The sequence below is a fragment of the Chiloscyllium punctatum genome, chromosome 3 (genome assembly GCF_047496795.1).
Source record: "Chiloscyllium punctatum isolate Juve2018m chromosome 3, sChiPun1.3, whole genome shotgun sequence".
In the NCBI taxonomy this organism is placed as follows: domain Eukaryota; kingdom Metazoa; phylum Chordata; class Chondrichthyes; order Orectolobiformes; family Hemiscylliidae; genus Chiloscyllium; species Chiloscyllium punctatum.
Genome location: NC_092741.1, coordinates 125755824 through 126044181, shown reverse-complemented (window position 1 = coordinate 126044181; position 288358 = coordinate 125755824). Strand labels below are relative to the sequence as shown.

General features: G+C 40.1%; 3 protein-coding genes across 13 annotated transcripts; 1 reads left to right on the top strand and 2 right to left on the bottom strand.

The window, feature by feature from the left end:
* Nucleotides 1–48444: 48444 nt before the first annotated feature.
* On the bottom strand, nucleotides 48445–123702 carry LOC140464874 (serine/threonine-protein kinase ICK-like). 4 transcript variants are annotated; one of them, XM_072560453.1, is made up of 15 exons: nucleotides 123500–123701; nucleotides 117650–117723; nucleotides 105704–105978; nucleotides 102913–102967; nucleotides 102269–102390; nucleotides 90289–90368; nucleotides 89490–89622; nucleotides 85455–85626; nucleotides 81842–82009; nucleotides 69915–70232; nucleotides 69217–69419; nucleotides 68987–69135; nucleotides 67548–67679; nucleotides 52212–52322; nucleotides 48445–51151 (listed from the first exon to the last, which is right to left on the bottom strand). In XM_072560453.1, exons 3-15 carry the CDS (start codon nucleotides 105802–105804, stop codon nucleotides 50997–50999), a joined length of 1899 nt encoding a protein of 632 aa, XP_072416554.1. In that variant the 5' UTR covers nucleotides 105805–105978; nucleotides 117650–117723; nucleotides 123500–123701; the 3' UTR covers nucleotides 48445–50996. The 4 variants fall into 4 exon arrangements, 3 of the variants coding, with proteins under 3 accessions (XP_072416554.1, XP_072416549.1, XP_072416564.1); XM_072560448.1 differs by lacking the exon at nucleotides 117650–117723; XR_011955011.1 differs by lacking the exons at nucleotides 48445–51151; nucleotides 117650–117723 and having other exon boundaries at nucleotides 68998–69135; nucleotides 123500–123702.
* A 271-nt stretch (nucleotides 123703–123973) lies between these two features.
* On the top strand, nucleotides 123974–218113 carry fbxo9 (F-box protein 9). 7 transcript variants are annotated; one of them, XM_072560415.1, is made up of 13 exons: nucleotides 123974–124238; nucleotides 143930–144004; nucleotides 146912–147032; nucleotides 152140–152197; nucleotides 159196–159295; nucleotides 172222–172352; nucleotides 178241–178355; nucleotides 180104–180222; nucleotides 184933–185023; nucleotides 186436–186531; nucleotides 197555–197651; nucleotides 198713–198873; nucleotides 217443–218113. In XM_072560415.1, the coding sequence occupies exons 3-13, from the start codon at nucleotides 146961–146963 to the stop codon at nucleotides 217549–217551; spliced, it is 1149 nt and encodes a 382-aa protein (XP_072416516.1). In that variant the 5' UTR covers nucleotides 123974–124238; nucleotides 143930–144004; nucleotides 146912–146960; the 3' UTR covers nucleotides 217552–218113. The 7 variants fall into 7 exon arrangements, with proteins under 7 accessions (XP_072416516.1, XP_072416478.1, XP_072416496.1 ...); XM_072560377.1 differs by having other exon boundaries at nucleotides 146912–147070; XM_072560395.1 differs by having other exon boundaries at nucleotides 143927–144004.
* A 1017-nt stretch (nucleotides 218114–219130) lies between these two features.
* On the bottom strand, nucleotides 219131–263914 carry LOC140464867 (chorion-specific transcription factor GCMa-like). 2 transcript variants are annotated; one of them, XM_072560429.1, is made up of 6 exons: nucleotides 263819–263914; nucleotides 262991–263184; nucleotides 260665–260917; nucleotides 238072–238184; nucleotides 222133–222255; nucleotides 219131–221058 (listed from the first exon to the last, which is right to left on the bottom strand). In XM_072560429.1, the coding sequence occupies exons 2-6, from the start codon at nucleotides 263087–263089 to the stop codon at nucleotides 220465–220467; spliced, it is 1182 nt and encodes a 393-aa protein (XP_072416530.1). In that variant the 5' UTR covers nucleotides 263090–263184; nucleotides 263819–263914; the 3' UTR covers nucleotides 219131–220464. The 2 variants fall into 2 exon arrangements, with proteins under 2 accessions (XP_072416530.1, XP_072416536.1); XM_072560435.1 differs by lacking the exon at nucleotides 263819–263914 and adding an exon at nucleotides 263583–263658.
* Between the last annotated feature and the right edge of the window lie 24444 nt (nucleotides 263915–288358).

The window sequence follows — 288358 nt, the reverse complement described above, 5'->3', positions numbered from 1 at the left end:
GCAGGAAGCCTCCAGGGTGGAGAGATAAATGAGGGGGGGGGGGGGGGGGGGGGTGGAGACTGAGGAGAACGTAGCAAAGAGTACAGTAGGTGAATGGGGGCGGGGATGGAGGTGATAGGTCAGAGAGGAGGGTGGAGCGGATAGGTGGGAAGGGCGATTGGCAGGTAGGACAGGTCATGAGGACAGTGCTGAGCTGGCCTACATCTGTACCTATGTAAAACTGAAGCAGGTACCACCATAATAACAGTAAATCTATGTTGAATTTCCTTCTCAAGATCTGAAATATTAAAGTAAACTGAGCATGTAATGGTTGATGACCATGATTTTGGTAATTCAATCTTGTTCCAACACATCAGACCCATCCATCCTTGGGAACTGTCTCCCTTCACCATTCCAGTTCAGCTCACTTAAACACCTTCACAGAAACTACCTTTTTACCCACATCTGTGTCTTCTTTATATTTTACTTAAAAACTTTTGAATGTTTATCTGCATTAAAGGTATTATATAAATTAAAGTTTGTTAATGTAGTACATCTTGTCCTTAACCCTCTTTGCCTTGAAAGATAATAAAACCACAAAAAACAAGAGAACAAAACAAGCAAACTTTATTTGTTTGTGAGGTTGAGCCTGGAGGCTAATTGCAGGCTGAACTTTAATTTAAAACATTCTAGCAGACACAGAGATCCAGAAAGAGCAGTATCTGTGTTTAAACCTGTGTTTAAACAGGTTGCAGAAGTTGGCTATTAATGAAATAGGTACCTGGGAAGTGAAAAAAAGAAGAGTATAAAACAAGAACAGGCCCTTCAGCCCTCCAAGCCTGTGCCAACACATTTTGCCCTTCCGTACTATAACTGCCTCCACTTACAGGATCCATATCCCTCTATTCTCTTCCTCTTTATGCATTCATCCAGGTGCTTCTTGAACATTGATGTTGTGTCTGCTTCCACCACCTAATCTGGCAGTGCATTCCAGACACTCTTCACCCTTTGTGTGAAAAATTTGCCTTACACGTCTCTTTTAAACTTCCTCCCCCTCGCATCTTGAACCTGTGTCCCCTAGTAATTCGCCCTTCCACTTTGGAAAAAAGCCTCATACTTTCCACTTTATCCATGTCATTCACAATCTTCTAAATTTCTAACAGATCGCCCCTTCAACCTTTTGCATTCCAGGGAAAACAAACCCAGTGTATCCAACCTTTCTTCATAGCTAAAATCCCCCATACCAGGCAACATCCTGGTAAACCTTTTCCATACCCTCTCCAAAGCATCCACATCCTTCTATTACTTTGGTGACCAGAACTATACATAATATTCCAAGTGTGGCCCAACTAAAGTTCTATAAATCTGCACCATAACTTGTCTATCCTTATACTTAAAGCCCTTTCCAACGAAGGTTGGCATGCGATTGGCCTTTTTCACTACCTTATCTACCTGCACTGCCATCTTCAGTGATCTATGGACCTGCACACCCGATCCCTCTGCATATCAATATTCCTAAGGGTTCTGACATTCACTGTATAACTTCCATCTGTACTTGACATTCCAAAATGCATCACCTCACATTTTTCCAGATTAAACACCATCTGCCATTTTTCTGCCCATGCCTCCAACTGATTTATATCCTGTTGTATCTTCTGACAATCCATCTCACTATTCACAACTCCATCAATCTTTGTATCATCTGCAAACTTACTGAGTAGACCAGCTATATTTTCCTCCAAATCATTTGTATAGACATGAACAGCAGAGGTCCCAGCACTGATCTCTGTGGAACACCACTAGTCACAACCCACCATTCCGAAAAGCATCCTTCCACCGCTACCCTCTGTCCTCCTTGACTAAGTCAGTTCTCTATCCATCTTGCCAGCTCAGACCGGATACCACGTGACTTCACCTTTTGTACCAATCTGCCATGAGGGGCCTTGTCAAAGTTTTTATTGAAGTCCATGTAGACATCAACCGGTTTTCCCTCATCAATCATCTTCATCCCCTCCTCAAAAAACTCGAAGTTAGTGAGGCACTTGCTCCCCTATTCAAACCCATGCTGTCTATCGATAATAAGTCCATTCACTTCTAAATGCATATCGATCTTGTCGCTGAGAATCTTTTCCGATAATTTCCCAACCACCAAAATGAGACTCACAGGCCTGTAATTCCCTGGATTATCACTGCTACCCTTCTTAAACTAAGGGATAACATTGGCTATTTTCCAGTCCTCTGGGAGCTCACCTGTGGCCAAAGAGGATACAAAGATGTCTGTCAATGATCCAACAATTTGTTGTCTTGCTTCCCTCAATATTCAGGGATAGATCCCACCAGGACCTGGGGGCCTATCAACCTTAATACTTTTTAAGACACACAATGCCTCTTCCTTTTTAATAGCAACTCTGGCTTTGAAATTCGATACTCTCTTCCCTGAGATTGTTCTCCACCAATTCTTTCTCTTTGGTGAATACTGACACAAAGTATTCATTTAGGATCTCACCTACCTCTTCTGGCTCCACATATAGATTCCCTCCTTTGTCCTTCAGTGGACCAAATCATTTATGGAGACATGAACAGCAGTGGTCCCAGCACGGATCTCTGTGGAACACCACTAATCACAACCCTCCATTCTGAAGAGCATCTTCCACCACTACCCTCTGTCTCCTATGATTAAGCCAGTTCTCTATCCATCTTATCAGCCCAGTCCTGATACCATGTGGCTTCACCTTTTGTACCAGTCTGCCCTGGCTACCCTCTTGCTTTTTATATGGGTATAAAAAGCTTTGGGGTTCTCTTAATCCTGTTTGATAATGGCTTTTCATGACCCCATTTAGCCCTTCTAATTCTTTGTTTAAATTCTTTCCTATTTTCTTTATATTTTTCAAGGGCTTCACCACTGCCCATCTTCCTAGACCGTACACATGCTTCCTTTTTCTTTTTGACCAAGCTCATAACATCCCTGGTCATCTAACGTGCATGTAACTTGCCACATCTATTCTCGCAGGAATGTGCCACTCCTGAATTCTTGTCAACTGCTGTTTGAAGTACTCCCATATATCTGGCATGGATTTACCCTCAAACATCTGCCTCCAGTCAACATTCTCCAGTTGCTGCTTATATTGTTGTAATTCACCTTCCCCCAATTTAACACCTTCACCCAAGGCTGCTGTTCTCCCTATCTCTGAGTATCTTAAAGCTCACGGTATTATAGTCTTTCCTCCCAAAATGTTCCCCCACTGAAACTTCACTCACCTGGCCAGCTTCATTTCCCAAAACCAGGTCCAGTATGAACCCTTCCCTGATTGGACTGTTTCCATTTTGTGTCAAGTGACCCTCCTGAATGGTCCTCACAAATTCTGCTTCATCCAAGCCCCTAGCGTTTTGAGGGAAGTTAAAATCAACTACCACAACAACCCTGCTGGTTTTACACCTTTTCAAAATCTGTCTATATATCCTCTCCTGTATCTCCCACAGGCTGTTGGGAAGCCTGTAGTATATCTCCAGGATTGGGATTTCACCTTTTCGATTCCTGAGTTCTACCCAGGTTACCTCATTGCACAAGTCCTCTGATGTACAGCTGAGAGATACTCCTTTACCAGGAATGGAACTCTCCCACCCTTTTTATCTCCCTTTCTGTCACACCTGAAATATTTAAATCCTGGGACATTCAACTGTCAGTCTTGTCCCTCTTTCAGGCAAGTTTCCGTAATGGCAACAATATCATAGTTCCAAGTACTAACCAAAGCTTTGAGTTCATCGACCTTGCCTATTATACTTCTTACATTGAAACATAAGCATTTCAGATCACCTCCCCTGCTCTTTTCCAAGTAGTGTTTTCTGCCTGATTTGGTTCTTAGTTATGTTTGCCTTTCATTCAGGTTCCCATCCCCCTGCCACACTAATTTAAACACTCCCCAACCATTCTACCATGTACCCACCCAAGGACATCAGTCCCTGTCCTGCCCAGGTGTAACCTCTCCAGTTTGTACAGGTCCCACTTGCCCCAGAACAGGTCCCAGCAATTGTTTCCAACAAGTCTGGAAGTGATCCTATGTTCAAACAGATGTTAGTTGATGAATGATAACTGAGGCCTTGGGAGAAGCCGGTTGCTCTATCAGGGTGTCATGATAATTAAAGTTGTTTTTTTCAACCACATTTTATGAGAGACACAATGAATATTTGAAAGCTCCTTGTCTAATTTAGTAAACCAGCTCCAGAATCCTGAAGAGTAGAAAGCTGAGTTAAAAGCATTGCTGTCTTTACCTGGGTGAAGTGAGGAGCCAACCTTGATCAATGTTTCTGGTAAAAACAGCCAAGGAGCCCATAGTTATCCCTGTTAAATAATGTATTGTGAAAAGCATTAAAATATATCTGGCCAGTTTTGTTATTTACTTTTATGTATCCATTAATTGTGTTTGGTTGTCTCTCTGTCTTTTGTATGAAAGGGACAAACAACAAGTGTTTTGAATTTAAAACACACACATTAATCAGCTTACTGACTTGTTTATTTTTATCTCAGCTAAAGCTACTGCATAGTTAATAAATTGTTAAGTCATTTGTTTGAGACACAAAACTAGCATCTGGAAATTAAATGTTCACAAAGTCTAAGATTGGTTATTCAAAAATCTGATTAGAAACCATTGGAATGACTATGTAAGGGTCATCAACAGTTTAATTTTACTGTGTTGTGAATACAGAGGTAGAAAGGCTGATTTGGTTCCTCTGTTTATCACCTTGTTGTAATATTATATAATATGGAGGAAGTGAAACTATCATTGACATCATAAACTGTCAAAAACAAGAAAAGAAACCAACTTCACAAAATTTGCACTTGCACAACTTAATAATACATTTATTTCGATTGACTAGATTGTCAATGTTATTTCAATTAGTGATAAGTTGAGTCAATTTGTCCAAACATAATTCACTTAGCCCTATTATTTCAGCTTGTAAAAGATACACTACTATTCTACACAATCCTCCTTTCATCATTATACCTGATCTTTCTCTCCCTGTCTCTGTAACCTCCCTCAGCATTAAAAGGTCTTTTGTGCTGCAGCCTTTAATTCTGGATTCAGGGGTAACCTCTCCCTGCCTCACTATGGGTAGTCATGATAACAACTCTGTGAAGCAACCTGCTTGTTTTTTTCTTTCCAGCTAAAGATGTTTTAAAATATAAATTATTGTCTTTGTTAAAGCTGCCAATAGGAAATATTTTCATTCTCTAAGTTGATGCAGGATTTAAGTAAAACTAACAGAAATTAAATATTATTCCAACTGCTTGTTCCCTCATTTTAGACCATTCATTAATAAGGAATGTTTTCTCATCATTTTTAATGGAGAAGGTTTAATGAGATGTGTAGAGGATGGGTGAATTACTCCATCAATTTACTGCCTAAGGGATAATTTGTTTCAAAACGTCTTTCATAAATTGTTATATATTTACAAAGTCAGGCTATACCAGATTCATGACTCAGGTATTTTAACTTATTTTAAATATATCTAATTTACTAGCTCACAACTTCATGTAAAATGGTTACATCATTCTAGAAAAATTAGACAAAACAAAGACAGGATGTTGTTTTATGCAATTGTGAAGCTCTTGTCAAAATACTTATTTCATACATGTTAACTACCAAACGATTGTGCTGGCTATGGTCAACTCCTTGCAAGCTCCTGCGTGCAGATCTAAGTTTTCTATTTCCTATGATCGTTCTACACTCTTTAAACTTAATAGCTTACTTTTTAAAAAAATTACTACTAACTATATTTTATCTAAACTCACAAGTTTGAAGCTCCTCTGATCCGCAAAGCCAGCTTACTGGATAAAGGTAGCAGACCCTACTGTTGTTAGAATTACTGGATGGACTCACAAACTCTTAACATTCACCTGCTGTACCTGTGTAATTGTTTTTGCTGCTGTTTACCTATTATTTACTTTTCTATGCTACTTAGCTCTGTGATCTGCCTGTATTGTTCGCAAGACAAAGCTTTTCACTGTGCCTCAGTACGCATGACAATAAATTCAATTCAATTCAATTCAAAAACATTTAATCATTTCAAATGCATGTTTTGATAAATAACTCAATGGGAATGAAAATTGAATTTAAGTGCTTGTTGGAGAAGTAGTCCCATTCTTTGAAGAAGTATACAAGTGTGCTTTAATATGTAGAAGATTCCACAAGACTATCCAGTTCATAGGGCTATACAAGGATTTACTTACGCACTCAGATCAACTAGAGCTCTTGCAACAGCAGGGATTAGAATCAGTCTATGTCTGGCTACAACCACTGCATCAGTGAAACATCTACGTCATTAAAATTCTCTTGTTTATCTGGAGTGCTACAAAAAATACACCAAAGATATAAAATCAAAGGAAACTAAGGTTAGGCTGCTTGACAGGCTAATCATTGGTCAAGCATAACAAAAAACTCCAAAGCAAAATTTATTTCAGAACTGCCTGAAAACATTCAGAAAGGGCATATCTGGTCAGGCTTATAATAAAGCATGATTGCCTGAGTGATCCAGGCAGAAAAAGGGGACATATCTATTTGATTGGAAAGGCATTACTTCAGGAACCCTGGAATATCTAAAAGAACATATCCTTATTTAAGTGCTGAAACGTACATCAGTGAAAGACCTAGTTGGATCTCAGCACAAAACCGAGTGGATCTCAACATAAGATAAAGTTGGAACTCAGTGTAAGACTGAGTTGGGTCTCAGTATAAGATCAAGTTGGATCTCATTGTAAGATGACATTGGATCTCAGAATAAGACAATGTATGGCTCAGTGTAAGGTCACAATGCACTTCGATGTGATATGAGTACCTAGTATCCTCACTACTGCGTCCAATCCAAAATAATGACATATTCCCCAGTTGGACTGACAGTGATAGAAACCGGAGTATTGGTTTCAGAATGCTTCAGAAGAAAGGTCACAGATATGTAGATTAAGGTACTTCTCCAGGGTGTGATACTGGCCCCCACAGAAAAATAATGAAGAGGTCCCCATTCTTTGCTTCATAAAGAGGCAAGTGTACCTTTTCTTCAAAAATACATTTGTTATTCATGTCTCAATCATGTCCAAGTCATTTTCATCACTGGTTTTGTTGGTAGACTTAATCTGATAAGACATATCTTGGCTGGTTATAAGTGGAAGAAAGTGAGGACTGCAGAAGCTGGAGATCAGAAACGAGAGTGTGTTGCTGGTCAGGCAGCATCCAAGGAGCAGGAGAATCGATGTTTTGGGCATAAGCCCTTCATCTGGAATGAGGCTTGTGGGCGAGGGGCTGAGAGATAAATGGGAGAAGGGTGGGGATGGGGGAAGGTAGCTGAGAAAGTGATACGTGGATGAAGGTGAGGAAGAAGGTGATAGGTCAGAGAGGGGAGTGACTTGGAACTATATTGCAGTCTCCTGCCTGTGTCAAAGTGCTCCCACCTCCTCCCACCAGGAGGTAGGGTGGGAGGAGGTGGGCTTGTAATAGATGTCTATGGTTAGTCGGTTGCCAGAGATGGTGATAGAGGTGTCTGAGATTGTCTAGCTAAATTTGAGGTTGTGGTGGAAGGTATTAGTAAAGTTGATGAACTGTTCAACCTCCTTATGGGAGGCACCAATACAGTCATCAATGTAGCAGAGGAACAGGTTGGAGGTGGTGCTGGTGTAACTGCAGATGATGGACTGTTCCATGTACCCTACAAACAGGCAGGCATAGCTGGGTGCCATGCAGGTGTCCATGGCTACCCCTTTGGTTTGGAGGAAGTGGGAGGATTGGAAGGAAACGCTGTTGAGGGTGAGAACCAGTTCAGCCAGGCAGATGAGGGCGTCGGTAGGAGGGTACAGGTTGGGTCAGTGTGAGAGGAAGAAATGGAGGGCTTGGTGACCTTCATCATGGCGGATCCATGTGTACTTGGACTGGATGTCCATGGTGAAGATGAGGTGTTGAGGGCCGGGGAAACGAAAATCTTGGAGGAAGTGAAGGGTATGGGTGATGTCACGCACATAAGTGGGGAGTTCCTGGGCTAAGAGGGAACAGGACGGTGTCGAGGTAGGAAGAGATGAGTTCGGTGGGACAGGAGCAGGCTGAGACAATGGGTCAACTGGGGCAGTCAGGTTTGTGAATCTTTGGAAGGAGGCAGAATCGGGCAGTGCGGAGTTCATGGACAATGAGGTTGGAGGCTGTGGATGGGAGATCCCCAGAGGTGATGAGGTTGAGGATAGTCTGGGAGATGATGGTTTGGTGATGGGAGGTGAGGTCATAATCAAGGGGGCGGTAGGAGGAGATGTCTACGAGTTGGCACCTGGCTTCAGCGGTGTAGAGGTCGGTGTGGCACACTACTACTGCAGACCCCTTGTCTGCAGGTTTGATGGTGAGGTTGGGGGTGCAACGGAGGGAGTGGAGGGCTGTGCATTGTGAGGGTAGGAAGTTGGAGTGGGTGAGACGGGTAGACAGGTTGAGGCGGTCGCTGTCACAGCAGCAGTTTGAAATGAAGAGGTCAAGGGCGGATAGCAGGCCAGCACGGGATGTCCAGGTAGATGGGGTGTGTTGGAGGTGGGAAAAGGAGTCCTTGGTAGATTGGCAGGTGTCTTGGTTGAAAAAGTGGGCCCAGAGGCTATAAATGGAGTCTGATTGAGGACCCTGGATAATAGGTAGTTATCCAGATGTTAAATATCACAAATATTAGAAAACAATTTTTTCAGACAGCGGACTACAGTTTCCAGGAAGACTTTGACACATTTGCAAAGCAGATTGAGTGGCCTCCCAATGCATCTTCAAATGCAAAACAGAGAATGTCTACTATTTTCTGCAAATATACACATAATGAAGTTGCAGGTAGTTCAATTTCTGAGACTTTGATTTTGTGACCAGATCATTGACTACAAAAAAGTGCAATGAGCTTCATTTTATTCAGACAGCAATATTATTTTCCACCCATTAGGCCTGGTGAAAGGAAAGCCTGCAGGGGCCCAGCAGGGTTAGCAGATGGCTGCAGTATTTCCATAGAGCCAGGCAGAGCAGGGTCCTTCCTATGGAGCATCAACCAGTAATCATTATAAACATTAAAAATAAATTATATCTTGTTTAATGATAACTTAAATCTGCCTTATAATAATAGTCACCATGTTTAATACTTACAGCTGATTTTTGGTTGTTCAGTTGTTAACATAAAAACACAGAAAATGGAAGCAGGAGTAGGCCATTCAACATAATCATGACGGATCCTTTATCTCAATATTATACTCCCACTCTCTCAACATGTCCATTGACACCTTTAGTTTCTAGAAATCTATTTTTTTCATAAATATATTTAGAGACTTTGTCTCCACATCCTTCTGTAAGAGAGGATTTCACAGGTTCACCAACATCTGTTGAAGAAATGTTTCTTCATCCCAGTCCAAAATGGCCTACCAGTATTCTGAGACAGTGACCCCTTGTTCTGAAAATCCCTGCAGCCAGAGGAAACATTATCCCTGTATCCAACCCTGCCAAAAATTCATACGTTTCAATGAAACTCCCTCTTGTTGTTCCAAACTCCAGTGAATGTCTGATCTGTTCTATTTACAAAACCATGAGAACATACATGAGTCATGATGGATAGAAGTTTAAGGTAACTCCTTAAACAACGGAGCTGGAGATGCTGCAGCAGAAATTTGCAGGTTTAGTTCTCAAGAGGTGATTAGATGAAGTCTTCCAGGAGCAGTATGTGTGAGCTCCCTATACCCACACCTAACAAAGGTGGGCAGTATCTTAGCTGACACACAACAACCTGTTGCAGGTTAGGTGAAGAACTGAATAAGAGGGCATGCAGCTTCTCTGAGTTAAACTACAAGGTCCCCTCCAAGATATGTATCACACTGACTTGGAACTATATTGCAGTCTCCTGCCTGTGTCAAAGTGCTGGAACTCCTGGATATGGGCGGCACGGTGGCACAGTGGTTAGCACTGCTGCCTCACAGCGCCAGAGACCCGGGTTCAATTCCTGCCTCAGGTGACTGACTGTGTGGAGTTTGCACGTTCTCCCCGTGTCTGCATGGGTTTCCTCCGGGTGCTCCGGTTTCCTCCCACAGTCCAAAAGATGTGCAGGTCAGGTGAATTGGCCATGCTAAATTGCCCGTAGTGTTAGGTAAGGGGTAGATGTAGGGGTATGGGTGGGTTACGCTTCGGCGGGGCGGTGTGGACTTGTTGGGCCGAAGGGCCTGTTTCCACACTGTAAGTAATCTAATCTAATCTAATCTTTCCTGTCAGAGAAGGCAACTCACAGTTCACGTTCAGTTCAGGATGGGAAATTAATGCTGGCCTAGCCAGTGATGCCCACATCCTGAGATATAATATCTTAAAAGAACATTTCCTCAAATAGATAATGAAGAATGTCTTTTGTCCATGAGAGAGAAGGGTGCCAGCTTGGTCCCTCATGCAACAGCACACCTCGGACTCTCTCCACTCCCCCCTCCCACCCCACACCCCCCCACTTCCCCTAAACAAATCCCTTTCTTTTTCAGCTGCAGGAACTGGTGTTCCTCCACATGTCTCCACATTCCTACTACACCTAAATGTGCACCTACACTCATGGTGATTCCAATAAGGTGGAGTCACACAGCACTTGTTCAGGTGAAATCTTAAAACATTTGCAGACTAAATACCACTCAAACGTTGGTAAAGCCTTGATCAGGTATTGCAGAAAATCAAGGTGTTTTAGAGCTATCCTCTTTGCAATTCAAACATCAAGGAGGGCATTCGGACAAGCAATAGGCATTTAAATGCCTTGCAACCTCTTTAACCGATCAGGCAAATTAAATGGCAACAAGTCCCAGCACAAGCCTCTGAATGGTCATTTCTAGCATCTTCTTCAATCCATCCAACAAGATGTTCCATTTCAAGCTCAATACATTTTAAACCAGCAATACAGTGGAAAGCTTCACCTTGGTACCTTCATGCCTGACGTATCTTAGGAACATCGTCCCAGAAACACATCTCACTAAGCCTTTTGGTCACTTTTTTTCAAACCAACAACTTTATCTCTTCCTTGAAAATGTCTGAATAAATACATCTAGTATTGATCTAAATATCATTAACAATCCCCAAATCACTCTAGCATATTTTGACCAGGGAATAAAGAATTGGGCATTCTGAAAATGGTTTCATTTTAGGAACACAAGACTGAGGAACAAGAGTAGGCCATTTGTTCTTTCAAAAGACAGAAAAGCTGCAGACACAGGAATCCAAGGCAGACAACATGTCTGAGGGAGGCAGACATCCACCTTTGTTCTTTCAAGCCTGGTCTGCTTTTAATACAATTAGAACTGATCTGGTTGTGGTCTGAACCCCACTTTGCTGTCTGCACCCCCCTCCTCATGACTTTTGACTCCTTTGTCTGCCAGAAATCTACCCATGGCTAACTCAAACACTCAAGTTAAATTAGCAAGAAAAATCAGCCATGGTTCCTGACACAGGGAACATATTCTACTCGTTCAACTGTGAAGATCAGACATAACAACGCCAGCAAACAAATTTAACACAGACACAACATACTACCTAAAACAGTCCTGAATAAAATATTATGACCAAAGTTACTGCTACAAGGTACCTAATAAATCAATATCCTTTTCAACCTGGCGAATTTCAATGTTTTTGCAAACATTTCGGAATCACTGTTTAGGATTCGATTTTTTTTTCTTGTGTGCAAAATTAAATCCAGGGACTTCATGTAAGCTATATTCAAACATGTAGCTAGAATGAAAATGCAGCAACATTCTAATGACTTAAGTTGCAACTATACTTTTCTTTAAACAGAACTGTTGAAAACACACATGGCTTTGACAAGAGCTTGGAGGAATCCCCAAATGATGTAAATGGCTGGTTTTAAGCCTTTGACTAATCACCCCCCAATGATTAAACTAATCTTCTGCCAAGGCTCTAGCAGCAGATGGGGAAAACCTCAATGGAATTCAAGTCCAGGGTCTATCGACAGTTGTTTCACTGTAATAATTCCCTCATTATAAAAAAACACTATGCAAATCAAAAGGAACTGTTTAGAATGTCCTGTACTTGAAATTGGATCTAAAGTTCCACTAGTTTGATCACTTTGCAGTATTTATGGATATACGTTATAATTATATGTACATTTAGAATGAATCTTGACATGGGGGTAACGGTATGATTCATTCTCCCTAGAAGACTAACTATCATCAAATTAGAATACAGTATAATTGGAATCTGCGGTGAGATATTACATGTCCCCAGCATGTATTGAATTGAATTGAATTAGCTTTCTTGTCACATGTACTCACATGAGTGCAGTGAAAAGTTTAGAAGTTGCTACTTATGCCACCATTTTAGGCATCAAGGTTAGATTATTGAGTTCAAATTCTCAGGGAAAAAAAGCTGAAAACATAAATAAATGAAAGGTCCATCATTACAGACCTCCAAAAACACAAAATCATAGTAATAAATTAGCAAAATAAAGAAATAAAAAGTTCAGAATAACAGTCCTTCCATGATAATATAATAAAGAGAAATAAAGACATTTTTTTTAAAAATGACATTTTTTAAGAATTTAAGATAAAGTCCACTTAGTCCATTTCCTGGCTCTGGACTTGAGGACCTAACATCCTGTTGGAATCCTGGGCCGGAGCCACCATGGTGCTAAGGAAATGCCGCATGGAATCACCGACTGACTGAAGCCATGACAAGGAGAGCCAGACTGACATAGACGAAAATAGCTACTAAAGCTGCCGAGAGGAATCCCAAGCCGCCACAAAAGCACATGTATGTGTATTGGCAGAGGAGTATGTAAAGTAGGGAGAGGTGACCAGTCCATCACCTTCCCACCCACTCCTGAGTTCACCACAATAATACAGATACTGGGCAGGTCCACAAACAACAGCCTGTCCACCCACTGTAAATAAATCATTCATCCCATGGACATTGCAGTAATACAGCTGGTGGGGACAGGTAGGTGGGAATGAGCAACATTTTTTTAAGTGTACTGTAGAAGTATTGGAAAAAATTGGGGCTATACTATATTCAGAAGGTGCCCATCACACATTGAGGTAACCACTCACTGGCCCATAGATTAGTATATTCCCTTCTTTCCTCCGCACAAGGATGTTAAAATACACCTTTTCACCTTTCCATATCACCTCCCCAAAGCCTACAATCACTCAGCCTCGAGGCCTTAATTTATTTGGGCCCTGGGATCCACTTGGACCTTCTTTTAGGGACAGCTTGAAACCCTGGCAGCACTCACTAATGAGCCCTGACAGTCCCAGGACTTCAGACCAATCTGTCAGAGGGTGAGGATTCCTCCCACTAACAGCTAGAATACTCATTATGTTCACTCATTTAACCTGCCTTCTGTGAGTCATGGCTGTGGCCTAGTCTTGTTCAGAGTATGTCAGGTGACTGTCAACTTTCCTTCTGGGACAGGGGGAGTGAGCCATCCAATGAAACTATCCCTAACCCTCCACCCCACCCACACCCCAGAATGTTCTGCTCCTCATCAAGCATCTATGTTGAGTTAGAGAGATCAGCATGCTTCCATCGGCATGTCATGTTTCAAGTGGCCCCAATTAAGATGGAGTCTGAGACTGCTTTGCTCTTAAGTCACATGCTACAGTATGGGGATAAAATCATGAATATGTGTCTTATAGGCATACAGGTACATCAAAGCTCTGAACTCATTGAGACATGTCATCAGGGACATGTAATGGTGAAGTAGGGCATTGGAGGGTGGCACAAACCCCCAAACAATCCATCAGCTCAACCCTTCAAGCACCAGCTGGACTGTATGTGCAGATTTTGCTGATCATGCATTTGGTTTATCAGCCATCTCAGAACCTTTCAAACCAGAGTAGAAGCAAGTGATTCTCCAGCCTGACAGTCTGGCTAAGATGAAGACAACAGGCTACTGATCTGTTACTACCTTATTTGGACTATTCGACAGACCAAGTCACCATCTACTTAACTCTATTTCATTGTGTCTCACAAATGTAATGGGTAGCAGATCAGTCTCCTCTTCAGCCAAGACAATGGAAAGTGAAAAAGAAATGAATTGCACCACGTAGATTGTGAATTCCAAGCTGAAATGACTAAACATTGCACTTCATTGCTGTCAGCAGCTGTCATGGATCATGATGCATTGGAGCTGATATGGTTAATTTTATTACTGATAAGTCAAATATTGATCAATGAAAAACAAAGAAAGATAGCATAGTACCTTTAAGCAAAGGACTTTATTTCTCCTATGGTTCAATGAGCATGAGGCACCAGCAAGCAATCAATTCTATCCTTTGGGAAAATTAATTATTTCACACATTCCTGTTGCTTGCAAACAAATGGTGTGTCAAAGAAACAGAACTGAGATGAAAGACTAGAAGTGAGCAGTGAACAAAAGGGCAAGAGATCTCACTGTAATCAAACATATATCACAGGCCATCACAGCCTGTAATGGGGTCAGCTCGCTCAGGTGGGTAGATGGCTAGTTTGCAGTATAGAACAATGCCAACAGCATGGGTTCAATTCCCTGTGGCTAAGGTTACCATGAAGGACTCTCCTTCTAACTTGTCCTTTTTCCTGAGATGTGATGACCCTCAAGTTAAACCACCGTTAATTGTTGTTGGCAGCCTTGTGTTCTGGTAAAACTATGGCAACTTTCCCTTCGGTTAAGAAACCAAAAATAACAGTACGATGTAAAATCAAGAGGAATGCTGAACTGTGTGTCAAGTTCAGACATAAAAGAAATATTGAAGAACTAGTTATGAAAATAATTCATCTGGTTGAGTAGAAATATGACTTGTACCGAAACAAGTGCAAAGCCAGGAAAAGGACAGTTATGTGCATCCTAGACATCAAGTAGACAACTTCCTGTAGCTCACTGCTCAGATAATATTGTCTAGCCCTCATGCCTTGCCAACCAGAAACAATGGTAGGTGACTGGCTTAGTCCACACATGAGTACAGGTATATCTTTATTTCATTGGAAGATCGTGTAAGGAGACAAAATGCAGGGGAGAAACCATAAGCAAAGGAAAACTGTCCTCCCCACAACACACCCTGACATACAAGAGGGAGACCACGTTACCATGGAATCACACAACAAGCATTTCATGACCAGGTAATTTGTCAAAATGTGTTCCAAGGATCATGGAAAAAAACTTGAGCCAGCTGAAAATGAGATGCCAGTGAGTATAATCCCAACAGAATAGAAAGACTGATCTCACCAAATGTCACATACATTTTAGGGATTATTGATTCATAAAATGATTAGGAATTTGAAAATAATCCAAGAGATAATACTTTGATGCATAGCATTGTAACTGGCAGTTTCTCTACCAGTGAGATTTTCTGCCTTAGAAATTTAATTTCCATTTCAATCTCTGGATGGAGGTCTCAATCTCCTAATGTGCATTCCTAGCATAAGGCTAAAGAGCAAATCTCTGCAATCATCCCCAAATCAATGGTATAAATACATGGTCTTCATCAAACCTGGAAAAAGACTGTGTGTAGGAACACATATTGGGATGTTAGGCATGCCTTGCCTATGCTATGCCATTCATTTATTTTACTCTGATGCATTTGGAATTTAGTTGTTTGGCCAAGGAAGATAAAATTTTGTTTGCTCATTAACCAAAAGAACAAGGAGAAAACATTTGCTTTGCTTTTGTACAAAGAACATGAGTGAACTATACTGAATATAACTGAAAAATATGAGCAGTGTGTTGATACTGAGAGTTGAAAGGACTTCTCATTTCATTGAATGCAAAACATTCAGTGTAATTCCAAGTCAGGATATTTTCTGAGTTAACCTGAAGTCTGAATAAGTGGAAATTTTCCTCACATTATTCCAGTTAAGAATTTCAAACTGGAAATAGCATGAAATCAAGCTCAGCAGAGTACTGCTAGATATAGTACTTGGCTAACTTGGTAAGTGAAGGAATTTTAAGGGTCAACCTCTAAAATGTAGTCAAGTTTTGCAGCAGCATTAAGTCAAGCTCAACAGAGTTTACTAAACAGATATGTACCTCACTCAGGAAACTGAGTGAAGGAATTTAGTGCAGTGAGAAAAGTGGTACTTTTTTGGTCTTTTACAGAACAAGAAATGGTCTGTGAATGGGAGAAAGAGACAGCAGAACTTGACAGCTGATATCCAGAGAGATTAGTTAGATAAATAAAGAAAAGATTCTCTGTTAAGTTTTAAAGTTTGATTTCTCTAGATAAGGGCCATAGTTAAACAAGGCGTAGAGAAGTACTGTACTAAATCTCCAACTTAACTAATGGATGACTTTACATAACAATATGATCAGTGAATACAGATTTTAATTTATTAAACTACTAAAATATGGTTGTGCAGATTGTATGCCTAGACTGCAGGATGTAAGGGCATGTCTGTGTCAAGCAGATACATCCGTGTACAGGAATTGGTTAGGCCACAGTTGGAATATTGTGTGCAATTCTGGTCTCCTTCCTATCGGAAAGATGTTGTGAAACTTGAAAGGGTTCAGAAAAGATTTACAAGGATGTTGCCAGGGTTGGAGGATCTGAGCTATAGGGAGAGGCTGAACAGGCTGGGGCTGTTTTCCCTGGAGCGTCAGAGGCTGAGGGGTGACCTTATAGATGTTTACAAAATTATGTTGGGCATGGATAGGATAAATAGGCAAAGTCTTTTCCCTGGGGTCTGGGAGTCCAGAACTAGAGGGCATAGGTTTAGGGTGAAAGGGGAAAGATATAAAAGAGACCTAAGGGGCAATGTTTTCACGCACAGGGTGGTACGTGTATGGAATGAGCTGCTAGAGGATGTGGTGGAGGCTGGTACAATTGCAACATTTAAGGGGCATCTGGATGGGTATACGAATAGGAAGGGTTTTGGAGGAATATGGACCGGGTGCTGGCAGGTGATACGAGATTGGGTTGGGATATCTGGTTGGCATGGACGGGTTGGACCAAAGTGTCTGTTTCCATGCTGTACATCTCTATGACTCTATATGAGATGTTACTGCCTCAAATCTCGACTGTTTAGTCATTAGGTTGGGTGTGAGTATGACAGACATGCCTATTTTTGACCCTCCTTTCTGTGCTAGACACATCTCTTTAAAACTTTGTGCTTGAGTTTGTGTGCATGTTCGAGACATATAGGCAGGGGAAGGTGTCATTAGACAATTTTAGCCAGAATGTAGTTATACCATTCAAGAAAACTCAAGTTCAGACAAGGATGGTTAAAATTATAGGAAGCTGAGTTTCAGCAATTTAAGAGAAGTTGAGAGGGAAGTCCCACAGACACTGATCCTGTCCACAAGGTACAATGTACAGGCTACTTGGTAAATCAGGGAGGAAGACTTCAGGAAGAACAACCACAATGCAGACTATGGTTCAGTAGCTTGTCTGGGTACAGTGGCAGGGGAATTGGTGAGGAGGATACAATAGAATGGAAATGTGGTTTTAATGGTAAATTTACTGTATTGATTATGGAAACAATCCTCTATAACCAAGCGTGAGAATGTTGAAGGGACTGTAGCCTGATGCCAAGGTAAAGGATATCTTATGACAGCTGAAGAAAAACTCAGAAAAGGAGGGGGATAATCCAGTACATGTGGTCCATGTTCTAATAAGCAACATAAGGATGCACAGAAAAGAGGTCCGGCTAAACGAATAACAGGAATAAAGGTTTTAAATTCAAAAGCATGACATTGAAGGCAATAGTCGCTTTCTGGAAATTACACATTTTGTAATGGTCACCAGTATATAATTCAACTTGAAAATGCAATGAAGTCAGACATGGTAATTCCCAACTGAACAATATCACAGGGAGCAGTTTGAGAGAGAGAGAAGGAAAATAGATTCATAACAATAGAACTGGAAGGCTTGCTTTCTGTCTCCTTGTTTCTCGCAGCCTCTGAAAAAACCAGCACACTGTGGTAAAATTGGCTTTAAAAATCCATTCACTGAGAATTCAACATTATCTACAAATTTTGTCATTGCTGTGGATAGAATAAAGCAACTAAATAACCATGGCCAAAAGGTTAAAATAAAACTCAAGGAAAGTCAGGACTTTGTTTTTAAACTGCCTATTTTTGATCCTCCTTTCAGTGATAGACATTTATCTTTCAAAAACTTTGTACTTGTGTTTGTAGGCATGTTTTGCATCTTATTTTATTATTTTTATCAGGGTTAGTAAGTAATAAAATTCTTCTTTCTTCCACTCAAATAATTCTTATAACTGACTCCTTCATATTCAATAGTGCCACATTTCAATTGTGATGTGATACAGCTGCAAGCTAAAATAATTTAAATTGTTTGTTAGTGCCAACTGAAGTGGATTAAAAAGAGGACAGCCAATTCACCTCTGCACAGCTGCAGAGCATAATAAATTCAGCAGTGGTTGGTACTAATGTTATATTTGGTAGAGTAAAGACACTGACATATATTGACCACTTGACATTGTCATTAATCAGTTCTCTATCTTGATCTTTGGATATATATTTCTGGCACTGACCTCTGTGGTGCTTATCCATTCCCATGGCCTTCTTTATCATACGTTATCCCCTCACCCCACCATAACCACTCCTTTCCACATGTTTCATCAAGACATTCAGTAGAATATCCAAAATCTGGGGAGCCCTTCTCTATTATCATCTTCCATTTATTTCCTTGTCTCTGATTAGATTCAGTAGCACAGCAATTCCCAGCACCTGCACTGCCCTCTACTTGCTGATTGGAGCAGAGCTCTCAAGGGGCCTTATGATCCCATGTCTGTAAAGTGACTAGGTGAACAATTAGTTCATGCATGTTACTGTGTTGATGCTCGGAAGGCTCCACTGACACTCTGCTGACTAACCCTGATTTCCCACTTCAAGAAAGTCACAAACAAACTGTAATGTTTTCTATTCATGTCACACATAGCATGGTTGAAGAGGACTTTGATAGGCAAGGGCTAGAATCCATTGAAATGGTATAGTGCTACAGACACACAACAGAGAAGAAGTCAATTTGTTCATTATGCCAATGCTGGCTGTTTGGTGGAGTTATCCACTCAATCCATTTTTCCCATAGCATTGTGATTTTCTTCTCTTCAAGTATTTAATTCCTTTGTGAATTGTCTTATCAAATCTGCTTCCACAAATGTTTCAGACTGTGACATTGTCCCCTGCACATCAAAATCCAGATCATGAGTATATTGTCAGCAGAAGCAAGGGTCCCAATATCAGAACCTTGGCACCTCCACGATAAACGTTGCTCCCCTCCAAAAATATCCATTGACCATTAGTTTCAGTTTCTTATCACTCAGCCAATTTTGTATCCATGTTCCTACGAACCACTTCTATTTCATGACTTAATTTTCCTCACAAGCCTGTTGTGTGGCATTGTATCAAATGCCTTCTGAATGTTCATGTAACCCATATCTACAGCTCTGCATACAATGTTTCTGTTACTTCTTCAAAACTTGCAACAAGTTGGCTAAATATGATGTTCCCTTTAGAAATCCATGCTGCCTCGTCCTAATCAATCCAGTTTTCTCTATGGAACTATTAATTCTATCATGAATAATTGTTTCAAAAGCTTACCCACAACTGAAATTATTTGACTAGTCTATAGCTGCTGTGCTTTTCTTTCCATTATTTCTTGAACAAGGCCATAATGCTTGGAATTTTCCGGTCTTCTGACACCTCCTACAAGTTGAGGGAAGACTGCGAGAGTGTGGCCAGTGGCCCCCAATTGCCACTTTCAAAATCCTTTTCTGTATCTCATCCAGTCCTGGTGCCTTATCAACTTTAAGTAACAACAACCTATCCAAACATTTTGCCCAATCAATTTTGAGCAGTTCGCGTGACTGATCTTCCTCCGCTGTTATCTAGGTAGCATCTCTGTCTTTGCTGAAGAAAAACATTAAAAATTTTCCCTCGCCTCCTTTTTCGCCCTTAATTGGCCCCACTTTTCCTTTTACCCTATATAGTCATGAGCATCGCTGAGTAGGACAACTTTTATTGCCTGTCTCTTTTGTGCTTGATCCTGAGATTACTATATTATGACAGGATTGCCAAGGGATGCCCGCACAATTTGCCTGTTTCTCTTGGACTATCTGGTGGTCACTCAGTCCGGCCCTTCCACTGGACCCATCTCTTACTTCATCATAACGCTTCATGATTTGGAACATCTCCATTAAATACTCCATCAGCATCCCTTTAGGGGTTTTCTCCATATAATATCTTCTTTATGTTATTCTCCTTTGCACCCTCTTTTGGGCAGGGGTATTGTTCCTCAGGTATGGCTCCTAGAATTGTAGCACTTAATCCATTTGTGACCTAATCAAAGGTTGTTACAGGTTTGACATAAGTTGCTTATACTCAGGGCTCCTATTTATAAAACCAAGAATCCCTTATTAACAGCCTTATCTATTTTTCTGCCTCAAACTTGTGTATGAAACCCAACAGATGCTTCATTTTCTGCACTCCCTTATCATGGAACCATTTAGTTTATATTGCATCTCCTCATGCTCCCAACCAAATGAAGCATTTCATAATTCTCGTTCAGTACTGCAGATGGAAAGAGGTAGGGCAGAAATGTCCCATGTAACAGGAACTGTGTGTTTGTGTACATATATGTGCAGTCATGAATGTAATATAGTTATAAAGAGCACAAAGCTGAAAACAGGGAGATTAGGGATTATGAATTAGACAAATCCAATGTTGCTGCTTCAGTTCTGCAAGAGCCACCCGAACCATGTAACAGGGTATGCGAAAGGAGCTGATTTAAAAGGAGATACCTGTTAATCTGAACAAAAAGATTGCTGTGATTTTAGCTAAAGATGCTTTGCATGAGTGGACATTTTGGTTATAACCATATCTGGGAAACGCAGATAAAATACAGTAGCCACTGAAAACAATCTAAAGACAGATCCAATAAGTGAGAAAAGTGAGGGATCCAATTGGAAAAACTAGATACAGCACATAGTGCCATATGTGGATGCTTGTAGTTTCTCAAAATATCTTCATTGAATCAACTAGTCAAAGAGAAATTCACCTCAGTGAGCTAAATATCACTGATCTGTCAAGGATTCCTTAGCTTTATGGTGATTTGGAGTTTGTCCAAGAATTGCTTTGGTCAGGGGTGGGTGGAAAATACTTTTCCTTTAAGACTTTTTGACTCAAAGGGGAATGTAACAGGTTTGTTCAAGCACTGGCCTCTGAGGGACACATTGCATAGTTCCTCCAGTCCGATAAACACGTTAACCACTAATATTCAGCTGTCACCACTATTCTCTGTTGGCTGTCCATTCGGCTATTTTATATCCATGCTGCAACTGTCTTAGTTCCAGGGACTTCAATTAGTTGGCAAGTCTATTATTCGGTACAACAGAAAATGTCTTTTGAAAATTCACTGAATGCCTAAAAGTGACACAGATGTTTTCTCGTATGGTTTGTTATTCAGTCTCGCAGGCATCACATCTTGAAGTTAAATGGGAGTATAGTTTTTTTGTTGCCTTAACAGTGAGAGTAAGCAACAGGTAAGTGGATCTGACAAACATTACAGATGGAGCTACAGAAAGTTCCGCTCAATCTGCAGTAGGCATTGTACACAGCTGGATAATTGCACATATGGTGCTTCTAAAGCTTGACTGTAATTTTCTAGAATAAAGCCATATAATACATCCAATGAAGGCAAGTGTGCCAAATGCCTTTTTAGCTACCCTGTCTATAATTGACACAAAACTACAAAGAAGCATGTACCTGCACTGCTAGGTCCTTCTGTTCTACAACACTGCCCTATCATTAATTGTATAAGCCTTACCCTTATTTGTTGTACCAAAGTGAAATGCCTCATACTTATTCAGATTGAACTCTACCTGCTATTCTTCATCCATTTGATCAAGATCCCTGTTTAATCTTAGAAAACCTTCTTCACTGCCTACTCTGGCACCAATTTTGGTGTCGTCTGCAAACTTGCTAAACATACCTTCTGTATTCTCATCCAAATCATTTGTGCAAATGACAAACGAAAAGTGGTTAAGAGAATTCACAAACTAGTGGTTCTAGTACTAAGCACAAATCAGTTGTTACAGAAATATTAATAGCACTCCTTACACAGCCTGATACAAATCCTGTTAGCACAAATCAAAACTACTAACAGAAAGACCTTTTTTGACAAATGATCATACCTTTGAAATGTAAATCACCTGAAACATGCATTCAAGGTCACTCAGAGATCTGTTTTTCAGTAAATTGCAGAGTCTTATACTGCATTTAGTTGATGTTGCCATGGTCTACTGTACATCTTATGTGAAAACATGTTTATATGAAGTGGCAGCTTTTCGGAACTGACAGAAACGATCAATATCAACAAGTTTCCCATGGGGGGTGCCTGAGAATGAATACCAGACTATAGTTACTAGAGTTCTTGAGAGATTCAAGTTTTTTTCAGTGGATTTCATTGGTCAAATAATGCTGTTTGTAAATCGAAAGAGTTCACTTGACTTTTTTAACCATGCTGCAACTAATTATGGATGATTTGGATACATTTCAGAACCAAGAAGTACAAGTAGAAATATTGTTGATCTAACTGGACTGAATTCATGCTGAGATTATTTTAATTGTTGCTCCAGGTTCTCCTCCCCCTTAAATTACAGGCTAGATTCAAACTCGTGGCTCGGTTTAATATAATGGAGCAACTTTTGTCATTCAGCAGTCTCCGTGCAGAGCATGCTTACACGTAGTGTGACAGACAGACTGACTCAAGGCATGCTCTCTGACAGACTCATGGCACCCTCATCCATCATTCCACACTTGCCCCACCCCCCCCATCTCTCCTCACCCTTACACCTTCTCCCCCAACACCACCTATTTGTCCACACTACAAACACATGTTCCAGGGACAAGAAGTCTTGGCAGGTGGGATTCCTGAACCAGAGCCTTTAGCCCAGAGGTTAGGACACAACCAGCACACCACAAGGCCTCTCTCAATACATCCCACAAAGGTTTAAAGTAATTGTCACTCTATATTCTTATCAATAATAACAGATGATCAAACCATCAAACTATGTCAAACACTAATTTTTCTAAGCCATCAGTTGTGAGGAAGGGTCACTCAACCAACAATGTTAACTCTGATTTCTCTTCACAGATGCTGCCAGCCCTGCTGAGCTTTTTCCAGTGATTTCTGATTTTGTACCTTCTTTGTGTGATTTAGTCTCAGTCTTGTTTATCAGTTGAGTTTGCTTTCAGTCGTAAACTGATCGTCACTCTGCCATTCACTCCTCTTCTTGACACGTTTCCTTTTCTTGCCCCAGACCCCATTCCCTTTGGCCCTCCACAACCAATATTTTCATCATGTCAGAGTTTCTTTTTTTCCACCCAATCACAGCTGTGCCTGAGGCAGGTCATGAGGGGATAGACAAAAAGGGAATGGATACTTCAGCACATCCTCACCAATCTGCCCAGGACAGATGCATGTGTCCATGACTTTATCTGTAAGAGAGACCACTGCACTGTGTTGGAGAGACAAAGTCCCATTTACACATTGAGGACCCATCCCATTATGCTTGTGGTACAAGCACCATGCTAGATGGGATAGGTTTCAAAACAGAATGAGCAACCAATGCCTGGGAATTCATGAGGCACTGCGGACCATCAGAAGTAGTTGTTTGGTATACCACTGCAATCTGTAACTTCATGGGCAAGCAGTCCACACAATGACCATCAATCCATGGGGAATCAACCCAGGTTCAATGGAAAGTGCTGGAGGACATGTCAGGAGCAGCACCAGACATGCCTAAAAATGAGGTGTTAACCAAGTGAAGCAACAGCACAGGACTACTTGCATTCTAAACAGCATACGCAGGAGGTGATAGAGACCCTATAACTAACAATCAGATTTAAGCTCTGTAGTCCTACCACATCTCTTCATGAGGCAATAGAATATTAAACAACTCACAGAGGAAATGGCTCCAAACATATCCCTGTCTTCAGTGATGGAAGAGCTCAGCACTTCAGTACAAAAGATAAGGTTGAAGTACTTGTATCTATCTTCAGCCAGAAGAACCAAGTAGATGATCCGTCTCAACCTCTTCCGGTGGTCCCCAGCATTCAAGAGACCTTTTAGATTACTTAGTGTGGAAACAGGCCCTTCGGCCCAACAAGTCCACACCGACCCACCGAAGCGCAACCCACCCAGACCCATTCCCCTACATTTACCCCTGCACCTAACACTACGGGCAATTTAGCATGGCCAATTCACCTCACCTGCACATTTTTGGACAGTGGGAGGAAACCAGAGCACCCGGAGGAAACCCACACAGACACGGGGAGAATGTGCAAACTCCACACAGTCAGTCGCCTGAGGCGGGAATTGAACCCGGGTCTCTGGCACTGTGAGGCAGCAGTGCTAACCACTGTGCCGCCATGCCGCCCACTATCTTCAGATAATTTAATTCAATTCCTGTGATATCAAGAAACACTGGAGTCACTGGATATTCACTGATGATTGCACAATGTTTAGCATCATTCGCAACTCCTCAGATGCTAAAGCAGACTGTGAGCACATACAGCAAGTCCTGGATAACAAAAGAATTGGGCTGGTAACTGATAACTAACATTTTTAGTGCACAGTGCCAGGCAATGATCATTGCCAACAAGGCAGAATCTAACCATACTCCTTTGAAATAAATGCTGTTACTATCACTGAATCCTACTCACTTGTCTAGATGATTGCAGCTTCATCAGCAGTCTAGGTTAGCTTGACACCATCCAGGTTAGCTTGACTGCTCATCAGTCAGCTTGATTAGCACCACGTTCAGTAGTAGCCATGTGCAACATCTGCAAGATGTACTGTGGCAACACAACCATGTTCCTTAGACCTCACATTCTGAATCCATGACTTCTGCCTCCTGGCAGATGCATGGAAACATCACCATTTACAAGATCACCTTCAATCTTCAGGTCACCACCATCTTCACCTGTGTAATTAGGGATGATTAACAAATGTTGGCCTAACCTCCCGGAAACAAATAAGGATAATCTTTGCTCAATCCTAGCATCCCGGTTCACTTCAACAATCTCAGCACTCATACCCAGATAGTTGTCTGAAACTCTTCTCCCTTTTATACAGAGAATAACACTCAATCATATGGAGATCACTGCTACCAAGACATGCCTTTATTCTGAGAACATTCATTTTCTCTGTCATATTACATGGCAGCAAGCTTGTCTAACCTGCTCTCTGGTTGGTTCCGGAAGGTGCTGCTCAAAGAAATTTTCTCAAGAGCATTCTATGAACTTTTTGCCAAGGTTATCATGGACTTTTCCTGATCTAAATGTGGATTAACCTCACCTATGATTATTGCTGTCCTTGATCGAATGCATCCAGTTGGATCAATGTTGTCTCTCTATCCTAATTCTCTCACTGCCTGCAAGACAATACACTCCAAATTTCAGATACTGAGCACAACTTGTAGGCAGTGTTCAAATACTTCAGTAAAACTGGTCTGACCATGAAATTCTTGATGTAGAGCAGAGCAATGGAAATCTTTGGCTCCTTGCGACTCCAGAGCCTCGTAATATGGTTCACGCTTAACCACCACATGAAATAGCTTAGCAAGCCATTCAATTCAAAGATGATTAGGAATGGACAAAAAACGCTGGCCTTGAGACATGTCCACAGCTGATGAAAGAATAAAGAAAGAAAGATCAGAATTAACATCCAGCAGTATCTGAGAGTTTAATAACTAGACACTTGAGTAGGACACTGTCTCCTGTAATGTTTCAACACATTTGAATAAAGTTCATTGAGATTTTCAACTCATTCAACTAACTGAATTTGCTGCATTTTCTATAATATCACATTTTTTAAAAAGTGGTCAAAACATACCTACTGTAATCAAACTGACCATAGAGCTGCAGCATGAATCATTCAAGAGTGAGGGGAAAAAAAGAGAAATGCAGTTGTAATCCAGAATAGTATAGGCAGTGGAACAGCCATTGTTCTCTGATGAAGGGCTTTTGCCCGAAACGTTGATTTCGCTGCTCGTTGGATGCTGCCTGAACTGCTGTGCTCTTCCAGCACCACTAATCCAGTAATTGTTCTCTGTGGCCATGATTGAGATTCCAAAGGCTGTGTTGTCTGCCTGATTTCCTTCAGTTCAGGTTCTCTCATCTGGGCTGCAAAGGAACTTGGAGTAGGAGGGGAAAGATCCAGTTGTCATGTTCCACATAGGTACCAACGATATAGGTAGGAGGAGGAAAAAGGTGCTGCTGAGGGATTACAAGCAGCCAGTGACTAAGGTAGAAAGCAGAACAAAAAGGTAATAATCACCAGATTACTATCTGAACCACGAGCTAATTGGCACAGGGTCAACAAGATCAATGAGGTAAATGCATGCCTCAAAGATTGGTGTGGGAGAAACTATTTTGAATTCAGAGTCAGAGTCATTATCACCAGTTCTAGGGAAGGAGGCAACTATTCCAATTGGATGAGTTCCACCTGAGTCCTGAAAAATTGCATAAGAAGGGCTATGAATAGAGCTTTAAACTAAATAAGAAGGGATGTGATCAATTGCATGGAAAATTACAGAAAAAGTTAAGTGGAGGAGGGCTCAATAGTAATAGTGTTTAATAAAGTTTCCAGAACAAGTAATAGAACAGAAAATACAGATAGGCTCCAGAATCTAACACAGCAGATAAGGCGACAACTTTGAGAACGATGGCTGTCAACACAGGACTGAGGGTTTATAAAATAAGGTAAATGAGCTTTTAGCACAGATTGAAATGAGCAAATATGATGTTGTAGATATCCCAGAGACATGGCTGCAAGGATAACAGGGCTGGGAACTAATTCTCTAAGTATACACGTCCTATTGAAGGGACAGGCAGATGTTCTGAGGGGACAGTGTTGCCTTGTTAATAAGAAATAAAATTAAATCAAAATCAAGTGATATAGAGTCTGAGGTTGTAGGATCTGTGTGGGTAGAATGGAGGAACTGCAAAGGAAAAAATACTATGATCGGGGTTATTTTCAAATCTCCTAGCAGTAGTTTTTTTTTGAGTAGGAGCAGCGGCCGAGGAAAAGCGAACCCGGGAGACTACAGCTAAGGTAAGACAGTTTGTTTCAAAATTACTTACCTGTAGCGGGCAGCGGAAGTGAGGTTGGAGCGCATAGCTGGGCGGGAAGGTAAGTGATTAGTATTTGAGTGGGTGTGTTCTAGACCCCAGGTCCTACTTCCGTAGGGCCTCCCTCCCACCCTCCTCCTCTAACCTAACTTTAAAGTCCACAGGTTATTGACTCAGTGTTCTTGTTTTTGGAGACAGTGTACAGTCATGGCAGCGCAGGCGGTGGAATGTTCCTCCTGCAGGATGTTTGAGGTAGGGGTGACCACCGATACTCCTGCCGACTTCGTGTGCAGGAAATGCAGTCAGATCCTGATCCTCACCGAACGAGTTAGGGAACTGGAACTGGAGCTGGATGAGCTGAGGATTATTCGAGAGGCTGAGAGGGTGATCGATAGAAGCTATAGGGACATAGTTACGCCAGAGAACAGAGGTAGCTGGGTAACAGTTAGAGGTGGGAAGGGGAAGAAACAGGCAGTGCAGGGTTCCCCTGTGGTCGTTCCCCTAAAAAATAAGTATGCAGCTTTGGAAACTGTTGGGGGGGACAGCCTTGCAGGTGTAAGCTGCAGTGAAGAGGTCTGTGGCTCTGAGATTCAGAAGGGAAAGGGGGAGAAGAGGAGAGCGCTAGTTATAGGGGACTCTCTAGTTAGAGGGACGGACAGGCGGTTCTGTGGACATGGGCGAGACTCTCGGATGGTTTGTTGCCTCCCAGGTGCTAGGGTCCGAGACGTCTCGGACCGTGTCTTCAGAATCCTTAAGGGGGAGGGTGTGCAGCCAGAAGTCGTGGTACACATTGGCACCAACGACATAGGTAGGAAGAGTGGTGGGGAGGTCATTCAAGAGCTCAAGGAGTTAGGCTGGAAGCTAAAAGCTAGGATAGACAGAGTCGTCATCTCTGGGTTGTTGCCGGTGCCACGTGACAGAGAGGCAAAGGATAGGGAGAGAGTGCAGTTGAACACGTGGCTGCAAGGATGGTGTAGGAGGGAGGGCTTCAGATATTTGGACAATTGGACTGCATTCTGGGGAAGGTGGGACCTGTATAAACAGGACGGGTTGCACCTGAACCAGAAGGGCACCAATATCCTGGGGGGTAGGTTTGCTAGCACTCTTCGGGGGGGTTTAAACTAATTTGGCAGGGGGATGGGATCCGGACTTGTAGTCCAGCAAGTAAGCTAGCTGTGTGTCAGGATGTCCAAGACTGTAGGGAGGCTGTGGAGAAGGTAGCACTGACAGGGACTACTTGCGGACACAGAGATGGGCTCAAGTGCGTATACTTCAATGCAAGGAGTATCAGAAATAAGGTGGGTGAACTTAAGGCGTGGATCGGTACCTGGGACTACGATGTTGTGGCCATCACGAAAACATGGATAGATGAGGGACAGGAATGGCTGTTGGAGGTTCCTGGTTACAGATGTTTCAGTAAGATTAGGGAGGGTGGTAAAAAAGGAAGGGGGGTGGCATTGCTAATTAGAAATGGTATAACGGCTGCAGAAAGGAAGTTTGAGGGGGATCTGCCTCTGGAGGTAGTATGGGCTGAAGTCAGAAATAGGAAAGGTGCAGTCACCTTGTTGGGTGTTTATTATAGGCCCCCCAATAGCAGCAGAGATGTGGAGAAACAGATTGGGAAACAGATTTTGGAAAGGTGCAGAAGCCACAGGGTCGTAGTCATGGGCGACTTCAACTTCCCAAATATTGATTGGAAGCTCTTTAGATCAAGTAGATTGGATGGGGCGGTGTTTGTGCAGTGTGTCCAGGAAGCTTTTCTAACACAGTATGTAGATTGTCCAACCAGAGGGGAGGCCATATTGGATTTGGTACTCGGTAACGAACCGGGACAAGTGGTGGGCTTGTTAGTGGGTGAACATTTTGGTGATGGCGACCACAATTCTGTGACTTTCACCTTGGTTATGGAGAGAGATAGGTGCGCACAACAAGGAAGTTTTTACAATTGGGGGAAGGGAAATTACGATGCTGTAAGACAGGATTTGAGGAGCATACGTTGGGAGCATAGGCTGTCAGGGAAGGATGTGGTGGAAATGTGGGACTTTTTCAAGGAGCAGATACGACGTGTCCTTGATATGTATGTACCGATCAGGCAGGAAAGAAATGGTCGTGTGAGGGAGCCTTGGTTGACGAGGGAGGTTGAATGTCTAGTAAAGAGGAAGAAGGAGGCTTACATAAGGTTGAGGAAACAAGGTTCAGACAGAGCAGTGGAGGGATACAGGATAGCCAGAAGGGACCTGAAGAAAGGGATTAGGAGAGCTAAGAGAGGGCATGAAAAATCCCTGGCGGATAGGATCAAGGATAACCCCAAGGCATTCTATGCGTATGTGAGAAACCTGAGAATGACGAGAACGAGGGTAGGTCCGATCAAGGACAGTGGTGGGAGACTGTGTATTGAGTCGGAAGAGATAGGAGAGGTCTTGAACAAGTACTTCTCTTCAGTATTTACGAACGAGAGGGACCGTATTGTTGAAGAGGAGAGTGTGAAACGGACTGATAAGCTAGAAGAGATACCTGTTAGGAAGGAAGATGTGTTGGACATTTTGAACAACTTGAGGATAGACAAGTCCCCCGGGCCTGACGGGATATATCCTAGGATTATGTGGGAAGCAAGAGAGGAAATTGCAGTACCGTTGGCAATGATCTTCTCGTCTTCATTGGCAACTGGGGTGGTACCAGGGGACTGGAGAGTAGCGAATGTTGTGCCCCTGTTCAAAAAAGGGAATAGGGATAACCCCGGGAATTACAGGCCAGTTAGTCTTACTTCTGTGGTAGGCAAAGTAATGGAAAGGGTACTGAGGGATAGGATTTACGAGTATCTGGAAAGACACTGCTTGATTAGGGACAGCCAGCACAGATTTGTGAAGGGTAGGTCTTGCCTTACAAGTCTTATTGAATTCTTCGAGGAGGTGACCAAGCATGTGGATGAGGGTAGAGCAGTGGATGTAGTGTACATGGATTTTAGTCAGGCATTTGATAAGGTTCCCCATGGTAGGCTTATGTGGAAAGTCAGGAGGCATGGGATGGAGGGAAATTTGGCCAATTGGAGAGAAAACTGGCTAACCGGTCGAAGTCAGAGAGTGGTGGTAGATGGTAAATATTCAGCATGGAGTCCAGTTACAAGTGGAGTTCCGCAGGGATCAGTTCTGGGTCCTCTGCTGTTTGTAATTTTTATTAATGACTTAGAGGAGGGAGTCGAAGGGTGGGTCAGTAAATTTGCAGATGATACAAAGATAGGTGGAGTTGTGGACAGTGAGGAGGGCTGTTGTCGGCTGCAGAGGGACTTAGATATGATGCAGAGCTGGGCTGAGGAGTGGCAGATGGAGTTCAACCCTGCCAAGTGCGAGGTTGTCCATTTTGGAAGAACAAATAAGAATGCGGAATACAGGGTTAATGGTAGGGTTCTTGGTCAGGTGGAGGAACAGAGGGATCTTGGGGTCTATGTACATAGATCTTTGAAGGTTGCCACTCAGGTGGATAGAGTTTGTAAGAAGGCCTATGGAGTATTATCGTTCATTAGCAGAGGGATTGAATTCAAGAGTCGTGAGGTGATGTTGCAGCTGTACAGGACTTTGGTTAGGCCACATTTGGAGTACTGTGTGCAGTTCTGGTCGCCTCACTTTAGGAAAGATGTGGAAGCTTTGGAGAGGGTGCAGAGAAGATTTACCAGGATGTTGCCTGGAATGGAGAGTAGGTCGTACGAGGATAGGTTGAGAGTTTTCGGCCTTTTCTCGTTGGAACGGCGAAGGATGAGGGGTAACTTGATAGAGGTTTATAAGATGATCAGAGGAATAGATAGAGTAGACAGTCAGAAACTTTTTCCCCGGGTACAACAGAGTGTTACAAGGGGACATAAATTTAAGGTGAAGGGTGGAAGGTATAGGGGAGATGTCAGGGGTGGGTTCTTTACCCAGAGAGTGGTGGGGGCATGGAATGCGCTGCCCGAGGGAGTGGTAGAGTCAGATTCATTGGCGACCTTTAAGCGGCATTTGGATAGGTACATGGATGGGTGCTTAATCTAGGATAGAAGTTCGGCACAACATCGTGGGCCGAAGGGCCTGTTCTGTGCTGTATTGTTCTATGTTCTATGTTCTATGTTCTAGTCAGGATATAGGGAAGAAAATAAATCAGGAGATAGTGCCTTTGTTGCATGCCTTTTCTATTTCAATAATCAATATGTAGGGAGACTGGGAAAATGAAGTAGGGAGTGGATCCCAAGAAAACAAAATTTGTGGAATGTCCACATTCCATGGTTTTTTAGAGTAGCTTGTGGTGGAGTCCACTTGGGATTTGGTGATGCGTAATGAGGCAGACTTTATTAGGGAGTTTAAGGTGAAAGAACCTTGAGGGGGAAGTGACCATAATATGATAGAATTCACCCTGCAGTTTGAGAGGCAGAAGCTGTAACAGTATTACAATTAAGTGAAGATGACTACAAAGACATCAGGGTTGAGTGAAAGGGGAGCTTTCCAGAGAAAATTGTGGAGCGGCAATGGCAGGACTGTCTAAGGCTGGTTCAGGAGGCACAGCAGAAACTCAAGATTTAGATTCAGATTTAGATTTTATTGTCCCATGTACCCAAGTACAGAAGTACAGGACAGTGAAAAGTATCTAATGGCACCATCTTAAGTACAAAGGTACCTAAGATACAAACAGCTCAGGTGCAAAGTAGCATGAGAAACAAAATTAAAAAGTTAAGCATTACAAACCTTCATAGAATAAGTAGAAAAATAAAGAAGTTAAAAGTTCAGCAGTCTTTGATGAGTGCTTGCTGTGGCCCCAATCCCCTCTGCTTAGCTCACTGTGCAAGAGACCTCAGCTGCCTGTTCTCAACACCACCACAGATATCGTGGGTCTTCCCCCACACTCGCTCTTCCTTCACTGGACTGCAATGCCATTGCCACTCCTGTTACCTCCAGTACATGCCCAGGCAGGACCCACTTGCAGTCTCCAATTGCCGGGAACATGCCCTCCTGACTTGGAAATATATCACTACTTCTTCAGTGTTGCTGGGAATCCTGTAACAGCAACAATGAAGCTCACGACCACCTTCTCAAGTGATGAGGTAATAAATGATGGTCCACACCCTCTGAATGATGTCAAAACATTCTCCCAGTGTCCTAGTCAGCACAAATCAATCCAAAGGTTTAAACAACCACAGCAGTTTCAACCATCTTTGTGCAGCAAGATTTTCAGTGGGTCCTAAAATGTAATGGCCTTGAATATTTTAAAATTGACTGCATGAATGTATAAAGAATTGTAAAAGAGAACTCTCAAATGTTCCTGACAATAATTTACTCCAATGAAGAAGAAATATTTTAAGGGGAGGATGAGGCTACTACAGCTGACAAGGGAAGTCAGGAAGAGCATTACAGCAAAAGAAAACTATATAATGTAGTGAAGGTTAGTGGAAGCCAGAGGATTGGGAAGCCTTTAAAAACCAGCAGGGAAAATTTTAAAAAAGCAATAAAGGGAAGAGAAGATGAAAGAGGAGGATAAGCTAGCCAGAAATATAAAGGAAGATTGCAAGAGTTTTTTTAGATATGTAAAAGGTAAATGAAAGGCAAGAGGGGACATTGGACCATTGGAAAATTAGGCTGGAGATGTAGTAATGGAGAACAAAGAAATGGCAGAGGAAGGGAATTGCCACTTTTCATCAATTTTCACAGTGAAAGACTCCAGCAGTGTACCAGAACTTCAAGAGAGAGTCAGGAGCAGTGGTGAGTGTAGTAGCTATCACTAAGGTGAAGTTGCTGGGGAAAGCTGAAACATCTGAAGGTGAATAAATCATCCAGACTGGATGGACTACAGTCTAGGGTTCTGAAGGAGATGCTAAGGATATTGTAGAGGCATTGTTGATGTGGTCAGGTGGCTAGCAGTAGAAATAGTTAATAACTTTAATCAAACAGAGTAGGAATTTTGGTCAAGATAGTTTAAACTCTGAGCTCAAATAAAGCCGCCGCCAGGACATATTGTGACCTGTCGTGTAAGCTGACACCTGCAGTTTCTTTGAGGCAAGTTTTACAGTGTCTGCAAGACATGCTGGTACCATATTACCTTATGTGGACCATGGTATGTGGCTGTTTATCACTTGGTACAAACATTTGGAAATTGGTTACCAGTAAACGCGATTGGCTAGGATCAGGGTTTGGCCAATTCATTGGCTGAATGCTAGAGGAGTTTCTGCAGGGGGAGTGCATTTTGTAATAAAAGGCAAACAAAACAAAGGACTTTTGAGGTGGAGCCTTCAAGACCAACATTTGGTAAGTATGTGCTCGGAACTTGTCTTCAGAGAAGACTAAGAACCACAAGGCAAAATTTACATCGAAAGCAAATGTGGCCCTTCACACAAATGGGAGTTGTATTTGATTCATGCCAAACCTATATAGTTAGAGTTAAGGTTAAATGTGAATTAGGTTAGAGCTAAAGTTAAATGAAGTCAAGTTTGATGAAGAAAGAAGCCAATGCTGTAATGAATGTATGTTTTACGTTGAGTATTAGTACAGAGAGTGTTAAATAAAGAAGTGTTTGTTTCATTAAATCTAATTTTGTCGTCACACAAGGGAAGAACACCTACATAAAAGGTTTGAGTACTCCTTTTGGATGATTTGGAGATGCTGGTGTTGGACTGGGGCAAACAAAGTTAAAAATCACACAACACCAGGTTAGAGTCCAACAGGTTTAATTGGCAGCACACTAGCTTTCGGAGCAATGCTCCTTCATCAGGTGGTTGTGAAGGACACAATTGTCAGGCACAGAATTTAAAGCAAAAGTTTACAGCGTGATGTAACTGAAATTATACATTGAAAAATACCTTGATTGTCTGTTGAGTCTTTCATCTGTTCGAACACCATGATAGTTTCACTTCTTTCATGTGTAAATGACAAAACTTTTTTTTAAAAAAGTTGCATTCTCAGGTTAACTGTAACAATTGGTGTTAGCTAGACAGTGATGATCTTTCAGGAATAACGAGTCAGGGAGGATCCTAAAAGGACTGGAAAATGGCTAATCTAACACCCTATTTAAAAAGTGAGGCAGAAGACAAGACACTACAGGCCAGTCAGCCTGATCTTGGTTCGTAGGAAGATTTGCGTGCCCATTTTTACAGATGAGATTATGAAGTACTTGAAAGTATGTGGTAAAATAGAACTGAGAGAGTATGGCCTTGTCACAAGGAGGTTGTGCCTCACAAATTTGTTAGGATTCTTTGAGGAGATCATGAGTAAGTTAGGGGTGGTACAGTGGTTAGCACTGCCACCTCAATGCCTGGGACCTGGGTTCAATTCCCACTTCGGGCAACTGTCCCTATGGAGTTTGCACATTCGCCGTATTGGCGTGGATTTCCTCAGGGTTCTCTGGTTTCCTCCCACAGTCTAAAGACCTACACATTAGGTGGATTAGCTATGCTAAATTGCCCATAGTGTCCAGGATTAGTCAAGGGAAATGCAGAGTTGTAGGATAGGAGGATTGATTTGGTTGGGACACTCTTCGGATAGTCAGTGTGGACTCAATGGGCTGAATTGCCTGCTTCTATACTGTAGAGATTCTATGAAATTAGATAAAGAAGCCAGTGGGCGTGATCTATTTGGATTTCCAGAAGGTCTTTGATAGGGTGCCGCACAGAAGCCTGCTAAATAAGACCACACAGTATTAAAGGGAAGGTACTGGCATGGTTAGAGGATTGATTCATTGAAAGAAGGCAGAGAGTGTGGAGAAAGGGATTTTTCAGGATGACAGTTGATGACTAATGGTGTTCCGCAGTGTTGCGACCACAATTATTCAATTATACATTAACGATCAAGTCAAAGAAACTGAGGGGACATTTTTGCTGAGTTTACAGATGTCACAAAGATAGGTGGAGGGACAGGTAGTGCTGAGGAAGTAGGGAGGCTGCAGAAGGACTTGGACAGGCCAGGGGAGTGGGTAAAGCATGTCCCAGATGGAAAACAGTGTGGGACAACATCAGGTCACACACACTGGATGGAAGAATAGAGGTGTAGATTATTTTCTAAACAGGGAAAGACTTTGGAAATCTGAAGCACAAAGATACTTAGGAGTCCTAATTTTGGATTCTCTAAAGGTTCAGTTGGCAGTTAGAAAGGCAAAATGCAATGTTAGTATTCATTTCAAGTGGATTAGAATACAAGAGCAGAGATGTACTGCTGAGACTGTACAAGTCTCTGGTCAGATTGTATTTGTATTAGTTTGAGTAGTTTTGGGTTTCATATCTAAGGAAAAATGTGCTGACTTTGGAGGAGACTCAAAGGAGGTTTACATGAATGATCCTGGGGATGAAGGACTTGCATATGAGGAGTTGTTGAGGATTCTGTGTTGTGTACTCAATAGAGTTTAGAAATATGTGGGGGAGTCTGAATGAAATGTATAGAATACTGAGAGAATGAGATAGGGTGGACATGGAGAAGTTTCCACTGGCAGCAGAAATGAGGACCTGAAGGCATATCCTCAGAGTGAAGGAATGACCCTTTAGAATTGAGATAAGGATGGTGCTAGAGGATGATGAATCTGTGGAACTCACTGCTGCAGAACGAGGTGGAGGCTGAGTTAAGTGTCATTAAGACAGTGAGAAATAGGTTCTTGATTAGTAAGGGGATCAAGGACTAAAAGGAGAAGGCAGGAGAATGGGGTTGAGAAACATATCAAGCTTGGTCAAACGGTGGAGCAAATTCAAGAGGCTGAATGTTCTAATACTGCTCCAATAACGTACGGTCCTATGATATTTTATTATGAAAAGATTACTGATCTCAGAAAATCTTTGTAGGATTATAATTTATGATGTGTTCTAGAGGTTAATATTAAGCAAGAAACCTGCTGTTATAATTACAAAATAGAAGGACATATAATGGGCTATAAAATCCTCCTAATCTTTGGGGGCAAACATGACAATAAACTTCAATGAGCTGCTTTCCAAAAACAAATTCCATTTAATACTGAATGATGCACTTCGATATTGGTAAAATGTTTCAATTGTACTTCTGGGAATCCTTTTGCGAGTTAATAAAATCACAGAGGCAAGAAAATTGTTTATAATATAGCACTCTCTTGTCAGATGTGATTCATAATAAACTAAAATGGGTACTTTTTAAAATAAAATTGTTAACTGTCCTTTCTTCAGCAACTGAATTAGAAAGGTGTAGAGGTTTGGTGCAATTCGGTGCTTAAAAAAGGAACTAATTCAGTTAGAGAAACCAGAAAATGCTGGAAATACTTCGACAGATCAACACCCAGAAAGTTTCTGTACACATCTGAGGAAATTTGTAGAGGATTTCAACAGGCAATTTCAGGAATTAGGTATGATGGAACAAATGTTTGTCTCAAAGCCATTTTCTTCAAGCAGACTTGAGTGGGTTTGGCTATCAAATTCCATCAGGGCTTTGATTTACAAAGCAAATGGAGTTGATATGGGGATACTTCCTATGTACAATTACATTGATCTAAATCACTGTCCCTCGATCTGATCTATTTGTAAAAATACCCACTCCAATCACCCTGTGTTTTGAAAATGAAAGCTTACTTTGACTGCACGTACTTCTGTGAGACAGCACTCATCCAAATAAAGATAATCAAGTTTAAGCATCACACCCACCTCACAGATACCCATTTGCTGGACTGTATACAACTATCAGACACAAACCATGACCCAGACTTCAGTGGACTGGCAGCTGAGGACAAAATTATTAATTATAGAGACTTTGATTTAGATTTATACAACATTCAAAATAAACTTTTTATTCTATATTTTCTTCAGGGCACATCCTGGGTTGCACTTAGATCCAAAAAGTGATGAAAAAGTTGGAGACCATTGCCTTAGATGATGCATCAATAGCTAAATAAGTCTTATCACCTATTCATTGTGCCCTGGGAAAATAAGTGTACTATCCTCTCCTTCAAAGTATTAACAGGAAAAGAGAGGGTAGATAAATTATTTTCATTTGTTGGGAATTTGCAATTAGGTGGTAGTCTGAACATTAGTGCCAAACCATTTAGGAGAGATTTTAGGAAGCCGTTCAACACACTATAAGGGTGGCAGATTTTTGGAACACTCTTCAAAAATGGCTGGATAAGTTGTTAATTGATGCTGGATAAATTGTTAATTTTAAATCAGAGATCGATAATTTTTTGTTAAGCAAAAGGAAATTAAAGGATATGGGCCAAAGGCAGCAATATGGAGTTAGGCCTCAAATCAGTCATGATCTCATTGAACAGTGCAAACAGGCCCAAGGGGCTGAAAATAACCTTCTCCTATTCCTGTGTTGCTGTTAGAGAGACATTACATCATTGACATATCAAGCTGCTTTGCCAAAGTGCTTAATTAATCTAATGAATATAGGCTAGAATTGAAAACCACCTGACATTGAAGCAAATCCTGCATTGCAGCCTAGAAAGAGCTTGAAGAGAAAAATCAGCAGTAGGTACATTGAAAGGTACTGTAGGTATGGTCAAAGTGGTGGGGCTAACTGTAGCAGACGTATAGAAGTATTCCAATGTTTCTGGGAGCATGTACAGCTTCCTGGCACAGAATGTTGACTCTAACCATGGCAGGAGTACTGAAGCCTGGATATTCAAAACTTTGAATGCCCAAAGCAAATTATTATCTGCCTCCTTCACATGCTGAACCTTCCTACACATATTCTGTGTCTACTCTTCTTCCTCAACAGAGTAGGGTATAAAGGAATTCTGATTATGAAACTCAGGTAGCCAAATAGATTCACTCAATTTTCCATGATGGCCCAACAAAGGCAGGATGAAAGGTCCCCAAGCATTGCAGATGTCTTTTTTTGAAAAGGCCTAAATATATACTTTCACAATTTTAAGATCCCACTTCTTAATCTTTTTCCTAACTCACTAAAAACTGCTTGGAGGACCCCAACACTTATCCTGTCATTGGCATCAGGAGGCAAGACACAATATCCTAGATTCATCCACTGTACATAGAGATACCTGACTGTAACACTAACTGGAGAATCCACACCACTATTTATTTCTCATTCTGCTCCCCAGACAGCTGAGCCAACAAGTGATGCTGTGCACTTGGCTTACAAACCAAAGGCACCACTTACGATTCTTTCTGGAATGTTCTGAGATTTCCAGAATGAAAATTCCAATGGCTTGGCTGAGCTGAGGCTATTTTTCACTGCAACCTAGGCAATGCTATAGATTTTCACGATCGAATGAGGCATCAATGTTGAGCATGTACTTAGTCCAACTGCTCAGGAGCAATAACCAATAAGTACCTTTGACCACCAACCCATCATTCAAAGGGACACAATGTCCAAATGTCTCCAAACCTCTATCCTATTAGAATTCCTCCCTATATCTTCCCCTTCAATAAATTACATTGACATTTTCATCGTGACCCAACTTACCTGCAGTTGGATTGTACCTTGCCATTGCAGAGAGTTAGCAGTAATACTCTGTATATAAAAGGGATCAGGATCATAGCAAGTATGTCAAAATATAAAGCATTTGCTATTACATTGGTTTGCTTCCATTTTAAATAATTTGCATATGTTTGATGAAACTACTTAGCCTGAATTCAAAAACAGAACTGGGCCATTGGATGGAAAAGTTTTGGTTTCATCTTCTAGAGCTATTGACTGAAAGGTACACAAAGAGAACAATGAGATTTGTTTACATTTTTCCATGTGTGTGGGGTATGAGTCAATAAGCGTGTGGAGTACGCAGGGGACATACTGAGTTTGCACACAAGTTCCGCCATGGTCTACCCAAGATTGGTATCAGCCTCCATTCCTTACAATAGACCACAGCCTTTTCCCTGAAACAGTCTTGTTCAATTAATGCTGAACTCCAATTGTTGGTTCAGATTTTGCAGGTTATAAATCCTTAGCTTAAAAAATTATAATGCTACCATTATAGATGTAAAAAGAAATCACTATTTATGCATTGTCCACATGAGGGCAGGCATGAGCACAAAACACAGCTCATCAGATATTGGATGCAGGGCAGCACCTATAGAAAGCAGGTGGTGACATTTCAGGCAATTGCTCTTTCTCAAGCTTGCAACAAGAGAGAGTAAACTAAAATACATATATGTTGAAGAAAGATATGAAACACCTTTGCTGATAGTTCCAGATAGACTACAGATAGTAGACAGTGCTTGTTGTACCAACTTTAAACAGCAGCACGAGGTATGTCATCTTGCTGTAGGGTCGCATCAACACTACTGACATGCACAGCAGCAGGCAACCACTATTAAACAACTTTATTTACACATCTCCAACAGAAGGTAGTATAACACAATGCTCAGCTGTTGCAATATATTGCACTCCATCTTTCCAAAGAAGACAACCAAAATAAAAGCCTGTCTCTCCAAATTAGTAGTACCCTTACCACCATTTCTTGAGAATTGAAGAGCTGTGCTCAGCTTTGCCGTTTCTCGCACTGCCACCTGCAGTGATTATTCCCATGCAAGGTTCTCCATACATGCTGTATAAGCCATTTTGCGTATTCTCCTGCCAATAGGAATGAACTTTCTTCCTTTCTCTTACTCATCTTGACCTCTTCCAGGAGATCGACAGTCAGTGTATCTAGTCTCTTGTTTCCTCAACATCTCGAACGCTTTTCCAGAATTTATGCAGAAAGCAAATGTAAGGCTTGCCAGTGACATCGGCATACCACAAAAGATTTTTTTTAAAAAAATGCTTTAAATGAGCTGTTGTCTTAAACTCTGGAAGTGGGTGGGTTGCCTAGCAGTTCAGTGCATTGGATAGCATCTGGATTCTAATTATTCTGAAAGCAGTGCAACTATTTTTCAGGCCATTATAGCTAGGTTCAGGAATGCCATATATCACCATGACCAGTATAACCAACTCTGTTGACAGTGCTCTGCCTCAAACCTAAGGATACCACCTCTTTTCTCCCTGAAGCTGGGATATATACAAATGGCACGTGCAATGTCATTGGTGCATGTACTTGAAGGCAAGCCCAGTGGCTCCAGAGATTCAACACTGAGATCGACTTTGTCACTGATTGAGTTCGGCTGAAAATGTGTCCTACGCTTCAACAAATACCATCAAATTAAATGTGATTATGTCAATGCGGAGGAGAAATTCATGACATGCAAGGACTCTAAGAAGTGACAAGAAACAGGTAATTGAGAGAAAACAGAAGTGTACAGACTTCAAAATTTGTATCTTCTGTGAGCACCACTGGTCCCCTATTGTGAAAGATGGTAGGTAATAGGATTCCCCACTTTTCCACCAATATCGCATTTCCACGCTGGGTACTGCATTATCACAGTGTCGCCAACAGGTATTACAGCCTATGGCCTGAACTGGACAGAGGGAGCAAGGTCCCTCAGTGAGGATTCATTGGCCAGAACATAAAAATCAAAATCACAATCATTTCAGCTCAAAAAGAGTCCCATCATCCCACTGAGTCCATGTTAGCTCTTGATAAAGCATTCCAATCAACCCCAGTCCCATTCTCCAGCAAGCTTATTTCTTTAGTGTACCCATTCAACTTCATTTTGAAATCATTTCCATCATCATCTTGTTAAGGCAGTAAATATCAGTTCATCACTGCTCGCTGTGTGATAACTTCTCATACTCATTCCCACAAATGCTCTTAAATTTGTGTCATCTAGTCCACGTATAGTAGCTAATGCAAACTGCTTCTTTTGTTTACCTTACCTTAATGGGTCATAATTTTGTACACCTCGATCAAACCCCACCCTCAATTTCCTTTTGCTCCAAGAAGAACTTTTTGTTAAAATCCCTCATCTCTGGTAAATTATCTCATAAATCTCCACAGCAACTTCTCAAGGATCCTCAAGTCCTTGCCTAAATTGTGGAGACCAGAACTGGATTAAAATTCTCTAGTTGTGGCCTAAGCAGAATTTTAAACAGGTTTGGTATTACATCTCTTGCCTTTGTGCTCAGTACCTCTATTTATCAGGTCCAGATCTCAATATGCCCTGCCACCTTCAAAGATCCATACACACAGTATCCTAGGGGGCCCTTTGACCCAGTACACTATTTAGATTGTGCTATTTGATGTTTATGCCCTTGCTTGAGAATTTACAGTCATCTTGCACCTCATTTGCATCCAGGGAAGCTAACGGCAAGCTCTTCCATTTCTAACTCAATTCCTGGTATGCAAATCTAAATCCCGACTGGATAATCTATCTGCTCGAAACATAACCATTCTTTCAATCCTGGCTGCCAATTTTCACCCCACCTCGAACTTCTTTTTCAACCGATATTTTGGCAGCATCCATTTTCTTAATGAGTACTCTATTTTTTCTGGAACTTGCTGTGTTCGAGCCTTACCTATGTTTTTAAATAGGTTACATGTTTATTTACTCAGGTTTAGAAGAACTAGGGATGATCTTATTGTAACATACAAGATTCTGACAAGGTAGGTGTTGGAGAAATATTTCCATTCATGAGGGAATCTTGAACTTGGAAATATAGTTACATGATGAGGGGACATATACTTAAAACTGTGATATGAAGGAATTTCATCTTCTAGAGTGCAGTAAATGCCTGGAGTAATTTTTGTTCTTAAAAGGAAGAGGAGGAACAATTTCTTTAAATACAGGCAGTGGCTAGGATCTAGAATGCACTGAGAGAAGACTGTAACTTTCAAAACTGGATTCAAAATTGAAAAGCAGGGAACGAGTTGGCATCATAGAATTCCAACAGTAAGGAAGCCATTTGGCCCATCGAGTCCACACTGATCCTCCAAAAAGCATGACACTCAGACCCACTCCCTTAACCTATCCCTGTAACCCTGCATTTCCCATGACTCATCCACCTAGCCCGCACATCCCTAGATATTACGAGTAAGTTATCATGGCCAAACTACCTAACCTGCACATCTTTGGTCTGTGGAAGGAAATCAGAGCATCTAGAGGAAATCTATGCAGACATGGGGAGAATGTACAACAGCCCCACTAGTCCTGGGGTCATCATAGAAGTTAGAAATTAATTAAGTTACTCAGTGCCCAGTTTACCAGTTTGATGTACTCAGGTTAATAAAAAGTACTGACCAAGTCTTTGTATTTAAAATGAGCTGCCATTCAAGAACCAACATTATCTGTGAATACCAACTGTTTTGACTACATTTAATGAAGTACCTAATGAATATGTTTCTACCTGAACCTGGTTTTCTAATTTCAACTGATAAGGACGTTGTTTGATCAGTCCTGACCCTCCCACATCCATATCATGTCTAGCTAATGTAGTACAACCAGGTATACCTCTACAGATTCTCTTATGATTTCTATATAGGCTTGTTAGACCCTACCCTTATCCTTCCTCTAAATGAGGACTTGTGTTGGCAAGTTGAATTGTAGGAGGTTGACTTGGGAAAATTGTCTACATCTCCTTTCTATCTCACCCGTGTCATCGCTATCATGTTCCACTCCTCTTACCACCTGACCCACTTAGAACATAAGAACTATGAGTAGGCACTTCAGCTCCTCGAGTCTGCTCCACCATTTGCAATGACTGATCTCATCTCTGCCTCAACTCCATTTTCCTGCCACTCTGCTTCAGCCTTCAATCCGTTTTTAATTAAAAATATTTTTATCATTTCCTTAAATTTAGTCAATGCCCCAGCATCCACTACATTCTGGATTCATGAATTCCAAATTCACGACCCTTTGAGAAAAGTAATTTCTCATCTGTTTTAAATCTGTTACCCCTTATTCTGTTATGACCTCTCATTCTAGGTTGCCTCATGAGAAAACATCCTTTCTCCATCTACTTTGTCAATCCCCTTTAACATCATATGTACCTCAGTTAGATCTCCTCTCATGCTTATAAACTCCAGAGAACAAAAGCCTAAACTGCTCAGTCTCTCTTATGTCTGGAATCAATCTACTGAACCGCCTCCAATTCAATTACATCCCTCAAGCCAGGAGACCAAAACTGTATACAATACACCAGGCGGAGGATCCTTATTCTATTCCTTGAAATATCGTTTCTGTTTTTGTGACATAACTAATTTTTCTTCCTATGATCAGGGGTATATCAGATATGCCACTTTACTAATCCAAACCTTCTTGCACCACTGAATTGATATCAGAACTTTATTCTGCAAAAGTAGCAGTATCAATACTTCATCAGCTGCTTGAAACATTCTAGAATGGTTGTCTGCCCATTCTTTCACTTTTACCAATGAAACTTCTAAATGCTTTTGTGCTACCTTACTTGTTGTGGTGAATCTTTCCAGAAACATGGAAACATAATCCAACAATGAGAATTCATCTTTGTCTTAAGAACTTTTCCTGATCAATTTTACTGGATCTCATCTCATGGCCATAAATCAATGGAAATGGATTAAATTCAGTATGTTCACTGAGGAATCCTTGTGAGAAAATGGTAAGAAATCTCATCCTTTGTCTCAGTCCTGTGGGTATATAAGACAGTAGGCCTTAATCATGAGTCTGATGCTCTTTCTCTAAAGCTCCCTTAGTTTGCAGATGATCCTGTTTTATACCAAAACCATTAATGATCTGGAAAGCTTAAGACAATGTTAGAACCTTTTAGATTGCATTTCAATCAGTAGCCCGTAATGAGGAAATGACGGAGTTAATTTTTCCACTGTTATCTTAGTTGTAATCGTCCTTAAAAAAGAAATAGCTCTGGAAATTGCATATTTGTTACAATATTGTTGTGATTCTGTTCACCGAGCTGGGAATTTGTGCTGCAGATATTTCGTCCCGTCTAGGTGACATCCTCAGTGCTTGGGAGCCTCCTGTGAAGCGCGTCTGTGATGTTTCCTCCGGCATTTATAGTGATTTGTATCTGCCGCTTCCGGTTGTCAGTTCCAGCTGTCCGCTGCAGTGGCCGGTATATTGTGCATTCCTTGCATGGGATTTTGTACACTACATTGGTTTTGCTCATGCTGGGTATCGGGCCCTTCGTCCTGGTGAGTTGTTATCTGCCAGTCAGACTACTGCAACCACTAGGAGTCATAACAGCATACAAACCAACAGCCACTCTCAGACAACAACTCACCAGGACGAAGGACCCGATACCCAGCATGAGCAAAACCAATGTAGTGTACAAAATCTTCAAGGAGAAAGTGAGGACTGCAGATGCTGGAGATCAGAGCTGAAAATGTGTTGCTGGAAAAGCGCAGCAGGTCAGGCAGCATCCAAGGAACAGGAGAATCGACGTTTCGGGCATCAGCCCTTCTTCAGCCCTTCCTGAAGAAGGGCTGATGCCCGAAACTTCGATTCTCCTGTTCCTTGGATGCTGCCTGACCTGCTGCGCTTTTCCAGCAACACATTTTCAGTAGTGTACAAAATCCCATGCAAGGACTGCACAAAACACTACATAGGACAAACAGGAAGACAGCTAATGGTCCGCATCCATGAACACCAACTAGCCATGAAACGACATGACCAGCTATCCTTAGTAGCCACACACTCAGATGACAAGCAACATGAATTCGACTGGAACAACACTACTATTATAGGACAAGCCAAACAGAGAACAGCCAGGGAATTCCTAGAGGCGTGGCACTCATCCACAGATTCAATCAATAAGCACATCGACCTGGACCCAACATACCGGCCACTGCAGCGGACAGCTGGAACTGACAACCGGAAGCGGCAGATACAAATCACTATAAATGCCGGAGGAAACATCACAGAAGCGCTTCACAGGAGGCTCCCAAGCACTGAGGATGTCACCTAGACAGGGGACGAAACGTCTACAACACAAATTCCCAGCTCAGCGAACAGAACCACAACAACGAGCACCCGAGCTACAAATCTTCTCACAAACTGTGTTACAGTATACTAGTATGCTGCTTCCATTTTCAGTAATGGCCCCACACAGCATGGGTATCAAAAGTGTTGGTTTAATTACATTAATGTTTTCGTATTACCTCACATTTATGATATTTTACACAATTACACTACATCCTAATGAGGTTTTGACCAGGTAAAATATGTTTCTCAATCAAGTTTTCTACATCTCATGTCCTGCCATAGGAACATCATGTGCCACTCTACCTCCTTACAATATTGGCTAGTACCAGTGGTTTTCGATGAACAACTGTTTATTCTGCATCTGATAAACTAAGGTCTCCACTTCCTTTTCAGAATTCTTTAAGTCTTCAGAACTCCGTCAGCCTCTAATAAAGTGTGAACTGTCTGTGTTAACTTATTTAACTCTGGATCTGCTTTCTGAACTTCAGTTAAAGATATGCAAAACATTTCTTTTAAATTCTCTTCATCTTTGAGAGTTTGGCTACCCAAACATTTCTTAACGGCTTACTCTGATCTCTGATGATAGACGTCAAATTCTATTCACCTGTCAAAATTACTTCACTTAGCCCTTTCGAAATTCAATGTAGGTTTGCCCAGGCTGTTTCCTTAAATTCCTTAAAACATTTGTTTATAAACTTCAGAGATTAATTCATTACATTCAGTATTAAGTTTTATAGTGTCATAATCTCGAGAAACCTCGTCTGACAGTGAAGAATAAACTTTTTGCACTTTACCTGTCGACTTACTCAGCATGGGCAATGTTCAGTGTTTCTTCAGTTAATTCTTTTGTCTCATTACTCATTTTAGTAGGGTCTGTTCAAATTGAAACATTTCCTTACTGAAGTTTAGATTATGAACAGGATTCTTCCCATCAGAATCCTCTTTGGTTTCTAAGTTCTCTCAAAGCCATCACCTTTACTGAATCTCCCAGTAACACCATCCTGGGTTTATCATTGATCAGAAACTAAAATGGCCTTGCCATATAAATACTGTGGCTGCAAGACCAGGTCAAAGGCGAGGAGTCCCACAGCAAGTAATTCACCTCCTGACTTTCCAAAGCCATTCCACTACATACAAGGCACAAGTGATGGAATGCTCCCCAGGTGCCTGGATGAGCGCAGCTCCAACAGCCAAGAAGCTTAACACCATCCACCAAAAGCAGCCCCCTTGATTGGCACATCCACAAACACCCACTCCCTCTACCATCAACATGTAGTAGCAGCAGTGTGAACGGAGAGATACATCAGAAATTCACCAAAGCTTAGACAGCATCGCCCAAACCCACAAACACTTCCACCCAGAAGGACAATGGGAACAGATATATGGGAACACTATAACCTGCAAGTTCCCTCCAAGCCACTCACCATCCTGACTTGAAAATATATTGCAAATCCTTCAGTTTCATTGGGTCAAAAATCCTGAAATTCCCTGAGAGCACTGGTGATCTACCGACAGAATATCGACAGCATCAGTGTGGGGAGGTGATGGCCTAGTGGTATTATCATTGGACTGTTAATCTGTAGACCCAGGTAATGTTCTGGGGAGCTGGGATCAAATCCCTCCATGGCAGATGTCGGAATTTGAATTCAATAAATATCTGGAATTAAGAGCCTAATGATGACCATGAAGCCATTGTTGATTCTCCTGCTCCTCGGATGCTGCCTGGCCTGCTGCCCTTTTCCAGCACCGCACTTTTCAACTCTGGTCTCCAGCATCTGCAGTCCTCACTTTCTCCTAGCCATTGTTGATTGTCAGGAAAAACCCATCTGGTTCACTAATGTTCTTTATAGGAGGAAATTGCCATCCTTACCTGGCCTACATGTGACCCAATACCCACATCAATGTGGTTGACTATTAGCAATTAGAGATGGGCAATCTTTTATAAATCAGTTCAATGAGGTAAATGGTCACTAACTTCTCAAAGGCAAATAGGGATCGACATTAAATGTTGGGCCAGCCAGTGAACCCACTTTGCATTTTATTTTTGTAAGTTACTTGAATTTAGGACTTAGAAGATAAAGTCAGCAGATAGGTTACTACTGATGTGTAGGTTGGTCACTTTTAAACTAGGGGATATAACCTAAACATTTGAGCCAGTTCTTTCAGGAATGAAATGAGGAAACAAATGACTTTATTTATTGAGTGAGCTGAAGCTAAGGATGAAATATTTTTTTTAAAAAAGGTCAAAATGTCCAAATATTTAAATGACTGCATCTGACGAGCTCCAAGAACAGAGACAGATTGAAAGGGGAGAGCTCATCCAGAAGGCAGCTCAAAGGCAGAATGCTATGGCCTGAACTACTTCAAAGATATTCATACATAATCTAATTATTGAGGTGGATGAGATCCACTCTCATTAGTGAAGCTGGACATCTGGAGGGCCTCACTGACCATTTAATCATTTTAAACAATGGTCACAAACTCTGTTCTGAATCTTGTTGGAAAACACAGTCTAGTTTGAAAGAAAGGTCATATGATAGCAAGATCTTTGCATATAAAGGCATTAATTTCCAAAGTCAGAAGCCAGAAAGGTAAAAGCAGGTAAAATGTGAAAAGGTCTATTTTTCTCATTCTCCAGCCAGTCTGCAAGTGTGTCCAGCCTGTATTCTGCCTAGTCAAACCCTAATCTATAATATAAATTCAGCAGCTGTTGACTCCTGAAGAGAAAACAGATCATCCATCAACATATTGAATCATCTCAAAACAGACTGAGAACAATCACCAAACCCTGCTTAAAATCATCTAGATTATCCATCTACAAGATCCATATACTGTATAATCAACTTTCTTTAAGGAGTTTGGTGTTCCATACAATAAATACCATTTCTATTTCTTTTAAAACTTCCAAACAGAAATCGGTTTTACTGTCACAGTGCAGTTAAGCAATAACTCACTGAAATAATAAGCAAACTCTTTAAAAAGAACTAGCTGAAATCAACCAAAGTGTGAAAGAGATAGGTACCATTCTACTGTCTCACACTTGATAATACCTCCAAGACAAAAAGCATAATGTTTGGAAAGTTTTAGCAAACATAAGTTGATGCTAGATAAACCGCTAATTTTTAATTTGAGACTGATAAGAATTTTGTTGACCAAAGATATTGGGGATATATAGGAAAGAAAAGAGAGAGTTAGGGTGCAGAGCAGCCATAGAATATGCTCAAGAGCTAAATGGTTTACTCAGTTCCTTTGTTCCAAGAAAAATCAGAAACCCGATTTTTCACTAATTTGGCCCTAAAATAATTCAGTCTGGATCATTTTCACGTAACCAGGCTATCTGATTTTAACTCAGCAAGATGCCATGAAACATTTTATAGCAAGAAACAAGAAAACAGATTCAATTATATTTCTTGTGTGGAGGTAACTTGTGCAAAGATTGCAAAGTGATTGTATTTGGTCAGTGCTAACGGACAAATCATTTTTTTCCTTTTTCAAATACAGCTTAATAATCTTAGTATGCAAGCAACTTAGCCAACATCCTACATACAAACTCAAAAGTAGACAAGCAACTAGAGAATATAAAGACTTAATTGAACTAAGTGGTATTCATATTTGATACTGCCAATTCTAACAAATGCTTAAGTCTGAGAAAAACACTAGAAATGAGCAGTTAAATCTAAATTTTAATGCTATGCAACTGATAAGTGTGTAAATCCAAGGAACAGTTTTAAGAGTAAAATCTTTGAAATTATCAGTACAGTACTATAGAAAATTTGACGGAATAATTTTTAACTATTAAAGCTGTAAAAATGCAAAATATTCAGCACAATTGAAACTCATTTAACATATGCAATTTCCTGCATTGCTTCAATACATTTTGATTTCACTATTAAGCATCTGGTGAGCTATGCCACAGGTTAAAATGGAAATGAAGAGACGTATGTAACATAAATATAGCAATACGCTTCAGAAGCACCAAAAAAAGTACTGTGGAATAAAACCTGCAAAGAAAAAGATACCCCAACACATGGAAAATGCATTAACTTGAAACTTGTCAAAATTTCTACAATGAAATACCAAGAAAAATGCAGTCAAAACTCCAAAGTGAAAATGCTATGGAGTCAATTCAATGACACTTCATCTCTCTCTGAACTCTGGAACTGACGTTACACTGCAGACCAGAAAACACAAGCTCTCACCCCTGTTGTGAGTGACCTTTACATTTAATCTTTATTCAAATCCATAGAAAGGTCATTTGTTCCAGCACTATGCAGCGAAGATGCAAGTTTTGAGTGGAAAATGGGAAGTAAATAAGTAGTGAGTAACCACAAGAATATTGAAAATGGTGACCTTTACATCAACAGAAAACCCATTCTATGTGATTCCAGGGAAGAAAATGGCAGCATTGTATATTGGAGCGTTTTAGGAATGCAACTAAAACCTCAAGGATACACTTCATAAGTTACTTGCTGGTAAAAGACAAGCAAAATACTGATGTAATGGCTATTTGGTTTGGTCTTTTGGTCACACAGATTAAGTAAATTTTAGTCCAGACATTATGTATGCACATCATTTTTGCTTAACACAGAAAATGGAATTGCCTTCGATCATCAAAAGTTTCTTAGATCATAGCGAACAAGCTGATTTGCTATACAAGATGGCCCCAGTTTTTAATACCAAAATGCATGTTTAGGGCTATTCTCGGCATATAAGTTGACCCCCATCCCCATTTTTCCACAAATAAATGCTTAGTGCTATTTACGTATTAGGAGTCTGCCTCAACTTTCAGCTCTGAGATACATGCTCAGATTAAACGTGCTTCAAGTCAGGGCATGAGAGTCGGCAAGCAAAATGGGCCATGTTGCCAAGATGATTTGAAGGAATTTAGGACATGCCCACATACACAAAGCAAACTGTACATGGAGACCAACAAACCAAAATCAGTCCTCCTGCACCAAACACTGATCATTCACAATTTACTCTCAGTGTACAAGTTTATCCTTTAGGGAAGAGGTTGGTGTAACGACATCCTCACTGGTTTCTTAGCCAAGTGGACCAGGTTAATGCTGTGGGGGCATGGATTCAAATCACCAATGGGCCCGAGTGGGGCAGTGGTAGCATCTTTAACTCTAGGCCAGGAGGCCTGAGTTCAAGTCCCACCTGCTCCAGAGGTTTAGAGCAACAACTCTGAAGATGGTTTGTTGATTAGAAAATACCTTAACTCAACCCCTGTTTTTTTTTTCAAAGCTTTGAAAGTGGATTTGTATGCTGTAATCTTCAAGTAATACATCCGAAAGTAAATTTCCACAATGTACTTTCAACACCACCTGAAAATTATTTGGGGAAGAAAGGTACAAAGATAGGAAGTGGTATAGAACACCTGTGTCAATGTGCTTGTGCTATTTAGTGACACGTATATGTTTGAGCTCAGAGGTTTTCATGCAATGGATTTGTTAAATCTTGTGCCATGAGAGAAAGACACTACTGGGTACAAAGGAAGGAAAATCAGCAGGCCAAGGGGAACTGCTTTTAATAATTAGTTAATCATATTGTAGAGGGAGACCTAGGAACAAGTCTGTTTCCATGAAAGAAAGTGGCAGATGATAGAAGACAAAAAGTGGATGAAATATTTTTCTACTTACTTTTTAAAAGACTAGTTATTTTTCTTTTAGAAATGTGAGCATTTCTCACATTTAATAATAAATTCTGACCCCATCCCCACCAAAATTAGAAAAATAAATGCCTTCTTGGTAGATTGCCACAGGCAAATTTCAATGAGTCTCACTTGTAGTGTACTGCATATCACAATCAAAGTATATTCCTCAAATAGTAGTTTTCATATGCAAAAAGGTCTGCATGTGTCTATTTGCCCTTTAACAAAATACTTAATACAGTACATCTGTATTTATAAAAACCTGATAACTTGTTTTACACATTACGCAATATATACAGAAGTAGAAAAATGTAAAAAAAAATTAAATTACTATTAACTGGCAAACTTTCAGAAAGCTCTTGCAAAAATATCTTCTCCAGAGGTGTAAAAAAAATGCTAACTGTTAATGGAAGCAAATCTAAACAATGTCACAAGCAATATTTTGGGTGCCTGAAATCCAAATTCATCTTCAAATGTGGCAATTGTTAGAGAAACTGTGATATTTACTGATATTAAGAAACTGACATTGTTGAGTAGTAGTTGAAATGCTAAATACATCTATTTTTATCGATGTCCTCCATATTTGGAAGACCAGTCAATTCGCCCATGTATTGGATGGACTGCAGGCGGACGTGGAATTAACCCACTGATGCTTTTGCTCGATGGATTATATGGCTGACATCCCAACTGTGTTCGATTGGATTTCCAAGTTGCATAACCTGTAGATGAATACATATTTTTTAAAAATCCTTCCACATAGTTTTGTCGTCATAATTTCTGAACAATTAATCAGCTTCCTATGCACTAATGCACAAGAATTACAATTAAACTTCTCATATTTCTCACACTAGTCAGCATTTTCCAGAATATTAAAAAAAGGCTGCAGCTCATTGACAACAGGAGAATTAACTTGAAATACACTTTATATTAGTAAAACTTTATATTAGTCAGAACTTAAAATTGCACTTCTATTTAAGGACAGCAACTTCTGATCCAAGCTGAGTTTGCAGATTTCAGTCAATGATCCTTTAACAGCCCCCAAACTCTACCATCTACAAAGGGCAGCTAATGCATGAGAAAAGAACAAGCTGCTAGTTCCTCTACAAGTCACAAATTTGGAACTATATCTCCACTCCTTCAGTGCTGCTGTGTCAAAACCTAGAGCTCCCTTCCGAACAGCACTGTGGGTGTATCTGCCAGGTGGACTTGCAATGATCAAGGAAGTGACATATTACTATCTCGCGGACAATGAGTGTTGACCAATAAATGCTGCCTTTAGCAGTATCATCCAGATTTTGGGAAAGAATACAAAGAGTATTCACTGAGTCCCTGAGTTAGGGAAACAATGACAGCATCCTACAACTTGTTCAGTGATCCTGCTGAAGATCTTTGTGGACATCATTCAAGAACAGGTTCAGGCTTGGCTTTCTGAAACGAAACTAGAAATTACTGAAGGAATTCAGAAGGTCATTTCTTCAGAGAAATTAGTTGTGTTTTCTCCCCACCGATGCTGCTAGATCTGCTGAGTTCCTCCAGCAATTTCTGCTTTTGTTTCAGATTTCCAGCACCTACTATTCATTGTTTTATTTCAGGCTCAGCTTTGATGTTCGTTAACACCATCTCAGTTGACAAAGTACAAAAAGGAGGTATTAGCGCCTATGAAACATTATTCCAAACAAGAAAAAGGAAAGAAGTGTGTTGAACATTCTTTACCATTTTTCTATGAAGTTTAACTGAAAAAGTGCACATAGTCCAATTGAACAAGTCTGTTATACTTACTAGAATCAGTTTCCCCAACAGGTGCTAACCGCACTCTTTGGCCAGCAGATCCAACTTCTTTTTTAAGAAATGATGTGTATCCTCCAGAGGCATCAGTGCCAGTTGCATAAACTGAAAAATAAAACACTCACCAATGACAAAAAATACATTTTTCTTAAACTTAAGCAGAAACAAAGTTCATTACGTAATCACCATAATTTTTATATTTTTTAAAATTGTATTCATCAGTGACATGTGCTTGCACTAAAATGAATGACATCGGTTTGGGATCATTGCTGGAATCAAATGCCTGAGGTAAAGTCTACCTCTCCTAACCAATATCATCGAAATATTTGGGACAGATGAGGGCAAATTGGCCTCCAGCTGGCTGTTTGAAACAGCAGCCAAGCTTAGTCCAACACCACTCACTTTTTATCTGCAGTCCTGCAAGTTCCTCAGCTTCATGTACTGTTACAAAACTTAAAATGATCTAAGACCATTCAAACAAGAACAGAAGCAGAAGTCAATTTGGTCCCTCAAACCCATTCCAACATTCAACAAGAGTGTACCTGATGTGTTTTAAATTTCACATTCCCATCTACAATGATAAATTTTAGTTTCCTTGAGCTATGAGAATCTCAAAAATATTTAATGAGCCACCTACATCACCTTGTGAGACTTTAAGAACTTACCTTGAGCATTGGGGCCCTCCATTTTTGTTTAGCAACAGGAAGAGCAGGAACGATGACCAGGAGATTGCCAGGAAAGTAAATCACTGCTTTAAGAACTTACCTCGTGAACAGGGGGAGCGCTGCTGAGGAGTGGACACTGGACTGCTGAGTAACTCAAGTCATATATTTGGTTGTGTTATCTGATACACATAGTTAGCTAGTGTCTCCCACCCATCTTCCTCCTCTAACAAAAAAAAGAGTTCTGCACTGGATTGGTAAGATAACTAGTTTGTTTTAATTTTTTATTTTTCAATAGTCTCTTTAGGAATTTAGAATAGTGAGAATGGAGGTTAGGACAGTTGAATGCTCCTGCAGAATGTGGGAGGTAAGGGTCACCACGAGTGTCCCATCTGACTTCATTTGCAGGAAGCGCACCCAACGCCATCTCCTCGAAACCTGCATGAGCGAAGTGGAGCTGGAGCTGAATGAACTTCGGATCATTTGGGAGGCAGAGGGAGCTACTGAGAGGAGTTATAGAGGTTAATCACACCTCAGGTACAAGAAAGATGCAAGTGGGTTATAGTCAGGCGACAGAAAACGAACCGAGAACCAACCCTGTGGCCGTTTCCCCTAAAAACAAGCCTACAGTTTTGAATACTGCTGGCGGGGGTTTAGGGTGGGGGGAGGACACAACTTACCAGGGGTAAGCCATTGGATATAGGTCTCTGACAGAGTCAGTCCCTGTTGCTCAAAAGGGAAGAGGGGGGAAAAAAGAGGAGAGAAGCAGAGCATTAGTCATTGGGGACTCCATTGTTAGGGGGACTGACAGGAGGTTCTGGGTGGCTCAGTGGTTAGCACTGCTGCCTCACAGCGCCAGGGACCTGGTTTCAATTCCAGCCTCGGGTGACTGTGTGGAGTTTGCACATTCTCCCTGTGTCTGCGTGGGTTTTCTCCGGGTGCTCCGGTTTCCTCCCGCAGTCCAAAAATGTGCAGCTTAGGTGAATTGGTCATGCTAAATTGCCCGTAGAGGTAGGTGCATTAGTTAGGGGAATGGGTCTGGGTGGGTTACTCTTCGGAGGGTCGGTGTATACTTGTTGGGCCGAAGGGCCTGTTTCCACATTGTAGGAAATGAAATCTCAAAAAAAAAAAGAGAGAGACTCACTATTGGTGCATTGCCTCCCAGCTGCCAGGGTTTGTGATGTCTCGGATCATGTTTTCGGGATCTTCAAGGGGGAAGGGAGCAGCCCCAAGTCGTGGTCCACATAGGCACCAATATAGGTAGAAAAAGGGATGTGGACTTAAGACAGAAATTCAGGGATCTAGGGTGGAAGCTTAGAGCTAGAACAAAGAGTTATCAACTCTCATTTGTTACTAGTGCCACGGGTTAGCGAGGCAAGGAACAGGGAAAGACAGGCGACAGGAATGGTGCAGGAGGGAGTGATTCAGATACCTGAATAATTGGGGCTCATTCTCGGGTAGGTAGGACCTCTACAAACAGGATGGTCTACACCTGAACCAGAGGGGTACCAATATCTTGCAGGGAAAATTTGCTCATGCTCTTCGGGGGGGTTAAAACAAATTCAGCAGGGATCCTGTGTAATCGTAGGTCCAGTGTCCAGGAAGTTGAGAGTAATGAGGTCAGAAATAAGGTTTCAAGTTCAAAAGAGTGCTTGACAAGCAGGAAGGTGGTTTGAAGCACGTCTATTTCAACGCCAGGAGCATCCGGAATAAGGGGAGGGTGAACTTGCAGCATGGGTTGATACCTGGGACTTCAATGTTGTGGCCATTTCGGAGACATGGATAAAGCAGGGACAGGAATAGTTGTTGCAGGTTCCGGGATTTAGATGTTGCAGTAAGTACAGAGAAGATGGTAAAAAAGGGTAAAGTGTGGCATTGTTAATCAAGGACAGTATTACGGTGGCAGAAAGGAAGTTTGAGGACTTGTCTACTGAGGTAATATGGGCAGAGGTTTGAAACAGGAAAGGAGAGGTAACCCTGTTGGGAGTTCTCTATAGGCCTCCGAGTAGTTCCAGAGCTGTAGAGGAAAGGATTCTGGATAGGAGCCAAAGTAACAGGGTAGTTGTTATGGGGGACTTTAATATTCCAAATATTGACTGGAAGTACTACTGCTCAAGTACTTTAGATGGGTCAGTTTTTGTCCAATATATGCAGGAGGGTTTCCTGACATAGTATGTAGCCAACAAGGGACAAGGCCATAATGGATTTGGTACTAGGTAATGAACCAGGCCAGAGGATTTGGAGATAGGTGAGCACTTTGGTGATAGTGACCACAGTTCGGTTAGATTTAGTTTACAAATGGAAAGGGATAGGTATATACCGCAGGGAAAGAGTTATAGCTGGGGGAAAGGCAATTATGAAGCGATTAGGCAAGATTTAGTATGCATAGAATGGAGAAGGAAACTGCAGGGGATGGACACTATTGAAATGTGGAGCTTGTTCAAGGAACAGCGACTGCATATCCTTGATAAGTATGTACCTGTCAGGCAGGTAGGAAGTGGTCAAGCAAGGGAGGTGTAGTTTACTAAGGAGGTTGAATCTCATCATGAGGAAGAAGGAAGCTTATGTTAGGTGAGATGTGGAGGCTCAGTTAGGGTGCTTGAGAGCTACAAGTTTGCCAGAAAAGACCTAAGAGCCAGGAGGGAACATTAGAAGTCGATGGCATCAAGAAAAACTTTAAAGCTTTCTATAGGTATATCATGAATAAAAGAAAGATTAGAGTAAGACTAAGGCCAATCAAGGATAATAATAGGAATTGTTGCATAGAGTCCAAAGAGATAGGGGAAGCACTGAATGAGTACTTTTCATCAGTATTCACACTGGGGGAGGAAAAACGTTATCAAGGACAATACTGAGATACAGACTATGAGACCAGATACGACTGAGGTTCATAAGGAGGAGGTGTTAGCAATTCTGAAAAGTGTGAAATAGACAAGTCCCCTGGGCTGGATGGGATTTATCCTAGGATTCTCTGGGAAGCCAGGGAGGAGATTGCAGAGCCTTTGGCTTTGATCTTTACGTTGTCATTGTCTACAAGAATAGCGCCCTAAGGATAGCAAATGTTGTCCCCTTGTTGAAGAAGGGGAATAGAGACAACTCTGCTAATTAAAGACCAGTGGGGCTTACTTCAGTCATGGGTAAAGTGTTGGAAAAGGTTATAAGAGATAGGATTTATAATCATGTAGAAAGGAATAAGTTGATTAGGGATAGTCAACACAGTTTTATGAAGGGTAAGTCATGCCTCACAAACCTCGGGTTCTTGAGAAGGTAACCAAACAGGTGGATGAGGATGTGGCCTTGTCCCTTGTTAGCCCGTCTACATACTATGTCAGATTGATGCGGTGTATATGGATTTCAGTAAGGTGTAGGTATTACACAATTACAGAGACATGGAATTGAGAGTGATTTAGCAGTATGAATCAGAAATTGGCTAGCTGAAAGAAAAAGGGGGTGGGTGATGGGAAATATTTATCCTGGAGTTCAGTTACTAATGGTGTACCAAAAGGATCTGTTTTGGGGCCACTGCTGTTTATCATTTTAATACATGACCTCAATGAGGGTGTAGAAGGATGGGGTTAGTAAATTTGAGGATGACACGAAGGTCAGTGGAGTTGTGGATAGTGCAGAAGGATGTTGCAGATTACAAAGGGACATAGATAAGCTGCAGAACTGGGCTGAGAATTTAATGTGGAAAAGTGTGAGGTGATTCACTTTGGAAGGAGCAACAGGAAGAAAGAGTACTGAGCTAATGGTAAGAATCTTGGTAGTGCAGAGGAGCAGAGAGATCGTGGTGTCCATGCACATAGATTGATGAAAGTTGCCACCCAGGTTGATCAGGCTGTTAAGAAGGTATATGGTGTGTTAGCTTTTATTAGTAGAGGGATTGAGTTTCGGAGCCATGAGGTCATGTTGCAGCTGTACAAAACTCTGGTGTAGCCGAACTTAGAGTACTGCATACAGTTTTGGTCACCACATTATAGGATGGATGTGGAAGCTTTGGAAAGGGTTCAGAGGTGATTTACCAGGATGTCGCCTGGTACGGAGGGAAGGTTTTATGAGGAAAGGCTGGGGGATTTGAGGCAGTTTTCATTTGAGAGAAGAAGGTTGAGAGGTGACTTAATCGAGACACAACACATACAGAGGGTTAGATTGGGTGGACAGTGAGACCCGTTTTCCTCAGACGGTGATGGCCAGCATGACAGGACATAGCTTTAAATTGAGGAGTGATAGCTATAGGGCAGATGTCAGAGGTAGTTTCTCTACTCAGTAGAAGGGGCATAGAATGCCCTGCCTGTAACAGTAAGTAGACTTGCCAACTTTAAGGGCATTTAAATGGTCATTGGATAAACAGGTGGATGAAAATGGAATAGTGTAAGTTAGATGGACTTCAGATTGGTTCCACAGGTCGACACCACATCGAGGACCGAAGGGCCTGTACTGCGCTGTAATGTTCTATTAGTTCCAATGGTACATTCTGATTCTGATTCCAGATAGTGCAATCCAGATCCTGAATGTATATCATCTCCCTCTGAAATCTTTTACAAGTGATTTAGAAAAAGCTCCCAGTCGATGCTTTACTTGGCACAGGAACTGCTGTTTCCTCTCCAAATCCTGTCTCCTAGTCATTCCTGCAGAAACAGTCCTGCTTTTTTAAACTCACCCAACATCCAGACATCATTCAAACCTGGCAGCTTTCTATAGGTCTTTGCACATCTTTCCTGAATTGCGGTATCAAAATTGTCTATTATATCACTTATTTTATGAAGTTTAACATGTTGTCTGCCTCTACATTCTATTCCTATAATTAAAAAACAAAGTAACCCATGAGACTTTTGACCACCGTATTAACTTGTCCTACCATCTTTACAGTGTGCTTGACACCACACTTGCTCCACATCCATACTTTCAAAGCCATGAAATGTAGATTTGAATCATCTTTCCATGTGATCTTTTGTAAAGCACAACACTCCACACTTCATTGTATTGAACTAAATGTGCCATGCTCCACCCACTTCACTAATCTGCCTATGCCATTCTAAAGTCAACAAATTGCAAAGTTCCCTGCTAAAATCCATATAGATGTCCGTTATATTACCGTGATCAATCTTCTCTGCTACCCCAAAGAATTTAGTCAAGTTAAATATACAATTTGGTATGAAATGCAAGCACTGAATAAGACAAAATTGAAATTATAGTTAATCTACATGACAGAATAATTAGTGTCAATGTATAAACATAAACTGCACATCACATGACTAAAGCTCCATAATGACTGACTTAACTTCGTAAGTCCAGCCTTGCAGTATCAACGATCATTTTTCCTATTTATCAAAATCAGTCAGCTTTATGATTCAAAATGAGACAGACAATGATGGATCTTTAAGTGCTCAGCTCTTCTCCTGTATGACAAACTGGAACTAGGTACACACTTATTACCTTCGTTCAAAGTAAATGTCAGTAAATGTCCAAACATTCTGAACTTGAACCAGATTTCAAAACAGGTGACATTGCATTGCTGTGTCTTTCAAATTTTTATCTGTTCATTTGCAGTAGATTATTGAATAACTATTGATGCAAAATGGTTTTATAATAGGAAAGACATTTAGAATTTTGTGAAGTGGACATGGAAAATTAGTTGACGGTAGTGTTCGAAGTAAAATTGTTTCAATAAGCACTACGTGTAGGGTATTAGAAACTGAATGGTGTCACACGGTCGTAATTTTTACTTGTACCTGTAGATATATTGCATGGAATTCTGTGGTAAATTCACGATAAAAAAATCTATTTCTAGGTAAAAACTGCCAAATTAATATATAAATTGCAACAAGCTACTTCCTCATTTATTATGATGTATCCATCCTTTTCCACCCACAGGTCAAATTTCTAGTATCAACCCCTGGCCACTGTTGAATAGGTATTGGGTGCTGCACCCCACTGAGAAATAGGAATATCCTCAAGTTCAGAATAAGTAAAATTTCACCTTCGATACAGAAGATGCTCCAATTCAGCTGCCTTCATTTCCTGGTCCATCAAACCTAGTGTCTGACAAACCCAATAGCTACAGATACCTTAAAAGCCACCTTACTCAATTTCTCCCTTAGTAAACACCATTCTCATCAGATACGAAACCTCATGCACCTTCGATGCCACCTCTTCCTTCCCGTAGCCAGATGCAATGAGATGTAATCTTGCAGTCTAACAAAGAAACTGTATCAATATAGCACCTTTCAAAATGTTGCCACTTTTTATGTAGGAAGTATTTCAGCCAGTTTGTGCGTAGCCAGTCCCCCCAAAAAAGCAAACACAAAAATAAAAATATGCGTGTATATTTGATTTGAAGTCCCTTTCCTTCTAGAGCCTTCTCACTCCCTTGCCCTGCCATTATCCAATAGAAAACTCACAATACAGCTGAGTTGCACCAATGAGCGCTGAAATAAAAAAACATATGGATATCAATAGTACAGATAAATGTGCTTCAAATTTTAAATAAACATGAAGTAATGAAATGATTGATCACATTTCGCCTTGACTGCAGTGTAGAATTCTGGCATGTATTCCGGACCAGTTTTTGAGTTCCCATTGTCAAAGCAAGATGGATCTTCCATGAATTAGAATAAACTAAAATGGCTGAAATCATTGAATTACTTCTGATTTTTCCAACAATTCCACAGCTAAGCAGCATAGCAGTCTCTTCAATTTGTTGGACACCACTACAAACTTGAGAAACGGATACATTGAGAGTTTGGAAAATGATACTGAAAGACCTTCAGAGAGTTGCTGCAATGTATCCAGTGGACAGTACATGATCAGTTTATGTAAAGGAAAAGAATCACAAAGCATAGTTGGTCTTTGGATTCTGGCTAATTTGAGATGGAGGGGAGGAAAAAAATTCTGGCTCTAAGAGCTACTCCTTTTCTTAAAAGGTATTTTCAGTGTTGGAGCTGATTTCTTGAATTCTAGGAGCAGTAATTAGGAAACAAAAATCAAAACAGCACTTTAAAAAAGGAAGAAGAGAAACAAAGGCAGTGACCACATGGGAAGTGATACAGGCGGAGAACTCAACCTGCAGAACTGCCTGCCCCAGCAATGAGTGCATAGCTGACTGCCTCTGCTGTTTCGTTTCAAGTATCTCTGGACATCAGAGTTAGTCGAAGAAAAATAAACAAAGCGTGAAATTCACAGATGACCTTCCAGAAACCTGTGTGGGGGAGTTCGCAGCAGGGGAGCTGTTAAATGGCTAGTTTTTAAAGTGGAGCTGTACTTTTTTCATAAATCTACAATAGTGAGTAGAGTGAGTTTTTTTTATTACATGTTTTTGTGGAGACCTGTCCCTTGAATAAACAAAAAATATAAAACCTATGTCTTAAGTTAGGCTGGAGCAGTAACACTGGGCTATTTTCTGGGTTTGTGGATTGTTAAGGTGCAAAGATAGCCTTTAGTAGAGTGATGTGCTCTTCCTGTTGCATGAGAGAGATTAGGGAGAGTTCCCATGTTACTGATGGTTATGACTGAAGGAATTGTGTTTGGTTATGAATCCTAGCAGATTGCATGGATAGGTTAGAGCAGCGGTTAGAGGCAATGATGAATTTACAGCATCTGAGGGTGTGAAGGGAATTTTAGGATGGGAAAAAAAACAGCAGATACTATCAGGTAGATGGGTTACCTCCAGGAAAGGTAGGAGAGGAGGACAAGTAGTGCAGGAGTCTCCCGTGTCTATCCCCATCTCAAACAAGTATGTTGTTTCAGAAAACGTAGGGGGTGATGGTCTCTCACAAGTAGCACTGACAGCCACGTTTTGGTAACAGGATTGCCTCTAACTTAAAGGGTATGTTAAGTTCCAAGCGATCGATTGTGAAAGGACTACCTCGTCAGAGGCATAGACAGACATTTCTATGGCCAGAGAGACAGCAGAATGGTGTGTTGCTTCCATGATGCCAGGATCAAGGCTATCTCGGAGATGGTGCAGAATATTCTCAAAGGGGTGAAGGAGCAGCAGGAGGTTGTTGCACACATTGAAACTAACAACAAAGGATGAGAAAAGCACAAGATTCTGAGGACAGAACACAGTAAGGTGGCAGAAATTTAAAAAAGGAGGGCCTCAAGAGTAGTAATATCACGATTAGTGCCAATGCCACAAGCTAGTGAGGGTTGGAATAGGAGGATAAAGCAGATGAAAGTTTGGCAGAGCAACTGGCGCAAGGGAGAAGGATTCACATTTTTGGACCATTGGAACCTCTTCTGAGGTAGAAGTGATCGGAGGACAGATTGCACGTGAATTATGTGTAAGAGATCTGCATCATTGCTGAAGCCTCACCCCGCCGCTGTTTCACTTCCAGAGCGAACACCTGCTGAGTCCACCCCCCCCATTCAGGAGACCAGGCAACACAATGGGTCAGTAAACTCCCGCCACCTCCCCTACTACCACACTCTACCGCCAACCCATCCAACACCAAACACAGTGTTTTTTCAACTCTGCACATTTCCAGCCAGCAGATGGAGTGAAGCAACCAGATACTTCTTATCCCCAATGGGACTCCAAAACAAAATGACGAAATGGCATGGAGGAGGCAGCTGAACTGGACACCAACAGTAAGACTGCTGCTGCCTTTTTTCTGCTGGGGAAGGGGGGTGGGTTGAGTCTCAAAATAGCACACAAACACACACACGTTTTGATAACTTCCCACTCTGTCCTGGGCAGGACAATGTTGGAGAAATTATACTGGGGGGGTGGGGTCAGTCCAGGCCTTAATCAAGGCCATCAGAAGAATATCAACCTGATCGGGCTGCTGGAGCGGTAAGAGGGAGGGCAGCTAGTCAACTTCATGGAGCAATGGCTCCCAGCTTCTTGAATTTATTTGGCTCTTTCTCAGGGGTACAAAATCAATTTTACAAAATTGGAGGCCATGCCTGTTGGGGGTCTTACTGGAATACCTGATCTTGGGGGTGAAATCAGATTCCCTTTCAGATGGTCACAGGGAGGTTTCTTGTATTTAGTTATTTTTATCACCCCCGCTTTTGAGCAATTATATCAAGCTAACTTTGTGCAGTTGCTAGAGGACCTTCGGCACTGGAACGATCTTCCAATATCCTGGTTGGGCAGAACAGCTCTGGTTAAAATAAATATTCTTCCTTGTTTATTATGCCCCATGCGAATGTTCCCTTTGATGTTGCCTCGGCAGGCACTGTGGAGTTGGCTCAGTTAACTCAGTAACTGAGTTAACAGTTGGCTCAGCTCTTTTATCTGGCATCACAGGTGGCCTCTTTTAAGCTCACCCAATTGCAGCTTCCACAGGCCATGGAGGGGTGTAGATTTTCCAGACTTTAAGAAACACCAACTAAGTTCCCTACAATCTTATGTGGCTGATTGGGCTTGCCAGGACCCATGGTCAATTTTGCTGAACATAGATGGCTCCCAGGCAAAATGTCCCCTCATTAATCTGTTGATCACAGACAAGTTGAGGACTATTATGGACCATTGCAGAAATCTAAGTGTCCTTAACATGGTTAAAACATGGAGAATGGTGCAACATAGTAAGGAAAATTTACAAAAAACTTTCCCTTTTTACTCCCATAGTGGGAATGCCACGATTCCAATGGGATTGATGGATTCTGGCTTTAGGGTCTGAGAGTCCAGTGGAGTTTCCTATTTGAGAGACTTATTTGAAGGGGAGGTCATGATGGCTTTCAAGCAGCTGAGTCAGAAATATGAGCTATCTAGGAGGGACCTCTTTTGTTACTTTCAGGTTAGGGACTTTTTACAGAAAAAGTCTGCATTAATGGTTAGCCCCTATAAGTCGAATATGGACAGGAGCGCGCTTTTGGTCCATAGGCACTCTCTTGGTCAGCACTCTCTATCATTTATTTGGAGTTAGTGTCTCGAAAGACATCGAGCTGTTGTGTAGAATCTGGGCTAGAGATCTCACCAGGGGAGTGGGAGGATATCTGGGAGAATGTAAGGAAGACTTTCATTTGCAATAGGACACAGGCTATCCAATTGAAGGTACTCAATCGGGTTTATTCGGCACCAGAATGGCTTGCGAAATTTAAGACTGGAGTATCCCCAATGTGCCCCAAATGTAAAATAGATATTGGTACTCTTACTCATGGCTTGTGGTCATGCCACAAGCTTCGTAGGTATTGGGGCACATTGTGAGTGTTTTGGAAGGGGTCTTGGGAACCAAGATCAAGGTAGACCCAGTGTCCCTCTTCCTGGGTTCACCTAATCTCCCCTCTTTGGACGTGTACGGGAAGAAATTGTTTAGTATTCTTTCATTTTGTGCAAAGAAGAACATTCTGATGAGCTGGGTGTCGGAAGATCCCCCAGGACTCTCGGGGTGGCGTAGGTTAGTTATGGAGCACATCCCCCCCTAGAATTCCTTACAAGTATGGTGCACCAGAAAAAGGAACTTGTTTTATAGGATGTGATGGCCCTTTGTGAACCATATATCCGCTGACTTATTGGCTATATTGGTTACAGCCTTTGTGTAGCCATGAGAACTGTGTCTGGCAGCCGGGAGCCCCTGGGAGGAGGAATTCTGAACAAATATGGGAATGCCAACTGATGCTCCTAGTGATGGGGAGCTTTGGTGGATTGCGCTGAGTGTTGTAACTTAATGTAATTTAGTTTAATTTGCCTTGGTTCAACTTTGTTTAATTTAGTTTCTTTTTGTTTTGATTTAGTTATTTGTTGAATTGTAGTTGGTGTAGAGTTTTTTTCTCTTAAATTGTTTGTGGAGTAGGGTAGTAGTTTGTTTACTGTTGTTATATTGCAAGATTGTTCTATTATTTTGTAGTAATTTTATATTTTTTGTAAAAAATTCAAAATCATCTTCTCAATAAAAACATTTCTCAAAAAAGGAACCAGGGCATTGAGTTGTCATCAAAATCCAGTGAGTCAAAAATGCCCGCTAAGGAAGAAAACCCAACATCGTTGTCAGGTCTGGGTTTTAAGTCAAAGGCAATGAACCCTGATATGTGGGAATAATACTGCAGACTTGTGCTCCAGAACGGCCACACCCTGCATCAAACTGTTCAAGTGCAGCTGCAACATTGGCATCGACCTAACAATGTGGAAAATTGCCCAGGTTTGTTTGTTCACAAAAAGCAGGACAAGTCCAATCCTGCCAATTACTACCCAAACAAACAAACAGTCAGTAGAGTAATGGAAAGTGTTATCAACAATGCTATCAAACGGAGCCTGCTCAGTGATGCCTAGTTTGGGTTTCACCAGGGTCAGTCAGCTCTTGGTTCAAACATGGACAAAACAGGTGAATTCAAGAGGTGAAGTGAGAGCGATAGTCCTCGACATCAAGGCTCCAATCAATCAAGTATGCCATCAAAGAGCTCTAGCAAAACTGAAATCTCAGGAATGAGGAAGCCATTTCTCCGCTGGTTAGAGACACACCTGGCACAGAGGAAGATGGTTGTGATTGGTAGAAGTCAGTTGTCTCAGCAGGAGTTCCTCAGGGTAATGACCTTGGTCCAACTATCTTTAGCTGCTTCATTAACAACCTTCCCTCCATCATAAAATCAGGAGGGGGATGTTCAGCACCATTCACATGTAAATATTCAAATGCAACAAGACCTGGACAACAGCCAGGTTTCAGGTGACAACTGGTAAGTAACATTCCTGCCACACAATGCCAGGGAATAACCATCTCCAATAAGAAATGTCTTCATATTCATGGCATTACCATAATTAAATCAGGCATGATGTTACCATTGACCAGAAACTCAACTAGACTCACCATATCAATACAGTGGCTTCAAGAGGTCAGAGGCTAGGAATACTGCAGCAAATAACTCACCTTCTGACTCCCTAAAGCTTGCACACTATCTACAGACACAGTCAGGTGTGCGATGAAATACTCTCCACTTGCCCAGATGGGTGCAACTGCAATAGTACTCAAGCAGCTTGACCTCACTTAGGACAAAGCAAACCACATGACTGGCACTATACCCATTCTCTCCACCACTGACACTCTGTAGTACACATTGTTGCTATCAACAAGGCGTACTGCAGAAATCCAGTAACTATCATTTAACAACACCTTCCAAACCCACACCCATCACGAAGAACAAGGGCAACAGATACATGGGAACACCACCACTTGCCAGTTCCCCTCCAAGCCACTCATCATCCTGACTTCAATGCATTTCTCATTTTATTCAATTTCACTGGGTCAAAATCCCGGAATTCCTTCAATAATGGCAGTGTGGGTCTACCAACAGCACATGGACTTCAGCAGTTCAAGACAGTAACTCGCCATCACCTTCCAAAGGGCAACTTGGGACTGGCAATAAAATGATGGCCAACCAGTGATGCCCATGTCTCAAGTGTGAATATAAAGAAATGGCTAAGGTATTGCTTTATGGATTCAAATTACAAAAGCCAACAAAAATGTCATAAGTTTTCCTCTGACAGCAACTATCTTTCCAAGAGTAAAAGGAATTACTCTTTTCAAAGTCTACAGGATGTCACAGTTTATGTAATTGTCCTGGAGTTTATAATTCTACTTGCGCCAGACAGATGCAGAACGGATGCAATTAATGCTCAGTGAGGAAAGATACCTCATCTGGGTTCCATTGATCTGCTCAAAAGTACGGACAGACATTAGGATGCTGGATTAGTGGTGCTGGAAAAGCACAGCAGTTCAGGCAGCATCCGAGGATGCTAATCCAGAATCCAGAATTTGGTTTCCAGCATCTGCAGTCATTGTTTTTACCTAACATTAGGGTGCTGTTTCACTGTCAGTCCTAGAATAGTTTATACCACAGAAGGCTATCATAGAATATAGTACAGCAAACATTTTATTAACTGGCCCCTTTGGAACCAGGAGTGTGCAGGTTGATCAAGAGATCCACATAATCAATGTAAACACAAACTAAGTAATAGAAACTTAATGCAGGACTACATTATTCACTATTATACTTTATTTACACCATAAATCACAAATAATAATGCAACTTTGCCTTAAATAATACTTAGCAGCAGAGCGTCTTCTCATTCATACCCTCAACTAACTACTCAGACATCACCGAGATCGCGATAATATCACAAATGTCTCATATTTCAGGTACAGAAAGTTTGCCAGTTTATCAAGACTGCTGGATCATAAGGTGCTGGTTAAAACGAAGTTTGCTGTACCTCCATACTGACATTAGGATAAGACAATTGCTTAAGGTGTTTTTTGAAAAGGTTTAAGACAAGATTGTTTACTCTCAATGATAAACAGTTAAGCAGCTCTTAAAAAGATTTGGATATTTTGCTAGTTGAGATATATGACAATCTGAAATTGCATATCTATAGAACAAGAACAGTACAATACAGGTTCGGGCCGTTCAGCCCACAATTATGCATCAAACATGACAACAAGTTAAACAAATCCTTTCAGCCTATCCTTGGTCCATATTACTCCATTCTTTGCATATTCATATGCTTATCTAAAAGTTCCCTAAACACCACCGTTTCCACCTCCTCCACCACACCTGACGAAACGTTCCAGACTCCTACCACTCTGTTTAAAAAAAACCTATGTCCTCTGAACTTTGTTCCTCTCACCTTAAATGTATGTTCCCCCGGGTGAGACATTTCAACTCGGGGGAAAAAGGAAAACAGGATTCTGACCGTCAAGCCCACCTATACATCTCATAATTTTATGGATGTTTATCCTGTATCCCCTCAGCCTCCACCACACCAGAGAAAACAACCTGAGCTTTTCTAGCCTCTCCTTAGAACTCATACCCTGTAATCCAGGCACCATCCTTATAAATCTATTCTGTACCCTCTCCACATACTTCCTGTAATGTGGCAACCAGAAGTGAACATAGCACTCTACGCGTGGCCTCACCAAAGTCTTATAAAGCCACAAAATGATACCCTGACTCTTGCAGTCAATCCCCTAACCAATAAAGGCAAGCATTCCATATACCTTCTTCACCACACAATGTACTTGCGTGGTCACTTTCAGGGAATTATGGACTTGAACCCCAAGATCCCTCTATACATCAATGCTGTTCAACTAAACTGATCTTTGTATTACCTGCAAACTTACTAGCCCACCCATCTACATTTTCATCCAAGTTATTAACATATAATCACAAACAGAAGTCGCAGTACAGATCCCACCAGAAGTCACGAACCTCCAGCCAGCAAAAGACCCTTCCACCATTACCCTCTGCCTTCTATGGGCATGCCAACTCCGAAGCAGCCAAATCATCATGGAACCCATTCATTTTAATCTTCTGGATCAGCCTACCAAGAGGGACCTTGCTGAATGGAATGTTAGCTTATACAGAGAAAAATTGAGAAACATGCTTACTTCAGTTTCAGCTTCTGGAAAGATTAAATGGCGCCAATATAAAAGTAAATCACAACTGAAATTTTGTTAAGATATTACAAGCAAGACATATATCCTCCCATCACCAAGCCAAAATGCTGCCAAAAGTGAGCGAGTATCACAAAAGGTTTTAATAAAACTGCCCAAAATTTCTAGGGATCTTCAGATGCATGCAACTTTAGAACGTGTACTTACCAACTTATTCATTATATAAATATTGTGCATTGTATATTGTAGGCAACTGTATTTTGAAATTACTGGAGCTTTGAATCAATAACAATTTCCCTGAAAAATAATACATAGGAGCGAACATAATGTAACTTCGGTACCTGCATTGCTGATGGGAAGAGTTCCTCCAACCACTCCTGAAGGTTTACTGGAAAGATTAGAATTGGCCCAGGGACTGCGAGCGTTGAAATCTTTATCTGCATTGGCAAGTGGGGTGCTCTTGGCATTTATTCCTACCGGATCAAAAAGACCACTATTATTAAAATTGTTAAAATTATTATTATTAAAATTATAATGTAAAAATGAGAGCCAAAAAATATTTATTTTAAATTTTAAAATTAAGATTATTTTAAATGCCTTCAGCTTATCCAGTTACTGTAATTTTAACTGAAGTTTTATTTTGTCCAATCTCTATTTCTCCTACTCAACAATAACTTTATTGCTTCCTAGGGAAAAATGTTTTCAGTTGATTGTTATGACACAGCAGTGAACCCCTCTGTTAATTAAACCAAACACCCAGAAAAGCTCACCTCACCTTGTAATCTGTTAAAATGAGTGACACAGAACTCCCAAATTCCACTTTTTAAGAAAAAAATATCAATTTATTTTTTAACTCAAAAAGTGAACATTAAACAACAACTAATCACAATTTTAGGCCCCTATTCCTCTTAAGTGCTTATTACCTGCCTCCAACTCTATAACAAAATGCTGTTCCAATAAGACACTTATTAAAATTACATTAACTTAATTTCAAAACTACACAGCCGCTGTCGTGATCTTCCAACTGACGAGTCCTATGGGTTGTCTTCTTGCTTTTTACTGTGTCTATTTTTCATACGAAAATGTACCTTTGATAGAGAGTGTTTCCTAATTTCTTGGAGAGCAAGATGTTAGATCTCCAGGATTTTGTGTTTCGATGGCAGTTGCTCTCCTTCCAATTTTCAAAATGTCCGCATTTTATAACCTCAACATCAGATTGTCTTATTGGTTCGATGTTGGCAAAACAATAAATTCAAACTTGCTTGAGTTTTGGTATCCTGGGATATAACTTAAACTGATCAGTTTAATTCGAATTGCTGTCAAAACAGCAACCAAAACTCAAGTATCATTTCACAGCCAAATGTTACATTTTTTCAATTTTACAGTACACTCTGGGACTGCCATTTACTCATATATACAGGTGCTTATAAGCTCTCAGTTCAGAACAGCATTCACTCTCTCAAAGGTGCAGTGAAATTAAAAGGAATACTGGAAAAATAAATCAGAAAATAGCAACTACATAATGCAAAACATAAGATTTGATGAAAATCAAAAGGAGAGCATAATAATTGTGAATTAGAAGATTAATAGCAAATAGAAACAAGAGAGGTGGTATGGATAATGTGACATAAACAGATGACTCACTCTACTAGTTGTTAATATTGTAATTGCTGTTTACATAAACATATGCAACTTAAACCTGCTTGAAGCTCATACTACTCTTTAGCCCTACTAACGAAATACTCTTTGCTTAATTTAAACAACTTTTTTTGTTACGAACCTGGTAGATACCTGGATTGTTTCAGATAGTGATACTTGGCTGAAGAAGCTCTAGATGCACTTGTATCTGGGAGAGGCATTATAATGGCTGTAGGCATATTGCTGCTGTTTGATTTACCACTTGAAGAGAAATCTAAAAGGTTTCCCATTCTGTAACGGATGCATATCAAATTATTTTAAAATTAAGAAAAGTTTGAAAATGACACTTAATTATAATAATGGCCTTCTTACTTAAACTGTGATTCCTGACTTGGTCGTTTTTTATCACTTAAATGTGCATTTTTAGTCGGAGAGCTAGATGCTAAATCCCCCGAATCACTCCAGTTGTTGAAATCTTTCAAAATTACATTATTCCATCGTCGAGCACTGCCTTTTGGCTGTGTGCTGCAGCTGCTGCTGCTGTTGCATATACTTTCCTCTGTCTTGTTCACTTTCTGCAATAATAGAAGAAAAATAATGTATGTTAGATGGGCTTTAGATTAGTTTCACAGGTCGGCACAACATCGAGGGCAAAAGGGTTTGTACTGCATTGTAATGTTCTCTGTTCATCAGGTATTAAAACAAATGTTCAAAGTTAAATTGTAACTGGTCTAATCATACATATTTAATTTTGAAATATCATATTTTCAACTTAATGTTGACATTAGAATTGCGTAAAATTCCTAAACACCAAAAATCTTCAGGAGCGAGTCCACAAACCAAGAACAGATTTACAAAAAGAGTGCAGATCAAAAACTTTACTCCAGAATATAGAAATTATGTAGCATTCTTTGGATCATAGGTCCATTTGTGCTATGATCGCTATTTGTATTGTGTAAAACTATAATAAAAAAATGATCTAATCAGATACATCTCTAGCACTAAACAGATAATGGCAAATTCACCACAACAAAATAGTTTTTTTTTACATTAAATGCATAAAATCCAACCTGAGATATTCTGGTATTTATTGAAGGAAGAAGATTTTGATGGGGTTTCTCTTGTTCACCTTGGTTTTCTCTTTCAAGTGAACCAGGTGCTGGATCTGTTTGCCTCGCACATAATTGATGCTGAGAGGGTGTAATTTGTTGAAGTGGCCTTGAAGGCGGGCGAGGATGATGCTGAGGTGGGGGCTGAGGTGGAGGCACAGGCTTCAACTGATTAACAGAATGTTTGTACTGTGTTTCTCTTTGCTGCCTTCCATATTCTTGTACTTGCTGAGGAGTTCCCAAAGCTTGACCAACATGGAAATAGGGATAACGTAGTGCCTACAAATGGAAAGAATTGGACAAGATCATTATGAATACTTACCAATGATGACTCAATGGGTAAATGATGCAATATACCAAAACCAGAAAGGCAGATTATTAAATCTATAATATAGATAGTTAGCTGATGCAAGCAAATTGTCACATTCAGTGATGCTTCTCAATTTATACTCATTTGGAACTGCTTCATCTCATCTGGAAGGATTTAGCTGTGATGGTGCTTTGATCTGAGTAGTTCAATGGATGGCCAGTTTCTAAGTTTGCAAAGAAAGGGACATCCTTTTAAATCTCACCATGTCCCAATCTACAGAATTATGATCAATACATACGAGAACAGAAGTCACATCAGCCAAATTCCTACAACACCACTCATACGGAATTAAAAAAATTAAACTGCCTTATTTCAAAATAATTAAACAATGTAGCAAAAACTATTCTGCAATCAAATGAGAGGACCCGCTACTAAAAAGGGCGTACATACAAAATTGGAACAATAGCAAAGACTTCAGCTACATGAATAGCTACTGTTGGTTGCTATAAAGCTTTATAGGTAAACTCAAGCTTAAATGTAGGAAAATGTATCAAATGAATTGTCATTTACTCTAGCACTTTCAAAAGCTACACAGAAGATCAGCAATCAATACCAATAACATTCGAAAACACAGCAGTCAAAAGAAATATCAACTCCACATACAGGTTCATTAATATTAAACCACACAATGATGTCACAATTCTAACTCATGCTATAACTGGACAAGTCAGATTCTGGTTTGATAGATCATTTTTTGTTTTGTTTTAATTTAACAAGATGACCTCTCGCTGAAACATAAACACCCAATGTTGCTGATGTGGTTTCAACAATAAAACTAATACTTATAAAGCAATGAAAATGAAGTTAAAATAGAACAGACAAAACAAACGAACAGATACACAATATGCCTTTTAAAAATGCTGAAACATCAGAAATATACTCCCAGTAATTCCAAACTAACTCCTTGACAAGTTAATCATTGATCCTTTCAACACAGAAAAAATGTCACTAATTCAAATCTAAATATCCAAACTTACAAATATTAAAATATACACAATCTCTCAGTCTACATCACAACTGAAAACATTGAATTTTTAATCTGAAACACATATAGCAATTCGATTGGTGACAAGTATGCTTGCATAACAGGTTACATTTATTAATCTTCAAAAAAATGGCATATAACACAGAATTCCTTCGGATCAACAATTAAATGGAAAATACCAATTTCAAACTGGATTGAGCAGCTTGAACTTGTAATGGATGTATGTTGTCAATTCTATGCAGTGCAGAGTGGAGGACACGAGGACAAAAAGGCAAAGTATTAACTACTATGGAGGAAAGCTAATAAAACCAAATTACACACCCAAGCTTTCATTTTGCTTTTGAAAACATGATCCCTGAGCACTTTCCTGTGGAAAGTTCAGGAGAAAATGCAAAACTTCAAAATCTGAGTGTGAATACATTTTCATAGATTCAAAGAATCCTTACAGTGTTGCATCAAGCCATTCAGCCAATTGAGTCTGCACTGACCCACCACCAGACCCTAGCCCCTTAACCTCAAATAGGGTGTTTGCCATGGTTAATTCATTTAACTGCACATCCCTGGAATGTGGGAGAAAACCCACGCAGACATGGGGAGAATGTTTGTGTGGAGTTTGCACAGTCCCCAAGGCTGGAATCAAACCCAGGTCACAGGCAGCAGTGCTAACCACTATGCCACTGGGATACCATTTTCAGAAAGAAGGAGAAAAGCAAATTAAACGTAAATAGAATTCAAACTTTGTGCAAATCGATGTTAATGGTGGCAGTAGAAGGAGAAGACGCGATATAAAAGACAGTTATTGTACCTAAAGTTGTAAAATACAAAATCAAAAACGTGATACTTAGCATGAAAAAGGCCTCAATTGAGCAGGTTGAGTTAAGTGGATAGTTTTGTATGTGTTTTCGGAAAGTTATAAACAGAAAAACAAAGGAGGCTTAGATTCATGAGAATGTTAGAAAAGTTACAAACTCCCAATTTTAGAGAGAGAAAGACTCGAGAAGGTCAAATTATATGGTGGAAAAACTTAAAGATTTCAAATTAGAATAGTCCTTAAGAACATAAAGGGATTTAAAGTCAAGGGCAAAGGACTGCCTAAACTGATCCAGCATCAGGAAAACAAAAATCACAAGTTTATTAAAGTTGACCAGAAAGCATTCTCTGCCACAAACTGCTGCTAAGCAGAATTGATAAGTTATTTATAATTGCGGGAGATTTATTGAAAGATAATATTGAAGACTAAGGGAGCAAGAAGGACACATAAGGATTAAACTGCACAGAGTCAGAGATGTACAGCATGGAAAAAGACCCTTCAGTCCAACCAGTCAATGCCGACCAGATATCCCAACCCAATCTAGACACACCTGCCAGCATCCGGCCCATATCCCTCCAAACCCTTCCTATTCATATACCCATCCAAATGCCTCTTAAATGTTGCAATTGTTCCAGCCTCCACCACTTCCTCTGACAACTCATTCCATACACATACCACCCTCTGGGTGAAAAAGTTGCCCCTTAGCTCTCTTTTATATCTTTCCCCTTTCACCCTAAACCTATGCCCTCTAGTTCTGGACTCCCTGGTCCCAGAGAAAAGACTTCACCTATTTACCCTATCCATGCCCCTCATAATTTTTGTCAACCCTCAGCCTCTGATGCTCGAGGGAAAACAGCCCCAGCCTGTTCAGCTTCTCCCGATAGTTCAAATCCTCCAACCCTGGCAACATCCTTGGAAATCTTTTCGGAACCCTTTCAAGTTTCACAACATCTTTCCGATAGGAAGGAGACCAGAATTGCATGCAATATTCCAACAGTGGCCTAACCAATGTCCTGTACAGCCGCAACATGACCTCCCAACGCCTGTATTCAATACTCTGACCAATAAAGGAAAGCATACCAAACTCCTTCTTCACTAACCTATCTGCCTGTGACTGCACTTTCAAGGAGCTATGAACTTGCGCTCCAAGGTCTCTTTGTTCAGCAACACTCCCTAGGACCTTACCATTAAGTGTATAAGTCCTGCTAAGATTTGCTTTCCCAAAATGCAGCATCTCGCATTTATTTGAATTAAACTCCATCTGCCACTTCTCAGCCCATTGGCTCATCTGGTCAAGATCCTGTTGTAATCTGAGGTAACCCCCTTCGCTATCCACTCCACCTTCAATTTTGGTGTTATCTGCAAACTTACTGACTGTACTTCTTATACTCGCATCCAAATCATTTATGTAAATGACAAAAAGTAGAGAACCCATCACCTATCCTAGTGGCACTCCACTGGTCACAGGCCTCCAGCCTGAAAAACAACCCTCCACCACCAGCCTCTGTCTTCTACTTTTGAGCCAGTTCTGTATCCAAATGGCTAATTCTCCCTGTATTCCATGAGATATAACCTTGCTAATCAGTCTCCCATGGGGAACCTTGTCGAACGCCTTACTAAAGTCCATATAGATCACATCTACTGCTCTGCCCTCATCAATTCTCTTTGTTACTTCTTCAAAAAACTCAATCCAGTTTGTGAAACATGATTCCCACACACAAAACCATGTTGACTATCCCTAATCCGTCCTTGCCTTTCCAAATACATGTACATCCTGTCCCTCAGGATTTCCTCCAACAACTAGCCCACCACCGATGTCAGGCTCACTGGTCTATAGTTCCCGGGGTTGTCCTTACCACCCTTCTTAAACAGTTGCACCATGTTTGCCAACCTCCAGTCTTCCGGCACCTCACCGTCACTATTGATGATACAAATATCTCAGCAAGGGACCCAATCACTTCTCTAGCTTCCCACAAAGTTCTAGGGTACACCTGATCAGGTCCTGGGGATTTATCCTCCTTTATGCGTTTCAAGACATCCAGCACTTCCTCCTCTGTAATATGGACATTTTTCAAGATGTCACCATCTATTTCCTTACATTCTATATCTTCCATATCATTTTCCACAGTAAATACTGGTGCAAAATACTCGTTTAGTATCTCCCCCATTTTCTGCGGCTCCACACAAAGGCCATCTTCCTGATTTTTGAGGTTCCCTATTCTCTCCCTAGTTACCCTTTTGTCCTTATATAGTTGTAAAAACCCTTTGGATTCTCCTTAACCTGATTTGCTAAAGCTATCTCATGTCCCCTTTTTGCCCTCCTGATTTCCCTCTTAAGTGTACTCCTACTGCCTTTATACTCTTCTAAGGATTCACTCGATCGATCCTGTCTATACCTTACATACGTTTCCTTCTTTTTCTTAACCAAACCCTCAATTTCTTTAGTCATCCAGTATTCCCTATACCTACCAGCCTGTCCTTTCACCCTAACAGGAATATACTTCCTCTGCATTCTTGTTATCTCATTTCTGAAGGCTTCCCATTTTCCAGCCGTCCCTTTACCTGTGAACATCTTCCTCCAATCAGCTTTTGAAAGTTCTTGCCTAATACTGTCAAAATTGGCCTTTCTCCAATTTAGAACATCAACTTTTAGATCTGGTCTGTCCTTTTCCATCATTATTGTAAATCCAATTGAATTATGGTTGCTGGCCCCAAAGTGCTCCCCCACTGACACCTCACTCACCTGCCCTGCCTTATTTCCTAAGAGTTTTGCCCCTTCTCCAGTAGGTACATCGACATACTGAATCAGAAAATTGTCTGGTACACATTTAACAAATTCCTCTCCATCTAAACCCATAACACTATGGCAGTCCCAGTCTATGTTTGGAAAGTTAAAATCCCCTACCATAACCACCCTATTATTCTTACATAGTTTATGGAGAAAAATCTAATGGCAGGTGTCAACAGTTCTTTTTCTACCTGTGATGAAGCACTGAGTTACACAATGTACAGCACAGAAGAAGGGCATTCGAGTGAAGCAGTACATCTGATGTTTTACTCCACAGATCTCCTCCCAACCTAATCTAATCCTAACACTAAAACTACAAGAGTCTTGATCTCATGCCTTTACCATTTAGTTTTCAAAACAGTCACTGGAACCATCAACCATCTTTATTTGAGTAAGCCTGTTTCAGCCTTTTGTGATCTGCGCAATCCCCCAGTTCTGTAATTATCCCTGAACCTGTTTTTAATGCTTCCATGTTATGAACATGAAGGCTAAAACAGTGCACAGTTCACAAGTATGATGTAATCAGGGATTGTAACAAATTTAACATAATTTCTCTGCATTTCAGTGCTATGTCTCAAGAAATGAACCCCAGTAAATTGTTTTTTTTAAATAGATATTTTTATTTGAAATTTAACATTCTTACAAGTTTACAAAAATAAACAAAACTCTCAAGTACAAACATTGATATACAATTAAATCTTAAATATATAATAGCCAAAATTTAACAAAAGAAAAATACAGAGAAAGAAATAAAAACAAAACTCAACTAACTACTAATCTAACCTACAACTAACCAGAGTGTATATTTAAGTCTCTTACATTATTTAAATAAGAGAAAGAGAGAAAAAAAACAAAAAAAAAAATCAACGGATAACAGAAATTGGATAGTGAGATACATGCTCGGAATGTGTTAACATCAAATGTAACAAAACCCGTATTCGTGCAGGATTCCTCTCCCAAGGGGCCCCGGACCAGCCAGGTTCGTAATCTCAATTAAATAAAAGCCCTTGTTAGGATAGCCGAAATATCTGTATTCATATAATTCAAGAAGGGCTGCCATATTTTATAAAATAATTCGGTCTTTCAGTGCACCATATTTGTAAGGAAGTCAAGGGGAATACATTGCATAATTAATCTGTGCCAATTTGAAAGTCCAGGGGGGCCCTCGGCCACCCAGTTTACCAAAATATTTTTCCTTGCACAGAGAGAATAGAAAATAGTCTCTTCCCGTGCACGTCCAGGGAGGGAAAGTTCAAAAAGCCCAGAAGGAGAGATACAGGATCCACTTTAATTTCCGTTCCTAAAATTTCTGTCAGGGCACTTGCTACTTTAGTCCAGTATCTACGGATCTTATGACAGGTCCATAGACAATATACAAGACTGCCCACCTCTATTTTACATTTGGGACACATTGGAGATGCTCCTACTTTAAACTTTGCCAATCGATCCGGTGCTATATGGGCCCTATGAAGTACCTTCAGCTGGATAGCCTGAGTTCTGTTACAGATGGTGATTCTTCTGGCGTTTTCCCAAATATCATTCCACGTTTCTATAGAGATTTCTAGTCCCAATTCCTGATCCCATGTTTTAAGCAGATTGTCCATATCTCCCAATACTTCATCATGTAGTAAATGATAAATGGTACTGATGGAGGATACCCCCATTGGTCATAGTACTCTACATTCTCTATCTGATTTATAAAGACTATCTAATAATGTAATCTTCTTCTGTATATAATCTCGAATTTGGAAGTGTCGATAGAGGTCTCCGTTAGGTAATCCAAATTTCTGACGCAGCTGTTCAAAAGACATCAAGACCCCATCTTTAAATAGGTCCAATCTTCCCCTTGCCTGTGGAAGCTGTAGCTTCTTCAGATTAATGAGGGGCTGTCTATGATTCCAGATAAAGGAACCCAACCAGCCATATAATTTACATAGTGCCAGCCTCGGCAGCATCACCGGAAGCATTCTCATAGGGTATAGGAGACGGGGCAGGACATTCATTTTAATTAGTGCTATTCTATCCAGCCAGGAAATTGGAAGGTCTCCCCATTGCTGGAGGTCCTGCCTTATCCTTTCTAGTAAATGCACAAAGTTAGCCTTGTATAACTGACCAAATACTGGGGTAATAAAAATCCCTACATATAAGAAACCCTCCAGGGACCAACGAAAGGGAAAATGGGATCCGTCCACTAAGTGGGGTATCATAGCAAGGCCACCTATTGGCATAGCCTCCGATTTTGAGAAATTAATTTTATAGCCTGAGAATGCGCTAAATGTATTAATAACTTGGATTAAGCGAGGTACGGACATCAGGATTACTGAGGAATAGAAGAACATCATCTGCATAAAGGGTAATTTTATGTTTACCTGTACCAATCCTGAGGGGCGTTATATTAGGATCAGCCCGTAAAGCTTTTGCTCGTGGTTCAATTATTAGCGTAAATAACAATGGCGAGAGAGGACATCCCTGACGGCAGCCCCTACCCACACTGAAGCTATCCGAACCTAATCCGTTGGTAACCACAACTGCTTTGGAATCACTATATAATGTTAAGACCCATTTGGTAAACACCTTTTCAACGCCAAACCTTTCCAATGTGTAAAACAAATATGACCATTCAACCCTATCAAATGCCTTTTCCGCGTCTAATGAAACTACTACTCCTGGTATCTTTCCCTGATGGCAGGCTTGAATCATATTCAGAACCCTACTAATATTATTGGATGATCTACAGCCCTTAATAAACCCCGTCTGATCCTCCTTTACGATATGTGGCAATACCCTTTCTAGTCTCAATGCTAACGTTTTAGATAGGATTTTAAAAATCTACATTTAGCAAGGATATTGATCTGTATGATGTACAATCTTCTGGATCCTTTCTTTTTTTAAGGATAGGAGAGATATTTGCCTCTTTCAGCAAAGGCGGGAGACAACCCTGACTATATGCATAGTTAGGAGGAGAAAGTGAGGACTGCAGATGCTTGAGATCAGAGCTGAAAATGTGTTGCTGGAAAAGCGCAGCAGGTCAGGCAGCATCCAAGGAGCAGGAGAATCGACGTTTCGGGCATGAGCCCTTCTTCAGGAATTCCAGCAACACATTTTCAGCTATATGCATAGTTATACATGTCCATTAGTGGACCAGCCAATATTTCTGTAAATTCTTTATAGAATTCAGCTTGAAAACCATCTGGGCCAGGTGCCTTACAGCTCTGAAGCTGCCTGATTGCGTCAAGTATTTCTTGGACTGTTAGGGGAGCATTTAAGACCGATACCTGTTCCGGAGTTAGGCCCGGAAAGGTCAAATTTTTAAAAATTGATTGCATCCTCCTAGTCCTGTCTTCACAATCCTGCGAATTATATAAATCAGAATAAAATTTTAAAAAGATTGCATTTATCTTTTTATGATCATGAGTCAAAATACCTATACTTTCCTTGATAGACGCGATAATTTGAGGGGCCTTTTCTTTCTTTGCAAGAAATGCTAAGTATCTACCCAGTTTGTCGCCAAATTCATATAACCTTTATTTTGCAAATAATATTTCCCTCTTAGCCATTTGGGTAAGCGTGGTGTTTAGAGCTGTCCTAAGGGCCGTAATCCTTTGCAATTTAATAATAGAAGGTCTATCAGCGTATGCTGCTCCAGCTGCTTTTAAGCGAGCTTCGAGCAGACGCTGTTGTTCTCCTTTTAATTTTTTCTGGGTCACTGAGTAGGAGATTATCAAACCTCGCGCGTAAGCTTTGATGGTCTCCCACATCATTGATGGGTTGCTAGCCGTACCTGAATTAATTTCTAACAAAGTTTTAAATTCTTGAGAAAAGTACTTTACAAATTTACTATCTTTCATTAGGAAGGGGTCCACACGCCAATGCCGAGGGGATGTCCCGTTGTTCCTCGCCTTAGTTTCCATATATACAGCGACGTGGTCGGAAATTACTATACTACCTATTTTACAGGATGATATGGAATTTAAAGAAAAAAAATCGAGGGGGAAAAAAACATATCAATTCTGGTATGGCATTTATGTGGATTGGAGTAAAAAGAAAAATCTCTAGCCTGTGGATGAAGACATCTCCATACATCTACTAATCCTAATTCTTTATTCAGATCCACCAATTGTCTAGATCTGGGAAATACTCCTGCAGTACTCTTGGGAATCCTATCTATTTCCGGATCCATAATACAATTAAAGTCGCCCCCTATAATTGTATGACGGGCACCAAGAGCCATCAATATTGAGAAGGCTTCCTTTATAAATTTAAAGGGGTGTGCTGTGGGGGGGGGGGGGGGGCAGTACAAATTTAAAATCCCATATTCCTCTCCATTTATAAGGGCTTTAATCAGAATATATCGTCCAGATTCGTCTTTTATCTGATTTAGGATTTTGAAAGGGAAATTCTTCCCAATAAGAATAACAACTCCCCTACTTTTTGAGCTAAAAGAAGAAAAAAAGGCCTGATCAAATCCATCCTGTCGTAATTTCAAGTGTTCTTTAGCCAACAGGTGTGTCTCCTGTAGGAGAGCTATAATCAACTCTTTCCTTCCTAAGATTTGAAATTATATTTTCTTCCTTTTGACTGGCAAATTACTCCCCTTGACATTCCAGGTGCACCACTTAACTGACTGACCAACCATAATCATCCGGGCAAATCAGAGACCCCTCGGGAGGGGAAACCCTATCCAGAACATCCCGAGCATAGAGCATATAAAATTCACAAAAATAAAGGCTCTCTAATACACTCACAACAGTATGACAAAAAACTATTTCTAAATAATAAAAAACATATTTAAATGGAGATTTTCCCCCTTGTTCTCAGGGGATGTCACTTCCTTTCCAAAGGTCCATCGTATCCTCTCCCAACCAATGCCCACCCTTGACCCAGGCGCTCCTCAATAGGATGAGGAGAATTTAGATATAATACAAAGCTAGAGTTAACAGTGAGCACACTACCCCCACCCACACCTGGATATATTTGGTAATGTTAATACCATGTATAGACATATATAACTATAAAATTACAACCTCAACAAGTAATAATAAAATATAATAATACAAAATAACAAGGGAAAACAACCCCGCTCCTAGAGACAGAGGTAAAATAGAATAAGGTAACCACCTCCCCCCACCAACATTAACTAAACTCCCCGACTTTTTTATATATATATAAAAACCCCAAAGGGGGGAGAAAATCGTTAAATAGAGAACAGATAATTAAACCCCTCTCCCCACCCCCCAAGATAATATTAAACAATAAGGTAAGAAAAAAGAAAAAGTGGGGGGGGGGATATAAACCGGAGTGGGGGAAAGGCAAACCAACATCCATTGTCTCTTACAATTTATCTAAGAGAGTCCAAAAATTCTTTAGCCTTTTCTGGTGATCCAAAGTTATACACGGATCCTTCATGGTTAAAGCGTAGCGTCACTGGGTAGCGTAAGGAGTACTGAATATTTAAGTCCCTTAAACACTTCTTCGCCTCATCGAATGCCTTCCTCTTTCGGACAAGAGCTGGGGAAAGGTCCTGGAATAACATAATCTTGGATCCTTTATAGGTCAAGGCTTGGGAATCTTTTCCAAGATTTCTAGAGGCTTCTAGGAGTATCTGCCTCTCCCTATAGCTCTGCAGCCGGAACAGGACCAGGCGGGGATGCTGGTTTGAGCCGGGCCCGCGCATTGCGACCTGGTAGGCCCATTCTACCCTTACCTGGCCTGATCCAGCCTCCAGATTTAAAAGCTGTGGCAGCCACTGCTCGAGAAACGCTGTAAGCTGGCCTTCCTCTTCCCGTTCGGGAAGGCTCAGCAAACGAATATTTTCTCGACGACCTCGATTATTGAGGTCGCGTCAATGTGATTCTCTAAGGTCCGGACTCGCTGTTCGAGAGTCTGGACCCGACCCACAGCCGATTGTGCTGTAGTTTCGGAGGTCGTGGCCTTTAGCTCTGCCCCTCAACTCGGTGCTCGATTTCCTTAATGTCTCGGTCGTGCTTTTGCAGTGCAGCCGAGAGCGAGTCCCATCGACTTCGGGATTCTTCAATGAAAGTGTCGATCTTCGCATCCAGTTTAGAGATGATTTCCACGAGGCTCGCCACCGTAGGTAAGTCCCCCGGGGCGGCTGTGGACGCCTCTGCTGCAGCTGGAGAGGGTGGGGGAGGGGTTCCTGCTTGCTGAGAGCTGCGGGCTCCCTTCCCTTTAGTCATTTTACTAAAGATTAGATTGTTTAAATTTAACACTAAGCAACTAAATAAATTAAACAGCTATTTTAAACGATTTGGTGAGTGTGGTGGGGGTGGGGGCCCACTTTGCCCAAGTCTTGGGAGGAGCACTATAGGCTCAGACTTGCTGGGTCACCGCCATCTTGGATCCCCCGTAAATTGTTTTTAAAAATGTCCTTACTAATGTTTCATGATTCTGGATTAGTGGTGCTGGAAGAGCACAGCAATTCTTGAGTGGCTTTCTTCTGCTCCAATGTCTTATGGCGCCCTCTGCAGTATGATTTGTGTGATTGCAGACTGTTTTTTGCTCTTCTTCCTATCTAATCTAATTTTCCAAGCAGTATCGACTGTTTCAATCTTCTAAGAAAACTGCAACACATGGTGACTCCACACTGAAGTAAATTAACCAATTACTAAAGAAAATGCAAGGATTACATTCAGAACTAGATAGATTTAATTCCATCACTTTATCAAAATACAAGTTTCACATGCAGACAAAAGAAATGAAAATGTACTCCTATCATTTCAACATGAGCTGGACAAATTCGATGATGTTTGACAAATCTAGTGAAATGAGCTGAAAGAGCTCCTTCAGTTTTGCAAGGTTCAACTTTTTACCATTCCCTCAAGGTAACTACAAGTCAAACAACTTTATACAAGCATTAGTACTGAGTACTTAAAAACTGATCAACTGTCATTTCTCTAGTTGATTAAAAACTCACCTGGCTTGGAGTTGGTCGCTTTTTTGGGTCCCATTGGAGCATATCTCTCATGAGTTGAATAGCTTCACTACTTGCATTGGGAATCAAAGTCTTGAGGTTATTGGGGACACACTGAGGCCAACGGAAGTTCATGGCTGCTGCAAGCTGATAGCCTTCTGACCAATTATTCTAAGATGACAAATATAAAATTATCCGATGAAGTAAAAGCAGGGTAATTCACATTGTAAGAGCAAAATGTTACGTGAACAACACAAGTTAAATTTTTCTTATCTCCCATATTACAATTTCCAAACTCAATAGTGGCTGAAAGACTGATGGGAATAGTGGGTCCAAAGAACAAGCAATAAACCAATATAAAAGCAAAATAGTGTATCTGAAATAATTTCAGGTAATTATGAATTTTAAAATCAAAATAGCAACCATTGGAAATAAAACCTGCATCAGTATTCAGCCCAACAAGTGAGAGAGTTAATATTCAAGGTTGATAACCTTTCATCAGATTTGGACAAAATTAGAGATGCAAACAGTTCTCAGCAACTTCAACATCATTCAAGAAAATCAACACAATCCAGGACAAAGCAATCCACTTGAGTGGAATTCCATCCTCACTTTAAACAGAGTTCCTGAACCACTAACACTGGCAACAATGTGCTCAGCAGGAACTCAACAAGGTTCCTTATCAGCCCCTTCCAAACTCTAAACACTTGCCAACTAGAAGGACAAACATGTGGGAACATCACTTGCAAAATCCTAATTGACACACCAATAGCCTTAGAACTATATTGTAATTCATAGTTTCTGGATCAAAATACTAGAATTCACTTTTTAAACAGCCCTGCACTGTTCCTATACCGCCTGGGTTTCTGTAGATCAAGAAAGTGGCTCACCACTATCTTCTCAAGAGTAATTAGGATGGGCAACAAAAACAGCCTAGCCAATGATGCTAAAATTCCATGAAAGAATGCACTATTAGTGAAGAAGAGTGGGAAAAAGATTAGGAGAGATCCAGGATAGTGAGGAGGGTAGATGAGACTAAATGACAAAAGTTAATTGTGTAAATCAAAATTAAGCTACTATGAGCGAAGCAGAGAAGCAACAAGATATGCTTAGAGAAGATGTGAATGATGATGAACAAAAATGAAAGAAGAAACCCAAAATAAAGCAAAGAATGAAAGGAAACAGGCTATGATGCAACACTTGCCCTTTTAACACTTCATTGTCCCAGAATCTCAGAAATTCCTTCAATGTGGAAACAGGCCCTTCAACCTAACGAGTCCATACCGTTCATCCGAAGAGCAACCCAAACAACCCTTTCCCCTACCCTATTATCCTACATTTACTCCTAACTAATGCACCTAACCTACACATCCTTGAACACTATGGGCAATTTAACATGGCCAATCCACCTAACCTGCGCATCTTTGGATTATAGGAGGAAACCAGAGCACCCAGAAACCCATGCAGACACGGGGAGAGTGTACAAACTCCACACAGACAGTCGGTCCATGTCAAAAAGGCTTCAGGCACTGCCTCCTGATGAAAATGCAATTGATATGCAATTCATACATATGAACAAACAAATCAGGAGCATGAATGTGCTTCACCATTCATGATGATCATGGTCAATCGAATTGTAACTTCAGATCTACATTCCTGCCTACCCCCGATAACCTTTCATCCCCTTGCTGAACAATGAGCTACCTACTTCTGCCCTAAACATATTCAAGAACTCTCTTCATGAAAGGTGATAAAAACAGAGTTCTAAAGATTCATGACCCTCTGAGTGAAAAGAATTCATGCTATCCATTACAAAATTGGTGAACGCTGATTTTTAAAAATAACCCTCGTTCCAGATTCTGCCAGAAGAGGAAACGTTCTTTATACAGATACCTTATTGAGATGCATGAGGATATTGTATTTTTCAATCAATTCACTCTTACTCTAAACTCCAACTGATACAAACCTAGCCCCTCAAGTTAATATCCTGTATTCACTGTTCATGATACTTCTCAACATTGGAGACCAAACCCAGATGTGAAACCACTTTGCAGAACACTGATTCAGTCCACAAATTGAACCCAAGTTTCTGGATGCTTAAAATTGCAATTTGCCGCTTTGATTCCATATTGACATTGATCACTGCAGCATTCCAATGGACAAGGTACAGAACTGCATCATTTGAATAGGTATTTTAAAGCCTTCCAGACTGTGTTGAACTTGCAGATCGTAAGTTCTGTCACTCTTTTTTAAGTTTCACTGGGTTTTTTTTGTTGCTTTCATATTTTTTCATCATTTAACCCTCCTGCCTTCCATCCAGAGACATTGCCTTTTACTCTCGCACTTCCCTTTGACTGACACAAATTATTGCACTTCTAACTTTCACTTAATTCAGAACTTATTCCAGTTCAGCTGAAAAGCTATCAACCTGAAATATTATAAGTTTCCCTTAAAACAAATGCTGCCAGACCTGAATATCGCAACATTTACTCTTTTTAAAAGCAGCAAACAAATAAGACCTGAGAATATGTAACAGCAGTTAAAAAAGCAAGATGGGGTGAAGCTATGGATAGATATGAAAACAAACATCATATTAAAGATAAATAAACAAAAGGAACAACTGGAGACGTAATACAGGCCATAGCCTCTTGAATAGACCTGAGAAGGAAAGGACAAAAGCCCTGCATTTAGTCAATAAGTGGCTGTCACCGTTGAAAATCATAGAAACCCTATGGTGTAGATGCAGGCTATATGGCCCATAGAGTCACACTGACTCTGAAGAGCATCCTACATGAATCCACCCCAACTCACTGTAACCCTGCACATCTCTGTATACTATGGGCAATTTAGCACAGCCAGACCACCTTAGCCACGCATCTTTGGAATATGGAAGGAAACCAGGGCACTCGGAGAAATCTCATGCAGACACTGGGAGGAAACCCACACAGAATATGCAAACTCCACAGACAGTCGCCAAGGGTGGAATTGAACCCAGGACCCTGACGCTGTCAGACAGCACTACTAACTACTGAGCCACTGTCCTGCCCCATGGGGCATTGAACTGCCTCCAGGTAGTCAGATTTAGGTGAAAAGTCAAGAAGTCTTGACACTGGAAATGGGAGAGAGGACGTAAACTTGAAGTGAAGGGTTAAGTAGCATGCAAATTTAGCTATCCTTGCAACCATAAGAGAATGGTTGCTGCAGTCCAACACATAATACATTAAGAAATAAAAGCTAGTCACATTAAATACATGCTAGCTGTTGCCTTTTCCTTTACTGCACACAATTTAAACACATTGAAACCAGGTAAAAAGGTCTCAGAAGTGTGAACCAGAAAAAATATTACAGAACTACACACATCCCCAAGGGTTTCCTTATCCCCAGTAACATTCAAGTTTGACATCAATCAAACACTATTACTTTATTATGTAAAAAATCAGATTGAAGAGAAATATTGACGACATATGCTATGGGCATCAACATACAGTCACAGAGTTGTACAGCATGGAAACAGACACTTTGGTCCAACTGTCCATGCCAACCATATATCCTAAATTTATCTACATTGTAACTTTTCAATTAAAGTAAATGCAAGCACTTCGTTAATGTTTCACACCTTTTTAGGGGTTCCTAAAACTTGGCAAATTTTGAAAATCTCATCTATTTCACTGGAGCCAGGAAAGAGAGGTCTTAATGTGTAGAGTTCTGCCATAATACAACCAACAGCCCATACATCAATAGGAGAACTGTAATTTGTTGAGCGCAGAAGGACTTCAGGTGCTCTGTACCTTTAAACAAAAATTAAAACAATTAGACAAGTCATAGAGGACATAACCTAAGAAGAAAATACGATGTGATTACTATGATTTGTTCCTTCCCAAATTAAAATTTAATTTATTGGACATTTTGGCTCCTTTTGAAAAGCACTTACTCCACCTGCTGGTAAATACAAGGCCACTACTCATACACTTTTCTGATCTTCATGACAAAATCCTTTGGAATTAGTTTTAGAGAATCATTTAGAATCCAACAGATGAGAATGTGCAATAGGAACACAACAATTCCAGACTGCAAGTAGAAAAGCTCCAAGCATGCTTAAAATTACTATTTAAATTTACTTCCCAAAGTAGGGTGTCCAGAAATGGACAATAATCCAGATGAGGTCCAACCAGGTATACAATAACACAGCTGCTGTTGTGCTGTCCTTATTTCCCATGTGGATTGTCGATTCTTTCAACCCTAATAGTTTGCACAGATATACCCACAGGTTCCTCTGTTATTGCACTCCACAGATCTGTACTTTGAATTTTATATTGCCTTTCATTTCAGTAGGAAAGACCAGGAATCACTTCAAGGTTCTAGAATTATGCAATCCTCAGTGAAGAAAGAGTCATTTGGCCTATCAAGTCTGCACCAAACCTCCCAAGAGTTTCCCATCTAAACCCAGAACTCTCACCTTATCCCTTTAACCCCACATTTACCGTGTTTAATCCACCGAGCGTGCAAATTCCCGGACACTACAAAGCAATTTAGCATGGCCAATCCACCTAATGTGCACATCTTTGGACTATGGGAGGAAAACAGGGCACCCAGGGGAAATCTACACAGACATGGGGAGACCATGCAAACTCCACACAGAATTAAATTTCATCTCCTTATTGTCCATCCATACTGCCAACCTATGACCATCTCACTCACCATTCACTATATATTTTTTCCCCAGTTTTCTTGAAATCATGTCCCATATACAAAATCAAGATAATTGAAATAAAATCAACAAAAAGCAGACCCCTGCATCATTCCCTAGACCAAAACTAAATCATTCACTACTGCTCACTGTCACCTCTCACTCTACAGATTTCACTTCCATGTTGCCACTTCACCTTAATTAAACCAGGTTTGTCTAAGTGACTGTTAATTGGGTCCTAAACTATCATTTTCCCACCACTGAAGTTTAACTAACTGTTGCTTATCCTCACCAGGCAGTCCCCAAGTTGTGAATGGATTACATTGTGGAGTCTGTTCGTAAGTCAATTTGTACACAAATCAGAACACAATGCAGGACAATGTAAATCAGTCGCTCGTAAGTACACAAAATGTATGTATGTCAAGTCTTTAAAATTGACCCCCTGTTACGAGTTTGTGCTCATTATTGAGCATTCATAAGTTGGATATTAGTAAACTAGGGAGCCCCATAGGTATTTTTGAACAAAGGGCATAATATTGGCTAAGCTCCAGTCCTCTAGCAGCATTCGTGTATCTATGGTAGATTTAAAGATTATGGTCAAGACCTCTGAAATTTGACCCCGCCCCAACTTCTTTCTGTATCCTTGAATGCATCTCATTGGACTCTGATGACTTATCAACTTTAAGCACAACCAGCTTAATAATGCCTTTATTATTTAGCCTATCCAGAATCTCATCTACTTTTCCTGTCATAATGACTTGTAAAATCATCTCTCCTTCACTCCCTCTCATACATTTTCTTCTCTTATTTTACTCTCTATCACTGTCACTATCCAACGAGACTTAGATTTTTGTCTTCTATCTAATTTCTGTTCTTGACTAGAGGACATCTCCAACACCATAATGCTCTTCTTAAACACATTACTATGCTTCCCCATCTTTCCTGGGCACCTTGCAATGAGAATATTTAACACCCAATCCTGCCCTTTTTTAAAAAAGCCATGTCTCCAATATTGTCAAATCATCATATTACTACACTGGTGTCTGCACAGTTCACTAATCTCATTTATCACAATTTCACGTACATATCCTGGAGACCTAGACATTAGCTTGTTCCCCAATACTCTGACATCAAGTAATACGAGACCATTTTCTGGTAACAGTCTCACAAGATAGTGGTTTGCACCTGAGATGGTCAATCCTGCATCAAGCATCATAAGTGCGGCTTGGATTTGAATCCAGTATCTAAGTCTGTGCTATATTTGCCTCAGTGGGCTGTGAAAGTGCACGATTTCTTGATCTCTTTTCTTTGTGCCCTTTTCCTGACCAGCTGAGCTTTTTGCTTCTGCTCATCCAAAATCCTGCTCTTCAAATCAGTCATCCTCCAAAGGTTACGGTGATCAGTGATATCTCTCTCTGCTCTCAGAATCTATTATCTTTGTATTTTGCTTGCTCTTGTAGTGGAGGTTTGTATGCCCAGGAGGCAGGACACCCAGAAAGGAGGTGTTTCTCATGGCAGTTTGCATGTCTACAGCTATGTTTACTTAAAAACCCAAAAACAGGGTCATGTGGCCCCTCCAAAGTGTTGCAGAGTGCTTTAAAGCCTCCAATCCCTATTGAAGCAGTTGGTTCTTTGCAAATGCAACATTGTTGCTGTTTTGGCGAGGGCTCTTTCTACAACATTCAAGATATAGGTGTCCAGCTGATTTTAAAATTTAATATTCTAGATAACAACATCTTTCCCACACAACATATCTCCTTAACAAAGCCATTAACCATGAACATGGCCAAGCTAGTGCAGATAGCAAGCATTTAGTAATGAGCATATAATAACAGAATTGGCATAGTCTAGGACTTGGAATTGGTGACTGCTCCTTATTAAGGGTTGTCAAAGATACAAATGAGATAGCAAAAGTGAAAGCTATTCGTCTTTTTCTCTAGTCTAGCATATGCTGCCTACTTCTCACCACTTTACAGGAGCATACTGAGGACACAGGCCTGGTAAACTCTTAGTTTAGTATTCTGTCAGATTTTGTGATGCAATAACAAGCTAAATGCATGTGTTGATTTCAGCATCAAGTGGACAGATTGGTGATGGTTCAGCCTAGTTATGTGAAGCTAACAACGTCCTGTGTCATACTGTCAATGTTAAAAGATGGTGGTATAGCAGCATTCTGACCTAACATTGGCCTTTCTGATGTTGGCAGCTAAACAAACTCCTTACAGGTTTGGGAGAATCTGTTCATTTGCTGCAGCAGGGCCTCACTATGTCTAAACTACCCTGGTCAGACTGCTGATCACCTCTCTCAACCGATCCTCCCAGAGAAGATCTTAAAACATTCCCAAGAATCTGAAGGCCCATCTTCTCCACAACCTCCCTGTGCCTTCAATTATATATGTATATTCACCTGTCAGTATTACTTCAAATCATAGCACTGCCAAATTTTGTTACACCTGAAAATTTTAAGAAGGAGCCCTGTACAATGTACAGTTTAAAGTATTTGTCATGAATTGTCCTGGGACGTCATGCACCTTGGCTGAAAAAGTAACCACCCATTCACCACACTCTCGGCATGATGGAACAAGCAGGCAATTCTTGGTATGCAAACCAACTCCTGTTTCTTGGAGAGGTTGTGAGGATTAATGAACTAACTTGTGTGCAATAACTACATTACAGTTGAAGAAAGCAAAATCCTGACATGTCAGCACTTATTGTCTTATTATCTGTGCTTCAATCAGCTCTCTTTAGAATTACAAATGAATATGACACCCAAGTCCACAAAGTGATATTAAAAACAAGCTGAAAAAACAGAATGCCACAACCAACTGTGAAATAGTTTTATTTTTATTTGCTATCCATGCAGAATTTCACAGCTGCCCTTGACATATCTTAGAGCCACTTAGCAATTGTAAATCTGAACTACAAATAATGCCAAGTATTTTTTAGTAGAAGAGACACCCTTACCATCTTGTAGACACATAATCAGTGTATGGTGGACGAGATCGAATTTCACGAGCTAGACCAAAATCAGCTATTTTTATCAGTTCTGGTCCCATACAAAGGAGGTTTTCCGGTTTCATGTCACGATGAAAAAATCCTGGAATAAAATGCACAAACAAGATAGACAAAATAGCTACCTGTAGCAACACAATATTTTCTCCCCCAAACCAGACTTGTTTTTATGTAACTGCCACCTTATAAACGGTCATCTGACAACCCCCCCAAGACTCCTCTCTTCCCTCAATTCCACTCATCCATGATCTTTTTTCTCATTCAACCCTCTTCCACCTGCCGCATTACCCATTCCTCATACACTTCCTCCACCCTCACTACCCTCAAATCCCCCACCTTGCTCTGCCTTTTCCCCATTCCTCCTACTTAATTTCACCTCCATCCATCTCCCTTTGTCATCCCCCCTCACTCTTTGCCCCAAAGCTATACTCCACCTTCACTCTCCCTGCTGCCCCCTCATTCTCTAACACTCCCCTTCCCCATGTATACGTGCAGGTTGGGAAAAGCAACATGCAATTTCAGCTCTCACAGTTACATAAACAAATGGCTCAAAGATAAAGAGCGGGAAAACCAATGAGGTGAAACAGAATTTTTTCCCCCTCCAAAATCAGATCTAACAAACTGGGCTCAGCAACGGACAGCCAGATCCCATTTTTAAGATGCAGGCTCTTTACCCCATTAAAAATTTATTTCGTTCCAATATTTTAAATTCCTACAGCACATTTCTGCTCAAATAATATTGAAAACCTACCATGTTTGTGGATAAAAGCTAACCCTTGAAGTATCTGGTACATGATGTTTCTAATGGACGATTCAGGAAAGAGTCGGTTTCTGTAAATAAGAATCAGTTATTAATTCCAAAAAACATAGTAAGATGTTTCCACAACTAACAACGTTTTACTGGTCTGGAACATGGTAAAACTTCTAATCTAGTTTTGCAAGCAGAACCACCTCTGAATTCAGTTTTCAACATAGTAATGTTATTTTAAACATTTTGTGTACTCAAGACATGCAAGATGACGGTAGTATTCTAAAATGATCAATTCACTGCAATAAGATCATATATTACAACATTTTCATTTCCACTCAATTACGTAATTCTCAACGAGGGTGCTAATGGCATTGTGACAATAGGGATATTGAACCCAGGAGACCCGGGTTCAAGTCCCACCTTCTCGAGAGGTATGCAATAACATCACTGAGCAGGTTGATTTGGAAAATGTCTACTTCTCAACTTATTAATTTTCAACATGTTTCAACAAAATCCAAACAGCTTTACTGGAAAAGATAATAAAATTGCTGAATTTCAGAAAGGTCTTTCTAAGTCTGTGCTGTTTGCAATTGGGATTTTCCATTTGGTTATTTTTCAGAAACAGGACAGCCAGAATTTCAGGTGAATTTCTAATTTAGGAATACTCAACATCTAAGTTAAGTTCCAAATAATCAAAAACTAACCCAGATAAAAGGTTTCTATATTACGACTTCCCTTTTTGAACTATTTTCCAACATTGATGTTCTTGTTTCTCCTGAGAGCACTTGGGGCAGCTGAGAAAAAGTTGCACGGACTCTCAATGTTTTGTCTGACCTAATCAACCAGTGTCACATGGGAATTCAAATAATTACATCAGCATATTATTTTAACAGTATGCATAATTATCTGTTTTTCTTCAACAAGGTGCTCATAGATGTGCATTTTTTTAAACATTCACTCAAGACCTCCATAATCAGCACCACAGACAGAACATGGAATGGCTCGACAACCCGGATCAGAAGATCCGGAAGCTGATAAGCTGAAGGGCATTCTTGAACCTGAAACAGCAACCCAACTCAAAAGCGAGAAAGCATGGCTATTGAAGCTGAAGGCTGAGGTCCAGCAAAAAAAATCTGTGATTTAAAGGACAGGTTGCAGGTTGGTACAGTACAGGATATCCAAAAGTTAGCGAAAAACAATAATGTGTGCACCTAAGGCCCCACTATTGTTGGCAAAGAGATGGTCATCAAAGGCAGGAATACTTCAAAGATCCCTTTAACAGACTTGATCCCCTGAACGTCTTCAACTCCTTCCATAAGCATGCTACCTACCGCTTTCTCAGTGCAACTTCAACCAGGTGAGACATAGAAAAGGTCATTCAATAGCTACAGAACAACAGAGCATCAGAAGCAGATACAACTGCTCTTCCACTCCTGCACGAACACAAAATTCAGAAACGCAACAATGCAGAATGCAGCCACTCAGCCTGTCATTCTTAAACTGTCTGATAAGTGAGCATCATTACTTAGTGCCAACTTCCTGCTTTCTTCCAATACCCATGTACTTTATTTTTATCCAAATAATTATTTAATACTCGAGTGACTCAACTGAACCTGTCTCCACCCTTGCTTCTTTAAGCCAATTTCTAAATCTATGCCTTCTTCTAGTTTCTTTTATGAACAGGAACAGTTTCTTTCTATCAAGCCTGCTCACAATTTTGAAAACTTCTATCAGATCTCCCCTTAGCCTTCTTCTTTCTGAAGGGAACAGAACCAAATTCTTTAACCTATCCTCACAACTGGAGCAATTCTTGTAAACTACTTCTGCACTCATTTATTTCCTATAATGTGACGCACAGGTGTCTTGTACAAGCTCAAATTCATTATCATATGGCAGAGAAGCAAGGCATGAAAACATGACCTAATTTCTCTCATCTGCTCGGAGGAAAGCATGCCAGGGGATATCAGAGATGCTGTAACCATGATCATGAAAGGTTACAAGTTTGACTGCAGTAACTACAAAAGGAACAGATGCTAGCCACAGGAAAAATTACTGCAGTAATCCTCCTCAACTGTATTTTCCATGTGGCTGTACAGCTCATTCTAGACTTGTAACGTGGATTCCACATTCTCTGGGTCACAACTGATGTGTTCTTTAGTGCGTGATAAGAAATGCAGAGAACCCGCATCAACATGGTCTTCCTCGACCCTACCAAAATCTCCGATACTGTCAACCACAAGGAATTATAAAGTGCTCGCAATTTTGGTTGCCCCTTAAAATCTGTCACAAGGCCTCTGCTTGCTCCACAATAAGATGTAAGCCACAATTTTAAGCAAGAATCCACAAATTCCCATTTTGACGAGTGTCAACTGATACTGTTCTCTACCTTTCTTGCTGCAATGTTCCTCCATCACCTTAGCAAACTCCCTATTGGAATGGAGCTAATCCACAGAACAAACAGAGAACCTGTTCAACCACTACTGCCTGTAGGCCAGATTCAAGGTCCAGTCAGCCCCTGTCATTGAAATACAACTGGTTTTTGCAGAGCTCAAAGCCATCATGATCAACTTTACCTAGGCACTAAGAACTTTGGGTATTACACTAAACATCTGGGAAACAAAGGTCCTCTATCAACCTTCCCTTGCCACGCCACACTGCTTTCCTGAAGTTTCAGGCAAAGAGGGCAACTTTCCATTTCTTGGATACCTTTGATCAACAAAATCAAGCATGGAAGACAAAGTTCAAGATTATGAGTGGTGTGCCAGTGCAGCCTTTGGTCACTTTAGGAAATGTATTTGCAAAACAGGATCCCAAATTCAGCACCAAGCCCATGGTCCACAGAGCTGCAGTGTTATCTGCCCTCCTATACCTGCTCAGAAACATGGACTAGGTACAGCAACCACCTCAAAGCCCCAAAACCCCTTTTGGAATAAATCGGCACACTAACAACTTCTCACTCAGGTCTACATCCATAGCGTTGAAGCACTAGCCATGTTCAATCAACTTCACTGGATGGGTCATTTAGTCCAGATGCCTGACACAAGGCTCCAAAAAAGCATCCTCATTCATAGCTTTGACATGGCAAATGAGTCCCAGAAGGGCAGAGGAAATAGTGAGGACGCCTTTAAACCAAATACTAGAAAACTGCAACATCCCATTGATGCATGGGAACATTGGCCCACGACTACCTGTATCAGTGGGAAAGCATCCAAGAAGGATCTCTACATCTCAAGTCTCATCACTGACAAGCTAAAGCCAAAGAAAGAAGAAACAGAGAAAGAAGCTCATGGCAACCAGCCATCCCATCTTTCCATTCCCCCAAACTATCTGACCCACTTGCGGGGGAGAACATAAATTGTACATTAGACTCTACAATCATCCAAGAACTAGTCTTTATTGTGGAAGCGAGTCATCCTCAAACACAAGACAATCACTTTCCAAGTTAAGACACCAATTGGGGTAGCTATCAGCAAGCTGCACAATGCCTTTTCCTACTTATCCAACTCTCAGTAACAATTGAAAAGATCCCCAGTCAGACCTGTGAGATAATCCAGATCATCACAAATCAGATACTGAACTTGGAACTATTTGATATAACAAAATTCCATGCAGGTAACATACACACCTAAATGTTGCGTTTCCAGAATTTCTCACCAGACGTCAAGAGTTAGCATTGAAATTTCCTGTACTGGATGGATTGAAGTATGCCCTGAACATGTCTTCAACCACCTGGTATTTAGGTGAACATAGACAGACCTGGAGTCAAAGAACATCCATCATTCTTCCCAATTTGGTAGAACAAATCACACTCACATGGTATTCTTGTCTTTTGCAGGGTTAGAATCAACATGATTTTGCTCAAGCTTTAAACTATTAGCCATTTTTACAAAAAAAAACAAATTCTCAACACAAGCACGAAATTGCATCCAAAATGCTCTCAATTGAATTTCTTAGACCTCAATTCAAGTTTCTGATTGGATTAATTTTCAGAATGACAAACCTAAAATCTTTAATCATGTAGTGTGATCAAAACGCGTACTAGAATACAGTAACTTATTTCTTCCTCATTTCAGTACCTTGATATATTTAAGGACAATAACCTGATGCAGTTCATTCGAATCGTTTAAATGAGTTTCTCACCGAAATAAACATTTCAATCAGCATTCAATCCACTAGTGAAAATTACTTCTAAAAGAAATCCTGAATCATTTAACAGTTAAATTGGTGCACATTAGAATTCTTAGTAAATTATTTTTGCTAAGAGAAACAAAATATGCCTGGCATGTCCATGTTAAACAAATGGCAATCTAAAAAGTATTCTTAGACTACTGCCTTCATCAAAATCTCCCCGTTTAGACCTTGTGGTACAGCTAGTTACAGCAGAAACTGGTCAACTGAATTAAATATAAATCCATACTGAATTCAGACAGACTGCCCTCTTTATGCAATTCAAAAACTGATTATATATTGCTTCTACAAGAAAATTAACATGTTTACATGGGACTGAGAGCTGTGTGCCTACACTGATGCAGTTGCTGTAAATGAATTGTTAGCAAACCAAACATGTGACTAAATGAACTGATTTGACACACATCAAATCTGAACCAATCGATAAGGGTTATCTCCAAGGTTCTTTAAAGAATAGCATTGATAATTTGCACCTAATAAGACGACTCATCATTCTACAATAAATCATAATATGTGGGATATAGGGGCAGAAACTCTTCTCACAAATTAAAAAAAACCAACACGGATACTACTACAATTTAGATTTCCAACCTACTACAAAGGACTATGCGGTCATACCCAACAAGGGAATAGAAAAGAAAAAGACTGGATCTGGCAATGACCTCAAAGATATGTGGATCCACTGCTACTGAGTTTGTGGATATTGAGGAGAGTGCACATATCAGTAACCCTTGGATGCACATAATTATCCAAACAGTTGAGAATTTACTCTGGATATAATAAATTCATCTAATTATAACTAATTTTAACATGTTCCACTGACAAACAAGGTAGAAAATACATTATAGTTAAAAATGTTTAATAGGTGCATGACAACATTTTTCTTTGGAAAGCTTTTTGGATTAAAGTATAAAACTTACCTAGAATTCATTGTGTGCACATGGCAAGCATGTCTAGATATTTTCTAATTTTCTAATTATTAGACACCTCTGGAAAAGGTGAGACTTGAACTCACGCTTCCTGGCTCAGGAATACTGCCCCTGTGCTACAAGAACCCAATGCTTATTGACTGGGAATTAAGTATAACCTGCAGCAATATAAATGCAGAAACCTAACCACGAGACCATCAGGAACCTAAGCTGCATGTCTAAAAATTTTATTTTTTCATTTTTGTCTCAACAATTGAGCCAATGGAGCTCCATACATCTGAAATTCTCCAAACACTTCACGGCCAAACATAATGCATTAGCAAAAAATCAAATAGAGTACAGTATTAGAGAAGTACAGGTACAGTCATAGAGAAGTACAGCATGGAAACAGACCCCTCAGTCAAATCATTCATGCCTACCAGATATCCTAACTTAACCTAATCTCATTTGCCAGCAGTTGCCCCACAATCCCTCTAAACTCTTCCTATTCATATACCCACCCACATGCCTTTTAAATGCTGCAATTGTACCAGCCTCCACCACTTTCTCTGGCAGCTGATTCTATATTGCTGTTTGTTAACTTTTCCTAGATGCACTCTGATGTCCAGAGATACATGAATTTAAACAACAAAGGCAGCAACTGTGCAGATTTACTGCTAGAAAAGACTTTTTTTCTAATAGAGAAAAAAAATTATAGAATAGAATCACTACAGTGTGGAAGCAGGCCATTCAGCCCAGTAAGTCCACACTGACCCTCTGAAGAGCACCCAATCCTGCATTCCTCATGACTAATCCACCAAACCTATATATCTGTGGACACGATGGGCAATTTAGCATGGCCAATTCCACCTAATTTACATATCTTTAGACTGTGGGAGGAAACCGGAGCACCTGGCGGAAATCCACACAGACGTGGGGAGAACACGCAAACTTCCACAAATAGTCACCCGAAGATGGAATCAAACCCAGGTGCCTGGCGCTGTGAGGCAGCTAACCACCGAGCCGCCATGCTGCCTGAAAATTGGGCAACTTAGCAATTTAAACTTTTAGTTGAGCAAGAGGAGTATGAATTTTAAAAAATAATCCAGTGCAACAAATTGGATTCCACAGTTTGTTATAGAATTGATTATGAATTATAAACCATCTTCCATCCTACTTACTATATCCAAGCACAAAGAGTGACCTTTCTTAATTAAAAAAAGAAACTACATAACCATATCTGTTAACAATAAGTGGTTCTGTATTTTTCAGAATCAATAAATAGGGCTAGCTATTGCAGAAGCATTACATAGTGGTCAGGAACTATAAGATAAATTAACCTAACAGAGCAACAGACTGCTAAGTATTCTTGTAATGTGAGATACAATAAAATCACATTTCTTGTCATGTGCACACAATGTATTTTGGATGTGGTCTTAATCATGAATACCTTGTGCAAGAACAAGCACAGGAATCTTGTCTTAGTCTAGAAAATGAGAACGAATTGAGCTTTGTGATAACAATACTAAACCTTCACCTGAAAGATCTGTTAGAGGGAAATACTAGAATCCATTAACAACAAGGTTATTGCAGGACACTTAGAAAATCTTAATGCAATCAGGAAGAAGCAACTTTATTTTTGAAAGGTAAGGTACATTTGAGCAAGTTACAAATTTTTTCTTTTCGCAACAAAGAATTCAAGTCGAAGTTTTTCATCTTGCGCTTATCAGGACTGAAATGCAAGAAATCAACTTCAGAGAAGAAAAAACATTTTCTCATTACGATAGGAGGTGCTTTTGGATGGATACTTTTTCTCGGCCAAATGAAACAGGTTCTTGATTGACAAGGGAGTCAAAGATTATGAAGTAGACAGGAATGTGGAAGTGAGGCCGCATTTGGATCAGCTACAATTCTATCAAATGGTGGAGCAAACTTAAACAGTGAAATTCACAACAAATCTTGGAGGAACCTGTTTGGGCGAAGTTCACAGCACAGAATCACATAAGTTAATCGTTGTTTTAAGTGTGTCATGCAGAAAGGCTGCAGTAGTGAGTACAGTGGGTTCTTTCTTGATTATATGTTTTATTGAAATATGCCTCTTGATTAAACTTAAAATATAAGCCATTTCTATTAATTTAACCTGGAGCAGTGTTTTGTAGAGGAATAAGACAGTGCTATTTTCTGGGTCTTGTAGATTTTGAAGGAGCAAAAATGGCCTCTTTTTGATATGCTCTTCTTGACGGACATGGGAGTTTAGGAAGAGTTTATGGGTTACTGATGATTATATCTGCAATAAATGCCGTTGGTTGCAAATCCTATCAGATTGAATGGATCAATTGGAGAGACAGTTAGAGGCAATTTAGAAGAACAAGTGGTGGATGGCAGTTATAGTAAGGGGGAAAAGTTGCAGATATAGTCACATAGATGGGTTAAACTCCAGGAAAGGTGAGAGAGGGAGGCAGTTAGTGCAGAAGTCTTCTGTGGTTATCCCGATTTCAAACAAGTAACCTGGTTTTGGAAATGTAGGGGGTAATGGATTCTTAGGGGAACATCAATGAACAACCAAGTTTCTGGTATTGAGACAGGCTCTAATGCAACGAGGGGTACGTCAGGTTCCAAGTGATCAATTGTGTTAGGGGACTCTCTCTAGTCCGAGGTACAGACGGATGTTTCTGTGACCAGCAGCAAAAAAATCAGAATGGTATGTTGCCTCCCTGGTCGCAGGATCAAGGATGTCTCAGAGGGTGCAGAATGTTCTCTGGGGGAGAGGGGCCAGCAGGAGGTCATTGTACACAATGGAATCAAAGACATAGGAAGGGAAAAGGTTGTGATTCTGAAGGGAGATTACAGAGAGTTAGGCAGGAATTTAAAAAGGAGGTCCTCGAGAGTAGTAATATCTGGATTACTCCCGGTGCTACGAGCTAGTGAGGGCAGGAAGAGGAGGAAAGAGCAGATGAATACACGGCTGAGGAGCTGGTGTATGGGAGAAGGATTCACATTTTTGGATCATTGGAAGCTGTCTTAGGGTAGAAGTGACCTGTACAAGGAGGACGAATTGCACCTAAATTGGAAGCGGACTAATATACTGGCTGGGAGATTTGCTAGAGTTACTTGGGAGGATTTGAACTAGTAAGGTGCGGGGGATGGGAGTCAGGGAGATAGTCAGGAAAGAGATCAATCTGAGACTGATACAGTTAAGAATAGAAGTGAGTCAAACAGTATAGTCAGGGACAAAGCAAAGAACAAGGTAGGACTGATGAATTAAACTGCATTTATTTCAATGCAAGGGGCCTAACAGGGAAGGCAGATGAACTCAGGGCATGGTTAGGAACATGGGACTGGGATATCATAGTAATTACACAAACATGGATCATGGCTAGACAGGACTGGCAGCTTAATGTTCCAGGATACAAATGCTACAGCAAGGATAGGAAGGTATGTCAGAGAGGAGGGAAGAGTGGTGTTTTTGATAAAGTATAGCATTACAGCTGTACTGTGGGAGGACATTCACAGAAATACATCCAGGGAAGTTATTTGGGTGGAACTGAGAAATAAGAAAGGGAGGATCACCTTATTGGGATTGTATTATAGACCCCCCCAATCGTCAGAGGGAAATTGAGAAACAAATTTGTAAGGAGATCTCAGTTATCTTTAAGAATAATAGGGTGGTTATGGTAGGGGATTTTAACTTTCCCCAATATAGACTGGGATGGCCATAGTGTTTCAGGTTTAGATGGAGAGGAATTTGTTAAGTGTGTACAAGAAAATTTTCTGATTGAGTATGTGGATGTACCTACTAGAGAAGGTGCAAAACTTGACCTACTCTTGGGAAATAAGACAGGGCAGGTGACTGAGGTGTCAGCGGGGGAGCACTTTGGAGCCAGCGACCATAATTTTATCAGTTTTAAAATAATGATGGAAAAGGAAAGACCAGATCTAAAATTTTGAAGTTCTTAATTGGAGAAAGGCCAGTTTTGACGGTATTGGCTAAGAACTTTCAAAAGCTGATTGGGGGGTAAATGTTCGCAGGTAAAGGGACGGCTGGAAAGTGGGAAGCCTTCAGAAATGAGACAACGAGAATCTAGAGAAAGTATATTCCTGTTAGGGTGAAAGGGAAAGTTGGTAGGTATAGAAAATGCTGGATGACTAAAGAAAGTGAGTGTTTGGTTCAGAAAAAGAAGGAAACATATGTAAGGTATAGACAGGATAAACACATAAAGATGGATAAATCCCCTGGACCTGATCAGGTGTGCCCTGAAACACTGTGGGAAGCTATGGAAGTGATTGCTGGGCCTCTTGCTGAGATATCTGTATAATCATTAGTCACAGGTGAGGTGCCGGAAGACTGGAGGTTGGCAAACGTGGTGCCACTGTTTAAGATGGGCGGTAAAGACAAGCTAGGGAACTATAGACTGGTGAGCCTGACCTCGGTGGTGGGCAAGTTGTTGGAGGGAATCCTGAGGAACAGGATGCACATGTATTTGGAAAGGCAAGGACTGATTCGGGATAGTCAACATCGCTTTGTGCGTGGGAAATCATGTCTCACAAACTTGATTGAGTTTTTTGATGAAGTAACAAAGAGGATTGATGAGGTCAGAGCTGTAAATGTGATCTATATGGACTTCAGTAAGGCGTTCAACAAGGTTCCCCATGGTAGACTGGTTAGCAAGGTTAGATCTCATGGAATACAGGGAGAACTAGCCTTTTGGATACAGAACTGGCTCAAAGGTAGAAGAACTGGCTCAAAGGTGGTGGTGGAGGGTTGTTTTTCAGACTGGACGCCTGTGACCAGTGGAGTTCCACAAGGATCAGCGCTGGGTCGACAACTTTTCGTCATTTATATAAATGATTTGGAAGTGAGCAGAAGAGGTACACTTAGTACGTTTGCAGATGACACCAAAATTGGAGATGTAGTGGACAGTGAAGAAGGCTGCCACAGATTACAACAGGATCTTGACCAGATGGGCCAATGGGCTGAGAAGTGGCAGATGGAGTTTAATATAGATATCTTAACTGGACTCATACACTTAATGGCCAGTCCTGGGGCATGTTGCTGAACAAAGAGACCTTGGAGTGCAGGTTCATAGCTCCTTGAAAGTGAAGTCGCTGGTAGATAGGATAGCAAAGAAGGCATTTGGTATGCTTTCCTTTATTGGTCAGAGTATTGAGTACAGGAGTTGGGAGGTCATGTTACGACTGTACAGGACACTGGTTACGCCATTGTTGGAATATTGCATGCAATTCTGGTCTCCTTCCTATCAGGTAAATGTTGTGAAACTTGAAAGGGTTCAGAAAAGATTTTTACAAGGATGTTGCCAGGGTTGGAAAATTTGAGCTATAGGGAGAGGTTGAATAGGCTGGGGCTGTTTTCCCTGGAACGTCAGAGGCTGAGGGGTGACCTTATAGAGGTTTATAAAATTATGAGGGACATGGATAGGATAAATAGACAAAGTCTTTTTTCTGGGGTCGGGGAATCCAGAACTAGAGGGCATAGGTTTAGGGTGAGAGGGGAAAGATATAAAAGAGACCTAAGGGGCAACGTTTTCACGCAGAGGGTGGTACTTGTATGGAATGAGCTGCCAGAGGACGTGGTGAAAGCTGGTACAATTGCAACATTTAAAAGGCATTTGAATAGGTATATGAATAGGAAGGATTTGAAGGGATATGGGCCAGGTGCTGGCAGGTGGGACTAGAATGGGTTGGGATATCTGGTCAGCATGGACGGGTTGGACCAAAGGGTCTGCTTCTGTGCTGTATATCTCTATGACTCTATGCCTATAACTGAACTGCCTACACATGCTCCAAATTCGTAAGTACAAAAACTGGGATAATTTTTGAGTTTTGTTCCTATTAAGACAATAGACTGGAATACTGATTCTTATTAACACATAGTCCCAATATGAGTTCTTGGATTGCAGTTGAGCAGAAACTCATGCAATATTTGTCACATATTAAATTGCAGATTTCCCTTGGTTTCACAGTCTACTAATATCAGCACAAATAATTCGGCACAAATTTGGCAAACAGACTTTGATTTACTTATTAGATAAACAAACACATTTATGATTTCCTATTCATTAATAATAGTTGAGACCTACAGCAAACAATTTTCTTTTGAAGAAGTGACAAAGAAGATTGAAGAAGGCCTATTTGGTAGATGTTGCCTATTTGGACTTCAGCAAGGCATTCAACAAGCTTCCACATTGTTAAATGGTTAGCAAAGTTGGATCACATGGAATCCAGGAGGATCTGGCTAATTGGATATAAAATTGGCTTGAAGTTAAGAGACAGAGGGTAGCGGTGCAGGCTTGTTTTTCAGCTTCTGACACTCCAGAGAAAAGAGTCCTAGCATATTCAACATCTCCTTATAGTTCAAGCCTCCAACCCTGGCAACATCCTTGTAAATCTTTTAGGGGAGTCCAAAACTAGAGGGCATAAGTTTAAGGTGAGACAGGAAAGCTTTAAAAGCAGCTTAAGGGGCAAATTTTTCATGCAGAGGGTGGTGTGTGCATGGAATAGGCTACCAGAGGAAGTAGTGGAGGCTGGTATAATTACAACATTTAAAAGGCATATGGATGTGTATATGAATAGAAAGGGTTTACAGGGAATATGGACCAAATGCAGGCAAGTGGGACTACATCAGATAAGGATATCTGGTCAGCATGGATGAGTTGGACCAAAGGGGCTGTTTCTGTGCGTATAGCTCTATGACTTGATGCTACAACATTATTGGTGTTGTGGTGGACTTTAAACCCTTAGCTTTGGGACACTGAGTATGCCATGCCAATATGCATGAACCATATTAACAGTTTTTAAACAACTTTATTTCCCATGAACAGTGACCAGATTTAGTTCTGAGAAGAAATTGTGAAGCCCTGTATTACCTGTCTTTCATCAGTTGGTAGAGATTTTCCTTCATATATTCAAACACAAAGTAGAGGTGATCATTTTCTCTTACAACTTCTTTCAGTTTGATTACGTTCGCATGGTTTAATTTCTTAAGTGACTAGAATGAGAAAAGAATCAAACTTAATTAATATTTAAATTCTTGGAATGAGAGGACAATCCAACATAACCTAAAAAAGAAGTTAAGAGGGAGATAAGAAGGTGAAGACCTAAACAGACTAGCAACATGAAGGCTCTGTCAACCTTGATGATACAGCTTCATTTACAAAATCTTGAGCAGGCTCCCAGCCAACAAACTGGTCAGACTGAGAGTCAGGTTGTACAACAGAAGTAGAAGTCATCAACAGGAGACAGTAGTTAAAGATCTATGGAGATAGCCTCTCAATCAAATTGGTTGGGGACACTCTGGTTGTGACTGAACAGGAGAAAAGTCATAACAACTGAACCATGTTCAAGCGAAACACAACCTTAAGCAGATAATTAACAAAGCAGTGTTAATATAGCTCTTCATGCAAAGCAAGTGGCTTCCCTGTTAAACAAGTGATCCAAAAACAGAAAATGTTTGAGCACAATTATCTCAGAAGAAAAATCTGATGGTAAAACAAACATGAATTGAAATTACCTTGACTTCTCTGAGATTCATACATTCATCCCAAGAATAGAATTTCCTCTTCATTCTATTAAAAGAAAGTAACCAATTTTGCAAGTGAAACTAACTTATTTACTTGAACAGGAAGCATTGTTAACACATACACCATTTAACAGAGGCTTGGCGCAGAAAGTTTTGTTTTTTGAAAAGAAATTCATAATGTCATGTTACGCTAATGTTATAAACCTTCAATTAATACGTTTAAATTTGGACAGATTATTAAAAATGCCACTGCAAATCATACAATCTTGGGTGCTTTGAGCTGCAGACATCCCAAGCTTCAAGCAAATTACCTAATTAAATATAGAAATTGATAGTCATCCAGGAAATTTATATATATTGTTAAGGATGAATCAACAAAAATAACTATAGAGTTCCATCAAACCTGACTCTGCCTCATCACAGACCAAAGGAAAGATTGAAACTCAATATGCCCAATTGTCTTCCATTGTACAGTAGTTCTTATTCAATGTAGGCTAATGAATCTCAAATGATGCCAAACAGCAACACAGATGATTGATTTCAATATATACACTGTGTTTAGAAAAACGTCTGAACTAGTAGAAGTCACACAATGAGAGAAAACTTCTGTGGTCCGATTTTAAAAATCAGAAGGCAGCTGATAGTGACAAACAATTCCATCCTAAACCAAACAAGTAATTTAAGCTGCCTAAGAAATAAACAGAAAAATCTTGAAAAACGGAAGATCCAAAAAAAGAAAACAATTCCTCAACTTGTTCCAATTTTGAGTTCAATCAATAAACAACCTCCTGAAAAATTTAACTATAAGAAAAATATTTTACTACAAAACCTTTGCTTTACAAGCCTTTCATTGTAACATTAAAGCATCACCTTCATCAATAAACTATAAGCCTGCCAAGCGAAAGACTGAGTTGTTGATCCAAGACAGATAGATACGACCTGCAACACCTTTAAACCTTTGACCTCTAGCATTTGGTGTGACGCAAGAGGGGAAAAATTTAAAAAGGTCCTGAGGAATAACTTCTTTCACACAGAGCGAAACGTGTATATGGAACGAAGTACCAGAGGAAGTGTTAGAGGTGGGTACAAGTACAAGACTTAAGACATTTGGACTTGTACATGAACAGGAAAGTTTAGAGGGATACCACATTGGGACGAGTTCAGTTTCAGAAACCTGATCGGCATGGATGAGGTGGACCAAAGGGTCTGTTTCTGTGCTAATGATTCCATGTACCTAATTTATGCGAGAGTGTGAAAGCAGTCACGATTAAAAATCCAGGATAAGAGTGTGATAGCAAATAATAGAATTTACATAAAAATGAAACACTGCACATGCTGAAATTAGAACAACATGCTGGAAAAATGCAACATATCTAACAATATCTGTGGAGGAAGCAGCGATAACGTTTCACGTCCAATAGGGTCATTTCAGACTCGAAGCGTTAACTTTATTTCTCTCTCCACAGATGCTGCTAGACCTGGTTATTTTCTCCAACATTTGGTTCTTAGTGTCATAGAGGCATACAGCACAGAAACAGACCCTTCGGTCCAACTGGTCTATGCTGACCAGGATTCCCAAACTAAACCAACCCAACTTGTCTGCATTTGGCCCATATCCCTCTAAACCTTTCTATTCATAAACCCATCCAAATGTCTTTTAAATGTTGTAACTGTACCTGCATCTCCCATTTCCTCAGTAAGTTCATTCCCCAAACAAACCACCCTGTATGTCAAAACATTGCCTCTCAGGCTCCCTTTAAATCTCTCTGTCACCTTAAAAAAAAAAGCCCCCTAGTTCTGAATTCCCCTACACAAAGGAACAGCCCTTTGCTATTCACCTTACCGGTTATATAAACAAAAACTGAAAAGAAGTTTCTGAAAGTTAACTGGGCACATACACTCTTGGGCAAGAAAACAAACTCCTCTGAGACAAGGAGGCCAATCATAGGCTGGGGAAAAAGGAAGACACAGATTCAGTCTATGACAAAACCTTTCTTCAGTTGAGGAGAAAAACAAGGTAAATCCCCAAAAATTGGCTGGAAATAATGAACTTCCTGGGTACTCCCATTAGCTGTACATTCTTGGAAAATTGCTATGGGCTAGTATCGCCACTCAATTACTTGGTAATAATTAACTGACTGCCAATTGTGTGTTTTTTTAAAGTTAAATATCAGAAGTGAGAGAACAGTCAAATTCTTATATCAGGGCAATGTTTTCTACAGCAGAAGGTTGAAAAGCCATAGCTGAATATCCCCATTTCTTTAGTTGCTTTACATTACTGAAAAAGGATTACGAACACCATCCTGATTTCAGCATAATATTTCAGCTCAAAACTATCTTTTAGTACAATATATTTTGACAAATTGGTTTCATGCATTGATCAGAAGTTCTTATTTAACAAGTTAAATAATCTTGGTTGTACAGACAAGGGGCAAATGTAATTCTGGACCACAACTACCCTTTATTGGCTGGCTGAAGAATGGGAAATCTCCAGCTCCTTAACTAAGCCAACCTCCAACTCAAAGAACGTAACTGCATCCTAATTACAGTAATATTTAAAAAGCATTGCCAGAACAGTGCAGTAATACACAAATAGTCTCTGGACGCAACCTTAAAGGAAGACTTATTATTTAAATTTTCTCTGCAACTAAGTACAGCCTCCAAACATCCACCATTGTGAACAGGAAACCACATTACTAGGAATTACAATTTGCAGTGCATTGTACCCACTATTCAGGTGAGACATGCCTATGAAGTACAGTAGTAAAACAAAGTCACTTACTTTTTAATAGCAACTAGCTCTCCTGAATCTATACTTCTTCCCATGAGAACGGAGCCATATGTTCCATCCCCAAGTTGCTTCATAGTGGTGTAACGATTCATGACAATGCAGAGTCTCTGTACTCACAGCAGCGCTTGAAATGTACCCAAGGTTCCTCACTTTGTGGAAAGAAATTATTTAGACAAAATCTTCTGTTAGCGCAGCAACATGTTATGTAGCCATTCGCATCGAGGTCTATACCAATTACGACAGGCATATTTTGGAAGTGATTTTACCTGTACATGGATTGAAAAGAATTTAAGAAATAAATTAGATTTAAACAAAAATATTCCACTGGCTATTAAAAATTCTCTCTACAGTAGAACATTTCATAATTTTGAGGATATTTGCAATAATATTCCTATGAAATCAACTAAGTGAAATAAAGAGGTCTTGCCAGGGACAGAAAAATTTTGACAGAACATTAAACCATGGTCTGATCTGCCTATTCAACTAAGCTTATAAGATCTATTTACTTAGACAACTTTGGCCAACATTCTTACTTCTGGCAATTTCTCCTATAACGTCGTAATTGCATTCTAGCGAAACCTTGTTTAATAGGAAATCACTCAATACAAACAATGGGGCCTACAGGAAAAGTGGGGTTAGAGATGGACCAGCAAAAAAAACCTCAAATTGCTCAAAAATCACTCAAAAAAGTCTAACACAATGTATAGCATAGCCTGAATGAAGGTATAATCGTATTATTCAAAACATAAATAAGTTTTAGACAGTACATTATTAATGCAGGGGCAGAGGGTGGCCATGATGTATAAGGTAGACTCCTCATTCCTGTTGAGTAAACTATATTACATATTCTCTCTTTTATGCTTTATAATATCTAGTTTCTCTTCCAGTGTTATAGCCTTGCTTTTGCATTCACCACCCACAATTTTATCACCAGGATGCTTCTCACCAAGATTCTTGTCAGAGACTGGCTCCAATGTAACGAGGGGTACGTCGGCTTCCAAGAGATCAATTGTGTTAGGGGATTCTGTAGTCAGAGGTACAGACAGACGATTCTGTGGCCAGCAGAAAAAAAGCAGAATGGTGTGTTGTTTCCCTGGTGCCAAGATCAAGGATATCTCAGAGAGGGTGCAGAATGTTCTCACGGTGGATGGGCCAACAGAAGGTCACTGTCCACATTGGAACCAATGACATTGGAAGGGAAAAGGTTGAGACTCTGAAGGGAGATTACAGAGAGTTAGGTAGAAATTTAAAAAGGAGGTCCTCAAGGGTAGCAATATCTGGGTTACTCCCAGTGCTACGAGCTAGTGAGGGCAGGAATAGGAGGACAGAGCAGATGAATGCATGGCTGAGGAGCTGGTGTATGGGAGAAGGATTCACATTTTTGGATCATTGGAACCGCTTTTGGGGTAGATGTGACCTGTACAAGGAGGACGGATTACCCCTAAATTGGAAGGGGACTAATATACTGGCAGGGAAATATGCTAGAACTGCTTGGGAGGATTTAACTAGTAAGGTGGAGGGGGTGGGATCTAGGGAGATAGAGAGGAAAGAGATCGATCGGAGACGGGTACAGCTGAGAACAGAAGTGAGTCAAACAGTCAGGGACAAGGTAGGACTAATAAATTAAACTGCATTTATTTCAATGCAAGGGGACTAACAGGGAAGGCAGATGAACTCAGGGCATGGTTAGGAACATGGGACTGGGATATCATAGCAATTACGGAAACATGGCTCAGGGATGGGCAGGACTGGCAGCTTAATGTTCCAAGATACAAATGCTACAGGAAGGATAGAAAGGGAGGCAAAAGAAGAGGGGGAGTGGCATTTTTGATAAGGAATAACATTACAGCTCTGCTAAGGGAGGATATTCCCATAAATACATCCAGGGAAGTTATTTGGGTGGAACTGAGAAATAAGAAAGGGATGATCACCTTATTGGGATTGTATTGTAGATCCCCCAATAGTCAGAGGGAAATTGAGGAACAAACTTGTAAGGAGATCTCAGCTATCTGTAAGGATAATAGAGTGGGGGATTTTAACTTTCCAAACATCGACTGGGACTGCCATAGTGTTAAAGGTTTAGATGGAGAGGAATTTCTTAAGTGTGTACAAGACAATTTTCTGATTCAGTATGTGGATCTACCTACTAGAGAAGGTCCAAAACTTGACCTACTCTTGGGAAATAAGGCAGGGCAGGTGACTGAGGTGTCAGTGGGGGAGCATTTTGGGGTCAGCAACCATAATTCTATTCGTTTTAAAATAGTGATGGAAAAGGATAGACCAGATCTAAAAGTTGAATTTCTAAATTGGAGAAAGGCCAATTTTGACGGTATTAGGCAAAAACTTTCAAAAGCTGATTGGAGGCAGATGTTTGCAGGTAAAGGGATGGCTGGAAAATGGGAAGCCTTCAGAAATGAGATAACAAGAATCCAGAGAAAGTATATTCCTGTCAGGGTAAAAGGAAAGGCTGGTAGGTATAGGGAATGCTGGATGACTAAAGAAATTGAGGGTTTGGTTCAGAAAAAGAAGGAAGCATATGTCAGGTATAGACAGGATAGATCGAGTGAATCCTTAGAAGAGTATAAAGAAAGTAGGAGTATACTTAAGAGGGAAATCAGAAGGGCAAAAAGGGGACATGAGATAACTTTGGCAAATAGAATTAAGGGGAATCCAAAGGGATTTTACAAATATATTAAGGACAATAGGGTAACGAGGGAAAGAATAGGGCCCCTCAAAGATCAGGAAGGCGATCTTTGTGTGGAGCCACAGAAAATGGGGGAAGATACTAAATGAATATTTTGCATCAGGATTTACTGTGGAAAAGGATATGGAAGATATAGACTGTAGGGAAATAGATGGTGACATCTTGCAAAATGTCCAGATTACAGAGGAGGAAGTGCTGGATGTCTTGAAACACAAAGGCGGAAAAATCCCCAGGACTTGATCAGGTATACCCGAAAACTCTGTGGGAAGCTAGAGAAGTGACTGCTGGGCCTCTTGCTGAGATATTTGTATCATCGATAGTGACGGTGAGGTGCCCGAAGACTGGAGTTTGGCAAACATGGTGCCACTGTTTAAAAAGGGTGATAAGGACAAGCCAGGGAACGATAGACCAGGTGAGCCTGACCTCGGTGGTGGGCAAGTTGTTGGAGGGAATCCTGAGGGATAGGATGTACATGTATTTGGAAAGGCAAGGACTGATTAGGGATAGTCAACATGGCTTTGTGCGTGGGAAATCATGTCTCACAAACTTGATTGAGTTTTTGATGAAGTAACAAAGAAGATTGATAAGGACAGAGCAGTAGATGTGATCTATATGGACTTCAGTAAGGCGTTCGACAAGGTTCCCCATGGGAGACTGGTTAGCAAGGTTAGATCTCATGGAATACAGGGAGAACTAGCCATTTGGATACAGAACTGACTCAAAGATAGAAGACATAGGGTGGTGGTGGAGGGTTGTTTTTCAGACTGGACGCTTGTGACCAGTGGAGTGCCACAAGGATCAGTGCTGGGCCCTCTACTTTTTGTCATTTACATAAATGATTTGGATGTGAGCATAAGAGGTACAGTTAGTAAGTTTGCAGATGACACCAAAATTGGAGGTGTAGTGGACAGCGAAGAGGGTTACCTCAGATTACAACAGGATCTGGACCAGATGGGCCAATGGGCTGAAAGGTGGCAGATGGAGTTTAATTCAGCTAAATGCGAGGTGCTGCATTTTGGGAAAGCAAATCTTAGCAGGACTTATACACTTAATGGTAAGGTCCTCAGGAGTGTTGCTGAACGAAGAGACCTTGGAGTGCAGGTTCATAGCTCCTGGAAAGTGGAGTCGCTGTTAGATAGGATAGTGAAGAAGGCATTTGGTATGCTTTCCTTTATTGGTCAGAGTATTGAGTACAGGAGTTGGGAGGTCATGTTGCAGCTGTACAGGACATTGGTTAGGCCACTGTTGGAATGCTGCGTGCAATTCTGGTCTCCTTCCTATCGGAAAGATGTTGCGAAACTTGAAAGGGTTCAGAAAAGACTTACAAGGATGTTGCCAGTGTTGGAGGATCTGAGCTACAGGGAGAGGTTGAACATGCTGGGGCTGTTTTCCCTGGAGCGTCGGAGGCTGAGGGGTGACCTTACAGAGGTTTACAAAATTATGAGGGGCATGGATAGGATAAATAGGCATAGTCTTTTCCTGGGGTCGGGGAGTCAAGAACTAGAGGGCATAGGTTTAGGGCGAGGGGGGGGGGGGGGGGGGGAGGGGGTGGGGGGAGAGATATAAAAGAGACCCAAGGGGCAACATTTTCACGCAGAGGGTGGTACGTGTATGGAATGAGCTGCCAGAGGCTGTGGTGGAGGCTGGTACAATTGCAACATTTAAGAGGCATTTGGATGGGTATATGAATAGGAAAGGTTTGGAGGGATATGGGTCGGGTGCTGGCAGGTGGGACTAGATTGGGTTGGGATATCTGATCGGCATGGACGGGTTAGATTAGATTAGATTAGATTCTCTATTGTGTGGAAACAGGCCCTTCGGGTTGGACCGAAGGGTCTGTTTCCGTGCTGTACATCTCTATGACTATGACTATGCCTCTGCATTTTTTAAAAAAAAAAGAGATAATCTAGGAGGAACCTCAATGTATCTCTCTCAGAAAGCTACTTTCTGTACAGTACCTCTCAGAAAGCTGCTTTGTTGGCAGCTGACATCAGCGCATGTGCAGAACGGCGTGGAGACATCAGCATGTTCGCAGAATGAAGCGAGCAAAACAATCACTATTGGAATCACGGATTAAAAGGGAACAAAACTGCAAATTAGGAATCTCTATTTTCTACAGTCAGTATAAAGACAATTAGAAAGCAAATCCAGCAAGAATAAGAGAGACTAAGGGCAAGATGTAATTTGAGAGAGGGTAAATCAATCCATCAACTCTTGGAATTTCCACCTCATACAATTCCACTTCTTCCATAAACATGTTTCCCTATTCTTTCATTAACAAAGGGCACTTGTTGTGAACTTGCCACTGTTTTTCCTCCAAGATTGGCCCATTATTTCAACTACTTACCTCTTTCCTGCCTTGAGATCTTTTTCCTTTCATCCATGCGTAAAGCACTTCAGGTAATTTTTAAATATTAAAAGATGTGACGGTTAGTTCTGAAGGTTAGAGCATGATTCTAATAATGGGAGAAAATGAAGACTGCAGATGCTGGAGATCAGAGCTGAAAAATGTGTTGCTGGAAAAGCACAGCAGGTCAGGCAGCATCCAAGGAGCAGGAGAATCGACGCTTCGGGCATAAACCCTTCTTCAGGAATGAGCATAGTTCTAATAATACCAAGGTCACAGGTACTTCGCCAATTTTGCTGGTTGCTAAGCAAGCCTGAAGGAGATGGTACTGTTGTAGTTCACGGAGGCCTCCAATCTTACCCTATCCAACATTTGAAAGTGGAGAGGATACCCCTACAGTTGTACAAAGTTTTTCTCCATAACAGAGTGTCTGTGGCCACTTGCAGACTGTAACAACATTTACCTCCTCCACTCCTCACCATGGTTACATTTCTATTCATGACCAAGGCCAAGAGTGAATTTTGCAATTACCTTTTTTTGTCACATGTTCAAAGGTGAAAACTCCCAATTTTGAAATGATAGCCCTCCCCCTTAAACCTCCTTCCCTTATGGCCCTCCCTGGCACTTTGTCCCTGCACTCATCCAGCCATCCCAATCCTCTAGCATGCTTTTACTGCATCTTCAACAACAACTCAACCACAATCCAACTGACCAGAACCTTCCTCCAATCCCCACCCTTTCAGCTAACCAGAACTCCCTCTAGCCTAAGTACCACTACCTTCCTCCCCATTTCTTCACCCAAATGCATGACACCACCTTCATCTAAATCCCCTTAGCCCAAAGATATGGTATGCTCTTTCCACATCCTACTCATCCCAGACAGCTGGACACACATCCTTGCCCACACATTTCCCACCTGATGGGCAGCCTTCCTTATGCAACCAAAAGCTTGTCACTCCTTCACCACCCCAACTCCTTCCTCACCCAAATGCTAGAACATTCCACCCCTCTCTCACTGAACAACTGGGAGAAGAATGCACCTTCCATACCCCCTCAACAGACAACCTGGAGCTCCAAATGCCCAGAGCCCTCATCCTATACCCTCCCTCTAAACTGCCCAAATCCATCATTTCTCACGCAATGCCATCTTTCCCTGTCCTACATCCTCCCCAACACTTTACCTCCAAACTGTCTGGCATTTATCCACCCTCCTCTCAACTGCTTTCTTACTCTGCACCCCTATGTTATCACGTTCTTCACCTCCTCTGCCCTCTACTTGCCCTAGCCATCTCTGATTGCCAGGACACTGTCAATCCCACCTGTCTCCTTCCAAATCAACCAGCAGCCTTCATACCTTGCCCAAATGCCTGCCTTTTTCTCTCTTTCTCCCTACCACTCTTTCACCCAAACGCTAGCTCCCTCTCCCCATTGCTGCTTTTTTACTAAAGACCTGGTGCATTACCGCCCTGCAAACATCTACCTCACCTGACAGCCCAGGTGTCCTCTTTCCTCACCCTCCACCCAACACCTTCTTCCCCAAGCAACTCCCTCACTCAACTGCAGTTTCCCCTTCTCTCACGGTCTCCACTTTATGATCTCTCAGCACTGTCTTCCCCTATCCTCTTCCTTACCTGGACACCCAGAGCCCTGTTCTCCGCCCACCACACCAGCCATCTCATTTTCCCTCAAGTGTCTAACATCCAGCACCCTTTGTCAACCCTTCCCAACATCATCCCATTCCTCCCTCCCATCCACAAACATCAACTCTCTTCACATCACACTTCAGGACCCAATCCCCTTCCCACCCAGGGCACACATCCAAATCTCCCATCATTTATTAACTTCAGATTATCCAAAACTGTACTTTATATATCTTAACATTCACCAAGTATTTTTCATCCATCACCACTGTCTTTATGAGCCTACCTAGATTCAAATCCATATAACAACTGTTGCATGTTTCTCATACCCAATAAAAGCTCTCCACAGTTTTGTCTCTTTTTTTAAAAGCTTCAAAACCTCCATCCTTGGAAATCTTGACTCAGAATTCAGCTTCTCATGTATTTCCCCCACATTAATGTTCCACATGTAAAACTTCTCCGAGACTTTCTACCTCTGTAACCATCTTAAAGTTTTACTTTGCTAATCATGGCCAAGCTTTGAATGTTTTCATCTTTGACTCCACACCTATTTAGCTCTCTGTGAAGCATTGTGGAATATGATTTGAATGGCACTGTACAAGCAATATTTGAGTTTTAGTGTCCAAGACTTCCACCCTTACGTGTGTAGTGAACAAGCCAACAAGGGTACAGTACATACTAAATATATTAAATTATTAGATTTCTATATCACATTTCTTCTTTCTGCTACAGAAATGGGAACATCATGCTTTGGCACACAACCTACCCTTTAACCTGATCCAGACAGCCATCATTATGCTTTTTAAAAATCTGTTGAGCTTCTACCACAGACTTGCAATAGCAGTATCGCTCAAGTGAATTTTAACTGACTCCCAGACATTTACTTTCAAGTAAATTCATCATTTTTATAATGTTTTATCACTGCATAAATGGACACAACACAAAATATCCTGTTTACTGTATAACCCAGAAGTGATTACATTCAGCTTTTGTCAAGATGACCTAAACCTAATCCCCTAAGATATAATCAGACAGCTTAGCCTATGTCACAAGAGACATTAATCTACCAACACTTTTTCTTAATTTCTTAGCATTCCATATTAGACTAGCACCTTGCTGTTCAAAACTGTTTTGAAACCTGGGATTTCAATACACAATATATATGATAGTGGTATGAAGCTTATTTAGACTTAGAACATTACAGCGCAGTACAGGCCCTTCGGCCCTCGATGTTACGCCACCCTGTCATACTAATCTGAAGTCCATCCCACCTACACTAGTCCACGTACGTCCATATGCCTGTCCAATGACGACTTAAATGCACTTAAACTTGGCGAATCTACTACCGTTGCAGGCAAAGCATTCCATACCCTTACTACTCTCTGAGCAGTTTAGAAAGTGTCCATTGCAAATCCTCATATACTTGAACACTTACTTACTGTATATAGAATAACACCAAAAATTGTTTTACGGATTGGAGTGTTTATGTCCAACAAGACCAAATGACAATGCGAATAGAGCAATTTATAGGATAACGTTCAGTGCAACGGGAATATTAAATTGTATTCTCCACTTTATTTCCAATATTTATGTCCTTACCCATGTCTTCATTAACTTGAACCCAAACAACTCGTATTCTTGATGGACACCCGAGTTCTAACCTCGGTGAAGTCCAAACAATCCAGAACTCTACTATTCATCTCTTATCTCAGTATATATCCTGTTCACCCATGACCCACAAAGACAAAAAAAAGACGTAAAATATAGTGAAAAGTGCTCACTTCTATAGGAAAAAATACAAACATAACCATGAATTAATGGTCTTGGGGAAATGGCCATCAGTAAATTATAGCAATCTTCACTGAACTGCTCTGAAATCAGAGCAGTAGTAAAATTATTATTGAAAACATAAATACATCTCGGTCAAAAGGCTACATGTTTAACAATGTGCTAACTGCAGAAAAGTTCAGATTATGCTGCTACACATAAATTTACTTCATGAATGGAGTTTAATATTATTTTACAGCTATTCTTCTGTTCTCAAAGTACATAATTTTATGCAATTATTTATTTAAAATGTGCTCACGTCACTTTTGAATGTCACAGATCAAGAGTGAATAAAATAAAGCTGCCACAAAATTTTGCATTATGTTGAGCTTTGATGCTTCCTTTCCATCATGTGTAAAACCTACTGGGCAGAAAGAAACTTGCAAAGTATTTTCTATGTTTTAGGTGCCCCCAAAGGTATTCTTCAGGAATCAGTCACAACTGCAGCTGACACTTTCCAAATGTGACAATAAGTATACAGGTATTGGGAATTTTTAATGGATTCTAACTTATCTTTGCACGCAATTTAGCTTCCTGGCTGTTTTTGCATTACGACTTTCACGCCTTCTGTTTGTCTTGATGCCAAATACACCATTACATGTAAGTTACCCAAATTTTCATTCAAAGTAACTGCAAGGCATGACTAAAGATGGAAATCAAAGTTGCTATCAGAGAGACTCGATTCCACCTTTAGTTTTGCCAAAACAGCACTTCACTTTCTGCCTTCCCACTCAAATACACCAAGTAGCTAGGTTCCTGCATTTAAACTGTAAATATGAAGTTCATTCATCAAAAGAAACATTGTCAATTCATTTCACGTCTTAGCATTCCTTCAATGTAATTTTAAAAGTTTCATTTTAGTCAGTTTTTCTGGCACTGATAATTAACTACATGGGTGGAATTTTACTACCTCAGATTTTATTTACCGATCAAAGTTTGAGTGTGGAATTTCATCTCTCTGATAGCAACTTTTTGATTTCTATATTTAGTTATGCCTTGAACACAAATTTGGGCAACTTGCGTATAATGGCATATTTGGCATCAAGGGAAACAGAAGGTGTGCAAGTCGTAATGCAGAAACATTACGCAACTTCATAAAAGTATGAAATTGATAATTGTCTGCATTATTTGAAACAAGTATAGATTAATCAAGCACAGAAACTTGAAAGTGCAATTTCAAAGATTCTGCTGAATAATGTGAAGACCAAGAAAATGGAACTATGAAACTACCATGTTGAAAAGGCCAATTTTGGTTCATTAGTGTTTTTTAGGGAAGATCATCTGCTGCCTTTATCCAGCTCAGCCCAAAAGGGACACCAAACCACTGCAATATGATTGACCCTTAAATATTTTCAGTGCAATTAAAAGTAGCATAGATTTCATGAGAAAATTAAAACCCAAATAATTGGCTTGCCATATCAATGTTAGAGAATCAGCTCCCTTGATTTGACAGGATAAACCCAAACATATATGGGTATGCAAATTCATTCCCAAAATTTTAGTTCCTTTTCAAAACGTGGAATAGTAATTGAGGGAAAATTAGATGACCGCCTTCAAGTAGAATCCTGCACTGTGAAATTACCTTTGGTACAATAAGTACATCTATCCCCAGGGATTTGTTCGTTTTGATTCCTTTGAGCATGTCTGAATTAGAGTCCAAGCCACAAAATTCTGCTTAGAGCATGTTCTACAATAATAGCAAGGTCACCAGCATTCTACCATTGAATACGTTGGAAAAATAATGTGAATATACTAACTATTTTGTGCTCATTTTTGTTCCTATCGCAAAGCTTCAGGATTCCCATTTAATATTTTATTGCACGAAAAGAATATATTAGCATTGTTTGGCATCGGAACTTATCCACCATTTCCAACTTCTTTACTCAACAAACAATACTTTTAATGCATTTCGGAAGATAGTGAAGGACTATTTTCAGTATGACTTTCATGAATGAACAATGCTAATTACTGGCAGGAGGGGAACTTAGAGCTATGCAAAATGTTATTTACTGAACTTGTTAAAACATATGATCAGAAAACAAAAGTTATCAAGTGTAACTGGAGATTCTGTTTAATCACTAATCAAAAGTACATGTCACTTCGAAATGTGCAGCAATAATTCCAATGCAACAATGAAAGTGCTTGGATGCGAGGATTTTGAAAAAGCATCATGCTGGACATGTGAAATTATTGTACTCAGCACTCAGACTGAAACAAACCAAGCGTACATTGTGTCTTACCAAATTCATATGCAGTCTCAAATGAGCATTGAGAGTTTAGTACTTGTATGCCATACAGATATCACTAGCATAAGCCATAGCAGGTACAATCTATCATAGTTAACAACATCACAAAGATGTGTGATGTGCATAAAATGCACTGATGTATGTTGGGCCATATTTTCAAGTTTGGGTACTAGTTCACCAAATAAGTACAATGACAAGTCATATGACTATTTACTGAGATTAATCTTGAACAATAATTTATACATTATGCTGCTAAAACTCTTATTAAGGTACCAGAAAGAATGGGATATCTCTATTACAATTATAAATGTAATAAGTTCAACATTTCACACAATATCTACATATGCACAGTGAATTTGGTTTCCTGATTTACACAAAAGAACTACTTAAATAACTGAAAAGCTGACATTTAATTTAAACTTACTGAGTCTGTAATGGATAAACTGTACTAACATACAAAGGTGGCCAAATAGCTAGCTGCTAGGCAACCTACGGTTTGTTTGAATATTCCGGTTTACATTCAGAACTGTTGACAAAACACAATACTGACACTTCTTTTTACATGCAGATGCTGAACTAGCAATGTACACAAGTGTACATAGCACTAACTTGTCTTCAAGTGCAAACTACAGCTTTAATACCTACATTTATTGAAAATTAACAATTTAGGTGGTTCAACTACTGAGGAATACTACTTTGAACTGTAGAATCATTAGGTGAAATGACCAGCGCAGAAATAATACAAATTTACATACCCACCGATATTAGACAAGATTTTAATCCACACGCACATGATAATTTTCTTGGTTTCTGGGTCTTCTAATACAAATTTTGAAAATAATTAAATTCAGAGAAGAGAGGCAAGGGATTTTATTATTCAAAAATTCCCAGGAGAAACAATTCATTAGGTGCAGCACAAGATGGTGATTTTAAACAACTTGATAACATGCAGAAAAACATGTCAAAACATTGAGTTAGAAGGCACATTTCAGAGAAAGACAAGGGCCAGTTTTAAAAGTAGGAAGGAAGCAGAGATAAAACAGTAGAAAATTACAAACACAAAAAGTCTAGTGTTCAAGAAGCGTAGCATTACTACAGGAAAGCAAGCAAATTAAGATCAGATGGGAGAAAGTAATTCAGGGATTCTAAAGCAAGATTTCTACATCAACTTACTTTGGTGGCCATCTTCAACAATTCTAGATTCTGGAACAGTTTGCGCAGGTTGGAAGGTATGAAATGTAACCCCACTATTTAAGAAAGGAGGGAGAGGGGAAACTGTGAACTACAAATTTTTAGATAATTAATTAAAGGGTGCGTTAACTACACACTTGTAAAATCATGGTAGGACTACACAGAAGCATCTTAAATTTATACAAAGGGACTCATGAGTGTATACTGAGCAGAATAGATGAATGGAGGGTGGGGGAATGCATAGATATGGAGAGCTTGGATTTAGCGTCATTCAGCATGGAAATAGACCGTTCAGTCCAACTTGTCCATGCCAACCAGGTTTCCTAAACTGAATTAGTCTCAAGACAGGTTTGACCCATATACTTCGAAAACTTGTACCCGCCTCTACCACTTCCTCAGGCAATTCATTACTTATACGCAACATCCTCTGAGTGAACAAGTTGGCCCTCAGGACCCTTCTAAATCTTTCCCTTCTTACCTTAAACCTATGCCATCTAGTTTTCAAATCCCCTACCATATTGGGGGGGGGGGGGGGGACACCTCACTTCATCACCTTACCTAGATCTCATGATTTTACAAACCTCTGTAAGGTCACCCCCTCAGCCTCCATTCTCCAGTGAAAAATATCCCAGCTTATTCAACCTCTCCTTGCAACTCAAACTCTCCAGTCTTGGTAACATTCTTATAAATCAGTTTTTCTTTCACCCTTTCCATAGAAGGATGATTAGAATGGTATTCAATACTCTAAAAGCCTTGGGCAACTGTGTGGAATCTGCACATTCTCTTTGTGTCAGCATGGGTTTCCTCCAGGTGCTCCGCTTTCATTCCACAGTCCAAAGATGTGCAGGTTAGGTGGATTGGCCATGCTAAATTGCCCTCAGTGTCCAGAGATGTACAGGCTAGGTGGATTAACTATGGGAAATACAGGGTCACAGGGATAGTTTGGGAGGATGGGATGCTCATTTGGAGCATCAGTGTGGACTCAATGGGCCAACTGGCCTGCAGGGATTCTTCTACAATTTTAAAAAGAAATGCAGACTCACAAATGTCTTGTTCAGACACAACATGGCATCCCAACTCCAATATTTAATGTTCTGACCAATTAAGGCTAACGTACCAAATGCCTTTTTACCACCCTGTCTACTTGTGATACCACTTTCACGGAACTATGTACCTGCACTCCTCGGTCTCTGTTTAACACTCCCGAGGGCCCTACCATTAACTAATTCTTGCCTTGGTTAGGCTTCCCAAAATGCAACACCTCGCATTTAACTCAATTAAACTCCACCAATCACTCGTCGGCCCATTGGCCCAGCTGATCAAGATCTCATTGTACTCTTAGACACCTTCTTCGCTGTTTACTATACTAACAATTTTGGTGTCATCCGCAAACTTACTAATCATTCCTCCTAAATTCTATCCAAAATGTTTATATAAATGAGAAAAAACAATGGACCTGGCAACAAACCTCACAGCACACCTCTGGTCACAGGTATCCAGTCCAAGCAACAGACCTATATCACCACCCTCTGTCTCCTACCATCAAGCTAACTTTGTATCCAATGGGCAAGTTCTCGCTGGATCCCATGTGATCTAATCTGATGAACCAGTCTACCATGCGGAATCTTGTCAAAGACCATGTAGACATCTACCACTCAGCATTCATCCATCTTTGTGGTCAACTCTTTAAAAAAACTCAGTCAAATTTGAGAGACATGCTTTCCCGCATACAAAATGTTGACTATCCTGATTCAGTCCTTGTCTTTCCAAATGTAAGTAAATTCTGTGCCTTATCATCCCCTTCAACAACTTGCCCACTATTGATGTCAGACCAACTGGTCTATATTAACTGGTGTTTCCTCACAGCCTCTCTTAAATAATGGCACAACATTAGACACCCTCCAATCTTCTGAAGACTTTTGATAATGTTCCATTCAGGAAGTTACAAAGCAACAATACTGTACACGGGATTGGGTGTAACAGTTAGACAATGCCTGTTGACAGTCCCAAAATGCTCTCAATACGCATGTGCGAAACGTGCACATGCAGTACATCAGTCAATGACATAACTTCATCCCATTTACTCATATTTATTATGCACCTTTAGATGCTGACATGTTTTGTTTCAAACTAACAGAGTGTGCATACACAGATCATCCACATGCGAAATGTGAAGCTTTTGTGGGGTGTCAGGAGATACAGCCCAATGGTTATTTTAATCAACCTTTTGAACATGTTTTGACACAGAGCAGATGGAACATGAAGACAGCACTTCTTGCCTTGGGGTAGGCACTTAACACTCTCCCACAAGACTTCTAATTTTGAAATCAACTTGTTTAGACATGTTATGATACACCATGGAAGCAGGTGGAACTTTTATACAGATCGGCTATACCAAAGATAGGGACAGTACCAATGTACCAAAAGACCATTCAGGACTGCCATAGATTGAGCACTGGTTAATGAGTAAAACACAAGTCAATAAGAATAAACAAGTCATGGTCAGTTGACAGACTGTGACTAGTGAGGTACCACAAAGATCAGTGCTTGTACTGATCACAGTCTATAATGATTAGCATGTGAAGCCCAAATGTAATATTTCCAGGTTTGCTAACAAAGAACTAGATGCGCATGTGCATAGTGAAGCAAATGCAAACAGTCTTCAATGGGAGGCAGATAAGCTTGAGGAGTAAGAAAGAACATGGCATACAGAATATAACGCAGAAAAAAGAAATGAAACTTTTACATTTCTGTTGCTTTTCCACAAGAGTGGAGAGTGTTTAGAGTCATAGAGATATACAGCACAGAAACAGACCCTTAGGTCCAACTCGTCCATGCCGATCAAATATCCTAAATTAATCTAGTCCCATTTGCCAGCACTTGGCCCATATCCCTCTAAACCCTTCCTATTCATGTATCTACCCAAATGGATGTAGGTTTGCTCGCTGAGCTGAGAGGTTCATTTCCAGATGTTTCATCACCCTACTAGGTAACATTTTCAGTGGGCCTCAGGCAAAGCAGTGTACATGATTCCTGCTTTCTATGTTTGGGTTTCTTTGAGTTGGTGATGTAATTTCCTGTTCTTTTTCTCAGGGGTGGTAGATGGGGTTTAACTCAATGTGTTTGTTGATGGAGTTCCGGTTGGAATGCCACACTTCTAGGAATTCTCATGCGTGTCTGTTTGGCTTGCCCTAAGATGGATGTGTTGTCCCAGTCGACATGGTGGCCTTCCTTATCTGTATGTAAGGATATTAGTGAGAGAGGGTCATGTTGTTTTGTGGCTAGTTTTCTGCCTGTTTGTCCAATGTACTGTTTGTTACAGTTCTTACACTGCATTTTGTAAGTGACATCAGTTTTGCTTGTGGTCTGTATAGTGTCTTTCAAGTTCATTAGCTGCTGTTTTAGACCAAATGTCTTTTGAATGTTATAACTGTACCAGCCTGCACCACTTCCTCTTGCAAGTCATTCCATACACGCACCACCCTTTTCATGAAAAAGTCACCCCTTTGGTCCCTTCCAAGTCTTTCCCCTCTCACTTTAAACCTCTGTCCTCTAGTTCTGGCATCCCCAACCCAGGGAAAAGACTGTCTATTTACCCTATCCATGCTCCTCATATTTTATAAACTTCTGTAAGGTCACCCTTCAGCCTCCGATGCTGCAGCAAAAACAGCCCCGGCCTATTCCACCTCTCCCTATAGCTCAAACCCTCCAATTCTGGCGACATCCTTGTAAATCTTTTCAAGTTTCACAACATCCTTCCTCTAGAAAGGGAACCAGAATTGCACACAATATTCCAAAAGTAGCCTAACTAATGTCCTTTACAGCTGCAACATGACCTCCCAATTCCTATACTCAATGGCCTGACCAATAAAGGAACGCATACTAAACACCTTCTTCACTATCCTATGTACCAGAGACTCCACTTTCAAGGAATTATGAACCTGCACTCCAGGGTCTCTTTGCTCACCACCTTACCATTAAATGTTTTTGTTCATAAGTTACTAAAAACCAGTAGTAAGTAGTTTAAAAAAAAAGGTCATGTTTCTATTGTGTAGAGTCTTGATGAGACCGCATAGAGAGCATCATGTGCAGTTCTGGTCTCCTTACCCAAGGAATGATATGTAGTTGGCACATGGCCTTGTAATGCAGCAGTAGTATCCTTGTCTCTGGGCCAGAGGCCATAGTTCAAGTCCTACCTGCTCCAAAGATACATCAAATACAGCTCATTAAAAATATTCATGTCATGTGCATGGAGGGAGTGTGACAAAGGTTTAGCAGGCCGATCCCTCGCATGGCAAGAATATCTTACAAGGGAAGATTGAAGAGAATTTGCTGGCATGAATTATCTGGCATTTAAAAGAATGAGTGGTGATTTAAGTTAAAACAATTCTTTCAGAGCTCAATTCTAGAGATATAATAGAATCCCTACAGTATGGAAATGGACCATTTGGCCCAACAAGTCCACAGTGATCCTCCGAAGAGTATCCCACCCAGATCCATTCCCCTATCCTATATTTCCCGTGACTAATGCGCCTAACATACACATTCCTGAACAGTATAAGCAATTAAGCATGGCCAATTCACCAACATGCAGATCTTTGACTGTGGGAGGAAACTGACACAGACATGAGGAGAATGTGCAAACTCCACTCAGACAGTCACCTGAGGCTGGAAATGAACCTGGGTCCCTGGTGGGGAGGCCGCAGTGCTAACCACTGAGCCACCCGAAATGTGTTGCACTTGGTGGAACATTTTAAATGAGGGGAAATGGCTTCAGAATGAAGATGAACACCATTTAGGACTAAGACAAGGAGGCATTTCTTCACCCAAAGGAAGATGAATCTTTGGAATTCTCTAGCCCAGAGGACTGTGGAAGCTTGGCCATCAAGCATGCTAAGGACAGAGATCATTAGAATACTAGATGTTAATAGAGGAATGTGAGGATAATGCAGGACATGCTAACAAGTTAGGTCGCATAGCCAAGATGCCAGATGGCCTACTCTTGCTCCCATTTCCTACATTCCTCACAGAAGTACAATCTGAAGAGAGTAATAGGATGCAGCACGATGCAAACATGGATTGGGAATATCAATCTTAATGAGTTGATGGTTGACGAGACCTGAGGTCCCACTTGTCTACAGGTAGACATGAGAGAAATCCTGTGGAATTATTTTGAATGCTGAGGACTTCTCCCAGGGTCAACGTCCAACACAACTAAGTTGATCATTTGATTACTTCATATGGTACACTGACAGATTTCATTTCATCACACCAAGGGCTAAGTACCTCGAATATACCTGAGCTATTTTAAAGTGCTTTGACGTCTTGAAACTTCTGGAGAAACAACAGAAGTCGAGACCATAAGGTAATGTTTCTACAACGGAGAAAACAGACTGGCTTCAGCTTCAAGGAGTTTCTTAATTTTTTTGGATATCAGCATCGTATTTCTTGCATTTTCTATTCTGATTCCAGAATTCCAGTAGCCCCTGCCAATTTTTAATCAAAATTAGAGAAGAGAATAATGCTGAAAAGTGTTTAATCGTTCATACTGTCGGACAGACAGAATGACAGCAGCTCAGCCAAGAACTGCTGCAGGAACTGAAATGCCCTGGTTAACAACTACTAATAAATGTCAAAGTAACACGAAATGAGTTGAAGGCAGTTTAAGAAGTCCCTAACATCCACGTGCGGGTAATGATCTTTTTAAAGTTTTGCCTGACCACGAAAGTGCAAATACAGTTTCAAAGGGAGTAACTAAAAACACACACATGACATGGTACTGGGTCATGACGGGAATGACAGTCAACAAAATGAAAACAAAACTGCCCTTACCACTTGCCGAGAGCCCAGAGCCACTTAATTGAGCCAACGTGATTTAAGAGTGAAAAAAAACTCGAAATGTTAGACGGAGTATATACATCACAAGCTAAGACCAACTCCTCCCAGTGCTGCTACTACAACTATTAGTCCTACTGTTTCACTCTGGCCTAACATGGCGGCAGCACAGATGTGTCTTTTCCCGGGAGACGAAGCTCCTCCTCCTCCTCCCTTCAGTCCCGCTCCCTCCCTCTCCCCAAACACCCGAGTAGCACCACAGCGCACGCGTCAGACACGTTTGAATGGGGCGAACCCGCACGCAATTTCGGAAGGAGGATGGCGCGTGCACAATGCTCACTGGATAGCGGGGATGAAATAGGCTTTACTGTACGCGGGAAGGGCGCGACGCATGCGCGGTAGGCTTGCTCTGACTCGTACTGTGGCGGCGTGCTCGCGGGGCGGGTTGTCTGGGTGTGCGCGCTCGCCCCCGTCTTCCAGTTGTCCGCCGTCGGCGCAGAGGAGGAGGGTTTGATGCTGCCTGACTTCGGCGGGTCGGAAGGGTTAGGGTGACTCATCACCGGCTCCACACCCCTCCCCTCAACTCCGAATTCGCGACATGGCTGCCGTGTGGAGAGCTCGTATTTTCCTGGATTGTGTGGTTCGCTTCTCCGACCGAGAACTGCAATAATCTCCGATCGTTCAGCTCTGTCAGGCTTGGTTACTCTCCGGGAGGTCGGCCCTTTTCAAAGCTATGGTAAACACGGCGGCGGTGTTCCCTCCTCGTGTATGTATGTGTGTGTGTGAGTGAGTGGCTGGGTGACAGGGCGAGCCTGCGGCTGCACTCACTGAGGTGAGGAGGAGGAGGAAAGGTGTGTGTGATCCTCCAAACTGCTCATTACTGACCTGCAAAATCACAGCCCGGCTGGCCTGCAATCCATTCTGGCTGTTTGACCTCTGTTTTCTTTTAAAGAAACATGACATGAATATGTATAAGTCGATAGGGCATCCTTATGAGCAAGATGGGGTGGCAACAATTCAAAACTTGGGAGCTGAATGCCAATGCAGTGATTCTCTATTTTAGTTTGACAGCCCAGCGGATTGGTCTCCCCCGTTAAACTGTTCCATTTTCTCAAAAGGAAATGCAAAGTGTGCCAGGGAAAGGCAGTGAAAGAGTTTCTGACCTGCCTCAGGTGATGTGCACTGATTGTCCGTGATGATCTGAGTTAAACGTGTGCCCACAGGATTGGCACATCTGTCCCCAAGTTGCCAAAGCAGGCATCTCGTGACCTTCAGTTCTGATGCATTTTCCACGTCGACTATTCTTGACTTTGAAAGCTACCCAAATAAACCAGATTACAATATTTTACCCGTCAATCAGGTGAAACTGCAGAATGTCTTGATGTAGATAACTGTCAGTGAGGTAGTGTAAGATATTGGATTAGTGGTGCTGGAAGAGCACAGCAGTTCAGGCAGCATCCAACGAGCAGCGAAATCGACGTTTCGGGCAAAAGCCCTTCAGGAATAAAGGCAGTGAGCCTGAAGCATGGAGAGATAGGCTAGAGGAGGGTGGGGGTGGGGAGAGAGTAGCATAGAGTACAATGGGTGAGTGGGAGAGGAGATGAAGGTCAAGGAGGAGAGGGTGGAGTGGATAGGTGGAAAAGGAGATAGGCAGGTTCGACAAGTCCGGATAAGTCAAGGAGACAGTGCTGAGCTGGAAGTTTGAAACTAGGATGAGGTGGGGGAAGGGGAAATGAGGAAGCTCTTGAAGTCCACATTGATGCCCTGGTGTAAGATATTGTTGATTTAGAGTGAGAGATCCATAATGATGACATGAGTCAGCAGCTGAATTATTGCTTCTATAAGGTATGATATGCAAATACTGTGATTTGTAGTAATTTTTTTCTCTTAAAACAAAAGACTAAGCAGTCTTAAAATTTAAAAGATTTGTGTTTTATAAAGGATATTTGCGGTCTGCAAATGCGGTCTGCATTGGGGTCAAGCAGCATCTGAGGAGCGGGAGAGATCGACTCTTCTGCTTCATGGATGCTGTCTGACCTGCTGTGCTTTTTCCAGCACCACACTTTATCGACTCTTGTATTTTATCAACCAAAGGATGACCCAGCCAAAACGCTGACATGCAAAACAAAGCAGCAATCTGAAAGTTGAAAAGTTCCAATATAACTTTAACGCTTTCTTTTCACAGATCTAAAGCTGTCTATTGCAAAAAAAGTAAGCACTTTCCTTTTGATTTAACAGTTTATAATAGTGTAGTTTACTAATAATATAGCTTGCCAAAGTTTTTTGTCACATGGTATGACCATGAGATGAATGGATTTTTATCGTATTCATTCTGGCGATGCTTACAGCATGAGCTGAAAATGTGTTGCTGGAAAAGCGCAGCAGGTCAGGCAGCATCCGAGGAGCAGGAGAATAGACGTTTCAGGCATGAGCCCTTCTTCAGGAATGAGAAAAGTGTGCCAAGCAGGCTAAGATAAAAGGTGGGGAGGGGCGTTGGAAATGCGATAGGTGGAAGGAAGTTAAGGTGAGGGTGATAGGCCGGAGTGGGGGTGGGGGCGGAGAGGTCAGGAAGAAGATGGCAGGTTAGGAAAGTGGTGCTGAGTTCAAGGGTTGGGACTGAAACAAGGTGGGGGGAGGGGAAATGAGGAAGCTGGAGAAATCTGAGTTCATCCCTTGTGGTTGGAGGGTTCCTAGGCGGAAGATGAGGCGCTCTTCCTCCAGCCGTCGTGTTGCTATGGTCTGGCGATGGAGGAGTCCAAGGACCTGCATGTTCTTGGTGGAGTGGGAGGGGGAGTTGAAGTGTTGAGCCACGGGGTGGTTGGGTTGGTCCGGGTGTCCCAGAGGTGTTCTCTGAAATGTTCCTGACCTCTCCGCCCCCACCCCCACTCCGGCCTATCACCCTCACCTTAACGTCCTTCCTCCTATCGCATTTCCAATGCCCCTCCCCCAAGTTCCTCTCACTACCTTTTATCTTAGCCTGCTTGGCACACTTTCCTCATTCCTGAAGAAGGGCTCATGCCCGAAACATCGATTCTCCTGCTCCTTGGATGCTGCCTGACCTGCGCTTTTCCAACAACACGTTTTCAGCTCTGATCTCCAGCATCTGCAGTCCTCACTTTCTCTTAGATGCTTACAGCATAACAGACTGCCTGATGCTGTTGCTTACTTGGCAAATTTTGAAAATAGTAAGTTAAAAGGAAGTATTGTGACTTCAACACATCAACCAAAATCAGTATTTTGTTTTCTTAAACCGCCCCATGATAATGGACAGTACCCCACTCCTCATAAATACTGTACTTAAAATATCCCAGATCTGCCATTAACCTGGTCATACAGATGTTCTTAGAATGGTAATATGATGTTTGTTGGTATTTTCTCAATCTAGTGAATTTTTGTTTTATTCTTTCATGGGATGAGGGCATTGCTGGCTGGACTGGCATTTATTGCCCTTGTCTAATTACCCAGAGGGCAGTTAAAAGTCAACCACATTGCTGTGGGTCTGGAGTCACATGTAGGTCAGACCGGATAAGGATGGCAGTTTCCTTCCCTAAAGGACATTAATAAACCAGGTAGGTTTTTTCCAACAGTCGACAACTGATTTATGGTCATCATAAAACTCTTAATTCCAGATTTTTATTGGATTGAATTTTTCAGTCCAATTGTAGGATTCAAACCTGGTCCCTGGAATATTACAGTTGAACATACCAGTGCAATGATAATACCACTGGACCATTTCCTCCCCTTGATTTAAATTTATAATTGTCATAGAATCAGCATGTAATTAATCTTTTGATTGTGCAATCATATTACTATTACACTACATCATCCCTCTATGATATTATAACAGCTGATTGCTACACAAATCACTAAAATGTAATGCACACGGATACATTAAATAATCAGAAAGGTTTATGGCATATTGGCCATTCTATTAAGTTTCCCTACAGTGTGGAAACAGGCCATTGGTCCAGCAAGTCCACACTGACCCTCTTAAAGAGTAAACCACTCAGACCCCTTTCCTTCTAATGCACCTAACACTATGGGCGATTTAGTATGGCCAATCCACCCGATCTGCATATCTTTGGTTTGTGGGAGAAACTGGAGCACCTGGGGGGAGTTTTACTTTAAAAGTGAAGGCTGACCTTAGATGCACAAGGCTTTACTAAAACCTCATCTGTAGGAAATAAAATCTAAAAGAACTACTGATACTGTAAATCAAACAAAAACAGAAATTGCTGGAAAAGCACAATAAGCCTGGCTGCTATTGTGGAGAAAAATCAGAGTTAATGTTTCAAGTCAAGTAACCCTTCCTCAGACCCTTCCTCACAACATTAACTCTGATTTCTCTCCACACATGCTGCCAGACCTGTTGAGTTTTTCCAACAAATTCTGTTGTTGTTTCTGTTGCACCTTATCTGTAATGTTGCTTCCACATTGTGCCCAAGGGAAGGTACGTTTGTCTTGGAATTGTCGTCCCATTTCCCCCTTCAGTCAAAGCAAAACACTCAGAGACACAGTATAGTTTTATCTCCTTCATCTTTATTCCAGGCCCTGGAAGGTGAGAGAACAATAACCCATGTGCACAGAGATATGAGTTCTCAGTCTTCTCTATCGAACAGCAGTTTCTTAATGAATTATATAGTCATTTACAGGGAGGAGCATCCAGATAAGGCAACATTAATATTGATTGGATAACTGTTACAATCAGCAAGTGTCAATAGTAAAGATTAAGCCACCTGTCGTTACATAATGAATGTTTTTAACCTTAACTGGCTTCACATAATGAATACTTTTCATCTTGTTAAAACTGACCTTACATACAGAATTCTTCCAATATTGTTAAATGACTCTACATAATGAATGCTTTTCCACCTTATTAAGCCATTACCCTTGCTTCCAGCACCCCATTGTTAACTGCAAGTTCTTACCTGATCTGAGTCATGCTCACCTCAACCTCTTGTTTCACTAAATTCAAAACTTAACTCTTTCCCTACTTGCTTATACCCCCCACACGTTCTTAGAATGGCCACAAAATAAAGTTATTGGAATCATTCCAGGGCTTAAAGCATTCCTAAAAGATTGCATATACTTGGCTTGAATTGATAAATGTTTGAGTAATCTAATCAAGCATTTAAAATTATTAAATTATTCCAGTGGGCAAAATACTGTTTCTGCTAATGAGGGGATGTATAATAAGAGGAATATTTTCTTAGAGGAATAGGCCATTTATGAACAAAAAGCATAGAAACTCCATAACTGCTCTCACCAGACGCTAAGAATGCTACATCAATTTTGGATTTTCAGACAGATCAATTAGTTTTTCTTTGTTCAGTTCACCTATCAAGTGATAAAACAGAAAGGCAGGTAAATGGAGTGATGATCTGTACCGCAGTTCCAGTCATAATATAACTGAATGCTTGAGCTAAATTTCTTACTCTTATTCTTGTGTGACAAATCTGATTTTGAATCAAGACTGCCAGTTCCCTGAAGAGATGATTTTAAGTAATTCAGGTTAGTAATCACAACCGTCAATTCATTATCTTTATTTGATAACTGGCAGTTTTAATTTATACCTAAACAACAAGATAACTTATGGCAAAATAAATACTTCGACAAATAATATGTAGTACTTAATGTTTGTGTTCTGTGTTGAATTGCACACCCAGTACAACACACAAGACAATGAGAAGAAACTTAATGTCTGAAAAGTAGAATGTGAACAAGTTATTTATAAGAATATTTTCAAGTTTCAAAATGTTTAGGATCACTAAACTTTTAAAATTCCTTTCAATTGCATTTATGTTAACAAGTTTTTGTATTAGACTGGTGGGACAGACTTTTGATTGACAGATAGCCAATTATAAAAATGAAGTCCATTTCTGGGGTTCCCCATGTCATGCATTCCCAGTCTTTGCAACCATCCAGGAAAGTGAGAAAGAAAATAATTTGCTGAGGTGAAATATTTTCTCACGTTATCAATTTGGTTGCTTAAAATTACAGGAGGTAACACTAACAATAGCAATGCCTCTGATCCTTGCTCAAGTTAAATTTTGGGACCAATCTAATGAAATGGGTCGATAATAACAATGCTATTAAGATATTCAACCATTTAAAGGAGAAGCTTTATTTTGAGCAAACTGATTGTAATAATGTGCTGCAATATCTGTGAACTACTCTTTGAATAAGTTGCAATAAGTATTATAATGCTTTTATATTCTAGTAGTGAGGGATCACTGAAACATGAAAGGTCAGTGCAGTGTGGAATTTAAGAAAGAAGGAACCTGCATTTATATAGCATTTTATGGAATTATTTCACAGACAATTAGAGGTTTTGAAGTGGCATCATTGTTTGAAGGAAATGCAAAAACCAATTTGCTCACAACAGGACCCAAAAAATGTATCCAGATAATCTACCTTAGTGATTTTGGTTGAGGTATATATGAGAGCACAGAGAAGTTTTCTCTTCAAACAGTCCCATGATATCATTCGCATCTACCTGAAAAGATTGGGAGAAGTGTTTTTTTTGTGTAGATCTGAAAGATAGTACATCTGACAGTATGTTTTGGATTTAATTAGCATAATTTTAGTTGATGAAAGCCAGTGATTCTTTAACTTTGTTTGGTGTTTTACTAAAGTGCTGATTTAAGCCAGTAACAAATTAAGTAATAGATGACGAAAATGGCATGATTAGCTCATCTCTTCTGCCTTTCCTATGGCAGTTATGCTAATGTGAACCTTGAAAGAATTCAGGTTTGCAGTGAGAGATTAATCTCCTACCACAAGACAAATGAAGTGAAAGAGAGGATTGGGACTTAGAATTTAACCTCAAGAACTATTTAGGGCAAGTACTTAATTTGACTTGAGTTTGTTCATTTTGGGGTATTATTTGATGATTTACCAATTGTCAAATTTAGTTTAAAGAACTTCACAACAGCTAAGTACACTTTTTAAAATGGATGTTACTTTTCTATTAAAGTTTGCTTATTCTAAAAAGTAACATTGGAAGTTGCTTTTCAAAATGTATAGTGCAGAACTTTGAAAATTTGAGTAAATTATTAAAATTGTAATATTAGTTACCTTTCAATGATTTGAGGAACAAACATAGATATGGCTTTATCATGTGCAGACCACACTGGCAACTCTCAACTCTGATCACAGCTCCAACATTCTTTTGATTTCTGTGTGGTTTAGATTGCTAGAAATTTATAAATAAGTTGTTTACATCATTAATTTCTACCAGCCTTTCTGTAGGCTCCTGTTGAGCATACATCTCTCATTGCGATCTTCCCCTTCCAATATTTTTACAGGTCTATAAAACACAGGTGTATATTTGTAGGTATTAGCCATGTAGCATTATAATTCAAGAGATACAACGTGAATAATCAGCTCTTTGTAATGTTTCTGTCATGCAAGTTGTTCAAACGTTAATTATATTTTCTGAGCTTTCTGCTAAAAGTGAACAGTAGGAAGATGTGTAATTTGGATTGATTTATTCCCTGTCAGCATGGCCATAGTTAAGAAGGGTGAGAATGAACCATTTACCCTAGGCTCCCAAGTTCCTTTCCCACTGTAGATACTGCCATTACCTGAATAGCAAGCATAGCTACAGATAAACAAGATGTCGTCAAAACAATCAGCATGAGGCTGAAATATGAGTTTTCCTGGAATCTTGAGTTTTCTCTGCCCCAGTTCATGAACCCATTTTTTGAGAAAATCCTATCCCCTTCTGAACTCCTTCCAATTTTACATACTGGTGACATCACTCTCCAACCAGAGAGAGACTATTTTTCAATGGTTGTCGTAAAGTTGGAACAGACTCTGATTTCAGGACTTAATGGGAGTTAAGAGGAAAAGGTTAATTAAAATGAGGCATACAAAGAATGACTCTCTGTACACTCAATGTCAGGGTAAATACAATGTACCCTAAAGAATAGGGGATATATAAAGTTTGCAATATTGCAGAGATCAGTTTGGAAACGATGACTATACCTTGGTGAAGAACTCAACGACTGGATTCTATCCATGTGCTGGAGTCATTGTAGTGGCTGGTCTTCTCACTGAGGGATAGGAGCTGAAGGAACCTTTTACTTCAGATGTGCTTTTGTGTGTGCAGCAAATGAGGAGATGGTGACGCTGTGCTAATGTCACTGGACTAGGAATCCAGAGACTTTGGCAAAAGTTCCCTGCATATGGTTCAGATCCCACCGTGGCTCAAGTCATGGAATTTAAATTGAAGAACTAATCTGGAATATGAAGCTCATCTCAGTCATTGTGACCAGGAAACAGTTATTGCCAAATGTTGGCCTAAGCTTGGATATTGATCAGATCTTGTTGCATGTGGAAATTGAAATGGATTGTAAATTGTTGGATCCCTAGCACTGATCCCTGAAATACTCCACTAGCTACATTGTGCCAACCTAAAAGTTACCCATTTAAATTTGATTGCCTGCTTTCTGTTAGCTCACCAACCCTTGATCCAACCTAATATGTTAAACTATGTGTAGTAACCTTTAATGAGTCCCTTGATGAAATTCCTTCTGAAAATTCAAGTCCAGTACATCCACAAACTTCCCTTTATCCAAATCACTTGTTACTTCTTCAAAGAACTCAAACTAATTTGTTAAAGATGATTTCTCTCCTCGTTGATTGTACCTGATCACTTTAAGACATCATGAAGGAAATGGTGGACGGAGTGTGGCGTGGATCTTGCAGCTGCTCGTGAGATTCAGGCTTATTTCCAGATATACTTCTAGATTTCTTACAGTTATTACCATGTTTAAAAGACTTTTAGATAAGTACATGAATAAGAAATGTTTGAAGGGATATGGGCCAAGTGCAGCCAGGTGGGACTAACTTAGTTTGAGAACTTAGTCATTGTGGATTAGTTGGATTGAAGGATCTGTTTCCATGCTGTATGACTCTGAGATGGAATTCAGCGACTATACGTGAGAACTGTTCGGTAAAGTGGAAGAACTGAAAGGGGTGTGAGAAGGAGAGGTAGTTTTTTTGTTGTTGTTTGTGAACAATGTCATGGGGGATTACTTTTTTTTTAGAAAAAGGCGAGAGGGACTCTGGGGACGATGAACTCTGGAAAATATTTACTTATTGCCATTTCACTGAAAATGTTTTCTCAGCAGTGGACTGCAGCTGAATATAATTTTGGGAACTTCCTCTAAGTTTGACAGTTGATTCCCTTAAACCTGGTCTCCCAATTTTGTTTGAGCAGTTAAAATGTTGGTCAATTTTTGCATTTAAGTGTAGTCATCCGATAGATAGATAATGCATAAATGAAAATGGGGCCACAAAGGACTTGATGAGTATTTTATGATTTTTATCCCTGTTTTTCAAACAGAAGTAAGAAGAATTTGTGAATGAGTAATTTTGTTCTGTGCTATAACCATTATATGGTGTGTACAATATGTACATATTCCCAAATGTAATTCTTATTTGATTTGGGAATACTTACGAGAATACTTATAAAAGCCAGGCTTTTAAAATAAGCTTTCAGAAGTTCAATGATGATATCAAAACTAATCAGTGGAAACAAGGGGCAGAACCTTTTCAACCACTGAATGATCTAGGCAAGGCAAGAAAGTTGGGAAAGTCACAGGTTATTGACAGCAGGAAGATTCCCAACATTGAGAGCATGAATGCCCACTTTTCAACCTCTCCACACTACCAAGAATCATTGACCCCAGTATTCTGCCTTCCTGTTATTCTTTCCAAAGTGAATCACCTCACATTTATCTACATTGAACTCCATTTGCCACCTCTCAGCCCAATTCTGCAGTTTATCCAAGTCCCTCTGCAACCTGCAACATTCTTCCACACTGCCCACCACTCTACCGACTTTAATGTCATCTGCAAACTTACTAACCCATCCACCTATGCCTGCGTCTAAGTCATTTATAAAAATGACAAACCGCAGTGGTCCCAAAACATGCCACTAGTAAAAGTATGAGGTAATTATCAAGGGCTTGTGGAGCGAAAACTCTCCATAAATCTTGCTAAAATTGACAGCCAATTTCTGATAAAAATTTGATCTAATATTCTATAATAACCTAATAATATATGGAGCCAGCAGTCTTAGAGGTGATGGAAATAGTTAACTTGATTTGAATCAACATTATGTCAATACCTTGCTCAGGTGGGACACATGACTTGGAACAGGTAGTTTCCAAAGCTCTTCACAGGGGATTTCCTTGTATGAGTAGTTAACATTTCCATTATTGTTGTATTGTGTGAGTACCAAGATGCAGGAAAGGCAATTCAGATGGAGTTTGATTTTCTTTTGTTTAGCAATTCTCGTTTATGATGCGCAGATTTAACTATGTAACTGAATTGTTTATTGGGAAGTTATTTATGCCCTTATTTTGGGCAATAAAAATTTCAAAGCAAAACCACATTTGTAAAAACCGCTGTTATACCATTGTGAGCAGATTGGGGTGCTGGGCAATTAAAATGATCAATTAATGGCTGAAACTGGTAATTGCATTATGATGAGTCAATTGACAGGAATTGAAAATGAAAAATGTTGTCATGAAAGCCTAACTAAAGAAATGAAACAGGGAAGGACGACCATAAGTTCTGTTACTCTTTCACAGAATGTGAGCATCACTTGCAAGTCTAGCACTTGTTGCCCATTCCTAATTGCTGAACTTTTGTAGAGAGCATGACAAGATAAGAATAGAACTCACTAATGTACGTTAGTGAACTTGATGAGTTTTATGATAGTTTCAAGGCCACCCTTACTGGGGCTAGTTTTCAGTTCCAGGTTTTATTAACTGCATTTAAATTCTACTGGCTGCTCTGATGGAATTTGAACCCATGTCTCCATTAGCCCGCACCTCTGGCTTACTGACATTACCACTACATCACCATCTCCACAAAGTGTGTAGAATGAAAAAATTTAAAAATTTGAATATTTTTTCTGTGTTGATTGCAGTAAACAGTCTAACATGCTGTTTTGAATGAAACATATGAAGTAGGAACAGGAGTGGGCTATTTTACTCTTTGATCCTGCTCCGTCATTCAGTATGATCATGGCTGACCATCCAACTCAGGACCGTTATACAACTTTCTCCGTATGTAGGACCATTCGGCGGAGCCACTTTGGCACGAGTGATTCGACGCGAACGATTCGGCGCACCTCTTATTTATTCCTTTTCAGGCTTACTTACAAGCATTAATGAAAGCAATAAAAAGAAAAATAATGTTTATCCTCTTCAGTAAGAATGTTAAAAAGAAAATAAAAATGAAAGAAGTAAGGCAAATACAAAATTGTTGCTGGCATTTTAACAGGTTTGATTTTAATAATTTGTATATTCATGTTTTATTTTAATATATTTTAATAATTTTAATAATAGTAGTTTAATAACTGCTACTGAATAACTACAAAAAGTTCTGTGCCAAATGGGTCTGTGCCAAAATATATTTCATTTTAATATATTTTAATAATTTAATAATTTTAATAAAAGTAGTTTAATAACTATTACTGAATAACTACAAACAGCTCTGTGCTAAAATAGGTCGCGCCAAACCGGCCACGCCGAATGGTCCCACTCCGACTTTCTCCCCATATCCTTTGATCCCTTTAGCCCTATCAAAGTCTTTCTTGTAAATAAAGTCATAGAGAAGTACAGCATGGAAACAGACCCTTCGGTCCAACCTGTCCATGCCCATCAGATATCCCAACATAATCTAGTCCCACCTGCCAGCACCCGGTCAATATCTCTCCAAACCCTTCCTATTCATATACCCTTCCAAATGTTGCAATTGTACCAGCCTTCACCACTTCCTCTGGCAGCTCATTCCATACAATTACCACCCTCTGTGTGAAAAAGTTGCCCCGTAGGTCTCTTTCATATCTTTGCCCTCTCACCCTAAACCTATGCCCTCTAGTTCTGCACCCCCTGACCCCAGGGAAAAGACTTTGTCAATTTATCCTATCCATGCCCCTCATAATTTTGTAAACCTCTAGAAGGTTTACAAAACCTCTATCAACCTCTCAGCCTCCGCTCCAATGAAAACAGCCTCAGCCTGTTCAGCCTCTCCTTATAGCTCAAATCCTCCATACCCTTGTAAATCTTTTCTGAACCCTTTCAAGTTTCGCAACATCTTTCCGATAGGAAGGAGACCAGAATTGCACGCAATATTCCAACAGTGGCCTAACCAACGTTCAGTTCTCTGGCCTCAACTGCAGAAAATTCCACAGGGTCACTAATGTCTGGGTGAAGAAGTTTCTTCTCCATCTTAAATAACCTATCCCATGTCTTTTGTCTATGACCCCTGGTTCTGGACTCCTCAATCATCGAGACCATCCTTCCTGTGTTTGTGCTATCTAGTCCTGTTTGAAGTGTACAGAAGCTTATAAAATTCTTTCTTCTGAACTCCAGAGAATGTAGTACCAATCCAGTCTGTCTTCATGCATCAGTCCTGCCATCCCAGGAATCAGTCTGGTAAACATTTCTATGCATTCCCTCCACATAGCCAGAATATCCTTACTCAGATAAAGAGACCAAAATTGCGCACAATACCAGTTGTGGTCTTACCAAGGCACTACACGATTGCAGCAAGGCATCCCCGCTCTTGTACGCAAATCCTTTTGCTATGAAGACCAACATTCCATTTGCCGCCTTTATCACCTGCTGCACCTCCATGCTTAGATTCATCAATTCATATACAAGAACACTCTAGTTCTGTTGCATCCCCCCAACCCCCCCCCCTTCTCAATCTATCTTCATTAAGACAGTAATCTGTCTACCTGATATTGCTACCAAAATGGATAGCTTCTTTTATATGTCCACATTATACTTCATCTGCCATGAATTTGCCAATCCACTCAACTTGTCCCAATCACACTGATGCACCTCTGCATCCTCCTTGCAATTCACCCTCCCACCCAACTCCGAAAAATGCAAGTTTAGAGATACTGCATTTCGTTCTCTCATCTGAATCATTAAATATATTGTGAAAAGTTGATGTCCAAGTACTGATACCTGTGGTAATCTTAATAATCACTGTTTGCCACTCACAAATGACCTGTTCATTCCTATTCTTTCTTTTGTTTATTGTTTGCCAACCAGTTCCCTACCCATGTTAGCTCATTACCCTCAATAAAATGTGCTTTATCTTTACATGCTCATGTCTTATGTTGGACAATGGAAACTTTCTAAAACTCTAAGTAAACCACATTCATTGGTTCTCCTTTATCAATTCTACTAGTTACGTCCTCAAACTCTAGAAGAATTGTCGAGCATGATTTCCCTTTCAAAAATTCATATTGACTCTGTCTGATCCTGTCACTGTTTCTCAAGAGCTATATTAAATCTTTTATAATGAACTCTAGCAATATTTCAGCTAACCAGTCTGTAACTTCCTCTCTTCTCTTCTAGGAACTGTTCAAAAGTCTATAAAGTCTTGAAAGATCTCTAGGGTCGCTCCTTGAGTAATGTGGAATATAGATTATCGGGCCCTGGGGATTTATCGATAATTTAATCCCATCCATTTCCAATTCACCCATATCCATACTAATACTGATTTTCTTCAGTTCCTCCCCTCACTGGACCCCGTGTTCCCCAGCATTTTTGAGACATTATTTGTGTCCTGCTTTGTGAAAACAGAACTAAAATATGTATTTAATTAATCTGCCATCTCTTTGTTTCCACTTATAATTTTCTATTTTTCTGATTATAAGGCACCAGCATGGGCCTTCATTAGTATTGCTACTATGTAATTTTGCATAATTTGTTGTATATCTTATATTTTGCTGTTATTAAGTATTTGGCTTTACTGTTGAATGATTGTGTAATAACATCAATCATTATTTGCTTTTCAAAGAAAGAGGTTTGCAACTGGAAGGTTGTTTTAAATTTTGTCTGCATTTCAGAAAGGAGCAAAATCAATTATTAACCTTGATCATTGGTTACAGAAAGATATCTTGGCTTAACTTTTGTTTGAAGTCAGACAGAAAATTATACTTTATGATCTTGGGTTTTTCTTCTAAACATCAATTAAATGAGGTTCATCGAGTTATAGAATTGTGCAACTTGGAAACAGACCCTTTGGTCCAACTCGTCCATGCCGACCAGATATCCAAAATTAATCTAGTCCCTTTTGCTAGCATTTGGTTCATATCCCACTAAACCCTTCCTATTCATATACCCATCCAGATGCCATTTAAATGTTGTTATTGTACCACCCTCCACTATTTCCTCTGTCAACTCGTTCCATACATGCACCACCCTTTGCATTAAAACGTTACCCCTTATGTCCCTTTTAAATCTTTGTCCCCTCACCTTAAACTTATTCCGTCTAAGTTTGGACACCCTCACCCCAGGGAAAATACAATATCCATGTCCCTCAAGATTTTGTAAACCTTTATAAGGTCACCCCTCAACCTCCAATGCTGTAAGCAAAATAGCCCTGGCTAATTCAGCTTCTCCCTATAGCACAAACCCAGTGCTACAGGGAGTATATTAGCCCCCTTCTAATTCATGTGTAAGCTGTCCTTTTTAAACAGATTAGTTCTACCTCAGAAGAGATTCCAAGAATCCAAAAATATGAATCCTTCTGCCCTGCACCACCTGCTCTGCCACGTATTCATCTGCTCAGTCCTCCTATTGCTATCCTCACTAGCTCGTGACACGGAGTAATCCAAATATTATCAGCCTTGAGGACTTCCTCTTTAAATTTGTGCCTAACTTCCTATATTCTTTCCTCAGAATTTCATCCTTTTCTCGTCCTATGTCATTAGTTCCAATGTGTACAATAACCTCCTGCTGGTCCCTCTCCCCTTTGAAAATATTCTGCTCTCTCTGTCTCCTGGCACCGCTCTGATATCTCTCTCTCAGCCACAGAAGCGCGTGTCTGTGCTTCTGATTAGAGAGTCACCGTTCACAATCGATTGCTTGCATACCCCTCGTCACATTAGAGCCAGGTTTGTTACTAGAAACCTGACTGTCAGTGCTACATTGTCCTGAGAGTCCATCACCCACTACATTTCCCAAAACAACACATTTGTTGGAGATTGGGATAGCCACAGGAGATTCCTGAACTAATCGTCAGTAATATGGAAACTCTCCCTAATCTCCCACATCTGACAGGAAGTGCACATCACGCCACTAAAGGCCATATTTGCACCTTAACAATTTACAGACCCAGAAAGTAGCCCTGCTCTAAAAACATTGCTCCATGCTAACTTAGTATCTCTATTTCTATGTTTTTAAAGTTTAATCAGAGATAGATCTCAGTAGAAACATGTAAGTGAAAAATAACCCACTCTACCTGCTATTGTAGATTTAGAAAAATAGGAACACTTAAAAACTAGCCATTTAGCTGCTCCAGTGCTGTGAGCTCTCCCACACAGGTTTCTCCAAGGTCAGCTGTGAATTTCGCTGTTTGCTTATTTTTTCTTAGATGAACCCCAGTGTCCAAAGATGTAATCAAACAGAGGCAGTTAGCTGTGTAGCTTCACTGTTGGGTCAAACAGCTTTGCAGGTTTATTGCTCTGCTTGATTCACTTCCCATATAGTTACTACATTTGTCACTCTTCCTCCTTTTTAAAATGCAATTTGTTTGACATTTTTTCCAAAGTTCCAAAGCAATTTATAAAACAGTAATTACTCTTCCTAGAACTTGAGGAAATCAGCTTCAATTCTTAAAATACCTATTAAATAAAAAGCAGCTCTTACAGCCACATGTTATTTTTCCTTATCCTCCATCTTGGATTACACAGAATACAACTTTGGATTTAGAGTCAAGCTTGTAATTTTGCACAATGTGATGCACATCTGCAGCAGTTTATAGTTTAAATTTAGTTTATACAGGGTACATATCTATGACTGTATGACTATAAGCTTACATACAGTGTTTCAAGTTAAGTTGTCCCTGTTTGAATTGTGTGTATATTATACAATATAAAACTTCATTATTTGTAAAGACTTAATCTGGACTTAAAAGGCTGGTCTTTTGACTATATTTATTCTGATCAACTTGGTAAACTTAGGAATTAATGTTTTAAATTTCTGAAATGCCATTGCTGTCTACTTCACTAAGTTATACCTCAAGGAACTTATTTAACTTCATTCCAAATGATGTAATCATGATGAGTTATGCAATGAATTAAAGCTTGCAAGAGTTTTCAGTTTCATTTTGCAACCAACATTGTTTGTTTGTTCTGTATAAAGTGGAGATTTTACAAGCTAGTTCTCTACCAGTGTAAAAGTGTCAAAATACAATTGTGCAATCTATTGGTGTCAAATATGTGTATGTTGAAATGGATCCTAACTGAAAAAGGAAACTGAAATTGGAATGCAGGAAGAAAACTAAACCTGCAGTTTGGAAATCAGAACTTCTAGGCAGACTGAAAGTGGTTGATACTATATTAGCAGTGCAGAGACATTCAAACTTGATAGTATCATTTGAATTGTCAAGTAGTAATTTGAACAGACAGGTAATTTGAACAAGTCGGAGTTCAGATCTAGATGCTGAGAATGATCTCTGGTACCTGTTACTTGAAGATAACATTGGTGGAACTGTGCAATTCTCTGGTATACTATTTGCGGTGAAGACTCTGTGCCTGGAACTGAGGTCAGTTGTGCACAGCTGTCAACTGAGATAGAGCTACATCCTGCAAAAGGGGCCAAAGTTCTTCAAGGGGAAGATAGCTTTTTTATAATTTAAAATACAGGATTAGAGCTGGCCAGGCAAGTATTTGTTATCCATTCCTAATTGTCCCTGAGATAGAGCTGAAACCTTGAAGTGTTGCAGTCCATGTGATGTAGATACAACTGCAGTGGGGGAGGGAGTTACAGAATTTTGACCCAGTTCTTAGTGAAGGAAAGGCAATATAGTTCTATGTTTGAATGGCTTGGAGGCGAACATGTGCATGGAATATGGTAGTGTTCCCGTGTATCTGCTGTCCCTGATCTGGTAGTGCAGGTCGTGGGTTTGGAAGATGATGGCAAAGGCGTGGATGAGTTGTTACTATACACCTTGTAGATGGTACTTGCTGCTGCTGTGTGTTGATGGTAGAGGAAATTAATTTCAAAGGTCTTGGATGGGATGCCAATTAAATGGGTTGCTTTTCCTGGGTGGTGTTGAGCTTCTTGTGTTGTTCATGGTGTACTTATTCAGATAAGTGCATCGTGATCCATCACATTCCTAACTTATGCCTTGTAGATAGTAAGCAGGCATGGGCAAGATAGGATGTGAGTTCTTCACCACAGAATCCTTCTCTTCAGAATTATTCTTGTAGTAACCATATTTATATGGTTAGCTGACTTTATCTACGAGTCAGTGGTAAACCCAAGATGTTGTTAGTGGATTCATTAGTAATGCCATTGAACGTTAGGGGCATAGATTGAATTCTGTCTTGTTGAAGGTGATTATTGCCTAAAACCTAGGACAAGTGGCTGAAGTGTTCGTGAGGGAGCACTTTGGGACCGGTGATTATTGTTCTGTTAGTTTTAAAATAGTTATGGAAAAAGATAGGCCTTGAATAAAAGTTAAAGTTCTAGATTGGAGCAGAGCAATTTCGACTGTATGAGACACAAACTTTTAAAAGTTGATTGGGGTAGACTATTTGCAGGTAAAGGAATAACTGACATGTTGGAGGCTTTCAAAAATGAGATAACAAGAGGTCAGAGGCAGAATGTTTCTGTCATAGTGAAAGGTAACTCTAGTAGGAGTAGGGAACATTGGATGAATAGAGACATTGAGATCTGATCAAGAATGGGAACATACGTCAGGTACAGACAACTGTGATCAAATTAATCTCTTGAGAGATATAAGGGATGTAAAAATACGCTTAAGAGGGAAATCAGGGGGGCAAAAAGCTAAAGTGATTCTAGAACTACATTAAGAGGAAACAAACAACTAGAGCGAAAGGAGGGCCCCTTAAAGAATAACGAGGTTATCTGCGGACCGAAAGAGACGGGTGAAAAACGAACAAATTTCTTTGGGTGTATTTACTGTGGAGAAAGACATGGAAGCTAGGGATCTCAGCAAAGTAAATAGTGATGTCTTACAAACCAACCACATTACAGAGGTAGAGATGCTGGAGGCCTTAAAAAGCATATAGTGAAGAAATTGCCAGGCCCATACCCGAGAAATTTGTCTCCTCTACAGCAGGAGGTGAAGTGCAGAGCGCTGGAGGGTGGTTAATATTGTGTCTTTATTTAAGAAGGTCTCCTTATAGAGGTATATAAAATCGTGAAAGGCATAGATTAGATCGATAGCTGACAACTTTTCCCCAAGAGAGAGGAATCTAAAACTAGAGGATATAGGTTTAAAGTGAGGGGGGAGAGATGCAAAAGAGTCCAGAGGAGCAAGTTTTTTTCACATATTGTGGTGATTGCCTAGAATGGGCAGCTAGAGGTAGTGGTGGAAGTGAATGCCATTTCATCATTTTAAGAAACATGTAGACACGTAAATGGATGGCATAGTTATGGAGGAATATAGACTAAATGCATACAAAAAGGACTAGTTTAAATTGTGAAAATTGGACAACGTGGGCAAGTTGAGGCGATAGGCCTGTTTCCATGCTGTCGATCTATGACTCTAAGACTCGAGCAGAAGCCTGGGAACTGTAGACCTGTAAGTCTGACACTTGTGATGGCTAAGTTGTTGGAGGGAATTCTGAGAGCTAGGATGTACATCATTAAGAACTGATTAGAGATAGTCAGCATGGCTTTGTGTGTGGAAAATTGTGTCTCAAACTTAACTGAGTTTTTTGAGGATGTGACCAGGAAGATAAATGAAGGTAGAGCGGTAGATGTTGTCTGTTGACTTTAGTAAGGCTTTGACAAGGTTTCACATGGTAGACTCATTAGTAAAGTTAGATCAGTTGGATAGGATTCAGGGAGAGTTTGCCAGTTGGACGCAAAATTGGCTTGATAATAGGAAACAGAGGGTGATGGTGGGGGGTTGTTATTTGGACTGGAACGCTGTGACCAGCTGGCCTCTGAAGCTTTTTACCACAGACTGCTCTCCACCCCTTGTTCAATCACTTGCTATCTCAAATTAAATCTGGACAAAATATACCTCTTAAAGCCATAACATTGCCACAAGAGACTTGGGGTTAAGGTACATAGTTCCTTGAAAGTTGCAACACAAGTAGACAGGGCGGTGAAGAGGGCATTTGGCACACTCTTCTATGTTGGTCACAGCATTGAGTTGGGATGTCATGTTGTAGTTGAACAGGATGTTGGTAAGGCCACTTTTGGAGTTCTATAGGAAAGATATTATTAAGTTGAAGAGGGTGCAGAAAAAGATTTATAAGGATGTTACAGGGACTGGAGGGTTTGAGTTATAAGGAGAGGCTGATTGGCTGGTACTTTTTTCACTGGAGCATTGGAGGTTGAGGGGTGACCATATCAAGGTTTATAAAATCATGAGGGGCTTAGATAAGGTGAATAGCAAAGGTCTTTTCCCACGGGTGGGGGAGTTCAAAACTAGGATGCATACTTTTAAGGCAAGAGCAGAAAGGTTTTAAAAGGGCTTGAGGGGCAACCTTTTCCCACAGTGTGGTGCAGTTGGTAGATGCAGATACAGTTACAGCATTTAAAAGACATTTGGACAGGTATGTGAATAGGAAAGGTTTAGAGAGAAATGAGCCAAAAGCAGGCAAGTGGGTCTAGTTTGGGAAACACAGTCTGCATGGACACTCATTGTTCAAATTCCTCTGTTTTAAACCATGGAAATATTGTGACTTACTTTTGTTTAGTAAACAACTGATTTCTGATTTTTTTTTAAAGCAGTTTCTGATAAGACTGCAACACCAGAAACATTATTTTGCTGATTCAGTTATTAAATGAGTATCAGCTAGGAAGTATAAAGCATTGTTGTTTAGTTTAGCACTAACATACATAGAACACATACATGATCTAATAGAGATTCCTCTGTCCATGTTTCCTCTCTTAATCCACACCAAATTAAAATTTCTTGCAGATTACAGGCTACAATGCTCAAAATTCATGTAGTATTTCAGCCTGTTATATTTCATGGGACATATGTGTTCAAGCAACTCTCAAATCCCCTTCCTTTTTGCTCCATACCTTTCCCCCTCAGCTGCATTTTAATTCATTCTCTTCCTTACCAAATTTTTGTTAAAAATCTAGTTTGTTGTCCTTCATATTATCACATTTATTTGGACAGTCAGTGTTTGCAAGCTTTTCAAACAAGCATTAAAACTATTCTCTGACTCCATCTCATTTCATTGCTGAGTCTGAACCAAACTGCCTGCATCCCTGGGATTTCTATTTGGTCCTGAGCTGTGATTTTGACTGTATTTTCTCTTTACCAAATCATTTAGTTTATTTTCTAATTAATCGCCCATTTGGACCCTCTATTCAGCTTACCTACAGCTGAGACCTTCAGTACTTGCTCCAAGTAACTAATAAGAGCGATTCATTCTTCTGTTAGCAGGTAGACAGTGAAAAAGATAACTATACTGGTGTCATTGCTGAAGAAAACGAAGGGTCTGATGAAGCAAACCTTCAGGTAGTAACCTTTGTTCATTTTAAAATCATTGAAATTAATTTCCCATATTGAAGCACACTACCAGAACCACAGAGTACATCTTCATTTACCAAGAAATTCTATTTAACAATCTTTAATAGAAGCCGAGTTGTGTTGTTGGATCATGATTGTTAACAGTTTATGCAGTGACATTATATGTAAAAATGCTTGTGAAATAGGAAGAAAAGGAAAAAAATATATTAGTACAGTATCTTCCACTACTTGAGAGTATCCCAAAGTGCTTTACATGCAATTAACGATGGAATATCGTTATTGTACTGTAACAGAATCTGGCAAACAGCAATGTACAATGTCCAGATAATTTGCTTTAACATATTGGAAGCATCTCAGAAAAAAACTTCTAATCAAATGTCTATTCTCATTAGAGGGAGGTTTCATAAACTTTAAAACAAAAAGGTGAGTTTTACTTGCACCTGTCACAATCTCAGGTTCTACCAACTAAAGATTTGCAGCTAAAGGTTTACTTTGACATGCAACTATTATGGTAAGAAACATGTATCTAAGTCCCATAAATGGCAATCCGTTGGATGCCTAATTACTCCATTTTTAGTAGTAGCAGTCAAGCGAACTTCCTGAGCTTCAAAAAAAAAGTGCTACTTGATTCTTTTCCCATTTGCTTGCTCAGATAGACATCATGGTAGCAAGTTTTGAGAAGGTTTGTAGCTCAGGTTGAGGTTCTGGATATAGGTTTGCTCGCTGACAAACCTTCCAGTTCAGCGAGCAAGCCTACATCCAAACATAATGGTTTCAGGTCCCATCTGAAATCCGGCAACACTAATGATGAAACGTTTCATGTGAGTCAGTTTACAGATTGGTACTTGAATTCTTGATCTACAAACTCAAGTGAAATTGCAAACAAATAGATAAAAATAATGTAACTGTAGTCAAATTGGAAATATTTAATTGTTCTGAATCAACACAGATGATTGACATCTTAACTAAATTTAGCTCTCATCTGTGTTTGCTTATTGAATCACTTGTATTTCATTGAATTTTAATCCAATCGCATATCATATCAAGCAAGAGGTTGCTGTATAAAGACCTAGTTTTTGGACAATCAAGTAAATCAATATTTAATAAAGAAGTAAAAGGTTTCTGTGATGACAGATATAAACCATTACTGCTGCTGATGTCTGGAATAGGAATTAATATTGAGTGTTATTTAGCATATTGGTTCTTACGTTGGGAAGAACAAATTGAAAGGACATGATTCAAATTTCAGGAAAATACTTCTACACAAACTTGTCAAAATTGGAGGTCTAGGCTTCATCAGTGAGTAATCCAAAAGTTAATCAAATGTCATTTTGTGAACTAATACACATCAAAGGATAACAAGATGAAAACAGATGTTCACTATAATTCACCATGCAAATTTGTCTAGAAAATTATTCAAATTGAGAGGAGGAATTGTTAATTTTACTACAAACCATTAAGAAGCTTATAGAAAGCTGTAACTGATAAGTGAGAGGTAGTACATTGTGGCAGGAAGAATGAGGAGGTCACATAGTCTTTGGAAAAGAAGTGCCTTGGTGATGTACAGATCAATAAAACTAACAATGTAGGTTTTGAGGACCATTTTCAGTAAAGCACTGGGCTTTATTGCAGAGAGCTAGAATTAGAAAAAAAAACCTGAAGTTATATTAAACTTGTGAAAAATCATTCTAAGACAACATTTGAGGTACTAGGAATCTTCTAGTTTCCATTTAAGGAGGATGTAGAGAGTCTAGAGAAAATTCAAAAAGTTGTTTACTAGAATGCTAATCGAACTAAGGTACTATATTTGCACAAGGATAACAATGGCTTAAGGTCATTTCTTTTAAAAAGTGGAGACAGGTCAATCTTGATAGACATCTTTAAGCATATGAAAGAGTTTTTCAGTTTTCAAGGTGACATGACACCTATTATTTCACCTTAAATTATATATGTTTTAATCAAGAATCACAGATTATCCAAAAGAGTCAAGGATTAACGTCATTTATTACAGAGCAACACTTCAAAATGTAATATGTAATCAGAACAGAGATATGACCAGAATCAGATGAAAACAATTACCAGTCCCAGATCAGATGAGTGGATGGTGTGAGGTAGACCAGATAGAAGATGTTCATCATGACAGCTCTATTCTGTCAGTGCTGGCAGGGTGCTATAGGAAGTTTGAAATTAATAAAGTAAAGACCTATTTCTATAACACTACTATTTCTCAGAATTCCTTAACACAGTTATCTCTCACAGTTAGTCGTATAATTTATGGCACAGGAGGATATATTACCTATTTTACTCAACTGCATTGTGAAAACTCCCAATTGTAACATTTTTTTCAGGTAGTAGAGCCAATGAGACGCTGATGGTTGGTGTTGCCTCTTATTGTTTCTTCTTCTTTTCTTTCACATTGGCTGGATTGTAGTATTACCAATTGTGCACCCACACAGAAAATAATGGCTGTTGTTTCTTGAATTATTTCATGTTGCTTTTGCAATAGTATGCCACCTGTGATTACATTACATGTCTTTTTATTTGTGAATAGTCTACCCATAACACAAGGGTTCAGTGTGTGCATTCTGCACTTACTGCTGTTACAGTTCATTGAACCCTATTTTGATACCGTCTTTTCAATGTGCAACATGAAAATGAAGTTGGACATATACAGCAAAAGGAAAAATTTTGCACTCCTATGACGAAGAAACATATGGGTGGCGCTAATTGCATTGTTCTGAGCTACATGAATTTATGAAGTACATTTTACCACAAGAAAAACAAGTAACTAATAAATATTAATTTTTTTTTCTTAAATTTGAGAGCACAAGTTTAATTATGGCATAGGTGAATCATACTTAATATTTATATGGAGGTGTCAATCTTCTTTTCAAGGAGGAACTTGATGTGTTTCGAGCCCAATGGATGTCTGAGCTGAATCCAAATGGAAGCTCCAATGGATCTGGCATGGAGCCTGGTAACGTCTCTGGCAAGAAATTTCCTTTCAAGTCTTCAGGTATAAAGGGGAAACAGGAGCTTGCTTGTGAAGAAAAGGTATTATGATAATCCTTATGAAATATTTCATGCCTAATTGCTTTGGGTCTGGAAATTATAACCACTAAGAGCAAATAGAACGTTACAGTGCAGTACAGGTCCTTCGGCCCGCGATGGTTTCACAGGTCAGCGCAACAATCTGAAGCCCATCTAACCTACGCTATTCCATTAATGTCCATTTACATGTTCAGAAAGTTGGCAAGTCTACTGCTGTTGCAGGCCAGACATTCCATGTCCTTACTATACCTCTGACATCTGTCCAATTTCTGTCACCCCTCAGTTTAAAGCTATGTCCCCTTGTGCTAGCCATTACCATCTGAGGAAAAAGGCTCTCATTGTCCACCCTATCTAATCCTCTGGTCATCTTATATGTCTCTATTAAGTCACCTCTTAACCTTCTTCTCTCTAACAAAAACAGCCTCAAGTCCCCCAGCCTTTCCTCATAAGACCTTCCCTCCATACCAGGCTATATCCTTGTAAATCTCCTCTGCACCCTTTCCAGTGTTTCCAAGTCTTTCCTATTATGCGGCAACCAGCACTATATGCGGCAGCGGCAGAGTTTTGAACAGCTGCAACATGACCTCGTGGCTCTGAAACTAAGTCCTTCTACCAATAAAAGCTAACCAGCTGTACACCTTCTTAACAACGCTATCAACCTTGGTGGACAACTTTCAGAGATCTGTGCACATGGACACCGAGATCTCTCTGCTCATCCACACTACCAAGAATCTTTCCATTAATCCAGTACTCTGTATAGGCAAAAGTATTCCTGAGGAAGGGCTTTTGCCTGAAATGTTGATTGTCCTTCTCCTCGGATGCTGCCTGACCTGCTGTGCTTTTCCAGCACCACACTCTTGACCTAGTATTCTCTATTCCTGTTACTCCTTCCAAAGTGAATAACCTAATACTATTCCACATTAAACTCCATTTACCACCTCTCAGCCCAGCTCTGCAGCTTATCTATGTCCCTCTGTAACCTGCTACATCCTTCTGCACTGTCCACAACTCCACCAACATTAGTGTTATCTGCAAGTTTACTAACCCATCCTTCTACACCCTCATTCAGGTCATTTATAAAAATGACAAACAGCAGTTGCCCCAAAACAGATCCTTGTGGTACACAACTAGTAACTGAACTCCAAGAGGAAGATTTTCCATCAACCACCACCCTCTGTCTTCTTTTAGCTAGCCAATTTCTGATCCTAACTGCAAAATCACCCTCAATCCTATGCCTCCGTATTTTCTGCAATAGCCTACAATGGGGAAGCTTATCAAACACTTCACTAAAATCCCTAGACACCACATCAACCGCTTTACCCTCATCCACCTGTTTGGTCACCTTCTTAAAAACTCAATAAGGTTTGTGAGGCACGACTGACCCTTCACAAAATTGTGTTGACTATCGCTAATCAACTTATTCTTCTCTAGATGGTTATAAATCCTATCTCTGATTCTTTTTCCATAACTTTACCCACAACTAAAGTAAGGCTTACTGGTCTGTAATTATCAGGGTTGTCTCTAATATCCTTTTGAACAAGGGAACAACGTTTGCTATCCTCCAGTCTTCTGGCACTATTCCTGTAGACAATGACAACATAAAGATCAAAGCCAGAGGCTCGGCAAGCTCCTCCCAATTTCTCAGAGAATCCTAGGATAAATCCCATCTGGCCCAGGGGACTTATCTACTTTCACGCTGTCCAGATTGCTAACACTTCCTCCTTATGAACCTCAATCCCATCTAGTTGAATAGTCTGTATCTGAGTATTCTCCTCGACAACAATGTCTTTTTCCTGGATGAATACCGACGAAAAATTTTCATTTAGCGCCTCTTCCATCTCTTCAGACTTCACGCACAATGGACAGTTTTTTGTCATCCTTGATACAACACATTGTTCAGTGTAACTTAAAATTGCATTATACACAACTTGTGTGTCTTTATGTCTGGAAGAAATGGGCGGGGCTGAGTGGTTGTGACTTGACTGAAGTTGAGAGGAAATGAAGATTAAAATTGCTTAGTTGAAATGGATAGGTAAACGAAAGTGAGCATCTTGAGGAAGTTGTGATGAGGGCCATTTTGAATGAACCAGTGTCTGAACAAAGGGGATCACTAATAATGTCTGCAAAACAATTTACAATATATCAGCATGGTGGCTAGGTAGGTAATCAACTGCTTAGGAGTTAGCTGTCTGTGAGATTTCAGTGGAAACGGGGCCAAGTGACCAGAAGAGGAACCTGAAAGAAGCAGTAAGCCCGGAGATACTGTTACAAACAATCCCCAGGTGATATATCTGAATTTATTATGGTTCCAGGCAGGATACCCCAAACTATCAAATCCTAGGTGAGGAAGGATGAACTGACTCCCCTTTTTTATTCACCCACTCCATGGTTTGGCTGCAACAAGGTTAATTTAAAAGGATTCCTTACCTTGTGAATGCTTTTTTCCTAAGATCAAATTGATTTATATTTCAAAGGAGTCAATTTAACCAGGCTTTCTTAAGTTAAAACAAGAATGAGTACATTAGTTAGTAAACACAAGACAAAAACATAACAAAACTTAGATTAGAAATGAGAGACAAGTACAAAAGTTTTTTTTTAAAATGATGTATAAATCAACATTTGAGTTCTGTAAAGTGTAGATGAGGATTAGTTGCGACTATTATGTTGGGTGATATCAGTGTTGTTGGCATTGTAGTTGAGCTGTGGATTTCAGGATTTGAGTAACATGCAGGATAGATAAAGGGGACCCGGTAGATGTAATATATTTGGATTTCCAAAAGACATTCAATAAGATACCACATGTAAGGATGACTTAATGAAATAAGAGCCCATCATGTTTAGGTAGTATAATAGTATGCTTGGAGGATTAGCTAGCTAATAAAATATAGAGAGTTGAGGTAAGAGGGGTATTTTCAAGACGGCAACCTGGAACTAATGGAGTGCCATAGGGATCAGTGCTGAAACCCCAATTATTTACAATATATATTAATGTCTTAGATGAGGAAGGTGAATGTACTATAGTTAAATATGCGGATGACACAAAAATAGGTGAAAAGGCAAGTTGTGACACAAAAATTCTACGAGGGATATAGGCAGTCAAACACTTGACAATCTAATGTGGGAAAATATGAAGTGGTGCATTTTGGCAGGCAGAATATAGCAGCTTAATTGGAGAAAGCAGCAGCACTAGCATACAATTTTAGCAGGTGATAGGGGAAAGTAAATAGAGTGATGGCCTTTATTTCAGTAGAAAAGTATGGAATATAACATAAAGAAAACCCCTGAATCAACCCCAAGCTTGATTCAGACTACACATGGAATACTGTGAAAAGTTTTGGTCTTTATCTAAAGAAAGCTATACTGCACTGGAGGTACTCTCCCAAGAAAACTCAACAGGTTGATTCTGGGTGTGGAGGGATTTTCTCATGAGGACAGATTGGGTAATTTGGGCCTGTACCCATTAGAGCTTAAAATAATGACAGGTGCCCTTATTGAAGTGCACAAGACTTTTAGCAAGCTTGACAGAATAGATGCTGAGATATTTTTTTACCTCCTCATGGAAAGTTTAAAACCTGAGGGCAAAATCTCAGAGTAAGAGGTCGTCCATTTAAGACAGAGATAGAGAGGATTTCTCCTCTGAGGGCCTTGAACTTGGAATTCTTTAGCGCAGTAGTCTATAAATGCTGACTCATTGGCTGAATTCAAGTCTCAAATGGACAGATTTATAATCAATGAAGGAAATGAAGTCATAGAAAAAAGGCTGGAAAGTGGAATTGAGGCTTATGGAATCATTCATAATCTCAGTGATTGGAGGAGCATGACTCACTAGGCCAAATAGTCTAGTTTTGCTCCTGTTTCTTATGGTCATCTTTCCTGGGAGGGTGAAACACAAATATGTCTTTAAATGCCTGTCCCCACTCTGGAATATAACAGGAAATGTTTTCCCACCAAGACTTGCTTCTGTCTTATGCAATCTCTATCTCTTTGAAGTTTCCTTGGCACAGTATAGGGTGCAGCATCTTTGCTTTGCAGGATAACTGTGATTCTTATGCTCTGTTTCATTTCAACAGTGGCTGGCTTACAGTACTCAGAGCAGAGGAGCATCTTTTCCTTTTTTAACCTGCATTGCAGTGGCATTTAATATCTGTCCTCAAGTTGTGACCTTCACAGCACACTAGTACACTAACATACAGACCAGAGATTGCAGTTCATTTTTAACCATGTTCTGTATTTTCCTGCGAGGGTGAAACACAAATATGTCTTGAAACTCATGTCCCCACTCTGGAATATAACAGGAAATGTTTTCACGCTGAGAGGTGCTTCTGCCTTATGAAATCTCTATCTCTTTGAAGCTTCCTTGGCACAGTATAGGGCGCAGCATCCAGGGTGTTCACACAGTAAATTACATACTTCAAAGCTGCATTATCAACCAGGCTTGCCTTGGCTTGTAGTTGAAATAGAACACATCTTGCCCAAAAGTTTGTGAGTAAGTTTGATTTTGTCATGATAATGGATCAGAACTCCAGAGGGGAGATAAACTCAACGTTTCAGCATCAGAAGCTTAAGGATCAGTCAGAATTGGAAGCAGACAATGATTTTGAGGTGTTGCCACTGCTGATTTCAGTACAAAGGATGAAAACATTGTGACTGTTTTGCATTTGATATCACAAGCAATCAGCAACATTTAAAATAGTCATTTCTCAATTATGATAAATATATTTCCAACTCTCTTCTTATGCTTAGAGTGAATATCAGCATTAATAATTAATTATTTCAACAGTAGTCATTATCAATATAGAGTCATAGAGATGTACAGCATGGAAACAGACCCTTCGGTCCAACCCGTGCATGCCAACCAGCTATCCCAACCCAATCTAGTATATCTTGAAAAATCAGGAATGAACTGGTTGTGAAAAGCAAGCAAAATTTGAATTGAATCTTAACTTAATATTCCAGACAAACCTTGCAGCCAAATCCGAACCTTCAACTATTTCTGGCCAAGTATCATTGTATTGTTTCCAAACCTTGCCCACAAGTGTAATAACTGACCTGTATACCTACGTACGTTGCAGGCCAAAGAACTGTTCCTGAAAGCAGTTGAACAAGAACAGAATGGAGCAGTCTATGAAGGTAATCTGTATATTTATCACTTGTGTTTTAAGCCAGAAAGGGGCCATTTGTGACTTGTTTTTTTTTATTTTTGGGGAATCAAGTAGTTCAGATCGGCATGCAAATTTTATATAATATTTCCAGCTTTTATTTTAAAGAAGATATTACAATCTGGTGAAGAAAGATTAAATTGCTCCCTTCCTTGTTTGACCACCACATGATTTTTTTTTGTTTGAAAAGGATATGCTTGCCATTTCAGTGAGTACTTAAATTCTTTGTATGTTGTGATCATAAAAGAAGCATGAGGCAGTTTCTCTTGAGTTTTGATTTTAAAAAAAAGCAGTTAGGGTTATTATGCTTAAACTAATCTAGGTAAAATAATAATTTGTGTACCAAATCGTTCTCTCACAGACTTCCAATGTTCTCACTCTCAAATTCACAAGTACAGTGTGGAGAATACATTGGCCAGCACACGAAATGTTTCTAGAAAGAAGTGCATCTCCTTTGGTGATTTCAGGCTTGATTCGATGGTCTCACTGCTTCAAATTTCTCGTTGTAGACGAACGAGTAAACTTCATCCACTCAGTTTGGCTACATAAAACACAATATCTTCACAAAAATATATAAATACTAGTTTTGCAGTCTTAAGATTATCCTAGCGTCAGTACTGTTGGGGGAGAGAGTTCCAGGTTCCCTACCTTTTGTGGGAGGAAGTGCATCTCATCATTACCAGTGAACAGCCTCTCTGTAACTGTAAGATTCTCACCTCTTTTCTTGGACTCGCCATCATACAAAATATTTTGACTCTCTCTACCTTACTGATTTTTTGAATAAGAAATGAAAGCAGAAGTAAATCAAATGGCCACAAGTCTCAAGACCATAGATAATGGTCAGCTTGATGGCTCAGTGGTTAGCACTGCTCCCTCACACAGCCAGGCCCCTGGGTTCAATTCCCACCCCGGGCGACTGTCTATGTGGAATTTGCACGTTCTCCCCTTGTCTGCATGGGTTTCCTCCGGGTGCTCCGGTTTCCTCCCACAATCCAAAACATCGACAGGTCAGATGAATTGGCCATACTATATTGCCCAAAATGTTAGGTGCATTAGTCAGGGATAAATGGAGAGAAATTAGTTATTTTTTTGGAGGGTCAGAGTGAACTTGTTGGGCCAAAGGGCCTATTTCCGTACTTTAGGGAATCTAGTCTCATCTAATCTAATTAAAATAATCATCTTCCTCTTTAACACACACTTTCTGTATTCCTTGATTACCTGACAGATCAAAAATCACTATATTCCAGACTTGAATTTGTTACTTTATTTACTCATTCAATGTGGGATTCACTGGCTAGCTAGCGTAGAGTGACAGTCACACAGCATGAAAACCGCATTTATCACCAATTTCTAACTGCCCTGGAGGAAGTGCTGGTGAGTTGCTTCCATGAATCACTGCACCATTGAGATGTAGGTAGACACGCAATTAAGAATGGAGTTAAGAAAAAAAAATCCAGGATTTCAAGGATATACTTAATAATAGAACCTCCACAACACACTCTGATAGACAATAACCTTTAATTAACAACCCTTTGAGTGAAGAAATTTTTCCTTACCTCAGTCTAAAATGATAAATCCCTTTATCTTAAACCTTTACCCTACTAGCCCCATTCTAATCTCTCCAGCAAAGAGGAAAATCTTCCACTGACCATCCTATCAAGTCCATTCAGAATCATATCTATTTTAATGAGATTATTTCTTATTCTTCTGAACTCCAGAGAGTAAAGGCCCAATTTATTCAAATTCTCTACTACCTCCATGACAAGAATATCCTTTCAAAGATATACAAAATTGTGATTCCACCAAAACCCTGTTTAATTACAGCAAAGCTTCAGTTTCCTGTGATCAATTTCCTCTAATAATGACCAACATGCCATTTTCTTTCTTAATTGCTCTACCTGAATGCTAACTTTGTGTTCCTTATATGAGTACAACTGAATCTCTGAACATCAACGTTTCAAAGACTTCGAAGATGATTCTTTAAAAACGTGCTGCATTTCTACTCTTACTACTAAGTAAATAATTTCACACTTCCCCATGTTATACTCCATCTGCCATCTTATCATTAACTTAACTCATTGATATTTTTTCACAGCTTCAGCATGTCTTCCTTTTAGCATAAATTGCATCTAGCTTTGTATTATCAGTGAACTTGAATGCATTATTCTCATAACTTCGAGAAATGCCACAGTAACTGAGCAGTGAAAATCATGTCCAATTTTATCTAACTACTTGCTGTGTGAAGAATTTTTTTCTCACGTCACCCATGCTGCTTCTGCACGTCACTTCAAAACTTTTTATTTTAATGATATTACAAAAATAGTGCTAGTATATCTACTTAATGCAGTGAGTTTAAGTTGAATGTTACAGACATCTTGTTCTATGGCCTCCCTGCTCCAAAGACCTTTATCCACCTCTCATTACAATTATTTGGGATTGCCCCACACCAGAATGGTTCCTATTTTGCACATGATTTATTTCCCATTACTGCCATTGCTCCCAGCCTTTTTTTTTCCCTTCCCTCGCCCTCCAGTTCCCTGCCCTTGGTCCCTCTCTGCAGTTACCAGCACTATGGACTTAATACACTGCAATTCTGTACTGGCTCCCACTCTGAACTCTCATGGAGGTCTTGGATTCCACCTATTGGCATAAAGTCAGAAATCACACAAAACCAGGTTATAATCAAACAGGTCTATTTGAAATCACAAGTTTTCAGAGTCTAGCCCCTTCGTGAGGTGAAGTGAGAGGGAAACACACATAGCACAATTTATGGGCAAAACGATCAAGAGCAGAGAGACCAGAAGATCATACAAATGGTCTGAGTGTTGAAGAATAACTCTGCTGGTGACAAAGGGTATTAGATGGTGTGAGTAAAGGGTAAATAGCTGAATAACAAGCAAAGGGATGACTTATAATCTGACTAAGTGAGGCAGAGAGATAATTACAAAAAAAAAGTAAGATGGTGCTGAAGACAAACCAAATGAGTGGAATAAGATGGAACAAAAACAGAAACAGGAGGAAAAGTCCAGGAGATCCAGCCGCATCTGTGAAGTAAAATCAGAGGAAGGGTCCCCGCTCCTGATTTACAGCATCTCAGTTTTTATTTGACTGGAATAACATGATCGATTTAGATTAGGTTATCTATAGTGTGGAAACGGCCATTCGGCCCAACAAGCCCACACCAACCCTCCGAAGAGTAACCCCACCCAGACCCATTTCCCTCTGACTAATGCATCTAAGACTATGGGCAATTTAGCATGGCCAATTCACCTGACCTGCACATTGTGAACTGTAGGAGGAAACCGGAGCACCCAGATGAAATCCACGCAAACTCCACACAGTCACCCAAGGTAGGAATCAAACCCAGGTCCCTGACGCTGAGAGGCAGCTGTGCTAACCACTGAGCCACCGTGCAGCCCATAGGTGAAAGAGTCACATGCTGAGTGTCTAACCAAAGTAATAAGTAATCCAAAACTGTACAATCTAATTAAGGTAGAGAGCTCATAACAATTTATAAGTGTGTTGGTGTCAAAACAGGACAGTAAGGATGATTTTACAGGTACAGAACAGTGCGGTGGGGTCACTTGTAGCACGACATGAACCCAAAATCACAATTGAGGCTTGTCTTCACAGGTTTGTAACTTGGCTATCAGTTTCTGCTCAGTGATTCTGCATTGTTATGCATCTTAAAGGCTGCCTTGGAGGACACTTATCTGAAGATCAGAAGCTGAATGTCCTTTACTGCTGAAGTGTTCCCCGACTGGGAGGGAACATTCCTATCTGGTGATTGTTGCATGGTGTCCATGCATCAGTTGTCTTAGCGTCTGCATAGTCTAGCTAGTATACCATGCCTCAGGGCATCTTTGCCTGCAGCATATGAGGTGGACAACATTAACCGAGTCACATAAGTATCTGCCATGTACTCGTGGATGGTCTTCCTACGTGTGATGATAGTATCCATGTTGATGATCTGACTTATCTTGCAGCTGTTGCCGTGGCAGGGCTGTGTGGTGTTGTGGTCTATGTTGTCTTGAAGATTGGGTAGTTTGCTGTGAGCAATGGTCTGTTTAAGGTTTGGCGGTTGTTTGAAGACGAGAAGTGGAGGCATAGAGATGATCTTGGGGAGGTGCTCGTAGTCATTGATGACATGTTGAAGGCTGTGAAAGACATGTTGTAATTTCTCCATTTTGGGCAAGTACTGGACAATGAAGGGTACTCGATTGGACATGTCCTGTATCTGTCTTCTGAGGAGGTCTTTGCAGTTTTTCTGCTGTGGCATGTGGGAATTGGCAGTCGATGAATTGAGCACCATATCTCGTTCTTATGAGGGCATCCTTCAAAATCTTCAGGTATCTGTCGCATTCCTCCTTATCTGAGCAGATCCTGTGTATGAGCAGGGCTTATCTGTAGGAGTTACCTTCATTAATGTTTAGGGTGGAAGCTAGAGTAGTGGAGCATCGGGAGGTTATCCATGGGCTTGTGGTAGAGTGAGGTACTAACGTGTCCATCCTTGATGGAGATGCGTGTATCCAAGAATGAGATTGATTCTGAAGAGTAGTCCATGTTAAGTCTGATGATGAGATGAAATTTGTCAATATTGCTATGTAGTCGTTTCAGTGATTCCTCACCATGAGTCCAGTAATTGGTGCGGTGATTCTGAACTTAGTAACCTGTAGTGACCAGTGTTTGGCACTAGATGGAGCTTGGTCAAATAAAACTTCAGATGAGTGTAATTTTAACAACTTACAGTATTTCCATTTTGATTATGTTTCTTCCAAGTTTTTAACTTATTTATTTATGAATTTTGGCATTTAGGAATGTGCACATTTCACCTTTATTGTTTTTTGCTGAGAAGGGTCCTAAAGTACTATATGGTGTCTTTTATATTTAATCATTTATTTTATTTTGCAAGTATTTTAGCTAAGAATGTACAGTTCTGCAGCTATGGTACAGTATTTCAACATGTAAATTGCTTTCTCTGGACAAGAAATGTCCAAAGAAACCTAAATACTGTTTTTAATGGAACTTCTTATTCACTTAAAATTATTTCACTTAACGTTGCAATTTTCAGAAACACAGCCACTGTTTCAAGTCAGGACTTTGTGAAAGCAATTCACTTACAAATGAGTGCTGGTAGTAACAAACGTTTATTTAGACTGTGTAGAGATACCATATAGTGCAGGAGAGACTTTTCAGTCCAATGAGTCTATGTTTTCTGGAATGTTAACAGCTCCTTTATCTGCCATATTAATGACCTCCTCTCAAATTCTGACTACTTTAGTTAGTCATGGCCTATTATTTTCTTAAAACAGAAAATGCTAGAAATACTCAAAAGGTGAGGCATCATCCACCGAGAGTGAAATAATTAAGTGATCACATCAATGGTCTTTTTTAGACCAGATTCTCCCTGACCAGTTTATCTATATCCCAAATGTTAGGCCATCTGTCTCGATTAATGAACTCTGATAACACTGCACCATTTCTGATATGTGAGGAAATTCCCTGATGTTTTACTGATCAGAACTGAATTCAAAGTATTTAGGGTGAAGTTTGATGAAACTCCTGCTTCTAACTTTAAATCTGGTGTTTCGGTTATGTTATTTAACATACAGATAGCTTTGTTGTTTGCTGCTCTGCTTTTTTTGGCCTTTTTTTAAGTAAAGTTGACTAATTCTTTCAGTTTCATCTTCAAGTATTTTAACAGTATCCCTGGAATATGCATATCAGTGGTTATCCTTAGTTAGCTACATTAAACTTTGTTTGCCACTCTCCTGCCCACTTAGTTATTCTGCTCAAACCTGTCAGGCACTTTCAAGCTGTCTCTCCACGTTGGTGTCATCTGAAAAGTTGGAAATGTTTCTTTAAATTTTTGAATCTAGCTCACAAGCAATTAGGAACAGTTGTAAACAATAATGCCAAGTCTCAAGACTCACAGCTCCCTCCAACTTCCTTTATCGTAACTCTCCCAGTAAGTATTTGTATTGTTTTCTGCCCTGCAGCTAATTTCTTCTTCATCTTCGGGAGTTAATCTGAACTTCCACATCTTTGAGTTTAAACAGTTGTCTTTTACATAGAACCTGGTCAAATGCATTTTGGAAGTCAAGGTATAGTGTGTCATTGAGTTTTTATTGTATACATGGGATGTCACTTCCTCAAAAGAAAACCAAGGTAGTTGATAAAATGTTACCTTCCAGTTCTGACTTCCTATCGTTTTGTTATTACTATATGAATAATACCAACATTGGCAGTATCCCAAAGAACACAGTTTCAGCTAAAGATTTTGAAAACCAGTTTTCAGAACATTTACATTTTAAGAAAATTCATTATTGCTATTCAAAATGGTTCTGCTTTTGATAAAGTAAAACATTTCAGAGAATAGAACCTTGAAACAATGAAAGTCACTTCACCCAATTTTTACAGACCAGCTACAATACAAGTGATCAACGATCACCACAGTACAACAAAAAACAACTGTACAAAACAATTTCAACTTTAATAACTTTCCTGGTCATCAATAAATTGATCTTTCTATATCATAAATAGATGTAGAAATGTTTTCTATTTGTTTTAAGCTAGCGATCAAGAAGAAGCTGAATTATGGGAGAGAAAAGTTGATTGCTAAGGGTTGCTAATCTGAGTGATTAATAAGTTAATAGCTTGGGTATATTGGATAGTGTGGATGGCTGAAATATGTTAGAGTGTTAACATCTTCTCTATCATTTGTAATATTCTCTTAATTATATGTGTTCAAATTGCAGCTGCTCGGACAACCAGGTTATTTTATTTTTAAATTATTGTTCATATTCTTTAGTATATCCCAACAATAATTATTGTCTTTCAATATATGGTAAAATTTATCAATCACTGATTGCTTCTGATTCTTTTAGATGTTTGTTGCAAAGATGAAAATTTAATAACGGGATGCTGTGCATATGATCTAGATGCTGACAATATCTCTTTTGATTTCAGCCATCAAATACTATCGGAGGGCCATGCAACTTGTACCTGACATTGAATTCAGGATCAACTATGTCCATTCTCCCGAAAGTGATGGAAATGGCAAAGCTTAGTATGTGAGAAATTACTGCTCAGACTGTATTCTTGTAATTCAGGGTGAAAAATAGCAATTATTTTCATTAGTCACTAAGTTTGACTATTTACATTTTATGGTGAAAGAATTTTGCGAAAGGAGCTGTTAGATTTGCTTTACAATTAGTCTATTAACTTCTATGCAGCCTATACTTATATTTACATGAAAACAATTCAACTTGAATACTGTCAGCACCCTGCCCTGCATTACTCCTTTAAATTATTTGGGTTATTGTTGGACAGATAACCTGCAAGAGAGAGCCATAAACAAAAACATCAAATAACCTTGGTGGGATAAGAAGAACAGGCAATAGAGAGATGGATGAGTTGGTGGGGGAGTTACTGAGTAGCTTCATGATCTCAGAGGAAACACCCATAATATTCCCAGGCCTGTGAGCAGTGCTTAAAAGCATTTCCCCCATTCGTTCAACCATTCTTCCACTTGCTAATTTTTTTTACAAACCTAAGAAAGCTAGCATATTTGGTAAAAATTGAATACTTGCTAAAATTAATGCAGTCACATTACAAATCACCATTATAAGCTTTTAATATTTAAAAGCTTGATCACCTGTCTGTCACCTGCTTTTGTTAAAAGTGAAATTGGATGGGTTCACATTTTTGCCATTTTATCTTGTTGGATGCAAGCAAGCTGATTTTTACAAGTTAAGATTGAGTTCTAAATACCTGCATCAGGCAACTGAAAGAATTGCCGTTATGTTAGTTTGCTGAGCTAAGAAGAAATTCCAGAGAAATTCCAAACTTTGCTCCATTTTTATAAGGCTTGAATGAGACATCAGAAAACAGCATTTTTAACAGTCTTCAGCAAAGTCTTTAGAAATAATTGCTTAACATCTGGAAGAACGCAAATTGTTAAAAGATGATATAAGGTTCAAGAAAGAATCAACATGTTTAACCAACTTGGTGGAGATATTTTGATTATGTCACTGATACAGAGGGGAAACAATTAGTTGACGTCCTCTTAAATTCTGCAAAATGTTTCAGATTAGCATGCAGATTAAGGGTTATAGAAAAGAATTGAGAAATAGGTATCAAAGTTTGGTACTGGATAGGAAATTAGATTAAATACAGAAAATAGACAATAAGCATAGATTGAATCATTTCAGTTTGAAAAGAGGTTAGGGTTAATTACTTTCAGGATCATAATTAGTATTTTTTTTTAAAAAATACATTTTCTTTGAGTGTGTCAATCATAAGAAAAATCTTCTAAATTGCCATATTGCTGGTAAAAACTCAGTCTGGCAGTATCTGCGGAGATTGTAACACTGAGTCAATATTTGATGACCTGATGAAGAGGCAACGTCATGAATCCAAAATCTTAACTTTGTTTTGCTTTCCACAGATGCCGTCTAAAGTTACTGTTTTAATTTCAGATTTCCACTATCTACAGTGTTTTTCCCCTTTCATGTAAAACATACGATAACGAACAGTGCAGGTAGATTCAAAATAACTTGGTCAATAGTTGCAGATTAAACTTACCGTAGATAAGTGCAAACGTAATAAATATGGTCGGGTTGGATATAGGCCATTTGGCCCCTTGAGTTTGCTCCACCCCCATTCAGTAGAATTGTAGGTAATCTGATTGTGGCATTAACTCCCCTTTCATGACGGAGGAGCTCTATTATGTGAAGTAATATATGTTAGAACCAAGAACCAAGAGAACATGTAAGCGAAACAAGTACGCTGAACATGAAAGAAGGGAGTTACAAATGAGCAGCAATGGTAATGTAGCATTTAGCTGCAGTAAAACCAAGAAAATTACTCTGCATTAATAGAAGATTAAATCAGGAATTCGAAAGCAAAGAAGTGGGTGTAACTATTCCGTCATATAATTAGGTAAAAAGTTAGTTCGGTAAATCTTTGAAAATTTGCTGGATCCGATGAATTTTTAATGGGCCTAAAATGTGTTATCGTTTTTTTTTGGAAAACCGATTACTCTGCAAAATAGCCACTAAGTCAAAGTTGTGTTTTTGGACATTCTAGTAAGTGTTTGAAGCAATCCAATACTAATATCCAATGTGTGTGTGTGTCACAAAACAACCCACCGCCCCACAGTCGAATACTTTAACTCCCCCTCCCACTCCAGCAACCAGTTGCAGGTGCTGGGCCTCCTCCATCACCAATCCCCAACCACCCCACATCTGGAGGAGGAACACCTCATCTTCTGCCTTGGGACCCTCCAACCACACAGGGTTAATGTGGATTTCACCAGTTTCCTCATTTCCCCTCTCGCCAACGTATCCCAGATCCAACCTTCTAACTCAGCACCACCCTCATGACCTGTCCTACCTGTCGATCTTCCTTCCCACTTGTCCTGTCCAGCCTCCTCTCTGACCTATTGCCATCTACCTTCATCTACATATTGCACTCTGAGCTACCTTCTTTCCCCCCCCCCCCCCCCCCACCTCCTATTTATCTCTCCACCCCCTCTGCTGACAAGCCTCATTCCTGATGAAGAACCTATGCCCAAAATATCGATTCTCCTCAGATGCTGCCTGGCCTGCTGTGCTTTTCCAGCACCACACCCTTGACCACTTTCTAGATGGTCTAAGGTTAAATTCGGTGCATGTTCTGAAGAGATGTTATAGATGTATAGATGTTGAAGTACCACAAACAGATGCAGAAAGTACGCAAGGAAACTAATGGATGCTGGCCTTTATCACTAGAGTACTGGAGTATAAGAACACAGAAATTATACTGCAATTTTTTTTTAAGTGCTGTTTAGATACTGCTTACAAGCAGATCTGCGTACCAAACCTTAGGAAGAATATTTTGGCCTTGGAGGGAGTTCCATGTAAGTTTATAAGAATAATATCTAGACTTTGGGAATTAAGTTATGAGGACAGATTATACAAATTAGGCCTGCTTTGTCTACAATTTTAGAGGCTTATGGACTGATCTGGTTGAAATCTTCAAGATATGGTTAACAAAGATAAATTACATCCACAGTTTGGCGATTCTGCAATTCTCGGGGCATAGTCTAAAGATTAGGGCCAGGTAATTTGGGAACGATTTTAAGAAGCAATTCTGCTCACACAAGCTGTAGAGTTTTGTACTCTCCTCCACAAACAGCAGTTGATGCTAGGTCTATTGTTAATTATCTATCTGCAATATATTTTGGTAAGCAAAAACATTAAGGAATCTGGGCAAAACTATATGGAGTTATGATTGATCTGTGGCCTGATCTCACTTAGTGGCAGAACAGGCTAGAGAGGCTGAATGGCCTACTCCTCTTCCTATGTTCATATTTCAAAAAACTTTTGCAATCATTAAAAAAAACTGTAAAAATAAACAATTCACTGCATTCTTAAGATACAGGCTTGACGTTGACAATAATGTTAACCAGTATTTTTATTAAATATAAAGAGATAAAATATATAAAAAGGAAGTCTGACAAAAATAAAATTGCTAGCAATAACAGGCTGTTTACATGTTCTTATCCCATCAGTAATCTTTTTGTAATTGTAATTGCTTGCATATCAGTGCTTTTGAAATATGCTTGATGTCACTGCCATCATTTGTTTTGCTTAGTCTGAGAACATAGCTCCTTTGTCTCCTGCAAAGAACTGACGTGAAAAGTTAACCTGTTATTTGTCTTGGTTTACGAAAGGCCCTGCTATTTGATTTTGGCACTTTTTGTTCTTGTCTTGTGTCATGACCTGTTTATGAAATCATTGCCTAGTGGTTAACCTGATTGCTCCCAAAACTGATTTGTATTATGTCAGGTCTTTTGAAGTCCTCAGTGTAGGCTTTATGACCAGTGAACTAGATCTGAAGTGCACACATTTGCGTTCTATTTGTAATACAGCAACTATTTGCATACAGCAAGCTCCCCAGTCAGCAGTGATAATGAAAAGGTAATTTGTTTATTTCATCATGCTGAGTGAGGATTAATGTTGACCAGGACACAAGGAAAGCACCCTGCTTTTATCTTACAATATTGCTGTGGGAACTTATATCTCCACCTGATATGGCAGAGAGGATCTCCAGTTTTTCATCTCATCCAAAAGGTTTTACTTCCAACTGTGCAGTCCCAAGGAGAGTGCTATGCCTTTTGTGGTTACTATGCTCATATCCCGCAGTCAGGTTTGATTTTCTGATGCAGATGAGAAAGTCTGCCACAGATGAAGCACATTGCGATCTCTCATCTAAAAATGACCAATACTGGCAATCACAGCAGTCAGAGAATGACTTCAGCTCTGATGAAGAGTCACCTAGACTCAATGTTAGCTTGCTCTCCATGAATGCTGTCTGACCTGCTGTGATCTCCAGCATTGGTTGTTTTCAGTACAGATTCCAGTATCTGCAGTAATTTGCTCTGGCAATCACTCCTCTGTTCACTTCAAATATGGTAAAAGCCATATGTAATTTATCAGTATGCCGTCTACCTTATTTATTTAAAAGAGAATTATACATTGCACCAGAGATGATGATAATGTTGTGTTACTTTATGCCTCCATAACAATACGTGCCTAACAATGAAATATAGAAAAAACATTTTGACAACTGCAGTAATAGACAATGGTCAATAGGTGGTGCTGTAGTAGTACATTTTCTGGTGAATGTTGATATCTTGCTTTACATGAAAAGTTTCCTCCTCCACTGTACCTGTCTTCTTTGCCATGCACTGTGGCTTGTGCTGCCATTTCCAACCACTTTCACCCAATTCCCAGCTTCTTATTGCTATTTGTCATTTACCAGCTCTGGCTTCTCTTTCCTCCATCACCCCATTGCAGCATTTTGTTCTGTACCCCCTCCTGGGTGTCTCTTACCTTTCTGCATTGTCCCTGGCCTCTGTTACCTTACCAGCTAGCTCCATTTTCTTTAGTCTGTCACTTTTCTCCCCAGTCCCAACACCACCACCGGCTTCTCTTTCTTTTATCCTTGCCTGCCAAATTATTTGCCTCGTGCACCTGTCTTTGATATTTTTTAACTAAATGTTCCAGCCCTCAACCAGGTAGAAAGTCCACAGGAAACTGACCAGTTTAACAGTAAGATCCATGTATAGTTTGGTTAAACGATGGGATAATGTTTTAGGGTAAGATTAAGTTACGATCCAAAGCCTTCTGTGACCTTATCAGCATTTTCCTTTTACTTTTTCAAGCATGTCAGATGAAGCAATGCTTTGAAAGTTTTAATGCTTATAAGACATTCTGATAGTATCTTGGGCAATTTGTGTCTGATTTCAACAGTAAATACAAGCTTGATATAACACAATGTAATCCATTCCTATTCATCGCAATTTAACAGATCGAAGATATGTTTATACCTGCTTTGTGGATTTCTGGTTAGATACATCCTTTTATGGCTTTGTAGTTCCCTGTTCAATTGCATTTGGTTGTATTTTAAAGAAGAAAAGGTTTATAGAGAGCCACTATTAAGGTCCAGTTTGTAGCACATCAGCCCCTAAAAATCGGGGATAATTTTGGAGAGAGGTTCCAGTTCAGATTTTTCAGTCTTTCAATGTTTGATGTGCTTTAGTAGAAACTTATTGCAGAGCTTAAAAAAGAGCAGATTTTATTTAGAAGGCTGCATGTGACTCAATATACAAAATCGCAAGGAAATAACTTGTATATGTTTCCTTAACCTTATTGAAGTATTGTGTGCTACGCATAGAGATCGGAAACATACAAACATGAGTAGGGTCTCAGGATAATTAGATCATGACCGGTCTATACCTCCGGCTTGGTCTTTTCTTTAGATCTACCGTTAGCTTTACCTAATAAAAAATGTTACCAATAAGCTCAGCACATATAGCCTTCTGGAGGATTGAAATCCAAATTTCTATTATCCTTTTGTGTGAAAGAAGAGCTTCCTGATTTCACTCCCAAAGTAATTTGGGATGTCTTGAAGTCATGAAATGCTTTATATGAATGCAAGTCAATCATCAAGGTCTAATTTTATGTCCTCTTCATTTCTCCCACTGCAGAAATTAACATCTCTGTACCTATGTTATCAAATCCTTTGTCATCTTAAAAATCTTGATTAGATAATCCTTCAACCTTCAAACAACAAAAGCTTTCATTTCTATTGCATCTTTGACCGTAAAGTATACCATGGTTCTTCACATGAGTATTATCAAATAAAACTTAGTGCCAAATCATGAGTGTGTGGAGCAATTGACTGTAAATGTGCCCATAAAGGTAAGATTTTAGTTATGTTTAAGGGAGAAAAAAGGTGGCAAAAAGAAGGTGGTTAAGGAGGTAATTTACAGAATGTAGACTATTTCTGAGAATGATTTAAAGTATTTAGTATAAGAACGAACAGTAATATGAGGAAAAGCTTTGTCATGAAATGAGTGGTTAGGGTCTGGAATACACTGCATGAAAGTGCAGTGGAGGCAGGTTCATCTGAGGCTTTCAAAATGCAATTCCATGATTATTTGAAAAGAACACCGTGTAGGCTTAGGAGGAAATGGCAGGAGAATGACTCTAATTGAGACAATCATTTGGAGAGTTGCTACAGATACAATGACCTCCTTCTGCATTAACAGTTCTGAGATTCTGAATTTGAGCCTTTGAAGCTCATTAGGGTCAGGAATAAAACAAAGGAACCGAAGAGTTTGATTCTACCTCCAAGAAAGTTGCCAGGGAGAGAGATTATGTTAGTGGCCCAGGACATTTATGGTGGGAATTGATCATACTAACCCTAATCCATTTTGATATTTCGATGAATAAAACTTTTGCTCATCCAGTATTCGCCAGGGAAATGAGGGGAGGTGGCAGAGGCTGCCGATCAGAAGGTCTCAATCATGGTTACTGTCTGACTATTATCAATGGGGTAGGTATCCTTAGCCAATCTGTTGAGATTTGTTATGGCACACCTCTGGGGCAGGTAGGAGTTGAATCTGGGCCCTCTGACTCAAAGTGGGGGCTCTATCATTGAGGCACACAATCCCTTCTTACCAGTGGGATGCCAGGGCCAGAGTAAAGATATTTTGATGCAACATATTTATGTTCCTTGATAGAGAACAAGAATTTTAAATAGGATGTGAAAACTGCTAGAGGAGGTGGTGTGAGGTCTTTGGTGTTAATCAACATATTGCTATGATGGAGGAGTGCACCTGTCTCTTCATTGGGCACAGCAGAAACCTAAGCTACTTTTTCCAGTTCTCAAGCAGACAACGAAATACCTTTAACCAAAAAATCTTATCATCTAGATTTCTTAGTACAGAGGAACCTCGATTATCCAACGAGATTGGCAGGCACTATTTCGTTCCGATAACTGATTATTTGGTTAATTCATTTCCTCTGGGGCTCGGAGTTTTCTGTGAAGTCTACGCCCTGTTCAGGAGACTAGGCAGCAGCACGCTGCGTGCGAGACCCCGCCCCTATGCCAGACCCCAATTACATCCACTCCCACCCCATCTGCCCCTAGCCCTGTCCACCCCCACCCGACCCCCAACCTTGTGCATCCCCACCCTGCCCTGTACAGGACAATGTTGGACAAATTTTCTGGGGAAGGAGGATTCAGGGTACACCCCTGTGTAAGATTCCAGGGAAAGTGTGGGGAAAGAGAGGGCAGGAAAGAGACGGTGCTTGGACTGTCCTGCACTGGTCTCAGCAGCATTTCAGGGAGCCGAGTTTATTTTTAGTCATTGTACCTGTAAACAAAAGACACAATCAGAGTTGAACCAGCTCTTTGATGTGATGTTTCTATTGGGACCTCGAGATCTCCTTCAGATAGTCTGAAATTCGGATAATTGATATTTGGATAATAGTTTCCTCTGTAAAAACAATTATAATTATTTGTTATCAAAAAAATTACCCAATTATTTCATCTTTATTGAATAAGATACCCATTCAGGTAATTAAAATTCTAAATACTTATCTCTATAAATATCCCCAATCAGAAAGACATACACATTCATACAGCCATTCTCTTCAGGAAGTAAGAAAAAAACATTTCAGTGCAAAGATTACTTTTCTGGAGGGGGTTGGGGGTACACTTTGGCCAATGGGTTATTCTTTAAGGCAAAAGGATGAAATGTAGGATCGTCTAAAGTCTGTTGCTATGATATTCTGGCACGTATGGCCAAATATCTTTCACAGTCATAAAGTCATAGAGATGTACAGCACGGAAATAGATCCTTCGGTCCAACTCATCCATGCAGATCAGATATCCCAACCCAACCTAGTCCCATCTCCCAGCACCTGGCCCATATCCCTCCAAAACCTTCCTATTCATATACCCATCCAGATGCCTTTTAAATGTTGCAATTGTAACAGCCTCCACCACTTCCTCTGGCAGCCCATTCCATACACGTACCGCCCTCTGTGTGAAAACGTTGTCCCTTAGGTCACTTTTATATCTTTCTCCTGTCACCCTAAACCTATGCTGTCTAGTTCTGGACTCCCGCACACCGGGGAAAAGACTTTGTTTATTTATCCTTTCCATGCCCCTCGTGATTTTATAAACCTCTACAAGGTCACCTCTCAGCATCTGACGCTCCAGGGAAAACAGCCCCAGCCTATTCAGCCTCCTCCTCTAGCTCAAATCCTCCAACCCTGGCAACATCCATGTAAATCTTTTCTGAACCCTTTCAAGTTTCACAACATCTTTCCGATAGGAAGGAGACCAGAATTGCATGCCATATTCCTACAGTGGTCTAACCAATGTCCTGTACAGCTGCAACATGACCTCCCAACTCCTGTACTCAATACTCTGACCAATAAAGGAAAGCATACCAAACGCCGCCTTCACTATCCTTTCTACCTGCGACTCCACTTTCAAGGAGCTATAAACCTGCACTCCAAGGTCTTTGTTCAGCAACACTCCTTAGGACCTTATCATTAAGTATAAGTCCTGCTAAGATTTGCTTTCCCAAAATGCAGCACCTCAAATTTATCTAAATTAATGATTACTTATGAAGTCTTGCAAACACAGTTCGCCCAGGAAATACAATCTTGATATGTCTTCAATCACTTTCAAAAGAACAAATAGGCTTCACCGTAAACTCAATAAAAGTTTTTTTTCCCAGAAATGAAAGCTAGTGAGTTTTGACAAGATTTGTAGTTCAGGTTCTAAGTTTGCTCGCTGAGCTGGAAGGTTTGTTTTCAGACGTTTTGTCACCATACTAAGTAACATCTTCAGTGAGCCTCCAGTGAAGCCCTGGTGTTATGACCCACTTTCTGTATATTGTGCAGACAACAAGCAAAACGAACATCATTTACAAAATACCTTACAAGAACTGTAACAAACACTACATTGGACAAACAGGCAGAAAACTAGCCACCAGGATATATGAACATCAACTTGCCACAAAAAAGACATGACCCACTATCACTAGTATCACTAGTACCCTTGCACACAGATGAGGAAGGACACCACTTTGACTGGATCAACACATCCATCCTAGGACAAGCCAAACAGAGACACACACGAGAATTCGTAGAAGCATGGCATGCCAACCGTAACTCTGTCAACAAACACATTGATTTAGATCCCATTTACCACACCTGAGAAAAAGAACAGGAAATGACATCAGCAATCAAAGGAAACCTAAACACATAAATAGAAAGTTTCGCCGGAGGCTCACTGATGATGTTATCTAGTACGGTGACGAAACATTTGAAAACGAACCTTCCAGCTCAGCGAGCAAACTTACATCCAGAAATGAGAGCTTTAAGCTAGTCAGTATGTTCTTGGTAGGCATTTCCCAACTTGGCTTCTTCCAAGCAAGCCCTCTTCCAAACCAGTTAGTTTTTAGCAGACTTCCCTCCAACTGAATCAGATAAAACAAGACCTTTTCCAAACGAATCACTGTTTAAGGCACCGCCTACAGCAAAGCAAGTCATGGGATTGTCAGAAAATGTTGTTAAAACAAATCACCAATGTCTGCAATGAACATCCAATGATCTTTTTTTAAAAGAAAACACTCCGGATATTGTCTACAGAACTCTTAAATATACCAATTTTCCATAATTCTTCAAAACTTAAGTCCTTCAAGCAATATTAAACATAAAATGTTTGGTGACCAGAGTATTACCTGCCATTGCATTGATCTGGATGGGACAAGTGGTGGAAGATCCTAGTCCATCCTAATCTATCCTAGTCCAAGTTAGTGACAGGCAAATGGCACTGTGAGCTCCTGGCCCAGTACTTGTCTGCTTTCATTGTTTCCTTTATTTTCCTTTTTACTTTTGCTTTTGCTCTTTTTTTATATCTCTTTGAAGGCTTTTTTTGGCGTTTTCAGCAGATCAAGAGCGAGTCACACATGTCCGCGAAACTGGGCTTGCTCCTTCAGTTTCTGTTAAGATAATGAGTCGTTTTTGTCATCCAAAATCTACCAAGACGGATCATATTGGACTCAAGATGTTAACTCTGTTTCTTTCTCCTTGGATGCTGCTGGACCTGCTGAGTTTCTATAGAGTTTTTTGTTCAGATTTTACACATTCATAGTATTTTGCTTTTATGTTCACAAGGAAACTCAAATTCTGGTTTGATTTGAACTCCGTGTGCCAGAATTCTGCCCATTCATCTCTGATGCTCATTTCCCAATGCAGTGCTCACTTCCTTCATCCAAATATAGCTGTGCTCAGGGCTTAGCTCAGATCATTGTGGAATTCCAATCAAAGGAGGAGCTCTATATTGTTGTTTTCTGCCTCCCAACTAGGTAGTACCCCATATGATGAGATGGGCACATTAGACCCCATGGATCAATCCTATCTAAATGATTGCTTTGAAGCATAAAAATACCACCATTAATAATAACTTCCTGTAAATCTTGCTGCCCTGTAGTACACCTTATTCCTCTGTAATGGTCGACAACTAAAGAGTTACTTTGTCTGATCAAATCTGTTCTTTGTTCTGTTTTTGTTCAAGTTTAACTTGGTAGTACTTTAAGGTCTAATGATTTTATAAGCTTAGTATTAGTGTAAAGTTGAACTCTGATTTTAATTGCAATTTGATTTCAATGCAAAGGTTAGTGCCTGAGCTAACTCTAAAGTTGTGTGAAATTGTGATTGATGCGGTGACATGTGTTTTGCACACCACAGAGAGCCCAAATCCAGCTGTAAAAACTTACTTTTCAGAGTGCTCAAAGTCAAATTAATCTCTTGAACATTTGTAAAATTTAAACCCAAGAAAAATATTTCAGATTTCTAGAATCCTGAGTCAAACGGAAAAGTTTGGAAGCATTTTGGCAAACCAGGCAATATCGGTGGAAAGAGAAATAGTGCACCTTTTGCGTCGATGAGATTTTTTAAGAGAACTTGCCTGATTTTTAACTTAGTTTTAAAAAGCAGGATTCTGAACCACAAGACTGCTAACTCTTAAGTCTCAAATGTCACTAGCATGTATAACATATAGCCAGAACCCAGTTATTATAAGAGGTGATGTTGGACCCCCTTATACAGATACAGGATAATTTGAAGCGACTGAATGGTTTGCAAGGTTGCTTTTTTTAGTGTTCACAACAGCAGAATGAGACATTTCAAGGCCAGATGGCTGAATTCCTTCCTTAAAGGGCATCTACTTGTTATTCAATGAAATTTCTAACATTGGGGAGTGATTGTACTGATTTAAACATTTGTCAAGCTCTCTACTAAACAGGAGTTAAAACTTCCAGCCAGGCAGGAGCCATACAATGTAAACAAAAGTCTGATTGGCTGCAAGACTGAACTGTAGCAACTTGTTGAGTAGTTGTACAAACTGAGATAGAAAGTAATGTTAAGTATTACTAGTATTAAAGAAATGTACATGAAACTCTACTTGTCCAATAATAAATTCTAAAGGGCTGGGAGGAGAAAAACCTAAACATTTCGGTATTAAAACAAAATTTATTTAAAAGGTTAAAGGTCTTTTTCTCTGCTGCTGCATCTGAATTCACACCAAATATAAATAGTTCTGAAATTGCAAGATATTTAATTTAGAATGTCTGTATTTATGGCCAGATGTTTTAACATTGCAAATTGAATCTTTTGTGTTAACAATTTAATGTTATTGAATTGCAGTGTTTTCCATGATGAAAATTTGTTTTCCATTCTAAGGGTAATTTTTTTTATAATTAACTTTAAAAGGAATTGAAGTTTTTAAAAGTTTATATGTAATCAAGGATCAAAATTATAAAATTGGTAGTTAAATCCTTCACTTACTTGAAGTATCGCAACTTATATTCCATATTTAAATAATTTTTTTCCCAGCTATTTAAAGATCAAGAAGCTGGCTTCAGTCTCCTATTTTAAGATTAGTAACTTTATTCATCTGTATTAAGGATTTAAAATGACAATTATCCTCAGTTTTGGTAACCACTGATGTGTTTCACCATGCCTCATAAGTATAATTGACATTAGTTGACCAACATCTGAACGTTAACTGTCTCTCCTGTATCTTTCAAAATGTTTACTGAGTGTAAATGAAAAGATGGGACGAATCAATGTCAGATTTTTTAAATTGTCCTTGGTGGTCAGAAAGGAAATTACAGCTTGTTTGTTTCTTGGAGTAACTTCAGGATGCAGCAATTTAAATTTCATTTAAAATAAGCAAGTTGGACCCCCTGGTAATTGCAAAACCTATGTTTCTGAATATTGGATATTTTTACACAAAGTTGGAGCCCCCTACAATCTAATTTTGGAAATTTATGTAATATCCATAATTTATTACCCTTTTAAGTAAAGGAAAGCTAATTTAGAGAAGGGTTTTGAATTTTGAGTATCATCCATGAGATTGCATTTTGAATATTGTGTCCATTTTGATTGTCCATTGTGAAAAATATTAATGAAAAGCAAAACCAGGAGAAATTAATTTGTATGGACTTATTCTGGTTATTTTAATGTAAGAATGTATTATTGCATAGCACACATTGTTAAATTATTTCATAGTACAAATAAATTTGTATTATAATTCCTTACAGAGAGTAATTGCTATGTTATATGCTTGTTTGTGCAGCAAAGAAGATAAGGGGAAAGCCAAGGAAATAACTGATCTGTTACCATACTTTCAACAGCAGCTCAACTTACAGGACTCTTTCCACAAAATATGTCAGCCTGAGTTTGGTGTGAATCAGACACACATATCAGGTACAGTTTTCTTTGGGAGTTGCAATGAAACAATTGTACAAATCATTCCCTCATGAATTAATTTTGTAAAATTGAAATACTTTTGTAGTACAGCTCAATTCCATTACAGCAGGCTAAATACCCAGGAAAGTCATGAATTGACACACTTGTTTGCTTTCTATATAATGACTTTAGGCAGATTCAACCTAGTTTACAATGGATATGGGCTCATGTGTGAGACATATTGAGAATCTCCTCAAAATTAGGTGGCATGGAATGGAATCATGTCTGTTCTTCTGAGGATTGTGGCCTGGGCTGGGGCAGGGGTTGGTGCTTGTATGGGGAGGTGGATGTTAGATGATATAGTTAAAACTACATAAAGAGTAATGTGATCAATTATCCTTGCAATGTTTTGGCACTTTGAACATAACTGAAACTTTTTCTAATAAAAGGAGGCTTTTTGAATTGCTCATTCAGATTTCAATTTAACTTCCAAAGCTGTAACATTTCGTTGTTGTTCAGAGTTTTACTAACACCTTATAACACTACAAAGCTGTGTATTATGGTGATGCAAAGGCAGACAATGAGTAAGTATCCTGTTAAACAAATGTATAAAAGAAGTTTTCATATGGTCAGCAGGTTTCACAAAGTAATTGTCAAAATTCTCCCAGTGAAAAATGTTGGATTATAAAATTAAGGTTACTGCTGTGAGAGTGCAAAAGACGCTGAGTTGATTTTTCTCCTCCGTTTTCTTTTAAGAAAGACATCCGATGATACACAAACTTAGTCTGGATCAATCATTCTTCAGTTTGAAATTTACACACCCGTAACTAGTACATTGGCCTGGGGAAGGTCATGAAAGAGCCACTCTACAATATAATTTGCGTAATTCCCTGGCAACCATGCTGTATGTAATCAGGGCCATTGTCTAGGTTTGTCAAAACTGAATAACCAGTCAATCAGTCCTGAGGTCAGTTTAGGGTTTGGTTTTAGTAATTCTGTTCCCATTTTGCTAAATTGGTCATTACCAAATCATTTTGTCTGTTAGTGACCTTTAAAATCAACTAAAGCAAACTTCAAGCATGACCAGAAATACTTAACGGCTTTCCACCTGGTGCAAGGTTTTTCATGGGACTTTTCAAAATTTGTAACTGTAAAAATACTGCACTTCTATGCCACATTGGAAAGGACTGTGTTCAGCCCTTCTACACAGTACAGATTTAGAAGCAAAGATTCTATAACAGGATCTCTGCTGCTAAACTCACTTGATCAGTGATCTCTTCTGTAGTCTGATCAGGTAAGTTAGACAAAACTTCTGTGCTGATGTTCCGAGGGAGATCATTTTTTTTTCTGAGCTTCAGCCATCCCTCCAGAGCTATCAGTGATGACAGCCCTTTTGGCATGTCAAAAGGCTTACGTTTTGAATTTCAAAGTTAGCTCTGATCCACTGTAAACTTTGAAACAGCGTTCAGGATGATGATTAATTCACCAGAGTTGGACATGCTTTCATGAATGCATGCGCCAAACATAGGTAATCCAGAAAAGTTTTGAGAGATTCATAATGAATCTTTTCACATCACCAGTGATTAATTTCACTGCATCAAATGAATTTCACTGCTAGTCGTCTCCAATCTAAATTAAAAGATTTGAAATTGTTATTTGGAATTCCATTCTCTAGGAATTGAAGGACTTTATCTGATTGGTACACCTCAACAGAAGTATGCTGAGGTAGTATGATCAAAGCTGTTACCCAGCAGATGAGATGTTAGACCAAGGTCATAGAATCCCCACTCAGTCCATCAAGTCCACAGCAACCCTCCAAAGAGCATACCATCCCAAACCCACATCCCCATCCTTGTTTCCCTGCATTTCCCATTGCCAATCTACCTAATCTGCACATTCTTTGACTGTGGGAGGAAACCAGAGCAACTGGAGGAAACCCACACAGACACAGGAAGAACATGCAAACTCCACACAGGCAGTCGCCCGAGGGTGGAATCAAACCCGGGTCCCTGGTGATCTGAGGCAGCATGCAGCACCCGTCACGTCTGCTTGTGCAGGTGGATTTCAAAGCCCCATAGCTCATTTCAATTACCAATACCAAATTAAATGAACTGTTCGACTATCCATTGATGGGACTTTCCAATCTGCAAAACAGCAGCAGTAGTCACTCACAAAGTGGACACCACAGCAGTCACAGCATTTAAAAACATTCAATGAATTGTGAAGCATTTGCAAATAACTTCAAGCAATGTGATGAAGGATTTTAACTGAAAATTCACAATTTCTTTATTAATTTATGTTGCTGATGAAAGACTTTGGACAGTCAGTGTGTAAGTCTTAGCTTGGAGCAAGGTCGTTCTTCTTGCATCACTTTCTTGCCTTTGGTATCTAAAATGTGCAGAAAATTGGAACAAAGCAGATAGTGATGACGCCAGTGAAATCATAGGTTCCAAGGCTAGTATGATTCTCTGACATCTTGAAGTTGAAAACTACCTGCTTGATATCATTGCCTCTTAGGAGAAAACTCCTTTCACAACTACATGGCCAGGTGTATTAATTCAGATATGACAGAGCTACTTGAACTTTTAACGTCAAGGCCTTTATTTGATTGTAGCAGTCATCTCCCGCATCTCGAAATCTCATGAGCTAACTCCAATTGTTTTTTGAAGCACATTGGTTATTGCTACCAATTTCATTGTTATTTAATGTTTTCAAATAAAATATCCTTCAGAAATAACCTTGGACTTACAAGAATGATTATGCTTTGTTGTTTTTGATTATGGCAATTTTGGTAGGTCCATCGTACTGAAGTTTCAGTTCCCCCCCCCCTGGGGATTGACACACCAATGGCAGGTAGAAAGAGCAGCAGAGATTCTTGTTCAGGCACATGATGGAAAAGATGTTTGAGCTCTATCATTACTATCCACAGCTCCAAACTACAATGCTTATGTAAGAGTACATGTCACTGCTGCAGTATGGATTCCCTGATCTGTAAGTCACACCACCACTTAGGGATCACCTCTTTTTCTGGATGTCACTGTATAAGAAGTCTGCAACAATGTAACAATAAAGCATAAAGTTGCTGCAAAAGATGATTATCACCTTCACCCTTCCAAGTGAAATGCATATTCTATTTAGTGTTTTCATTCATCCAACCGTGCTTAAGGGTCCTTTCCAATTCAAAAAAGGCATTTGTTTGTCTTCAACCGACAACCTTTTCACGAGTGTATTTCATGGTTAAGTATATCTTGGAAGAGGATGAAAAGTTTATGCAACATTTCCAGTATCAAAGCATCAAAAACTTGTAAATTGTTGGTGGGGAATAGATTGACCTCTGCCTTTATAGTCCTCAGTGAACACTGCTGGTGCTGGCCTGTTGAAATAGATGCCTTCAATTTAAAGAGTAAATTCTACTTCAAAGATAGATAATCTGGCTTTTATAATCAGGTATTAAATATGAAATGAAATAGTGTTCAATGGAAAAATAAAGAAACAGTTGAAGGTTAAGCTTTCATTATAACAAAGTTCCCCTCAGTTGGTCTTAACCTTCCTTGTCCTTAATATGTTGCAACATCAATGTTTAGTGTTTTTGACATAATTTAAACATAACTTTCCAGATAGAAACCTGATCTATTTAGAGTAATAAGAGATTTGGTGGTACAACTGCTCACATTAATGTGATAACATCTTTGTTTACTTTATCAACATCGAACTAGGAATTATTTCAAAAGCTAGACTAACCTGAATTTCATGACGACATTTAGATCTTTGACAAGATTAACTTGACAGGTTCAATCAAGCGTGTGGTGTGACTGACTGTATAGACTAACAGCTGGTGCCATCTTCTGCTATAGTTTTGGCTAGATTACATTTTTGAGAAAGCACATAGTATGAGCAAACTATTTAACTGAAAGAGCAGTCTAGTTTGTAAGAGCATGTTCAAACCACAGGAAATGTATTTCTAGAACCTTTTAGTGTAGCTTTTGATTCAGTTTCTTGACTCCAAAGAGAAGCCGCAATTTGTTTCTTGTTTTGCCATCATCAGTATACAGAAGGAATATTTTGAGGTCTGTATCATAAAGAAAGAAAATGTTGTTGACTGAGGCAAGAAACAACTTTTGCAACTTGTAGATGTTGCTACCTTGAATAATGCTAAGTTGGTGTTCTGTGCCCTTAATAAACTGTGTCTATTTTCCTCTAATGCTCTCCTGTTGTTTAATAAATGTGTTTAGATTGGTTGAGGGTAAGAAAAGGCCTTTTGACACATTAGATAAGGAGTTCTAGAATCCTACCTGCCTCAGTTAAGTAATGAGTTTCTTGTTGAATGTACCTTGATTTTACTACTTTGACAGGTCATTCCAGACTTTTATCACTCTAAGTCAAAAGAAGCCGATTTAAATGTTTTACTTACAAAAATATACTCTCTTTCTACTCTCTTGATTTATTAATAAGATGTTCTACATTTACTTTATCCATAAAATTTGGTATTTAATACACCTTGCTTTTATATTTTTTCCCTTTGTTTTTTCATGCATTGTGAATATTGCTGCCATATCAGCAATTGTTGCCCATCTATAATTAGCCTTAAACTGAGTGATTTGCTCGGCCATTTTAGACCATTGTTAAGATTCAACCACTATACAAAGTCTGGAGTCATATGTAAGCCAGGCCCAGTAAGAATGGCAGATTTCTTTCCCTAAAGGACATTAGCGAACCAGATGACATGTTACAGCAATCGATAATCATTTCATGATAACCATCACTGATGACTAACTTTGAATTCTGGATTTATTAATTTAATTTAAATTCTGCTAGCTGTCATGTTGGGATTTGAACCGTATCCCCAAAACATTAGCCTTGGCCTCTCAATTGTTAGTCCACTTACATTACTATTCTCCTACGAGGTAACTGGAGATTAAGGTTTTCTACTGTTTCATCACAGCTGGAATCAAGTTTGCTGCTGTTCATTACATCTTTGTCAGTCTGTGTCTCTTATATGAAAGCAAAATTCTGAGGATGCTAGAGATTTGAAATAAAAATTGAAGTGCTGGAGAAACTGCAGGATATATAGCAAGAGAGAGAAAAACAGTGAAAGAAACCATATTGGACTCAAAATAACTATGGACTGACAGCTTGTGATATAATTTTGGTTAGATTATACTTTCGCAAAAGCTGACCTGCTGAATTTCTTCAGCATTGCAATTTTATTTTATTTCCTTGAATTATGGTTCCTTCATTGTGATTGGATCAAAAACCTAACAGTTCTTATCTAATTTCATCATGGGGATCACTACAGCAGTTTAAGAAAGCCCCCTTAGTTAGACAGTCAATATGGTCTTGTCAATGTTCCCCATGTTCTGAGAACAAATAAATCAAATACTTGAAATGAGCAACAAATCATGCACTTTGCAAATGCCATCTATCTTTTTGAATTTTAATGTTATCTCTGCACTGTTAGCTTCACACTTGCCTCATCACATTTCCTCAACAATTAAAAATAAATCTGCTTTTAATGTTTAGTCTCTTGTGCTCATTATTTCATTCAATTACTAATCAGTCACTTTTTATTTTCAACTACTTTGTTGTTTACTTTTGTATGTATTCTCTCACAAGTTGTCAGTTGCGTCCTGATGAAGTAGGATCAACACATAAAGTTATTGGTGCAACGAAACAAAACAGCCTTGCATGAGGGTCCAGTAATTACAGGAGTTTTGATAGAGCATTTTGCCTCTACTCATTCCTTCATTTCTAAATATTTGTTGCAGTTTTACTGCAACCTTTACTTAATTGTGCCTTTGGGTTACAAAGAAATCATCTTGGGACATTTTTTAAAAAATAATCACAAAATAGAGACTGTGGACTTTATTTGTTTATTATTTAAAATAAATTGGTTTATTGTTTCACAGAGCTCCCATTTGAAGTCCTCATGTATATATTTCGATGGGTTGTGTCAAGTGATTTGGACCTACGATCTCTAGAACAATTGTCCATGGTCTGTCGAGCATTTTATATTTGTGCGAGGTATGATTTATGAATGAATAACTTGTATCAAGGGTCCATTTTTGTTGATCAGTCAGAAAATGGTAAGATATTTCAGATTCTAAGTAGCATTACAATTCAGTAATTTTTAACATTTAAAGAGATATTGGAACACCTTGTGTTCAATTAAACTCTGCCATATAGAGTCATGGAATCGCGTAGCATGGAAACAGATCCTTCGGTCCAACTCATCAGCACCAACCATGTTCGCAAACTAAATTAGTCCCACTTGCCTGCGTTTGGCCTGTACCTATCTGATCCTTTCCTATTCATGTATTTATCCAAATGATTTTTAAATGTTGTAACTGTACCTGCATCCACCGCTTTCTCTGGCGCTTCATTCCACGCAAACCACTCTATGTTTAAAAAAAAAACAGTTGCCCTAGTTTGGACAGATATGGGCCAAGAGGAGGCAGTTCAGTTTGGGATTATGATTGATGTGGATTCATTGAACCAAGTTACCTTTTTCCGTGCTATATGAATCTAAAAGTAGTCTTAATTTTATAAGTTTTTTATATATATACCATAGGCAAAAGTGAGGACTGCAGATGCTGGAAATCAGAGTCTAGATTAGAGTGGTGCTGGAAAAGCACAGCAGGTCAGGCAGCATCCAAAGAGCAGGAAAATTTATGCTTCGGGCAAAAGCCCTTCATCAGGACTGATGGCAGGGAGCCTCTAAGGTGAAGACTCACTGAGATACTTGTGGAAAGAGGAGGAGAACTTCTATGCAATACACTCAGTTTTGCTCCTTACTTTCCCAAGCCTTTTCTTTCTAAAACACTTCCCCCCGCCCCCTTTGTATGGTCCTTCATAAGTATGCTGCAGTCCAATTTTCCTCAAGCTCCAGCTATTCTGAGGGGTAAATCTTTCTTTCAGCATATCTTGACTTTTGTTACCTCAGTTCCCTGCTCTAGTTACTTTTCCAATACGTCAAGCTAATCTGCTGTTTGCTTTCTTTGCCGCAGTACTTTCTGGGGAGGGCGGGCCTCATTTCTGATTCTTTCACTAGTTTAAAACTACGCCAACGGCTAGCATCCGTTTCCTCTTAAAATTCAAACTAAGGTTAATCCTCACTCATATTCCTAACAGTATTATGGATTTACCTACCACCCATGTACAATAGCAATTTACAAAGGCAGCTTGCCACCTTCCTCTCAAGGGCAGTTGAGGATAGACAGTATCACCCACATCATGTGAACAAATTAAAGAGAAAATAACTCTTGGTGAACTACAAACTATATGAGATACAAACTACAACTCCTGAGCCTGAATACCTCTTCATACTTTTAATAGCAACCAAATTCAATCTGCACTGAAGATTTATATTCCACATTGTAGGCTAATGTTTTTGTCTCCTCAGAAATTCGGGGGGATAGTTTCCTTTCTGTGTTTCTCTTATCCCATTTCTTGTTGTTTTCAGTTACATCATACATTGTTTTCATTTCTCCACCCACTGTTTTATACCTCCATCTTTTCTGTTCTGATGTTTTTAATTCCAATAAACTCTGGTTTGTTTGCTTTCCATTAACTCCATTTTCTACAGGTAAAAGTTTAATTCTTAAAATTACAAATAAACTGTAAAGCTAAAGTGCACAGAACCTTGAACTATAGGCTTAGTGTCTATAATGCACATATAAATTAATAAGTTTCTCATTTATGTTAGTATAAGTAAGTAATTACTCAAAACACTTGTTTTCATAAGTTTACTTTTATTAATTTCTGTTTGTAAGAGATCCTGAAATCTGGCGTTTGGCCTGTCTGAAGGTATGGGGAAGAGCATGCAGTAGCTTGGTTCTGTACAGTTCTTGGAGACAAATGTTTCTGGAAAGACCTCGAGTCCGTTTTGATGGTGAGTTAGCAACAGGAAAACCTAAGCTTTAATGTTGTATTGAGAAGATGACATAACAATAGAAAAGAATATTTCACTTGCTTTGTTGGTACTGATTTTGTTGCTATTGGTGTCCAATACAACTTTGGAGATGTTAGAAATCAATTTAGTGATTTTTCTTAAAATCATGTATGAACGTCATGCGATTACATTAATGACCAAAATTATTTTGTTCATCTGCTAACTTTTAGAGAACTTCTGGCACACATCTAGTGTCATAGAAATGTACAGCAAGGACACAGACTCTTCGGTCCAACTCGTCTGTGCCAACCAGATATCCTAAATTAATCTAGTCCAGTTTGCTAGCACTTGGCCTATATTCCTCCCAACCCTTCCTATTCATGTCCCCATCCAGATGCCTTTTAAATGTCGTTATTGTTTCAGCCTGCACCACTTCCTCTGGCAGCTCATTCCATACATGGACCACCGTGCGTGTGAAAAATATGCCCCTTAGGGCCCTTTTAAATCTTTCCCATCTCACCCTAAACCTATGTCCTCTAGCTCTGGACACCCCCAGACCAGGGAAAGCACTTTGTAAACGATGCCCCTCATAACTTTTTTGGGGAGATATAAAATTATCAGATATCCCAACACTTCATTGTTCAAAAGCCATTTATATCAGGACATCATTGCTTGGTAATTTTCAAAACCAACCTGTTGTGTTGAAGCTATATGTAGAAGAGGATGGATTGGACCATTGTACTGAAAAGGCTGGCCAAGCAAAGAGTAACGTCCATCTCCTTTTGGTGGTGATTGCTTTAAATTATCATACACTTTGAGGAGGAGGATGTTAATATTAATTTCCAGAGCAATGTATTTAGAAATATATTGTGAAATAAAGGAATTTTGAAACAGTTTCTAACAGTTTATATCACTAGCACCCCTTTTTCTATACTCTAACCTTTTTGACGATCCCAAGTTATTGCATATTTACAGTATTTAGTTCACAGTCTCAAAATTTTGTTTGGCATATGAAATGTACTGCACGCATTGTTAAACATTGTGAAATTATTTCAATGTAAAACAATATATGTCAACATTGTTGGTATTAGTAACCTAAAATCTCATTTTAGTATGTTTTAAAATTGTATGTACTGGCCATGTAGAAATTCTGATGTTCGCTCTGCTCTCCTGTGATTGGGAATGATGTTGAATCACCAGATCTTTCCTACATATAGATATTTCTCTCCCTATTTTGGGAACACATCTCATTTATTTGGGTTATAACCACATGGTTAAGTATGATTTGTATTTCACACAATGCATTTGCAATGTAACAAATACATGAGTCTGGATTTCCCAGTCAGCAGGAAGTGATGATATTTGCTGTTGATCATGCTGCAAAATCCAGACTTGCACAGTTTGATGGCGAGAGCAAAATGCATTCTGAGAAATGCAATGATTGATGATATCATGAGCTGAAGACATGCTCATTATAAGTCAGCTTTTTCAATTTTCTCTAGTTTCTAACTCCTGTCCCTTCATCTTGTCCATGAGCTCCACCTCCTGTTATTTCAATCCATGAAATTGCTGATCACCCAGTTTCCCTTTCCAGTCCGCATTTTCGACAGTATTGTAATGGTTCCCATCTCTAGCTGTGGTCTGTCTCCTCTGTCCTCACCCTTGCCCCAAAAAAGAAAAAAAACTCTTCAACCTCCCCCCACCCCATGCTCCTCCATTGTCCTTGAAAACTACCATTCCACCTCCAAAGTCTTTTTATGTCCAAAATCCTTGAATGTATTGCCATCTCCCAAATTCATTCCCTTCTTTCCCAGAGCTCTGTGTTGTATTGTTCCAGTGAGGTTTCCCCATTTACCACAATGCAGTATTTAAGAAGGTCAGAAGTCACACAACAACAGGTTATGGTCCAACAGATTTATTTGAAATCACAAGCTTTCAGAGCACTGCTGCTTTATAACGTGGATTGACAAAGGAGCAGTGCTCTGAAAGCTTGTGATTTCAAATAAATCTGTTGGATTATAACTTGGTATCGTATGACCTCTGACCTTGTCCACCCAGTCCGACACTGGCATCTTCGTATCATGGTGTATTACAAAGCCACAAATCTAGCCCACTCCTGGATGTTGACCCTCATCTGCCCTCCATCAACTTGAAGTAATCCAAAATTCTTAGCAAGTCCCACAGGGATATGGGCCGGGTGCTGGCAGCTGGGACTAGATTGGATGGGGTTATCTGGTCGACATGTACGGGTTGGACCAAAGGGTCTGTTTCCATGCTATACATCTCTATGGCTCTATGACAATGACTCTATGACCTCTTTGTCACTCTTAATATCCAATTGCTACCTAGGCATTTGGCAGCTACTGGCATAGTTTCCCCAAATGGTCTCCAAGACATTGGTGCAGCAAAATCATGTTGGATCTTTCATTTCTGTATAATCTTGCTCGCAGGGTGGAAGATCAGTTCTTCCTGTAAAGTTGTGCAGGAGTGTTTTCTGATCAGCTTATAGGCTGATCCTTTGTTATATGATAGTTCACTACAACGAACAACAGTATTGATACAAATCTGACACACTGAGTGGAAAAGGCATTGGCATTGGCTTAACCTCTAAGTATTGCATTACCTGATAGAAAGATAGTCTGTTATTTTGAAATAATTTAGTGTCATATGCATGTCAACAAGATTTTAAAACATTGGATTTTAAACAAATAAGACACTTTAATATTGTTACAAGGTCTTTTACATTGAAATATCAAGTAAATTATAAATGTTGGTTAAAATATCATATACATTTAAAGATCTTCTTGTGGTCACTTCAGGGAGGAAGTGAGGACTGCAGATGCTGGAGACCAGAAAAATGTGTTGCTGGAAAAGCGCAGCAGGTCAGGCAGCATCCAAGGAGCAGGAGAATCGACGTTTCAGACATAAACCCTTCTTCAGGAATTCCGGCTCCTTAGATGCTGCCTGACCTGCTGCGCTTTTCCAGCAACACATTTTTCAGCTAGTGGTCGCTTCAGTCTTGTTTTCAAAAATGTTCATTAAAATTCATTAGTGTGTTGATATGCCATGTTAACAAAAATAATGTAACTTTAAAATATCTGCAGTTCCCTCCTGCTTTTGTGCCTGATAGCATTCAAATAAGGAACAGGAGTTGACTGCTCATCTCCTTGAGCCTGCTTCGTCATTCACTAAAACCATGGCTGATGTGATTACTTCATAGTCCTGCCTACTCCCAATAAGCTTTCCTTCATTTTCTTATCAAAGATCTATCTACCTCTGCCTTAAAAATATTCAGACTTTTTTTTTCTTCAAAAGGCAATGGAAGCAGAGTTCCAAAGATTCCTAATCCTACGAGAAAATGTTTCCCCTCATCTCTGTCTTCAGTTGGTAATCCATGACTTTTAAACAGTGTCCCCGAGCTCTAGATAGTCCTACAAGAAGAGGCGTGCTTTCCAGAACACCCCGTTGCATCTTAAATTTTTAATCAAGTTGTCTCTTATGCTACTAAACTCCAAATACAAGCCAAACCTATCCAACATTTACATGTAAGACAACACAACCATTCCGGTATTATTCCACTAAGCCTACTCTGTATTGCTTTCTGCGCATTTGAACATACAACATAGAACAGTACAGCACGTATAGGCCCTTCTGCCCTTGATGTTGTGCCAGTCTTTTATCCTAGTCTGTGTCTATTCTCCCATCTGTGTCCCAAGATTTGAGAGAGAGAGAAGCACCTAGTGTTAGCAAAGACAAGAGTTTACTTTTCTGTGGATTACTAGGCAGAATGTGAAGAAAAGACTATCTGTAATCAAAGACAATAATTGTGCAGCAATCCGATGATTCTAGAAGATTTGTCCCACTGTGGTTAGAAGGGGAAAGAATTGTCAGAGTGGGCTTTGCTGGTATTTGGTTTGAGACATAGCTGGAAACTCGAGAGCTGCGCCTTTTTGTCATCACTTAATATTACAACTTGGTAAAATAGGGAATAGTGGATCCATTGGAAGGTGGGAGTGAAGTTAGATTTGTTCCTGGAAGTTGAATGATCATCTTTGAATGATGGAGCGGGCTCGAGGGATGACATAGCCCACTCCTGCTTCTATATTTTGTATTCCAAGGGAAACTTCTGTTCAATGTTTTACAACTGCTTTATTTTTACTGACAAACAGCTCGAACCCTCATAGTAGATATGTACCTTTTTCCTTATATTTAGTTTTTGCATAACTTTTTTTACAGTGTAAATGTAACATTTTACTTCATGTTCAGTGCTATTTTTCAATGTTTTCTGTAGAAGTGAAAGCCAATGCTATTTTTTGGTTACTTGACAAGAACTGTTTATAAATTTTGTACTCCGTATGGGAGTAACTGTTTAGCAATTGCTGCAATTTGACTAGTGGAAAGATTTTATGAAACTTTGCCATATCGAACCTTCACTAATTGTGAAAGTTTTAAGATCTTAATATCTAGAGAGTGTGTACATTTTAGTCATGATGCTCATTACTTGTTTAAAAAAATCCTTTCTGGAAGCAAAAATTCTGTTAAACATATCTCTCAAAGCAGACAACTTCCATGTAGCTAATTTGTAGGTAAACTCCTAAACCATATAAAAAAGGTATTTTGAAAGAAAAATGAGTATCATTAATTCAAAAGTTTTGAGATTTGCAATGTACTGATACTTGATACGTGCTAACAATGTTGACATTTTTGTAGGTGTTTATATCAACAAGACAACCTATATACGTCAAGGAGAGGAGTCTCTTGATGGTTTTTACAGAGCTTGGCATCAGGTAGAATACTACAGGTATGTTAGCTTTTCTGTCATCTAAAAGAACACAAAATCATGAGAAGAGAATGACATACATTTGATAACCAAATCCTTACTTGTGCAGGTATTTTGTTATCAGGTGCATGCTCCATCTTAGGCTGGTTTTATTGAAGTCAATCTCAGCAGTAGCTTAGTTTATAAAATCCAATTTGTAAAATTGAGCAGTTAAGCTATAGATGGAATAAATGTGATACTTTTAAAAGGAAAATTAAATCTTCATATACTCCATGTGTTTTTAATTGCTAGGTGAGGCATGCCCACTCTGATGTAGTGACTTTGTTTCAAGTTAGGAAGTTAGCAAAGTTTCACAGTTACATCAATTTCACAGTCAGTGCAACAGACGACACCATTGATGTAGTGAGCCTTGACATCCAAGACCAAACAACAGACTCGCATTAGATGTGACATAGTCATCTCCCTCCTGGATTGATCAAATCTCCCCTTGCTGTTAGACCCTACAACCAATCTCTCAGTGAACCCAATACCCCTTTCCTACAGGAAACAGCAGTCTGCTGACCTTCCTGACCCAACAGCACCTCCCACACCACCACCATCACCACCAAACCTGATTGATCTGACCTACCCTAAGGCGCTCCATCACTTTCTTGGCACCCTACGCATCTGACATCCTGGCACCTTGCACTTTGAAATCCTAACCCCTGAACCAACTTCTACCCTAATTGCCACTCGCCTGCATGCTTACCCTTTCATGGGAGCAATCAAATGTCTACTGTGCTGCTGGATACTTAAGCAACAGAGTACGACATCTACTGCCATGAAAAAGTTATGGTGGGTATTTGGTTTCCCCTTGCTGTCCTGAACCAGGAGGTACCTACATTCTGGTACCTGGACCTGAATTGCCAATATTAAAATGCCAAGCTTAGTCCTGATGCTAAAATAGGAGGAGCGGATTGACAATGATTGTGATTGCCATTCCTTGAATATCCAGGCCAACAAATTTTCTCCAAGCATTTTTTAAACTGGATGTTTGCCAGAATTTTTGTTTCTCAGAACAGAAGGTGATATCTCTCCATGGTTCAGCAGCTGCATAGCTTGATCTGGTTAAGGTTATGTCCTGAACCCTTCAAGGGTTTTGGATTAAGCCTACATTTGAACTGAGTTGGCTAGAACAGGCAATATTTTGAAATTTGCTTATGTTGTTCCTGTTAAATCTGTCTTGTTAAATTTCATATTCTTCACGCCTAATTATTGTTTTTAGACCAAAATCCATTTAAATCTCCACTTAAAAATTCAAAGGTACAGCCAAAGTTGTTGAATGGGTTTTCATTAAAGAATGGATTTTCCATTGGTGTAAAATGTGTGCGTGTCAGTTGTGAGTATAGAATTTACAAGTATTAATCCTTGTTTGCTATTCTTCATGCCATTAGATATCTGCGATTCTTCCCAGACAGTCAAGTAATAATGCTGACCACGCCAGAGGATCCTCAATCCATCATCCCTCGTTTATCTGTCAGGTCTCCAAGGTAATAATTGAATAGTATTGAGAAGTTCAGCAATCTACCATGCCATGTCATTCTAAAATTCTGCTAATATATGCATCTGCATCGTATCTGCATTGTAAGACCAAATTGTTCAGGTTGAATTGTTTATTCCATGTATACTTCAGGGGAAGTTTTAACTTCAAAATGTGAAAGGGATTTGGTCACATTGGAGAATTAAAGTGTTACGAGTCTGCATTCTGGCCCCCAACTTGCCTGCCCCCTTTCATTTATATGGTTTGCACTTTAAATATTGTATTTAGGCTGACTGCATGTAAAGTTCACATGTTCAGTAAGGAGTGAATCCTGAGTGAGGCATGACATAAGTGAGTTTGTATCTCTGGAACTTTGGAGCAGAATGGGAATTTGGTGCATATGGGAAGCGATTTTTACTTTTTCATTCATTATCTTTTAACAAGATAAAAATGGTGGTGGGTAAGTGGTTATCACTGCTGCCTCACAGCACCAGGGACCTGGGCTCAATTCCAGCCTTGGGCGACTGTATGGAGTTTAAACATTCTACCTGTTTCTGTGTGGGTTTCCTACCACAGCCCAAAGATGCATGGTGCCAAACAATGTTCAAGCTGGATGGATTAGTTATGGAGAATGTAAGGTTACAGGTCTTCGAGAGGTCGATGTGGACTCGATGGGTTGAATGACCTGCTTCCACACTGTATGGATTCTGTAATTCTAATTTGAAGACCAGGAGAGAATCAAGGGATAAAGACCATGTGCAGACAAACAGGATTACTTAAAATAGCGTCATAGTTAATATGGGCTAAAGGGCCTGTTCTTGTCCTGTACTGTTCTATCAGGCGCTCGGCAGAAAAACTGACATCACAGGAAAACCAATAGCTGCTAATTTGACAATCTATTATAAGCTACTTTCAGATCAAACATGAATAGAAAAAATATTTTACATTTTACAAATTAAAAACCAAAAGACCCATAACAAAATAAAAAAAAAACAAATTAAGAACTAAGTAAAGTGAGTGGCACAGTGGCATAATGGTTAGCACTGCTGCCTCACAGCGCCAGGGATCCAAGTTCTATTCCAGCCTCTGGTCTCTGTGTAGAGTTTGCACATTCTCCTGGGATCTGCATGGGTTTCCAACAGGTCCTCTGGTTTCCTTCTATACCCGTAAAAAATGTGCAGATTGGATGGATTGGCCTTGTAAAACAAAGAAAATAGCCTTATTGTGTGCTTGGTAGGTGGGTTAGCTGTGGTAGGTGCAGGGTTACAGGGATGGGATTGGGGGATGGAGTTGGGGGGTGGTTCCTGGTGGGAAACTTTTCAGAAGGTCAGTGCAGACATGCTGGGCCAAATCGCCTCACTGCTGGGATTCCAAACTCCCATAAACAATAGATGCACGGCCAGGGGATGTGTTATACCTGCATGATATGAGAACTGGTGAACCTCATTGTCGTTCATAATGACCACATCGATATCAAATGTTGGTTAAACATAGACCAGTACATCATACAAACTGGCCCTTCTCCCACCATGTCTGTGCTGACCATTATGCTATTCTAAATTCCATCTGGTTGCTTGAGGAACTCCGGCTCAGAGTTGATAAGGTGGAATTATGAGCTTCATGCAGTGTGCCATGCAAGGAAGGAAACATAGAAGATAGGAACAGGAGGAGGCCATTCAGGTCTTCGAGACTGATCCTCCATTCATCACAACCATGGCTGAGCATCAAACTCAATAGCCTCATCCATTCGTCCCAGGTGCTTTATCTAGCTGGCCCTTGAATACATTCCATGCTTTGGCATCAATTACTTCCTATGGCAATGAATTCCACAGGCCCACCACTGTTTGGGTGAAGGAATGTCTTCTCATCTCCATCCTAATTGGTCTACTGCTGAATCCTCAGACTGTGACCCCTGCTTCTGGATGCACCCACCACCGGGAACATCCTCCCTGTCTCGTCCTGTTAGAACTTTAGAAGTCTCTGTGACTCGTCTGAACTCCAGCGGAAACAGTCCTAACCTAGTCAGTCTCTCCTCCTATGTCAGCACTGCCATCCCTGGAATCAGCCTGGTAAACCTTCGCTGCAGTCCCTCGAGAGCAAGAGCATCTTTCCTTGGAAAAGGAAACCAAAACTGTACACAGTATTCTAGGTGTGGACTCACCAAGGCCCTATACAACTGCGTCCCTGCTCCTGTACTCAAAACCTCTCGTTATGAAGGCCAACATACCATTTGCCTTCTTTACCACCTGCTGCACCTGCATTCCTACCTTCAGTGACTGGTTTTCAAGGTCCCACTGCCATTCGGGTAGCGATCTGCCTTCTTGTATTTGCTTCCAAAGTGAATAACCTCACACTTATCCAAATTATACTGCATCTGCCATTGATTTGCCCACTCACCCAGCCTGTCCAGATCATGCTGAAGCATCTCTGCATCCTCATCACAGTTCACTCTCCCACCCAACTTGGTATCATCTGCAAACTTTGAGATGTTACATTTAATTCCTTCATCCAAATAATTAATGTATGTTGTAAATAGCTAGAGTCCTCTCACTGATCCCTGTAGTTACTGCATGCCAATTTGAAAAGGACCTATTAATTCCTACTCTTTGTTTTCTCTCTGCTTCCCAGTTTTCTATTCAAATCTATAACTACGCCCAATCCCATGCATTTTAATCTTGCACAATAATCTCTTATGTGGGACTATGTCAAATGCTTTCTGAAAGTCCAATATACCACATCGACCTGCTGTCACTTGTCAACTCTACCAATTACATCTTCTTGAAATTTCAACAGATTTGTCAAGGAGGAAGTGTTATCTGAAAACTGCCTTTCAGGAGACAGATACACCTATTAGATTAACTGTCTCAAATTCAGTCAGTGGTCAAAATCAGAGGTATGTAACGAAAACGAGGCAGGAAAAGGGATCCAGGAAGTAATGCTGCAGGAGCCTCAGCCTTTTGCCGTGTCTAACAAGTTTGAACTTATTGTTTCCTGTCTGCATGAGAGCAGACACTACAGGGAGGATAAGCAAACTGACCTTAACACCATGATAAAGGGAGCATTCAAGAGTGGGGAAAAAACAGAAATGTAGTTATGATCAGGGACCATATAGCCAGAGACCATATAGCCAGAGAGTAGACTGTTCTCTGTGGCCAGGATAGTGAGTTCTGAGGGCTGTGTTGCCTGCCTGGTGCCCGAATTCAAGGTATCTCATCTGAGCTGGAGACAAACTTGGGAGCAGAATAGGAAAGATCCAGTGTCATGGTCCATGTAGGTCCCAACAATATAGGTAAAATGACAAAAAAAGGGTTTTGCTGAAGGAATAACTTGAAAAGCAGAACTAAAAATGTTCCCCAGATTAGTAACTGACCCTCAAGCTAATTGGTACAACGTCAACAAGATTAAAGAAGTAAACATGTGGCTGAAAGATTGGTCTGGGAGAAATAGGTTCAAGTTCAAATGGCACAAGTACTGGGGAAGGAGAAGCTGTTCCATTGGGAGTGGTTCTACTTGAATCATGCTGGGGCCAGAGTCTTAGCAAATTGCATAACTAGGCTTATAGATAAGGCTTTAAACTAAATAGTTTTACGGGAAGAGGTGGGAGTCAGTTACATGGAAAATTCGAAAAACAAAGCTGAAGGAGATGGTGCAGTTTGGGGCCGATTATTACTGTTACAATGCTGTCACTTTAAAAGGTTATTTTGACCTTGGGTTTTTTTTCAAGAGAGGTCATAAAGGCAGAGGTGCCAAATTGTCGCCTTTAACAATGGCAGGGCAGTGGTCAGTCCTCTCAGTTCAGGTTTTTCTAGTTTGGTTTACTCTCAGCAGGCAGTCAGAAGCTGCTGCAGTGCAAAAAAGATACCATGCTCCAGCAGATGGTTCTTGACTGGCTTCTCGCTCTGAAATCTCTCCTGCCTGCAGGAACCTGTTTGAATTTAGCTTTTGCCAAGGGTTGTGTTTATGGATGTTACGGGAATTGGAACAGCTCCTTAAGTTGCATTATCGAGTCGGTTCCGTTAAGTTATTCTAAATTCTCTTTTGTTCATGTTTCAGCTGTAGTATTTAAATAAATTCTGTTTTGCTTAAAGCCGAGTGGTTTGATCAGCTGCATCACACCTGGAATATCCACTTGCATCTGCCTTCAAAATAAGAAAAATAAGACTCTAGGCTACCTTGAAATATTTTGAGGGGATATGGCCTGGTCCATAACATTATCAGAAAATGCAAGGAAGGGTCAAATGTGTGAATGTTCTCTTTTCCAAGCAGCTGTAAAAGTGCAGTGAAATTTGATAATGAAACAAACTTAAAGCCTTTGTAGCTTAATGTATGAAGCATTCATGATAAGGTAGAACAACTGATGGTGCAAATCAAGGTAAATGGATATGATATCTTAGCCATTACGGAAATATTGTTAAAAGGTCAAAACTGGGAATCTAATATTCAGAAATAGATGACTTTTCAGAAAGACAGGAGAGATGGAAATGGTGGCGGGGTGGCACTGTTAAGAGATGAAATGTGGACTCATGAGAGATGATTCAGATTCAAATGATGTAAAATCCATTTGGGCAGAGGTTTAAAAATAAAACACAGCCCAAGGGAAAGAAGACATTGGTTAAAATAGTGTACAGAACCTCCAAACAGTAGCCACTTTGTAGGAAAGGCTATAGATTAACAAATAGTAGGACCACGTGAAAAGAAAACAGCAATAATTATGGATGACTTCAGTGTTCTTGACAATTGGGCTGATAAAATTAGAAACGGTAGCCACAACACCAAATTCATAGAGTACATTAGAGATCGTTTCCTAGAGCTATATGTTGTAAAGCCAACCATGGAGCAGGCTATCCTGGATCTAATAATCAGTAATGAGGCAGGCTTAATAAATGACCTTTAGAGTAAAAGATCCCCAGGAAGTAGTGATCATAACAAGATAGAATTTAATATTCAGTTTGAGAGTGAGGAACTTGAATCATAAACAACTGTGTTTAAGTTAAATAAAGGATGTTATAACGAAATGAGGATGGAATTAGTTAAAGTCAACTAGGCAGGTAGATTAGTAGGAATGACAGTAAGTGAGCAGTGGCAGACATTTAAGGGGGTAACTTATGACCCTCAGAAGATTACATCCCAGTAAGGAGGAAAGATTATAAGAGGGATAAACCAATCATGGCGAACCAAGGAAGTGAAGAAGAGTATTAAGTTCAAAGAAAAAGCAAATAAGGATACAGAAGTTGGTAATAAGCCCTGATAACTGGATAAATTCAGAATCCAATAATGGAGGCCTAAAAAGCTATAATGAAGACAGCGAAAATAAACTACCAGGGCAATCAAGCAAGGAATATATAAACTGAAAATAAAACTTTTTTAAATTCGTAAATAGGAAGAGAGAGGTAAGAGTGAACATCGGCCCCTTAGGAAATGAATCTAGGGAGATGCTTATGGGGAACAAGGAAATGGCTGAGGAGCTAAACATTCTGCATAAGTTTCCCGGTGGAAGATGGTTAGAACATCCCTTTAATACTAAAAAATACAGAGGAGAAATTAAGTGCCATCACCATCACTGGAGATGTAATATTAGACAAACTAATGGGGTGAAATGCAGATACACCTCCTGCACCAGGTGACTTGGATCCTAAACAAAGTAGCTACAAAGGTAGTGAATGCATTGGTTGTGATTTTTCACATATCCCTGAATTCTGGAGAAATGCAGAGGATTTGAAAAAAAATGACAACGTGACACCCCTATTCAAAAAGGGAGACAGGCAAAGAGCACTAAGTGGATTAGCCTAACTGTATTGTTGGAAAAGTGTTAGGATTAATTATTAAGGATGTGATAGAACACTTGGGAGATCATAATCTAATCAAGCAGAATCAGCATGACTTAGTGAAAGGGAAATCGCATCTGACTAATTTATTAAGAGTTATTCGAGGAAGTTCCAACCAGTATTTGACAAGGTTCCTCACAAACGTGAAGTCATAAAATAAGACCCCATGGTGTTGGAGGTAGTGTATTAACATGGATAGAGAATTGGCTAATAGGCAGGAAACTGCAAGTGGGTATAAGGGATTCTTTTTCAACTTGGTAACCTGTGACCAGTGGGGTTCCACAGGGATTAGTGATGGGAGCTCAACTGTTTACTTCTATAAATTCATGACTTAGAAGGAAGCGAATGTACTGGAGTCAGATTTGCAAATGACACACAAAAAAATGAAAAAGCACGTTGCAAGAAAGAAGCAAACAATTTACAGAGAGATATTGATAGGTTCATTAAGTGGGTAAATAGTTGCCAAATGGAGTATAATGTAGAAAACTGTGAAATTTGTTCATTTTGCAAGGGAGAATGAAAGAAATATTATTTAAATGGAGCAAACTATAGAAATCTGCAACACAAAGGGACTTGGGGTTACTTGTGCATGAAACATAGAAAGCTGATACATAGGTCATCAGGTAATCAGGAAAGCTAATAGAATGTTGGTCCTTACTTGAAGGGGATTGGAATATAAAAGTAGGGAAGTCTTACTCCAACTGTACAAGGTGCTATTGAAACCACATCTGGTGTATTGAGTGTTATTTTGGTCCCCTTATTTATTTTCAAATTGCTTAATTCAAAGCAATTCAGAGAAGGTTCACTAGTACGATACCCAGTATGGAGGGGTTGTCTTGTGAGCAAAGATTAAAGTGGCTGGGAATCAATTCATTGGAGTTTAGAAGAATGAGAGGTTATTTTGTTGAATCATACAGGATTCTTAAGGCGTTTGACAGAGTACATGCTGAGAAGATGTTTTCCCTCATGGAGAATCTGGGATCTGAGGGTTGAAGTGGTTGGAGCTCCTTGCCACAAAGAACTGTGGGAGCAGAGTCCTTGTGTACTTTGAAGGCTGAGATAGATAGATTCTTGATCAGTAGGAGAATTAAAGGTTGTGGGGAAAGGGCAAGAAAGTGGAAGTGAGAAGTGTTGGATCAGCCATGAACCTGTTGTGGTGGAGTGAGTTCAAGGGGCTGAACAGTTTACTCCTATTCCTATTTCTTATGGTAATACCAGATGGTTGGTTCTCCCAGATCCCTGGTAATCCACCAAATAAACCAAGGCATAAGGCAGCTGTTTATGGAGGCAAGTGTCATATCACCTACCTGTTGAATTCAGCATGCCTCAGAAAGTTGTGACCGGACATCGCTCTGTTCCCATAAGTCTGTCAGTTTCCTGCATATCCCAATAAATAGGACCTATCATGTCATACAATCTTCTTCAGACTCATTCCTACCCACTGGAAGCTAAGTCTGTTACTCTTCTAGGTCTCTGCGTTCTCCTGACCCCTGCCATTCTCCCGGCAGGGTGAACCTCCTACATATCAGTTTTTAGTATCCTTTGATATTATTCATGGTGAGTCAGGGAATATATATAAGATTACATATGTTATTTAATATATTTTCAGGCCAAAATCTGTTCTTGTCAAATCAAGAATGATAGAAAAAGTGTACCACCTGTAGGCAGTACACTGTATTTGTAATGTGTTTTTATACTCCGACAAGACTTAATCCAGTTTTCAACTTAACCAGGTTTGAAGGTGGAGGAAGGAGTTGGAGTGGGGAGCTATAAGGAGAGAGGATTCAAAGGAAAGAAAGAGAGGAGGTATGACATGATTAGGGGGAAGAATGAGATGATTAGAAGAAAGAAAGAGGATATACTAAACGGAAGGTGAAAGGGGACAATAATTTGTCCTCTGTAGTCCTTGAAAGTTCTGAAAGCTGCAAGAAGGGCTTAAAGGGTGCCTTTCTTTGCTGGATCTGGAGGACGATACAAACAAAAATTGCAAAGCAAAGAGTCATATAGCTCATAAGAGGTGCTTTGGCCAATCAAGAAACTGCCAACCTATCTACACTAATCCCATTATGTAGTCATGATTTGGAGATGCCGGTGTTGGACTGGGGTGTACAAAGTTAAAAATCACACACCACCAGATTATAGTCCAACAGGTTTAATTGGAAGCACTAGCTTTCGGAGCGCCGCTCATTCATCAGGTGGTTGTGGAGGACACAATTGTAAGACACAGAATTTATAGCAAAAGCTTAGTGTGATGTAACTGAAATTATACATTGAAAAATCAAGGTGTTTTTTAATGTATAATTTCAGTTACATCACACTGAACTTTTGCTTTAAATTCTGTGAATTACAGTTGTGTCCTCCACAACCACCTGATGAATGAGCAGCGCTCCGAAAGCTAGTGTGATTTTTAACCCATTATCGAATATTTGGAGGAAATGTGGTCTGCAGATGCTGGAGATCAAAGTCGAAGAGTGTGCTGTTGGAAAAACACAGCTGGTCAGGCAGTTCCTGAGGAGCAGGAGACTTGATGTTTCAAGCATAATTCCTGATGAAGGGCTTATGCCAAAAACGTTGACTTACCTAGTATTTGCCCAAATCACAAATGTTAGAAGACCTTAAGTACCCATTCATATACCTTTTTTAAAAGTTGAGATTTCTGCTGTCCTCCCAGACAGTGCATTCCTGATTCTCACCACCCTCTGGATGAAAAATGTTTTCCTCAAATCTCCTCTCAACCTTGTGCCCTTAACCTTTAAACCATGCTTTTTTCTTAATGACCCTTCAACTAAGGGAAACAGCTGCTTCCTATCCACTCTCTCCATGTCTCTCATAATATTACACACCTGAATGAGGGACCAGAAGAGCTTGGTTCAGATTCTACCTGCTTCCACATGTTTAAGTCTACACCTCAATGAGATTTCTCCATTGCCTTCTCTCCTCTTAAAGAAAACAACCTAAACTTCTCTAGCCTCTTTTCATATTCAAATTGCTCCAACCTAGGCAACATCCTGGTGAATGCCCTCTGCATCCCTTCACTGTAATCATAGCTTCCCTATAGTGTGGCAACCATTATGGACATGGTACTGCAGTTGTCGCCAAACATTTTGTACAGACCAAAGTCTGGTGCTTAACCAAGAATAGCATCAACAAGGTTGAAAAAGAGATTACCAATGAAAATGAGTCATCTAAAGAAATATTTTGCATGGTTTTCTCAATCTGATTATATGTTGGAACAAGCAGGATTGCTGTGACCAAAACTTTTTTTTACTCTTGACTGGGCCAGCATTTATTGCATGTCCCTAGTTGCCCTTGAGAACGTGAAGTTCAGCTGCCTTCTTGAACTGCTGCAGTATATGTGCTGTAGGTAGACCCACAATGTCATTAGAGAGAGGGAGTTCCACGATTTTGACCAGTGACATGAAGGAATAGCAGGAAGTCAATCAGGACGGTGAGATGAACTCGCAGATAGTTTTCCCATGTATCTGCTGTTCATGTCCTTCTAGATAGAAGTGTTTATGTGTTTGGAAGGTGCTGTCTAAGGATCTTTCACTCAGGAAGACATTGGACAGACATGCAGATCCAAAATCCCATGAAGGTTTGTGCTGCTACTAAGAGACTGAACAGCCTACTTCTGTTCTTTTGTACATGGACTTTCAAACATTGTTTGAAAGGTAGTCTGCTTACCAAAGTTGAGACACACAATATTAAAGTGATAGTAATAGTCTTGGTTCGGTGTTGCACGGTGGCACAGTGGTTAGCACTGCTGCCTCACAGTGCCAGAGACCCGGGTTCAATTCCCGCCTCAGGCGACTCTGTGGAGTTTCCACATTCTCCCCGTGTCTGCGTGGGTTTCCTCCGGGTGCTCCAGTTTCCTCCCACACTCCAAAGATGTGCAGGTCAGGTGAATTGACCATGCTAAATTGCCCGTAGTGTTAGGTAAGGGGTAGATGTAGGGGTATGGGTGGGTTGCGCTTCGGCGGGGCGGTGTGGACTTGTTGGGCCGAAGGGTCTGTTTCCACACTGTAAGTAATCTAATCTAAAAGACAGGCAGGGGAATATAGTGGTGAACCATTGTTCTTAATATTTAAAAGGATTATTAGTGTTATTCTCCAAGGGTTGATATTATGACCACTGCTCCTCTTGATGTGTATTTATAACTGGGCATGAAAGGTATAATTTCCAAGAATATAAATATAAATTCTGGAAATGTGAGGATGATGGCAACTGAGCACTCATGTTAAATACAGTTTAGTGTAGAGAAATGTGTTGTGGCAGACTTTAGAAGGAAGAATGCTAAGATATGTTGTGAACTAAATGGTATAATTTGAAAGTGGATGCAGGGACAAAGAAACCTGGATATGTGCATAAGCAAATTTTTGGAATTTTGAGGAAATGTTGAGATCACAGTTCAGGATATAACATCCGTGGCTTTATAAATAGAAGGTCAAGGGAGTTATGCAAATGCTTTCATGAACTTGGCATCAACTGATCACCTTAATTTAGAAAGAATGTTAGAGCCTTGGAGAGGATGTAACTGAAATGTTGGAATACCTGGGATGCAGAGTGTCAGTAATGTGCAGAGACTGAATAACGTTAAAAATCACACAACACCAGATTATAGTCCAACAGGTGTAATTGGAAGCACTAGCTTTTGGAGTGCTGCTCCTTCATCAGGTGGCAGAAGAACTAGAAGCAACATAAGAAAGCATTTTACTTACACAATGAACAGTGATCATCTGGAAAGCACTGTTCGACCAATTATGGAAGCAGACCCAATAATAACATTGAAAACAATAGTTAAAGACAGAAAAACCTGTAGAGCTATAGGAAAAGGGAGGGAAGTGAGATTGATCACTCTTTATATGCCATCCTCTTATTTGACTAATGGAATTTTGAGTGAACTCTAGAAGTATAAAGCCTGACTTTGCCTTTAGTGAATTTCTAGCATGTTATATTTCAATATGCTGTTTATTGTACTGTTGGAGCAAGTTTGTATAAATGTCTGGAAATTTGAAAATAAATCAGTTGTGCTTCATTAAGATGTTTAAACAACAGATGAAAAGTAGGTAGACATATTAATTGAAACAGAAGGTTTTTTTTTAACAGCCAAGCCATGCGCATTAATTAAACTTACCTGACCTATTTGTGCATTATTTCATGGAACTTTCTGTGGAACTCATTCATCACATTCTTTTTGCTTCACCTTAGAATGGATGCTGTTCTCTTTGGTCACTATCGTCTCTCTCAAGAAACAGATAACCAGACCAAAGTATTTGCTGTTCTGGCTAAGAAGAAGAAAGAGGAGGTAGGTAATGGACGTTGGGGAACTGGAAATTATATCACTCTAATGTGGACTTGACATAAATTCTCTTTGTGATTATATAACTTCATGATTTAAAAAACAAAGTTAGAAAAAAATTATCTATTAGATGGAAGTTTTGTTAAGACACAACTAACATAATCAGTGGACAGGTCTTAAGTGATACTTATTAAAGAGTGAGAGAGCATAAAATCAGTCCCCTCTATGTTAATGTAGTTTGTGTCTTTTGGATTAGCTGGGCTACATTTATCCTCATTTTCAGATTAGGAACATCAGCCTTGATATTCAAGAACAAACACAGAGAATGTTGGAGAAACTCAGCAGCTCTGATAACATCTGTGAAGAGAGAAACAGAGTTAACATTCCAGAATGACGACTCTTTAGAGTTCTGAAGAAGAGTCATATTAGACTCAAAACTTCCACTGTGTTTCTGTATCCACATATGCTGCCAGACCTGCTCAGTTTCTGCAGCACTCTGTTTGTTTGTTTTTGCAGCATATGCAAAATTGTGCCTTGATATTCCAGATCTTGAATTTTCTGTGCCAAGACTGCATTCAATATTCAGGTTAGCTGCAAGATGGTCATGACAATAGTAGAGAATCAAGCCATTGGATGGAATTCATTAAAGCTGATCAACTTACGCTTTTTGGTTGGGTACTGTGTTTATAAGTGATAGCAACTTGAAAAGTAGAGACTAAAATTAGAATTTTTTTCTGAGCAATTATGATGTACTGCTGTTGCTTCTTCAGAAGTGGCAAAGACATGTGGTTCCTGCTGTAGTTGGGCAGCAAATAAACTGGAGCAGCTTTTATAAATTCCCAGTCCATGAAGAAGAATAAAATTTGCGTATTGCTTTTAAGTTTATGTCATAGAAAATGTAATTGCTGTTTATTTTCCTATTTACCATGCTCTAGTTGTTGGAAACATATTGTCAAAATCCCTTGTAGTTAAATAATAGCAGGTATAAGTAAACAATTATCTCCTTTTCACAAGGAAATGTTCACTTAAAAATAAATAAAAATGTGACTTATTCTCTCTTTATGAAGCAGAAAACTCCAGACTATCAGAAATATAAATATTACCGCCGTGCTCCTGCTTCCTCTGAGACAGAACATAGTTTTCATGTAGGATTGCAGCTTTGCTCCAGTGGTCGACAACGATTTAACAAACTTATCTGGCTTCATCACTCATGCCTGATTACCTATAAGTGAGTATTTGAGTGTGTTGCTGCAATAATAAATATAATTTATTGGTAATCCTGAACATAGATTCTCAGTGCTAAATGGGCAAAGCTATCATTATAAGGCAATGATTCCTCTTGCCATGTTATTGCATGCTATACTTTTCCCAAAAGATGCACTAAAGAATTCAGAGCTTATGCTTAATAGTCCGTAACGACTTTCTCCCACAACTAGTGAGCCGATTTTGACCAATATTAAAACACCAATTAAATCAGTCCCCGGTGATACTAGACAGTGAATCCTGCATGTGAAGACCCGTCGGCATGCAGTGTAGAAGGACTGCTAGTTCATAGAATCCCTACATTGTGGAAGCAGGCCCTTCGGCCCAACAAGTCGACACTGACCCTTCAAAGAGTAACACACCCAGACCCATTCCCCTACCCTAGTATCCTATATTTACTCCTGATTAATGCACCTAACTTACATATCCCTAAACACTGTGGACAATCTAACATGGCCAATTCGCCTAAACTGCACATCTTTAGATTGTGGGAGGAAACCGGAGCACCCAGAGGAAACCCATGCAGATATGAGGAGAAAGTTCAAACTCCACACAGACAGTTGCCTAAGGCTGGAATCAAACCTAGATCCTTGGTGCTGTGAGGCAGCAGTGCTAACTCATGGCTAGTGGTGTCACTAGTTAAAAGGATTAGGTAAATAGAGACTCTGCAATGCTCCCATGGGTATTGATTCAAATCCCACCATTATAACCAGTGGAATTTGTATTCAGTTAATGAATTGAGAACATATAGTTAGTCACAGTGGTGTTGACAAATCATCTATCATCAATTGTTACAAAATACCATCTGGCTTCCAGATCTTCTTTATAAAAAGTAAAATCTGCCACCTTTGCTTGAGTCATCTTCCATGTGACCACAGACCTATGACAATGTGGTTGACTCTTAGCTGCCCTTTCAGTTAACTAAGCTAGTCCCTCAGTTCATGGGCAATTCAAGATGAGCGACATATTCCAAATTTGGAGGTTGGCAGGGAGATTAGGCAGAATCACATCTTGGATAGGTGTCCGGGGTTATTTAGACCCAGGCTTTAAGGGGCAGTGCTGAGTCAGGCAGGAAAGATCTGGATGCAAAATGCTGCATTTTCATACTCAGGATGTGATTTGTGACTTGCATCATGGAACTTAAGGTATGTTAGAGGAGCACTACAGGTTGAATTAGTATAATTTGAGTCTGTAGTCAGTCTCATTTTCCTGCTGTATCTCCATAGCCCTGCAAGTTACATAAAGTTAATAAAGTGTGGCACTGGAAATAGCACAAGAGGTCAGGCAGTATCTGAGGAGCAAAAGAGACAATGTTCTGGGTTTAACCCTTCATCACAACTGGGGAGGGGGTTGAAAAATAATTAGCGAGAAGCGGTGGGGCTAGGCGAAAGGTAGTTGGGATGGTGATAGGTGATTAATGATAGGAGATGATTGTGATGGGTCGGTGGGATGTGTTACCTCAAGTGCCCATCCAATTTGCATGCCCCCTCATAAGTAGCAGCTTTGCTTGAATACTAAACTTGCACATCATAGAGGTGCATGCCGAATGCTAGCCATACTCTTATTGATTTCAGTGTTAGGCAAGGTACTCCAGATTTACGCTTCATTGGCACTATAACTGCAGGATCAGTGTGATTTCATCCATACAAGTATGTTTACAAATTTTGGTACAAGAGTATACAGATTGCAACTTAGTTTGCAAAAAAAACTAGCTTGAGTTTTTTTTTAATTAGTATGGGTTTTACAAGATTTTGTATGGAAGATATAAAAAAATCTGTTGCTAATCAATTTATAATTCCCAGTTCATTCATTTTGTTTGAACAGTTCATGATTTTCTCTGAATAAAGTTCTAAATAGTTTAGAGTCTTCCTTGGTTAGATGGTGCTATTTTATTTTTGCTTGGGAACATAGGAACAGGCGTATGCATCAAGTTAATGGAGCGTGCTCCAATATTTAATAAAATCATGCTGATCAAACACTTCATTACCCTACTAATCACAGTTTTTCCAAAACAAGAATGACCCATTTATTCCTCCTGTCTGTAGCCAATACTTAATCCATGCCAATACATTACCTCCTACCTCATGCACTTTACTGTTTCTAACTAGCCTGCTGTGGGGGAGAGGGGGGAGGGGATCTTGTCTGCAAATCCATTGACACTCTCTGTCAATTATATTAGTAACAAAATATTCCCAGCAAGCTTGACCGTCACTGTTTTCAATTTGCAAATCCATGCTGATTTTGCCAAAACAGATCATTTTTAACCAAGTGTCCATTTATCACATCCTTTATGATAGGCTCTAGCATTTTCCCTAATACCCAAAGTAAGGCTGATAGGTCTGTAGTCCCTTTTCTTCCACCTTTCCCCCCCCCCACCTTGCTTCTTTCTTAGTTGGTAGGGTGACATTTGCGAGTTTCAAATCTACAACAATCATTCTAGAATCTGTGGAATTTTAATGGATTACCAGTGCATCAACTATATATTTATTATATATTATATATATAATATATATATAGTCCCCTCCTTCAACACTCTGTGATATTGACTATTACGTCCCAGGAGCTTGTCAACATTCAGCCCCATTAATTCATCCTGTACAACCTTTTTACTAAATTCCTTAAACTTCTCATTTTCCCAGTCTCTTGGGTCTCTAATTCTGGGAGATCTCTTGTACCTTCCTCAGTGAAAACAGACACAAAGTAATAATTTAGCTTCTCTGCCATTTCTTATTTCCCATTATAACTTCATCTGACTCTGCTTTTAATTAATTTATATTTGTTTCAGCCAAATGTTTCCTTTTTGCAATACCTGTTGAAGTTTTCTATAGTCCCCTTCTGTGATATTTTGCTAGGTTGCATTCTTACTCTGTTCTTCCTTTTCTTATCAGCTATATTCATAAAAACTTCCCTATCCTCCGAATTATCGCATAAGCTTTTCTTTCAGTGTTAAACAATCGTTAACCTCCTTCGTCAACCATGGTTGACTGATCTTTTTTCAGTTTTCCATCTTGATGGAATGTATAGATGTTCAAAGTCATATGATAGTTGTTAATAGTTCTTTCTGTCCATTGCCTTTTAATGTATTTTTCCAATCTACTTCAGTGAAGTTGTGCCTCATGATTTCATAATTTCCGTTATTCAAATATAACACCTTTGCTTCAGATTGAATTAAGTGCAGTAGTTGTCTTGGATCACAGAGTGTATCCAAGCGGATCTTTTGGATTCAGTTAAATGTAATTAAGAGAAGGCTCGACAACAGCAATTTTCCTGAATATGAATGTTTATTAAGTAATAATAAAAGAAAATGGAAAAGAAAGGGGGAAAAAAAGCAATACTGAAAGGGAAAGGAGAAGAAACAATAAGCCTCTTGCCCTTCTGCCCATCGGGGACCCCTCGATTGACGGCTGGTCTGGAAGTTTAAGTTTGTTCCTGGCAGTATTCACGATCTGATCAGAGGTGAAGTCCAAAAACTTGCAAAGAATATCTCTCTCTCTCTCCCTCTCTCTCTCTCTCTCTCTCTCTCTCTCTCTCTCTCTCTCTCTCTCCTCTCTCTCTCAAAACAAGCCATCTTTGGCACATACAGGAATGTTCACAGAACTCATTCAAGGTTGTGCAGCTGTCGAATATCATCAACAATTGTAGCCCTTCAGCACGTCCTATACAATCCACCCCGATGATTTTTGACATTGCATGCTACAACTGCAAATGCAGACGCAAATCCATGATAGCAGTCCGAGAAAGTATTACAAGTGTATGTAACCTATTCCAAAAAATGAAAACCACAGTGGAAATAACCATCATCAATACGAATAATATGACAATCGGGTGTATCATCAAATTAATAATCACAGTGGGCTTTGTCGTGAGATTAAGTACGGCAGCTGCCAGCTGATGAATCATCCACAGCAGCATCCAGCTACAACAAATTTGCCTGGTTCTGTGAAAAAACTTTAACAACTCACTCCCTTTTCATTAACTTCCCTCTATCTATACACTCTTGTACTTCCTGCCGTGTTATCAATACCCAATAGATATCACCTAGTCTATGGGCAAGATTCTCACCAGGCTTAGGCGGGTATTGTGGGTGGTGTATCCAAACTTCTCCCCATGTTCAAAGGTCACTGGAAGTTGCAAGTTTATTAGGAGATGTAACTCGCCCCCTTCTTTAAACAGTCCCTCCCTCCAGAGGCCGATTATTCAGATAATACAATGCCTGTGGCAACACCCCTGTAACCTAAGATGAGGGATCAATAATTTAATTTTTTGTGTTAATAACTCATTCAGTCAAGCCAGCTGCTTGAGAGTGATAAGGAATATGGAACATCCAATGTATCCCATTGTCTGCATCCCATTGCTGCACCAGTTCACCTGTAAAGTGTGAGCCCTTATCTGAGTTGTATTTCTGATGGTTCACCATTGTAAGATATGAACTGTTCTAGGCCCTTAACAGTGTTACTCTGATTTGGCTGTCGAGAAAGCTAACATTAGCTCAGAGTAAGAGTCCACCATTATTAACAGATATTGATACCATTGTTGTAACAGTAATAAGCCAAATAGTCAATCTGCCAGAATTGAGCAGTCTGATCTCCTCATTTGATTTATGCCATTGGCTTTTTCAACATCATATATGGTTTTCTTTTTGACATCTTTCATGCCTGCCAATGATTTATTTCACCAAAGTGCAAACCTCAATCTCTTGCCCATTGCACAATGCTGTGACATCTTAAATGTCCTGACTGTTCATTTTCCAATGTGATACTCTTTGGTTGCATCTTCAGTTGTTCTGGCTTTTACTATTCCGTCTACAATATTGGTGTGATCAGAGATTCGAACCATCCTTCATTTGGGCATCAGCATGATACAGTTTTCATATGCTGTGCCTATTACCCATGTTTGTTTCCATAGTTCTGTTCCCCACAGGTGCTTTCCAGGTGACTGCCAAGTTGGCATCCGTACAGCCATCCCATAGGCTACTGTCCACGAGTCAGTATAAGTGTGCAAACACTGACTCTCCTCCAGTGCTAGGACTTCAGCTGCTAATTCAGCTTACTGGCTCGATTCCCCCACCTCCTTCACTATGGAGAATTGTCTGTGTGGATGGATTAAATACAACTGTTTGCCACCGCCTTCGGTCATTCTTCCAGGTGGCTAGCCATCAGACAACCAAGCACAGTGACGAGTATCTTCATACAGCAATTCAAACGGTTCACCCCATTGAATGGGCGATGCAGATGTGGCCAGGTCAGAACTTGGAATTTGTTCACCTCGTGGATATTCAGCTATTTATTTATGGAGCTTGGGAATCCCTTCCTTTTTCTTCTTGGTTCGATCACTTATGTACCATTTCCATTTTACTGTGGAGCTTTGTTGTGTTCTACTGACCTTGTGGGTCGCAACGTCAGATAACACCCACATTAGAATTGGTAATTCAGGTCTGAGGAGTACTTTGTCCTCACCCCTCTGTCCTTCAGTTTCTACTAGGGCCCAGTAGCAGTCCAGAAGTTGCTTTTCAAATGGTGTGTAACCTATAGCTGCTTCAGTCAATTTTCTGGGCCAGGAGCCCAAAATTATTGCTTTCCCCTTTTAGCTCTGCCATAAGATCCATATGGCTACATCTTGTACTACTGATACTTGTAATTCAAAGGATAAGCCAGGTATTCGAGGAGCCAAGGAAGTGCAAGCGCTACTGCTTCTTTAGCAGCCATAAATGCTTCTGCTATTCATCACCCCATTCAAAATGAGCTTTCTTTCAAGTAATGGCATACAGAGGTCTCAAAAACGTGGTAAATGAGGTACATGTCTGCGCTAATATCCGAGCAGTCCTATAAATTTCTGTGCCTCTGCCTTGCTAGTTGGAGCAGCCATTTCTTGTATTTTATTCTTTACTTTGTCAAGGATGACTCTATCCCCTTTTGTCCACTGAATGCCTAAACCTGCAATTATTGTTCTGGTCCTGTATCTTTGTCAGGTTCACCTTCCAGTCTGTATCTTGCATATGTTGCACCAGTGTAGCTAGGGCTTCTGCCACCACACTTTCTGTTGGTCTGCAGATCAAGATGTCATCGATATAACATGCTACATGAATGTCCAGTGGCAGCGGACACCTATCTAAGTCCCTTGCTACTGCCAATGGCATAAGGTTTGGCTGTGTAGGTATTTTTGTGGTAGCTGACAAAAAGTATATTGGTGACCTTCCCATGTAAAAGTAAACTGAGTTTGTGATTCTGGGGCTATCAGTATCAAGAAAAAGGCATTTGCTACATCAATAACAGCATACCAGGCATCTGGCCCCTGTGGCAAACTTTCTATAACAGTGACCACATCAGGCATTGCCACCAACAGTGGAGGAGCATATTTGTTGAGTTGGCGGTAATCAACTGTCATTCGCCAACTTCCATCAGGTTTCTTTACAGGTCATACTGAGCTATTGTACGCAGATACTGCGTCAATATCCCTGCAGCTAACAGGCCTGGTATTGTATCCCCAGTTTCTTCGTAAAATACAATACTGTTGATTGAAATCACCCATGTGGGCAGAGAAATGATGAGTTCCCATTTTGCCTTGCCAACAGTAACCATGACAGCTTGTATACCAAAAGAGAATTTCCCTAGTAAGGTTTGCAAAGTGGTACCTTTTAATAATTCCATATCAATATTTTCTGATACTTTGGATATCAATGCCAAGACTACTCGTGGGAGTCCATTACCCAAGGCTAATTTTGTTCTAAATCCTGGTGTTACCACCCCACCAAACCCATTAATAGCCATTTTGAGCCCTGCATGTCTATGGATTGCCATATATAATAGTAACTTCTGCCACAATGTCTAGTAATGTGACATCTCATTGTACATTCCCTCACCTCCAATAAATGGTGATAGAAGCGTGAGGCCTTGGGTCTCCAGTCATCCCACCAAATGCCCTTACACAGATCCCGGAGTCCTGGCCCCATCTGTAATCAATTGGCTGGCAGTTTTGCCACAACTGCCCAACCTCCTCCAGGCTAAAGTACAGTGATGTTGTGGGAGACACAGTCACTGTGGTTTCCTTTCCTCCCTCCACATCTGATTTAGTCTGTCTTACTTCCTTACCCTTTGGAGAGTTGTGTGTCATCCACTATTCTTGAATTTTGTGGGTTTTGTCCTCCTATTTGTTTTGCCTTATTCATTATTAGGGGTCGTACTATTAGTCGTTTTCCTGAGGATGGCTCCAGAAGTGGAGCATTCCCTCCCCCATCGGTCCATTCATACTATGAATCAGGTGAATGCCAAATGCCTCCATCCCAGTGGTCGGGGTCCCATTGCGAGGTTAATAATGTGTGCATTTTGACTGGGTCAGCTTTCCAATTGTGCCATTTTGCTTTCTTTCTCTGTTGTACCATTGCTAGACAGCGTATTATCTGGTTCTGTTCTCCTCCGTCTTCTCGGCTCTTTCCTCTACTATCTTAACTGCTTCTGTTTGGATATGTTGTTCTACAGCCACCAGTGTGGCCTCGAGCTGCTTGCTTTTGGCCTGGCACTCTTCTAATTCTCTACAGGTAGAACATAAAGCTGTTGACAATATCCATCCCATTTACGGTGTACTGCCCTTGCTTCATGGGAAACCCTCTTCCCACAAGAACGTGTGTATGGCAGCCTGTATGAAGATCTCTCCTTTCTCTCTTTTCCCAGTTATAACCATTCATCATTCTTGCGGGGGTCCTAATTTTGCTAAAAACTTAGCTACGGATCCGAATCCAAAGTCTGCTGCATTCCATCCTGGAATACGGAAGGTCTCCAGAGCATCAGGTTGCCTTTCCCTTCTCTTATACATTTTCCCGAACTCCTTGTCGCGAAAATTGTCTTGGATCACTGAGTGTATCCAAGCAGTTCTTTTGGATTTTGTTAAATGTAATTAAGAGAAGCCTCGACAACGGTGATTTGCTTAAGTATGAACATTTATTAAGTAATAATAAACAAAAAGGAATGAAACAATAATGAAAGATGAAAAAGGAAGAAGAAATAATAAGCCTCACAGCCTTCTCATCAGGAACTCCTCGATCAACGTCCGATTTGCGATCCTAGACTGAGATGAAGTCTAAGGATTCGGAATAAAACTCTCTCTCTTATACAGTGTAACAAACAGCAAGTACAGAAAAGCAAATACAGAAGACAAACCATCTTCAGCCCATACAAGTATGTTCCCAGGACTCCTTCAAAGTCATGCACCTGTTGAATATCATGAAACATTTTAGCCTTTTGGCCCATCCTGTGCTGTAGTTCAATGTAAACACTTTTCACATTATGGCCAGACATCCCTAAAGGTTTGGTTACAATGAGGTTATTAATTAACCATTTTTCATTACATAATACTATATCCAAAATAATTTGTCCTCTAGTCATTTCTTCAACATGCTGCTCGAGAAAACCATTTCTAATAAATTCTAGAAACCTGTCCTCCATAGCTTTGTGCACAATTGGTTTTTCCAATCTATATGCAGATTACATTCACCCATGATTATTTTGTTGCACATACAACAATCTTCTTTCATTACATAATAAATACCATGCCCACACTCACAATGCTTTTTTTTGGTAGCCAGTAAGTACCTCCAGTTAATGTCTGCTGCCCCTTACTGTGCCACTACTAGAGAAGGGCAAAAAACAATTTACAAGGAAGTTGCCAGAACTGGAGGGTTTGAGTTATAGGGAGAGGCTGAATAGGCTGGGACTTTTTTCCCTGGAACACCGGAGGTTGAGGGGTGACCTTACGGAGGTTTATAAAATCATGAGTGGCATGGACAGGGTGAATAGCCAAGGTCTTTTTCCTAGGGTGTGGTAGTCCAAAGCTAAAGGGTTTAAGTTGAGTGGGGAAAGACTCAAAAGGGCCTGAGGGGTAACTTTTTCGTATAGAGGTGGTGCGCATGTGGAATGAGCAGCAAGAGGATGATGAAGGTGGGTACAATTACAGTCATTCAGCTACAACCTGCATCTTGTTAACACAAATTCACAGTAACACGATTGACAAATTGGGGACTTTCTTTCTAAAGTGCAAAGTGTTAAAACGTGTTGGCTGTAACGTGATTACATCAACAGTTTACACACTGTTTCTAAAGCGCGATTTTTCTAGAATGCGCAGTTGCACAAGAATGCAACTATAGAGTTGTAGAAGAACTACTTGTACAACCTTTAAAAGGCATCTGGCTGGGTATATGAATTGGAGGGTTCAGAGGTACAGTGGAAACTCGATTATCTGAACGTGATGGGCAGGCACTATTTTGTTCGGATAATCGATTATTCGGTTAATTGATTAAATGCCTTTCCTCTGGGGCTCGGAGTTTTAAAGTCTGCTCCCTGTTCAGGAGACTGCAGAAGCATACAGAGCGTGAGACTCTGCCCCCTCCCCCCAACCCTCGTTCACGTCCCCCGCCCACACACCCCTCCTCCCATCCAACATCGTGCCCTCCAGCACAAAGTGTGCGAGCCCCTCCCCCAACCCAGTCCAAACCCGCCCCCACTCCCAACCCAATCCAAACCCCCCACTTCCCCCCCCCCCCCCCCCGCCTCCAACCCCTCCCCAAACCACCCCTACCTCCAACCCCGCCCCCTCTCCAGAGCATCTGGACTTCACAACAACAACAAAACTGCTGCTGCTGCTGCCTTTGTAGGGCACACACACAACTTTTCACTGCAATCTTTGACAGGTTCCATGTTTCCCCTGTACAGAACAATGTTGGGGAGATTATTCCTAGGAAGCGGTGGTGGGGGGATGGTTAGGGAACACTCTTCTGTATAACTCCAGGGAAAGTGTGGGGAGGTCAGTCATTTGGAGACTGTGCCTGTTTAATCACGAAACAAAAGACACAATCACTGCTGGAAACATGTCTTTGATGTAATGTTTCTATCAGAACCTCAAGATCTCCTTCAGATAATCTGATTTTCAGATAATTGGTATTCGGATAATCGAGTTTCCTCTGTACATGGGCCTAATGCTGACAAATGGGACTAGGTCAAATTGGGATGGCTGGTTGGTGCAGGCAAGTTAGACCAAAGGGTCTGTTTCCATGCTGTATGATTCAATGACTACTCTTGGGAAGTAAGGCAGGGCAAGTGATTGGGATGTTAGTTGGGGAGCACTTTGAGACCAGTGACTAAAGTTCTATTAGTTTTAAAATAGTTATGGAAAATGATAGGCCTGATTTACCAGTTAAAGTTCTAAATTGGCACAAGGCCAGTTTTGATATTAGATTGAACTTTCAGAAGTTGATCGTAGGTGGCTGTTCACAAATAAAGGGATGTCTGACAAGTGAAAGCTTTTGAAAGTGAGGTAATGAGAGTTTAGGGACAGAATGTTCCTGTTAGTGAAAGACAAGGGCTGGCAGAACTAGGGAACACCAAATGACATAATTCTTTGAAGTTCGCGTCACAGGTAGACGGGGTGGTTAAGAAGGCATTTAGCACGCTTTCCTTCATTGCTCAGACCTTTGAGTATAGGAGCTAGGACATCATATTGAGGTTGTACAGAGCATTGGTGAGGCCTCTCCTGGAGTACTGTGTCCAGTTCTGATCGCCCTTTATAGGAAGGATATTATTAAGCTGGAAAAAAACAGAAGTTGTTGGAAAAGCTCGGCAGGTCTGACAGCATCTGTGAAGAGAAATCAAAGTTAATGTTTTAGGTCTGGTGACCCTTCCTCAGAACTGGGGAAGATTTACAGGAATGTTGCCAGGAATATGATTTATAAAATCATGAGGAGTATGGATAAGGTGAATGAACAAAAGAACAAAGAAAATTACAGCACAGGAACATGCCCTTCGGCCCTCCAAGCCTGCACCAATCCAGATCCTCTATCTAAACGTGTCGGCTATTTTCTAAGGATCTGTATCCTTCTGCTCCCTGCCCATTCATGTATCTGTGTAGATATATCTTAAATGGAGTCATCATACCCGTCTCTACCACCTCCACTGGCAACACATTCTAGGCACCCATCACCCTCTGTGTAAAGAACTTTCCACGTGTATCATCTTAAACTTTTCCCCTCTCACCTTGAACTCCTGACCTTTAGTAATTGAGTCCCCCACTCTGGGGGAAAAAACATCTTGCTATCTACACTGTCAGCACTTCTCATGATTTTGTAGACCTCAATCAGGTTCCCCCTCAACCTCCATCTTTCTAATTAAAATAATCCTAATCTATTCAACCTCTCTTCATAGCTAGCACCCTCCATACCAGGAAACATCTTGGTGAACCTCTTCTGCACCCTTTCCAAAGTATCCATATCCTTTTGGAAATGTGGCAACCAGAACTGGACGCAGTATTCCAACTGTGGCCAGATCAAAGTTCAATACAACTGTAACATGGCCTGCCAACTCTTGTACTCAATACCCCATCCGATGAAGGAAAGCATGTCGTATGCTTTCTTGACCACTATCCACCTGTTTTACTAAATTCTGGGTACAATGGACCTGAACACCCAGATCTCTCTGCATCAGTTTTCCCCAGGGATTTTCCATTTACCATATAGCTGTCTCTTGAATTGGATCTTCCAAATGCCATCATCTCGAATTTGCCCAGATTGACCTTCATCTGCCCATTTCTCCAATCTATCTATATTCTGCTGCATTCTCTAATAATCCCCTTCACTATCTGCTACTCCACCAATCTTAATGTCATCTGCAAACTTGCTAATCAGGCAACCGATACTTTCCTCCAGATCATTTATATATATCACAAACCACAGTGGTCCTAAACAGATCCCTGTGGGACACCACTGGTCACAGGTCTCCATTTTGAGAAACTGCCTTCGACTACTACTCTGTCTCCTGTTGCCCAACCAATTCTCTATCCATCTAGCTAGCACACCCTGGACCCCATGCAACCTTTCTTTCTCCATCAGCCTACCATGGGGAACCTTATCAAATACCTTACTCAAATCCATGTATATGACACCTACAGCCCTTCCCTGATCAATCAATTTTGTCACTTCCTCAGTGCATCCTGCACAAAACTATGTTGCCCATTTTCTTCCAAATGAAAATAGATCCTATCCCTCAGTATCTTCTCCAGCAGCTTCCCGACCACTGATGTCAGGCTTACCAGTCTATATTTACCTGGATTATCCCTGCTACCCATCTTAAACAAGGGTTCAACATTAGTAATTCTCCAATCTTCCGGAACCTCACCCATGTTCAAGGATACTACAAATATTTCTGCTAAGGCCCCAGCTATTTCCTCTCTCGCTTCCCTTAGTAGCCTGGGATAGATCCCATTTGGATCTGGGGACTTGTCCACCATAATTCTTTTTTAGAATACCCAACACTTCCTCCTTATGCTGATTTGATCTAGAGTAATCAAACATCTATCCCTAACCCTAACATCCAACATGTCCCTCTCCTCGGTGAATACCAATGAAAGTATTCATTAAGAATCTCTCCCATTTTCTCTGACTCCACACATAACTTTGCTCCTTTGTCATTGAGTGGGCCATCCCTTTCTCTAGTTATCGTCTTGGTCCTTATATACAAATGAAAGGCTTTGGGATTTTCCTTAACCCTGTTTGCTAAAGATATTTCATGATCCCTTTTAGCACTCTTCACTCCTTGTTTCAAATTGGTCCTGCCTTCCCAATATTCTTCCAAAGTTTTCAGTTGCCTAGATCTTATGTCCTATTTCTTCTTATTCACCTAGACCTTCTTTTTACTCTTAGCTAGTCTCTCAATTTCACCTGTCATCCATGGTTCCCTAATCTTGCCATTTCTATCCCTCATTTTCACAGTAATATGTTTCTTCTGCACTCTAATCAACCTCTGTTTTTAAAAGCCTCCCACATATCAAATGTGGATTTATCTTCAAGCTGCTTCCAGTCCATGTTCCCCAGCTCCTACCGAATTCTGCTATAGTTGGCCTTCCCCCAATTTAGCACTCTTCCTTTAGGACCACTCTCGTCTTTGTCCTTGAGTATTCTAAAACTTACGGAATTGTGATCGCTATTCCCAAAGTAATCACCTACTTAAACTTCAACCACCTGGCTGGGCTCATTCCCCAACACTGCTTCCAATATGGCCCCTTCCTGAGTTTGACTATTTACATACTGCTCTATAAAATCCTCCTGGATGCTCCTTACAAATTCAGCTCCATCAGTGGTTAGCACTGCTGCCTCAGAGCGCCAGAGACCCAGGTTCAATTCCAGCCTTGGGCGACTGTCTGTGTGGAGTTTGCACACACTCCCCGTGTCTGCGTGGGTTTTCTCTAGGTGCTCCGGTTCCTCCCACAGTCCAAAGATGTGCTGGTCAGGTGAATTGGTCATGTTAAATTGCCCATAGTGCTAGATGTATTAGTCAGAGGGAAATGGGTCTGGGTGGGTTACTCATCGCAGAGTTGGTGTGGACTTGTTGGGCCGAAGGGCCTGTTTCCACACTGTAGGAAGTCTAATCAAAGACCTCGAACACTAAGTGATTGCCAGTCGATGTTGAGAAAATTAAAATCTCCCATCACCATCATTGTTCCTACATCTTTCCATAATCTATTTACATATGTGTATCTCTATCTCACACTTACTGTTGGGAGGCCTATAGTGCAGCCCCAACATTGTTACTGTGCCCGTCTTAAGTATAGCTGTGATATCCTCTCTGACCAGTAATACAACTCCTCCACCCCTTTTACCTCCCTCTCTATCCCATCTGAAGCATCTATACCCTGGGATATTTAGTTACCAATCATGCCCTTCCATCAACCAAGTCTCAGCAATTGCAATAACATCATATTCCCAGGTACTAATCAGAGTCCTAAGCTCATCTGCCTTATCTACTACACTTCTCGTATTAAAACAAATGCACCTCAGACCACCTGTCCCTTTTTGTGTTCATCATCTGCTCCCTGCCTATTCTTCCCCTTAGTCACACTGCCTTCATTATCTAGTTTCTTACAGACTTTAGTTACTACCTCCTTACTGTTCATTAACCTCCTCATTTGGTTCCCATGCCCCTGCCAGAATAGTTTAAACCCTCCCCACCAGCATTTGCGGAAGCACCCCCTCGGACATTGGTTCCAGTTCGGCCCAGGTGTAAACCGTCCAATTTGTAATAGTCCTATGTTCCTTAGAACTGGTCCCAATGTCTCAAAAATCTGAACCCCTCCCCTCTCAAGCCACATATTCATCTTACCTATTCTTTCATTTCTACTCTGACTAGCACTTGGCACTGGTAGCAGTCCTGAGATTACTTTTTAAGTTGGCTCCTGACTCCCTCAATGTAGCCATCTATGTGTGGATTCAAAGGAAATGGGTGAGATCCTAAACAAACATTTCACATCAGTGCTACGGTGGAGAAAGACATGGCAAAGCTAGGGAAATCGGGGAAATACATCGTGATGTCTTGAAAAGAGTCCACATTACAGAACAGGAGATGCAAGAGATCTTAAAGTGCATAAAGATAGATAAATTCCCGGGTTCTGATCAGATGTAACCCAGAACACTGTGGGAAGCTAAGGAAGAAATTGCAGCATTATTTGTATCATTTACAGCCACAGATGAGGTGCCAGAAGACTGGAGGGTGATTAATGTTGTGCCATTATTTAATAAAGGCTGCAAGAAGAAGCCTGGGAACTGTAGACTGGTGAGCCTGATGTTCATGGTGGCTAAGTTGTTGGAAGGGATTCTGAGACATAGGATCTACATGCATTTGGAATGGCAAGGGCTGATTAGGGATAATCAGCATGGCTTTCCACATGTAAAATTATATCTCTCAAACTTGACTTGAGCTTTTTGAAGAGGATGAAGACAACAGTAAATGTCTACATGGAATTTAGTAAGACCTTCAACATGGTTCCGCATGGTAGACTGGTTAGTAGGGTTATATCATGTGGGATCCAGGGGGAGCTATCCGATTGGTTACAAAATTGGCTTGATAGCAGGAGACAGGGTGGTGGTAGAAGGTTGTTGCTCAGACTGGAGTCCCATGACCAGCAATGTGTCACAAGGGTGGTGTTGGGTCCACTGTTGTTGCCATTTATATAAACAATTTGGATGAAAATGTCGGAGGCATGCTTAGTTATTTTGTGGATGACACAAAATTTGCTGGAATAATTGACATTGAAGAAGGTTATCTAAGTATACAATGGGATCTTGATCAACTGGGCTGAGGAATGACAGATGGATAAATGGGAGCTGTTGCATTTTGATAAGACAAACCGTGGCAGGAATTACACAGTTGGTGGTAGACCCTGGGGAGTGGTGGTGAACAGAGACCAAGGGGTGCAGGTACATAGTTCTTTGAAAGTGGCATCATTGGTAGACAGAGTAGTGAAGAAGGCGTTTGGCAAGTGTGCTTTCATCAGTCAGAACAATGAGTACACTAGTTAGGATGTCATGGCTATACAAGACATTGTTAAGGCCATATTTGGTGTACTGCGTACAATTCTGGTCACACTGCTATAGGAAGGATATTATTAAACTGGAAAGGGTACAAAAAAAATTACAAGGATATTACCAAGACTGGAGAGTTTGAATTATAAGAAGATGCTGGATAGGCTGGGACTTTTTCCCTGGAGCATAAGAGGCTGAGAGGTAACCTTATCAAGGTTTATACAATCATGAGGGGCATAAACAAGGTGAATGCCGAGGTGTTTACCCTAGGTTAGGGCATATATTTAAGGGGAAAGATTTAAAAGGGACCTGAGGGGCAACCATTTCACACAGAGGGTAGTGCATATGTGGAACAAGTTGCCAAAGGGAGTGTTAATGGCAAGTACAACATTTAACAGATGTTTGGACAGGTATGTGGACAGGAAAGGATTAAAGGGATTTGGGCAAAATACAGGCAAATGGGACTTGGACGAGTTTTTTCATAGTTCCACTCAAACAAATTCCATGCATTGCTCTAGACCTGAGATCCTCCTGTTCTAGTGTTCTGACCTATCTCATATTATCATTAGAACTAATTTTCCTTCTCATCTGTCCTTTCTAAATGTGCAATATCTTTTGAATATTCATTTGCTAGTCTTAGTCAGCATGCAGCCATGTTTCTGTAATGGAATTATATTATAAACATTTATTTCTTTTATGCCTTTAGACCATTTATCGTTGCGAATGCTGCGTGCATTCATATAGAGTGCCCTTAACTTGTCCCTTTGCTTCAAATGTGGAATTATATCAAACTCGATTCTCAACTATGTTCCATTGTATTTTAAATTGTTTTTCTACTTCCTGTTTCCAACGTCAGTTTGAGTTTCCCCTCAAGTTCCTATGCCCCTAACAAATTAGATTAAACAAGCTCCAACGTCATTAGCAAATCTCCCTGTGAGGATATCAGTCGCAGTCCTGTTAAGATTTAAATTGGCCAGCTTGTACAAGTCCCCTCAACTGGTCCCAATGCCTCAGAAATCTGAGGCCCTCCCTCCAACACTTGTTCTCCAGCAATGGATTCAATAAATCTGTTCTTCTAACTGGCACATGACACTGCAACTAACCCTGAGATTACTGTTCTTAAAGTCCTATTTTATAATTCCCAGCTCCTTGAATTCAATTTTCAGGACCTCATTCAAGTGACTTAGATACTTATATTTCAGAATTTCAGAATCCACAATATTCTGCTTTTTCATACAAGTACTTGGCCTGCTTTCTACTGCCTGAGAATATGAGAATGTGAAAACGGTTAAAACAGAGGACCGTTTCAAATCCTCTTTAGTGAGGGAATGATTACTTCACCTATGCTAACCCCTGGTTTCTCATTGACTCATTAGGAAGCATTCGACCTTCAAGTCCATGATGCGATCCCTTTAGAACAGTACAACCACTCCCATTTTCCAACTGTATCCCCATGGTCCTGCACATTCCTTTAATTGTCCATCCAGTTTGTTTTTGAAATCATTCACTGTCCTCACTTCTGTCTCCCAATGAGCAGAGAGTTCCAGGTCATTACCTTTGCTGCTAAAAAACATCTTTCTCAAATGTCTCTCGCACCTCTTGCCCAAAACCTTAAAACCTGTACCCTCTAATCTTTGTACCATCAGCTAGTGGAAACAGCTTTTCATTGTCTAGCTTACCTAAAACATCAAATTTGGCATCATTGTCAAATTTTGAAATATTATTCTTTGATCCAATATAAATAAAAGCTGTAGTCCCACCATTAATCCTTTAGGAGTATGACTGTGTTCCATCCTGCACTCTGAAACCAAATATCTTCTACAATTTGCTGATTTCTGTTCTTAAACTTTTTCCATTCAAGCTGATGCCAATCCTCCTATTCCATGGGCCTTAGTTTTATTAACTAGCCTTGAATTTTGAGAGTTTGTGAAATGCTTTCTTAGAATCCACATACCCAATATCCATTGCATTATCATCATTGACTTTCCTCATTTCATTAAAAACTTCAAATAGTTTGGTGAGCACCATCTGCTTTTTACACATCAATGCTGTCTCTCCTTAGTTACCTCAAACTTCTCCAAGTTTCTGCTGGTTTTGGTTTGTCTAAGTATTGTTTCTAAATCCTTAACCAACATTAATGTTAAATTAACTGACCTACAGTTACAAAGGATATTCCTACATATTTCATTGAATACTTTATTGTCACATCTAAAATTCTCCAATCATCTGGCATGCTTTCCCCCCCATATCTAGGGAATTGTGGCAACTCCTTCTGCTATCCTCATGGTAAGAATGGAAGCCATTCAAATTAGGTAATTTATTTGTTCTAAACAAAACCAGTTAGTACAACCTTTTTATGAACTTTCAGCCCATCCATTATTTCTGCCTCTTAGTAAACAGTGATGCAAAGTACTCAAATATTCTCACCTTTGCACATCCTAAGCATAAATGACCTATCCCTAATAAGCCCAATTTGCCTATCACTGTCTCTTAATTACATACTGGTAGAAGATTTTGGAGACCTTTTTATGTCACAGGGACACCAAGATCAGTATTTCTGGGGAATATTTTGATAAGAGTAATCATTGTATCATAACGTTTAGATTAATAATAGTGTAGGGTAAGAAACAGTTTGAAGTAGAACCTCCAAATTTACCAGATGGCTAACTGATGTCAATGGGATGATAATGAATCTAGCTAAGTAGAATGGAACCAAAGACTGACACACAGAACCATAATGAAACAACAGTTGAGATGATCTTTAAATGGTTTAGCTACAGACTAGTTCCATTCCAAAAAGAGTGAAAGGCAAGAGAATCAAAGCTACAGTCTCATGGATGTATGAATTCTTAAAGTGAGAACTGGGCAAAATATATGAAGTTGAGAGGGGAAATAATCAGGAAAATATGACTGGTAAAGAGAGAATATGACAATACTGTGGCAGGTGATATAAAAAAATCTCTAAATTCTAAAGACAGTTTATCTGTTCTAAACAAACCAGTCAGTATAACCTGAAATACAATTGATATATTTCAAAGTTTTAGTAGTTTATTAAATAGTAAACAATAACTATTAATAAACTAACATACTCAATCATTATACACTATTTTCAGGATAATAAGGAATATTCTAAATTATAAAAGTATTCTACTTTTATACAGAATTTGCAAAATATGTTTAATTTTTAATTTTTTTTTTAGGTCAACTGGTGAGACTGCTGTTACTACATTTGACATTGATAAAATGTACACCCCTTTGTTCTTTTCTCGTGTGAAGAGCTTTACAGCATTTGCTGAAACCCCTCTTTAATTTGATTCAACCTGTCAATTTAGGTCTAGATTCAAGGCAAAGCACTTTTATCTTCTACCTTTTGCATGAGTGGTATGGCATTAGCTCTACAAGAGGAAGCTGCTTTCTGAGTTTATATAGGATATTGCTGAAACAGTGCATTATTTTTTAAAGGAGAGTGTTGCAAAAATAAAGTCTGAAATTTAAAAGTTTCAGTATGTTGAATCACAGACTGATTTCTTTAAGAGATATGCATTAAAAAAGTTAAATGATCTGTAATTAGGCTTGGGGGTTTAAATACAAATCTGGAGGCTATTGTCTTTCGCATTGTTTCAATTTTACTGCCAATACATTGGTACTGTCAGAATTTTTACACTGGGTTATGAGAATGTAGCTGTCAGTGAACTGTCTCATTTTTATTACAAATGGAATAATTCATGTTATCTGAGACTCTGCTGGACAACAGTCATTGTCTTTTCATGTCATCTGACTTCAAAACTTTAATTGATTTTGAGATTTTTTTCATTATTTACTTAAACTGAAATTATGTTTGGATACCAAGAAAATAAATGTTTTCTTCCAATTGGCTTTGCTCTTTCTTTATTGAATGTCTGTATATGACTCTGCTTGTGGCACTTCAAATGTCCTACACAATCCTGGGCAATCAACCTCTTAATGAATTGTAAAAAAAACTATCTGAATTTTTTTATTATTATTTGCCGATTTCTCTCACTTTTTATTGGATGATCTCAGTCAATTCCATGAGGCAATTCACAAGCCAAAGCCTTTGAAGAATTTTGCATCACAGTAGACTACACTATTCCTATTTATGCATTCAAAATATTAAGAATGCCTCTGAGGAAGGAGTTCGTGATCTTCTCTTCCCCATTTATGATTGTTTATACTCAGTTTTATTTTGTAGCCATGCTGACTTTGATTTAAGAATTTTTCAGTTGCACAGGTGCAGACTACTGCAGGACTGTACCTTTCCTAAAACTATCAAATGCTGTCATTTTAGTATAAGGCCAGCCAAATCTCAATCCATAAGTGAATGTTTTTCTGACTCATGACAGATATGGCTGCTCCTCCACTGTCTTGTACTAGCCATAAATTTAAGTTTATGAACTTATGAACTGATTCTTAACCGCCCACTGGACAATTGGGAATAGGCAATAAATGCTGGCATAGCCACATCCTATAAATGATTTCTTTTAAAATGTGAAACTTCATGCAGCCACCAATAGAAGAGTCTAATAGTATTACTGTAAGATTAGTTTTCAGAACTAAATTAATTAACTTGGGCTTAATTATTTCATTTGCTGGAAAGAAGTTATTGAAGCAAGGTTCTGTGCTGAAAGCTCATTAAGATTTTGGAATATAACTGATGTGGTGCTGCATTAAGATATTTTATTGTCTTGTTCACAGTAGGTAGCACGTCAAGCTTGCTTTTGACTCCCACACATATTCAGCTTGTCAAAACCTTACTCCCAATATTAAGGAAGTTAGGGATTGAGGAAACCTTTCCGGAATTATTGGTATAGCACTTCTGATGAGTAATGTGGCATTAGCTCAGTACATGGAAGAGCTTGAACAGCTTGATAATAATGCTATTTAATAAGCATGTCACAACAGCATTTTTAGACATACAGTTTTGATTAAATGCACATAAGTGACCCATGACCCATACCCACTACTTCATTAAATTAAAACAAATGGCAATATGTTACAAAAAACTAAATGTTGAACCAAACTCACATGTCGTAACTAAAGTTGAACTCAAGACATTCATACTATATTTTTATGTTTAGCTTTATTTGGTATTCAAATATTAACACAATGCATATAGTTTTATTCCATGTAGGTATTTTTTAATGACATCACAACTATATGACACTATCTTCAGGCTGGTGCTAAGATTTGATAACATTTCCATATTATACATTATAAATTTAAAATGAAGCACTGTAATAAAACTGCACAAAGCAAAGTACTTTTAATCAAAAAAGGCACAGGTGAAATTTTCTAGAAAATGTGAATATGCCTCCCTCCTGTTGAAGAAGAAACTTTAAAAGAATGATTTTTTTTGCTGTTTCTGGCAATCAGAAATGATCCCTGTATGACATATGACATTAGTTAAATATAATGATAAAGGCACTTGTGACCTCAGTAAAGAAATCCCTCATAGGCCATCATTTCAGATTCTGTCAATAGTTTTCCGAATGTAAGTGGATATCTATACCAAGAACTTTCAAATAGGCATTATAATGTACACTTTATGTACAATGTACTTGATTTTGTGTTTTCTACATGAGACAACCTGCTGGCATATAAAATTAATCCTGAGGTAACTTCTGAAAAGCAATAAATATTTTACAACCATTAATCCATTGTGCTACACATCCTTTTTGAAAGTGACAAATGTGTCAGCCATGAGTGGATGAGTGAGCTGCAATTTATGTACATCAATGAATTGAATGAGTGTTATACTATATTTCATCGAAATTTGATTATAACATGGTGAATTTGTCTCACAGAACATGCTACAGAATGTCATACAGGGTATAGGCAAAAAATGATAACCTTAGTTATTGTTTGTTCACTGCAATCATGCTGCCGGATTTGCATCACTGTTATTGATAGTCTTTCATATAAAGTTCATAAAAATTTACCCAGTATTTACAATAAACTCTGGAGAAAAAATTACCGCATGATTTGAACTGATGAGTTTTTTTTTGTTTTTCTTTAAATAATACATGCATTTTATGTTTGAATTGATGTTTAAAAATTTGCAGTTGGAATGTTAAATATCTTCCAGTTGATAGGTGGTTTAGTTAAGACTTCTTTAAAAAAGGTTGGGATTCTTATTGATAAAATTGTGTGTTTCTGCCCTTCACATTGCCATAGCAGTTATGGGTTATTGTATGTGAAGAAACTCTAAAGTGGATAAATAGCAGCAGGAACATAAGCGCTATTCTGATTTTGCAGGAACATAGCATCATATAGATAATCACAATATTCATCCGGGTTGGGTTTGGAGGTCTGGTACATGGTTTTGTTCATGTTGTTTATTGTAGTTTGTGCATTCTGCATTGGGTCTCTGAAGTTCTTAGGACTGGCAGCTTCATTGCAAGGATCTGAAGAACTTTGAGAATATCTAATAAAAGAGTTGCTGTAGCCATTCTTTCCCAATGTAATTTTATTCCAGTTGGGGTAATCTCCACACTCAAAACTTGTACTGCAGTTTGTTCCGGGGCCACCGTAATTCCCAGGATTATGGCACCCTGCATTAAGTTGTGTACATCTACTATAGATTCTGCTGATATCCATTTCACAGTGTGGATCATAAAGGTAAGTGGGCTTTCCGAAGTCATGCCCATTTGTATATGAGAAGCACGGATTACCAGAGATGTTCTCAACTGCTACACATTCTTCCAGATTTCCATTTACATAGAGATTGGACAATACGCTTTTTGGATTAGAAGTAAATGTTGGCTGAGATCCTTCGTTTTCAATTGGACCTGTTATCAGCTGAGCAAACAAACATCTTAAGTAACAGTTTGATGTGCAATTTTTAACAACTTGTATTTATACACAACTTTGACATTGACTCAATTTAGAAAGTTCTTTAATGAGTGATAAAGGTATTATGAGGGGCCATGGAAGAACCTGGTATAAAAGGGAGATTTTAAGGGTTTTAAAGGAGAGGAAGGTGGTGAAGCAGAGAGACTAAAGGAGGAATTTTCAGAGCCTGAGAAGCTAGTGGTAGTTTTTTTGGCGTGGGTGCGCGGAAGATGTGTGAATTGTGTGTAAAAGGCCACAGTTCATGGTTGTTAGGCTGCAGATGGTTTTAAAGAAAATGGGAAAAAGCCGTTGGAGATTTTGACATAAGATGAAGACTTTAAATCTGAGATACTGGCAAACTTGTGTGTCAGTCAGAACTGGTCAATAAGCAACTTTATAATAGCTTATAGACAGCAAAGCTTGGTTGTGTTAAAGCTTATGAAGGATGGGATTTGAGAGAATATCCAGAAGAGAATTAGAACAGTTAGGTTTGGAGATCACAAAAGCATGAATACGTGGAAGCAGATCATTCTTGTGATTATAGGGCAGTCCAAATAATGTGCATCGGATAATCAATACATTATTTCAGTTTCACAATATGCAGAATTAAGATCTCAATACTGGGTTGTTTGATATTTGATGCTTCAGTGCACCATCTGCTGATTCCCCATTTCTCTTGTTAATTGTATTTTAGGAGTAAGATCAGTAAAATCTTACCAATTATATACCCAGGTCCCTTTGATACAGGGTTCATTTTAATGTGTAAATGTTGCTCTGAAAATATTTAGGATTGGACTAATGGTTTCCTTCCTGTCCATTAGATATTTTGATTGGCCTCGTGGTTAAACCATGATGGAAGGCTATCAAGTCAATTATATGAATCTCCCATAAGAGCAAGAATGAGGTTAGCTCAATCAGAACATCTTTACCTGTTGGTACTATTTATCTTGTTTAATTTTATCATCAAGATACCCTAATTATACATCTTCCCCCTGTTTCAACACCACTTGTTTAGGACTGTAACAGCATCATATATCATACCTGCAGGTCTCTTTTATTCTTATAGCAACTATTTTCACCATATGGTCTTTTCTTGTGGATTGATCTCCTTGCTTCAGCTTCTGTCTTTGTTTCTGGCCTGGGGTGATCGTGTACACCTTTTGCCTATCATGTGAAAGAAATTGAGGGCAAAAAAATGTAATTCCTTTGCACGAGGCTGTGTTTACATTTATTCTAATGAATTTAGAAGCATACAACATGAAAACAGACCCTTCGGTTCACCCAGTCCATACAGACTATGTTCCCAAACTAATCCCACCTGCCTGCGCTTGGCCTATGTCTCTCCAAACCTTTCCTATTCATGAACTTATCTAAATGGCTTTTAAACATTGTACCTATACCTACATCCACCAGTCTCTGATAGTTCATTCCACACATGAACCGGTCTGGGTAAAAAAAAAAGTTGCTTCTTTTGTCCTTTTTAAATCTTTCTCCTCTCACCTGAAAAATATGTCCCCTAATTTTGAACTCCCCCACCCTAGAGAAAACACCCTTGTCATTCACCTTATGATCTATGATTCCCTTCATGATTTTATAAACCTCAATAAGGTAACCCCTCCATTGTGCCAGAGTGGTGAGGAGAGAAGGGGGAGTGAAGCGAGGGCTGCTAGGAAGGGTAAGTTTTCCTGCATAAGAAGGGACTTACCTCGGGAGTCGAGCCTCCATTTTGCCAGAGCGGCAAGGAGAAAAGGAGGAGCGAAGCAAGGGCTGCCCGGAAGGTAAGGGCTTAATTTATTTAGGCAGTGGCTAAACCCGAGATACTACACAGGTAATATCTCTTCCCCCCCAGTAACCGGAAGAAAAAGATCCTGTAAGGTAAGGCTTTTATTTCTTATCTTTTTCATTTATTTAAGTGCATTGGTTGGTTTTAGTTAGTTCATATAAAGCTAAGCTTACAACAGCAGGGGACCTCAGACCTGTGGCGTGTGACTCTTGCTTGATGTGGGAGCTTAGGACCGTATCTGACATTCCTGACTCTTAACACTTGCAAGAAGTGTGTCCAGCTGCAGCTGTTGTTTGACCACATGATGGCTCTAGAGCTGCGGATGGACTCACTGTGGAGCATCCGCGATGCTGAGGAGGTCATGGATAGCATGTTTAGTGAACTGGTCACACCGCAGGTTAGGATTGCTGAGGGAGACAGTGAATGGGTGACCAAATGACAGAAAAAGAGTAAGAAGGCAGTGCAGGTGTCCCCTGCCATCATCTCCCTCCAAAACCGGTATACTGTTGGGGGAGATGGCTCGCCAGGGGAGGGCAGCAGTTGTCAAGATCCATGGCACCATGGCAGGCACTGCTGTTCAGAAAGGTGGGAAAAAGACTCGTAGGACCGCAGTCATAGGGGATTCTTTTGTGAGGGGAGTAGATAGGCGGTTCTGTGGCCAAAAATGGGACTCCCAGATGGTATGTTGCCTCCCAGGTGCTCGGGTCAGGGATGTCACTGATCAGCTGCAGAGGGTGAACAGTCAGTTGTCTTGGTGCATATAGGCACCAACAATACAAGTAGAAAGCGAGATGAGGTCCTGAAAGAAGAATTCAGGGAGCTAGGAGAGAAGTTAAAGGGGAGGACCTCAAAGGTAGTGATCTCAGGATTACTACCAGTGCCACATGCTAGCCAGTGTAGAAATGAAAAGATAGGCAGGATGAACACGTGGCTTGAGAGATGGTGTAGGAGAGAGGGGTTCAGATTTGTTGGACATTGGGACCGGTTCTGGGGAAGGTGGGACTATTACAAAAGGGACGGTCTACATCTGAACCAAACCGGAACCAATGTCCTTGGGGAGGTTTTGCTACTGCTCCTGGGGAGGTTTTAAATTAATATGGCAGGGGACTAGGAACCAGAAGAGAAAACAAGTAGGCAGCGAGGTGCAGACTGGAGACTAAGAATTATGAAGAAAGCATTAATAAAGGGAAGAATATGCAGAGAGCAGGTGAGTGCAAAAGAACTGATGGCCTGAAATGCATCTACTTTCATGCAAGGAGTATAGTGTGTAAGGCAGAAGAACTTCGGGCTTGGATTGGTGCCTGGGAGTATGACATTATTGCCATCACAGAGACTTGGTTGAAGGAAGGGCATGATTGGCAACTAAATGTTCCAGGATATAGACGCTTCAGACAGGACAGGGAGGGAAGTAAAAGAGGGGGTGGAGTTGCATTGCTGATCAGGGACAATATCACAGCTGTGCTAAAGGAGGACACTATGGCAGTCTTGGGTAGTGAGGCATTATGGGTGGAGTTGAGAAATAAGAATGGTGCAGTTACATTGTTGGGGCTGTATTACAGACCTCCCAACAGTGAGCGTGAGGTAGAAGAACAAATAGGTAAACAGATTATGAATAGATGTAGAGGCAATAGGGTAGTGGTGATGGGAGATTTTAATTTTCCCAACATTGACTGGGATACATTTCATGTCAAAGGTCTAGATGGAGTAGAATTTGTACGAAACGTCCAGGAGAGTTTTCTAGAGCAATTTGTCAATAGTCCAACGAGGGAAGGGGCCGTATTGGACCTGGTACTGGGGAATGAGGACAAGTGGTAGAAGTTGCGGTGGGGGATTTCTTTGGGAACAATGACCACAATTCTGTAAGTTTTAGAATACTCTTGGATAAAGAAGAGAGTTGTCCAAAGGGAAGAGTACGAACTGAGCCAAGACCAATTACATCAAAATTAGACAGGAGCTGGGAACTGTGGATTGGACACAGCTATTTGAAGGGAAGTCCACATTTGAGATGTGGGAGGCTTTCAAAGATAGGTTAACGGTAGTGCAGGATAGGCATGTCCCGTTGAAGGCAAAGGATAGGAAGGGCAAGATTCATGAACCGTGGATGACAGGAGAAATTGTACAACTAGCCAAGAGGAAAAGGGAAGCGTACATAAGGTCTAGGCAGCTAAGAACAGAACGGGCCCTGGAGGAATATCGGAAGAGTAGGACAAGTCTTAAACAAGGAATCAAGCGGGCTAAAAGGGGTCATGAAATAGCTTTAACAAGCAGAATTAAGGAAAATCCCAAAGCATTTTATTCTTATATAAGAAGCAAGTGGGTAACTAGAGAAAGGATTGGTCCACTAAAAGATAATGATGGAAGGCTGTGTACCGAACCTGAGAGAATGGGTGAGATTCTCAATGATTACTTTGCATCAGTGTTCACTGAGGAGAGGAACATGATGAATCTTGAGATTAGAGATAGGAGTTTGATTAGTCTGGATCATGTTGGCATAAGTAGGAAGATGTGTTGGGTATGTTAGAGGTTATTAAGGTGGACAAATCCCCAGGACTGGATGGGATCTATCCCAGTTTGCTGAGGAAGGCGAGAGAGGAAATAGCTGGGTCCCTGACAGATATCTTTGTGGCATCCTTAAACACAGGTGAGGACTGGCAGTTTGCTCATGATGTCCCCCTGTATCAGAAGAGTAGTAGGGATATTCTGGGTAACTACAGACCAGTGAGCCTGACATTGGTGGTGGGGAAGTTGCTGAGAGATAATACCTATTTATATTCAGAAAAGAATGAACTTATCAGTGATAGGCAACATGGTTTTGTGCGGGGGAGATCGTGCCTTACCAACTTAATAGAGTTCTTCGAGGAAGTGACCAAGTTGTTAGATGAAGGAAGGGCTGTTGATGTCATATACATGGACTTTAGTGAGGCGTTTGATAAGGTTCCCATTGTAGACTAATGGAGAAAGTGAAGTCACATGGTGTGCAGGGTGTTCTAGCTAGGGGGATAAAGAACTGGTTGAGCAACAGGAGACGGAGAGTAGTAGTTGAAGGGAGTTTCTCTAAATGGAGAAAAGTGACCAGTGGTGTTCCACAGGGGTCAGTATTAGGACCACTGTTGTTTGTAATATACATAAGAGATCTAGAAGAGGTCACTGTTGGTATGATCAGCAAGTTTGCAAATGACACAAAGATTGGTGGAGTAGCAGAAAGCATAAGGGACTGTCAGAGAATACAGGAGGATATAGATAGACTGGAGAGTTGAACGGAAAAGTGGCAGATGGTTTTCAATCCACACAAATGTGAGGTGATGCATTTAGGAAGACTAATTATACAGCGAATTATACAATGAATGGAAGAGCCTTGGGAACAGTTAATGGGCAGAGAGATCTGGGAGTGCAGGTCCATTGTACCCTGAAGGTTGCTGCACAGGTGGGTAGAGTGGTCAAGAAAGTATATAGTATGCTTGCCTTCATTGGAAGGGGTATTGAGTATAAGAGCTGGCCAGTCATGTTAACATTGTACAAGACATTGGTTCGGCCGCATTTAGAATATGTGTACAGTTCTGGTCGCCACATTACCAAAACGATGTGGACACTTTGGAGAGGGTGGAGAGAAGCTTTACGAAGATGTTGCTTGGTATGGAAGGTGCTAGCTATGAAGAGAGGTTGAGTAGGTTAGGTTTATTTTCACTAGAAAAAAGGAGATTGAGGAGGGACCTGATTGAGGTTTACAAAACCATGAAGGGTATAGACAGGGTGGATAGAGACAAGCTTTTTCCCGGGGTGAAGGATTCAATAACGAGAGGTCATGCTTTCAAGGTGAGAGGTGGAAAGTTTAAGGGGGATACACTCGGCAAGTACTTCACACAGAGGGTGGTGAGTGTTTGGAACGCGTTGCCAGCAGAGGTAGTAGAGGCAGGCACGGTAGATTCATTTAAGATGCTTCTGGACAGATGTATGAGTAAGTGGGGAGCAGAGGGATACAAATGCTTAGGAATTGACTGACAGGTTTAGACAGTACATTTGGATCGGCTCAGGCTTGGAGGGCCAAAGGGCCTGTTCCTGGGCTGTAGATTTTCTTTGTTCTTTGTTATTTCCTACACTCCAGTGAAAAAGTCCCAATCTTTCCAATCTATTTTTTTATCTCAAACATTCCATTCCCAGCAACATCCCGATAACTCTTTTCTGAACCCTCTCCAGTTTAATAATATCCTTCCTCTAACAGGGCAACCAGAACCGCAAACACTACTCCAGAAGAGGCCTCACCAACGTCCAGTACAACCTCAAAATGACATCCCAACTCCTGTACTTGAAGATCTGAGCAATGTAAGCAAAATGCCTTCTTAACCACCCTGTCTACCTGTGACACAAATTTCAAAGAATTATGTATCTGAACCCCTAGGTGTCTCTGTTCTACAGCACTACCCAGGACCCTACCATTAATTGAATAAGTCCTATCCTTGTTTGTATTACCAAAATACAATACTGCACATTATCCAAATTAAACTCCATCTGCCACTTTTCGGCCAATTGACCCTCTTTGTAATCTTCAGAGCAGCACTCTGAAAGCTAGTGCTTCCAAATAAACCTGTTGAACTATAACCTGGTGTTGGGTGATTTTTAACTTTGTACACCCCAGTTAAACATTGGCGCCTCCAAATCATGACTTCAATAAAGCATTCGACAAGGTTCTTCATGGTAGATTGGTTAGCAAGGTTAGATCACACACAATACAGGGAGAACTAGCCATTTGGATATAGAACTAGCTTGAAGTTAGAAGACAGAGGGTGGGAGGATTGTTTTTCACATTAGAGGCCTGTGACCAGCTGTGTGCCACAAGGATCGGTGGTAGATCCACTGCTTTTTGTTGTTTATACAAATGATTTGGATGTGAACATAGGAGGTAAATGACAACAAAATTGGAGGTTTAGTGGACACCGAAGAAGGTTACCTTCGAGTACAGTGGGATCTTGATCAAATGGGCCAATGGACCAGGAAGTGGCAGATAGAGTTTAATTTATATAAATGTGAGATGTTGTATTTTGGAAAGGCAGGTCCTGGGGAGTGTTGCTAAATAAAGAGACCTTGGAGTCACAGGTTCATAGTTCATTGAAAGTGGAGTCGCAGGTAGATAGGATAAAGAAGAAGGCATTTGGTTTGCTTGCCTTTATTGGTCAGTGCATTGAGTATAGGAGTTGGGAGGTCATGTTGTGATTGTACGGGACATTGGTTAGACCACTTTTGGAATACTGCGTATAATTCTGGTCTCCTTCTTATCAGAAGGATGTTGTGAAACTTGAAAGGGTTCAGAAAGGATTTAAAAGGATGTTGCCAGGGTTGGAGGATTTGAGCTATCGGGAGAGACTGAATGACTAGGGCTATTTTCCCTGGAGCGTCAGAGGCCGAGCAGTGACCTCATAGAGGTTTATGAAATCATGAGAGGCGTGGATAGGGTAAATAGATAAGGTATTTTTCCCAGGGAAAAGGAAGTCCAAAACTAGAGGGCATACATTTAAGGTGAGAGGGGATAGATTTAAACGGGATCTAAGGGGCAACATTTTCACATAGAGGATGGTGCATGTATGGAATGAGCTGCCAGAGGAAGTGGTGGAGGCTGGTACAATTGTTATTTAAAAGGCATCTGGAGGGGTATATGAATAGGAAGGGTTTAGAGGGACATAGGCCAAATACTGGCAAATGGGACAAGATTTATTTTGGGTATCTGGTAGGCATGGATGAGTTGGACCGAAGGATCTGTTCCCATACCGTATATCTCTATGACTCTATAATGGATTAACCTTGAATTGACTATATGTTCTGTTGATTATTTAGCCATTGGAACTGAAAAAAATCCTTAAAAGCTGCACCAATTTTCTGAATTAAAAGATATCTTTAATTTCTGTTTTCAGCAGTGCTAAGTTCTCAATTTTCAGGTTATAATAAAATACTAGGAATATATCATTGCTCATAGCAGGGATTTCCTGTAAGCTCTGATTAAAGATTGTAAAGAATATGGGAAATCTTGTTGTGAAAAGCTTGAAATTACATTAAATTTAACTCTCAGCACTGAAGTCCCAACCAAAATCTCTGTCTCCAAACCAACAAGCTGTTATGTATTGCATTGGATTGATTAGTATACGCTATTTACAATGGTGCAATTTGGTCAAATTTGACTTGGCTCCTTACTTTAGATGGAGAAAGTGAGGACTGCAGACGCTGGAGATCAGAGCTGAAAATGTGTTGCTGGAAAAGCGCAGCAGGTCAGGCAGCATCCAAGGAACAGGAGAATTGACGTTTCGGGCATTCCTGAAGAAGGGCTGATGCCCGAAACGTCGATTCTCCTGTTCCTTGGATGCTGTCTGACCTGCTGCGCTTTTCCAGCAACACATTTTCAGCTCCTTACTTTAGATGTAATGTATAAATCAGGTGTGCTTAGAACAGCCCACAATAACCACCTAATAACGTTAACATTAACAGTTCTCCCACAAGCAGTAGGATTTATTGAATTAAAAAGATGAAGTCCAAGTTCTTATTAAAACAATTTTGTCTCTTCTTATCTGAAAGTTTTAAAGACCCTCATTTATAATTGATTACTTTGGGGTTCAGTGACTTGCATAGACAAATATGGTAGTCCATTTTGAATACAGCAAGAACTTATAAAAAGACGAATGACCAGTTGGAGTTTTTTGTTGAAAGTTGACAGGATTCTTAATGGTAAGGTTCTGAGGAGTGTAGCTGAACAAAGAGACCTAGAAATGCAGGTTCATAGTTCCTTGAAAGTGCAGTAGTAGATAGACAGGATATTAAAGAAAGCATTTGGTACGCTTGCCTTTACTGGTCAGTGCACTGAGTGTAGGAGGTGGGAGGTCATGGTGGTTGTACAGGACAAAGTTTAGGGAGGAGAAAGTGAGGACTGCAGATGCTGGAGATCAGAGCTGAAAATGTGTTGTTGGAAAAGCGCAGCAGGTCAGGCAGCATCCAAGGAACAGGAGAATCGACGTTTCGGGCATCAGCCCTTCTATGCCCGAAACGTTGATTCTCCTGTTCCTTGGATGCTGCCTGACCTGCTGCGCTTTTCCAGGACATAGTTTAGGCCACTTTTGGAATACTGCGTGCAATTTTGGGCTCCCTGCTATAGGAAAGATGTTGTGAATATTGACACTGTTTTCTGAACCCTTTCAAGGATGTTGCCTGGGTTTGAACTATTGGGAGAGACTGAATGACTAGGACTATTTTCCCTGAAGTGTCGGAGGCCGAGCAGTGACCTCAGAGGTTTATAAAATCATGAGGGGCATGAATAGGGTAAATGGACAAAGTCTTTTCCTCAGAGAGAGCATAGTTTTAAAGTGAGAGGGGATAGATTTAAATGCGAGGTCTTGCACTTTGGAAAAGAGAATACAGGCATGGACTATTTTATAAATGGTGAGAAAATTCATAGAGTCAAAGTACAAAGCGATCTGGGAGCGCAAGTACGGGATTCTCTTAAGGTTAACTTGCAGGTTGAGTATGTGATTAAGAAAGCAAATGTAATGTCATTTATCTCAAGAGGGTTGGAATGTAAAAGCAGCGATATGCTTCTGAGACTTCATAAAGCCCTGGTTAGGCCCAGTTTAGAATTTTGGGCCCCACACCTCAGGAAGGTCATTTGGCACTGGAGCGTGTCCAGCGGAGATTCACACGGATGATCCCTGGAATGGTAGGCCTAACATATGATGAACAGCTGAGGATTCTGGGATTATATTCATTAGAATTTAGAAAGTTGAGGGGAGATCTAATAGAAACTTACAAGATAATGCATGACTTAGAAAGGGTGGACGCTGGGAAATTGTTTCCGTCAGACAGGGATACTAGGACTCGTGGGCACAGCCTTAGAATTAGAGGGGGTCAATTTAGAACGGAAATGAGGAGACATTTCTTTCAACCAGAGAGTGGTGGGCCTGTGGAATTCATTGCCACGGACCGCAGTGAAGGCCGGGACATTAAATGTCTTCAAGGCAGAGATTGATACATTCTTAATCTCGCAAGGAATTAAGGGATACAGGGACAGTGTGGGTAAGTGGCATTGAAATGCCCATCAGCCATGATTGAATGGCAGAGTGGACTCAATGGACCGAATGGCTTACTTTCACTCTTGTTTCTTATGGTCTTATGGCCTTATTAAAAGGGATCTAAGGGAAAACATTTTCACGCAGAGAGTGGTGCGTGTATGGAATGAGGTGCCAGAGGAAGTGGGGGCAGCTGGTACAATTACAACATTTAAAAGCATCTGGATTGGGATATAAATAGGAAGGCTTTAGAGGAATATGGACCAAGTGCTGGTAAATGGGATCAGATTTAGTTTAGATATCTGATAGGCATGGACAAGTTGGACCGAAGGGTCTATTTTCATGCTGTTCATCTCTATGGCTCTAAGAAAGTTGTTCAGGTGACTGGGAAACATAACTACATTTTGAGTCATGTCATGGATTCTTTAACTTCCAGTGGGGAACAGGCAAACAAAGCATCAAGTTTAATATCACATCCAAAAGTGATATCACCAAGAAACTTCTTTGGAACCATCTCGATGTACTCAAAACCTGGGGTGGAGCTCCAACTTCCCAATTTGTCTAATGGTCAGCACTCAACAAATGTATTTCATCCCATAATTCATAAAATCTTAAACAACAGCCAGGGGCTTTTGCAGAAGTTCCTGCTTTCTCATTGTGACTTCAGAAGTTCAGCAAAAACCTCATGCACCTGCAAACTGTGCAAGTATCTCCAAAGGAATTTACTTATTTGGCAAATTTGGCATAGATATTGGAGACTCAATGACACTGAATTTCGTTTGCCAATTACTACTAATTTATTAATAGTAGTGTGACCTTGCCACAGTGTCCAAGTGATTACTACTTGTCAGTGCCATAAGAGTCAACATGATTATGCTAATAATGTCAAAAGTTCCACCTATTTTAAGCAGTTCAGTACAATCTTCACACAGTTTCAGGCAGCACCAGGTTGTCAAGGAACATCAATAGCTGTTTGCTCATTATCAAATCTTTAGAATTGTGACGAACGCATTGACCTGTGTTGACAATCATGAGGAGCGAATGGTTAGTGGTGACTTCAGCAATTGATTCTATTTTCACTACGCAGAAAAATGTCCGACTAACCAAATGAGTTTTCAAGCTATTCCATTGCTACAACCTACTATGGTTCTAACATCCAACATATTAGTGGCCAAATCGCTGCCAGTGGTGAGAACTTTAATAACAAATTATGTGATACTTTGCTTTCAGTAAACAGATGTAAGTTGTATGATATTATACTACTGAAAAGTTGGAAAAATATGTCAACCCTTTCAGGCCACCTTGTCCACTTCAAATACCAAGGTCAGAGTTACAGTGGTGAACAAAGGTTACATCGGAATACATTTTTGGCTCCAAGTCAGAGGAATCTGGTTTGAAAGTGTAGGCTCTCTGAGTTTTGTTATGCTTTTTGCAAGTCAATCTGTAGGTGTTACACATGATTTGCATATATATTGCCATGCATGAAGTAATCAAAGATGAAATATGCAACCTTGTTCCAGATAGTCATTTGTTTAATGACTGATGATCAATGAAGATGATGCTGATCATATGTAAATTATTAGTGGATCATTCCCTTGTTTATTCTCTAACTAAACTAAAGTGATCAGAGTGCGAATACGTCCACACAACAGTGCATTTGAGTCATAGAGATGTACAGCACGGAAACAGACCCTTCAGTCCAACTCGTCCATGCCAACCAGATATCCTAACCTAATCTAGTGCCATTTGCCAGCACGTGGCCCATATCCCTCTAAAGCCTTCCTATTCATATACCCATCTCGATGCCTTTTAAATACTGTAATTGTACCATCCTCCACCACTTCCCCTGGCAGCTCAATCCATACACTCACCACCCTCTGCATGAAAAGTTGCCCGTCTCACCTCAACCTATGCCCTCTAGTACTGGACTTCCCCCACCTCAGGGAAAAGACGTTATCTATTTATCCTATCCATACACTTCATGCTTTTATAAACTTCTATAAGATCACCCCAAAGCCTCGGACGCTCCAGGGAAAAGAGCCTATTCAGCCTTTCCCTACAGGCCAAATCCTCCAACCCTGGCAACATCCTTGCAAACCTTTTCTGAACCCTTTCAAGTTTCACAACGTTCTTCCAATAGGAAGGAGACCAGAGTTGCATGCAATATTCCAAAATTGGCCTAATCAAAGTCCTATACAGCTGCAATATGACCTTCCAATTCTGGTACTCAATACTCTGACCAATGATGGAAAGCATACCAAAAATGCCTTCTTAACTATCCTAACCACCTACAAGTCTCCTTTCAAGGAATTGTGAACCTGCACTCCAAGGTCTCTTTATTTAACAACACTCCCGAGGACCTTACCATTAAATGTGTAAGTCCTACTAATACTTGCTTTTCCAAAATGCAGCACCTCGCATTTATCTGAATTAAACTCCATCTGCCACTTCTCAGCCCATTGGCCCATCTGATCAAGATCCCATTGTAATCTGAGGTAATCCACTTCACTGTCCACTACACCTCCAATTTTGGTGTCATCTGCAAACATTCAGACCATACCTCCTATGTTCACATCCAATCATTTATATAAATGACAAAAAGTACTGGACCCAGCGCCGATCCTTATGGCACTCCACTGGTCACAGGCCTCCAGTCTGAAAAGCAACCCTCGACCGCCATCCTGTCTTCTACCTTGGAGCCAGTTCTAAATCCAAATGGCTGGTTCTCCCTGTATTCCAGGAGATCTAACCTTGCTAACCAGTGTCCCATGGGGAACCTTGTCGAACGCCTTACTGAAGTTCATATAGATCATGTCCACTCCTCTGCCCTCATCAATCCTCTTTGTTACTTCTTCAAAAAACTCAATCAAGTTATTGAGACATGATTTCCCATGCACAAAGTCATGCTGACTATCCCTAATCAGTCCTTGCCTTTCCAAATACATGTACATCCTGTTTCTTAAGATTCCCTCAAACAACCTGCTCACCACCAATGTCAGGCTCACTGGTCTACAGTTCCCTATCTTGTCCTTACCACTTTTCTTAAACAGTGGCACCACGTTTGCCAACCAGTTTTCTGGTACCTCACCTGTGACTACTGATGATAAAAATATCTCAGCAAGGGACCCAGCAATCACTTCCCTAACTTCCCACAGAATTCTAGGGTACGCCTGATTTGGTCCTGGGGATTTATCCACCTGTATGCGTTTCAAGACATGTGGACATTTTTCAAGATCTATTCCCCACATTCTATATCTTCCATGTCCTTCTCCACAATAAACACTGATGCAAAATACTCATTTAGTATCTCCCCCATCTCCTGTGGCTCCACAGATAGGCCGCCTTGCTGATCTTTGAGGGACCCTATTCTCCCCCAGTTACCCTTTTGTCCTTAATGTATTTATAAAATTCCTTTGGATTCTCCTTAACCCTATTTGCTAAAGCTATCTCATGTCCTCTTTTTGGCCTCCTGATTTCCCTCTTAAGTATATTCCTACTGCCTTTATACTCGAAGGATTAACTCAATCTCCCCTGTCCATACCTGACATATGCTTCCTTCTTTTTCTTAACCAAAACCTCAATTTCTCTTGTAATCCAGCATTCCCTATACCTACCAGCCTTTCCTTTCACCCTGACAGGAATATACTTTCTCTGGACTCTCGTTATCTCATTCTGAAGGCTTCCCATTTTTCAGCCATCTCCTTTTTTGCAAACATCTGCCCCTAATCAGCTTTTGAAAGTTCTTGCCGAATACTGTCAAAATTAGCCTTCCTCCAATTTAGAACTTCAAAATTTTAAATTCAGTCTATCCTTTTCCATCACTATTTTAAAACTAATACAATTATTGAATTGAATTGAATTTATTGTCACATGTACTGAGGCACAGTGAAAAGCTTTGTCTTGTGAGCAATACAGGCAGATTACAGAGTTAAGTGGCTTAGATAAGTAAGTAATAGATAAACAGCAGCAAAAACAAAAAACACAAATGCAGGCGAATGTCAAGGATTTGTGAGTCCATTCAGTATTCTAACAACAGTATAGAACTGTTACGAAATCGACTGATGCATGTGTTCAGGCTTCTGTACCTTCTCCCCAATGGTAAAGGTTGTAAAAAAACATTGGCACTGGCCTCAAGCTACTCCCCCACTGACACCTCAGTCACCTGCCCTGCCTTATTTCCCAAGAGTAGGTCAAGTTTTGCACCTTCTCTAGTAGGTACATCTTTATACAGAAAATTTTCTTGTACAGACTTAAATTCCTCTCCATCCAAGCTCTTAACATTATGGCAGTCCCAGTCTATGTTTGGAATATTAAAATTCCCTAATATAACTCCCCTATTATTCTTACAGATAACAAGTCTCCTTACAAATTTGTTTCTCAATTTCCCATTGATTATTAGGGGGTCTATAATACAATCCCAATAAGGTGATTAACCCTTTCTTATTTCTCAGTTCCATCCAAATAACTTCTCTGGACATATTTCGGGAATATCCTCCCTAATTACAGCTGTAATGCTGTCCCTTACCAAAAACATCACACTCCCTCTTGTCTTGCCCCCCTTTCTATCCTTCCGATAGCATTTGTATCCTGGAACATTAAGCTGCCAGTCCTGTTCCATCCTTGAGCCACATGTCTGCAATTGCTATGATGTCCCATGTTCCTAACCATGCCCTGAGTTCATCTGCCTTCCCTGTTAGACCTCTTACATTGAAGTAAATGCAGTTTAATTTATCAGTCCTACCTTGTTCTCTGCCTTGTCCCTGCCTGTTCTGACTGTTTGACTTCCTCCCTTTCCCAACTGTACCAGTCTCAGATTGATCTCTTTCCTCTCTATCTCCCTGTGTCCCATCCACCCCATACCCACAATACTAGTCTAAATCCTCTCGAGCAGCTCTAGCAAATCTCCCTCCCGGTATATTATTCCTTTCTAATTCAGGTGCAATCTGTCCTTCTTGTACAAGTCATTTCTACCCCAGAATAGATTCCAATAATCCAAAAATGTGAATCCTTCTTACACCAGCTCCTTAGCCACTCATTCATCTGCTCTATCCTCCTATTTCTACCCTCACTAGCTCATAGCAAGGAAGTAATCCAGATATTACTATCCTCGAGGACCTCCTTTTTATCTTTCTGCCTAACTTTCTATATTCTCCCTTCAGAATCTCATCCGTTTCCCTTCCTATGTCATTGGTTCCAATGTGTACAATGACTTCCTGCTGGTCCCTCTTCCTGTTGAGAACATTCTACACCCTCTCTGAGACATCATTGATCTTGCTACCAGGGAGGCAATACACCATTCTGATTTTTCACTGCTAGCCGCAGAAACTTCTGACTGTGCCTCTGACTAGAGAGTCCTCTAACACAATTGATCACTTGGAACCCGACATACCCCTCATTACATTAGAGCCTGTCTCGATACCAGAAACTTGGCTGTTCATTCTACATTCCCCTAAGAGTCCATTACCCTCTACATTTTCTAAAACAGCATACTTATTTGAAATAGGGACAGCCACAGAAGACTCTTACACCATCTGCCTAACTTTGCTACCTTTCCTGGAGTTAACCCAACTATCTGACTCTATCTGCAGTTTTTCTCCCTTCCTATAACTGCCATCCATCACACCCCCTATCTGATAGGATTCACAACCAAAGACATTTCCTGCAGACATGATCCTCAGTAACATATAAACTCTCCCTAAACACCCACATCCGACAAGAAGAGCATATCACTCTACTAAAGGCCATTTTAGCTCCTTCACAATCTACAGACCCAGAAAATAGCACTGTCTTATTGTGCTAAAACAACACTGCTCCAGGCTAACTTAATACTTATGGCTTATATTTTTAAAATTTAATCAAGACACAGATCTCAATAAAACATATAATCAAGAAGGAACCCACTCTACTCACTATTGTAGATTTACAACAAGGCTACACTTAACTGTTTCTGTGCTGTGAGCTCTCACATACAGGTTCATCCAAGACCAGTTGTGAATTTTGCTATTTGTTAAGTTTTCCTAGACACACTCCGATGTCCAGAGATACATGAATTCAAACAACAAAGGCAGTAACTGCACAGGTTCACGGATGTGTGGGTTAGCAGTGTGGGTTTCTTTCTCTCTCTATCTCTCTCTATCTCCTTCACTGACCATGTGCTGCCTATTGTCTGTTCTTCTTCTTTTTAAAAGTGCTGTTGTTTTCGCTATTTTTGTCCAAAGTTCCAATAAAGATACAACAGCATATAAAACAGTAATTGCTTCTCCTAGAATTCAAGGAAATCACCTCTAACACCGAAAATACCTCAAAAAAGGAGCAGCTCATACAGCCACAGTTTTTTTTCCTGTCCTCCATCTTAGATTACCCAGAATCCTTTAATAAGATATTTTGAAAAGAGACTAAAAAAAACTGGACTCATTATGATAAATACAGAATATGATTTTTTTTAAAAATCAAGAATAAATGTAATTATGTTAAAAAAATTGAAAGGCTACACCTGTTTTACACTATACTTTTCTGAAACTAGATTTTTCTTTCATTTTCTTCGCTTACTTTTAACTTCTATTGAGGCAGTCCTTTATTTTTCAAAATGTGGGAGCAAATTACTACCGATGCTGGAATCTACTGAAAACAAAAAATGCTGGAGATCACCATGGGTTCGGCAGCATCCATGGACAGAGAGCAAGCTAACTGATGAACTGCTGAAGTGTCATCTAAAATCAAAAGGTTGCTTGCTTTCTTTCCATGCAAGCTGCCTGACCCAGTATGATCTCCAGCAACTTTGTTTTTAGCCTTTATTTTTCATGTTGCGTTTATCCTGACAATTGGATCAATAATTGCAAATTTGTACTTTTGGGAAACATTTTTTATGAACTAAAACTTTCATATAAAGTTAGTAAAATGTCTGATATTCACATTAGTACTCTGAACCTTTTTTGACTTTACTTATTATTAAAAACATACACAAATGAGCAAACGTTAATTTGAGTCTAATTGTTGCACCTTCCTATCCTGTGATTACTTGCTGCTAAAATTCTTTCTACTGCATTCTCTAAAGCTCCATCAAAACAACAATCCAAATTTACCTTCAGTAAGGATATACATACTTGCCGGACCTAGTAATCTGTGCAGGACAACATGCATTTAAAAGGAAAAACCAACCTGAAAAAATATGCATTTTCCTTCATGTCTCCAGAAGTTGGTGACAGGATAACCCCCATGTCCCCGGCACGGCATGAGATTCAAGGGAGCACCACAGTTTGGACAACATTTCTCTGCAACAGAAAAGAGGAGCTTGAAAACATTTCCATTTCACTGTTAGAACATGAAAAATATTACTGGAAAATTAATGTACTGTATATAGCACCTTTCTTACACCTTGGACAGCTCAAAGTGTCAAGTAAGGCCAAATTTGAAATGTATGACAGTACTTTATGCTCTTCTCCCATGACGGGTTTAGTGTGGGGTTTGGGGGGTGATGGGATAGAGTTGGCCAGGATAGTAGTCAGTGTAGAAACACAAAGGAACAGGAATAGGCCTTTCAGTCCCTCAAGCCTGCTCCTTAGATCATGGCTAATCTGTGACCGAACTCTGCGTCCCTGCCTTTGGCCCATATCCCTTAATATCTTTGCTGAACAAAAACATTTCTAACTCAGATTTAAAATTAACTGCTTCCTGATATCTCTCCTGAATGGAGTGGCTCTAATGTTTAAAATATGTTTGTTCCTGGCATCAAACAAACCCCAATTAAGTTTAATGCCAGGAAGACCATGGGCTAGTTTCACACACTAAGATGTAAATTGAGGCCTTTAGAGAGTAGTTTTTGGAAGGGATCAAATAATGCAAGTTTGTACAGATTATTTCTGGTTTCCTGATGGGTTAGGGTTAGGGAGAGGCACCCACTGCCTGATGCAGGGACCTGGCATTGGGAAGGACCAGAATGGGGGCATGGGTTTGATAGCTGCTGCTAAAACCCATCGCCCTATCTTTGCTACCAAACCACTCTCCTGCCCACCGTCACTTATCTCTGATCCTGGGTCATGCCACATCTTCCCAATAGTAGCCACAGCTGACACAGCCACACTGTAAGTAATCTAATCTAATCTAATCTAAAAAGGGCTGCTGGCCTGTAGCTGGCAGCTCTCAATAAGGTCAAACCTGGCACCACTGGCATTCGAATTGCATGGAATGCCCACCAGCAATCTTTCAACTCCTTGATCAGCCAATGATTGAAACACTGCCACTTCCATAAAATTCACCCACCATTGCAATGTAGATACTGAAACTGAATTTATGCCCAGTAAGATCACATAACGAAATAGGTAATAATCAGATTGACTCATCTATGATTAGGCATTTTTTGAGGGATTAAATAGTGACCAAGCCACCAACAACTGTTTCAATTTATATGTCACCTTTAATATAGTAAGGACAGAAGACATCAAAGTGAAGTTTGATATTGATCCACAAAAGGTGATCTTAGTCCAGATGCCTACAGGTTTGCATGAAGAGATGGATTCTGTGGTGATACAATGGATTGAAATGGGTTGGGGGGCATGCAGGATGGAGTCCAGAGCTTCATATCCAGGCAGCTGAAGGTACATACACTCATGGTGGGATAGTTAAAAATTAATGATGTTCAAGACACCAGAATTAGAAGATTGCACAAATATCTCAAACGGTCATGGAATAATTGACGGAATGGCCAGGCGTTGGATGGGTTTGAAAACAGGAAGGTAAGTTTTCAAATTGAGCCTTTGCTTGACCAGGAGGTGGTCTACGTCAGTGGGCAGAAGGTGTTGGTAAACAAGAGCAAGGGCTCAGGCAGTAGGCCTTCGATGAACCAAAGTGGTAGCACATGGAAGGCTAGCCAGGGGAGCAATGAAATAGTCAAGTTTAGAGGTTTCAGCAGCAGATCAGCTGACACAGTAGCAGAGTGAGATGATGTTAGAGGAAGAAACAGGAAAACAATTACTTCAGTCTTGCAAACATCTCACTGAAGAAAATTTCTGTTCATATCTGCACAACAGTGTTACTTTTCTTCAATGGGATCTTTCATATTCACTTAAGATGGTAGATGAGGCTTCCGTTTAATATCCCATTGGAAAGAAAAATGTGTTTCATCAGGTCTAGCAATATTTAAAGATGAGTGCCGAATGAAAGGAACAGGAATGGTGGGTTCACAGGTCAAGACTGATGTCTATTTTACTTCTGTTGCAGATTCTTAGAAAATCTCAATATAAAATGGCACAAGAAGTAGAAGTGATGGGAATTGAAGGATAGTCTAGTTTTGAAAATTGTTCATCTTTATTCAGTTTATGTTTTAAATGTCACATACCAAAGTAAGCAAAACCACGATCAGTTTGCCATAAACCATACAGCTAAATAAAAAGTCTAGCAATTCTTAATTACTATATTTATGCTATTGATGAGGAAAGTATAACTTTTAACTGTAAAAATTTCATTTTTAATATAAATTCTGTCAGTGTGCATTTGTTGCACTGACTACTTTTATGGATATTACCACATGACTACTGAAATTTCAATAACCATACCAGGGAGCAAAAGTCTATATGTTGGTGGAGCATGTTCATGCAATACTGCATTGCACTGTGGAGTGTCAGAATGAGATTCTTTTCTGAAATCTTTGGTCAGATATTCACATCCCAGTAGTGGTGAATGCGGAGACATCCATATTATTGAGGGCTCCAACAGAGGATTGGAACCCTGGACTTCTGGCTGACCAGACATGATTCCATGGGACCCACCACCCTCACCTGCCCCCTTCCCCCACCACCCCACCCCCAGAGGGACTCTAGGTCAGCACACAGCAAACACCCAAAACAAAGCCAAGCCTCAGCCAAACGTTTCACATTTTCTTCAGGATCTGAATCAGCAGGCCATTGTAGTTGCTGCTGGTATGTGTACTCGAGACAGCAAAGAGTCCTACTAAACCTAAATGGAATAAGAGCACTCATGGGCTGCAATCCAAAAGAGTGCACACCATGCAAAGTCCACCTACATCTGGTTTGCAACAATTAAATTGTTTAGCAACATCCAGATCAGAACCAATCAAAATGTTAAATGGTCACCCAGTTCTAAGGGAGGTTGATACCAGCACAGCCATTTCAGTGATCGTGGAACCAGTCTTTAACAACATTCGCTCTGGATTCCAATATTTAAGATTGTGGAAGACCTCAGCTAGACTGAGAACCTATACCAGGGAACCTTCACAGATTAAAGGTACAATTTCATTTCCAGTCTTTTATGAGAAGCAGCTGGTTCAGTTACCACTGATCGAAGGAGGAAGCTCAGGCCCAAACTTGATGAGGCAAAGATCAGTTGAAAAGGATTCACTTTATTGGCTCAACACCTTTTGGTTAGAAAATGACTGCCTGAGTGAAATCTTAATTAAACACCCAGATGTTTTTTCAGGAAGGTCTAGGAACTATCAATGGGGCCAAGGCCGCCTTGTATGTTGACCAGAAAGCAATTCCATGATTCTACGAAGCCTGCCCAGTGCCATTTGCCTTATGGGCAAAATTACAGGCAGAAATCAGGAGGCTGGAAAATGAAGCAGTTCATCAAATCAGTCCAGTTTGTGCAATGGGCAACACTGGTCACGTTGATTGTGAAGTCCGATGGGTCGGTTCACCTTTGTGAGGATTTTAAACAAATGATAAACTGCTTTTTGCAGGTGGATAAGTACCCAATACCTTGCATAGAGGATTTATACACAAACCTGGCAGGGGGTTGTCCTTCACAAAGTTGGATATGAGTCATGCGTACCTGCAATTGTAGTTAGATGGGGACTTTCAGAAGGATGCTACAATTATTACCCAGAAGGGTTTGCACCAATATACAAGACTGCTATTTGGGGTATCATCAGCCTGTGTAATTTTTCAGCAGACAATGGGGAGAACATTTTACAAGGGTTACCCCAGGTCAACTTATATCTAGACGAATTGCTAATAACAGAGACCAATACGGAGCACCTACAGAACTTGGACATAGTCCTTAGATGTTTTTCCCAAGTGGGCATATGCCTTACAAGAGATAAATATATGTTCCAGGCACCCCAAATGATCTACTTGGGCTACAGAGTCAACAAGACTGGGTTACACCCATTGGAAGATAAAGCGAAGGCAATTAAACGTCACCTGGCTCCCACGTCAGGACCAGAACTTAGGTCTTTTCCTTGGTCTGGTGAACTATTATGCAAAGTCCATATGTAACCTGGCACCTTTGCATCAACTCTTAAAAAGAGAGTCGGCCTTGGAAATCGTCTTATAGCCAAACCATAGCTTTCAGGGAAGTGATGAAACAGCTATGATCTGGGTGGCACGGTGGCACAATGGTTAGCACTGCTGCCTCACAGCGCCAGAGACCCGGGTTCAATTCCCGCCTCAGGCGACTGACTGTGTGGAGTTTGCACGTTCTCCCCGTGTCTGCGTGGGTTTCCTCCGGGTGCTCCGGTTTCCTCCCACAGGCCAAAGATGTGCAGGTCAGGTGAATTGGCCATGCTAAATTGCCCCGTAGTGTTAGGTAAGGGGTAAATGTAGGGGTATGGGTGGGTTACGCGTCGGTGTGGACTTGTTGGGCCAAAGGGCCTGTTTCCACACTGTAATGTAATCTAATCTTCTGAAGTGTTGGCACACTATGATCCAAAGCAAGATCTAGTTATGACATGCGATGCCTCCCCAAATGGCATCAGGGTAGTATTAGCTCATACATGGCCCAATGGAGAAGAACACCAAATAGAGTATGCATTCAGAACTTTGGCTAATGCAGAGCATAACAAAGCCTGTCAGAGAAGAAAGGTTTGGCAGTTATATTTAGAGTCAGGAAGTTCCACCGTTATCTTTGTGGATGTAAATTTGTAATAATAATGAACCACAAACCCCTGCTAGGTCTACTTAAAGAAGACAAGGCAGTGTCACCCATAGCTTCAGCAGTGGGCTCTCATACTAAGTGCAAATAATTACTATTTGGAACACTGTCTGGAAGGCCAAGTAGCAAGTGTGGATCCATTGAGCAGCCTCCCAATGGCAGATATACCACCGCTGAGCGAATCCCTAATGGTTTTAAATTTCTGGACACATTTCCAATCACAGCTGACAATATCAGAGTTTGGTTGCAGAAAGACCTGGTGCTGATAAAACTGAAACAGCTGGTGGTGATGGGGAAACCAATAGGCCATCACAATCAGAATTGAAACCTTTTTGGATCCAGAGAGGCCAGATCACAGTAGAGGATGGCATATCACTGTGGAGAGCAAGATTAATTATCCCGAGCAAAGGTTACTGACTGAACTCCATCAGGGTCATCCAGGGGCATCCAAAAGGATGATACTGGTGAGAGGTTATGTCTGGTGGCCAGGATTGGATGCAGACATAGCTGCATTGGAAGGGCAGTGCCCAGAGTGCCAACAAGGAGACAAACATTACCACCACCAGCTCTCCCACATTAGTAGAATGGCCAGATAAACTCGGGACTCAGCGACATGTCAACAATGCTGATGATTTCATGGGCTCAATGTTCTTAGTGTGAAAACCCAAGCAAAGTGGCTGGACATGCAGAGAGTTCATTTATCAAACACAGGGACAACAACAAAAAAACTGCACGTATCTTTCACAGTATATGGACTCACAGATAACAGGCTATCTGTTATCAGCAGGGAATGGTATTCGTCATATAAGGACAGCTCATACCATCCATCGGCAAAAAGAGCTGTCCAAACTTTGAAGGCAGGCTTAGAGAAACAGTCTGCAGCATCCTAAATAAAAAAATAGAAAGAACTGCGAATGCTGTAAAACAGAAACGAAAACAGAAATTGCTGGAAAAGCTCAACAGGTCTGGCAGCATCTGCGAAGAGAAATCAAAGTTAATGTTTTGGGTCCAGTGACCCCTCCTCAGCTTCACTAACTCCACTTCCTATTTGAATATAGGACCATCCTGTATGCAACGACCAGGATAGCTCCAGCAGAGGTACTAGTTGTGAGAGGATTCCGCACCAGGTTAAATTTGATCTACCCAGACTTGGGGGTGAAATGGCATCAGGAATGCCAATGTTGGACACAAGACTCCACTAAGCAAGAGAGAGAGTTTAATTCAGGGAACGATGTTTGGTGTGGGAACCATAAGAATAGCGTGGGTAAAAGTCACGGTCAGCATGAGGTCAAATCCAGTGACATATAAAGTTTGATTAGGTGTGACAGTCCTGAATAACCACATGGACCGAATGAAACCGGCAAACTCGCAAACAGTGTGGGAGCAAAATGTGCCCGATTCCTCAACTGCCTTTCTGATTGTTCCAGAACCCGTGAGTTTTCCCTCTCCATCAAACATTGAAGATACCTCAGAATCGGAGATGGACATGGTGGATGTCATCTTAATGTCTTTACCACCTGAAGAGGAGAATGAAGTTCTTCTGAGTTGAACTGGATACAAGAGGCAAGCTGCAGTGCATTACATGCTCCCTGCCCTCCCCTTCACTGTTTTGATCACACAGCATTGCCCTTTTTTGAAGGGCAGTGCTTATCACTGGCCACTCGGGTGTTTTCCAATCTTCCTGGTGGTGGAAATTGAATAAAGATTCATAAGCCTTGTGTCTCTCACTGTGTCTCACACCTGCACACACACACCATGGGTGCTGGGGAAAAAAATAAGCACTACCGCAGTTAGGCGGTAGTGTGGGGTGGGTTAAGAAGAAAACAAAAAGTGCCAGAGCTTTTTAAAGAAAAAACAACAGGAATATGTGTCCACCAACACCCTGGAGTTGCTTAGGGAGAGGTGGGCACCGCAGGAAGTGGAGTGCATTATTTCCCCCTCCAACTCCATTTTGATTTAATCCCTGCCCTCCCCTTCACTGTTTGATCACACAGCATTGCCCTTTAATGTGAAGGGCAGTGCTTATCACTGGCCACTCGGGTGTTTCCTTTCTTCCTGGTGGTGGAAATTTGAATAAGGATTTGAACACCTTGTGTCTTTCACTGTGTTTCACACCTGCACACACACACACAACATGGGTGCTGGGGTAAAAATAAGCACTACCGCAGTTAGGCGGGAGTGTGGGGGGGGGGGGGGGGGTAATAAAAAAAAGAAAAAAAAACACAAAAAATAAATAAATAAACAGGAATGTGCCCTTTGATGTGAAGGGCACTGCTTGTCACTGGCCACTTGGGTGTTTCTTTTCTTCCTGGTGGTAGAAGCTGAATAAAGATTTGTGTACCTTGTGTCTTTCACTGTGTCTCACACCTGCGCACACACACAACATGGGTGCCGGGGAAAAATAAGCACTACCGCAGTTAGGTGGCAGTGTGGGGGGGTTTAAAAAAATGAGAGTGTCAAAGGCTTTGTTCACTCTGAGAGCTAGCTTTGAGGGAGCAGGAAAAGAAACAGGAATGTCAGAGGTTCTGTTCAGTCTGAGGGCTGGCTTGGATGATACTGGATCAATGTCAAGGGGTGATTTGGTGATGGGATACCTGTCTCTGTGAAATTATTTAACTGGGGATGGATCAACTCCAGGTAATGTGAAGCTGGATTGAAAATTTGAAACAAGTTTCCTTGAAACCATTTGGAAAGATTAACAGAAGGCAGTGGTCAGGGATCACACCTTCAGCTCAGGACAACAAAGTGAGCGAAATTTCATTTAAACTACACTGCCCCACTAGGTGTCCCGATGCACTGCAACAACTGAGCTTTCCTCCAGTCAGAAGAGGAGGTTCCCACTGCAGATGAAGCAGTCAGTTTAAATGCAGTCAATGATAAATGCTCTAGCTTCCTCACTGACAGGATTATCAGGCACACTGGTGAACTCTCTGGTTTACCTGAAGGCTCTCAAAGAACATTTGAGCAAGGGACACGTCTAATGTTAGAGAATGAAAATTAGAATATTTTGGCAGAGAACTAGTAATTATTCAGCCACTCAGGCTGGCAGTGGGGAAAATCACAGCAGTTCAGGCAGCATCCAAGTAGCTTCGAAATCGACGTTTCGGGCAAAAGCCCTTCATCAGGAATAAAGGCAGTGAGCCTGAAGCGTGGAGAGATAAGCTAGAGGAGGGTGGGGGTGGGGAGAGAGTAGCATAGAGTACAATGGGTGAGTGGGGGAGGGGATGAAGGTGATAGGTCAGGGAGGAGAGGGTGGAGTGGATAGGTGGAAAAGGAGATAGGTAGGTAGGACAAGTCCGGACAAGTCATGGGGACAGTGCTGAGTTGGAAGTTTAGAACTAGGGTGAGGTGGGGGAAGGGGAAATGAGGAAACTGTTGAAGTCCACATTGATGCCCTGGGGTTGAAGTGTTCCAAGGCGGAAGATGAAGCGTTCTTCCTCCAGGCGTTCTGGTGGTGAGGGAGCGGCGGTGAAGGAGGCCCAGGACCTCCATGTCCTTGGCAGAGTGGGAGGGGGAGTTGAAATGTTGGGCCACGGGGCGGTGTGGTTTAGGAAACATCTCCGGGATACCCGCACCAATCAACCACACTGCCCCGTGGCCCAACATTTCAACTCCCCCTCCCACTCTGCCGAGGACATGGAGATCCTGGGCCTCCTTCACCGCCGCTCCCTCACCACCAGACACCTGGAGGAAGAACTCCTCATCTTCCACCTCGGAACACTTCAACCCCAGGGCTTCAATGTGGACTTCAACAGTTTCCTCATTTCTCCTTCCCCCACCTCACCCTAGTTCTAAACTTCTAGCTCAGCACTGTCCCCATGACTTGTCCAGACTTGTCCTACCTGCCTATCTCCTTTTCCACCTATCCACTCCACCCTCTTCTCCCTGACCTATCACCTTCATCTCCTCCCCCACTCACCCATTGTACTCTATGCTACTCTCTCCCCACCCCCACCCTCCTCTAGCTTATCTCTCCACGCTTCAGGTTCACTGCCTTTATTCCTGATGAAGGGCTTTTGCCCGAAACGTCGATTTCGAAGCTACTTGGATGCTGCCTGAACTGCTGTGCTCTTCCAGCACCACTAATCCAGAATCTGGTTTCCAGCATCTGCAGTCATTGTTTTTACCTAGTGGGGAAAATCATACATTCTATGATGGGAGAGATTTTTAAAAATAAATAAAGAACTGAGGAGAACTAAGTGCAGACAGTGGAATCTTTCAAATGTTAAACCATGCACTAGAAAATGTACAGCTGGAAAGAAAGGCCTGTACCTTCATAACATTTTCAGAACCATTGGATATTTCACAGCACTTTACACCTAGTTAAGTACTTTTAAAGTGCAGTCATTATTGTAGGAAATGTGACAGCCAATTTACAGACAGGAAACTCACACAAACAATATTATTATAAGGACGTTCTATTTTGATAGTTTTGATTGCGATGGATGTTAACCAGGCCTGCTCTTCCAAATAGTGCCATTGAAACCTTTACATTCACCTGAGCAAACACATTGGCCTTCAAGTTAATGCTTCATCCAAAAGACCTCACTTCTAAACTGCAGCACTTCCTTCAGTGATGCACAGGAGTAAAGGTGATATATACTATTGCTACATAAAAGATGGAACAATTAGGCAATGAGCAAGATGATACAAAATTTGCCAAATGGGAGCTGAATTGATTGCCATTTTGTTGTCAGTGATGGATACAATAATATAGTAAAGTATATTCAGATCTGTTTTAGGTCATCTCCCAAAGAATCAAAGTGGCATCTAATTGCCAATTGATTAGATCATACAACTGGGAAACAACAAGTGTAGTTTCTTATTAATTGCATAGAAGCAGGAGGAAGGTCACTGGTCCTTGAGCTTGTTCTACCACAGCTGATCAGATTATTTCACATTCTCACCCAAATAATCTTTCACCTCCTTTCTTTATTCAATTTATTCATATCAATTCTTAAAAATCTGTTTGAGCTTTTCACTTTTCCTTTTATTTATTTCTGTCAGTACTGTACATCAGGATTCTAGTAGATGCAAACTTTAATGTCTGAGTGAAGGGCTTTCTGGATTTTAGCTCTTTTATTTGATGCTGTGTGTCCATGCTGTATTTCAGCAAATGGGAACAACGCAGTAGTTGATTTCTTAATTGAGCTGTGTTACTCATCCTACCATTTTCAAATTCCTGTCTAGGTATTCACCTGATTGGAACTCAAACCTACAGCTCTCAGTCACATAATAACCAACTTTGTAACTGTTCTCAGGATGTTACAACAACAGCCCATAAAAGGTTGGAATTATAGTAGAAACTGTTCATTATACATCAGGCATCATCTCTGTGATTTCTCATTCATAAAATTTAGATACTCTTGAATATAATGATAAGTTGAAAAAATTCATTTCAGATATCTGTTTGACAGCAAAAAAATTCCTTGATATTTCAGTGACTTCCTATTATTCTACAGCCATCTAGTTGGTTATTGATCATTTGGAATATCTGTATTTATGTTAAAGTATTCCTTTACAAAGAATTGAAAGATCTAATGTCTCTTAAAGAAACTAATAATCTGATTTGCACATTTATGACTAAACTCAACCTGCCAATTTCCCTCTTTCCCCCCACACGAAATGAACAGCTTTTGTGTCTGTTATAAACACAGAGAATGCTTGAGAAACTCAGCAGGTCTGGCAGCATCTGTGAAGAAAGAAATTGAGTTAACATTTCGAGTCCAATATGATTCATTAGAACTTTGCTTTTATATCTGTCAATTTGCTTCATGTAGTCTTTTTGAAGACTGGTGGAAACTTTTTTTCTGGAATGAGCGACATATTTTCAAAGGCCATAGCTATGATTAATTCGTTATATTGTTTTATAAATATGGAGATTCGTAGTTTATTATATTGTTTTATAAATATGGAGATTTGGAAGAATGAAGCAGTGAAAACTAAATTGTATTATTATCAAGCACAAAAATGGAGAGTCACTCTGTTTTTTTTGTTTTGAACATAGTTATTATACCCTTGAAGAGTAATCTTCAGGACAGTACCATTAGAACCCCTTTCAAAAACAAAGCTTTTCTAAATAAAGAATCTGCTCAACCTTAATTCATTTTTGTATATGTTTTGTGATTGTTGTTTAGACTAAGCGCACTAATGGTGTCACGGGTAAGGAGGGGTTGGTCCCAATACTGAGAGAAAATGTACACTTACAGTCATTCCAAATCATCCTTTTATTTGCAATGATTCTTGATTCAATTAATTGCTGAGTGAGAAATGAAACTCATTGACAGTGAGGCAACAGTTGACCAAGAGTAACATTGAAAGACCCTAGTCAAATCGAAGATCACAGAAATGAATCAAGGAAATCTAATCATTGGCTGGAGTCATTAGCTGGAGTCATTATCATGCCCAAAGGAAAATAGATATGGATGTTGGTGACCAATCAGCTCAGCTCAGGGCACTTTGTAGGAGTTCCTCAGGGTAGTCTCCTAGGCCAATGATCTTCAGCTGCTTCATCAATGACCCTGAACTGGGGATGTACGCACAATGTTCAGCAGCATTTTCAACTCCTCAAACGCTGAAGCAGTCCATGCCACATACAGGACTGCAGATGCTGGAGAGTCAGAGTTGAAAAGTGTGGTGCTGGAAAAGCACAGCAGGTCAATGCCACCTCCCCCCCCCCCCCCCCCGCCCTACCTCTTCCAGTTATCTCTCAGCCTCCTTCCCCCTCCACATTCCTGATGAAGGGCTTATGCCCAAAACGTTGACCCTGCTGCTCCTCGGATGCCACCTGACTTGCTGTGCTTTTTCCAGTGCCACACTCCCAACTCATGCCACATGCATCAACATCCTGTCACTATTTAAGCTTGGGCTGATTAGTTAGAAATGTACACAAGTGCTAGACAATGACTTAGGAATCCAGCAATGAATCACTTAACTGGCTTTGTAGAGAGATTCCGCCATCTCCAAGGTGTCGGATGGTATACTCTACATTTGCCTGCATAAGTCCAGGCTGAAAAGTACAGGAAAAGCTAAAGCCCACTCAGGAAAAAGGAGCCCGTTGCCCATTAGTACATGATGGCTACAATGAACACCATCTCAAAAGCACTTTTCAAACCCAAGATGTCCACCTGACTGGAATAAACTTGACTCCAACTTTATGGGAACATGACAGCTCCATGTTACACAACACTCTGTTTGGAAAAGTATTATCAATCCCTCTTCATGGATGAGCCAACATCCTGTAACTTTACCTTTGGGTCGCATGGAGGTATCTACATCACATGGGCTGGAACAGTTTATAAATGTGCGCGAGGGCAATTATGGATGAGCAATAAATATTAGCATTGCTATCAATTCTCACATCACATGGATGAACAAAACCATTCAAGTTAATGTAAACAATACTCAGTAAATATCAACACTTAATAATTATAAAAAGGACACAGGAGGGAGGGCCAGCTAAATTGGCAAGTTCAGCCATGTCTCACCAAGTGGTGAGAATAACATTTGACCAATCTGAACATTCAATAAAGAATAAACAAAAAGCAAGGTTTTTGTTTCTTCCCCCAGTACAAACAAAACATGAAGAAAGTAATCCTAACACCTCAGTAAAGCCATTAATACATGCCAACCACGATACCTGCAAGTCCATTTAGCTTTCTGACTAAGCTATTCTAAACAAATAACAACGACAAACCAATGCATTGTGAAATATTCACAAGTAAAACTTATATTTGAAAAGATATCTGTGCCATCTTTGTACCCTCAAAATGTCCTATGTCAATGCAAGCAGAGTTGGGCAGGAATGTTATGGCCATGATCCAGGTTTGACTAGGAGAATCACGTGTAGCCTCCAGTAGCTGTAGCATTGTCAGGTTTCACAAAGGAAAATTTCTGCACTATGGAATCAAAGTCTCCTGTGGATTTTAAATTTTAATTGTAATCCAATGCAAAATAGGAAAAAGCAAGAGTGGCAAGCACCCCTCAGCCTCCGACACTCCAGGGAAAAGCCCCAAGTTTCACAACATCTTTCCAATAAGAAGGGGACCAGAATTGCACACCATATTTCAACAGTGGTCTAACCAATGACCTGTACACCCGTAACATGACCTCCCAACTCCTGTATTCAATACTCTGACCGATAAAGGAAAGCATTCCAAACGCCTTCATTTCTATCCTAACTACCTGCAACTCCACTTCCACTTTCAAGAAGCTATGAACCTACACTCCAAGGTCTCTTTGTTCAGCAATACTCCCTAGGACCTTACCACTAAATGTATAAGTCCTGCTAAGATTTGCTTTCCCAAAATGCAGCACCTTGCATTTATCTGAATTAAACTCCATCTGACACTTCTCAGCCTATTGGCCCATCAGATCCAGATCCTGTTGTAATCTGAGGTAACCTTCTTTGATTTCCACTACACCTCCAATTTTGGTATCATCTGCAAACTTACTAACTACACCTCTTATGCTCACATCCAAATCATTTATGTAATGACAAAAAGTAGTGAACTCAGCACCAATCCTTGTGACACTTCACTGGCCACATGCCTCCAGTCTGAAAAACAACCCTCCACCGCCACCATCTGTCTTCTACCTTTGAGCCAGTTCTGTATCCAAATGGCTAGTTCTCCCTGTATTCCATGGCTCAAAGCCATGTTGACTATCCTGAATCAAATACATGTTTATCCTGTCCCTCAGGATTCCCTCCAACAACTTGTCCATCACCGACATCAGGCTCACTGGTCTATAGTTCCCTGGCTTATCTTTACCACCCTTCTTAAACAGTGGCACCACGTGAGCCAACCTCCAGTTTTCTGGCACCTCACCTGCGACTATCGATGATACAAATATCTCAGCAAGAGGCCCAGCAATCACTTCCCTAGCTTCCTACAGAGTTCTAGGGTACACCTCATCAGGTCCAAGGGATTTATCCATCTTTATGTGTTTCAAGACATTCAGCACTTCCTCCTCTGTAATATGGACATTTTTCAAGGTGTCACTATCAATTTCCCTACATTCTCTATCTTCCATGTTCTTTTCCATAGTAAATACTGATACAAAATACTCGTTTAGTATCTCCCCCATTTTCTGCGGCTCCACACAAAGGTTGGCTTGCTGATCTCAGAGGGGCCCTATTCTCTCCCTAGTTACCCTTTTGTCCTTAATGTATTTGTAAAAATCTTTTGGATTCTCCTTAATTCTATTCGCCGAAGCTATCTCATGTCCCCTTTTTGCCCTCCTGATTTCCGTCTTAAATATACTCCTTCTGCCTTTATATTCTTCTATCCTGTCTATCCCTGACATATACTTCCTTCTTTTTCTTAACCAAACCCTCAATTTCTTTCGTCATCCAGCATTCCCTATACTTATTAGCCTTTCCTTTCACCCTGACAGGAATATACTTTCTCTGGATTCTTGTTATCTCATTTCTGAAGGCTTCCCATTTTCCAGCCATCCCTTTACCTGCAAATATCTGCCCCCAATCAGCTTTTGAAAATTTTTGCCTAATACCGTCAAAATTGGCCTTTCTCCAAATTTGGAACTTCAACTTTTAGATCTGGTCTATCTTTTTCCATCACTATTTTAAATCTAATAGAATTATGGTCGCTGTCCCCAAAGTGCTCCACCACTGAGGCCAGCACTAAGGTTCTAAAGTGCACAGTCAAAAGATAAGGTGCTGTTAGGTTGGACTTTATTTCATCACAGCAAAAATCCAAGGTCGGAGCAGGAGCAAGGTGAAGAATTAAAATCTCAATCAATTTCAAGTTTGGGGTCTTGCTTGAAGATTGAAAACAACGTGTTCTGCTTTAGTTTCAAGTTCAAAGTCGGTGCAACTTTCATTCATTAATTACTTGATCTGTACATTTTTAGTTTGATGGATATGCAAAAATAAATTAAAGCACACTTTTCTTTCTTTCAAAATAATTATTCAAGCTGGCATTAATTGGATGTGTAAATACACAGATATTCCTTCATTGGGTCATTTAAAAGAACTATATTTTAAACATCTTCAATGTCTTTTTTTGATTTTACAATGTCACTTGGCTCATGGAGTATAAAGGATTATGTTTATTTCCTTCTCTCACGTTTTGACAGCTATTATAAATCTGAAAAAAACAACTGGACAATTTCGCCTGTCAGTTTGGAATTAAAATTCAAGTAGTTTTCTGATTTTTTTTAAAATGGGATTATATACCAATAACATGAAATCACACAACACATTGAAAATCATCTGCTACCTATAAAATCATTCCAATTTTATGAACAATAGAAAATGAATGTCAATTTTTTATCTGTCTCTTATTACAATGTTAGAAAATAAAAAAAACTATTCACAATATGCAGTTAAGTGCAGTTTTCTTCTGATATGAAATCTGACTGATGCATGAAAATTCCTAATTTTTTTAATAAATAGAAAAGAAAAATAATTCTAATATTGAACTTTTTAAAACAAGACATCACTGCTGTGTGAACAGTTTCAGCAACCACCACTAAAATATTCACCCCAGAATTGACAGTAGCTGAAAATGTTTAATTCCCATTGTTCAATCATTTTCAAAGTCCATGTGCAACAATTAACCAAAACCTACAGGTTTTAGGAAAATTATCTATAACTCTACTTTTAATATAAAGAAGATGGTATTAAATTGGATCTGATTTTAATCCATTCAAAACCAATCTGCTTTCACAGAGTCAACATAGTGTCCATTCTGTACATAACCCGTGGCATACCAGTTGAGTTACTTCATCGGGCTGTTTTATAAGGCATTTTGCAATAGCGAGCGTGACTGATCATTTTTTAATACTGCATGGTTTTATTGCTAATAAACCTGGGAAATGTTGTTGTGCATCATTTTGACTACATTCAGCACATAGATAAGGAAAGCAAATTTCAGATGGAGGTCAGGCTCAGCAATTGAATTAGATTTATTTTTTTCCCACTTGAATAACAATAACATTGGTACTAACCAATTATGAAATGGTTTCACTGATTGTCAATCCAACCATTCCCATTGGTCACTTCATATTTACCTTTGGAGAGTGTATTTCTGTTTCTGCATATGTTTAAAGTAAAAATTGGAAGCCAGAAAAATCTGAAACAGGATGGAAACAATCTTATCTTCATATATTATGGAATTTAATGTTAGTGAAAGTAAAATGATAATAAAGGTGGGTTTACAAGCTACGTGAAGCTGTTTCAGTATCTGCTTTTGGCAAGATAACCATCACTTTTATTTGAATTTTTATTTTATTCACTCATGGGATGTGAGTGTCGCTGGCCAGCCAGGATTTATTGCCCATTCCTAGTTGCCCTTAAGAAGGGGCAGCATTCTTGAACTGCTGTGGTCCACGTCTGTAGGTTGGCCCACAATGCCCTTAGGAAGGGAATTCCAGGATTTTGACCCAGAGACAGTGAAGGAATGGTGACATATTTCCAAGTCAGGATGGGGTGTTCCCACGTATCTGCTGCCCTTGTCCTTCTAAATGGAAGCGGTCCTGGGTGGTATGGTAATTTAGTTATCGAAATAACAATTTACCTTCCTTCATTATAAGTAACAAGTTATTTCTGTAACATATGATTTGGTTAAAACAAACCTTTCTTTTATTAATCTGCTTGCCTGTGATAAAATGCTGAGACAGTGAATTTAATCTTTGTTGGATGCAAACTTAGATAAAGTAATTGGCTAAAACTCAGTATTATGCAAAAACTCTGGTAAAATGTGTCAAATATTTCAAGGCTATTAAATTAATTTGATTTAGTTTTAATATATGTTGTTATTACAATCATTAATTCCAGTGGTTGATAGACCATCATGTGTTAATTTAAAAATATTGCTTAAACAGTTCAAGCATAGAATGTAATTCCATGTTTATAAGTTTTTAATACTTATGAAGAGGTTGTTCCTTATGTTTAAATGATGTACCAAACAGAGATCTACATTGCAAGGGCAAATGCAGTTATACTTATTAATTAATGGCTGTTCAACAATGTTGAGCAAAATTCCTCAGTTTAATATTTTACCTGACAAGTGCCAGGACCTCTCACAATTTAAGCTGTGATTATGATGGTACTCAAAACAGACTGATTTCTTGGATGACGCATGTTGCATTATTGTCTATTGGATGCACTTTACAATATTATTGTTTTGTTCCTCTTCATTGACATCTACACACCTTTTCTTTTGTGTCCAGAATTTTATTCAAAATACTTATAGATAATGTTATTTCAGACAGTATGAATATGAAAAAGAAAAGGCAGATGCACAGCAAGAATTATTTCTAGCTTCAGAAACCTCCAACAGATGATTCATCCATACATCTCCTTACTCTATTCACTCGGTTGATATGTAACTATGGACTACCTCAACATGTCTGAGGAATAAAACCATCTTTGACATTAGATAGTGATCTGAGATCTCATTTATTTGTTCAGGCTAACATTAAATATCTGAGTGTTTTACTGTTCAAAGTGTTGAAAGTCATTCTAATGTTCTTGCCAGAATATCTTTAATAACAAATATAACCAGTATTTGTGTCAGCTTAGTTCCATTGGTAGTGAACTCACAAGTTGAGTCAATGGGTTATGGTTTTTGTGTTTTATCTCCTCTTTAAGGATTAAGCACATGATCTAGATTAACATTGTCTAATGATATCCAAAAAATGGCATTGCAAAGTCCTAATCTACCTATTCTCATGGGTTGAGCTGGACTGCAAAATCTCTTGTTATTTCAATGAAGAACAGAAAATCTCCTGGAGTGCTGGCTAGCAGTTCCCTTCATTTGACGCTCTCAAAAAGAGATTAACTAATTTCTCAATTTGTGAGATCTTCCTAGTCACAAATCGGCTGCCACATTTTCCCTTTTAAGGATATACCAATTCACTGAATTTATGTCATATTTCTTGGATTTTGCTAGTGTATCACAGTTGCCCGAAGAAATCACTGTACTCTCAAAGTAATTGTCTACGAGAGATTTTTTGGCAATGTGATAACTCATCACATAAATGCAAGGGTTTTTAAAAAAATATTTTCAGCATTTGAGAAGGCTGAATCAAATATGACTTCCCACAACACCTGGAAAAGAAAGACCTCCAGCCATACTCCAAACATCTTGAATACCTGGAGTACAAGAAGATGCTTTCTTTTATTTCTGATGTCTATGGGTTGCAAGAAGCAATCATTTGCACTCATGGACCCATTTAGAGTCAACTCTTACAATGCAGTGGCTAAAGCAAAAACCTTTAACTGGTACCAGGTAAAAGATCAAATTCATGTCCAAATTGCCAGGTTTACAAATTTGATGCAAGTCTAGCAAATGATAACATAATATTTATCAATTATTGTTAACAGGAGACAATGGCACAGTATGAATATTACTGCACCAGTAATCCAAAGGTCCAGGCTAAAGGTCTGAGAACACAGTTTTAAATGACGGCTGATGGAATTTAAATTCAATTCATAAAATCTGGTACTAAAAACTAATTTTTCTAATGGTGAACATGAAACTAACACCCATTGAATATCCATCTGCTTCACTACTGCCTTTTAAGGAAGGAAATCTGCTTTGCTGGCCCAGTCTGGCCTACATGTGATTCCAGATCCACAGCAATATGGTTAACTCACTCTCCCTCTGAAGTAGCCCTAGCAAGTCATTCAGTTCAAGAACATAAGGAATGGGCAACAACACTCACATCCCATTAAAGAATAAAGAAAGAAAAATAAAACAAATTAATCAAAAATAATTAATGTGGTTGTTGTGAAGTTATTTCTTCTTTCTGGTCTTTAGAAATTTTAGTTTGAGATTAAATTTGAAATCTGTGATTCTGAGAAACTCATTAGCTCATCTACTAGCTCAGAAAGGAAACTCCAGAGTAGTTTTCCCACTGAATTTGTTTATTCCTCTAGTATTTATTTGAATTTAATGGAGGAAAGGGCCCTGGAAATTTGCACCATTAAAGTTTTGCTCAGCTAGTCATAGAATCACAGATTCAAAGAAGGGAATGACATGGATGGAGACCACTTAGCCCATTGTTATTTGAAAATGTTTGCATAGATTCGATCTAATTCATACTATAGCCCCACATTTCCCTGCTATTTCTCCTCCTTGAAATATTTAGAAAGGTTCTCCTGGAAAGCTACCATTGGATCTATACCCATTACCTCACAAAGCAGTGAAAACTAAATTCCAACCAACTATTATGTAAAAACTTCTTACTTGCATCACTATTGGTTCTTTTGTTAAACACAACAAGTACCGTCTCCTTACTTGATCTAAATTCTGTATGATTTTGAGTACTTAAAAATGTGTTACTGGAAAAGTGCAGCAGGTCAGGCAGCATCCAAGGAGAAGGAGAATCGACGTTTCGGGCATGAGCCCTTCTTCAGGAATGAGGAGGGTGTGCCAAGCAGGCTAAGATAAAAGGTAGGGCACACCTCATTCCTGAAGAAGGGCTTATGCTCGAAACGTCGATTCTCCTTCTCCTTGGATGCTGCCTGACCTGCTGCACTTTTCCAGCAACACATTTTTAAGCTCTGATCCCCAGCATCTGCAGTCCTCACTTTCTCCTAGATGATTTTGAGTACATCTGTCAAACTTCCTCTTTGGTTTCTTAGCTGTAAGAGTTTTAATCCAAGCTTCTACAGTCTTTCCACGTATCTGCAATCCCTACTATCAGGGACCATTTGAATACATTTCTTCAGTGCTCTCTCTGAAGCCATCCATTTTCTTACATTTCTTATAATGCATAGCTTGTTGTGGAAAATATAGCCACAATATTTCCTTTTTGTTTCTTTTGAAATGGACACAGTCTGTAAATTTTCTAGATCTGAAACAAAGTATAAAGGTGGTGTATTCATTTAGTTACTTAAACCAATAATAGAGAGTCCCGTCATCTGGCAACTACCAAATACATAAATGGTTGTGAACTCCTCAGCTTCTTTACAATCTCTTTTTCAGAATATATATATATCCTATTTCAAGTCCAATTAGAAAATCTAAATGGAAATTGCTAGACATTCTTGGATGTAACAGAATTTGTACTTGCAAATGAATTGTGTAATTAACATGTCATCAAATGTATAGATTCCCAGGTAATATCCTCCATTTTAAAATAAATATTTGAAGTGACTTATTACTTAATAAATTATACTCTCTGCTTATTGTTATTACAGCTTGAATCATACATTTCATGAACACTCAGAAACATAGATGATTAGGGCACATGACAAAGCTATTGACCCATTTGGTTTGTCACAGCTTTTTGCTAAAGGTACTTCAAAGCCACCACTACTGCTCTGAGGTCATGGGTAGAGATTCAATTGTGGCTTTCCAAGGGAACTTTCCTAAAAAAAAATCAAGAAGGGAGAAATTGTAGGGAAATGGACGCTGCCTGTCCTGTTCTTTTCATACTGTCTTTGTGTCTACTCTACAAAAACCTTTCATAACTTTATAGACCTGTGTTAAGTCACACTTCAGCTTTCTCTTTTCAGAAGAAAAGCAGCACAACATATTCACCCGAATGTTCACGGAAAAATCTAACCTAGCCTCACTGTTCTGGTATATTTGATCCATTTTGTGTGTGTCCTTGTAAGTTCCTCTTATTCATTTAAAATTATCAAATATTCCGAACATTCTCCTGTATCAAATTTATTTAGTTACCCAAACAGAGCAATGATAATGGAGAATTCCATTTTGAGTGTGTCTGGAGTACTTTGTGAACAGCAGAAATAATGAGTTTCATAAGTTTTCCTTTATTCTGTTTGACAATAAGCATAAAAATGAAACCTGACAAAGGGACAGAGCTCTGAAAGCATATACTTCCAAATAAACCTGTTGGACTATAACCTAAAAAATCACAAATGAAGATAAAACAATTTAAAATAAGTGAAATAACCATAGAATTGATGGAAATTTAATAAGATGCTACTGTCTTTTCTCTACTTCAAATATTTATTCAAAATGCACAATAATGTCCCTATCAATCACTTCTATAGCAAATACTTGAATTAATCATTAAATTTTCTTTTGGCCGCCTCACCTTCAAAAGAAATAATCTCAGGTTACTGCTTACAACTGTGGGAGAATTATTTTGCATTCCTATTCATTGTTATGAACTCTCTGAAAATGTCTATTTTGAACATGGTGCTAAACTACATTCAGTCAAACAAAATTCCAAAAATTCTATATTGACAAACGAATAAAATAACAATATCCCCACCCCACCATCACCTGGAAAAATCACTGCGACAAACTCTCAATGGCTTTAAAGCTACTTCTAGAATGGGGCATATAAAAATAAATGTAATATATGCTAACTATGCCCTTCTCAATGCTTTTGTACAAATTTATCTTTACTTCTGTACTCCATCCAAATTTTACAAAATTCATACTAATTTGATCGTTCAGTATAGCTTTATCTATCTGCATTTGCATAAGAAACAATACATTTATATAAACTTGTCTTATGTGGTCACAAAATTTATACATGAATTGCCACTGAGCAAATGCTGAAATAATCGTAGATTTCTGCATTTGCTTTACCTGAACAATGATTCGCAGAATCAGTTCTTCTTCACTATCCACATGTCTGCCTCCAAATTCCCACTTACTCTACGGATTTACTCTGATTAATTTAATTGAAACACAGGTATAGATGGAGTAAGAAAGGAAATCAGAACAGATATGTAATGAAGTTGGAAAAGGAGATAATTTGACATGCATGTAACAACAGGGGAAGATATAATTATAGTTTTCCAGTGATGAAGTCCCAATGCGAATATTTAATTTATTGTTACAGCAGCTCATTGGAGTACAAACATAACAGCCCTGGATTAAAATCTGATCTCCATCATGGAATCTAGATGTTCATGCGTTGGAGGGTTGCATCTCATCAATGTCACCATAACAGGAACTCTTCGGACCACTATTATTTCTAATAGCTCAGAGTTAATCAGACCTCAACTTGGTTTAACACAAACATATCAAAACTATTTTAGACACTTCCCAATGCTTTAATAAGCTAGCTACTGAACTGATTAATACAAACGTTTTTACATAGAAGTACATAGAGGACAGAGCACAGAAATAGGACATGTAACTCAACTGATTCATATTGATATTTATGTTCTACTCAAGTGTCTTCCCATCCTTCCTTATCTAATACTATCAGCATGGCCCTCTAATTCCCTTTTCCCTCATATCCTTAAAAGTATCTGAACTATTTACCACTGTACCATTCCCTGTGGTGGTGAATTCCAGATTCTCACAATGTTATAAATAAAACACTTTCTAAGTAATTCCTTATTTAACTTCTTGATGATAGTCTTACATTGATGGCCTCTGGATTTTCACTTGCCCACAAGTCAAAGCTCTTTCTCACTTTTGCTTAATGACATGAAGTGTTAATTGTTTCTCTCTACAGCTGCTGCCTGACTTGTTCTTTTAATACTGTTTCTGTGTCTATTATAAAAGTTTATTTAGAACTTTATAGACCTGTACTAAGTCACACTTTAGCCTTCTCTCTTCAGAAGAAAAGTGACCCAGCTTATTCATCCTTTCCTGATAAGTATAACCAAGCCTCACTGTTCTGGTGTATTTGATCCTTTTTTGTGTGTCGCTGTAGATTCCTCTTAGTATAAAAATTCTTCTAAAATGATCAAATATTCTGAAAATCCTCCTGTGTTAGATGTATCTAGTTGCCCAAATAGAGCAGTGAAAGTGGAGAATTTCATTTTGAGTACAGGAATAATGAGTTTCAGAAGTTTTCTTTTATTCTGTCACAAAAGTGAAAAAGGAAGAGAAAACAATTTAAAATAAGTGAGGTAACCATAGAAATGATAAAGAAAATTGATAAGGTGCTACTCACTTTGTTGTTTCTGTCGTGCCTTATCACATATGGCGGGTCTCTGATATATCTTTTTCCCATCAGGCAGGGAGCAATCATTGCTGCAGACCACTACTCCTAGACAGGATTTCTTCAGTATGTGGCAGTTGTGGTTGTTGGTATTCCTCATGGCCCATCCACTCTGATGTCTTTGTGCATTTTTATCATCTGAACTATAAATAAATTTAACATAGGAATCCGTCCATTCCTGGAAATGATCCAGTTGATGCACATCCTTTAAAGAGAAGTTAAACAACGAATAAAACTTAGTTCGTTTTACAAAAATATAGACATACGCATTTAATCACAATCTGTAGTGAAAATGAATATGTCAGAAATGACTCTAATGTCATAACCATGCCTCTCGTTTGACAAATTCATTCAAAAATAAAATTTGATGCTTTTTAAAAGATAATTTTGGTGAAGAGCAGTTATCACAAAAGTTATCAACTTATATAGCTGCACCAAGACATTATAATTTGTGGCAGCAAAGATCGTTGCCTCACGAATAATACTCTTGACCGAAATCTTAGATTGTAAATCAGAGAGCAGTCAATAAATTGTTTAATATAATTAAAAAGCAATTTGGTTAACAATCCAAAACGGTAGTGTAATAAATGGACACTATCATATTTTCAGGTGTTGGGATTGTATTTAATATACTTTAACAGGAAATCACTCGGCCATTTTTATCTGTACTGACTCTGGTGTTATTTGAAAAAGACATTCTTAAATTCATATCGTTTCTTTTTTCAACAGATGCTAACATAACTGATCAACATCTTTTGTGGTTACTTTTAACAGTCCGCATTAAAGCAATGTGCAGTAATCAATGGGAAACGCTTCAAGAAGTAGAGTGCCTGACACAGCGGCTGAATTAATTTATATAAGGCTAAACAATGCTAACGCATTCCAGATTAACAAAGGACAAACTTGCATTCATATAGCAGCTGAGACATCCATCAAAACTGCTCCAAGGTAGTTCCCCACCGCTCGAATCAAGCTAACAATTAACATTCAGCCCAGCTTTCCTAGGAAGCATGCTCGGAAACATGGAGCTAGTTAGTTCCCAGTAAGACAAAGCGCAGCAGGTCAGGCAGCATCCAAGGAACAGGGAATCGACGTTTCGGGCATCAGCCCTTCTTCAGGGCTGTGCAGGATCTGAAGAAGGGCTTATGCCCGAAACGTCGAAGCTCCTGTTCCTTGGATGCTGCCTGACCTGCTGCGCTTTTCCAGCAACACATTGTTCAGCTCTGATCTCCAGCATCTGCAGTCCTCACTTGCTCCCAGTAAGATAAAGCCGGGCTTGTATTAAGATTACTATAATAGCAATCACTTGTCTAAGGTTGGAGGGGGTCAGCGACCTAATACGAGTTCTGCATTTGCCGTTTGCCCTAAAGATAATTTTTGTGCTGTCACTTTTGTGACACTTAGGTCAAGAAATAAATCGAAATATTCTTCAGGCGAACTTTTCACATAACGTACAAACGATTGTAAGAAACATAAACCAGGTTTCACAACTTTAAGTAAGGAAAGGATGGAAGAATGCGCTTTGGAATGGACAGAATATTTTGGTCTAGAATGGTAACACTTCAGTGAGTAATGTTTAAGGTAGGTACGCGTCTTTCGAGTGATTCTCGGTTTTTGTTTTAACGAATCTATTCGGATTTGTCGTGGTACACCTCAGGGGAAAGTGAGCTTTGAACACAAACCCTTCTAACCTAGGGGTTGGGACACAACCACTGCTCTACAAGACCCTTCTGGCGACTCTATACCTGCCCCTTGCACACTCCGAATTGTACTTAGATCTTCTAAGTGCGAGAGGTTCTGGAAATGGTTCCGTTCAGTGCAATGAAATTAATAAAGGGACGTCAAGAATCTGAAATTAAAACAGCAAATGCTGGAAATACTCAACAGGTCAGGTCGCTACTGTGAAGAGAAATATCAGAACGTTGACTTTAGCCAGACGGGAAAGTGATCTGAAGAAGGGTCACTGAATCCGAAAAGTTAACTCTGCTTTATCTCCACCGGCCTGCTGGGGTTTCCAGCAATTTCTGTTTTTATATCTGAAAGTCTTGAGCTGGGGCTATCACTTCTCATTGAAGTGGTGAGTTAAATGGTTTCATGTCTAGAATTTAAAATCAATTCCACTTGGTACGCTCTGTAATGTAGTGATCCTTATTGTACATGTTTCAGAACGGAGGAAGCACGTTCAGGTTACAGATAACAGGTAACAGTCTGATGTAAAGTGGCTGGTATTGTGGGGAATATCCTGGTCCAGTCGCAGTCCCGAGTAAGACCCGCTCACCTGGGGCAGCTTGGGGTCGTTGATGTCCCAGGATATGGGCGATTCCAGCGCAGAGATGTACTCGGAGTCCGGGAAACAACGCTCACCGCTTTTCAACATCCTCTTGGCTGGTGCAAACTCGAAAGAAAAAGCCTCCTGCTCGCCTCTTTCGAGAATCCCAAAACCGGTTTAGCAGAGAGCTTTGAATTCCCCTTCTGAAAAGCAGATCGAAAATAAGTGTCAATTCTGCAAGGCTGACCAGACTCGTTCCATGGAATCGTCTACGTTATAGCTGGGAACAGGGCGCACAATTCAGACAAATGGTTTATCTGCGCAGAGGAAAACAAATAAACATAATAGACTAAACCGTTTCTCCCTCCCTTGTAGCATCCTCCAAACAGATGTGTCAACCCATCACTAAAATCCAGGTGAGGTGCAAGGGGAATACCAGGCTGAGGGATTGTGTAGAACTGAAGGTGGCATAATATTCAACACAGCTCAATTTAATTTCATTCCCAAATGGGCTGAAATCACAAATTTTGTATCTGCCTGCGTGCCAGTGACTTAATCTCACCCCAGAAAGAGAAAGTTAAATCACTAACGAATTACACACACTAGAAAATTACTGAGTAACAACCAATGGCAAACGAAAGCCGTACGAAGTTTAGTCAGGTACGTTTAAAGTGATCACCACCTCAGCCAAAATAAAAAAATAGAAAGATGAGGATAACACAATCTGAACAATTATTCGGTGAATTGGCTGTGAAAATAAAACATCAATTCCAGAATTATAAGTCGAAATACCCCAAGCTGTGACACTCAGTCAGAAGGAGAGTTGTTTCGCTTTACCTGACTGCAGCCGGCTTTGAGGAAGCAACTGCCCAGTCCGCCAGCTGAATGACTGAGACTCCGAGCGAAAGGGGAGCAGCAGTCTGGTGAGTCTACTGCAAGAAGAGGAGCCGCAATTTTCCTCGGAACAGCAACTCTACGGTATGTCATGCAAATATGCTCAGCACTCTGTCCAATGAGCAACTCACAAGGGACCGACTTGAGGTTTGGCGCAAAGAGGGGATTAAAAAAAAACTCATTGGTGTTTTGAGTGTTTTTAAATCAACCAACTGGCCCATAGCGACATGGCCCAATCATTCTTTACAGACCCCTTTAGAATTCCCTGTAGCTGTTCAGGGAGAGGTGGGCACCGCAGGGAGTGGAGTGCTTTATTTCCCCCTCCAACTCTATTTTGAATTAATCCCTGCTCTTCCCTTGACTTTATTGATCACGCAGCATTGCCCTTTGAGGAGAAGGGCGTTGCTTGTCACTGACCACTCCAATGTTTTCTTTCACCGCTGTGGTGGAAGTTGAACAAAGATTTGTACACCTGTTGTCTTTCACTGTGTCTCACACCTACACACACACACACACAACATGGGTGCTGGGGAAAATATAAGCACTACTGCAGTTAGGCGATAATGTGGGTGTTAAGGGGATAAAAGAGAAAATGAAAAAACATTAATAGCCCTGTTTGGCTGATGGGGGATTGGAGCCACCTTGGTTAGTATGGATATTTGTCAAAAAGTGTGGCGCTGGAAATGCAGGCAGCATTCAGGGAGCAGGATGTCCTGGGGTGCTGCCTGATCTGCTGTGCTTTTCCAGAGCCACACTTTTCCACTCTGATCTCCAGCATCTGCAGTCCTCACTTTCTCCATGGATGACCTGTCCCTGGGCAGGCTGCTGGACCTTCACCTGCTTAAAGTGGAGCAACCCTCCAGTGTAGATCACTCCTGTACTTGCTATGTCCTGCTCATAGAGGACAATACCTTAATATGCTTAAAGGTACGCTTGTGTTCCTCATTTCCTTCAGCGATCAGAATGTATTAGCCTAAAAGTACAGTTTCAAACAACAGCCTCCATTTGAATAGCACCTTCACATGGGAACTGAGAGCAGGTGTGGGCTATTCAGCCTTCCAAGCCTTATCCACCATTCACTATGATCATGGCTTATCCTCTACCTCAATGCCATATTTCTGTATTCTTCCATAATCCTTGAGGCCTTTAAGATCTGAAAATGTATCCACCTCTTTCTTGAATATATTCAGCAACATGGCCTCCACAACCTTCTGTAGTAAAGCATTCCACAATAATTTCACAGGATTGAAAAACCAAGAGTAGGTTTTGAAGAAGCATCTTAAAAAGAAGGGAAGTGGCTGGTGAGGCAATTCATTTCAGGAAGGGCATTCCAGAGCCACAGCTGTCAGTAGTGGGGAGAAGGGATTGGTCTGCGCAGTAGCCATAGTTGGAGGAATGCAGAATGCCCGGGCAGTTGTCGGACAGAAGGAACTTACAGAGATTGGAAGGATTTGGACTGCTCTGTCTGCAAAAATGAACCTGAGCTTCCATTTGTTGCTACTTGAACACACCACCGTGTTCTCTGGCCAACATCTCAATCTTGGGCTTTCTGGAGAGCTCCCGTGAAGCTCAGTGCAAGCTGGAAGAACAGAACCTCATTTTCTGCTTGGGAACCCTGCAGCCTTCTGGACATAATATCAAGTTCAACAATTTTAGGGCTGGAGCATCTTTCGCCATGCTTTCCCCTACCCACATACACCAAGCCTTGTCATCACATGAACTATTAATACACCCTACCCATTGTCAGCTACTAATAGTCTCCATTAGCAGCTATTCATTCCACCCCCCCTGACTGACCTTTAATTCCCTTGTCTGTTCAACAGTTTTTCTCGCTGGATGTAGGTTTGCTCACTGAGCAGGAAGGTTCATTTTCAGACATTTCGTCACCATACTAGGTAACATCTTCAGTTAGCCTCCGGACAAAGCACTGCTGATGATTCCTGCTTTCTATTTATATGTTTGGGTTTCTTTGGGTTGGTGATGTCATTTCCTGTGGTGATGTCATTTCCTATTTCCATCATGGTAGCCCACAAACCCACCGACACACTAAAACAGCAGCTAATGTACTTGAAAGTCCCTATACACACCATAAGCAAAACTAATGTCATTTACAAAATACCATGCAAGGACTGTACCAAACACTACATTGGACAAACAGGCAGAAAACTAGCCATCAGGATACATGAACACCAACTAGCCACAAAACGACATGACCCTCTCTGACTAGTATCCTTACATATAGATGAGGAAGGACACCACTTCAACTGGGTCAACACATCCATCCTAGGACAAGCTAAACAGAGACATGCACAAGAATTTCTAGAAGCACGGCATTCAAACTGGAACTCTATCAAAAAGCACATTGACTTAAACCTGATTTACCACCCCCTGAGAAAAAGTACAGAAAATGACATCACCACAGGAAATTATATTACCAACCCAAAGAAACCCAAACATAAAAATAGAAAGCAGGAATCATCAGCAGTGCTTCGTCCAGAGACTGTCTGAACATGTTACCTAGTATGGTGATAAAACCTACACGCAAAAACTCAACCTGAGCTACAAATCTTCTCAAATTTTTCTCTCTCTTTGGACTCTACCTCCATCTATCATTTATTGCCTCCTCTTTTCTCCCCTCTCTCCATCTTCTGTATAAAAAACATCCTTTTACTAGCTACAATCAGTTCTGAAGAAAGGTCACTGGACCCAAAATATTAACTCTCATTTCTCTCCACAGATGCTGCCAGACCTGCTGAGATTTTCCAGCAGCAATTTCATAGAATCTGATGAAAGTTTCAGTTTTTGTAACACACTAGTGGGCCAGGTGCCAAAGAAAGTTGGTAAAAACATTCAGCTCACTCTTGCGTCAAAAGAAAAGTTGAGCACCTTGGATCAATTTTCTTTTGTATTTCTAAAAACGAGATGGGATTTCATTGACATGTTTGAAACTGAGTGAGGGCTGGACAGGGTGAATGCAGGGACAATGCTGGAGAATCTAGGAATAAGGACAGAGTTAATAAACAAAACACCTTTTTAAGATGGAGATGAAGGGGAACCATTCCACTCAGAGGGTTAATAATCTTTAGAATCCCTTTCCTGTGAGAACAGCAGAATTTGATTCTTGATTTAATTCAAGACTGATTTAGACAGAGTTTTGATTGATAACAGAGTCAGACATATGGGGAATAGGCAGTAAAGTGGAGTTGATGCCACAATCAGATCACCCATGATCTTAGTGAATCTAGACTTGGCGAGCTGAATGGCCTGCTCCTGCTCCTACTTCTTTGCTGTTATGGGTCTTGGAGAAGGTTGCAATATGTCTCGCAGCATTTGAGTTGGAAAAGTAGCAGGCACAGCAGGTAATAAGGAAGACAAATGGAATTTTGGCTTTTATTGCTAAAGGAATGGTGTATAAACATAAGTGTACAGTTATTGCTAGAACTGTACAAGGCATTGGTGAAACCCCACCGAGGGTATTGGGTATAATTTGGTACCTTTAGTTGAGGAGGAGTGTACTTGTATTGAAGGCAGTTCTGACAAGGGTTACGAGATTGATTACAAAAATGAGGGGTTTTTTTTATGAAGAGAGATTGAGCTGTTTAGTCTTCCACTGTTTGTAGTTTAGGAGAATGTGAGGAGATCTAATTGAGGTATATAAGATGCTAAAGGAGATTGACAAAGGTGAAATTGAAAAGATGTTTCCTCTTGTGGGGCAATCTGGAACAAAAGGTCATAGTTTTAGAATATGTGGGAACAGATTAAAAACAGAGATGAGGAGAAATTATTTCTTTCAAAGGGTCATAGATTTTGAAATTTATTATCCCAGAGTGAGGTGAATACCAGGACATTGAGTAAATTTACAGAAGAGATAGGCAGATTTTCAATTATTCATGGTTCGAAGGGTAATGGGGAATGGACAAGAAAATGGAATTGAAGCTGAGATGACATCAGCCATGATTATATTGAATAGTGGAGTCATCTCGAGGGGTTGAATTGTCTCATCCTACTCCTAGTTCTTATGTTCTTATGCTTGGGAAGCTTATACTTCCTACATGCAATTGCCTTGCTCTATGCAACCACCAACAAAAGTCTCTGACTCTGAGCTAGTCTTAGATTTTTCTGTCTACCATTTCTTGATTAACCCTCCCCCATCCCCACTAATCACTCATGCTAATCCCGTAACTTACCATGACAGTCCCCATCTAACCCTCCCTCTGAAATCTTCCCCCACTCCACGGGTTCCTTCCAATTCAATCCAACCTGACTAACTCCCCCTAACCTCAAATCCTGACCACCAAGTTTCTCCTTGACAACCTTACTACCCCGCCAGGCACCACCTCTTGACTTCCCTTCCAGACCATATTACCCTCTGACTTGACTACCCCACACAGATCTTGCTACTCAACAAGTTTAGCCCCAACTCAGTGATCGATCCTGAGCAAACACAAAAGGCCAGGTCTTCTACCCCACCCACCTACCAGTTCACAAGACATTCTACCTAACTCCGCACTCCCTATTCACTAACATTCATCCGCTCCCTCAGTCATTAAAATTCATCAATTCCCTCAGTCACTAACACCCACATCAACATTGACTTTTACCATATAACAGCTAGTGTTGTAATAAGGAGGGGAGTGTTGTGTCTTTCCCCCCCTGCATTCCAATTCTGTAATGGAGCACCTGGACAATTGCTGCACTCCACATTTCTGAAGACCAGCTTGGAAGATCTGGCATCAAATGCAGAGTGGGATCAATGCAGGAGAAAATTCAAGTAGAATGGCAATCTAACAATAATTTCTACTCTTCAGAAGATCTGAGCCAATGTCTTCAGTGTGCCCACAATGTAGCTGAAAGCAATTTCAGCCTCTGTACCTCGTGACATTATTGGATAATCCAGGGTGGGACATGATTTGATTTGATTTGATTTGATTTGATTTATGATTGTCACATGTACCTAGGTACTGTGAAAAAAATTGTTTTGCATGTAATACAGGCAGATCATACCATACAAAGTGCATTAGGGCAATGGAAAGGGGCAAGGAATACAATGTGACGGCTGCAGAGAAGGTGCATAAACAGTGAGATCAACATTAAATTAAATTTAAGAGGTCCATTCAGAAGTCTAATAATAGCAGGAAAGATGCTATTCTTTAATCTGTTGGAATGTGGTTAAGCTTTTGTATCTTCTGTTTAGCAGAAGAAGTTGGAAGAGATCAGAACCAGGGTCAGAGAGGGTCTTTGATTATGGCTGCCTTACCAAGGCAGTGAGAAGTGTAGATGGAGTCAATGGATGAAAGATTAGTTTGTGTGATGCATCAGGAGGTGGAGAAATTGACGTTTCGGGTGTAACCCTTCTTCAGGACCAGGGTGGGTGGCTTGCTGTGTTCTTCTAGCCACTGCCTGGCTTGTTGAGTTCTTCCAACCTCCTGCCTGTCTACTTTGGATTCCAGCATCTGCAGTTTATTTTTTGTCTACCACCTCCTCTGGCAGCATGTTCCAGACATCTGCCACATTGTGAAGAGTTGAACAGAGATTTGACAATTTAACAAATATCTAACACATCCATGTAAAACTACAAATTGTTATTCTTAGTTTTGTTGCTATTCCTTTGTGGTAATCCCTGAGACATCAACAGAGGTGGAGGCAGGTCACTGAGGTTCAGCTCTGACTGCTCAAGTGCTCTTGTGCTCAGGGCCAAAGACTGCCAAGAGGTATCTCATCAAAGGCAAAGTTGGCCATGAGGCCAGGAGGCAAGGTGTTGGATTCTGAATGGGTTGGGAGTGAGGGGCTATGATGGGTGCCTGAAGCTGAGCCAAGTTCCCACATCCAAGTCCCCTTTTATTACCCGACCACCCATATGTTGGTGAGCATTTTGCACACTTCAGTAGCTCTTGACGGACCAACGCTCACTTTCCATTCAAGTTGAAAGATTGCAAGGCTTGTTGAAGGCTTGCAATGTGATTGCTGTGTTTGATGTTCCACACAGGTGGCCATTTTCTTTGGATGAAGATATCATCAGTAAGACCTGAGTCTTGCTGGCACTCACCCTTGATGCAGACACTGTCAAACTCTCCACATGCTTGTACACCGTAGGTGCAAAGGCTGCCAGCTGTCTCATCTCCTTTGTGATACTGTTCCAGAATTATCCTCTTCACAGAGGGTCCCTTAGAAACAGCTCCAGAGTCCAACTCCTGAGTGGAGTTTGGAGTGTCAAGTGTCCTCTGATGGGAATTGTCCACTGCTGTTCCTTGTCTCCAGCACCATTTCATGCTCAGTAATTCTGTGAGACCCACGTACCAGGCTTCCTGGTCACATCAAGCTGTGTTATCCCTGAGTTGGGAGAGTTTTGATGACTTCTTCCTGGGGATAGAACACTTGACTGGCCTTTAGGAGATGAAAGACATTAAGTAGAATTGTTAAGTTAAGGTATATGTCAATCATCATATATCCATGGGCACTAACTCAAGTCACCATGAGTGAGTATTTTTTGCGGTTTCTCGCTCTGAGAAGTTTACAGCTGTCACCAGGTTCCCATCTCCTCAGCTCCAATGGACAGACATTGCCAAGATTCAACCATTTCCAGAAACCCCTCGTCTGAAACTGATATTGTACTGCACCCTGTTCCCCTGTGGTAGAGATGGAAGAGGTAGTTGAAAAAAGAGAGCTAGGAAAGAGAGTAACAATGTTTTCCCTAAACAGATGGGTGTTTATTTGAGGGGTGCATTAAAATGAGGTGTTGGTGTATATGTGGATGTGAAGAGGGAGATGGACAGCAAGGGGTGAATACACCTACAAGGTAGGCAGGCATGAGGAATGATATGGGGAGATGATGGCTTCGGGATAATGTCAGTAAATTATTAATTCAGATACTCAGCTAATGTTCTGGGGACCCAGGTATGAATCCTAGCACAGCATATGGTAGAATTTGAATTCAATTTTTAAAAATCTGGAATTAAGAAGCTACTTGTGACCATGAACCTGTTGTCCATTGTCAGGAAAACCATTTGGCTCACTAATTTCCTTTTGGGAAGGAAATCTGTCATTCTCAGTAGGCCTGTGACTCCAGACCCACAGCAATGTGGTGGACTTTCAACTGGCCTCTGAAATGGCCTAGTGTGACATTCAGATAGGTAAGAACGAGGATTGCAGATGCTGGAAACCTGAGTCTGAATTAGAGTGGTGCTGCAAAAGCACAGCAGGTCAGGCAGCATCCAAGGAGCAGGAAAATTGACGTTTCGGGCAAAAGCCCCTCATCAGGCCTAGTGAGACATTCAGTTGTATCAATCACTATGAAGTCTCAACAAAGAAATGTAACCAGATGGACCATCTGGCATTGACATAGGTACCTGAAATGACAATGGCAGAAACAGCCCTTTCAACCTTGCAGAGTCCTAATTCCCTCCCTGAGGGGATTGTGAGTTAATCTACAGCACATGGAATGCTACAGTTCAAGGTAACAGCTCACCACCACCTTCTCAAGGGCAACTATGGTTGGAAAGTAAATACTGGCCAACCATGATGTCCACATTCCATGAGTGAATTAAATAAAACTGGAGTAGACTTGGGAATGCGGAATGAGGATCTTGTGTTAGACGCACATCAGGATTTAATAGACAGTGGCTTTACACTCACAATTCTGGACCTGATCAGATCGTAAAATCTCTTCCAGCATAGTATCTAGGAGCAGAAGCCCATGTGGATCCTGTGCAAACTCCAGCTACATCACCTTGTTCTCTTAAGCAGACTTTTTCTGCTGTCGTGAACACAGAGAACTTCCCTCACACAATGTAGCATCATTGCTGAAGAATTTATGTGAAGTGTAGCTTTACAATGTTCAAACAGTTTCTTCAATGTTCAGTCCCTTTAAATTGTTTTGCATGGTATGCCTGTGCAATGTTCACCTAGATTGCTGTGTGTCACACATTTGTGCAGTTCATCTGAGCATTGTCCTTACACTTTAAGGATCTGTTATTGCAATTTCATCGACTTTCCACACTGATGATGTGTTAGATTTCAGCCAGTGAGTGTGAGCTGTTGTATTCTGGAGCCATGGATAGTAATGGTAAGAATCTGCAATCTTCCTAACCATCACATGGAGGTGTGCTAGAATCTCTCCTGCTCATTGGCACGTGTTGAAAGATTCGCAGTTAGATACTCAACCTGCTTAGTCACATTATGAACACACCTTCCTTGTCCAGGTTCATAACCTGGAGCTTCTGAATCAGAGGCAGGGACTCACCGTGCCACAAGTCCTTCTCATACATCTAGACAAACATTCAACTATCTTCTTCAAAGTGTACTTTTCAATAACTCAACTGAAATAGATTCATATGGGCCAATGTTACTTTGACGTGTGCTAATTACTTAGGCAACTGGACACCAGATACAAGTACAGTGGCTGAATTTACAAGTCACTGACAAAAATTGTCCAGAAACTTCTAGGTTCTCCACAAGTTTTATTGAGCTCATCCTGTCCTAGCGCATTACCAAGTTAAAATTGCCCCCGGATATTTAATTCAATAACTTTTCATCAGAACTGAAACTGAATTATTCCTTTGATAAGCCAATGCTATAATCTTCCGCACTCAACCTGCATAGTTGCAGCAAGGTTAATATGGTTAGAGATTATTATCTGACTGATACTTGCGTTCTGGCTGACGTGGATATGAAGTATGCTGGTAGCAAAAAAAAAGTTCAACCTCTTGCTCCTCCTTCAAGTCACCTTCTAAAATTAGGCAAAGAGACAGTTTCCTTCACTTTCTCAAATTGTTATGCATAGTGATCATGGAATAATTGAATCGTTACAGCACAGAAGGAGCCTATGAAGCCTTCTGTCAGTGCTATTCAGATAGCACAAGTAGCTGCCTTTTCCCCTTAGCCCTGCAATATTTTGCTTCTGTTCTGATAATTACCCAATTATCTTTCAAATGCCAAGTTTGAACCTGCCTCCTCCACACTTTCAAGCAGTGCATTCCATATCCCAATCACTCACTGTTTTAAAAAAGTTTATCTTCATGTCATCTCTGTTTCCTTTGTTAATCATCTCAAATTAGTATTCTTTGATTATTGGCCTTTCCAACACAGGGAACAGCTTCTTCCTAAACACTCCACTCAAACACCTCATGATTTTGAATGCATGTCTCAAGTCCCCTCTCTTAAGTTCCTTCTTCTTCAAGAAAAAAAACCTAACTTCACCACATAAAAGAAATTCCTGGTACAATTTTAGGATATCTGGTCAGCATTGACAAGTTGAACCGAAGAGTCTGTTTCCATACAGTAATTCTCTATGACTCTACAACTCTATGTGACTCATTCTTGTGCATCTTTTCTGCATTCTCTCAAATGCTTTCAAACCCTTCCTAATATGTGGTGCCCTGAATTGGACAAAATGCTCCAGTTGAGACTGAATCCATGTTTTAGAAAAATTTGTCATAATATCCTTGCTTTTATACACAATGACTCTCATAAACCCAGGGATCCTGTTGGCTTCATAAAGCTATCCTTCAACCTTCAGTGATTTAAGAATATACAGTATATCCCCAGGTCCCTCTGTTCCTGCACTGCCTTTTGAAGTATATCCTTTAGTTTATATCTCCTCTCCTTGATCTTCCTACCAAAGCAAATTGTTTCACACTTTTCTGAATTTAAGTATTTGCTATGCCTCTGCCCATTGCAACAGCTTTCTATGTTCTGTTGAAATTTATTACCAACCTGCTGACAGTTTACAAATCTTTCAAGTCTTGTATTATCTACAAATTCTGAAACTGTGCCCTGTACACAAAAGTCTAGATCATTAGTACTGATTAAATAGAGATAATAATGACTGTTGGTGAACCCCACTTAATACCTTCTTTCAGTCTGAAAACCAACCTTTCAAGACTTCTCTTTGCTTCCTGTCATTCATTCAACTTTGTGTATCCATACTGTCAACTATGCCTTTTATTTCATGGATTCCACATCGCTGACACCCCTATTACATAACACTTTACTAAACACCTCTTGGAAGTCTGTGTACACCACAACAACCAGGTTCGCCACAAAAAGCTTCTCTTTACTCTCTCTCCTTTCTCAGAGCTAATTAATGGTATTATGATTACTGTCCCCTATGTGTTCCCCTAACGACATTTGATTGGCTTGACCTACCTCCTTTACCAAGTTTGTAGACAACACTAACATAGATAGGAAGGCAAGTGGTGAGGATGACACAAGGGATCTACAGAAGACTGCAGAAAGCGAGGACAGAGGTATTTTGGGGTTCATTTACATGAATCACATAAAATTAGCCTCCAGGTTCAGCAGATAATAGGGAAGTCAAATGGACTGTTGGTCCTTTCAAAGAGAATGGAGAATAAAAATAGGTCATGATAAAACTGTACAAGCCACTGTTCAGATCACTCATAGAAAGCTGTGAACAGTTTGATTTTCTTAACTAAAGAGAGATATATTAGCACTGGAGGTAACCCAGAGAATGCTCACTTGATGATTCTGGATGTGGAGGGATTTGATTATGAGGAGGTGTTGAGTAGGTTGGACTTCTATTCATTTGAATTTCGAAGAATGAGAGGAGACCATATTGAAACGTGTAGGTTTGTTAGGGGGCTTGACAGAGTACATGGAGAGAAGTTGCTTCCCCTTTTGGGAGAGGTTAGGGCCAGAGAGTATAATCTCAGAGTAAAGAGTCATACATTCAAAACAGATGAGCAGGACATTCTTCTCACAAAGGGTAGTGAACTTCTTGAATCATTTACCACAGAGGGCTGTTATGGCTGGGCCATTAAGTAAATTCAAGTCTGAAACAGACAGATTTCTAAGCAGTAAGGGAATCAAGGGTTATGGAGAAAAGGAGAAGGAAAGGGGATTGAGAATGATCAAATCAGCCATGACCTTACAGAATGGTGAAGCAGACCTGATGTGCTAACTGACCTAGTCCTGCTCCTATGTTTATTACATTCTTACTTAGATCCAGTAGTACTTCCTTTCTTTTTGCTTTAGTGAAAACTGATCTGGAACATTTTCCTGAACACATGAGAAACTCCAGCATTGAAATATTTCCCTGTAACTAACAGCAAAATGTTTTTTTCTATGTAAATGCCCACTTATGCTCACCAGGCGATTTATACAGAAAGAGATGTCTTTTAGTCATTTGTTTGTTTTTAATTTGTGAGAACCAAGATAATAAAACAAGATCTATATGTTATAGGCCAAAAGTATGATTTCTGGCTACTTTGCCTACTCCCTTCTCTCATACTGTAATCAATGTGATGATGTATTCTGCCATTCTAGCTTTTGCTATTTACTATATCCGGTAGCAAAAACAAGATTGGCTTATGAGAGGTAGAAAAAAAGAAGAGGAAGAAAAATGTTATTTATTTATTCTAAACCTCTGGTGATAATTAAAATCTAGAAGAATGAGAATCTCTACATGTTAAAGTTACTTGTCAAAGTCAGAGAGGGTGCTTGTTATTAATGATTTGGAGATGCCAGTGTGGGACTGGGGTGTACAAAGTTAAAAATCACACAACACCAGGTTATAGTCCAACAGGTTTATTTGGAAGCACTAGCTTTCAGAGCGCTGCTCCTTCGTCAGGTAGTTGTCCGCTCCGAAAGCTAGTGCTTCCAAATAAACCTGTTGGACTATAATCTAGTGTGGTGTGATTTTTAAGCTTGTTAATAATTAAGATTTATTCTACCATTTAAAAGGGTTCTTAAACTGAAATCAGCAAGTCCTAATCTTCTGTAGTGATTTCAATCCATGCCTGTAACATTAGGACAGGAATATGATGCCATATTTGATTGGGGAATCGGGCAGTAAGGGTGGGGCAGGGAATGAAATATTTCCCTGTAACTAACAGCAAAATGTTTTTTTCTATGTAAATGCCCACTTATGCTCACCAGGCGATTTATACAGAAAGAGATGTGAATATTGGTAATCTCATTTTATTTTTACAGTGATTCTGATTCAGTACTTTATTTTGAATATTATTTGTTGACGGTTTTTGAACAACTTTCATAACTTTCCATTGTTTATTTAAGAAAGGTGAACACCTCACTTTTGATTGAGTTTCTGTAATGTAGTTGTGTTGAGACGCGTTTTCAATATGTCTGTATTTTACTAGATAAATCTCAAATAATATGCAAGCAACAATAATTTTTTTTAACATTGCCAAATAAGTTGTTTATATGTACTCAAAATTAGCCAAGTTCTGTGCATTGTTCATTACACTGAAAGATCATTATATGGAGGACAGACACTACACACATCTATTTTTTGAAAATAAAAGTAAACTGAAAAGCAAGTTACTTATGGAACAGTTAGTTAATACAGATAGTTAATACAGAATTCTTGAATATTGCTGAGAAAAGAGGCAGGTAGTAAAAGTAAACATTCTTTATTTGTCTCTATTGATAATTAAATTCTGGAAGAATGAATCCATGCTAGCTATAGTTCATTTTCTGTTGCTGATTAAGACTTAGCCTGCCATTTAAAAGGGTATATTCCATGTCCTTCTTTCATACTTCTGATACACAGATGACATCTTTGTTCTATATTCGATTCTGCACCTGCCATGTAAAAATTTCCATTGTGGCCTGATGACCTCGATCCTGTGCTCAAACCACTGATTAAATTGGATCAGTCAAATGAGATCCATTTCCTTGATGTCCTGTTTGAGAAATTGACCAGGGAGTTCACTGTTACTGCCCACTGCAAGCCTACCTTCACTGGTTATTACACACATTGAGATTTGTTCACTTTCACACACTGTAAAATTGATCTTATCAGCAACCTTGAGGAGAAAGTGAGAACTGCAGAGGCGGGAGACCAGAGTTGAAAAGTGTGGTGCTGGAAAAGCACAGCAGGCTAGGCAGCATCCGAGGAGCAGGAGAATCGACGTTTTGGGCATAAGCCCTTCTTCAGCCCATCATTTCCGCTACCTCCAAATAGACCCCACTATCAGGGATATATTTCCCTCCCCACCCCTATCAGCGTTCCAGAGAGACCACTCCCTCTGCGACTCCCTCGTCAGGTCTACACTCCCCACCAACCCAACTTCCACTCCTGGCACCTTCCCCTGCAACCGCAAGATATTCAAAACTTACGCCCACATCTCTCCCCTCACTTCCCTCCAAGGGCCCAATGGATCCTTCCATATCCGTCGCAAGTTAACCTGCACCTCCACACACATCATTTACTGTATCCGCTGCACTCGATGTGGTCTCCTATACATTGGGGAGACAGGTCGCCTACTTGCGGAACGTTTCAGGGAACACCTCTGGAACACCCGCACCAACCAACCCAACCGCCCCGTGGCTGAACACTTTAATTCCCCATCCCACTCCGCCAAGGACATGCAGGTCCTTGGCCTCCTCCATCACCAGATTCTGGCCACACAACGCCTGGAGGTAGAGCGCCTCATCTTCCACCTAGGAACCCTCCAACCACACAGAATGAATGTAGATTTCTCCAGCTTCCTCATTCCCCTCCCCCCACCTTATCTCAGTCCCAACCCCTGGATTCAGCACCGCCCTCTTGACCTGCAATCTTCTTCCCAACCTCTCCACCCCCACCCCCTCTCCGGCCTATCACCCTCACCCTCACCTCCTTCCACCTATCGTATGCCCAGCGTCCCTCCCCCAAATTCCCTCCCCCCCCACCTTTTTTGTCAGCCCGCTTGGCACACCAGCCTCATTCCTAAAGAAGGGCTTATGCCCGAAATGTCGATTCTCCTGCTCCTCGGATGCTGCCTGGCCTGCTGTGCTTTTCCAGCACCACATTTAATCAGCAACCTTGTCAATGAGGCCTGAGCTTTTTGGTTATCATAGGTAGCAAGGTGGTTCAATGGTTATCACTGCTACCTTACAGCACCAGGGACTCAAGTTCAATTCCAGCTTTGGGTGACTGTCTATATGGAATTTGCACATTCTCCCCATGTCTGCATGTGTTTCCTCCGGGTGCTCCAGTTTCCTCCCACAGTCCAAAGATGTGCAGGATAGGTGGATTTGTTGTGCTATGTGGGGGTATGGGGCTAGGATAGGATGCTCTTTAGAGGGTCAGTGTGAATCCAATGGGCTAAACGGCTTCTTTCCTCCTTGCAATGATTCTATGATAACATAATGCTAAAATAGGACACATCAAAATTATTTTAATGGTTACAATGATCAGATCATTTCCTTGCTGCATACTGTGCAAATTCACGAAATGCTGTGTTCAAAGGTGATTACTTTTTGTCTTGAGTTTAGCTCGGATTACTCTGAAAAGGTATAAGGCAAATGCAGTTGATGCATTTCAGCATCAGTGTGATTGCAGTTATGTACACACCCTCATGTGGGATGTGAAAACTTCTGTTCGCTGGCTCCACACTTCCTGGACTGCTACACAATTCCCTGCAACAATGGGATGAGGTGATCCTATCCACACAGACCTGGCTCAATACATATTCTGCTTTTCACACAGATTTATGAGAGCTATTCCTAGCAGGTGTAAAGACCGCTTGGGAGCTCAGCTTGAAGATCAGAAGTCTTAAAGTATTGCAATACAAACAGCAGTACAGTTCTGTACCTCTCCTGACCCTATCCTGACAATGCTCAATCCCCCGTCCCCTAACAAAGTTCACCACCCTTCCAAACTCTTTACCCCCATCATCTGACAATGTTTACCACCTACTCCCCCCACCATCCGACAATGGGGCATTTCTGACTGCCTGGATTAGTGCAATCAAATGATCATATGAGTTTCCAATCATATCAAATATTAGCAAACAAATTAAAGCCTGTTTCCTTAAATATGACCAATTTTGAGATAATGGGTAGAATTGATTAAATAAATCCAGGGAAACCTGCCTCATTGTCCAGGTTAGAAATGTAACAACTTATTTTGAGAATATTGGAAACCTGGCAGGCTATTTCACATTCCCAGTCACCCAGAGGGCATTCGGAATCAATAGCACAGTTTGACTCAAGTTCGTGTAGACCGTGTAGATTTGGCAGATTATTTTATTAAAACCAGAAAAAGTTGAAGAAGTTCAACACATCTGGCAAAATCTGTAAAGAGAGAAACAGGACTAACATCTCAAGTAAGTTTTTTTCAGAACTGAAGAGAGGTGGAAATGTGATGGGATTTATGCTGTCACAAAAAGAGGTGAGCGGTAAATGGAACAAAAGGAAGTTTTGGGGAAAGGTTAGAGGTTGAGGGTGGTTTGAGATCAAAGGTGCTATGGAGTAAAAGGCAAAGGGAGTGGTAATGGCTGCAATGAAGCAACAAAACATTGGTTCAGAATTGATGTTAATAGCAAAATGACTGAAAGCAAATAAGAAATGAAAAGATACAGATACTGGATAAACCGAAGTGAGGACAGAGTTCACCGTCTAAAGTTGTTGAACACAATGCTCAGTCCGGAAGACTATCAAGTGCCTAACTGATAAATGTAGCGCTGTTCCTACAGTTTGCATTTGGTTTCACTGAACACTGCAGCAGGCCAGCAACAGAACAAGTGGATATGGGTACAAAATATTGTGTTGAAATGGTGACCAGAAAGTCTGGATCATGCTTGCAAATCATTTCTTTCAGGGACATAAGTGTAAAATGATTCTTTTACCAATACTGAAATCTTTATTATTATTTTCTGATACATCCCATGAACTGCCAGATTTAAAGTTAATTCACAACTTTTCATGATTAGATTTTAATTCTACGTATCTTCTAGATTGATAACAAGGTTTTAGAAATGATTTATTGCTGAGATGCATGCATAATGGGCGAGATTGACATTTATTCCTATCATTAGTTACTCTGAGAAGGTGATATGGGTCTTTTTATATTGATGTTGTATTGTTATCCTCCAGTCCCATAACCACTAGTGCTCCCAAAGAAGAAATGAAAAGTGTTTAAATGGACAAGAAATTGATGTAATCAGCACTGGTAGAATCTTTTTCCAGAGTAATATGGTGATAACATGTCAAGAGAGGAGTAAAACTGAGTTTCATTTTTAAATGGAAGTATATGTTTATTGAAAGAATTACAATAAACAACCTTACTTATACCAGCACTTGCACATCATTGTGATACTAAATATAGTTCCTCTCATGGAAAAAAAAATCACAAAGAAAAATAAAGACTAAATATATGATTTTCTTTTCCTAAAGAACAATATCATCTTTCATGCAGCCAAGCTTCAGTGATAACACCAGGGAGTGCAAGGACATTCTTTGTGTCTTTAAGTGGTGGAATCTTTTGTTTATATGGTATTGTTTTAACTTTGAAAGAAAAGAAAAAAGCCGAACACAGATGCCAGTAATAAAGTAGACAAAAAAATGGATGAGCACTGAGGCTACAGAAGTTTTCTTGCACTTGTCTGTTGCTGGTATGAGGACTGTGAAATCACTGTCATTGCTATCATCAGTCTTCCTTTCTCTCTGCTGCCTCACCTTGTATTCGATGACAAGCTGTGTCTGGCCTCAGGTGCAGTTATTGCCCCTTTGCAGTGACACAGCACCTTGGTGACATATATACTTCTGGTATAACACTCTTCCAAAATACACTGGAATTTTTTGAACTTGTAGAAGGATCGCAGAGATGCCCATGAAAGCGGTTAAACTCAGTCACCTATTGTCTCCAAAATTCTCCTTAACAGAATTCCATTCATGATCTCAACACACTTAAGCAATGAATTTAAATGAGATAACTAATTTCCTCAAATAATACTATTCAAAGGTATTTTCTGGTTGACGTCTAGCCTAATGAAGTTTGATAAATACTGAAATGATTTTTACATTATTGATCGACCATTGGAAAATAGGAACACAATGTTTTGGACATTGTCATTGTTTTAAAAATCAGAGCCATGCCTACTTTAACATATCTGGTCATAATTTTGTTTCGGTTATAGGATTGTCTTGTTTTAAAGAGTGCACAACTTTGACTGGCAGTCACAATATGTTGCAAAGTTTATATCATTTAATCAAAAGATAGATGACCAGAATAAATGTTATGTAAGTCTGGTCTTCTGTGTTTAAGTGATTGTACTTTCTTGCTTTAACCCAACAACAGCTGCCTTTATTTATCTGTGAGGTAATATACGCTCATTTTGCTTACCATAGGAAGAATGCCAGCTGTAGAAATTGCATTGATATTACAGACTATTTACATTTATTTTCTGTGCGTCCCTCATGTTGTCTTACTCTCTTTGTCAGCAACTCTTTTTGCCTCCTTTTGAGCTGTGAGCTGATGCGTGTAAAAAGATATACCAAAGCTTTCATCAGCATCCTGGAGAACAGTACATTGAATACACACTTTCTAGTTTTAAGTATTTGTGTTAAATATTACAAGGTTCTCTCTGTACGAAATAGTTTTTCAGGTCAGTGCAGATGTCTCATGAAAGGATATTGCACAATGGTTGATTGCTATTTGCACTTTTAAGATTAAAGTATTGGCTTTCTGAGTTTTTGAGCAGATTAAACAGTTTACAAGTAAGTAAACACTTTAGTTTTGGGGTTATAAGTTCCATTTTTGTATAATCTGCTTTAGGCCATGGTGTATGTGGTAGTTATGGTAAATGGTTAGCAAACTCTAAGCACTGCATTTGAAATCAAACTGGACATATCACGGTTTTAGAAATGATTCATTATTTGAGTTGCTGGCATAATGGACAAGATTGGCATTTATTCCTACCATTACTTTCTCTGAGAAGGTGATGGTGAGTCTTTTTGTATGGATTAGGTACAATTGATTGACTTGCTCGACCATTGCAGGGGGCAGTTCTGAGGACAGTAAGAGTCATCCCACATTTACATCAAAGTCGAAAAGGGTGGCGCTGGAAAAGCACAGCAGGTCAGGCAGCATCCAAAGAGCAGGAGAGTCAATGTTTTGGACATAAGCCCTTTGTCGTTCCTGATGAAGGGCTTATGCCTGAAACATGAACTCTCCTGCTCCAGAGATGCTGCCTGAACTGCTGTGCTTTTCAAGCACTACTCCTTTTGACTGATTCTCCAGCATCTACAGTCCTCTTTTTCTCCACAGGAGGCAGCACGGTGGCTCAGTGGTTAGCACTGCTGCCTCACAGCATCAGGGACCCGACTTGGGCAATTGCCTGTGTGGAGTTTGCACGTTCTCCCCATGTCTGCATGGGTTTCCTCCAGGTGCACCGGTTTCCTCCCACAGCCGAAAAAGGATGTGCAGGTTAGGTGAATTGGCCATGCTAAATTGCCCGTAGTGTTAGGTGCATTAGTCAAAGGTAAAAGCAGGGAAATGAGTCCGGGTGGGTTACTCTTCGGAGGGTCGGTGTGGACTTGTTGGGCCGACGGGCCTGTTTCCATACTGTAGGGAATCTAATCTAACTTTAGGTCAGGTCAGGTAAAGGCAGCAGGTTTCTTTCCCCAAGGGAGGTTTGAGAACCACTTGTGTTTTTATTTTAATCTGACAGCTTCAACGTCACTTATATTGAAACCATCTCCTATTTCCAGGTATCATTTGAACTGAATGCAATTCTCAAGTGGCCACAGTTGCGTTTTTAAATACTTTCAAATGAGTTTATCAAAGCATGGTTGGCTGCTGGAACTTCAAAGTGAGGAAAGGAAATTGGGCCATTCGTGTTTTTCACTGAAGAGAACTTGTAACACATACCAGGGATGATCTCCCGGCAAGTTCAGTCCTCAGCATAAGACTGGCTATTAAGTTTGGTTGTATAGCATAAAGTTCTAAAAACATTAATGCTGAAGATTGCATTAAGCTCGAACCAGTCTTGAAGAGAACAGAACTGTAATCCTAGGTCTCCCAATAGTTTTAGTAATGATGTCCAGCTCACTAATATAACTTGTAACTGATTGCTATCATGCAATAAACTTTGTCTTGTTTAAGTCACTAACCCCTTCTCATTAGATTACTGAGCTGCTTTCCTCTTCTACTTTGGACCAATTAAGCCATGGTGATCCATTTGGAAATGGAAGATGTTGGCAGCAGTTAACCAACAATATGTTGCTGTCCCATATTCTAATCTGGATTTCTAATCCCATTTAGAATCAATTGCTTTAGTAATTGGAGATGGACAATAATTATGACTTTGCTAGTATTACCCATTTCCTGTGAAGAATTTGCCTGAAAGTAGCAAACCTCCTGAATTCTATTCTATAAATTCCATATCCACAATTTCAAAGTAAAGATCAATTTGTCTTAAGATTCAGCAGACATTTGGTATAAAATACACATAACAACAAAATAGAATTATATGTAATACCATAATTTTAACTTGTTCAATAAAACATTATTTTAATTGAGCAATTTTTGTTTGCAGAAGTACATGTGCAGTTCACATTGAACTTTGTTCTAGTGTGACGGAACACCCATAAATTACTTAAACTAGATTGTTTGGCAAGATGCTTTCCACTTTCAGAAACTAGACTGATAACACCCTTTGTTCATTTTGCAACAACAACAAAAACACATTACCTTAACTTTCAATTGAGTGAGTTTGATGTAAAGGATTGAGTCAGCTCCATTTGCCAATCAAGGCTCACCTTCAACAATTGTCAAGATCAATCTCCTTCAAAGTTTTGAAGAAAGTGCTGTTTATAATTATGCTAAGCCACATTGATTGCAATGTGAAAAACATTCTTTGAATAAGATCCCTGTACTGATTATATAAATACATTTGTAAAAAAATGTCAATGTTATCAGTTTGTTTGCTAAAGTCCTCAGTTTGATTCTGAATCAAATCTCCCTGTTGCATGAGGGAAGCAAAACTGCAATGATGGTAAATCAGGAGTTTCCTTCATACCTTGACTAATATTTCACTGTACCTGAGCCAAGCATCTTTAAAATAGCTAAAATAAAACTGTATCCTACTTTGAAGTTATAACAAGTTGAAATGGAAAAAAAAATTACGGATCAGGTAATTCTCAAATAAATTGAGTTGACATGGATTCTACTTTCTTTGTTGAAAAGGTTGTTGAGTACATTGAGGAATTTTTTTTGTTTTTTTACTTATATTTTCTGGTCCCTTTACATCTGAGATTCAAGACCAAGTGTAATCGTCAGTGGTTGAAATCATGTTTCAGAGCTGGAGTTTATTCAATTGGAACATGCAAATTCAGTCTCCATTTAAAGTTATATATTCACCCCAAAGGTGATGTATTCATTATAAGTTCCTACATCCACCACTATAATGGAAGCTGTGTATGTCAATGAGTTCCTCTGTCATTATATTCTCCTGCCAGTAGAATGGGCGACAGCACATAGTAATTGTAGTGTGACAGTTTCCATTACAAGGCCCAACATAGGGATTAATAATGGAAGGCTTGTCAGAAGTCAACACAAATGGAAAAATCTCAGATGTTCCAAGTTGATCTGCTCTGAATGATACATGATCAATCAGATAATGTGATCACTCTCTTAGTGGTCTCTGCACTTTCTTTTCTTGGTCTGTTTATTTCTGACTTTGCTTTTACCCTTCTGATTGAGTCTCTTTTCTTCTACATGTCAACACTTCTCTTTGCTTCTTCTTACTACATGTCCTTTTGCTTCTCCCTTTCCTTTTCTGTTCTTTCAAGTAGTATGGAGAATGTGAATTGCACAGGACCCACCAATGGATGCAGGGCATAAAGAAATGTAAGTTGCCTGTAAGGTAGCAGTTACGATATCAATGTTGCCACCTTTATCATTGGAAGTGTCTATCGCAATATTACCTTCAAAACACCAACAGATAGCCCAGGCATTTACAATACGTTCATTGCAACATGCAACTCACATTTCAACTTTGATTATAAAATAGATTATGATCTTGCTAAGATGTGAGCGTGCTATTTTAATACATGCTAAGTGACTAAATTCACAATTGAAATGTTTGATCATATTATTTCAGCTCATAAGTCACTGTTGTTTTTGATGCTTGAATTTCTGATCTGTAATTTTTAAATGCCAGCAACATTTGGTCCCACTATCATCCATTGTAAACTACAACTAACTGTGTAAACTGCAGCTATCGATACTGCAAATAGGGCATTAAAAATCACAAGTACCTAAAGATAGAAAGTGCTGGAGAAACACAGCAGGTCTGGCAGCATCAGGAGAAGAGCTTTTCTGAAGAAGAGTAATATCGACTCAAAATGTTAACTCTGTTTCTTTCTTCACAGATACTGCCAGTCCTGCGGAGTTTCTCCAGCACTTCCTGACTTTATCTCAGCATCTGCATTATTTTGCTCTTATTTGAATGTCAGAAGATGTTGCCATATTGTTGACAATAATACGATCTTTGTTGCTAGTAAGATATCAGTGGAAATTACACTTGCTTGTTTATAAGATAACAAGAAACATGAAAATATAGTGCAGTCTGCAGAGATAATCATACCATGTGCTAAAGGAATAAAATGGGCAATATTACACTGGCCAGACCAGCTTTGCTGTTAGAAATATTTTGACATTTCTTTGAGGCTCACTCAGTTTCCCTGAGATCTCTCTAGAAACTGGGAAATAAGTCCTCACCAACTTTTCACTGATAGCTTCCATTCCAAAGCACTATATTATTCTTACTATTGGCAAAATTGCCAGTGTTCCAAAATGAACACCATCTTCATTTTCAACAGACCTATTGCAATACTGGTGGTCACAGTTTACACACCGTTTTCATAAAGCTTATACTGTTTCATATAGTTTGGAAAGATGATATATTTCCTACTCTGAGACAGTTCACACCACCTCAGTTTTATTAGCAGAATCAGTATACTGATAGGTTGATGCAAAAGTAATGATTCACCATTGCCTCCTTATAAATTTTCAATTATGATATATCAAGAGATTTGTTTTGCTTAAAGTGAAGATTAAAATATAACCTAAACACAGTCTGTTTGAGTACACTTGGGAGATGTGGATATTCTAGTCAGTCCCTGCAGAAATGTCCACCCTTGTTCTCCCTGAGTTACTATTTTGCAAGGTTTTTATGCAGTTACTCAGCCTATCTTGGCTAAATATTTCTTACATCATACAGCTACAAAACATATCACACACCACCCAAAGCCATGCACTTACTCAAGATGACAAATATTCAAAAACTCTATTGACACTGGGATAGCTTCACATGGTGCCCTGTTGCTGATGAAACCAATTTGGGAGAGGCACAAGGTGACTGACACTAGTGTTGGATAGAAGGTGATCATTAAATATTGTTGTGGGTTATTAGTTTCAATATTGGCGCCTGTTGCCATTAATCGTCATGATGATGCATGCCAGTCTACAGATAATGTCATAGGGCTACTGTCCTACAGGTGCAAAAAGGTCAATTTATAGGAGCTTCTCATCACACATGCAAGCATCCTCGAAGTGATCTTTGGGTGTCCCACTGCTCTGCTGGCTCTGAATTTTTTTTGCCGGACAGAAACACCTTAGGAAAGTATCTGTCATCCACCATGTGAACCTGCCCAAACCAACACACAGTCACCTCTGCTTCATAGGACATTTTTCTGTGAGAAGACTGTTGTGTTCATCATTTTCTCCATCCATTTGAAGCTAGGAATGGGCTGCAGACATCAAAGATGAAAAGTATACAGCCATCTTTCTAGTGGGAACATTACCGTTCAAACATCACCTTTGCAATTGTTTTGCTGTACAGGGTTTAAAGATTTTGGCTCCCATCCCTTCCCATCACATCTGCATTTTTTAAACATGTCTTTTCACTTGTGACTCATGTTTTTGAAGCAATATGATTTATTGAGTATAAACTAATAGAGCATTATCTTTCTACAAGTAATTATTGGTTTACAAAGTGGAAAAGCAGGTGTACAAACTGTAGTTCATCACTGTTCTGACAGCCTCACTTTAAGTCTCCTTGAAAACATCCTCTAGTCATCAGGCTGATTCCAATTGCCGTTCATGGGAAGAAAAATGTTTCCATCGATTGGCAGAAAACAATATGATTCCAACCACAGCCTTTCTTCAGGTTACATCTAACAGAATTTACACTTTCCTAAAATTTCAACCATTTAAATAGACTAATGACTAGGTTTTGGTTACATTCTTCGTATTAACCTATTCAATTAATAATTCTTTAGAGTATAATGTTACACCTTGCACCTGTTGAAACTCTTTTGCAGAGGTTCATCTTACCTGTAGGTCACATAACCTGCAGCTTGACTCAAAACATTTGCGAATTTGTTATGATCTGCAGTCTGGAGCTTGCCCAGCAGACCCACTTTAACCTAACATATTGAAAACAGCGAAGGCAAAAATATAAGATGGAAATGCAACAACAGACATTGAACGAAATGCACTGTAGGTCAAGCAGTTTTGAATGCAAAGGATACAGCTCTGTCGAAAACTTTTGATTCAAAGTATTGACATTGTTTTCAATGCTCATAATTCTTAATTTTATGGTGAAAATTATAATTGATGCAATGATCCTTTAAAACACAAATTAGATTAAAATTATGGAAACATTGTAATTTTCTTTTAAAAAGCATAAATGAGAAACGGCTGGGTTGTTTTTAGCTTTATAGGTTTAGCTTTTTGTTTTTAGGTTATTTTTCGGGAATATCATTTGTTGAGATGTCCAAGAACATTCAGGGGACATAGAACACTGAGTACGCTTCAAAAATGTGAAGAGGAATAATACCAAAAAAGTAAAGTTAGCAGCACTCTACCTGAATACATGCAGCAAGGTAGGTGATGTAAGGCAGAAATAAAGATGCATGAGACTGATCTAATTCAATTCAGAAGCATGGCTGCGTGGTGATCAGGATGGGTATTGAGTAGTCAAGGATATTTGACATTCAGGAAGGATTGACGTAAAAGAAATGGTGGTAGAGTTGTGCTGATAATAAGGGATGAGATCAATACATTAGTAAGGGAGAATCTCAAATCAGAACAACAATGTGTGGAACTAAGAAAGAGTAAGGCGCAGCAGACATTGGTTTGATTTATTTATAGACCACTAAATAGTGTGGCCATGGGCACTTGGATGGGCCCAAGCTACACCTGCCTCTTTGTCGGTGTGTCTAACCAAATAGTGTGGGGCATGCTATAAATCAGAAGTTGAGATAAGCCTGTAACAAAGGCAACACAATATTAATAGGTGACTTCAATCTGCAATTAGACTAGGTAAACCAACTGAGCACTAAAAGACATGGAGGATGAGTCTTTGGTATGTGTGTGTAGCTTTCTAGAGCAGTGTGTTCAAGAGTCAACCAGAGGATATTCTATTTTAGATATAGTATTATGTTGTGAAAAAGGGATAACTAATATTTAGCTGTGAAAGAACCTTTAGGGATGAGTGACCCCAATAGGATAGAATTTTACATTAAATTTGTACAGGAGGGTAGTTCATTCTGAAGCAAGGTTAATTTGTACAGGGGAAATTATGAAGTCATGAGGCACACTATAAAGCATAACTAATAAGCTTGAAGTTAATGGGATCGAAAGTTGATAAATTCCCTAGGACCTGGTTGTCTACATACCAGAGTGTTAAAGAAGGTGGCTATACAAATAATCAATGCCTTGGTGGTTAT

Bases quoted from the DNA above. Each gene is read 5' to 3' on its own strand.
- LOC140464874 (XM_072560453.1), bottom strand. From the start codon at position 105,804: ATGAATCGTTACACCACTATGAAGCAACTTGGGGATGGAACATATGGC. The intron at 85,627-89,489 runs GTAAGGGTGTCT...TTTTGTTTAAAG, and splicing joins GATTATGTGTCTACAAGATG to GTACAGAGCACCTGAAGTCC. The intron at 52,323-67,547 runs GTACCGAAGTTA...TTTATTTTTCAG, and splicing joins TCTTCCCATCAGCAATGCAG to TTTATGCAACTGGCACTGAT.
- fbxo9 (XM_072560360.1), top strand. The intron at 147,071-152,139 runs GTATTATGATAA...CGTACGTTGCAG, and splicing joins AGCTTGCTTGTGAAGAAAAG to GCCAAAGAACTGTTCCTGAA. The intron at 172,353-178,240 runs GTACAGTTTTCT...ATTGTTTCACAG, and splicing joins GAATCAGACACACATATCAG to AGCTCCCATTTGAAGTCCTC.
- LOC140464867 (XM_072560429.1), bottom strand. From the start codon at position 263,089: ATGTTGAAAAGCGGTGAGCGTTGTTTCCCGGACTCCGAGTACATCTCT. The intron at 260,918-262,990 runs GTGAGCGGGTCT...TTCTCTTTAAAG, and splicing joins ACGACCCCAAGCTGCCCCAG to GATGTGCATCAACTGGATCA. The intron at 221,059-222,132 runs GTATGATATATG...TTGTTTGCTCAG, and splicing joins AGAATAAAAGAGACCTGCAG to CTGATAACAGGTCCAATTGA.